This window comes from Cryptomeria japonica, chromosome 9 (assembly GCF_030272615.1).
Source record: "Cryptomeria japonica chromosome 9, Sugi_1.0, whole genome shotgun sequence".
Classification (NCBI taxonomy): Eukaryota; Viridiplantae; Streptophyta; class Pinopsida; order Cupressales; family Cupressaceae; genus Cryptomeria; species Cryptomeria japonica.
In genome coordinates, this window is record NC_081413.1 from 508098261 (window position 1) to 508372504 (window position 274244).

Genomic DNA, 274244 nt, shown 5'->3' on the forward strand with positions numbered 1-274244 from the left:
GCAGTAGGGGGAATTAGAAACTTCCAATAATGGTGCTTTTTGGGGTTTTTTTTCATAATCGTAGTACATATGTTGATTTGGATGACAAATAAATAGATGCATAATTATGAACCTGTGGACTTTCTCACTTAAAACAGATACAATGGGGTAATCTACCTACAAGTTTCTGTTGAAGAAACAAGGACTATTTTCTTGGATAAGAATGCCATAATTTTAATATTTCACCGACCATGAGAGAATTTTGTGAAGAATGCCATAATTTTAGTATCTCACCGAATACAAGAGAATTTTGTAACTGTCAGATACAATGAACCACAGTATACCAAAAGGGATCTTGTTGGGCTTATATGCCCTCATTGTAGGATCAAGCATGGTAGGTGTATACAGAACAAAAAATGGTTGAACCAAAAAAGATCAAATGTGAAGCATAGAAAAGAAAGCAGTCACATAAAAACATCAGGAATGGGCATAAAGACGCTTTCAAATCAGGGTACATTAGTAATGAATAAGAATAGGACTATATTACATAATTTATCATTCAAACCAACCCTGTGATAACTGATTGAAACAGAAGAGCACTTATGGGAACTGTGTGAATTTGTGTTGAACATTGACCACAACCTCAAATAGGCCGTCCATTCAAGCATAAAAGAACACTTATTTCGAGTCACCGTCTTCTCTAGTTGTTATAAATTCAACATGACATGATATACAAATTTTTAGCATAATGCTTTAGAGAAACTAAACAGTTATCTTTCAATATGATGCTTTATTTCTCCAATGCCAATTACTTTTGTTGCCTCGTTTCTCTCTTTATTAATCTTTCCCTGTGACGTCAAATTTTAAATCTTTGACCTGGCTACTTTGTCATCATCCAATGAACTATCTTCCATGCAGATCATTACCTTACCCATAGCTTTTCTTAAAAAAACTGCAGCAAATGCAAGGTTTGCCTGCCATTTACACACAACATGGATTCTTCATCAAAAAGCTCACTGGGAGAAAAAAATCACTAAGAGCGAGCGTTCTAAATGTAACTGAACATATCAGTTCTATAAAACTACAATTTTGACAGGTATCATTGCAATACCATAAATTTGGCTTTTCTATTCTATTTGAAAATTCCTTTAATTTTATTAATTAATAAATTCAAGGACTACCTACCTTTTGAGTTAAACAAATTAAAAAAATTATTTAGAACAAAAAATCAGCAATTCAAGAATACAAGTGAGATAAAATAGACAGAAACTGAAAAGGATGTCACTTGAAGATCAACCCAAAACTATGCAGTTGAATAGCATTTAAAGCTAAGTCATCAAATATGATAGAACTTGTTGCAAGCTATAGCTCCCTTCATGTTCCCATTACTATTTTGTTTAACAACTGAAAAAATGAAGCAGATTGGCAACCTTCAAGGATGTACGCAGATTGGTCACTGAGGCAATGGCATATTGGCAAGACCTGGTTTGCTCCTAAGGCTCGTTAGAAACTAAAAAACTGAGAGAGTACAAAATTAGAATAACATTTAGATAAAGTTAAAAAATCCCCTTTTACATGTAAAGTAAGGGAAGGTTACCAAACACCATCCAAATCTGCAATACTAATAGTCTGGGAGAAAAAAATAACTCCTTTACCCCTTATTGTCCCACTGTTTGTTACTCTACACACACACACCTCCCAATTACAGGACAGCTCTTAGGAGTTAAATCAAATGCAATCGGCCATTGACAATACCAATACAAACAACATAACAAATAATTAGAGGATCATAGCTAATTGTTTGGAAACTTTGGGGGAAAACATAAAAGGAAACCACTGTTTTGATCAGAAATTGAAAAGGTACGGCCTTTAGTTCTCAATTCACAGGCTTTGCCAACATGGAATTCTCTACATCGATGCATGTGCTAGCAAGATTGACAATGTGGGGAGTGAAACCATGACAAAATGAAAAAAAATCACATAGTACACAATGTGAATCTTAGAGCACAAGAAAATCACACCGAAACTGTAAAAGAGGGCCCTGCAACAACCTACTCATAAACACTTACATTTTTGTCTCTAAACTCCACTTGCATATAAAACTGTCATTTATATTGTTTGACCCAAAAAAAAAATCGGAATGAATATTAAAGCACACCATAGTTGCAGAAATTGGGAAACAATTCGAAATGCACTGCCACTGCCCCCTGCAGGGGAGACTCCACGACATCCCTGAGACAACCAACAGATGCCTAGGCATCCCCAACTGTCCCTGAACAAATTTTTTCTATATCATGATAACAACTTTGGTTTGTGTCACAGCTTTGAACAGACAGACATGATGATGACATATACAAATGGAGGACCATGGGAGCAAGGAGGAATATTTACACAGTATTGGAGGTAAAACAGACTATTAAAACAGCTGTTACTATTTTTGTTTACTTGAATGCATGCTCTCTTATCTTACCTTTAGGAAGTTGGTGATCAAATATTTCTTATTTTGTACATCACCAACACCAGAGTGAAGGAAGTCATGAGTGTTGGGTAGTGGTGGATGTTATCAAGTTTTCATAAATGTATGAGTTTCTGCTCTGCTCACTCCAGTAAGCAGTTTCTAAACATAGAAAAGAAAATAAATAAAAGGATTCAAGAATGACAATATTCATGTCTTCAGTTGTGCACCCCTCTTCATTTAAATCAGTTAGTTCCCCTAGATTCAGCGTTAGTTCTAAGAAAAACGAAGATTTGGTTAGCAATAATAAGGATTTGGTGTCACATAGTGATAAAATTATGAATGGCATGTGCCATGAAGGTCCACATGGTCTCGAAGACCTTAATTTGGGCTTGGTGGCGGGGGTTCTGCTCCTCAATCCTACCTCTGCTCTAGTTTTAAAAAGCAAAAACTCAAATTTGTTTTGGGCACAAGTTGTTTGTCTGTGTGTGATGAGGATTTGGTGTCACATAGTGATACGATTATTTAAAATGGCATGTGCCATGAAGGTCCGTGTGGTTTTGAAAGGCCTTTATTTGCACTTTGGTGGGAGCTCTGCCCCTCAACACCGCCTCTGCTCTATTTTTGAAAAGCAAAAAATAAAATTTGTTTTGGGTGCATGTACTTTTTTGCGTGCGTGTGTGTGTTTCCACTGCCCAACACTATCTCCCTGCCATCCCCAAAACATGTCCCCCTATTCTAAAACTGTAGAACACTGTTAAGAACAAGTACCAGCGGTGTGTAATGTCCCCATTTGGGAGTTGCCTTCATGTAGTCCCAAGACAACAATTTTTATTTAAAGTGAGAGTTGTAATATATTAATAAACATAATTTCATCAGAATTGAATACATTTCATTATAATATTGACTTAAAATTTTAAGAATAGTTTAGAGGATAGAACTTATCTTGATAACTTTCTCTGATTTGTATACTTGAAATATATAACTCAATATTATAAATTGTTGCTCTCAACTGAACCTTCAGATTAGAGTAATAAATTCCTCACAACTTATGCCATAGTTCTTCCTTTCAACTTGATCTTCAAATCTGCTTATGAAATGATCTCTAACTCATATACATTTTCTATAAAACTCTTTTATCCTTCTCATCAAACCTGCAATCTTATCTTCTCATATTCTTTTTATCAAATCTGCATTGAGGAACACACTCTTCCTCTTGGATTTATCTTCCTCATATGATCTCCAAATATATCGCATTAATTGAATCATTATTTTTCACTTATCACATCTTATTCATAAAATTTGTTTAAACTTCACTTCATTGATTTCTATTTGATTATTGATTCTACGTCATGTATCTCTTCACTTCTTTTATCGATGTGTCTCTATATATCAATTGTACTCTTTATATTTATTTCATTCAATTCATTACTGCATTGTTATTCTCCTTGGATGATCTTTTCCTCAATGATCTTTGGTGAATTGGTTTCTTTTTGTCTTTTTAATAGTCACACCACATAATCTATTAATTGAGGTATCTTTTCTGCGTTGATGCTTTGATTCCTATTCTTTATATTTCTCAATGTAAGGGAGAGGTCACACCTCTTCATCATGTATGCCCTTTGGCAAGAGACACACCCTTTCACCATTAGAACTCTTTGAAAGGGTGCAACTCTTTATTATTTCTGCCCTTTGAAAGGGACAACCTTTCACAATCAGATCTGCACTTCTTATTTAAATCAGATCTGCTCTTCTCCTTCCTAAAATATCCCCCTGAAATGAGATTCTCTTCTCCCTTTTATATCTCATGTTTGAGGGAGTCACTACTTTTCATTTTATGTCTTTTGACCATTCATTAACTTAATTAAAGTTTAGCTATATTTAATTATATTCTTTTATAGTTTTTATTTTTTTTTATTTTTTTATTCATTTGTATTTTAAATTTATTATTATTATTTATTATCAAATCTCTTTCAAAGTGGGGACATTACATGGTTCCCTTTAAGAAATTCCACACTGCTCTAAAGATTTGTTTCATAATTGCTAATGAAATTTTTTATGAAGGTATTAATAATAATTTCTGCAGAACAAATGACAAGTTTTATTCAAACTTGATTGCAAAGTAGATCTTGAAATGCTCTTCAAACAGTTTGAAGACTGCAGCAGTTGGCTTTCTATTGGTATGGTTCCATTTTAATTCAATTTGATTTTGGAATGAGAACCTATGGGAATTATTTCCAAAGGCACTGGAGAAATCCCATGCATTATAAGGCTCATTTTGTGAATTCTCCAAATTCATATTATGTATTTAAATTGATAAAACTAAAACTACTGCATTTTAAAATCTTAAACCAGTTTCTCAGATACTTCCATAGACGAACAAAAGGCATGGAATATATTCCGATCTATTTGAATTTATAAAAATTAAATGAAAGAATCGTCTATGAAATCAGCAGATACTTTAATGGAATTTGATTAGCAGTGAGAAATTCCAGAGGATAATAAAGCCAACCTTCCTATGAATATATTTGTACTTTCAAATATTTAAGTCTATTCGAAGAGAGAAAGTTGACATTAAAAGCATAAGGTTGGTTCAATACCTCTGACAACCTGTATGTATGAGATATATTTATGCGTATTAATCCCTTTGCTAGCCATGTGAGCGACTCTTGAATAGAATTTCCATATACTTCTGGTTGATGAATTCTATAGCTTCCCCAGTTAAGTCCATGCACTGTCCAGTTCTGAAACGAGATTAAAACTCAGCATGACATCCACTAAAGCAATAGCAATACCTGATATAAATATAATTATTTAATTGGATATATTCAAATAATCTTACAGATTGAAATGCAAGATACACAAGCATGTGCTGGAAAATTTCTTGATATTATGATAGAGCATGGGTTAACAATAAATGAATCTAATATATGAGAAATCACTTGAAAAAAAATGTTTTGATTCGTATTAGAAATAAAAACAGGAATAAAATGAAAACAATCTGTCTATTCTAAATAACAAACATTCAAATAAATTGTACAGTACATACTTGAAATTCTCCAAAAGCATGGGATGTCAATTCTACCTTTATAAGGGCAATATTTGCAGGAATAACAGGAATTTCTCCACTCGCAAATCCCATGACCAAAATCTTGGCTCCCCAATTCAAAAGCTTCAAGCTATCTTTTAAAAGCTTACCTCCAACAGGATCATAAAGAACATCAACTCCTTTAAGATTTCTTGATTTGAGGAACTCCCGTACATAGGGAATTATATTACTAACAGTAGAGTCAACCACGTGGTCAGCTCCTAATGACTTGAGAAGACGTTCCTTTTCGGGTCCCCTGAATTTTACACATTTAAAAACTGGTCATCACATACCTCATACACATTCATGAACTTTCAGTTGGCTTATTTCTCTGGAAATGGTTTATCAGGTGTTGCAATCTTTATTGACTTAATGACCCTTGAAACAAAGAAACATTCAGAATAAAAGCCTACAATGCCCTGTCTAATTAAGGGAGACTCAACAGAAAACAACACCCACAAAATAGAAAGATGCAAAGGCGAGTCGTGGATTATAGATCAATAACATACCTTGCAACAGCAATTACAACTGCCCCACAAACCTTTCCAATCTGCACAGCTGACAATCCAACTCCACCTGCTGCTCCAAGAACAAGCAGAACCTGAATATCAATAACCATTAGTAGTACTCCTACTGTCGTATGACATAAAGATAAATTGGAAAGACAGAAATTCACCAACTACAATTGATTATGCCTCAACTTTCACATAAGTCTGAGTAGAAATCAATTAATAACAAGCTTGGTAGAGCTGTTTGCAGAATAGTTACCATATCCAAAAAGTTCAGTAGGTACTAGGTTACACAAGGAAGCTTGAATAAAGTTTAGCATTTTGAGCAAAGTTTGGAAAGATAAAGAAAAATATTTGATGTTATATGCAATTGTACATCAGAGAATGACTGCAAATCAAAGTGTACTAAACCAGATAAAATTTTGAAAAGAGATATGTTCAGTGCACATAACATTTCAGAGTTTGATTAAAACTGACCTAAAATCCTCCACTTGAAATCTGTTGATGAATACAAAGTGAATCATAAAAGTGAACAGAATGGCCTCTTTACACTAGACTTACTTTCTAGAAACAACCCTAGATGTGAATGGATACTTTGGTTGCTTGCGAATGTTAATTTAATTTAATTTCACCCTTTCTGTTATTGCTGTAAAAAGTTCCTTTCAGCTCATCATAGTTGTTCCAAAGAATAATCAGGATGTAAAGCCTCTCCTCTTATATAGTGGCAGCTCCCTCTATTTGCAAATCATTATGGAATTTGCATAAAAGATTGGAATATAACTGTGTACAGCATATACAATAATTTAGAGATATAGAGATAAACCATTTCATATTTTATTTATATGAAAATAACAACTAAAGGCACAGTTTCATTTTCAATTTTCATTGATTCAATCCACTCAGAGAAATGGTGCAAGGTGAAAGTTCAGGAGCAAAGATTCCTAATGCTTGTTTTTTCTAATTTTGCTTGGTGGATTAATGGAGCACTTTGTTAGGCAAATGGCTCTCCTTCCCTCAAGTAGAGGTGTCTGCATCCCTGTCCTAGAGATCCCAATGTCTACCTACACCATTGCAATTCGGCTAAGCAATGAAAGGCATACGAAACAAAACAAAAGTTCTTCTCCCCCTTTTTTGTGACTATTTTCAGTTTTTGACAACATTCCAAAGTCAGAATTGTCAAATCAGAGATTAAATAGGAATATAGGACTTTCTGAGATGGCAGTGATCAGTTCCAAATGTTTGTCACCAACCAAAGGATTAAAAACTGGCACCAAAACTGATTGATTCAAATTGGTGTATGTTGAAGCCGAAGGAATCCAATGTTCATCACCAACCACCATATATCACAAGGCATATTTAGAACATTCTCGAAATTGGAGTTGCTGAAGGTAAGTTAAATAATAAATATGTTTCCATTTAGTAAACTTTTCATTTTTAGTTTTGTAAATTTATTTTTTTTATTTTGATTTTCAAACAGGTTGTTAGACCTATTTTTCCTTCAACACAATTGTGATAAGATGACTTGTGAAGCTTCACGAGGCACTTTCTAACATGGTAATCAGCCCAAATTGGTCCATATGGAGGCAATCTAGTAGTACAAGGGCAGCAAAGGCCAAACAAATGATTCTAGATGACTTTTGGTGGGATCGTGTTGAGTATCTCCTCAGTTTCACTAAACGCATAGTGAACATGATCCGTTATACCGACATAGGGTAGGCCTTGTTTGGGTGAGGTATATGATGGCATCAACTCAATGATTGAGAAGATGATAGTCATCATAAATGCAAAAGAGCAAGATTCTAAAGAAAATTTCCTCAACGAACTACACCAAATCATTGTAGAGAGACAAAACAAAATGACCACATAATTGCATCTTCTTCCCCTTGCATTGAGTCCCAAATATTGCCGTTCTCATCTCCTTTCTATTGGCACAAGAGTTCCCCCATATGGAGATCCTAAAGTTGCTCAAGGGTACAAGGAAGCACTTCATAGACTCTTCAATGATCGTGACATGTGGGATGCAATGAGAGTTGAGTTCATAAGTTTTGCACTAAGTTATCATTTCGGGTACGGATTCGAGTATGGAATCGTGGGTATGGCAAAAAAAATTCCTTGGGTACAAGTACAAGTACGTATGTACACACACACACATATATATATTTAAACATCAAAATTATAAAATATAAACTGTCACTACTATTATTACAATGATACAATCCATACAATGTAACTTTCTCATACATAAATGATAAATCTATAATTGCCAATAAATATTCATAATATTGTAAATGTAATATCATACTTATAATTTGCAAGATGATAATATTCAACTTTCAACTCTCAAAATGTCATGACACAATGAAAATTCAAATTACAAGCCATATTGGATTTAATCTCCATATTCATCTGTTGGCATATGCACACTCCAATGAGACATTGTATGTGATTGAAGGTTTTGTCATTGATGGCAACCTTGCAATCCTATGGCTCCGGCAAAGGCGTTATACCGGCATCAGCAGATCACACTCTACACCGGCACCGACACAGAAGAAAGGAAGTATACCGGCATTGAGGCTGACAGGATTTTGTTATATTATATTTTGTCTATTATTGTAAAAATGTGTAAGCCGACTTCGCAAATTGTAAAATGACTCTTATATATAAAAGAGATCATTGTAGACATTTTAGATGAGAAGAAGTAGAAGCATATAAGAAAATATTAGGCAGACCTATTGTGCGAAATATAGGTCAAGGGGTATATGTAAAGAACAGAGCAGGAACCGGTACTGAATCTGGCATAGAAGATGCTATTGTAAAGCAGTACAAGATATTGGATTTGTATAATCCTTATTGTAAGTCAGTGAGACTTCCCATTAAGCAGTGAGCTCTAGGCAGTTGGCCTTTCTGCATGTGCAGGCCCCTATTGTAAGTAATATTCTCTTATTGGCCAGTGAGTGAATATTGTGGGTCACAAATCCCACAGAGGTTTTTCCCACACCGGGTTTCCTCGTTAACATCTTGTGTTATGGTGTGTTTTTCATGTGGATGTTCTTGATTTTGTTTATTGCATTATTTCTTGCATACCGGTACACTGTTATATTATGTTCAGCATGTTTTAAATTAAGAAATTCTAATTACCGGTCAGATACTGATTCACCCCCCCCTCTCAGTATCTGTGGGATCCCTAACAATTGGTATCAGAGCTTGGTCCTCTATTTTCAAAAGCCTAACAGCTTGAGGAAGATCTTGACACCGGTAAAGATGGAAAATCTAATGAAGCAACTGGAAGGAGCTCTTACAGACTATGATGCAAAAAAGTTGAAAAATATCAAATTAGAAGATGATTTAAGAGCAGCTCAAGACATCATTCAGGCACTTCAAGAAAATTTTACTGTTGCAAGAAATAAGAGAAGAAAACTTTGTGAAAAATTACAAAATGAGAATGATGAAAAGGAATCGCTTAATGATATGATAAACAAGTTGAAACAAGAGATCATGACAACAAAAAATGAAATGCAGGATATGACTATGAGATTTTGCAAAGAGATTGAGGATAGGAAAAAGAATGAAGAAGAATTGACCAGAAGACTAAGTGATGCAGCAAATGAGAACACAAGACTTAGCTATGAAAATGACATGTTGAAGACAGATCTGATGCATACTCAGAATGACTCAAATGAACTAATGAGATAAAAAGAAGTCTTAGAAAGAGAACTAGAAACTGCAAATCAACACAAAGAAAAATTTAAGAAAAGCTCAGAGGAACTTGGCACCTTGCTGAAGAATAAAAAACCTAAAGGTGACACTTTTGGAATTGGCCTTGAAGTTGGTGAAAGCTCCGGTACTGCAAATACTCAGGATCACAGCAAATCGGTAAGACAACCTAATGCTTATAAATTCAATGGCAAATGCTTTAACTGTAATAAGTATGGTCATGGAGCAAATGAATGTAGATCTAGAAATTATCAGAATATCAAAACACCCACCGGTCAATGTTCTAAATGCAACAAAGTTGGTCACCATTCTGAAAACTGCAGAATGAATGTGAGATGTTATGTTTGTGGAAGATTTGGACATTTATCTAATCAATGCAGAACACAAACAGGCATAGGTTATGGGAAAGCTATTCAGAAAAATAATGTAACTTGTTATGCATGTAACAAGATTGGGCATATTGTTAAATTCTATAGAAGTAAAGGAACACCGGTAGACAATAAAAGTTCTAGCTTGAAAGGTAAAGAAAAAGTTGAAGAGGTTAAGCAAGAATTCTCAAAACAATGGATTAGAAAAGCTGATCTAAATATTGGGAATACTCCTTCACCGGTAGACCAAACCAATGCTTCACTGGCAGAACAGAGTGATGCTTCACCGGAAGGGCAGAGCAGTGCTCCACCGGCAGGAAGTTCTTCATTTAATTGAAGAAAATTTCCTTGAGGGTTTGGCAATCTATTGATACATATGCTATTATTCCCTCGATTAGAGATAAGAAGTTGGAAATTACTTATTACCGACAAAACAATGTTAAGTGAATACTTAACCGGCATGCAATTAATATGGTAGATGGCGAAAAGACACTATAAAATTAAGGTTTTGGCTCCATTTCATTTCACCGAGATTTCAAATTTTCGAAGAGCGCGAAGACTCCGAGCTAAGGCATTTCGAGCAAGAAGCAAGAACACTCCAAGCAATCATCCATCCAAGGCAGTAAAAGGTATTTAATCATGGCAACCACCTCTGCAATTGAATATATAGCAAACCCTACTGTTGTTGAAGTAATAAAAAGACCTAGGCCCGTATTTCAGTTAGTTCCCGAGATAGCAAAGAAGGATGATACCTTAGGTGCTTTTTCTCAAATTCCTAAGGGATTTGTATATGCTGAAGACCCCAGAATGTACATCCACTGGAACATTGAGAAATTAGGAGATGAGGAAATTAAAACCATGTATAAAACTGTGATATGTGATAATACCGGCAATGTAAAGGATGAACACAAGATCATTGAGACCCTAGGATTTACAGAGATCCTTAGCATTCCTGAATTTCCAAAGGATGTGATTAGGATAGTTTTGAGCAGGGTACATGGTGAATTTTTCTGGCTAGATGCAATTCACAAAATCACCAAGGAAGCTGTGAAAGCTGTCACAGGGTTATCGACCATCGGTAAAAGAACAGATAAAACCAAGAAAGTTTCAAATGACCTAGTTATAAACCTAACTGGTGCAACATTCGACAAGAGGTCTCTAGGAGTTAATAATGTAACAGATATCAATGTGAGATTCATTAGTATGATATTAGGGTATAAAGCTACTCATGCTAATAGACTCAATTCAGTTTCAAGTTTATGCATTAAGAGTGCTTATGATATGGTCATAGATAATGCAAAAATTGACAAATGTGAATGGTTAAAAGATGAATTAATTGACAACCTTGGAAAGATCAAGAAGGACAAGAAAAGAACTTTCAGATTTGGAAATCTGTTAGTATGCCTAATGCTACATATAACAAAACAAGTTCCCAGTATAGGTTACAAAGAACTTGGATATGACATACCGGTAGGCAAACAATTAACAGAACTATTCAATAACATGGTTGAGAACAAGGAAAGCAATATTAATGACTTCTTTCAAGCATTAAAGACCAAAATGAAGAAAAGAGTAAGGTTATCACAGAAGATTGTAGACAAATACAAAGATGAAATATGCTTTGTCATCAAGAAAGATGAAATCTAGATGGAAGCGGTCATCCCAAGGACAGTTTGGGTAACCGAGATGGGCTATGAAACAGATGATCACATAGTTGAAACATATGCTAAAGCACTTTTGGAAGCCCCCAGAGAACCTAAGGAAGAAGTATTTGGCAGTGTAGAAAATATGGAAAGACAAATTCAATCAAAGAAAAGGGTGAAAAAGGTTGAGGCAGTTGTAAGGAAAGGGTCCAGACAAGCAAAAGCCATTAAAGAAGATGTATTGAAGAAAACCGGCATAACAGAGGATGAGTTAGCAGCTCCACAGCCTGAAACTCACCTATCACCGGTAGGTACTTCTTCAGGAAGTGACATGCCTACAACTTTCAAAAGAGTTGTAAGAAAAAGAGATCCCTCACCGGCAACCACACCCTCACCCAGGAGGACAAGGCAAAAGCAACAAGCAGTAAGATCTCTGGTAAGAAAGGCCACACCAAAGAAGAAACTAACACCCAAGAAGAAGAAAAGGACAAACAAAGACTTGGCCCCTCTTGATATACTGATGAATGAAATCACAGAGGAAGGTAAACTGAAAAATATAGAGAAAATTTATGACACTCTAACAGCGAATGAAAAAGAGCAAGTTGAAAACAATGTTATATTGCATATGGATATGTACAAGAAATTTTTGATGGAAGTAGTCAATGAAATACCAAATGAATTATTCAAAAGACTAGAGGCAAGAAGACAAGCAGTGATAGAATTGGATAAGAAAATAAAATTTGAGAAGCTACTTGTTGTATATCCGATAAACTCTCCACAAGAAATTGATGATCTGATTGCAAAGGCCAACCGGTCAGTATTCTCTACTGCACACTGGCATATTGCACTAATGGCAGGAAGAGTAAATGAGGTAACAAAAGAAACAGAAAATGGATGGGCTATATTCTTGGTTGAGAAAGAAAAACAAGAAGAATATAGGAACCCCAAGCCTATCAAAGTCTATCAGAAAGATAGAGACAAGGCGAAAGGAAAAGTTGGTGGACCACCTAGTATCAAAGTTAGAGACAACTTACCCCCACCTTCTTTAATTACTTCACCGGTAAAATCAACAACCACTGAAGATCAACCGGCAACCGAGAGTATGGATGTAGAGGATAATAATCCTAATCCGGAAGTCCTATATACTGTGAATGTTGATACTCAGAAGATCAACATAGTAGTAGACAAAGATACAACAGAAAAGACAGATATGGCTAGTGAGCCTTCGGTAGCAAGGGAAACTGATAAACTGGCAGAAGATAAAGAGCTAAAGGTAGAGACTGAGAAACATACTGAGGAAATGGAACATACAGAGAAACAAACAGACCTAAAGGCTCCAAAACAACAACAACCGGAACAGGTACATAAGGAAACAGTGCCACCGACAACTAGTGAAGTAGGAAAACCATTGCTTAAAGAAATGCAGACACAAACTGACCTACCAGAGGTCAATACAAGCTTGGTTAATTCCATCGGTACTCAGATTGTTGACTCATCATCAAGCTTCAAATCAACCAATGTGACTAAGGTACTACTTGATTCTATCAAGAAAATAACAGACTGCAGCTCACAGGCTTACAAAGCAATTGATGATACCATACCAATTTTGAAGGTAATTGCTCCTAACTGCAATATAGATAACAAAGATTCTTTAGGACAGTTGGATACACTATGTAAATATATCTAAGAAAACATTGAGAAAATAAAAGAAGAGTCAGTAAAGGATAAAGTAGAAGATGAAAAACAGAAATTCTTTGATGAGCAAATAAAGAAGTGTAATAGAGATTTTGACACACTTCTACCGGAATTATGTAATTTGTTGAAAGAGTACAAAAATCTGTATAAAGATACTTGTAAAACAAACTTTTTGACTGTAGATATTGACAAGAAAATGAGCAAGGTATAGGATGAGATCAATAAACTTGCAGATAATTTTGTCAACTCACCTGATACACTATTAGTTTTTGAGGAAAAAATAACAAATTTTGAGGAAGAACTACTCAAATTAGAAAGAGAGAAAGAAAGAATAATAAGTAAGGCAAAACATTTGAGATCTAAACTAAGTCCAAGATTGGACTATCTAGCATCTCTGCGGAAGGAAATTTCTGAGGCACTAATACAGGGCAGCAAAACACCGGCAGAGCATTTGCAACATCTCACTGGTACAGTGAAGAGAACAAAAACAACAAAAAAGGATAGCAAGAAATTTATGGATAGTATAAACTTGATTTTGGGAGATATTTTTCAAATTATAACTACTCAGCTACAAGGTTGAAACCACAAACTCTACTGACATTTTGACAACCTTTGTCATTGATGCCAAAGGGGGAGTAGTGGGATGAGAAAATTCAAATCACAGGAATCATATGCTCAGGGGGAGCTCTCACATTTTTGGCAACATTTTTGGACTACACATTTTTGGATACTTTTTGAAATTTCTCATGAGTGTTGCCATTAATGCCAAAGGGAGAGATTGTTGGCATATGCACACTCCAATGAGACATTGTATGTGATTGAAGGTTTTGTCATTGATGGCAACCTTGCAATCCTATGGCTCCGGCAAAGGCATTATACCGACATCAACAGATCACACTCTACACTGGCACTTAGGACACCGACACCGGCACAGAAGAAAGGAAGTATACTGGCATAGAGGCTAACAGGATTTTGTTATATTATATTTTGTTTATTATTGTAAAAATGTGTACGCTGACTTCGCAAATTGTAAAATGACTCTTATATATAAAAAAGATCATTGTAGACATTTTAGATGAGAAGAAGTAGAAGCATATAAGAAAATATTAGGCAGACCTATTGTGCGAAATATAGGTCAAGGGGTATATGTAAAGAACAGAGCAGGAACCGGTACTGAATCTGGCATAGAAGATGCTATTGTAAAGCAGTACAAGATATTGGATTTGTATAATCCTTATTGTAAGTCAGTGAGACTTCCCATTGAGCAGCGAGCTCTAGGCAGTTGGCCTTCCTGCATGTGCAGGCCCCTATTGTAAGTAATATTCTCTTATTGGCCAGTGAGTGAATATTGTGGGTCACAAATCTCACCGAGGTTTTTCCCACACCGGGTTTCCTCATTAACATCTTGTGTTATGGTGTGTTTTTCATGTGGATGTTCTTGATTCTGTTTATTGCATTATTTCTTGCATACCGGTACATTGTTATATTATGTTCAACATGTTTTAAATTAAGAAATTCTAATTAGTGGTCAGATATTGATTCATCCCCCCCTCTCAGTATCTGTAGGATCCCTAACATCATCTTCATCTTCATTTGAAGCAAGCCCAAGCCCAAGGTCATCATTTGGTTCAAATTCAACATCATTTGAACCACAATCCATTGGAATGCCACTCCCACTAGCTACGTCTCTCTCAAGTTCCACAGTTGCCTCATTTATAGAGACTTGGGCAAGTTGTGCAATTGTAGCATCTAAATCAGCACACTCGAGCTAGATCCCAATTCCTTGTCACACCCACAATATATTCAATTTTCTTATGTGACAATAGACAACGGTTGGAGTGTATGTAGACCAAATCCTCCACTTTCTTTGCACCCAAACGATTACGCTTGATTAAGTGGATGAACGAGTATGTACTCCAATTCCTCTCAACTGAAGAAGAACTTGTAACCTATTAAAACATAATTACAAATTTATTAAAAAAAAAAAAAAAATTTTAATATTATAGTATCGAATGGCATTGGAAAACTATAAAAAATTAAAAATTAAAAAGATACATACTTGAGAGACAAGTTTGATTGCAAGAGGCTGCAAGAAAATGGAGCCTTGACCATGTACATAACACCACTCATCAACATCCATCCCATATCTAGCTTGAAGAGCTACAACATCATGATATTTTGTAGATATGAATTGACCAAACTACTTCACAACAATATTTCTAATCTCCTCATCTGAATATATCTTTTTAAAAGCAGCCCTTTAGCCAGTAGCAACCTCTTCATCTCTATATGGTGCACCCTCCTTGGCGTTGCAAGCATATCTGTGCTATTAAACTTTGGCATCAAAGCAAATGCTAAGAGATGTAAGGCAGTGGTCGTCTTGTTCCAACAGTCAACAAAAATTTGTTGCACAACTTTGAAAAATGTTTCTGTTGGGTCATTTTCCTTTTTTTGTATTATTTCTCTCATTTTCTCCACCATGTAATCCATGCCATCATAAATTTCACCCAAACATGGGCGATCAGTATCAACATACCTAATCATGCTCATGATGGGCTCAGTGAAACTCAAAACATATTCCACACAATCCCACCATTCATCATCAAGGATCAATGCTCTTATTTTTTGAGCTCATTATGTGTTGGATTGCTTCCATACACTCCACAAAGGTCTTGATGACCATAGCACTCAAGGCCTCTTGCACCTTCACAAGTCATCTTAAGATGAGCATATGAGATGCAAATTATGATTCGGCAACCTAACATGGCATAAAAAAAATACACATCATATATCAAGTTATCAACTATTAAAAAAAAACTAAAAAATTAAGATTTGTGAGATTTCCATAGTCCATGTTGTTGATCAATTATTTTCTGGATGCAAAAATTACTTACAAAATTACATACAGAAAATAATTGATCAACTAAAAAACAGTGTTCCACGAGGACACGTCCCCCTCCTTTTTGGGCGTGTCCCCCCATTAGAAACGTCTCTGGGACGGGGGGACAGGGACATGACATCCCCCGCCGTCCCGCCACCGCCACCCAAGCGCCACCGGGACACGGAGACATCTCCGCGTCTCCCCGTCTCTCAAGAGACGCCCAGACGTCTCTCAAGGGACGAGAAGACGCCCAGGCGTCTCCCGCATTCCCACGTCAAAGCTAACCAAAAAAGGCAGTTTTTAAAAAACATGTGACTTTTGGGGGGGTTAAGGGGTAACCCTAATTGGATGTGGGCCAATAGAAAAGTAACACCTGTCGCCTTTAGAAAATAATAAAAGTATTTTTGGCCTCGTGGGGCACTGCCCCTCGACCCCGCCCTGTATCGAGGGGCATTGCCCCTTGCGGGACCCCAACTTGGGGGCGCTGCCCCCAAACCCCTATTGAAAAATATAGGGGGAAACCGCGCCGATAGAAGTAGGGAAAATTTAACCTCCGAGTTTGATTGGCTCCATATAACAACACAATTAGCATTGAAGAAATCTTGGTATTTAGATTTAGCATTTCAAATTTCCTATAGTCTCATTTGAAATGTAATTCTTATACTGTAATACTGTCATACATCTTTTCAAAACTAGTTTTTCAAGTACTATATGTATATGTACAACTATATCAGCACCACCACCCGCCACCCCCCCGCCGCTGTCCTCCTGTCATCCCCAAAGTTAGGCCATTGGTCCCCCCGTCCCGGAAACGCATCCTCGCATCCCCCTGTCCCCCCGTCCCCAACGCCCGTGGAACACTGCTAAAAAATTAAACATAAAATTTAAATTGCCCTCAACGACTCCAACTTGGAGAAGGTCCTAAATATGGCTTGTGACATATGATGATTAGTCACAAACATTTGAATATCCTCACCCTCCATGTACATTTGTTTCACCCAATCAATTTATGTGCCAATCTTTTGCATGATTAAATTGAGTGAGCTAGACATGGTGTCCAAAAAATATGACCATATGTAGCCTTCACTATAGTCCCAGCTGCCCTACAATTTTTAGCATTGTCCGTCATGACTTGGACAACATTTTCAAGCCCCACCATGCCAATGGATTTTATGAGGATATTGGCAATGAAACTTGCATCTTTCACTTGGCCCTCACAACCCACTGCTTTTAAAAACATCACCCCTTTAGGGCACACTACTAAAACATTGATTAATGGCCTTTTTTTACAATATTTCCATCCATCAAAAATGATAGACACCCCTGTATCCGGCCATGTATCTTTGATGACTTTCAATTGTGTCTCTACAAAATCTTTCTCCTTTACCAATATGGTGGTTCACACCCTTTCATACCTGAGACAAACATAATCAGAAGGAGTGTTGCAAAGGGTATGCACCATGTTCCGAAAATAAGGTGATATAACAATGTTGAAAGGAAGCCCATTCCCATAAATGCAACAAGCAACGCTCTAATCGGCAACTTCTTTGATTTCATTTTTGAAGGAGGTATCTAATGGGCCTCTTTTATGTGTAACCACAACATTCTCTAGTTTAGAAGGTGGTGGCATTGGCATGAAAGGATGTGGGTCAGCCGGTCTTGTGGAGCCACTACTACTAGAAGGCCTCTTTGAGTTTGCCTTGGCAAGAGGATGATCAATCTTTGGTTCGTTGCTTCTCCTATCGGCTTCCTCTTGTTCTCTAATATATTCTGTAGCTAGAGCTTTTGGTAGCCCTTTGCCATTTGACCCCTCTCAAAATTTTATTCCACATCCACGGATGAAGCAAAGGTGACCTTTCACTCGATAGTATGAGTTGGTATGCTCTTTGCCACAATGGTTACACCATAGTTGAAAATCTCAGACTCGCCTCTGACCTGGCAAACCAAAAATTTGGACTCGGACTCGGACTCGGACTTGTGAAAGACTCGCTAAAGACTCGGCAAAACAAAAACCGTAGTTTTACAAAAAAAACATAAAGAAATTAATGCATTTAGAGAACATAAGTGCCATAATTGAAACATTACACATGTCATATAATCTACAAACACGCAATATTTGAAATTTCATCATTCATGGCAGCATATTCAAGTTTCAAGTTTCAACTCTAAAATGTATAATGGCAGCATAAGTATATAAATGTTCACAAAATTACATATAATGATATGTCCAACTCCAACTCCAAATGTGAAAAACAACAATGTGAATGAACAAACCAAAGAGAAGACAACATCTTCCTCTTTGTATTTTTCCTAATATAGCTCAATTTTTCAGGCCTTGAGCTAGAAGTAATAGCAATGGGTGTTGTGGTATCTAAATGGTGAGATGATTCTTCTTCAAAGTCAAAGTCCTCATCATCGTCCTCATCTTCGTCCTCATCTTCATCCTCATCTTCATCCTCCATTTCATCCAATCTTGCTCCTTCTGCATCTTGTGCTGCTCCTTTCTCTATTTCTGCAATTTCTTCTTCGGTGAGGAGGACATCGTCACCATCATTTTGTTCATTCATGGTCCAATCACCATATGGATCAATTTCATCAAAGTCAATGGCCTCATGTGAAACACCCTCCACCTGTCTAACTCGAAGGTTGTACCGAACAAATACTAGATCATTGAGCCGCTTTTGTGACAATCTATTTCTCTTCTTTGTGTGAATGCTCTCAAATACACTCCAATTTCGTTCACACCTAGAAGCACTGCATGGCTGAGACAAAACATGGATAGCTATCTTTTGAAGATTAGGCGTGCCAACACCATAATTCTCCCACCATAAATCTACAAAAAACATTTAGAAATATTAGAATTGAGAAAAAAATGTAACAATCAAGTTTGTAGGTTTTTTCTTGCACTATTGAACTAAGTTACTAAATTTTTTACTTGGTTGTTGTTTTCCTCTCCTATCAATTGCTAGTTGTGATGAGAAGAGTCTCCCCTCTGCACTTTTGTAGATCTTGAACAATGAACATTTCCAAATTCAGAAATAGATAGTCAAAGTGTCAAACTCAAATTCAATAATGAACATTTCCGAATTCATAAATAAAGATAGAGCAATTGCAAATGTCAAATCTCACCTCCAACTCATCAAGAACCTTGTCTCTCAACTCAGGATCAAGTGTCATCTTATCAATGCATGTAATAGCACCTGCCATGACCTCCTCATCAGCCCTAAATGAATCAGAGAAGTAGAATTTTGGGTTCAAAAAGTAGGCGAAGGCATGTATCGGTTGGTGGAGTTGGTTTGTCCACCTACGATCAATGATGTGCCAAAGGATTTCACATTTTCTTGTATTTCCACGATAGTAAAGTGAAATGGCCTCTTTGGCCCTATTCATAACCTCATAAATGAAACCCATTGGCATGCCCTCTCCATCCACCATACGAAGAACCCTTACCAAAGGTTCTGTCACCTAAAAAAATGAAAACAAATTTTCAATTAGTACAAAATCAACCTCTAAAAAATAAAATCAGCACATAGACAAGATTGTATAAACTTTACTTTTGTGTTTGTTACTTACCGCAGTCAACTCCTCTCCACTTTTATTGAACCCTTCATCAAAAACAATGCTCACAATCTTCTCTGCTTCAGGTCTTTTGGAGTATGCATACCCCAACCAAGCATTTGACACAAACATCTGCTTAAGATGAGGAATGGCACTAAGAATGCTCTGCAAAGTGATGAAGTGGCTAGCAAATCGTGTCACTCCAAGTCGCACAAGGTCCTTGCCATTTGTGTGTTTTCTCATCAAAGCAAGCACCCAAGTATGGTTGTAGATGAATTTGGTGACACTTCTTGCATCTTCAACCACCTTCTTCACCCATCCAATCTTCCCAATGTCCTCTAGCATCAAGTCCAAGCAATGTGCAGCACAAGGACTCCATGTAATCGAAGGATGCCTCTCCATAAGCATTCTACCTGCAGATACATATGCAGCTGCGTTGTCCGTGATAATTTGGACAACATTCTCAACTCCAACTTCCTGAACCACAAAGTCTCTGCATTTTTTATTTCATTTGAGGCATCAACTGACTTTATGAATACCATTGCACCATTTGAAGCCACCAAGAAGTTGAGAAGAGTCTTATTCCGTCCATCTGTCCATCCATCAGATAAAATGCTGCATCCTTTTCTCTTCCAATACCTTTTCTGATCATCAACCACACCTTGTGTATTTTGAACAGCTTTCTCTAGCAATGGCCCACTGAAGTCATGACCTGTTGGGGCCTTAGACCCCTTACCCGCAACTGTTACTGCATTAACAAAACCTTCCCAATACACATTGTTTGCTGCATTGAAAGATAGATTATTGTAAAACCAAAAGTTTGAAGCTGCTATCCATGCTTGTTCATGCTTCTCTTTATTCCATCCTGTACCTTCAAGTGAAGGTTGTGCACCTGGAACATTGCGTGGTACAAAAAAATTAGGGTTTGATCTAACAGGAGTGCCACTAGCCTCACCCTCATTGTCACCAAAAGATGAAAGTGACTGACGACCCTGAGTGTGACCAATGGGACCCCAAGTGGCCAATGTGGGATTCATTGCAACTGCCATGGCTTCTCCTGTTTTTTGCCTTTCTTCCTTATGCATATCATTCTCAGCAAGAATGGCCTTCATCTCTAATAATTTCAGGAGTTGATTTGGGGCATGCCTCCACACCATATCCAGGTATTTGTGCAAGGTCGTATTTTAATCTATTGATTCCACCAGTCATCCATTTTGTACATTCGGTGCAAGTGACCTCCCCCTTTTTGCTTCCTGCAATCCCATATTTCCATGCTTTATCTCTTTGTCTTCCTGACCTTGGGGTTGCCCTTGGAGTCGAACTTGCCATTGCTGATTTAACATGAAAAAAAAAAATAAGCAGGGTTTTATGGAAAATCAACAAAAAAAATGACAATGAATCATTTGGGAAAAATAACATTCAAAAACAAGAAAAAAAAATGAGGAAATAACTTAGGAAAGAAAATAGAAAAAAATTTGGCAGCATATCCCCTTGTTTTTCAAGATTTTTTTTAGTTTCAAAACATTGAAATGATTCAAATGAAAAAAAAAGTAAGAGAAAAAATCCTTACCTAGATCTCTCTTGCTGATTTTTTCTTCTTCCCTCTTCTCCTTCAAACCCTACAAACCTACTATAACCAAAGAAAAACAAAAATGAAGTGAAAAATTAAAAAAAAAACTTTGTTTTAACCCTTTACGGGCGTATTTTCTGGGCCCACGAGTCCGTGCGAAAGACTCGCGAGTTCGAGCAAAAGACTCGCCGAGTCTTTCGTAGGGACTCGCCTAGACTTGCCTTGCGAGTCCTTGGCGAGTCGACTCGCGGCTCCCAAGGACTCGCGGCTCCGCGGCGAGTCCGCAAGTTTTAAAACTATGGGTTACACCACCAAAGATAACTCCCGCCACCAGACATTTTCTTGATAATTGTTGTATAATGCCAAAGTGGTGAATTGGCATCAATTTTAAAAGGGTTTGTTGAGTTCGGGCTTGGGCAACTGAACTAGAGCTTGCACTTGCACTTCCAGACTGAACCATTATGTATGAACAATGAACCTAAAAATAAAAAATGGAAAACTCAACATTATAAAAAAAAAAATTAAAAATTCAGCATTATAACCCCCTATTGTGCATACAAAGGGTAAAAAAATAACTTCTTAAAAAAAAATTGAAAAAAAATGAAAATTTAAAAAAAAACTTGAAAAATCTTGAAAACAATCTTGAAAACTTGAAAAAAAATCAGGATTCACTCACCTTTGATGGCTAAATTTGCTGTCTCCAATGATTCCTAAGCCTTTGGTATGTGTCTCACACCTCCGTAGCCTTCACCTTTGAAGAAAAATGGAATGACCTTCAAAACAAGCTTGGAAGAAAAAAAATGGTGAAAAATGTCTCATATGGGTGAAATTAGGGTTTCAATTGTTTTGAAAAGAAAAAAAAATGTTTTTTATTGGTGGGGCTGTTTTTAGCTGCCCGTGCTTCTGGGTACACCCGGTTATGCTCAGGTACACCCGGTTATGCCTAGTTATGCTCAAGTTCCACTTGGGTTCGACCCAAGCAATGGGAACACACCCAAGTCAAACCAAGGTGCGAACCCAACTCGCACTGGGACCTAGCTCGTATCGGTATTGGAATCTGGGGCTAAATGCAAGAACCCAGTAACTTAGGTTATACATGCTCAACAATTGTGGTCTTGATGCTCTTTGAGACAAGTATATGGTCGATGCCCATCGTTATTGGTACTTCCATGGAAAAACATACACGCACCTACAACCTCTTCGATCAAAATTTTATTGCAAGTTTTATAAGAAAAAAAATCTTTTACCTTTCAAGTTTTATTTATATTTAAATTTTATAATTTAAATCTTTAAATTTTATAGCTCTTAACTCTCTAATTTTGTCTTAATAGGTTGCTAGTTCATCTACATCAGAGAGGAATTGGCGCACATACCCTTTCATCCACTCAATAAAGTACAATAGACTACACAAATAAGGTAGATGACTTGGTATATGTGCATTTAAACTTGTGGCTCCTTACACACAAACAAATTGTCAACAAAGAAGTAGGATATCCAGCAAAATAGTGTAGACTTGGATGCTTCCACTACCCACTTTGTTGTACTTGATGTTGATGATTACTATGAGCCACCTAGTGAGCTTGAGAATGCTATGGCCAATGCTAGTGGTAGTGCTAGCACTAGTGTCAATGGCACTATTGTGACATTTTCACACATCGTCCCATTGCAAATGGGGAGCCCAACTTTTTCTGCTTTCTAGGATAGTTGTAGAGTCTTTTAGCTATTAGCCTTTCACTTGTAAGAAGTGTAGCATCTTAAGTGGCCAGGACGTAATCAAGTCAAGTCTCCCTCTCTAGATGAAGTGAGGTCAGTCAATGAATGATTCACATCTTTGCTCACTCTAATGGAAATGGAATGTTGAAATTTGGCTAAGGCAAGTCGCTTTTGGAGGATCGACATTCTAGGTTTGCACTTTGGAGCTTGGTCATTGACCCCCCAAATATGAACCTTAAGCATCCACACTCGGTCATTGACCCCCAAATGTGTGATAACTCAATGATGAACCACTAGTACCAAACCGGTACTGAGAGGGGGGGGGGGGGGGTGAATCAGTACCAACACAACATCAGTCCAAAACCAGTTTGACAGCAAATACTCCAAATGACTGACAGACAGGGATACCGGTAACATTCAATACAGCTCAATCAGTCATGAACCGGTCACTCAATAAGCTTTCCTCTTAGCTCAATACTATAGTATCATTATATTCTCATGCATAAACAAGTAAACTTAACCATCAGATCTTCACAACAGTGAGTTCAATATGTTTTATAGACAGGCATAAAACATAGAACCTTCATGTGCTTAACAGGTAAAACAAAGCATCACAAGACAAAAGCATTTCACATGACACATATTTTTTCACGTGGAAACCCAACTGGGAAAAACCACGGTGGGGATGAATACCCACAAGCTGCTTTTTGAACTCTTTAGAAGTCCGCTCTGTTAGGAGCTTTGTCCGATTAAGGACATTACAATAGGTTTTGGTAGGAACCGATCCTGTTAGGGATCACCCGGTTAAGGCATACCAGGTTAAGGGTTAAACCCGATAGGGTCACCTTGTTAGAGGATTTCAAGAACTCAATAGCTGAAAGGATCTCCTAAGCTCTCTAGCTTCTCAGAACTCATTAGCCTCAAGTTACCCGGTTAAGGGATTTGAATCAAGCCGGTTAAGACTACCCGATTTAAGGGATTTTGAATCAAGCCAGTTAAGGCTACCCTGTTAGGGGATTTTACAACTGTTGAAGTGGTTAGAGATCAACAGGTATTACAATGATCTGTTAACAACACTCAATGCTAATGCAAATCCATTTAGGCTCCTCTTTTCTTTCTGCACATTCACTTTGTAGGTATCTCTTCTCTCCTTTGGTCTAGCAAGAATTACATATCACTTCCCTTGGATACACACACACAACTTTTGCCAACAACCTTAGAAAGAAACACAACATCGACCTTATAGGAAACATATAGGTCGGTAGCAAAAACCCTAAACCCTAAACCTGTTAGGTTAAGCAATTCAAGCGGTTCAACCTTGACCGTTGAATCATATTGCATTAAATGCAACAATCTTGAATCGATCTCAAGACATTCTCCATCGTCCATTATCCACCGATTTCTTGGCGGCTGATAACTCATCACGCATTATCAGTGTTTGACAGACTTCGCACATTCCCGAGGTAGACAGGAATAGTCTTCTTCATGCAAGATCCTTCACGCGCACAGAGCTTACGTGGCAACACGATTTGTCCTCCATCATACTGCTAACTCATCACACAGAGATCACCGATTGAGTCACACAGACTTGAGGTACTCCAACCGGAAATCCTAAAGTGGAAGCTGCCTACCAACTGGTAGTCATACAATGCTTCCGTGTGCCGGTTCCCATAACTACATGCCGGTTCACCTTGAACAAATATGCCGCTTCACTTTCCTTGAACAAATATGCCGCTTCACTTTGGCATATAAACCGGTGCATACATATGCCAGTTCCTCTCTCTCTTCACCTATCACATGTGCCGGTTCACACCATGTCTCATATTGGCATCAATGACAACATACAATATCATTATGTCCTCATGCCGGTTCACATAATGCCATGCCGGTTCACATAATGCCAACAATGTGCACCTTAAGCATTCATGCTTGGTCATTGACCCCCCAAATGTGCATGTTAAGCATCCAAACTCGGTCATTGCCACCTTGAAAGTGCGCTTTAAGCACTTTAGACACTTCCTTGCCCTTGTCTTGCACAGCAATACTTTTGAACGAAAAATCATCATTGTTTGACAAGGATGTTGCTAGGATCAAGTGATATCAAGTGAACGAGGAGATTGGCTACTTCAAGTATATAATCAAATCCACGAACTTAAGGTCTTTTAGCCATTTCCTTTGCCCTATGAGATCCACACACTTTCTTTGCCACCTAAAACCCAATGCAAATCAGATATGAATCAGACCCGAAACCCATCAAATCAAGCATATAAAGTGAGAAATCAGACATAAATCAGGCCTGAGACACAAAATCAGACTCAAGATGATGAAGAATTAAGTCAAAAGGAGAGAAATATGACTTAAAATCAGATGTTTCCATGATCAGAAAAATCATTTCCAGATTTAGAGAATGAAGCTTGATTAAGTACTTTTTACAATATCTTGATTCAAATTATGTTTCTTTTCAGGTTTGATGCAAGGGAGATGAACATGCAAAGGAAGATGAAGAAGGTCAAGACTTCAAGGCGTGAAAGGAACATCACCTCACATACTACATCAAGATTTCACCACATAAGCAAGGACAAGGGTCCAAGGAAGACATTGCATCACGTAAAGTTTCAAGCTCATACAAGGAAGCTGATGAGATCATCCTAATGTAAGGGGAAAAGATCATCGACATCAAGACAATCAAGACGAAGGATTCCAAGGATGGAAAGTGAAACATATCTAAGGCGAAGGAGTTTCCACACAAGATAAGGAGAATGCAAGTGATCAAGACAAGTCAATTTCAGAAGAATTAATCAAATTTAGAAGATCAATTTGAGCAAAGTCATCATCATATCAAGCACTTGGAAATGTTGAGTGTCAAGAGATATGCCTCATTCATTTACAACTACAACTTGTGATGAGTTACAATGATCAAGCTAATTGAGGTGGTGTCCAGTCATCACTTATTCAATCATATCATTCTAAGATAAGGCGTCCAAATTCAATGTACTTGACTCATCTAACAAGAAGATAACTACCACATGTGGGCACAAATGTCGATGCATCCACCGTCACCATCTATTGGTCAAATTTTCAAAGGATATGTGTCCGATTAATGTAATTTTGTCATTGGTCAAGCATTAAATGCTTTGTAATGGGTATAACAAACCCTAAATAGGGTTTCTATTTTTCAATCTTGGCCATTGATTGTGAATCAATCTGTGCCACTCAATTGTAATGAGAGCACTAAATAAGGCTCCACCTATTCATTTGTAAAGGTTAATATAGTGAATAGTGAGTAGTCAATAGTTCACAAATAGAAATTAGAGTAGAATAGGAAGAGAAGGCAAAGATTGTTGCCAAGACGTTGTAAGAAACATGTAAACTTCATTGAAGATATGAAGAACTGTATGTGTTGATTCAACAATTTGCATGGTCTCTACTTCTTATTTGATTTTCATGTTGTTCAAATCAATGGAAGAACTTTGTGCATGATCAATGCTGAAATTCGTACATCCATACTACTAACACCTTGCTGATGGTAAAGTGCCTTGCGTAGTCAACTGGATCCATCTTAGCCAAGATTAACTTCAATTATCACTTTTTCATTGATATGCATCAACTTGATGGTATCTATGCTTGTAGTGGTGATTTGAAAATCATAAAACTATCCTTAGAAGATTGCACTAGCCTTGTGAAGATGTTCATGGCATGTCAAAGCAAAGCTTAGTTGAGTTCCACCAAAGATTGTCCATTGCTCTTACATTCTTAGGAGTAGATTATCTTCCTCAAACCCTATCCTTTTTTCCCTTTTTTTTCAAATCAAGTGAAATCCCACGTTCCAAAGACATTCAAAAGCATTCAGGCATTCAACGTAAGTCCACCTTGTGATTCCAACAATATCATATAAAACAACTGAGTTTATCCAAGAGCATGTCAAAACCTGACATTCGAGAACCTTGGAGTCGTCTCACTTGATCACGCAGCTTAGCATTTGAGTGTCTTTGTTCAAGAGATAATAGAATACTTAGTATTTTATTCTGTGTTGCATAGTACGTAAAAACACCATCAATAGACACTATTTGTGGTTCTTCTAATTTACCACAGCATAGATCATCTAATATGGATGATGATGATGATATTTTTGATGATCCATATGATATTTGATCGATGATGGCTGATTGTGGACATTTGACATTATTATTTTTTAACTTTAAAGTTTAATTCATATCATGACATTCATGTTTGTCTAATATTTAACTAATAATATGGTTGTGTATTTTGCTATGTTATTTGACTATTAATATGGTGGTGTATTTTGAACTTAATTACTGCTGCAAATGTGTATATATTTCTGATTTTTATATGTTTTTGTATGGGCAAACCCAACATAAACCCAACCCCCATAAAATTTTTGAGTAAACCAGCGAACCAAACCTTCGAACCTGAACCAGTTGCTTAGAAAATAAGCCTAAGAATGAGAGAAGGCTCAATTAGAACTCGACTCAAAAGGATCTCCAGCACTGGTTAGAAAGACTCATAACTCCTTCATTTGACATGTTGAACAAATACTCAGCCCATGCTTGAATCCAAAATTTAAACACCAACTTCTCCTTGAGTCTAATGTAGATTCAGCCCATGCTTGAATCTACCCTTCACTTGGAAGGACTTGCTCATGAATGCTGATACCATTGCCTATCACTCAAAGCCATTGTCTTATCACTACGTATGAAGTGTTCAGACAAATATAGATTGGTAGGTTCAAGAGGCAAGGTCTGAAGATCCATTTTACAGAGCTCTCATTGTTGAGGTACAGTGGTATAATAGACAAATATGTGGCAGATTTCTACAGGATTATCATAATGGTACCTAAAGTTTAAAAGAAAAAAAAGAATCACTTTACTCTTTACTAGGTTTATTGTAATGTCCCCAAATTACAGTTTTGTTTTCATTTCCTTTTTTGTATTTTCTGAATTTTCTGAGCAAATGAACAATTGAAATCAGTGGACTAGAAACAAAATAAAATGCTGGTAGCTACTCTAGATGACTGAAATTGATTATTTCAAACTCATACTTCCAAAGAACAAAAAAATATGAAACCTTTATGATTGAATTTTATCAAATCTAAATTCGTACTTGATAATAGATGTATGAAAAACAGTATTTGACATCACTCAAACTCCTAGAACTGATATTTGTTCAAATGCACAAGTACAAACTGATCTAATAATACTGGAAACAATATTTATGAATTGCAAATTGTCCAATCTTCTTACAAAAAGGGCAGAATATCCTTAAAACTGAATTTGTACAGCCAAAGAACCTGTACAGCCTGCTACACAGATGTTCAAAGGCTGCTGTGTCATGTCCCCACCTAAACAATAAAAACCCTAATAAAGAAAATTGTCTTTTCAAAAAGACTTCACATTTTCTGAATCGATCTCAGGCAAACAATCTGAACAAAATGCAACGATTAGCAAAATCAAAGGATGCTGACCGATTTATCTAAAGAAAATATTTAAGGGACGAAATGACATTGTTAAGAGCAGTGATTAATTAATGAACAGAAAACTAAGAGTTTTTGAACTAAAGTTCGAAAGGAAACAATTCATAAGCAATCGGTAGTCAAGGAATTAGTTGAAGTGGTGCGACTCACTAAGACTATGCAATGGCTTAAATAAGAACAAACAAATGCTAATATGCAGAGATCCAGGACAAGGATAATAGAGGTGTGTCTTATTAAAAAAATAACACATCGTTTGACTAATACAAGAAAGGGTGCGATGCTATAAGCTTTCAAAAGAGCGATTCAAATAAGAGACATATTTAGTTCATTAAAAGGTTTAATTTTGTGTAAAGGAAAGGTGTGATTCATCAAATAAGAAGTTCATTATGAAACATTGTTTCTTTCAAGTAAAGTTCCTTCTCCATGAAGGGGCATCAAGGTACACATATATATATTTGAACTATTATTTGTGAAAAGTAAGAGGGGGAGAGATATATGGAAGTGTATTTGACATACCCTAATATAAATATCTGATATAATCAGTAAAACAGATTTATATAAGCATTGAAAAGCATCAAGAGAGATCAATCAAGTAGGAATCTAAATATGTGAATCATATTCAGCATACAGTCCCTGTGCATTTATATGAGTGTTTGGGGCTGATGCATAATGCATGGACCATGACATTACTGATTTGCTATTTTGTAATCCATACAGAAATGGATATTATTAACATATTATTATTAGTATATATATTTATATATTGCTATCATTACTATTATATATATATATATGCAAAATTAATAATGATGAAGATTCCTTTAAAGTCTCATCCAATTGGCCATCCCATTTTGGAGGGGAGATAGTGCAGGAATGCAAGTAGCTAGGAAGCCATTCCGATAGAGACACCCCAAGTGGGTCTGGGAGGTCGAATGGTGGTTTTCATTCCATGCTCCTGGGCTGGATGGAACGGATCGAGGCGCCTTGTATGATCTCCCAAGTAGTTCTTCATAATGTAGATGGGTTGTTGGGAAAAACCTTAAGGGAATCCCACATGTATATTTTGTAATTTATAATCATAATTAAGATAATGTCCCTAACCCTAGTAGGAATGATCGATTTTATATCTGACATGAATGAGGGGTCTCAATCAGGATCTAACTGGTAAATGATATCTCTATTTCATTCCTTACTTTACTTGGGATTGTGATTTTAGGGCAAACTAGGGCATTGGACAAGGGAACATTACATGCTGCGAGGTTGATGTGAAGTTTAGTGGTGAGAAAATGTTGCCAAAGTGCCATGCCGTCGTACAAATGCTTCTTCAACACAAATCACCCCAATTAGTTGGTCCAATGCTGATCACCCTCAATAGGTATGCTGGAAAAATTTATAAAAAATGCCAATTGTCATCCAAGGTGTCAACATGTATGTAGATCACCCTTCTATAAATGTCCAAAACTCACCAAGATATAAATCTCCATCCTATAATGACCATGAACGAGGTAACTTGCTGGTTGCCCTCAATAAAATGTCAAAATGATTATCATAGGCTGATTATCTCTTATTAGATATGATTCGGCCTTCAAGGGTTTGGTGCAACTGCCTCCAAATTACAAAATAGTGAGCCCAAACAACAGCAAATTATGTATAAACCTGAAATGTCCCCTCACAATTTTTTCAATTTTTAAACACAATAATTTCACCCATTAGTGTCAGCAAGGTTAAATATTGAGAGCAATACATATTGGTAGTTGGACCAACCACTTCCACTTTTCAGCGGGATAAAGAAATGCTGGAAATTAACAACTACTTGGCAGTATAACCAGCCAATTACAAATCCAAGAAGACTGAAATTAAACAAGACAATCACTCAACCACTTATTCAACGAGAGGACTGGAAATAACAAACTATCACTCAACCACTTATTCAATGGGAGGACAGGAGTACAAAATAGAATAGAGATAGGTGGCAAGCGAGCCTCTTCCACTTGTGCAGTGGGCGATATAAGAAGTATAGTGCAGAAATAAAATGGATTGTTTCAATACTACTGAATATAGCCTTACAATGGCAACTGTACAAAATATTTGTCAGTACATCAAGCTCTAATCTCTAAGAAATACAAGAAGATACTCGAAGAAGCTACGAACATGAAAACTAGAAAATACAAGCCAAAAAGAACACTACCAAATCTGAAATAACACACTAGCAACATCAAAAACCAGACCAACAGCATTGTGAAGTCCGTATCTCCTTCAAGACACCTTTGAATAGCTCCAAACCAATGGCAAATGAGAGCTAGGAAAGGGATGCCCAAGTCTCAACCAACAAACTAATCCAAACAGCCTTCAAACTTTAATGCATGCATCCCAAGGTCACTTCTACCATGGTACGATCTGCTTGGAGAGGGGTGCTCTGTCTTAAAAATACAGCTCTTTGCTATAATTCATGAAATATTTTGCCCTTGAGGGGTGTGTGTGCATTCAGTGCATAACAGAACAGGAATATAGAAATGGTAGCAGTACACAAGGATGCAAGTGAGAAGAACTCATATGTCTGTATTCATTGATTCCACAATACCAGTACATTCAAAACATAGTTTCCCTTCCGCTTATCACATATATGGAAATAGAATCCCAAGTACATATATATGGGTGTCGGTACAAGTTGTCCGGTGCCAACTGCCGACAACCGTCACATAACCACCGACCCTTAACACACGTAACATTCTAATTACAATATGACATAATTACCTGACAACATCATCCCCCCCCCCCAAAAAAAAAAGAAGTGACGACATACAAACAAAATGGTAAATGACACTAAGACAAAACATGAAAAATCAAAGCTAAGGGGGTACAGAGGGCGTCCCTGATGAAGAAGGGGTCGGTGGTGCTGCCACTGCCAACTGCTCCCTCCACTGGTGAACTTGTTGTGTCCGATGCTGGAGATCTCGCTCAACTACCAGCTGCCTCTCCCTGGATCTCTTCACCATAAAAATTGCTTCCATAAACTCCTTTTGCTTCCCATCCAACTGCTCTAAGGTAGATGTGAGACAGGTCTCAAGGGCTGCTCGTTCTGCCACCTCGTGTGCACGCCCCATCGTCTCCTGGGCAAATTATGTCTTGGCACGAGCCAAGTCCTCCTCTAGGCTGGTCGCCCGGGCCCTCTACTGTGCCAACTCCATCTCCATCGTATGCAGGCGAGTGGCTAGCTCCTCCCGAGCTGTGATGGCCGCCACCCGCTCTGTCTCTGCTATCAAGGCACGATGTTGGGTACGTCTAAGCTGGTAGTACCCGTCCCGGAAGGCTTGTTCTACCCGTTGTAACAACAAGTATACCCCACTAACCCTAGCTATTTCCTCATTCCTCCAATCCGCCAACATCTCGGGAGTCTCCACAGCAAGCCAACCCTTGGCCTCAAAACATCTCCCAAACTCCTCAGCACACCCTCCAGTGGCAAAGGCGAGGAGACCCTCAACGACAGGTTGCCCAAGATCCTAAATAGAGGCTGCCAATCTCCGTGCACTGGCCTCAACCTCCGTTGTCATCCTCTGCGTACTGGCTCCCATCTCTGCCAAAAATATCTCTATGCCCTCTGGCTAGCTCTCGATAGTGGCCCGCATCTATTGTTGCATCTCTGCCATCTCCTCCTCAAACCCAACAGTGTCCTGTAGGAAGTCCATCGCCAACTCCTGTTGTCCCACCTTTTGATGAGAACTACCCTCATCTAGGTCCACAATTTCAGGAAAAGGACGTGGTTGGGTTAAGGCAAGCAGGGGTCCCAGTGGTGGGATAGGAGGCATCTCATAGTGACCCAGCCACGCATCCATGGTGGAATCATCATCTTGAGTCATCGTGCCCTCTGCTACCGTGACCTCCATATGTACAGGTTCCCTCCATACAGTAGACCCAATGCAAGGAGGTTCGATGGGAACCAATGATACTACTAGAACCCACTCTGTCGGAACTGCTGTGGCAACCCTAGAGGGTGTAGGCAATGGGGGTCGAGGTCTCAACTGCCCAAATCCTAGAATGGGTACGCTTGGTATGGCTCCCACCGTCACCCCTAAAGCCGGGAGAGGTATCAGTTCTCCATCAGGAGTCAATACTACTGGTGCATACACTAGTCGACCTACTCCCGCAGGTCGCACTCCACCCATCGGTAATCCACGGATTCCCCTCCTTACGCACCCAAAAGACACTGCACGGCCACTACTCTCCTCTATAATAGGGGTTTTCTCTACTTCTTTCTGGCTATAAAGGCAGAATGTGTCGTGACTCTGGCTGCTCCTAGAAGTGTCCTTGGAATCTTCCCCTTCCTCTGCACTACTATCATCCTCTTCTTCAGCATCCTCATCAACTGTCTCTGTCTCCTGCTCATGTTCTGACACTACTATATGTGGTGGTCTCCTTCATTTCCTGTTGGAATGGGCTTCCCCGCTACCTGCAATGGTATCCAGGTGGGTCCAATAGAATATGGTTGGCTGTGAAGAGTCCAACGTCTCTCGAGGTTTCCAAACATGCTTCTTTGGCGATACCTGTGTGCGTACAACATCGAGGAACAACCCTATGGCGTGAAACGGCATGTAAAAAGACTTGTATCGCAGGATCAAAAATTCATGAATTCAATCAGAAGAGACTGCAACCCAGTTGTACACCATCCCATTCCTCAATCCATTCATAAGTGCAATCATGGGTACCGCTGTGTCCGATGCCCTGCTGGCTCCAGTAAGTCTGCTTTTCATAACATCTAGCAGACACTGCCATTCACCTGGCACAATATATGATTTTTTTAATCCTCTCCCCTTTGGTGCCTTAATCGCTGCCCATTCCTGGTCTGAAAGATCACTTCGACACATCAGTTGTAGCAATTGTTCCTTCCATTCTAGCGACATCTTAGTGGCATTCTTGTCCACTTTCTTTCCCTCATCTGATATGCCAAAGACCCTGGCAAAATCGTCGGGTGCAAATGAGACGGTCACAGTGCTCTGCCGGTAATAGAAAGTCGATGCCCTCGTCGCGCTGTCATATGTGGCCACCATCATTCGCAAACATGATTCGTAATCCTTGATCACAAAGATGGGCATTTGAATTGCTTGCCCAGTGCACCCGTGCTTTCCTGAGAGACTTCTTAATCACATGATTATCTGGGGTCTCTAGCCACCAGGTCCTGCATACATTTCCACTCAATCCTTCAAATGTAACGGTGTCAAGTGTGATTTTCTCGGGCATTGTCTTCTTTTTGACCTTTCCTGTATCTGTTGGCCTTGCAACTTTTACTCTAGACTGCAACAATCACTTACCATTGTCCTTGCCTGCCATGCTTCCTTCTGCCATTTTCCTTGACTTAGACGGTTGGTCTAACTGCTGCAACCGTTTTTGCCAGTCCAACTTCCCTAATCTTGGTTTTCCTAACTCCATCAACTAGTTGCAATTGCCCGTATCCACACTTAAATGTTTTCAATTACCGTTATTTTTCTGTTTGTAGGCTCAAATGATATTGGTACGGCTTTATGTGGAACGCTTTAATCACTGTACCATACAGTCGGCTGTGTTTAGCGTGTACGACAGCCGTACGAAATAGCTCTTATCAAACCGTACGAATTTTTGTTGTACGTGGCTATACGGTCTTTTGCGTCCTTCGGCTAATGTCCTCCTCCAACGGTTGTACGGCCTGCAATTTGCTCCACCGTACGATCTCTTCACGCGGCCGTATGGTCTTCTACCTATTTCGTGGCCATACAAACTTCGTTCTTCATGGCTATATGGACTTCTATATGTCGTATGGATTTGCTTTGGTCTGTTTTTATGCTGCCTTTGTACGGATTTATTATGACGTGACAGTACGGAATTGTCCTCCCTTTTCGTACGAATTTAAGGAATATATCGTATGATCAACCTTTATTCTGTTTATTTCCCCGCCGAATGGAAACGTATGGCCTCGCGTTTTTTTTTCAACTTTCCGCTGTACAGTGTATGGCCCTTTCACCGTACGGTATGTGCTGTATGGTGAACACTTTTTTTTTTTACCTTTCTAACTTGGCCGATAAACTCGGTCATTTTGCTGTTGCCTTCAATGGTAAATTTTCAATTTCGACCTGTTTACCGTCTCCTTTATCGGTTGGTCATCCAATGTGGACAACTTGATCGCTCCATTCTCAACTACCTCGCGAATTTTATATGGCCCCAACCATCTGACCTTGAACTTTCTAGGTTTGATCTCATTCCGCCCATTATACTTCAGCACTCACTGACCTGGACAAACTCCGTGCACCAGATGTGCTATCATGCCAAAATTTTCGTCACTGTTGAGCGGCTTCGGTGGCCCATTGGGCCATCATTCTTCGTTCATCCAACTTGCCCAATGTGTAAAATCGCTCCCGCAGGCTCGCCATATCTCCTAGCCGGTTCTCAATTGCTATCCTTAGACTCGAGACCATGAACTCTGTCGACACAATGGCCTCTTGGTCGTACATTAACTGAAAGGGTGTCTGACCCATCGTGACTTTGTAGGTGGTCTGGTATGCCCACAGTACGGATGGCAACTTCTCTTCCCAATCTTCATGCTCAACTCCATAGGACTTATAGATCACAGATACCAATATTTTATTAGTGGCCTCAGCCTGCCTGTTGGCCCTCGAGTAGTACGGGCTTGACAAGGCATGAAAATTTTTAATTCCATCATAAGCAACTTGACTACATGGTTCACAAAGTGCCCACCTTGATCACTCGTCAGTTGGATTGGGATGTTGTACCTTGTAATGATCTGTTCATAAATGAACTTGGCTGTACTCAAAGCTAAGTTATCTGGAAGTGCTCGCGCCTCAGCCCACTTGGTAAGGTACTATGTCACCACCACAATGTAACGACATCTCCGTGTTCTGCTGGCCTTCAAGGGTCCAATGAAATCCAGACCCCAACGTTCAAACAACTCCTGGGCATGGGATGGATTGAGGAGCATAAAGTCTCGCTTCAATCGTTTTCCTGCCCTCTGGCAAGTATCACAGCCCACCACCCATTCCCGTGCATCATTATACAAGGTGGGCCACCATAGTCCAACCAACAATACTCTAATGTGCCCACTTATTTTTTCGGTTTTCAAGCACAACAATATTACAATGCACCCGTTAAAGTTAGGAAATATAATTGCAATGCCACTGAAAAGTAACCCTTCCACTTTCTGATCACAAAGAGCCCAATGTGGGAAGGTGAGAGCATACGGTGATAAGGGGTTCGTTATCTCTCTAATCCGCTGGAAATTACAATGCAATTACAAAACTTGGTGACAAGCCAACTCCTTCCACTTTTCAGCGGGATGAAGAACACAAACTTGGCGGTAAACCAGCCAAGGCAACAAAGCATAATAGAACCAAATCACTCTACTGCTTATGCAGCGGGGGGACTTTTAAATAAAACTATCACTCAACCGCATATCTCAGTGGGAGGACAATATTACTCAACTACTTGCTCAGTGGAAGCACAAAACTGAATTACAAACATACAGGGGGCTAAGCCATCCTCTTCCACTTGTTCAACGGGAAATGCAGCGTAGAATGAATTGGTTACTACTACTGAAACAATTCTTACAATGATAGAAATGTGAAAGGAGATAGAGTGAAGTACATATCTTAAGAATTCACTAACACATTCTAACCAATAATCCTACTTGCTGTTCTGAAATCAAATACAAGGAAAATGCAGAACCAGCCATCCCGAAACCCACTAAATTGCTTGTAACTCTCTCAAAACCCAATGGAATCAAGCCACACAAGAAGCTAATGAAGTGTATGACATAAGCAAACAAATAAGTACCTTGAAACTGCAACTAGAGAGCATCAACAGCAATGCACGCAACCCGAGGCAAATCTGGTCATGGCGTTTTTGCTGAATATTTCAATCTACAACCAAAAAATGGAGAGATCTTCAAATGCCACGCCAATATAGGGGAACTATCGTCTCTTCGGTACGCTTCCAACAAGCCCTCACCCAGAATGATGCACTCAACACACCGACAGCTACGAACAAAAATGCATTTCCAGCCAACACACCAGCAACACCCCAAAAAACCAGCAATGCACAACTTCTTCACTCACACACCTGAAAATCACGAAGAAGCTCATAACTACACACCACAGCTAGGAGTGATGTCTCACACTTGAAACCAGAAGGAAGGATCTAGGAGGTATTCACCCTCGAAGAATGTCAGGATTCATTCTGAGAGCATAATGATATTATTTCTCTAGATGATGAAATGAGGAACCCAACACCTGTTTATATAGCTTTTCCAATCTGAAATTCAAATGAAACTGCCTCCTAAATTCGCCTCATTCCAATTGCATTTCATTTCATGGTGGACCCAAAGTGGCGCCCACTTTCCTAAGTCAAAATCACGCCAAGGAGAGGGGCCACAATTTTGGCATTATAGAACTCTTTTAAAATATAAAGAATAAAGTCTCCTTATTAATCTCCAAATAAATCGCCCAGGCATGACTTAGGAAAAAATATCATATTTTGCACAATTTCCCATAGCATCAATCAGTAATAAAAATAATTAAATAATAACCTTAGGATAAGGAATAATATTTAATTAAATAGCTTATAGCTCCAATACTGATTATCAACAAAATCCGGATGAGGCTGAGCAATGAGGATCACTAAACTATGCCAAGTCAGGACCAAGTCCAGGACTGCCAAAAATAGAATGCCCCAAACTGCCACTTAATAAAAACAGTAAGTCTTGAAATAATGCTCTGAAAATCGTGATCATCACAACCAGAGAAAGAGCTTGGCGAGCTTAGCAACTTTGCACGATCCTGATGGCGAAACCCTAACTTACTAAAAATAGTAAGTTCACATTCCAACCCTAACAAGCTTAGTCGGAACTCCAAAGAACATGGAAACCCTTAATTCACCTTTCCACATAGCCTACAGGTCTCCGGAATAGGCCAATGGACCACTAAATGCAACATCACAAGGAAGGGGATATTACAATCCGCCCTTCCCAAAATTGCTTGTCCTCAATCAATCGCAAGCCAAGATGCTGTAAAATCTCCTCATTCTCCCATTTAGCATCCTCCATCGGTAAGTCCTTCCACTTAACCAAATACTCTCGGATGGTCCTCCTCCTCAACAATCGTTCCCTAACATCAAGGATGGCCTCAGGGACTAGCACCAATTCTCCCTCTTCATCCAAAGGAGGCAAATCAGAAGAGACTATCACATTGTGCCCAAGTGCCTTTTTGAGGTGTGACACGTGGAAAACGTGGCTTGAGTTTTTCCGCTCCACTCTTCTTGAGAGTAGACTATCTGAAGGGCTAAAGTCTTAGGTAGACCATATCATCAACCTCAAATGAGAACTCAACACGCTACTGATCAGCATACAACTTCTGTCGATTCTGTGCAATCTGGAGGGTGTCCTTCAATGCCTTCAAAATATCCTGACACTGCTGAACCATATCCCTAGCCTAAGGTGCTCTACTATCTCCAAACACCAAATCAGCAAAGTTAGGGGCCTCATAACCGTAAAGTGCCATGAAAGGTGACATCCTAATGGACATGTGATAAGTGAAATCGTAGCAATATTCACCAAGATGTAGCCATCTTACCTAGGCCTTCTGCTGTTCTGAAACGTAGTTCCTCAAGTAACCCTCCAACCACTTATATACTATCTCTGTTTGTCCATCTGTCTGGGGATGGTAACTTGTGCTTGGGGTTAGCACAGTACCACATAATCTGAAAATCTCTTGCCAGAAGGAGCTTAGGAACTTGTTGTCCCTATCACTCACAATATTTTTAGGCAGCCCATGTAGCTTAAACACCTCACGGAAGAACAAATCAGCAAACCTGAGCTTCTGTAAATGAGCTAGTGATGGCAAAAAATGAGCAAATTTTGTCAATCTATCCACCACCACATAGATACAATCCTTCCCACTAGCCTTTGGCAACCCAATGATGAAATCCATAGAGACACTTTCCCATTTTTGACTGGGAATTGGCAGTGGTTGCAATAAACCAACGGGTGTTGTGTGTTCATCCTTGTTCTTCTGACAAGTATCGCATTCCCTAACATACTTCAAGACATCTCTCTTCAACCCTTTCCAAGAGAATCTCTCTCGGATCTACTTGTAAGTCTTGAAAAAACCTTGGTGGCCAGCAAGGGGAATGTCGTGAAAAGTTTGCAATACCTTCTCCTTCAATTTTGATTCAGGTAGAAGAAGGATCCTTCCCTTATACAAAATCAATCCATCAACCAAACTGTACTTTTCATTATGAAAAGTGCCTTCAACAATGCTGGTTGCAAACTCATTTTTGGCATAATCAGCAAGCATTTTTGGCATAATCAGCAAGCAATAGGTCCCTCCAATCAGTAGTAAGCTCACATATAGAGCTTAGATGGGATATCCGTGAAAGGGCATCTGCCACTATGTTGTTTTTCCCTTTCACATACTCGATATTGAAGTCATAAGCTTGAAGCTTACTAACCCACTTCTGTTGCCTTTCATTTAAATCTTTCTGGTGCATGAAATGCTTAAGACTATTATGATAAGTCTTAACAACGAACCTACTTCCCACCAGGTACTACCTGAATTTCGCAAGGGCATGCATTATGGCAAGCATCTCCTTGTCATAGATTGAATATAGCCTTTCAGGCCCTCTCAACTTTCGACTCTCAAAGACAATAGGGTACTTGTCTTGCATAAGAACTGCACCAACACCTTCCCCTGATGCATCACATTGTAGTTCAAAAGGCTTGGTGAAATATGGTAAGGCCAAAATCAGGCATGAGCTCATGATTCCCTTAAACTGATCAAACACTGTTTGTGCCTTTGCAGACCACTCAAAGGCTCATTTCTTAGTGAGATCTGTGAGGGGGGCAGCCAACTAAGAATAACCGTTCACAAACCTTCTGTAAAAACCGCATAGACCCAAGAATCCTTTCAAATGAGTTATGTTCTCAGGTGGTGGCCAATCAAGGATAGCTCTAATCTTTTCGGGATCCACCTTCACACCCTTTGCACTGATGATGTGCCCCAAGTAGAGCAACTCCCTCATTCCAAACTCACACTTAGATTCTTTGGCAAACAATGATTCAAACTCCAGAATGCTAAGAATTTCATCTAAGTGTTGTAAGTGCTCCTTCCAAGACTTGCTGAAGATGAGAATGTCATCAAAGAATATGAGCACAAACTTCCTCAATTGTTTCTGAAAGATTCTGTTCATGCAGGACTAAAATGTGGCTGGAGCATTAGTCAAACCAAAAGGCATGACTAGAAATTCGAAATGCCCAAAGTGGCATCTGAAAGCAGTCTTCTCTACATCAGAAGCCCTCATTCTGATTTGGTGGTAGCCCGATCTGAGATCTATCTTGGAGAAGTACACTGCACCATGCAGCTCATTAATGAGCTCATCAATCCTCGAAATGGGTGAAAGATCCCAAATGGATCCTTTTGCTGTTGCTGCTGTAAATTCTTATTTAAACATACTATATTTTTGTAATTTTCCGGTGATCTTATAGAATAGACAGAAGTTGCAGAAAGGGATTGTTTCTTTTTGGGTTTTGATGTTATAAGTAATTGATAAATAGCACCAACTGTGAAATAAACAGTAAACAATGTTCATATGTAAGAACACTTAAGCAATCTGAAAATACCGCAAATCATACCAGGCAAATAACCTAGTTTTGTATTCAGCAAGAATCCATACATTTATTTGGAGTTGTTCTCAATCTGGATTGATGTCAGATGGAGGAATATTACTGGCAACGAACAAGGAAGACCAAATAAGCTAAATACAACCCTTCAAGCCAACATACAAACAAGGTGTGGTTGCAAAGGAGGCGTGGAAGCTGCTGCAAATCACGTGCCAGCTGAAATAGACTAGCCGCCCTTTGAAACCCCCAATATGCACGCTAAATCTTCAGGACAAGAAGATGTGTCTTCTACCTCTGACAATCTCTATGCAATCCTGGATAAATCCACTGTCAACTCCTGCTGAGGGCTACGTCCCAGCAAGCTCAGACCTGGGGTTTGCGTACTAGACCAAAATCACTCTTCCAAAGCAATTCCCAAATTCGCAAGTTTCAAAATGATCAAAGATGCTATCAATTAGGTTTTCATCTCCTTATAACTCCTTTCCCTTTGCAAGTCGAACCCTAAAGAATAATAAAGCTTGCGCTTTATAATTAAAGTGACACTTTCCCAATTATGGAGTCAAACTATAGAAAAATATCACTTAATTGCGAATAAGTAGCTTCAAGCATCCAAAAAAACTCCGGGAGGTGAGAATCATGTAGCAAAGTTCAAGACCTTTCCAATGAGCTATAACACATAGGCATATCAAACCAGATGAAGCCAAAAACCCCTTATTACTCCGAAATGGCTATATAAATAGCCTTATTTTAATTTATTTAATCGCTAACTTAGGAAATATTTAAATATATTAAAATATTTCCATAGATCCAATAATAGCCCAAAATAACCAACCAAACATGAATCTGACTTTGTCACCTGTCTGTGACTGATGCCGGACAAGATGGGCCAACTGGCAGTCCCATCCCTAAAATCTAGGGATGCTCCTAGAAACTAGGAAACACACCCAATCTTCCTGAAACTGAAACCATGGTATGGTCCCGTGGAACCTCAAATATGGAAGCTGACACAACCTCCTAAAAAGTAGGGAATCTACCTAAAATCAAGGAACTGCTCCCAACGTCTCACATGTCTCTACTAGACAAACTAAAGAGGGGACATGACAGTCCTCCCCTCTCGGAGATGCTTGCCCACAAGCAACTGTAATGCTGGATGCTGCAAAATAGCCTCTCCCTCCCAAGTGGCGTCCTCTATAGGGAGACCCCTCTAGCGGACCAAGTACTCCCGAATTACCCTGCTTCTTAGCTCGCGTTCCCTCACCTCCATGATCTCCTCAGGAACCAAAGTCAACTTACCTTCCTCATCCAAGGGAGGTAGATTAGGGGATGCTACAATATGTTGCCCCAGTGCCTTTTTCAGACAGGACACGTGGAACACATTATGAATCCGACTGTCAGGTGGTAACTCAATCTCATAGGCAACCTCTCCAACATGCCTGAGTACCCTGTATGGCCCATAAAACCGAGGCTTGAACTTCTCAACCCCACCCCTTTTAAGGGTGCTTTGCCGATAAGACTGCAAACGTAGGAAAACCATGTCATCCACCTCAATTGCCCTCTCAGTCCTATGTCGATCAACGTAGATTTTTTGTTGATTCTATGCATGGTGCAAATTCTCCTTGAGAGATCTCATAATATCCTGATTCTCCTGTAACCAATCCTGCACCAAAGGAGCCCTGCTGTCACCTACAACCAAATCCACAAAAGACAGTGTATCGTAGCCATAGAGGGCTCTGAAAGGAGTCATACCAATAGACATATGGTGTGTAGTATTATAACAATACTCGCCTAAGTACAACCAACACACCCATGCCTTCTGTTGTCCTGACACATAGTTGCCCAAATACCCCTCAACCCACTTATTAACTATCTCGGTCTGCCCATCTGTCTGGGGGTGGTAGCTAGTGCTGGGTGTCAACTCCGTGCCTAGGAGCTTGAAAAGTTCTTGCCAGAAAGAACTCATGAACCTGCTATCCCTATCACTCACTATGGTCTTGGGGAGACCATGGAGCCTAAACATCTCTCTGAAAAATAGTTCGGCTACCTGAGATGTAGTGAAATCAACTGCAATTGGAAAGAAGTGGGCATACTTAGTTAACTTGTCCACCACGACATAGATACAATCTTTCCCCTGAACCCGAGGAAGACCTGTAATGAAATCCATAGAGATCCCTATCCACTTGTGTTCCGGTATAGGTAAGGGCTGCAACAACCTAACAGGGAAAGTATGCTCCGACTTATTATGCTGACAAGTCATACATTCACGGACATGACGTAGGACATCATCTTTGAGGCCCTTCCAGAAGAATCTCTCCCGAACTGCCCTGTAAGTCTTACCATACCCTAGGTGTCCTACTGTAGGAGTATCATGGTAAACATGCAAAATCTGTTCCTTCAACTGAGAACCAGGAACAAGATATACCCTGCTTTTGTAGTAGATGACATCATCAACCACACTGTACTTGTCATCCAGTACCAATCCATCCATGACCTCACAAGCATGCTGATCTTTGGAATACTCAACTAAAAGTTGAGACTTCCAATCTGCTGAAATCTCACTTAATGAGCATAGGGCAGCAAGTGATGGTCTTCTAGAAAGTGCATCAGCAACAGTATTATTCTTTCCTTTAATGAATTTGATGTCAAAATCATAAGCCTGAATCTTGCTTACCAATTTTTGTTGACAATCATTGAGCTCTGTCTGATCAAGGAAATATTTTAGACTGTTGTGCTCAGTTCTTACCACGAATTTTCTGCCAAAAAGATAATGTCTGAATTTGGCTAATGCATGCATAATAGCCAACATTTCCTTATCATACGTAGAATACAACCTCTCATTATCTCGCAGCTTCCTACTATTGTAAACAATGGGATGTCTGTTTTGCATCAAAACCGCCCCTATGCCCACGCCCGAAGCATCACACTCAAGTACAAATGGCTGTGAGAAGTCAGGGAGTGCCAAGACCGGACAAGTGCTCATAACCTCATTGAGTCTGTCAAAGACCCTTGTGCTTGTTCTGTCCGTCTGAAAGCCCCCTTCTTCGTGAGATTGGTCAAAGGTGCTGCTAACTGTGAAAAACCTCTCACGAACCTCCTGTAATAAGCACATAAGCCAAGGAATCCAAGTAACTCAGTGATATTCCTGGGGGAGGGCCAATCTCGGATTGCCTGAATCTTCTCCTCATCCACTTTCACTCCGTCAACACTGATCACATGCCCCAAATATAAGATCTCTGTAAGTCCAAATTCACATTTGGACAACTTAGCAAATAGAGACTGACTCTCCATAATGCTAAGTACCTCCTCAAGGTGCCTGATATAATCCTCCCATGTATGGCTGTAAATCAGTATATCATCAAAAAATACTAGAACCGATTTCCTCAACTGCTTGTTGAAGATATGGTTCATGCATGACTGAAAAGTAGCCGGTGCATTGGTAAGGCCAAAAGGCATCACCAAGAACTCATAATGCCCATGATGACAACGGAAGGCAATCTTGTGTACGTCCTCAGCTCGTACACGAATCTGATGATAGCCTGAACGAAGATCAATCTTGGAGAAGTAGATGGCTCCATGAAGCTCATCCAACAACTCATCAATGCGTGGAATAGGATATTTGTTCTTGATTGTCTTCTTGTTCAATGCCATGTAATCTATACACATCCACAGTGTCCCATCCTTCTTCTTCACAAGCACCATAGAAGAAGCAAAGCGACTAGAGCTAGGGCGAATGAAGCCCATGTCCAACAACTCATGAATAGTCTTCTCAATCTCATCCTTATATGCTCTAGGATGACGATATGGAGTGGTAATTACTGGCTTAGCTCCGTCCTCCATCTCTATTCCATGCTCAAACCCTCTATCTAGAGGTACACAAGGAGGTATGTCACCAAAAACTCTGCCATGTCGGTCCATAATCGACTGAATATCAACATGAAATGCCCTGCCATCCTGAGGTGTAGGTGTCTTGGACTTCACAAAACAACGTGTAGCCCAAATCACATCATCATGTCTGATGACAGACTCCATCCTACGCGAAGACACCTCTTTAGGCCCACCATCTGAAGCTGCCCTCAAAATGACCACCTTCCCTCCAGACAGGAACTCTAACTACATGCGATGGTGATCAATAATATATCTCCCAATACCCTGGAACCACTGCATGCCCAAAATCACATCATAGTCCTCCAAGGGTAGCACATAGAAGTCATATGTCAAGGTATAATCCCCCATCTGAATGCTAAGTTGTGCAATCTGCTTAGTACAGCCCAAAACTGCACCATCCGCAACCTTCACTCCAAAACCATCAAACACCTCAGACTGTAACCCACGCCCCTCAACTAACTTCTGATCAATAAAGTTGTGCGTGGCCCCTGTATCTACTAAGCTCATGACTCGTTGGCCCTGCACTGTACCTTTCAACCAAAAGGCATGAAATCTAGGATAACTAGAAAGGGTGGCCATAGTCACTTTGGCTGCCGCCAATGGCTCGGGGATGTCTATCTCCAACTGCGGCTGCTCCTGCCTAGTCTCCTCCGTAATGTCCTCAGTGTCAGTGTTTGGTATCTCCTCATCCCCAAACTTGGATGTTACCTCAATCAAATGAACCTTGCCCTTCCCATAAACGGTGCCTGAGCTCCCAAGGGGTTCTTTGCAGGAGAAGCATAGTTTCCTCCTCAGATCATTCCGTGTCTCCTGGTCCATCCTGGGAGGTCTAGCTGTTTGTCCATCTCTAAACTGTGAGGCATTGGCCTTTTGTGGAGGTCATGAGTCCCTGAACGACTTCTTATCTGTCTGATAAGTAGGAGTGGTGTCCAGTCTCAATGTCACATCTATGGCGTCCTTAAGAGTGGCCGGCTTGAAAGCACGTACCCATCCGTTAAGCCTGTCCTGTAGTCCCTCAATGAATAATATCACACTACGCCTCTGAGGCATATCAGGTACCATAACTGCAATACGCTAGAACTCATTAACATACGCCTCTGCATGCCCAATCTGTCTTAGATGTGCCAACTCCCTATAATAGAGCTCTGTGTCCTTATGGTCAAACCTAGAAATGAGGCGCTCAGTGAACTCTGCATAGGAGTGGACCATGGCATGGTCCTGGGTGACCAACCCATGGTGCCACCAATCATAGGCAACCCCATCTAAATGCAAGACAACAAACTGAATAGCATCACGCTCAAGCATGGGTCTCAGTGATAGATATATATCCAGCTTGTGCACCCATGCTCATGCACTCATACCACTAGTCCCATCAAATGTAGCCAATGTGATCTTCCCAGTAGCTCTACTGAGGTCATAGTTCTGCTGCTGAGGCCTATAGCCCTGGTCTCCTCTGAACCTAGCGGTATCTCTACGCTGTGCACAATACGAGGAAAAGGAAAAACATCCCTAACTTCTGGGGGTAGGGCTCTCCAATCATCTGTAGCCGCCCTGACTGAATCCTGAAATTCCACCTCTGGTGGCTCTACCTGTACCGACTGCTCACCTGGTATAAACTGAGGAAGTAATGGTCTATCCCTAACTAGTGTATGATGTCTCTCATGCCTATGGGAATGATGAGAGCTCCCAGCTGATGTATGAGATCCATGACTATGCTGGCTTCCAGCCACAAACACGGATTTACTCCGTTTGCCTCTGTATCTATCCACTTCCAACCGCTCCAGGGTAACCTGTATTCTGTCAAAGGTCTGAACAATCCTGGGCTGGGTAGTGATGAGGGTCCTCATCAGCTCTCTCTCTCGTCTGTCTTCCTCAGCCTTATTTACTCCGGCACCCACCTATTCATCTGCCATAATAGGTTCCTGTTCTCTTCCACACTCACACTCGTACTAAGCTCTTCTGCAGGTATAATATCTGTATATGTCACTTCTTCCCGGATGCATAGAAAAAAGAAAGCTTAACCCCACAGGTTGGCAGGGAAATAGCTCTGATACCACTGAAAGATCCCAAATGGATCCTTTTGCTGTTGCTGCTGTAAATTCTTAATTAAACATACTATATTTTTGTAATTTTCCGGTGGTCTTATAGAATAGACAGAAGTTGCAGAAAGGGATTGTTTCTTTTTGGGTTTTGATGTTATAAGTAAAGTAATTGATAAATAGCAACAACTGTGAAATAAAACAATAAACAATGTTCATATGTAAGAACACTTAAGCAATCTGAAAATACCGCAAATCATACCAGGCAAATAACCTAGTTTTGTATTCAGCAAGAATCCATACATTTATTTGGAGTTGTTCTCAATCTGGATTGATGCCAGATGGAGGAATATAACTGGCAACGAACAAGGAAGACCAAATAAGTTGAATACAACCCTTCAAGCCAACATACAAACAAGGCGTGGTTGCAAAGGAGGCATGGAAGCTACTGCAAATCACGTGCCAATTAAAATAGACTAGCCGCCCTATTGAAACCCCCAATATGCACGCTAAATCTTCAGGACAAGAAGATGTGTCTTCTACCTCTAACAATCTCTGTGCAATCTTGGATAAATCTACTGTCAACTCCTACTAAGGGCTACATCCCAGCAAGCTCAGACCTGGGGTTTGCGTCCCAGACCAAAATCACTCTTCCAGAGCAATTCCCAAATTTGCAAGTTTCAAAATGATCAAAGATGCTATCAATTAGGTTTTCATCTCCTTATAACTCCTTTCCCTTTGCAAGTCGAACCCTAAAGAATAATAAAGCTTGCGCTTTATAATTAAAGTGACACTTTCCCAATTATGGCCTCAAAATATAGAAAAATATCACTTAATTGCGAATAAGTAGCTTCAAGCATCCAAAAGAACTCCAGGAGGTGAGAATCATGTAGCAAAGTTCAAGACCTTTCCAACGAGCTATGACGGATCAGCCTCTCCATCCTCTTCAAGGATAAAATTCGAGGACCCCCATTTGACATTCCTCGCAAAACCACCTTCTTCCCTTCAGTCATGAACTTTAACTCCATGGTTTGTAGGTTAAGAGTGATCTCTCCAAGAGATCGCAGCCACCGAATGCCTAGGACCACATCATCGGTTACTCCAATATTGACAACATAGAAGTCATCCTTGACTTCATAATTACCAAGCTTCATTGACATGTTCAACACCATCCATTTACAACAAATTGTTGATCCATCAGCCACAATGACCTTGAAGTCTTCAACATCATTAGTGATTAAGGCCTCTCTTGGCAACAATCCTAGCATCAATGAAGTTGTGAGTTGCTCCTGTATCAATTAGAGTAACAAGTCGGTGCTCTCCCAATGCTCCTCGAACTCTAAATGATTCATTCATCTGGAAGCTAGAGAGTTGGGCAACTATACCCTTATCATCTTGATCACTTTCAAGCCCTTTTGGAGCCTCTTCATACTCACTTTCCTCTGAATCAAGCTGCTGTTCTGAATTTTCAGAATCTGATCCATTAGCTGAATATGCTTCCATTTGCCGAGCATTACCCTTTCCATGACATCTATGACCCGGAACCCAAGGTGCCTTGAATGAGTAACACAAATTCTTCCTCCGAAGTTCTTGACGGAGCTCATCATCCATCCGAGGAGGGAACTTCTTAGGCTGATTAGAAAATTTCTTCTTGTCTTTACGAAATGGAAAAGGCTTTGACTGAAATTTAGACTTAGGGGCAGCCAACTCCATGCTTCTAGCCTTCTTGATTGCATCAACCAAGGTGGGCGGGTCAAAGGCTTTTACTCAACCTCTCAATGGTTCTTCAAGACCTTCAATGAACAGGACCACCAGTCTTTTCTCCGAGATACTACTAACCATAACTGAAAGATTCTGAAATTCAGTTATGAAGGTGTCCACAGAACCCTACTGTTTGAGTTGTGCTAGCTCTCTAAACTTCACCTCCGGATCCTTGGTATCAAATCTTTCTATCAACTTGTTGGTGAATTCAGCATATGTATGGATCAAGTTGTGACCAAGGGTGATCAACCCATGGTACCACCATTCATGAGCAGCTCCATCTAGGTGCAAGGTGGCGAACTTGATGGCCTCTTCTTCGGGCATGGGTCTCAAGGACAAGTAGTTGTCCAACTTCTGCACCCAAGCTCTAGCCGTGCTCATACTGCTTCCATTGAAGTGTGCTAGAGTGACCTTCCCAAGGGCCTGTTGAAAATCCCTGGGAGTGGTGTAACGATTATCATATCTCCCTTCCCTTCTCTTCTTTTGATTCATGTATTGGTCAAGAGAAATAACATTTCGAATCTCTTGGGGAAATGCTGCATACTCCACAAAACTGGCCCGAATCTCCTCAACTACAGGAACTTCCACTTCAGGAAGCGGTGTTTCCCTTGGAGGGAAAACAAGTTGCAATGGCCTAGTCACTAATCCAACAGGCATTCCATTACCATGGCTGCCATTGTTGCTGCAATTCCCATTACCACCGGAGTTGTTGGAAGTACTGCCATTATTACCACTCATATTCTGATTTGGATCTTGATTATGCCCTCCTCCATCACACTGCCTAAAGGTGGCTATCATCTGGGACATCATGTCCATCATAGTGTTGAATTTCTTCTCTATTTTCTCTACAGCCATAGCTGTTTCACTCTGTCCAAATAGTCTTTCCCCCATTGAAACTGCTAAGTCCACTGTATCAATTTCCTTATCTCTGTTTCTCAAGATTTCTGAAAAAGTCTCTTCAAGAGGCACTGCAGGAATCTGATACTGCTGGCATCTCTATCACTCATGGAGAACTCTGTTTACCCTGACTTCATAGGCTGGCAGGAAAAACCTGGCTCTGATACCACTGTAATGTGCCCACTTATTTTTTCGGTTTTCAAGCACAACAATATTACAATGCACCTGTTAAAGTTAGGAAATATAATTCCAATGCCAGTGAAAAGTAACCCTTCCACTTTCTGATCACCAAGAGCCCAATGTGGGAAGGTGAGAGCATACGGTGACAAGGGGTTCGTTAGCTCTCTAATCCGCTGGAAATTACAATGCAATTACAAAACTGGGCGGCAAGCCAACCCCTTCCACTTTTCAGCGGGATGAAGAACACAAACTTGGCGGTAAACCAGCCAAGGCAACAAAGCATAATAGAACCAAATCACTCTACCGCTTATGTAGCGGGAGGACTTTTAAATAAAACTATCACTCAACCGCATATCTCACCAGGAGGACAATATCACTCAACCACTTGCTCAGTGGGAGGACAAAACTGAATTACAAACATACAAGGGGCTAAGCCATCCTCTTCCACTTGTTTAGCGGGAAATGCAACATAGAATGAATTGGTCAGTACTACTGAAGCAATTCTTACAATGATAGAAATGTGAAAGGAGATAGAGTGAAGTACATATCTTAAGAATTCACTAACACATTCTAACCAATAATACTACTTGCTGCTCTGAAATCAAATACAAGGAAAACGCAGAACCAGCCATCCCGAAACCCACTAAATTGCTTGTAACTCTCTCAAAACCCAATGGAATCAAGCCAAACCAGAAGCTAATGAAGCATATGACATAAGCAAACAAATCAGTACCTTGAAACTGCAACTGGAGAGCATCAACAGCAATGCATGCAACCCGAGGCAAATCTGGTCATGGCGTTTTTGCTGAATAGTTCGATCTACAACCAAGAAATGGAGAGTTCTTCAAATGCCACGCCAATATAGGGGAACTATCATCTCTCCAATACGCTTCCAACGAGCCCTCACCCAAAATGGTGCACTCAACACACCGGCAGCTACGAACAAAAATGCACTTCCAACCAACACACCAACAACACCCAAAAAACCAGCAATGCACAACTTCTTCACTCACACACCCGAAAATCACCAAGAAGCTCACAACTACACACCACAGCTAGGAGTGATGTCTCACACTCGAAACCGGAACGAAGGATCTAGGAGGTATTCACCCTCGAAGAATGTCTGGAGTCATTCCGACAGCATAACGATATAATTTCTCTAGATGATGAAATGAGGAACCCAACACCTGTTTATATAGCTTTTCCAATCTGAAATTCAAATGAAACTGCCTCCCAAATTCACCTCATTCCAATTGCATTTCATTTCATGGTGGACCCAAAGTGGCACCCACTTTCGTAAGTCAAAATCACGCCAAGGAGAGGGGCCACGATTTTGGCATTATAATTTTTTTTTTAAATATAAAGAATAAAGTCTCCTTTTATTCTCCAAATAAATCGCCGAGGCATGACTTAGGAAAAAAATTTAACCTTTTTAAATAAATCGCCGAGGCATGACCAGATTTTTTGCGGATTTTTGGAGGACAATCAAGGCGTGAGAAGATTATTTAACCTTTGCTGAAAAATTTCTGAATATTTTCGACAAGATTTCTAGCCCTTTTTCTGCACATTCGAAGGTGAAATCAGATTCATAACGCAGATATATGAATTTTTCTGAATATTTTCAAGAACTTGAGAAATATTTTTTCAAAATTTTTTGAAAAAAAAAATTTTCTTTTTTTTGTTCAAGTATGAAAATTTTTGAAAGTTTTAAGACTTGATGGTGACTTCAACCGGCCTCAAGGCTGAGGATCTGGAGGTGAAAATTCAATTTTTGTGGCTAAGTATGAGAGTGAAAAATGGAAAATTTTCCAACACTTAGCCATTTCGCGGCCCCATTATTTTTTTTGAAATCCTGCAGAATTTTTCTAACTTAAAGTTTTCATCATTCATCTGCAGGTTTTAGACACCATGAAGTTCCAGGTAGATAAAGATGCTCCTCCAGAGTCAAAGATGACTTCAAAATGGAAGAACGTCGGTGACACCAACCGCGGACACATCAATTTGAGGGAGTTCAAGAAGCAAATGTTTGGTCTGGACAACCTTGTGCCTACCATCATTGTGCGAAAGATGATGAAGAGCAGTATTGTACATGCTGCTAGCTTCCTTCCCACCATGCAGTGTAATGAACTAGTGGTTGAGTGTGCCAAGCATTACAACCCCACCAGCAAGGACATCATCGCACCTAATGGGAGGATACTGGTGAACATCATTGACGAGGCCATCAAAGAGGCCTTTGGGATCCTGGAGTATCACAACACAGTGTATAAGGCTAAGGACGAAGCAGACAGTCTGTATGGAGTACGATGCCATCATTAATCATTCCTGGCTCGACAAGCTAAGGAAGGGAGCCTCCAAACTTCAGAGGAAGAGCCTAGTAAGGGCATACTTCAAAGAGGAAATAGAAGCGGGATCATCATAGAGATCATAGTTGGAGTTCACAGGCAAGGTTCATCCGGGCATGAAGATAGCCAAAATTTGGCTAAGTATGGGAAATGTTGAAGGCATGTCAGGGTATTGAGAAGAAGGACATGATCACAGCGAATGCCTAAACAACTTGATCCCATCATTTCATATTTGCAAGGGGTTACCCAGAGCTTTTTAACCCTCCTCCCACGCAACATAAATTGGCAGCTGAAGGCAGGATCGTCATAGAAAACATAGATGGAGTTTCGAGCCAAATTCAGAATTGAAGACGGGACCATGAGCAAGGTTCGTCCGAGTATAGAAAAACTTCACGAGGGGTTTTCTTCTCCAAATTCGAGGCACTTGAAAGAATCTCAAGGCATCAAGGAAGAAAAGTTCTCAGACTTGGTGAAAATATGGAAAAGTTAGATAAACTTCCAACTTCTTGAAGAATTTCATCTCCTGAAGGAATTAAAAAAGACAAGCTCCCAAGAAGAATCAAATGGCGACAAGAAGGAATCAAATTTCCATACTTAGACGATTTCTTGACACAAATTGGAGAATTCAAGAAAGACATCCAACACCTTGAGGTGGCGCCTCGTCATTTTCCAACCAATCAGATCGCTCCAAGTCAGCATGTCCAGGTTCGATGAACCTGACCTATCCAAAAGCTTCTAGAAGGGCACACTTCACAATGCAACAACCTTCTATTTTCATTGATGGTTCATATTTAGCAAGAAGGACAAGTGTCCCAAATGTAATTGGTCGAGGGTAGTTAGTTTTGGGAAACCCTAATTAGGGTTTATAGCCTTCAATCTGGGCCCTTGACCACTGTTTGATCTCGGCCGTTCATTTATTTTTGAGAACTATATAAGGCTACCTCCTCTCATTTGGAGAGGGGGAGGTTTTTGATGTATTGTTGCTTAAGGTCATTTCCAGATAATATATTGCATGTGCGCTGCTTTGTAATCTCTATTATTTGAATGATTTTGCATGGTTTCAATTGCCTCAACACTTAGAAATAATTTAGATTTGCTTTCATTGTTGTTAATTTGAATGAAGGATTTGATAAGTATCAATTGATGGTGTATTTCCGCTCATACTTTTGGTAAATGGATAATTTCCATTCTACCGTGCAAAGTTAGTCTGAGCCCATCCCCTGTTCATCCCAACATCTCGATCATAAGAACAACCCATTGAAGATTGCACCGGCCTTGTGTAGTTGTCCCTAGTGTGGCGAAGCAAGGTTTGGTTTCTCGAGAGCACCTAGTTGATACCATCTCCAGAATTCATAGGATTAGATTAGCCTTCCTGAACCCTATCTCCTTTTCCCTTTCTTTTGAAAGTCTAAATCCCAGAAAATTCCCAAAAAAAAAAAGAAGAGCCTAAATTGCTATATCCATCTAAGTTCAACAGTTCAAGATACTTGTCAACATAAGTCCCCCTTGAAAATTTCATCATACACTACTGTCGTGACGTTTTCACACATCGCCCCATTGCAAATGGGGACCCTTTTTTTTTGCTTTTTAGGGTTTGTTTTTTTTGGTCTTTTAGGGTTTTGTTAGTTAGCCTTTGCATTTTGAGTGTCGCCCGGGGGATCACATGGATAAGCAAGTCCGGCTTGAGTGAGGTCCTGATCCTGAAATTTGGCTAAGTCTGGAATGTCCTAATCCTGAAATTTGACTAAGTCTGGAAACTGAAAAACCTCAAAAAACTAGATTTTGCAATATAACTCCTGGAGGTCTGAAACCACTCTCACACATCCTGAAAGTATATATGGAATATAACTTAAAGTATAAGAATTGTTTCTTCTTTCTTATACTTAAATGTTATATTCCATAAAAATTATCCTGATAGAGAGTTCGAAAAGTCAAATTTCGCTCCTGTCCTTCACTGAGGATCCAGAGCGAATTTCGCTCCTGTCCCTCCCAGGAGGACCAAGGCGAAGCGCTCCTGTCCCTCACCAAGGGACCAGGGCGATAATACTTATTTGAGCCATTCCTGACCTTGTTTGGACGAATTGAGACATCAAAGGCATGGTGAAGGACAAAATGAGCATGATAGAGCATCCAGACTTGATCAAAAACAATGAAATGATGAAGTTTTTTCCTAGAAGGTCAAATTCGCTCCTGTCCCTCACTGAAGGACCAGAGCGATTTTCTTTATATGCACATTTTTAGACCTTTTCTGGACATTAACTTTTATTCATAGCCTGAAGCAGGATGATATCTTCCCTAGCAAAGACATTCCATGGTGAAAAGTGAAGCATTTGGGCCTGGAGGACAAAAATCGCTCCTGTCCCTCACTGAAGGACAGGAGCTTGAAATCTAAAATTTCCTTGTCCTTGAAAGATTTGAACGATTTCGCGAATTGAGAAGATCAAAGGAAGTACACTTCACCAGTTGAATATAAGTTGAAAACGCAAACATGAGGAAAACATGACTTTGAAGCAAAATCGCTCTTGTCCCTCAGTCAAGGACCAGGGCGAACTCAGTGGTAGCTCCCGTCCCTCTCCTAGGGACCAGAGCGAAATTCCTCATAGGGCATATTTTGGGCAAAGATCAAGTGGATTTTGAGTTTGAGGCAAACAAAGAAGGTGAAATGAACCCGTTGAAGACAAATTGAAGATTGCAAGATGCATAATGAGACTCAAATTGACCTAGGCGCTCCTGTCCCTCAGTCAGAGACCAGAGCGATTTTTGCCTTAGGTCAATTTCTTGCCAAGTTTGAATGAATTCCAGGTCATGGATGAATGAAATGGAGTACAACAAGATCGTTGAAGATAATTTTTGGAGTTAGCAAAGTGTGATAGAGCCCACAATTGCAAATTCGCTCCTGTCCCCCAGTCAGGGACCAGGGCGATATTCATTAGATGTGCCAATTCTTTCAAAAATCACGCTAAGTTAAGGACGTACAAGATTGCACAGGGTCTAAGGTGTCTTGAGAAGATGATATGAGAGAAAGTTAAACGTCAAAAGGTGATTAAATTGAGTCAAGAAGCTAATTCGCTCCTGTCCTTCAGGCAAGGACCAGGGCGATATCCACCTTAAAGGGCATTCATCCACCAAATCAAGACAATCAAGCTCGAGTTTCCCAGCGAAAATGCCAGTTTCAACATGAAGATGGAGGTTTTGAAAGTCAAAGGCAAAAGAATCAAGACTAAGATGGAAGTTCGCTCCTGTCCCTCAGTCAGGGACCAGGGCGATAATGGTTTGTGCCCTTACCTCTTCCAAATTTGGCGCTAACAAACATTTTTTTTTGAATTTTATTAAATGCTAGAAAAATCGATAAATTGGAATATTCAATTGATAGCATTTAGAAATAACACAAAGCATTTAATTAATTAATTTTTGTCTATTTAAAAAATCGAATTTATTAAAAAAGCGAAGGCATTAATTAATTAATTATTAATTTAAATAAAAATCAAATTAAGCGCTTGGATTTAAATTCTTACAAAGTCAGCCTTTGGTTTTATTTATAAATTGTTTTAAAATTGCCTTATTTTGCAAAGTCGGCCTTGAGGTAGTTGTAAGGGTAAGCGCCTATAAAGGGAGGTGTTTATTTCATTTTCAAATTATCATTTTATCATCTTTCATATGCGATTTTGAAGAAGACAAAGTAGTGCGAATTTCCATTCCAAGGAAGTGCGAAATTATCATTCAAGAGGAGGTGCGAATTGTGTTCAAGGTGCGAGTCTTATCAATAGGAAGGCACAAGCATTATCAAAGGAGTTCGAGTTTCAAGTTAGGCGAATTTGCCAAAGACCATGTCAAAGACATCCCCAAGGGTGGCGAATTGATAAAGAGGACGTTCATTATCCTTCAAGATCACGTCAAGGCCATCTAACATTAATTTTGCCTAGGCAATCCTCATTTTGTATTCTAGTGTTAGCTCTTAAGAGAGGTATGGCGATATGGATTTATTGTTTTGATTTTGAACGTTGATCGTCATAGCTTAAATTTTGAATTCCAGTAGCCCAATCGTTTTTAAGGAAATGATAATTCAAGGCCTTATCATGAGGTTTCCTAAAATTAATTTAATCTATGCTATTCATTGCAAAATCATGTTACTAATTTTGAAATGTTGTGTAGGCATCAAATGGAGATCTCATCAAGGAAAATCAAGCCGGATCAAGGACGGTCTTCGCCGGGACGATCAAGCCAGGACAGGGGCGACCTCTTTCAATCCAACGTTCCAAGGCGAGGTACATCATCATCCTGCACATCAAGGACACATGGAGTTAGAACAAGGGCTCGTTGAAGAAGCAAATAGTTCCAGATGAATTAATTAAAGCAGGCTTCTCAACAACATCAAGTTGAATATTTACCAAGTTACAAGTGTCAGACGAGGTGGCATCCTAGTCATCACGTCTCCAATCAGTGAGGTCCACCTCAGCATGTCCAGATTCAATGTACTTAACTCATGGAAGGTGGCACAAACTCCGATGTACCTACCCCGGCTATCCATTGGTCGATTTTTCTAGAGAGGACATGTGTCCAAGCAATACAATTTTATCATTGGTCAAGCATTAAATGTTATGTAATGGTTGTAACAAACCCTAATTAGGGTTTTCATTGTTGAATCTTGGCCATTGATCTTGAATTGATCTAAGCCATCAAATTGTATTGTGGGCACTATATAAGCCCTGGCATTTCATTTTGTAAAGGCAGTTAGAGAGTTAGGAAGGAGTTAGTAGATAGAGAGTAGATAGAAGTTGATAGAATAGCAATTAGAGTAGAATAGGAGGACAAGGCAAGAAATTGTTGCCATTGATTGTAAACAAACTCCATTTTCATTGAAGTAATGGTGAAGTGTGTCGTTTCTTGCAATTTGCATGGTTTCTTGTTGAGTCTTCAATCCTAGATGGTAGATGATTAGATGAATGGAGGAAATGTGATTGATTGATGGTGGAATTCGTATATCCATACTACTAGCAGTGTGTTGATTGCAGACTTGCCTTGTGTAGTCAACTGGAATCGTTCAGCTTAAGCTCAATTTCAATTTGTCGCTTCTTCATTGATATGCATCAACTTGATGGTGTCTATGCCTGCGGTGATGATTTGAACATCATAAAGCTTCCCTTAGAAGATCGCACTAGCCTTGTGGAGATGGTCCATTGATGTCAAAACAAGACCTAGTTAGAGTTTCATCAAAAATCAAATCATTGCTCCTACATTCTTAGTATCAGGATTAGATCTTCTCTTCGCCCTCATCCTTTTTCCATTTTTTTTCAAAGCTAAGCTAGTAAGAGCCTGTGTTCCAGCAAAGCAGATTGGAAGTTCAATCATCAGATGTAAGTCCCCTTGTGATTCCAGCAAATCACATCATACCACTGGAGCTTATCCACACGTAGAGACCCTACATACAGGAACCTTGAAGTCATCCCGATTGATCCTTTTCGCGACATCTTCAGCATTCGGAGGCTTTATTCAAGAGAGGATAAGGTACCCTTAGGTATTTTATTCTGTGTTAGGCAGTGTACAAAATACACGTCAACAACTACCCAAGAAGCTATTCCACTAAAGTCGCTTGTTCGCACATATAGACCTTGGAATCAGTAGTGATTTTTCAGGAGAGGATAGAATACCTTCGGATATCCTATCCTAATGTTCGGTAGATGATAAAACAAACACCAACACACGTTCCCTCCAAATGGACACCAAACCCAAATGCAAACTAATTTCACCTTAATTTGAATTTTGCATTTCATTTCCCCTTCTTTTCCAGGTCAATCTTCACATAGAAGCAAATATATTTTATAAAAATGACAATAAAATCATAATGTGGCGTCCAAGGTAGATAAGTGAAATATATTATAAAATTAACTTATTTCTCCATAAGGCAACCATCTTGCCTTATTAATATTTCACTTTATGAAGCATTTTTCCTCAACAATAAATCACCCAAACCTTATGACATAAAATAGTACTTTATTACCTCAAAGTTGTCCCCTTAAGTCATAATCAGAAATACATAGGTCATACGCCTATGCCGAGGGGAGCATTAAAAAATATTACAAATACATTTCGCATGTGTTGAACAACTGCCATAGTGAACTGAAGGCCAAAAGTACTGAAAAACTACACAGCCAAAAATAGCCTCTGAACTGGACCACTGAAACCTGCCAAAAACAACACTTACTAAAAATAGCATACTGCTAAAAATAGTAAGTGTGTCCAAATGCAATTTAACCACATTCTAAGTAGTTGACGCAACTTACTAAAAATAGTAAGTCCAGAAAAGTCTTCAAATTCATTTGCATGTCACACCATCATGAAGCTCTCAGAAAACCTAGAAAAATGAGTTGTCCTTGCCCCCACTTACTAAAAATAGTATGTTTACCAAACTCCATTGATTGCTATGCATGTACCATCATTGCAAAACTTTCTGAAAACCCAGAAGGAATCTAGAATCAAAACTACAAAACTCAAACATGCAAGCTGCCAAAATTGCCAAAACATCCTCCTAGAAAATAGGAAACCCTAATTCTGCCTCTAACTGACCAACAGGTCTTGAGATTGGCTAAAAGTCTCCAAAACAAACTAGAGTGGAAAAGGGGACATTACAAAACCCCCTCAATTCTGCAACAAACAACTATGATGTCTTTCCCTAATGTAGCACTCAAGTTGGTTGCTGGCTATGATGATGGTCAACACCTTCAAAATTAGAAGTACAACAATCCAAATGATTTGCTTGGAAATGTTACTCACCAAAACCTCCAAAAATAGAAATCCAAGAGTGTTTTAGTCCTCAAAGATGTTAGAGAACAAACAAGGATTTTCGTCCTTGGATGAGTTGAACGAACACAATGCTCAATCCAAAAAGTTAACAAAATGCCAAAATGAATACTAGCTGCAAATGACACAACGCACCCTCTTTTTAAACCTTCCCAAAGAGGGGCAATGATTAATAATTTCCTTCCAAAGTATTTAAAGATACTTTTTCTATAATAAAAAATGTTTTTAATTAAATAAAATTATATTATAATATGTTGCCCCTTAAATATAAAATTGCAAAGCCCAAGTTAAAACAATACCAGCATAATTATCTTTAGAAAAGTATATTCGAAGACACCAGGACATATCATTCACACACACCTATTTCATTTAAGTTACAACTCTAATAAATAATAGGTGCTTTAAGAATGATATCTCTTGGTGCCTTTTACATAGACTTTTCTAAAGATAGATATGCCAGTATAGATATATTACATACATCTATCTAAAAGTCATCGAGAGACATCAACGTTATTGTAGAGTTTTCTAATAGAAATCTTATTACTCAAATGGAATAGTGTTGTAATGTCCCCATTTTGAAAAAGAATTAATTAATTAAGTTGTCCAAATTATTGACATTTTTATGGATAGCTTGATTAATTATATTAATTTAAAATATTAAGTTAATTATTTATAAAGTTGTCAAATAAATTAAAAATTAAAACATGACTTTATATTTAATTAATTTAAGAAAGTGACTTAATTTAAAATAATATCATAAAGTCACTTAAGTGAAATAATATTATTTCTAGAAACTTCTGGATAATGGGTTAGAAAAGTATAAAAGGAGGTTTAGCTCAGCTTCTTGGCATCTAGGATTTGGTATTTGCTTTTGTGAAGTTTGTGGAGCCTAGGGTTTATGCAAATTGTTGGTCAATGGGAACGATACCTCCCTTTGATTCGCATAACTAAGGGGTTGAGAGATCCTCCAAGGGGTTGTTTTGGGAGTGAAGGACATCTCAGTCTTTCACATTGGAGCTCATCAAGTTGCAGCATTATCCATAGTGAATAATCTGAAGACACATTCAGATTCATAGAGTTTTGAAGACTATTTGATTTCAGCATTGTGGAGGAAGACAAACGATTTTTGGAGCATTTGGAGAGATTTGTGGTGTTTGCAGGTGTATCTCAGATCTGAGACAATTCATGTTCCTACCTCCAATTCCACGATTTTGTTCATTCCTCTTCATTAAGGCATTGAATCACACATTAGAGGTCAGTGCCAGCTTTGAAGGAGAAGGGCGATGATTTTTGGAGGTGCTTAAGGGAGAATTTGAGGACACTTCAAAGATAAGACTAATCTGAAATAAAATTGTTCAGACTGCCCTTGCCCCACGAAAGTGCTCATGGTTTATCATTTTGGCATCAATTTACACCAAAGAAGACAGCGTTTCAGTTAGGGAGATAAGACAATTGGGGAAGGAAATTGGAGCTAGCTGCTGTCATTATTTATTATCAGATCATGTATGTTGCAGCAAGGGTGATTTTTGGATAAGGAAGATTTGGCAGTTAGAAGGTTTCGATCTATATGATATTGCTTGCTTCATCAACCCTCCAAAAAGGCGATTTACATCGGGTTCATTTTGACATCATTGCTTTGGTAAATTTCAGTCGTATGCAGACTACAATGGCTGCCAATAATCTTCAGAATTTCTGAGTATTAAGATGTTAGTGTTTGATCATGGTATTGTCATTGTAAAGGCTTTTTGGATCATCTCTTTGAAATAAAAAGGGGGAAATAAGGTTGGATTCATATTCCATATTTGTCTGAAGTATTTATGCCAACTATTTGACGTAATGACAGCAAACAGCAACTGTAGATGTATGTTTGTGTGTCTAGATTGGCATAGAACTCCATAATTTAGTGGCATATGCATTTTTTATAATTGTCTTATCAGTTAGAAGTTATTTATAGTTGATCTTTCATGAGAAATATGTGTTTGATGACCTCCATACCAATTTGAAACTTCTGAGACAACCACATCAGCATAACATGCAAGTTATCCTGCAGTCCAGAAACCGCATAACATGCAAGTTATACAGACTGAGTCTTAGATCAGCAGGTTGTCAGCTATTTGTTTGACGATATTCCTTGCCTATACAATCATTTATGAGCAGGGAATATTTCAGTGGTATCGGAGCGGTTTCTTGCCATCCTGTGTGGAAAAAATGGCTTCTAAATTTGTTGAAGAAGCAATGATTGCTCATGAGGAATATAAAGCACTTCCAGATAAGACCAAAAGTTTTCTAGATTTCGACTTCTATTTGGAGTACTGGATGGAATATGGCAAGCACAAAAGGAGAACAAAGAATAGAAATGCCTCACCCCTGATAGTCAGGAATTTATATGATGACTTTGTTAGATATGCTGAATCAACTCAAGAGGTCATGAAGACAGCCATGGGGAATGAGTTGTCTACATCATATGTGCAAGAAATTTCACTTGATATTTCTACATTGGAGGCTAGCAGAGAGCATGTTAATGACATGGGTGATAATGACTTTGGATGATCATATTTCTTCTTCACCTTCACATGATGAAAAATCAGACTATGGCAGCCAAGGACAGTTGGAAAATCAATCCCTTGTAGCAGCTACTTCTAGAGAAGAAGATGAGACAAATCAAAACTTGATAGTAATTGATGACTACAATAAAGAGAAGGTTCTAGAAATCAGAATTGGGACAATGATATTCCTCCTCATTCTTATGAGACTGCTGCTCTTATACATGAGAGAACTTGTGAAGACAAGTCTCCAAGTGTTGGAACACCAAATTCAAGTGTTGAGGGTGAAAATGCCAATAGAAATGCATTTGTGAAGATGGAAGAATATGACAGGTATACTGATGACAACAGACACACTTCTTCACTTCATCATGAGAATGATCATACCTTGGAATCATCTCTAGATGGCAATCAAGCATTGGGTGCTAAAGATGGGTTTGGTGGGACGAATTCAAATCATAAGCATTATGATTGTTCACATCAGACTTTGGTGGATGTGAAAGATGAAGTAGTCACTAATGTTACTCATGATGAAGGTAACATTTTGCAATGGCATGATATCATCACTGATTTGTTCTTGGACAGCAGCTGTTTACCTCCTCATTCTCATGACTTGGCAGCTTTAACTCATGAAATCACAAAAAAAGATAAGTATACAAATGCTGGCATTCATAGTGCAAGTGTTGAGAATGAAATTTCCAATAAGGAGGTGCATGTAAGAGTTGAAGGCGTGACACAAATGCATGACCGTGGTGCTGATTGTTATAACAGCAGTGATACATCTCTTCATCCTCAGGGTGATGCAGCTTTTAATCATGGAGAAGACAATGTTATGGAGTCACCTAATGTTGGCATTCAGGTTTGGGGAGATGAACACGAGTTATTGGTTGATGATGCATTTAGTAAAAGGTCTGATTTTGTGCATCATCACATAGATGTAGAGAGGACTCAAAGCATGTGTGATGAGTGGTTAAGGAAAGCTAGGCAAGCTAAGTTGCTAGCTGCCCAAACAAGGCAACACTTACAAAGGGTCAAGGAGCGCTGCAATCATATAGATCAAACAATACAGCAAAGAGAAGCATATCTTCGATCATTCTTTCTTCCAAGGAAAGAAGACATAGAGATGGAGCATGAGCAAGGTGAGTATGATTACACATCAACTCTAGAAGAGTCACATATTGCTTCATTGGGTTTTCATGATGATCAAGAAGTTGAAGAATATGCAATCACGGATGAGCATTGTAATCTTATGAGATCAGCCACACAAGAATTACCTTGGGGTGTTAAGGAAGACACCTACATTACAAATTTGATGTGGGGCACCTATTTCTTATGATATGGCAGCTGTCCACTTGTTGATTGGTGACACAATTTTCCTTGATTCTGCATGGGTTAGTGGTTGTCATATTTTGATTTCCAATGCACTTTCAGATTTAGCATGGTTTACATCAGCCATTCTGTGGCATAGAGTGTGTGGGGACATACCTACTTGATGGGTAGTGAGTATGTGATGGATGGTTTATTTGATGGATCACTTTGTGCAAAGGTTGGGAGAAAGTATGGTCAGTTACTTGACTTGCTTCCTCATGAGGCTTATACTCTTGTGGCATGTGATGAGATGATTGAATTGATTCAGCAGATTCAGTTGGTGTTACAAGAGTTCTTCGGTGATAGCAGGGACATTACACATATTTTTCCATGGGATCCAGGTAGAGTAGAGTTTTCTTTGCAGTTGAGATTGCTTGGGGATAAGCAATTTCAAGAGGGGCGGATTGTAATGTCCCCATTTTGAAGAAGAATTAATTAATTAAATTAATTAATTAAGTCGTCCAAATTATTGATATTTATTATGGATAGCTTGATTAATTATTTTAATTAATAATATTAAGTTAATTATTTAAAAAGTTGTCAAATATATTAAAAATTAAAAGATGACTTTATATTTAATTAATTTTAAAAAGTGACTTAATTTAAAATAATATCATAAAATCACTTAAGTGAACTAATATTAAATAATATTATTTCTAGAAGCTTCTGGATGATGGGTTAGAAAAGTATAAAAGGAGGTTTAGCTCAGCTTCTTGGCATCCAGGATTTGATATTTGCTTTTGTAAAGTTTGTGGAGCCTAGGGTTTCTGCAGATTGTTGGTCATTGGGAACGATACGTCCCTTTGATTCGCATAACTGAGGGGGTGAGAGATCCTCCGAGGGGTTGCTTTGAGAGTGAAGGACATCTTAGTCTTTCACATTGGAGCTCATCAAGTTGCAGCATTATCCATGGTGAATAATCTGAAGACACACTCAGATTCATAGAGTTTTGAAGACTATTTGATTTCAGCATTGTGAAGGAAGACAAACGATTTTTGTAGGAGCATTTGGAGAGATTTGTGGTGTTTGCGGGTGTATTTCAGATCTGAGACAAATCGTGTTCCTACCTCCAATTCCATGATTTTGTTCATTCCTCTTCATTAAGGCATTGAATCACACATTAGAGGTCAGTGCCAACTTTGAAGGAGAAGGGCGATGATTTTTGGAGGTACGTGAAGGAGAATTTGAGGACACTTCAAAGATAAGACTAATCTGAAATAAAATTGTTCAGACTGCCCTTACCCCACGCAATTGCTCATAGTTTACCATTTTGGCATCAATTTACACCAAAGAAGACAGTGTTTCAGTTAGGGAGATAAGGAAATTATTTTTGGGCAAGGAAATTGGAGCTAGCTGCTATCATTATTTATTATCAAATCATGTATGTTGCAGCAGGGGGGATTTTTGGATAAGGAAGATTTGGCAGTTAGAAGACTTCGATCTATATGATATTGCTTGCTTCATCAACCCTCCAACAAGGCGATTTACATCAGGTTCATTTTGACATCATTGCTTTGGTAAATTTCAGTCGTATGCAGACTACAATGGCTGCCAATAATCTTCAGAATTTCTGAGTATTAAGATGTTAGTGTTTGATCATGGCATTGTCATTGTAAAGGCTTTTTGGATCATCTCTTTGAAATAAAAAGGGGGAAATAAGGTTGGATTCATATTCCATATTTGTCTGAAGTATTTATGCCAACTGTTTGACGTAATGACAGCAAACAGCAACTGTAGATGTATGTTTGTGTGTCTAGATTGGCATAGAACTCCATAATTTAGAGGCATATGCATTTTTTATAATTGTCTTATCAGTTAGAAGTTATTTATAGTTGATCTTTCATGAGAAATATGTGTTTGATGACCTCCATACCAATTTGAAACCTCTGAGACAACCACATCAGCATAACATGCAAGTTATCCTGCAGTCCAGAAACCGCATAACATGCAGGTTATACAGACTGAGTCTTAGATCAGTAGGTTGTCAGCTATTTGTTTGACGATATTCCTTGCCTATACAATCATTTATGAGCAGGGAATATTTCAGTGGTATCGGAGCGGTTTCTTGCCATCCTGTGTGGAAAAAATGGCTTCTAAATTTGTTGAAGAAGAAATGATTGCTCATGAGGAATATAAAGCACTTCCAGATAAGACCAAAAGTTTTCTAGATTTCGACTTCTATTTGGAGTACTGGATGGAATATGGCAAGCACAAAAGGAGAACAAAGAATAGAGATGCCTCACCCCTGATAGTCAGGAATTTATATGATGACTTTGTTAGATATGCTGATTCAACTCAAGAGGTCATGAAGACAGCCATGGGGAATGAGTTCTCTACATCATATGTGCAAGAAATTTCACTTGATATTTCTACATTGGAGTCTAGCAGAGAGCAGTTAGAAGGTTTCGATCTGTATGATATTGCTTGCTTCATCAACCCTCCAACAAGGCGATTTACATCAGGTTCATTTTGACATCATTGCTTTGGTAAATTTCAGTTGTATGCAGACTACAATGTCTGCCAATAATCTTCAGAATTTCTGAGTACTAAGATGTTAGTGTTTGATCATGGTATTGTCATTGTAAAGGCTTTTTGGATCATCTCTTTGAAATAAAAAGGGGGAAATAAGGTTGGATTCATATTCCATATTTGTCTGCATTATTTATGCCAACTATTTCATGTAATGATAGAAACTGTAGATGTATGTTTGTGTGTCTAGATTGGCATAGAACTCCATAATTTAGTGGCATATGCATTTTGTATAATTGTCTTATCAGTTAGAAGTTATTTATAGTTGATCTTTCATGAGAAATATGTGTTTGATGACCTCCATACCAATCTGAAACTTCTAAGACAACCACATCAGCATAACATGCAAGTTATCCTGCAGTCCAAAAACTGCATAACACACAGGTTATACAGACTGAGTCTTAGATCAGCAGGTTCTCAGCTATTTGTTCGAAGATATTCCTTGCCTATACAGTCATTTATGAGCAGGGGATATTTCAAGTGCAAAGGACCAATAAAGTGATGACTATTACAACAATGAATATGACAACAAATTTAAACATTCATAAAATAATTGAATTTTTATTTTGTTGAAGAGATATTACAAACGTAAGCCAATATTTGAGCTTTTAGACTTTTAAAAGCATTGTGACATATCAAACTATAGGCTACTCCCAGATACTCACTAGGCACTTCATCATTTGTTTGACTTTCTATATAGATTTATACATTTCAAATATTACAAGCAAATTTTTAATCTTATGCAATTCACCATCTGTTTTTAACACACCTATTAGTGTTGCTTTATTTGTTTATGAGTTAGATTATTTTACTTTACAATTACTTAAGAATTATTTTATTTTATTTACATTATTTATTTTGTTGTGTAGCCAATAAATATTTGGAAGATAATATATTTAGGCATTATTAAGAGTTCTTTTATTACATAGTGGAAAAAACATAGGCATTACTTAAGAGTTATTAATTACATTGTTGAAAAAAAGTTTAAAACACTTAAATTAACTAACTTTAATAATTTATTTGACTACTATTTTTACTATTCTATATTTTCCAAGGAAATCAAGGGACACATCCTCATCTTTTTAAAGCGCATCCCCATTTCCAAGACATTTTGAGGACGGGAGAACATCTAGGGGATGTTCCCAAGCCATCCGCAAAATTTGGGAAATGACAAGAAACGTCCCCAAAATGGGAGATAGGAAAGCACAAATTGATGAAATATAGTATTAGTCTCATCAAGCTCATTGTTGGCCGAGAATAGACCTCGAAACCAATTATCCTCAATGTCTTGGATTTGCGAGTATATATGTTTTTGATGTAGAAGGTAGATTGGAAACAAGGCTTACGATGGGTTCGAGTTGGCCGATTCTCTGGCCAGCGTAGTGCCTAGATACTCCACAAGTTTGATATATGTGGCAGTATAATGATAATTTAGAGTCCCTAGGCCAAAGGACTATATTATTTATGAACAATGGCCAATGTCAAGTGACAAGGGAGTCGAAATATTCATTACAAGAGAGGGAATTTTTGACATATACGCTTGTGATGAGAATGGCAAAACAATTTATATGCATTCCTTGGTTAATCAGCGGCATATTGGTGACTTACAATTCTTGAAGTTTGATAGTGTGCAGAGATTGACAACAATGGATACAATGAGTAAGAAGAATCCTTCCTAGGGGAAGTATCTAACAAGAGATTAAAGTGCATTTTCAAAAGAAACCATGGCCTAATCATACATGCAATTCGGCTGGTGCTTGGGGACGAGTTTTTGAGGTCAAGCCACTGTCATAGGGGGAATACAAACGTTTCAGCCATGTTTCTAGCGACATTGCTAGATGTTGGCGAATCAAAGGCGACAACGAAGATAATGTGCAAAAAGCTGATTTGGAATAGTTTCCTTGGCGAGTTGGATGATGTGTTGGAGAATTTTGACCCAGAGCAAAGGGTTCATCTGTCAAAGGATTACTATGTTCTTAGATGGCAGGGGAGGGAGGTAGCAAAAATTTTGTTCATTTACTATTCGAACCCATCCCTTCTCCCTAGGAGGAAGCTTGTCGTCGACAAGAGTGTGTTATTCCTGAATAATGATGTTGGGTCTAGTTCCAAATAGGGGTGTTGGTTGACTGCAAAAGTATCTCAAAGAAGATGCTTTGATGTGTTTTGGACATGAGGAAGCTAAATTTGGCAAACTTGGATTTTGTGAGATTAGCCTATTATCCTGACCCTCGTAGGCTAATGTGTTGGATAGAGGGTCTTTTGAGGATTGGTATCATCTCCAGTGTTCAGAGTGCTTAAGTTTGGTCTTCATTTGGCATCATTCGGACATCATTTGCTCTACTTCCTATTTTTAGTAAGTCTTGGGATGTTAGAGATGGACCCCTGCTATTTATAGTAAAGGGGGTATGGTCATATGCAATCTCCTCATGTTAGCTCCCAGTTCAGACGACGTTTGAAAATACAAAGTATTCATGGAGATATTAATGTTTAATTGGCTCAATTAAACATTAATTATTTGGAGATTATATTATTAAGTTATAAAATGACTTTATATTATAAAGCACTTAAACGAGGGTCTATTTATCATGATAAGGGGGCCAAGTTTCTTAATAATTTATGAGCACATAACCCAAGGTTTAATTACATTATTGATGCCAGTGAAATATTATAACATTTTAATGTTAATTAAGAGCTTTTTGAAGAAGTTCGAACTTCTTGAGGAAATATAAGTGTGCAAAAGGAATCGAACTTCATTATGTGATTGGAGTTTTTGATTGAAGTTTCTCTGGAGCATTGAAGTGTAGAATACCAAGGGTTTCTGCAGGATTCAAGGCTTGTCGGCATTGGAGAGCGTGGCTTCTTCATTGTAATAGCATATAGAGGGTGTGCAATATCATCTGATTATGCTTGTGAGAGTTGGCTTCATTCAGAAGTCAATATTGAGCTGATTGAAGGGTTTATTTCAGAGTTTGTTTGCAAATTGAAAGAGACTACAGTGCGCTACAGTGCTGTGAACAGTGCGCATGAACAGTGCGCTACTGTAGTTTGAATTCTATAGATGGGGATTTAGAAAGGTGAACAGCTATATATATTTGACAAGGGCTTTGCGTATGAGGAGAATCAAACCAATATATCAAGGGAGCCATTGAAATTCCAGGTTTTCTATCTATGGTCATTGTATTAGAAAATCATTACTTCATTGCATCATTTTCTATTATGATTATATCATGAAATACTTGGAGGTTGCATATGTTTAATGGAGATATAAGTTGCATATTCCACATTCATGTTAACATTCAACATTGATCAGCCACTTAGCTTTCATGCCAATTGTTTGCTTAAATGCCTAATGGCTGTAGGTATACATTGGGATGCATGACAAGTGTTTGTCTTAATGTCAACTAGCTGTACTAGTTAATTTCAGTCATTACATGTGTGCGTAAATGTCTAAAACAGCTAGTATATCATTTCTATAACAACTTTGCATTGTTAGAAGCTTTCCATAACTTCATTTGCAGCCTAGAAACCCAAAGAAGACAAATAAAGAATTCACTACAACGGCTTCAAACATTGTATGCCAAGTGTTTGACAATATTCCTCGGGGTTCAAATAAGCGAAACAGGGTCAGATTAGCCAAGGGATATTACACTTACTCTCTTCCAATGCTCCTTTACTCACATAGACCTCGAAACCAATTATCCTCAATGTCTTGGATTTGCGAGTATATATGTTTTTGATGTAGAAGGTAGATTGGAAACAAGGCTTACGATGGGTTCGAGTTGGCCGATTCTCTGGCCAGCTTAGTGCCTGGATACTCCACAAGTTTGATATACGTGGCAGTATAATGATAATTTAGAGTCCCAAGGCCAAAGGACTATATTATTTATGAACAATGGCCAATGTCAAGTGACAAGGGAGTCGAAATATTCATTACAAGAGAGGGAATTTTTGACATATACGCTTGTGATGAGAATGGCAGAACAATTTATATGCATTCCTTGGTTAATCAGCGGCATATTGGTGACTTACAATTCTTGAAGTTTGATAGTGTGCAGAGATTGACAACAATGGATACAATGAGTAAGAAGAATCCTTCCTAGGGGAAGTATCTAACAAGAGATTAAAGTGCATTTCAAAAGAAACCATGGCCTAATCATACATGCAATTCGGCTGGTGCTTGGGGACAAGTTTTTGAGGTCAAGCCACTGTCATAGGGTGAATACAAACGTTTCAGCCATGTTTCTAGTGACATTGCTAGATGTTGGCAAATCAAAGGCAACAACGAAGATAATGTGCAAAAAGCTGATTTGGAATAGTTTCCTTGGCGAGTTGGATGATGTGTTGGAGAATTTTGACCCAGAGCAAAGGGTTCATCTGTCAAAGGATTACTATGTTCTCAGATGGCAGGGGAGGGAGGTAGCAAAAATTTTGTTCATTTACTCTTCTAACCCATCCCTTCTCCCTAGGAGGAAGCTTGTTGTCGACAAGAGTGTGTTATTCCTGAATAGTGATGTTGGGTCTAGTTCCAAATAGGGGTGTTGGTTGACTGCAAAAGTATCTCAAAGAAGATGCTTTGATGTGTTTTGGACATGAGGAAGCTAAATTTGGCGTGGACATAGTCAAATAAGTTGGCAAGTTTAGTGATGTGGAGAATGACATGGTTGTTGCAGCTGCTTTGGAGGGACATGCCAATTGTGGCCCAGAGTGTGCAATGAAGGCTTGGCTAGCTGTTGTGAACAAGTGGCGTGCTTGTAAGTGATGCCCAGTGTGTCGATCTGATATAGTTATGATATATAACATAATAGTCTATTTTACAATATGGTAGGTGGTTGTCTATTTGTCTTCTCCATCTTGTCTCTAGAGATATGGAGGGTTTAGAGTGTCATCTGTTAATAGGTGGTTTTTTGGACAAGGATATTGTAATGTTCCCTATCAGGATCATTTCCTAATTTACCCTAGAATCACAAATTCAGTAGATATGGAATGAAATATATTTAGGAATGCACAATTGCCCACTTTAAATCTTGATTTAAATCCAAGCACTTTATAATTATCAAAGTCTGCTGACTTCTCTTACTAATTCCGCAATTGGATCTCTCTTCCTTATTTGACTGACTTCTTTTTGTCTGCTGCAATGATGTATTTATATCTGCTGCAATAATATATTTATGTCTGCTCTGATTTTCTGGTTTTAGGCCAAGGGTTCCTTTTCATTGGTTGATCCATTATGGATGTCTTTCCTGAATTTAAAATCAGATTTCTTATTTTATTCTATGATCTTCTTCCCTGGACTGTTGCCCCTCTTCACCACGCTTCACTAACTTTTCTTACACCTTCACCAAGGTAGGCAACCCTTTGGAAGGATATGATGCTTCCCAATTGAAACGACTCTTCCTTATTTCAGACTTGGGCCCTGCATAAGGGGTCGGCCCCATTAAACCCACAAAGATTTATTATTTATTTTGAGAATTAAATCCTCAAGGTGGGGCACTAATCACCAAGGGTCGGCCAGCACCATAAACCCAGAGTCAGCCCTTTAAAAATATATAATTATTTCTTGATAAGCCACTGATCTCCTTTCGATCAGGTTGGCCCTCCTCAAAGAAATCACTGTTCTTAATTGGGTCAGCCTTAAATAATTATGGCCCAATTACTTTTTTAGGGTCGTCCTTGCATATATTAGTGACCTAGGGTTTTATTATCTAAGCTGGGACCTGCGTGTTTTACTTATTGTGTTTTCTTCTCTTATGACAAGCCCTAACCTTGGGCGAGGATATGACAGACATCTAGTGAAAGATGAAAATCTATAGTGAACAGATGTAAAAGACTTTTATCATCAATATAAAGGGTGAAGCCTCTACGCTGCTATTAGCTTATTATAAATAAGATAAAATGATTTATTTCTTTACTTTAAAATGCAAAATAGAATATAAAATTTCTGAACTTTACTTTTAAATATAAAATTAAAAAACAATGAAATTCAAATTTAAAAACATAAAATAAAAATATATTAATTTTCTATTTTTAACTTTAAAATGCAAAATAAATATATTAAATTTTATTTAAAAATATATTACTTTTTTATTTTTAACTTTAAAGACAAAAGAAAAAAATATTTAGGTTTAATTTAAACTGTACATTTTTTATGTTTAATAAAATAGAATTTAATATTCTTTTATTTTCTTTTTAGAATTATATATATATATATATTCTTTTTGTTTTTTGAAATAAAATTTGGTTGATGTTTAAAATATTAAATATTATTTTTCTTTTAAAACATACAATTTGTTATTTAATGGCTCCAAAAATATCAACTATTGAGGCATTGAAACATTTGACCCACAACGGTGCTAACATCAAATGTACCTTTATTAGAAACCTTCTACTAGAAGTTTAACAAGGGAAATGGGCTACTTACTTGGTGTTGCAAGGGGTCCACAGGGAGATATTATTGCATGTCTAGGTGTGACTCCAGATATTAGAGCTGCTTTAGAGAAAGAGCAATCCTCTTTGATTGTACGAAAGATAAAAAGCACACAAAAAAAAACATAGAATTGAAGAATGTGGCTAGATTCACAGCATCTATTATGTTTTCCATCTTCCAATATACCCAAAACCATAGGTGCATCAAAAGATAGTGAAACATTGTACAGATTTTTGAAATTAGAAGAAAAACAACAGGTAGATGATGCATAAGCTGATTTATTTTATTCAAGTGCCATTCCATTCAATGTAACTAGGAATCCACATTGTCGAAATGCAATTCAGATAATTGTAGAACTTTGCAAAGGATGCACACTCCATCTTCAAAGGCATTAAGAACAACTATTTTGGAAAGTTCAAAAGACAGAGTGATTGAGCAATTAACTGAATTAATGATATTGGATTTCCACAATCCATAGCTTATAATCTCACACTTTCTGGAATAGATTGTATAGCAGATTTTTGCATCAACGTTTCGGATCACACTCCGTGATCAATCATCAGGATACTAAAGAGCAAAGAATATGAAATGATAAGCTGCAAATCAAACCATTGATGGATGGTTAGATATGTGTCAAAGACCATTGATTATGTTGTGGTGACTCTTCCTAAAGGTGTTTAGTTCTTGAAGGTGATTCACACCATGAACCAAAAAAAAACTTCAAATTATATTTTTCAAATATTAGATGAAGCCATTCTTCAAGGGCTGGAAAATATGGGTCAAGTGGTAACTGATAGTACAACGCATTGTGTGGGAGTTGAGAAGCTAATCGTAGAGAAATATCCACAAATATATTGAAGCCCATGTGCAGCCTATTGTCTGGATTTGTTGCTTCATGACTTGGCTAAATTCTCATTGATTATGAAGCAATTAATAGAAGGAGAGTAGTTGTAAATTAAATAATAAATCATCATCTCACATTATACCTTTGCAGGCATCATGGATCTAGGGAGTAGTTGAGGCCTTGTGACACGGGATCCACTTCATTTGATATCACTTTGAAAAGAGTGATTGAAGAGAAAGCAGCTTTGAGGTTTGTTATTTGTTCCAATGAATGGGACAATTCAGTGCTTTCTATAGGTCCTAAGGGGAAGAACATAGAGCAAATCGCTTTAAACAACAATTTTTGGGAAAGTGGAGCAAAGGTTTTGAATGTATGTGAACCAAATATTGATGTGCGTCACATGGTTGTGTTGGAATATTGTCATTGATGTCAAAGGCAAGTGATGGCAGATTCATGGATGAAGAAGTTAACATGTGCCAAATATGTGGCACCTCTTATAGAGTTAAGAGTTTGCGAGAAAAACTGATTTCTTTGTCTACATGGACCGACCCATGTTAAGCATCCTAGACCAAAAAAATTAAATGAAGTATGCAAGAATTATATTTGAATTGGGACCACCCCCTCATCGGAGCCGACCCTCACTATAGGGAAACCAAATGTATTTAAATAAATCTTTTTTGTTGGGTCCCAAAGAGGGACGACCCCCTTGAAGGAAAATAAATAAATATTAGATGCCTGCTGTTTGAGCCAACCAGATTGGAAGAAAATAAATAAATAAATAAATATTAGATGCCTACTACTTGGGCCAACCAGATTGGAAGGACACGTCTCTTGGCAAAAAATTTAATCAATATAAAATAGTTCAATAGTTGCTGGCCAACTTCATTAAGGCATAACCATTGGGTGAAGAGGTATGCTGAGGGGTATTTATAGGAGTAAAGTGTTAATTCAAAGATAGCTCATTCAAGCAGATCATTTATGTATGAAAGGCAGAGAACTACTACAGCAGATCTACATTATGTATTTGAGCAGATTTATGAGACACGTGATCTCATTAAGGGAAGACTAGAGGCAAATCTATGCAATGTTGTGAGCAAACTTGTTGAGCAGATTGAATGCGCAGTTACATCCACGGACTTTGTCTAAATTTGCATCAAGGAATAGTTGTAGAATTCATAACATTGGCGGACACAATGAGATGCATTGTTTAACATTTCTATCAAGGATGGAATTAGCCTTGCAAGGAAAAGTCTCCTTTTCAAAAGTACATGAGCCTGTTGTACCGATGAAATTGGAACCTGAAGCTTCAATTGGTGAAAATGAATTTTTCATGAGGTTCAAGGAGATGGTTAAGAAAGGCTTAAGTATTGAGAAAGACTTGTGCGTCTTGCTCCCATGTTGGTGTACGATCCACAATACCACTCATTCTGAAGTCACATGTCCATCATGCAGGGAGGCTATTCACTGGGCCATGGTGTAGGCAAAGTTGGAAGAATCGTCAAAGATGTACACTATAGAAAACTGGCGGAATGCTCACCTTCAACCAATTGACTTAGCATCTAATGAAGAAGGTATTATTGCCGCATCTTGTACTGAAGAAAGCACAATTGAGCGGGACAATCAACACAATTCAGTCAAGAGAAAATTTGCGTACCTTATGGCAAGGAAAGGAACACCTGTTGAAGTGGAGGTTGACAAAGAAATGGAAGATGTTCAAACAAATGCAAGCAATGATTCCACAATCAAGCAAGAAGAGATGCTCCTTGATGAAGAAGTCCATTCATGCATGCTCCAAATGGAAGAAATGATAAGCAGCTTGATGCGGGGAGTAATATGTGACAATCAGTGGGCCGCTGAGATGGAAGTAGAGTATGAAATGCAGGTCGGGTCGGTGCTTGAACCTCTACTAAAGATCCAAGAAGAATTGTTAAAATAAATTGAGATACATGAGATGTCGTTCGAGGAACAAGTTGTCGTGATAGAAGTAAAGAATGAAGAACGATTCGGGTTGGGGGGCTCAACTCGTTATCAAAAATTCAAAAGGAGTTAGCTGGAGAAATGTCCTCTATTTCCAGGTTCCCATTCCAATCCATCTCACACCATAGTTTGCTCGCCATTGAATGTGATTCCAATCTGCATATTTCGGATGTGAGTGGGATGATACACCACCAGCTTCAACCTCCTGATGAAGCAGTGGATGACACACAAGAATTCTCCCCCACGCATGAAAACCACCAGGTTGTCTCTATCCTTGCTCCTGAATTTGAAAGTTATGAATTTGATTATGGAAATTTGGGAAGAAGAACTTGTGTATGGATTCATCATGGTCCCGATGAGTTGCCACAGTTACTAATCTTTCGTGAAATCTTACTTGAGTTTGAGATTAGTATTGTGAAAGATCACTTTTCTGAGTTTAAAGATGAATTTGCAAGGCTTCGAACCATGACTAATGCCATGTTGCTCGTGCACATCTTGAAAAATCATGTTAGGAGTTGTATATATTTAGCTCTTGTGAGTATTGTCTGTCCGAAATTTTTGTTTTTATTAGATTAGTGTTCCTTTCTGTTTGTTTTTTTGCTTTCCTTTTGAGTTTTGGTTTGTCTCGGTTTGTTTCGGGATTTTGGTTTGGGTTTTGGTTTTCAACCTTTGGTGTTGATTTCCCTTGAGCTTGTCCGCCCAAGTGGTTTTGCTTAGGTTTAGGGTTTTGGAGTGGCCTAAATTGTTTGGAGTTCCTATTTGTGGGTGGGATGATGATGTTGTATTCCACTTATGTTATCAATTTCTCTAAGTCATTTAGATCTCTTGGGAGAAGTTATGGCTAGTGAAAATCCTAAATCTTGCTTCAGCGCCACTGAAATTTCCAAACCCTTAGTAAGCTTCATTGCTTACGAGCCAAAGGAATTGACAGAACAAAAATGAAATATCAAAAAAAAAAAGAAAAAGAAAGATGAAAAATGAAAAGAAATATCAAATTATTGGCTTTGGGAGCATGCGGATAACTCCACCGGGGCTATGGACGCCTGGCTGGCAGTGGAGCAATATTCGCGGGAATTTCAAAGACAACCTTGTCAAAGCTATGGATGCTTGACTGGCAGCGAAACAATGTCCCATATGCTTTTGAAGTATAGATACCTTTAGCTTGCCACAACTAATTCTAGGAGTCTGGATGGTCTTGTGAGATGGAATTAATGCATATGCACACACATAATTAGATGAACATGCTTTAATTTGGGTTCTCGCCCTGAAGTGTTTTTCAACACTTCCCTCGCAGATTTTGTTTTATCTGTAAATGTTCAAGAACATTTATTCGGGTGGGGGCTAGATGTTGTGACGTTTTCACACATCACCCCATTCCAGATGGGGACCCCCTACTTTTTACGCCCTCTCGGTCTTTTGTTTTGGTTTTTGGGGTCTTTTGGTGGCAGTCTCTTCGGTTTCTCTCCTTTGCAAGTGTTTGGGGGTCAACTTGATCAAGTCTTCTTTTCATTTGAGCGAGTTTGGTTCAGTCTAGGGCTCGTTTTGTCAATCTTAGGGTTTCTACCTTTAGTCCTAGATTTTAGGGATTTCTATTAGGGTTTTGGAAAAACTGAACATATAACTGGAATCATGACCCTTCAAGGAACCTCCCAGTAAAATTTGAGCCAAAACGGAGCAACTTTCTATTTTTAGAAAGTTCCTATTTTTTAGGGATTTTACAATGTCCCGGAATGTTGTCATTTTGCCAAAAATCAAACTTACTATTTTTAGTAATTGCTATTTTTAGTAAGTTTCTATTTATAGTAAGTCATTCCTATGTCCTGTTTTGGGGTATAACGCTAACATTCTGGAAGTTTCTATTTTTGGAAAGTTTATTTCTGACAGGACCCTTCAAGCAAGCATTGAAGATCAAGCATTCACAACTACTTCTAAATCCGGAAGGTTTGAAAAGCAGATAAAATCAGTAAAAATGGCTAAGTGTTGGAAGCCCATTCCTGAAGTGGAAAGCTCAAGAAATTTATCTAAGTCCGAGAAATCACCTCAAATCCATGTATGGTAGCCCGATCCAGAAGAAGCTCAAAAATTCACCGAAGTCTACAAGAAGCAAGATTGAAATTCCCTCGCCCGGAAGAATTCACACCCAACTGCCAAACAGGGCGCTAAACTGGAGGTGTCATGGAGGATTCAAAAATCACAAAATTCCAAGATGTGCAAAAATCCGCCCAAAAGGTTGAAAGGGCACCAAAGCATATTATGCATGGAGGGATGGAAGAAATAGTGAAATCCATGCCAGGGGTGAAATGTCGCCCTAGGATGATGAAGGGCGCTAAAACCAAAGAGTCTTGGAATTCATAGTAAATCAATGAATTCTTTCCCTTAGTCAAAATTGCGCCCAAGCACTATGGAGGGTGCCAAATTGGGGGGTGTAAGGAATCCATGGAAATGTTGAAATTCCCCACCAAGTATAAAATGTCGCCCTAGGATGATGAAAGGCACCAAATCCAAGGTATGATGGAAAATCCAAATGAAGTATGAATTCCTCCACACATGGAAAATCCTGCCCTACTCCTCAGGAGGGCACCAAAATGGAATGCTCAGGGAAAATGGACAAGGAATGAAATTCCTTCCACAGGGAGAAATAGAGCCCAAAGGAAGGAGGCGCCAAAGGGAGGTAATGAAGGAAAATGTTAAAAATCATGAATTCCTCCCTCAATGAAGAATAGCGCCTAGCAGTGAAGGAGGGCGCAAAAACACACAGAGCATCAAAAATGGAGAAAGTTTGAAATTCCATGGCAGGGAAGAATCAACGCCCTGGTCAAGGAAAGGTATTGAAATGGCTAAGGCAAGGATGAAATGATGAATTCCACCATGAAGAGTGAATTCCATGCTCAGGTTGGAAGACTGAAGGAATTGTCTAAGGCATGAAAATCCAAGGGTCAAGGATGAATTGAACAAGAAATTTCTGCCCGGGGAAAATTTTGAAAAATCCATTTTCAGGCATCAAAAATTATCCAAATTTCAAAAAGATGATAGATTTGGAGTCTTGAGGGAATTTTCTCTCTCCTGGACCGTGGAACCCTAATTTGGAAATTTTCCTAAAAAATAGGAAATGTGCAAAATTGATGAAAAATCTTTCTCCAAGGCAAGGAAAATTCAAAATCTCAAGAAAAATTTTCCCAAATAAAGTTTTCTCTCTCCAAGGGTTTCTTGCCAAGTGGCAACCGAGTCAATGCATGAAGAATTAATGGAGCATCTTTTGCATGTAGCCGTCACATTTAAAGCATTATGGCAGATTCTTTTTTGCATGCAGCCGTCACGTTCAGGAGATGATGGTGCATTTATGGCATCATGGGGTGATTTTGCATGGAGGCATATTTATTGCATTTATGATTTATTGGGCGAGCTTGATGGATGATGGTGCATTCAATGCAAAATGGACGCCATTTTTGGCAGGAATGTAATTAATTGTAATGGGATGGAATTAATTGTATATGGGCATAATGGGCATTTATTGTTGATTCCCACCTTGTTGCATCATGTGTGGGGAATCTTTTAGGGAGAAACCCTAATCAGGGTTTTGCATGTAGCCAAGGCTTGAAGCCTATATAAAGGGGTGACCCCCCTCATTTGTAAAAGGAGGGAGCTTTGTATGAAATTGTTGCAATAAGTTTTGAGATAATAACAGTGAAACATTGTTCTTTGATGGTGTCCACTTAAGTTATTTTTTCAAAGCTTGCATGGTTTCACCTTCCTCACTTAGATTAGTAGTATAGTGCTTTGATTTCAATGGAAAATGTGATGGTGTTTGATGAATTTCCATGCTTCATACTTTTGGCATCTTGTTGATTATAAGATGTTGTGTAAAGTTAGCCTGAACCCCTAAATTTGTGCTAAGTTCAATTGTGGATAGTCGTTTGGATTGCGTCGTTTTTGGGTATTCAAATGCACTTTCTCAATCTGAAAACTCTAACGTCCCCAGAAGATTGCACCAATTCTTGTAGAGTTGTAGTTTATCTTGGCAAAGCAGAACTTGGTTTATTTGGAATTTGTCCACCGAAGCATTAACTGTTGATATCACTGCCCTTAGGAGTAGATTTAGATCATTCTAAACCCTTTCCCCTTTATCTTCAGTTCATTTTAGTCTGTTCAAAGCCCCATTCCACGGGGACGCGTCCCCCCCCTTTTTGGGCGCGTCCCCCCGTCAGGGACGTCTCGGGGACGAGGGGACGGGGACGCGACATCCCCCGCCGTCCCACCACCGCCACCCAATCGCCGTCGGGATGTCTCCACGTCTCCCTGTCTCCGCGTCTCCCAGGGAGACGTGGAGACGTCTCCCGCGTCCCCACGCCTAAACAAACAAAAAAGGCAAGATTTTAAAAAACATGTGCCTTTTGGGGGGATTAAGGGGTAACCCTAACTGGACGTGGGCACCACCCAACCCCCCAAAACAACACAAAAGCATGGTTTTTTTAGATTTAACTCTCATTTTGGTAAACTGATTTTTTTTTCCAGCAAGCTAAAGAGGAGGAAAAACTTGAAGAAGACTAATTGAAGGGGTGAGAAAAGCTGATTGCAAGTGTGATAGGAGCTAGAAGAAGCAAGAAGAAGAGGAAGAAGAAGATTCTTCTACATTTTGGAGAGATTTTTCAAGCACAAGGTAGGGTTTTTCAACTTTTTCTTGTTTTTTTTTGAATATTTTCTGATTTTCATTGTTCTATGTCATTTTTGGATTTTTTTTCCCTATTCATCTCAAGACTCAAAATGAGATTTGATGTTGAATCTTGAGGGCAAAATGATTCATCATTTTGCCCTCAAGATTCAACATCAAATCTCATTTTGAGATGAATAGGAAAAAAATTTAAAAATATATTGTTAAACTAGGCTGATTTTATTTTCATTTTGTGAAATGCAGTGTCAATTTCACAATGAGCTCCCAAGGCATGAGTGAAGATGACATGGAAATCCATTCTCATAGTGAGAATGATTCAAAATATGAACCTGAAAATGAGGGGGGTGACCATGGGGCTGATCCTGGAGCCCAATCTAGTTCTATGGCAAGTGCACCAGCTAGTACAGGTTGCCCTTCGGTGTTGTTGGCACCATATGCTAGGGGTCATTTTGATCCTAAGTCTCCTCTAAAACAGTTTGCTTCACGAATATCAGTACAAGGCACTGCATCACATTCAAGTGGGGGAACAAGGAAGTGGAAGTGCAATATTTGTGACACAGAATGGTTCGGTAGCATTAGTAGGGTGAATGCACACTTTCTGTTTTGGAGAGGAAAAGGCGTGAAACATTGTAAGTTTTTGGAGGAAGCCAAAAATATACAGTACAGAATTGAGTTTAACAGGATTTGGGGGGTTCCAGATGACACAAATATTTCAATGCCTACTACTTTGTCTGCTAGGGAAGCACTTCATACTTCTCATGCTTCGCAGATGGGAGGAATGATGTTTGGATCTCCATCCACTTCCACTTCTACTGCCGCCAGGGCTGGGAAACGTAAGTTGCAGACAGCACAGAGCAACCCCATTACTGATATGTTTAATGTGCAGCTCAGAGATGAGATAGATGAATCCATTGGCAATTTCTTCTTTGCCAATGGCATTCCATTTCATGTTACACGGTCTCCTTATTATAGGAAGATGATGGATATGGTGGCCAAGGGAGGACCATCTTATGTGCCACCAGGGGAGACGAAAATGAGGACCTCGATCTTGGATAAAAGCTATTCCAAGATCAATATTTTGATGGAGAAGATGAAGGCATGTTGGGTGGCATCAGGGTGCAGCATAGTTATGGATGGGTGGACGAACATTAGCCATCGTCCACTCATCAACGTCATGGTCACATGTGCAGAGGGCCCATACTTTCTTAGAGCAGTTGATTGTACAGGGCATCGTAAAGATGCTGATTTCCAGTTTCAGGTCCTCAGGGAGGCTATTGAGGAGGTTGGGCCACAAAATGTGGTCCGAGTAGTGACAAATGCAGCCCATGTGTGTAGAGCAGCAGGGAGACTCGTTGAGGCAGCCTATAGACACATTTGGTGGACCCCATGTTGTGTGCATGCCATGAACAATGCACTCAAGGACATGGGGAAGATAGACTGGATTAGAGGAGTGGTCACCGATGTGAGAGATGTGCAGATGTTTATCTGCAACCACCACACTTCACATGCACTCTCCAGGACCTTCGCGAAGAAGGAGTTCTTGAAACCACTTGAGACTAGATATGCATCCTATTTCATTATCTTGGAGAGAATGATTGAGTTGCAAGAGGCATTGCAACTCATGGTTATGACTAATGAGTGGAATAGGTGGGCTGAGGCCAAGAAAGAGCAAGGGAGAAGGGTGAAGGAGATAGTGAAGAGTGATGTGTTTTGGATTGATGCGAAATACATTGTCTCTATCATTACTCCAGCATTCCAGGTGATCAGATATGGGGATGGGGATGCACCTAACCTTGGAGAGGTGTATGAGTGCATTGACTCTATGCTTGACCAGATGAGGGCTGCTGTGCGAGTGAAGGACCCCTCTTTAGCATTCTACAATGAGCAAATCCAGTCTATCATTCAGCATAGATGGGACAAGTTGAACACTCCTTTGCATATGGCTGCCTTTGCCTTGAATCCTAAGTGGTACAAGGCTAGACCGGGTAGACTGACACCGATTCAGGATGATGAGGTGAAGGCGGGTTTCTTTAAGTGCATAGAGAAGATGTTTGATTCCAAAGATACCGGTACAATGCGCACTGAGTGGGGAAGATATGCCACTCTTAGAGGTTATTCAGATGCGGCAAAGATGGATATAGACAACATGGCACAGGAGGACCCACTTTTATGGTGGAATTGTCATGGCTCGAAATCTTTGACCACCACTCTAGCCATCCGTCTGCTATCCCAGATTTCCAGTTCTTCAACTACTGAGAGGAACTGGTCTACATATAGCTTCATCCACTCTCTTAAGAGGAACAGACTTACCTCTAAGAGAGCAGAGAAGCTTGTGGCTGTACATAGTGCTTTGCGTCTCATTGACTGCAAGACACTTATGTACAAGGAGAGTCCAACGACACAATGGGATGTAGAGCCAGAGGAGCCTTCACAGATTGATGAGGATGATCCTACCACTTCAGATGCAGGGCTAGTTGGTGTGAGCTTGAGGGACCTTGATCCTCAAGAGTCCAGCAGTTCTAGTGAGGAGGAGTTCCCACATGATTAGAGGCCTCCATTAGCTACAGTTTGAGTTTTCACTTTTCAGTTTTGTCATTTTGAATTTGACTCTAGTCTCTTTTGTAATGCTATTGCTACACGTATTTGTATTTGGCTACTCATTGTAATGATGAATCATGTAATCATCTTTATTATTATAGACTTTGCAATGGCATCAGATATTCGTATTTTTGTTTTCCTTTTTTGATATTCATATGATAGAAATGAGAAATCTCCAATTTGACAATTTCATTTGTCAAATTTTATTTACTTTTAGCAATTAGTTACGTATCACTAATCTAAGTAATCTTGGTATTTCCTATAGTTTCATTTGAAATCTAATTCTTATACTGTTATACTGTTATACATCTTTTCAAAACTAGTTTTTCAAGTACTATATGTATATGTATAAGTATATGAGCACCACCACCCCCGCCACCCCCCCCACCGCCGTCCCGCCACCGTCCCCCCCACCGTCCCCAAATTTAGACCCTTGGTCCCCCCGTCCTGGAGACGCGTCCCCCCATCCCCGACGCCCGTGGAACACTGGTTCAAAGCAGCAGCATCACAAAATCGCGACATCTGATGATGGAGTTCAAGCCGCAGCAAAGAAGTGAAAGAACGATCCAAACGTAAGGCCCCTTAGATTACATCTGCCAACTGAGTCACGTCCAAAGCATAAAGGAACCTTGGAGTTAGCCATTTGAACTTTCCGCAATCTTAGCATACGGTTAAAATTTGATCAAGAGAGAGTGAAGTGACCATTGGTAACTTTATTTTGTGTTAGATGTCATAAAAAACACGTCAATAGATTCCCATGTAAAATCGTGTATGCATCTTCTGTTCTCTGTTGTTAGATCTTACTTGTGTGGATTCTTTTGATTACTACTCTATGATAGCTAAAGTTTTAAATAAGTGAAAATTGTCGTATACTGAGTCACTGCCCCTCTTAGTATACATGTGTGTTTTCTTCAAATTGATGGTGACACTGCTTGCCTTGACGTACTTTATGAAAACATGGACCGTTGAAAGGAAGCTATTCAAAAAGAACAGAATAATGTAGAAGCGAAATATATGGAGATATGGGAGACAAGTGATTGTAGGTCGAAAATTATACGCACACCTTTACATGCAATAGCTTGCTATTCGGGGCCTAAGCTATTTCATATCGATAGACAAGATGATTCTGAAATTATGGCAAGGCTTTTAGAAGCCATTGACAAGTTTAACCAAATCCAACAATTGCAATGCTAATCAAAGATCGATGTTGGAAATACAAGAGAGTAGAAGGGATGTTTGGAATGTTGGCAGCCAAATATGACATGGCACGAATTGATCTACCTAGGTATAGATGGTGGATGACCTACGGAGAACAAACTCCAAAGCTACAACATTTTCTATTCAAATATTGAGTCAAGGAGCAAGTCCATCAGCTTGTGAGAGGAACTAGAGTTGTTTTGACCACATCCATTCCAAAAAAAGGAATAAGATCTCCCAAAAGTTGGGAGATCTTGTCTACATTCGCAACAATTTAAAAAATTTCATGAACAAATCAGCGAATGACTATTCTTCACAACAACAAAATCCTAAAGACATAGCAATGCTAATTGCATATGAGCCTGACATTTTAGATGAAGATTGAGTAGTGATACAAATGATGATGCTATAACATCTCAACCAAGTGCCCTTGATGACTTGGATCTTTTTTGAAGTTCTTAAGTATTGACTCTTATTGTACTTTTTTGACAAAAAAACATCTTAGAAATCATGATTTCACATGTTTTGTATGGTTTATATTTTATAAATGTCATATTTTTATAGTGATTTCAAATCTATTTAGCAATTTTAAACTGTTTTAACAATTTAGTGGATATATAACTTATATTTTTTAAAAATTAAATTTATGTAAGGCAAAATTAATGCCAATTTTTTTTTTAAATTTTTACTCGTGGAACTTCACCCAAATTTTAATGCTGCTGAAATTGAACACAAATTCGAACCTTGTGACTTAGATTTAATCCTTTGTATTTGAAGTAATGATTGTATCATTGTAATTACAATCTTAATGATTTCCTAAAATGAATCGCCACTATAAGCGTTTGTGTAGATGATGCTTACACAAACACACATTCTAAATCTGCATTTGAATGAACAGGGTGATTAATTGTCAAATCTCACTTAAAAATGTCAGCCTTGTATGTTGAGTTTCAATAGCAATCCATGGAATCAACAACATGGGCTTAACTGGTTTGTTTGTAGTAGCAAAGACTTCACAAACCTTACAAACCACGACTCTTTTAAAAAGATATGGCTAGAAACTACTAGCAACCCAGCACAATACCATTGAGTAAAATTAAAGACAAAAACAAAAAGTGCATGTTGACCTAGAAACTTAGAAGTTGCTATAGCTAGGAAATTCCCACCTGGCCAGGGCATAGTCCAGCTCGGTGTACAAGCCCAACATGTGAAGTACCAAATGCTATTGGAAGCCCACCAGCGGCAACCAAATCACATCCTAGGGGGACTATGAATCTGCACATTCACAAACCAATATTCAAAATCTCTCTTAACAAATTCAATTTTTATTACTGCATAATCTGCACCCAAAACACACACTAAAAGCCTTTGAAGACTTTATATACACTGCAATAACTCATTACTTATTTCTAGGACGGTAATTTTATTATTCCATCTAAATTTTTAAAAAAAGAAACAAAAAAGATTTCCCTATTCAATACCCTTTTTTCAATAGCAAGAATCATACCGTCCAAATTACGTATTGGAATTCTCTCTATTACCATATCCTAAATATCCTTCTCTACACATTATCTGCCCCAGACATATTGAGTATGTATACATGAATGTTTGTCAAATGCCAACTTACTTCTCCGGTAGTAAGTTCTTTTCTATATATAAAAAAGTTAACTTTGCCAAACAACAAAATTCTCAAAACAAGAAAAGACCTACCTATTCTGTTAATTTTCAAACCATGGTCAGCAAATTCTGCACTCGCAAAAATAATCCTAACTGCATAATCTATACAAATGCAATTTTCATTACTGCATAATCTGTCCAAATTCAATTTTCATTACTGCATAATCTGCACCCAAAACATACAACAAAAGCCTTTGAGGAATTTATATACACTGCAATAACTTAATATCTATTTCTAAGGACAGTGATTTTATATTACTCATCAACTCAAAAAAGAAAACAAAAAAAAATTCCCTATTCAATACCCTTTTCTCCATAGCAAGAATCATACCATTCAAATTACATATCGAAAGCCTCTTTATTACCATATCCTAATATCCTTCTCTACAAATTCTCTGCCCAAAACGTATTTGAATATGTATATATGAATGTTTGTCAAGTGCCAACTTACTTCTCCAATAGTAAATTTGTTTCTATATATAAAAAACTTAACTTTGCCAGACAACAAAATTCTCAAAACAAAAAAAGACCTCCCTATTTCTGTTAATTTTCAAAACATGGTCAGCAAATTCTGCACTCACAAAAATAATCCTAACTGCAAACTAAAACTTCAAGTAGAACAAACCCAAGTACAACCAAAAAACAAACAAACACTTAAAAAACTGTCATTTATTGAACGGAAAATAAATTACAATTAAAACATTGTTCTTCAACTTTATTGTATTTTTTTTTCTGCTAATTTATGCACCCAATATCTTTTTAGAGACAAAGGAATATCTTTTAAGAGACAAAGACAATCATTTGGGCTTTACACACATCCAACTCAATTTGATCACCAAGTTTAGTAGGATAGGTTATTACCAAAAAAACTAAAAACAGAAAACTAAATAAAATAGAAGACAAAGAACTTTATAGTAGAAACAAAAACAACTTATCTTTAAGAATTTAGATTCCCTCTAACTATAAAAATAGATAGAAAAGCTAGAAGAATCCAACTCTGAGCTAACAATTGAGAAAAATATACAAAATGTAAAGCTGCTTTCAGTGCCCAGCTATAGGACAAAAACACTAAAAATAAAAACTGATTTATTGTGCCCAGCTATAGGACAAAAGCACTAAAAATAAAAAGTGATTTATTGTGCACAGCTGTATGAATACAACAGCCAAGCAACACATTTGAAAATTTAACAATCCCTCTTTGCAAGGAAGGTGTTCTCCATCAAACCAGGTCTTTCTCTCAGTATTTCAAATTTCCCATTTGCTAAAGGCCTTTGTCAAAATATCCGCTGCCTACTCATCTTAGGGTACATAATAAAGAACTACAGCTCCCTTATTTACAAGATCTCTAAGGAAATGATATTGAATGTGTGAATTCTTGGAGCGATCAAGAAACACTAGATTCTTAGAGAGCTTGATACAACTTTAAATCTGATTAATTATTTCTACCATCAATTTGCAAAGCCAAAAAGACTCACAACTCACAAAAGAAGTTACTCTGCATTCTGCCTTGACTGAACTTAATGCTACCACTGCTTGCTTCCTGCTGAATTGATATATCACAAATAACCCCAAGTTGAAAAAAACCTGAAGATCTCTTCCTAGCACGGGCATCACCTACCCAATCAAATCCACAAAGCCATTCAACATGAACTCTCCATCTCCAACATACCTTAACCTGTAATGAATTGTGCCCTCCAAGTATTGGAGCACATGCTTGCAATGGTCTAATGAATCTGTCTTGGGTCAAAACTGATCTAGCTGACTGGAATTCACCATAGAGCAAATATCAAGTTGAGTATTCAACAAATACATGAGGGAAATCAACAATTGCCCATTCAAAATAGGATCCAGCAATTCAAATTTTGAATCTACAGTCAACTTCAGATTTGGAATGAAATATACTAACTTGTGAAATTTTACAACCCTTAGAAAATGTACTTACAGCAACACTTTCTGAATATTAAAATTACTAATTCACAAAAACTTGCAAATACAAAATAATAAACAGAAAGTTGGAAAGAACGCAATAGGCGTGTTTTACAGGATAAGAAGGAAAGTATTGGTAGATTCCTAATTCGAGTAGAAAGAGCCATATCGGCAAGTTTGCAGGGAAACGTACCCTGGACCCCTGGAGACCCGAACTGGATACTGGTTCGCGTATCCCATGTGGGAGTCGCCAGTGGATGCATTTCCACTTTCAGGAGACGTGGGCGGGAGCCAGCAGGGCGTCTCCCGACGTATCCGGGCTGGGAAAAAAAATAAAAAATAAAAAAATGTGTGAAAAAAGGTAAAAAACCCCTAAAAATCGCAACGTCACAACCACATACGACGGCCAAAAAGTCAACGAAACCCTAACACAAATCCATTTGCGTTGCGCAAACACTAGTTGCCTAGAGCGAACACTGCTTGCAGCCGCACGAAGTCCAAAATAGCACCCAAACACTGGTTTTACAATTCGGAATTTCAGGAGATTTAAACATGATTTGCAGCCAACAATAGATTTTTTTATTTCGCATTCCAATTCGGCTTTTAAATTTTAGTTTTGTCTACGTTTTTGCTGGGTCCGTCTATGCTTTTGCTGGGTTACAATACGCGATTCATCGATTTTTCAATTTTCACAGTATATGAACTGTGAATGTTTGATGGTTAACCATCGAACATTCACAGTTCATATACTGTGAAATCTAAATTTGTTTATAGTTTTTACTAAAAACAAAAATATTATAATATTTTTAATTATATACAGTTTAAACTTTATATACATTTCATAATATTAATTTATTTCACAGTGTTGTCCTCATTTTTGTTTCCAAAAATGAAGGACCACTACATGAAATTTTTGTGAAAAAATGAAAAAAATTACTCTATGGCACGCTTCCCGAGGCAAAATTTTGACTAATCCTTGGACTGGCTTAATCCTCAGTCTATCCTCGAACTACATTTCGAATTTCGTCAAATTCTGGGTTCATTTGCTATGTCTTTCTTTCAATTTCAGGTTTTAATACCCCGACTGCAGGTGGAGAGTTTTCTTCAAACTACAAGTTTTAATGATATTCATTGTTTTGGTTGTTGTAGGGGAATTTTTAGCTTATTACATGTGCATCTTTATTAAAAGATGTTACTTGCAATTTGTTTTAAATTTCCCTTTCTTGTTTTTGTCTTTTTTATTGTTTTTTGGTCTTGTTTATAGTTAAAATAGGGATTTTTTCGTCCAATTACAAAGTAAACTTGCAGTTTGGTCAAAAAAACCCCTACTTTAATGGTTTTTGCATGTAATAGGGATTTTAAATCCCCATTACATATGTGCAAGTATTTCTAACTTCTTGTAGGGATTTTATTTCCCTTATACAAGTAATTAAAACTTGTATTCCTCTCCAAAAAACCCGATTTTGCCTTGCAAGTGCTTTTTTGACTATTTTAAACTTGTCATTTGCTCCAAAAAACCCGATTTTGGCTAGTAAGTGAAAAAGTGGAAAATAAAACTTGTAGTTTGCTCCAAAAAACCTGATTTTGGCTAGTAAGTGAAAAAGTGGAAAATAAAACTTGTCATTCTCTCCCAAAAACCCGATTTGCATTCCCTTATGCAAAATCGAACTTGTCTTTCATTCCAAGAAACATGAAATGCAAAAAAAAAAATGGTTTTTGAAGAATTCAAAGCAATTTTTTGTGGAGATTTTCTAGGGAGGAAAGGCGTTTTTGCTTCTACCCTATTTTCATGCATTCATGGACATCTTTCACGCTAAATGGAGGTTGCATTGACTGGTTTTTCGCCCTAAATCAGCAACCACGTTTTTCATAAATGCCACTTTTGGAGGGATTAAATCTTCAACAAACTCCACTCTCCTAAATCATTTTTCCCTTTCTCATCTAGGCGTGGAGTTTAGGAGGATTGTTGAGCTATTAAATGATGCCGTTTGGTGTGCAAATGATGGCCACGTTTTTTCCACGTGACTCCTTTGGCTACGCTTTGCAAACACTTGTCATCATTTCTTCTACTTCCTCCTTACGCGTTTTGTTCTAATCCTCTTGGGTGTGCTCTCTCATTGGCACTTTGATCTTCCAAATTTGGGATTGCTGCTACATTTATCAGTTTGGGGATTTTTTGCAAAAACATGTTAAGGGTTTTGGCATTGCCGATTGCTTCTATTTTTGGTCTTCCCTCTTTTTTCCAAAAATTGGATGCATTTTTGGAGAAGCATTTGCATTTTCAAGAAAGGTATGGCTTCTTTCTTTTCTCTCCTTTATTTTATTATTTTCTTGCTTTCTTAATTTTCGTTCTTAGTTGCATTTTTTGGCATGTGTTGTTCTTCCCCCAAAATCGGTTTTTGTGAAAGGATTTTTCCCCTTGGTATGCAATTTTCGAATTGCATTGTTCTTCCCAAAATTCCCTCTTTACTTGTATTCGGGATTTTTAATCTCAATTACAAGTTCGCTGGAATTCTTGTTCTTCCCCTACGGTTAAGGAATTTAACCATTTTTGGTTAAAAATTCCAAATTAAGAAGTGTGAAATACCCTTCCCTTGTGAATTCGGGTTTTAAAACCGGATTACATGTTGAAGAGTTCTTCCCATTTTCATGAAAATGACTTTCCCGAATTTTCCCATTTCTATCCATTCATGTTCCCCATATCCGTACTTTCCGTTTCCATCATTTCCCGCAAGTCAAAATCTCATTTTTCATCCATTTCTCCATTTTCGAATTTACAAGTGTACTTGTATTCGGATTTTAAAACCTCGATTGCATGTATGTCCTTTCCAACTTGTATACTTGCGAAAATTCTCCCAAGATCCGAAATTGGTCAAAGTCAAGATTTTCCCATTTCTACATATTTCCCCTCTTCCTCTCACAAAATCGTGAAATTCAAGAATCAAAGTTTTACCCATTTGGAGAAGGAAGAATGATATTTGCAGCTGACTATGATGTTGCCTTAACTCTCTTAAGTCTTCATCACAGCATTCCAGGTTCACAATCAATGTTAGATTTGCCGGCATCTCTAACTCCAAAGAAAATGAAATACAAATATGACAAATATCAAAATGAGGTTGCACCTTCACAGGTTTCTTCTCCTTTGGATCGCATCAAAGACACGGAGATAGGGCACATTGATATGGCAGAATTCGTCAATAGAGTAGAAGATCCACAGGACAATAACTTGCAGCGGCTATTGGACAGCCATATCCATCATGCATCTTCCTTCCCGGTGGCTGCCCTAGAACCTGACTTCGTTCTTGCCTGCGCCCATCATTTTGACAAGGAATCAAGAGTCATCAAAAATGATGATGGTGAAGCTATAATTCGTCTCAATGCGGATACAATTGAGAAGGTCTTCAGAATACCTCCTGCACCTATTTATATGGAAATCACCAAAGAAAGTGCAGCGGAATATTACGTGAAGAGGGAAAAAGATTACAAGCGGCACAACAATAGGTGGATCCAAGAGCCACGACCTTCCTTCTCAAGGTCAGCAAAGTTGTACCGTTGTGATTTCAAATGGGAGATAGGAGACACCATCACTCTTCTCAGCAGGATGATGGGCCTTGAACATTCCAATGTCGTTGAGCCATGGATGTATCAGTTCATTAAGTTCATACGGCAGTCACATCACATTTCATGGGGGGAAGTCATCAATGATGCTTTGTGCGAACAACTTGCAGCAGTTCCTACCACCATGACCTTCTTCATGAATTCCTATTTGGTATATTTAGCAGCATCACTTAGACGCTTTCTAGGTCTTTCTACCAAGGGTGATCGCTCACTTATACCAGTTTGAGAATATTATGACCAGTTGTCGTTGAAACCCAGCAGACTTCATTTCAGAAGGGTCCAAGACGCATTCTTCGGATATTTCATGTGTCAGTTTGACAGAAATCTTAGGAACAAGAGAGTATCAGATGAGGCATGGGTCAAGGTGTCTGAGTATGGGTGTTTGTTTCTGCAATTTCCCACCTTCACCTATATGAGGATAGGATGCTATGATGGTCAGCCATACATGCTTCCGAGATACCCTACCAATAAGATAATTCTTATGGAGAAGGGAAGACAGATTATGGCTGTTCACACTATTCAGTCTGCTAGACACAAGGTTGGAATGGGGATCTCTACCAAAAACCCATTGAAAATTGGCCGATACTCCCTTGTCACATCTGTGAAGGCTAAGGCCATGGAGGCTGAATTGCAGGAAATCAAGCTCAAAAGGTTTAAACCTAGAGCTGATTTTGATTACAGAGATATGAAGGAGAAAATCAAGAAATCCTTTGTGCATGTTCATCGCATTGAAGACATCTAGGTAGATCTCCGTACAGAAGCCGAAGTCCTCAAGATGGATTACTGCAGGCTCACTGTTGAGCAAATTGTTGATTTGAACTTGGCGGATATCCCACAAGGGATGATTGATGACAGGCATATACTTGATCCTGAATACACTTTGTGGAGGGTTGAGGAAGCTCCACTTCCTTTGACCCAATGGTCGCACAAGGAGTGCATATCCATCCTTGACAGATTTCAACCTATCTTGGCCAACACTAACTCATGGCTGAAAAGTAATGCTGTTAGACTTATCAAAATCAAGGTTGGTAAAGAAGATGATTCTATAGGGCCTCTTGGACGGAAATCTGAGATTCAGATTGACAACAAGGAGGGTGCTTCATCTTCGAGCACAAGGATCAAGTTACGAGTCAGTCATGCAGTAGTGCTTCCTCCTAAGGAGACGACTGTTCGTGGGAAGGAAAAATCACGATTCCATGTTCAGGTGATAGATCTGGATAATCCAGAAGAGTGGCAGCAATCTGATGATGCCCCTAAGTCTCCAGTTTCAAACTCGCCTCATGAGGTCATTCCTCCAATTTCCATTGAGATGCCTCTTTCTCCTCCTGATTTGCTCATAGATGAGTCTCCTTAGAATGTAACTCCCATTTCAGCATACGAGCCATCTCCTGATCAACAACAAGAAAGTGTGTTGGAAGTTCCTGAGGATATTCCTACATGCATCCAGTTATCAGAAATTAATACTTCCACTTCTAGTTTTGAACAATTCATGAGGCAAACTTCATGCCCATTAGTAACTGAGCAAACCGTGGTCGCTGTCCAAACAGATATTCCTCCTAGGATGACCACGGTAATTCAAACAAAAACTGCTTCTCTTTTGCCTACGGCTGCTACTGGAAGAGAGTTGATAACTTTGCCTCCATGGCTTAATTCTTTTACCCCGAAAAGGAAGAAGCAAGAAATGTCACCTGATGCCTTTGATTACCAACAACTCAAACAGTCCAGATCCAAAGTTGCTAAGAAGGCCAAGACTATCTCTAGGGTAACTGTTGATAGCAACAAAATGAAAGTAGCTGAAATTGTGGAACCTATTGTAGATAAGCCACTTGATGAAATGTCAGCTGCTGATTATAAGGTTACAAGGATAGAGTTGGGCAAGCAAATGCATGAGGTCATTAAACATGATGCTCAGTTTTCTGTTGCTTCACTGGTGCAAAGGTGTGATGAACTTCTAGCGAAGAAAGACAAGCTAGAAGAGAAAAACCGACAGCTTATGGCAGCCATTCATAAAATCAATAAACCTGCTGCTGAAGGGACTAACTCCATAGGTTCTTCTGGTTCTCAAGAATCGATTCGTGGAGTGGAAAGGGCTGCTCAAAAGGTACAAGCACTGGATTCCTGGGTTGATCAACTTCATGATCAATGAGTACAAGTAATAAAAGACATTTTTCAAATAACGTCTAAACTAGAGACCATTGAGGAGAAACTGGATCAGACTTCTAACACTTTCAAAAAGAATCTGGAAAGTGTTGAGAAAAGTCTGACAATCTGGCGTACCATGCCCCAACAACAGCTGAGTATTTTGCAGGAGCATGACATCATCTCTTCCAGGGTCATGTACTTGGAATTTGAAGAACTCCTGGAAAACAAGACCCTTGTTCTTAATCCCTCATTGAGGAGATCGATGATGCAAGGAGATTCCGAGTGAAGTTTACCGAGATATTGTCTCACATTGTGAAAGGGCCTCTTGCAACATAGTAAGTCGGGATGGAGGGTTGATTCCAGAAGAAGAGGTTCTTGCTGATTTACAGATGAGGATTCATAACGAATGGAGGAGCGAACAATTCTCGGCAGCTTCGATTCAAACATTGATGAAACACCAAGCCTTTCTACATGAAATCCAATCTATCTTGGATAAAAACAATTATGCGCTCCTCCGCTATCACGACACTATTGTGAAAACTATGGTTGTTGCCAAGAACACCCATGAACCGAATCCTGATGAACTTAAAGCGAGCATTCAGAAATTTCAAGGATTTATGTCTTCACAAAATGCAACTTAAATGTTTTTCAACACTTAGTTGAATTTTCCCTCTTTTGTAATCTTTAGTTGTAATTTAGTTTTGACAAGTTACATGTAAAAGTATTTTTTGTAAAATGCAAGTTACACATTACTTGCACTTTTATAATTACATGTAAGGCAACTACAAGTTGTGTTCGATTAGGACTGTAGTTGGAATATGGTGCAGGGGCACAAGACTAAAATTAATCATTTCTTCTTCAATGAATTTCATGTTTTGTTTCAAGGTGTTGTAAGGGACCTTAGAATCCCATTTTCATGTTTATTTTGGATAATAAAGTCCTCATAGTCCATTTTTGTAAGGCCTAGTGGCCTAGGGTGCTTTATAAACTCTATGGTCAACTATGGTCAAAAGGACTTAGGATGTGTGGATTTAGTGATTCAAGTGTATTTTGGTCTAATTAGGTCCAAAATAATATGTTTAGGCTCCTCGGTCTATGTTTCAAGATAGTTTGTTGGTAAAATACAAAATTGTCAAAAAATTGACAAATGTTGTCAATATTGGTGAACAACTTTTTGAAAAGTTGTTAAAATCAGTTCCTAACATTCACAACCACCTGATTTCGGTTGGAACATGTTGGGATGGCTATATTATGCCTCAACAAACCAATTTGGAGGTTGGTTGAAGAATAATGTGAAAGTTGATAATTTGAAGCAATAAAAATCTGTATTTTCCTGCAAATTTGCTGCTATTTTGGTTTGTACGGGCTTGTACGATCTGAAAACTGAAAAATTCTTCCATGATGAGTTAGAGGGGTGAAATACCTTTCATTTGAGTCCAACTAGAGCCTTTGAAGTGGAGAAATAAGCGAGATATTGAAGTTTTAGTGAAGACAGCCCGTGAAAGGGCATAAACCTAGGGTTTCACATTTCTTTTCCCTGTTCTTCCATTTTAACCATGAAAAAAATCTAAAACTCGGTTGGATGGAAGATTTGGGACTGTATTTTAAGATTTTCTTTGTTTCAAACCTGGAGGAAGTGTTTGGAAAGAGCAGAAATTAAAAGAAGCCAGACATCTCTATGTGGCTGGCAATGCAAAAGTAGTAAAAAGACACAAAAAAACCCCATAACTATTGGTGAATTGTAAACCAGTGTATAAAACCTTGGAATTGGTATTATTTTGGATTCCCATAAATGCTCAAAGTCATACTTTTCTGATATGGTGTGTAAAAATGGTACTTCCTTCATTAAGTGCTTGAATTAGTCCTTGTTGTCATCATTGAGGGTTTGGTAGAAATGTGGTTTGTTGAAGCCTTCAAGCCCTTTCCTTTTGGAAAAAGTGCTGCCCAGGGGAGTGTATTTGATGTGTGCAATAAAATCTAGGTGTCCTTTGGAGATTTTGTGTTGTAAGCCAAAAAGTTGTTTTTGGAGACTAGTGGGCCTAGAGAGCCAAATTGGGCTTGGATACCTTGGGGACTTGGAGGAGAAAACCAGAGGGTGGATTTGGATATTTTATGATCCATTAAACCTATCAAATCTGTACAAGACTTTGGGAAACATATAAACCTTACTTGGAGGGGAGTGAGCCATTTGAGCACTTTTTGAGCATTTTGCCTGTGGGGTTGTTAATCCATTAATGGTGACTTTTGTGAAATGTCTCAATGGGGGGTTATGGGGAAGGAAAAATATGTGTTGAGATGTTATATTTGTTCTTGTAAGGTGTCAGGTCTGGTTGGGAGAACCTCTTTTCCCAAAGGGGTAGTGTTGCCTATTGAGCAAGTGAGCAATTTGGGTTTTTCCAAGTTGTGTAGACCATACCTCTACATCAATTGGTATCAGAGCAAGTGTGATCCTTAGGAGAAGGATTGTTTCAGTTTAGCCATGTCAGGGGAAGAAGAAGAGGGTGAGTTGTCCTCAAGGATGACTAATGCACAAATAGTGAAGTTTTTGAAGGATCAAAACTTGGTTCACAAGATTGATTCCTTGCAGAAGGAGGTTGATAGACTTAATGGGGAACTTCGTAAGAAAAGTGGTGGAAACTCTGATTTTGTTGAAGAGGGGAGTGATGAGGAACCCCTTGAGCGGGATAAAGAAGAAGAAGTGCCTGCTGATCAGAGACTACTTGTGAAGACCTTGAAGGCCATGGAGAGAAGGACCATGGATGTTAGGTTGGACCTACCTTCCTATGATGGAAACTTGAATCCAGATGTTGCTGTGGATTGGATTGATGCCCTCACAAGCTTTTTTGAATGTGAAGACATACCTAAAAATCAGAGAGTTAAGATTGCTAAGTCTAAGTTGAAGGGACCAGCCCTTACATGGTGGAATTTCACTCAAGATGATAGGGTGAAGGAGAAGAAGAATCCAGTGACCACTTGGAAGAAGATGGTTGCATTGATCAGGGATGCATATGTTCCTGATGATTATGAAGTCCAACTTCATAAGAGGAGAATGAGTTTGAGACAAAAGGAGATGAGTGTCTCAGATTATACTCAAGAGTTCCATAAATTGGTGATGAAGTCCAAGGTAGTGGAGCCTGAATGTGTGAAACTTGCAAGATATTTGCAAGGGTTGAGAATTACCATTCAAGATGAACTTAGTCTAAGCAGCCCTCCCACAGTCCAAAAATGCTTTCAACTTGCTTTGAAGGTTGAGGAGAAACTCAAGAGGAAGAGTGATCAAAGTGGAAGACGGAGAGAGCAAAAAGACTTTGGAAATAGGGGCAGAAATATGTCTCAAGGAAGAGGACAAGGTTCCAAAGACCTTGGTGAATCAAGTCAAAGAAATGAACAAGGGGAAGGCAGCTCTAGAGGATCTTTCAGAGGAAAGAAAGGAAGCTTTAGAGGAAGAGGTAGTGGAAGAGGCCTAGAAGGCATAAAATGCTATAGGTGTCATCAAATGGGGCATGTTGCATCCAAATGTCCAGAGAAGGCAAACAAACAAGGTGAAAGGAGAGCAAATTTGGTGAGAGATGAAGACACACATAGTGTTCACTCTCATGGATCCTTTGTGCAGCCTGAACAAGGAGAGATCATGATGATGAGGAGGACATTGATCAAAGCACCTAGTCCACTAGAGCCACCCCAGAGGAAGGCACTTTTTAGAACTACTTGTAGAAGTGGTGACAAAGTATGTAGTGTGATGATTGATTCAGGTTCTACTGATAATTTGTTGTCCATTGAGGCAGTAGAGAAACTAAAATTGAAGAGGATTAAGCATCCAAGACCCTACAAGGTCTCATGGCTTACAAAGGGGCAGCAAACCATCATTGAAGAACAAGCATGGGTGGAGTTTTCTATTGGCAAGTACAAGGACAAGGTACTTTGTGACATTGTACCCATGGATGCATGCCATTTGCTGCTTGGAAGGCCATGGCAATATGACATGAAGTCAAGGCATGATGGTGAGAAGAACACATACACCATCTAGTATAAAGGTGAGAAGGTAACTTTACTACCCCTACCTGATAATGGTGAAGAAGCAAAGGACTCTAAAATCATGTTTGTAGGTGAGAAAGAGTTTTTAGAATGCTTGAAAGAGGAGGATACTCCTTGTTATGCTTTGGTGGTGTTGCCAAAACAGGAAGAAAAGAAGGTGCACAAAAAGAAGGAAGAATCTAGGAGGATAGGACCAAAGGAGGTGGCTGATTTGCTTGAGACCTACAAAGACATTGTAACCAAGGAGTTACCTGATTCCTTACCTCCTATTAGAGAGATTAGCCATAACATTGATCTGATTCCAGGGGCTACACTTCCCAATAAGGCTGCCTATAAGTTAACACCCCAACAAAATGAGGAAATGGCAAGACAAATCCAGGAACTCTTAGATAAGAGTTTGATTTCTAAAAGTATGAGTCCATGTGCTGTTCCAGCTGTGCTAGCACCTAAGAAAGAAGGTACATGGAGGTTATGTATAGACTCAAGGGCCATTAACAGGATCACTATCAGGTATAGGTTCCCTATGCCTAGGATTGAGGACTTGTTGGATCATCTAGGGGGTGCAAGGTGGTATTCAAAGGTGGATTTGAAGAGTGGATACCATCAGATCAGAATAAGGGCTGGAGATGAATGGAAGACAGCATTCAAGACTAATGAAGGCCTCTATGAATGGAGGGTTATGCCCTTTGGTTTGTCCAATGCACCTAGTACATTCATGAGACTCATGAATGAGGTCTTGAAACCTTTTCTTGGTAAATTTGTCATTGTTTACTTGGATGATATTCTCATATTCAGTAAGAATAGAGATGAACATGTGCAGCATTTGAATTTGGTCCTTAAAAGATTGCAAGAGGCTAAGCTCCTAATCAATATAGACAAGTGTCTTTTCATGCAGGAAGAGTTGGTGTATCTTGGTTTCATTGTTTCAGGTGGAAGTGTCAAGATGGATCCTGAGAAGGTGGAGAGCATCTTGAATTGGCCTTCTCCAAGGTCAATGACTGAAGTTAGAAGCTTCCATGGCTTGGCTTCCTTTTACAGGAAGTTTATAAGAGGCTTTAGCCAAGTTTGTGCACCTATCCTAGATACAATCAAGGGAGGACAAAAGTGCAAGTTTGTATGGACCAAGGAGGCTGAGGAGGCTTTTCAAAGTCTCAAACAAAAGGTAGCAAAGCAGCCTATACTTGCTTTTCTAGATTTTCAAAAGGTTTTTACTATTGAATGTGATGCATCTAATGTTGCAATAGGGGCTGTTTTGAGTCAAGAGGGTAGGCCCATTGCATTCTTTAGTGAGAAACTTAATGAGGCAAAGAGAAAGTATTCCTCATATGATTTGGAAATGTATGCACTTGTACAAGCTTTGAAAAAGTGGAGGCATTACCTCCTTCCAAAAGAATTTGTTGTTTTTACAGACAATCAGGCACTTAGCTTCTTGAATAGCCAAGAGAAGTTGAGTCACAAGCATATGAAATGGGTAGAATCAATCCAAGCATATACCTTTACAATCAAACACAAAAAGGGAGTTGCAAACAAGGTGGCAGATGCCTTGAGTAGAAGATCCTTGACAGTGCAAGAGGTGAAGTTGCAAAGTGTGGGGATTGACTCCTTGAAAGGTATGTATGAAGGTGATGAAGACTTTCATGAAATTTATAAAGTTTGTTCTGATTTTTCTGAAGCATACCATGTTGAATATGCTGATTACTTGATCCAAGATGGTTTATTGTTCAAAGGACATCAACTATGCATTCCTAGGTGTTCAATGAGAGAGAACATTGTGAAAGAAAAACATTGTGGAAGCATGAGTGGACATTTTGGTTTGGATAAAACTCTTGAGCAGGTACGAAGACATTATTATTGGCCTAAAATGCAGGTTGATGTGAGAAGATTTGTAGAGACTTGCAGCATTTGTCAAAAGGCTAAGGGTACTTCCACCAATGTTGGTTTGTATCAACCATTACCCATACCTACAAGGCCTTGGGAAAGTTGTAGTATGGATTTTGTAATGGGGCTGCCTAGGACTCAAAAGGGATTTGATAGCATCTTTGTTGTTGTTGATAGGTTCAGTAAGATGGCACATTTCTTGCCATGTAAGAGCACAAGTGATGCAACCTATGTAGCAAATTTGTTTTTCAAAGAGATTGTGAGGATTCACGGACTTCCTCTAACAATTGTGTCTGACAGAGATGTGAAATTCATTGGCCACTTTTGGAGAACCTTATGGAAGAGGTTGGGAACAAACTTGAACTTTAGTTCAGCCTACCATCCACAAACAGATGGGCAAACTGAAGTTGTGAATAGGTCCTTGGGAAACCTATTAAGATGTTTGACAAAGCAATATGGAGAGAAGTGGGATGTTGTACTTCCTCAAGCTGAATTTGCATTCAATAACTCTGTGAATAGGAGTACAGGAAGGAGTCCATTTCAGATTGTGTATGGGCAAAATCCAAGAGGCATCTTGGAGTTGAGAGACCTTCCACATGATGGGCAAATAAGTGCTCATGGAGAGCAATTTGCTGATAGCATGAAGGAGATCCATGATCAAGTACGGTTGGCACTTGAAAAGAGCTCTCAAAAGTACAAGGAGATTGCTGATAAGAAGAGGAGAGATGTAAAATTTCAGATTGGTCATATGGTGTGGGTGTATTTGAGGAAGGAAAGATTACCAAAGGGGAAGCATACTAAGTTACTCATGAAGAAAGTGGGTCCTTGCAAAGTGTTGAAGAAGCATGGGTTGAATGCCTATGAGATTGCTCTTCCTCCTAATCTTGGTATTTCTCCTATTTTCAATGTATGTGATCTAACACCATATAAAGGTAATGTTGTTGCAGGTATGGACTTTCAGATTGAAGAAGTTCAAGAGGATATGGCTGCCATACCTCATCATGCACCAAAGAAACTTGAGAAAATCATTGATGAGAAAGTCATCAAGAAGACCAGAAACAAAGAGTACCAACAATACCTTGTGAAATGGGTAGGAAAACCTGTTGAAGAGGCTGTATGCATGGATGAGGCAGAGATTCTGAAGCATGGTACTTCATTGGACCAACTTATCTCATGTGGAAATGAGATCAGCCCACCCCGGGAGTATGGTGCAGGGGCACAAGACTAAAATTAATCATTTCTTCTTCAATGAATTTCATGTTTTGTTTCAAGGTGTTGTAAGGGACCTTAGAATCCCATTTTCATGTTTATTTTGGATAATAAAGTCCTCATAGTCCATTTTTGTAAGGCCTAGTGGCCCAGGGTGCTTTATAAACTCTATGGTCAACTATGGTCAAAAGGACTTAGGATGTGTGGATTTAGTGATTCAAGTGTATTTTGGTCTAATTAGGTCCAAAATAATATGTTTAGGCTCCTAGGTCTATGTTTCAAGATAGTTTGTTGGTAAAATACAAAATTGTCAAAAAATTGACAAATGTTGTCAATATTGGTGAACAACTTTTTGAAAAGTTGTTAAAATCAGTTCCTAACATTCACAACCACCTGATTTCGGTTGGAACATGTTGGGATGGCTATATTATGCCTCAACAAACCAATTTGGAGGTTGGTTGAAGAATAATGTGAAAGTTGATAATTTGAAGCAATAAAAATTCTGTATTTTCCTGCAAATTTGCTGCTATTTTGGTTTGTACGGGCTTGTACGATCTGAAAACTGAAAAATTCTTCCATGATGAGTTAGAGGGGTGAAATACCTTTCATTTGAGTCCAACTAGAGCCTTTGAAGTGGAGAAATAAGCAAGATATTGAAGTTTTAGTGAAGACAGCCCGTGAAAGGGCATAAACCTAGGGTTTCACATTTCTTTTCCCTTTTCTTCCATTTTAACCACGAAAAAAATCTAAAACTCGGTTGGATGGAAGATTTGGGACTGTATTTTAAGATTTTCTTTGTTTCAAACCTGGAGGAAGTGTTTGGAAAGAGCGGAAATTAAAAGAAGCCAGACATCTCTATGTGGCTGGCAATGCAAAAGTAGTAAAAAGACACAAAAAAACCCCATAACTATTGGTGAATTGTAAACCAGTGTATAAAACCTTGGAATTGGTATTATTTTGGATTCCCATCAATGCTCAAAGTCATACTTTTCTGATATGGTGTGTAAAACTGGTACTTCCTTCATTAAGTGCTTGAATTAGTCCTTGTTGTCATCATTGAGGGTTTGGTAGAAATGTGGTTTGTTGAAGCCTTCAAGCCCTTTCCTTTTGGAAAAAGTGCTGCTCAGGGGAGTGTATTTGATGTGTGCAATAAAATCTAGGTGTCCTTTGAAGATTTTGTGTTGTAAGCCAAAAAGTTGTTTTTGGAGACTAGTGGGCCTAGAGAGCCAAATTGGGCTTGGATACCTTGGGGACTTGGAGGAGAAAACCAGAGGGTGGATTTGGATATTTTATGATCCATTAGACCTATCAAACCTGTACAAGGCTTTGGGAAACATATAAACCTTACTTGGAGGGGAGTGAGCCATTTGAGCACTTTTTGAGCATTTTGCCTGTGGGGTTGTTAATCCATTAATGGTGACTTTTGTGAAATGTCTCAATGGGGGGTTATGGGGAAGGAAAAATATGTGTTGAGATGTTATATTTGTTCATGTAAGGTGTGAGGTCTGGTTGGGAGAACCTCTTTTCCCAAAGGGGTAGTGTTGCCTATTGAGCAAGTGAGCAATTTAGGTTTTTCCAAGTTGTGTAGACCATACCTCTACATCAGAATAAGTCTTAGTTAGTTGGAGTAACTCTTAGTTAGTTAATGAAGTCCCACTTAGTTATTGAATGAGTCTTGGTGGTTGAGAGAATCTCTCTAGTTAGTTAGGATCCTCCCACCTTTTTCTCAAGGCTCCTCTTCTATAAATACTTGAGGGGTCTATTTTAATCTTTATTTTTTGGAAAAGCAAGCAAAAACTCTGTCAAATTTACAGCAAGAAGTCTTTGAGCTTACGTATGTGAATTGAAGGTTTCGAAGAATAATAAAGAAGGATTACTCAAATTTTGAGTCTTTGAGCTACATGTTTGAGTTTGAATCTTTTTATTTCTTCTATGCAAAGTGTTTCTAAAGGAGCTTAGTCCAGTCTAATTTGAAGTCTTTGAGCTGCAAGTAGAGAAGATTAATTAAAATAGGAAAATCTCTAGAAGGAGCAGCAAGTCTTTGAGCTTGCATCTATTCTTGAGGAAAAATTACTGTTTGATAAGAAATAGCAGCAAGTCTTTGAACTTGCATTAGTTCTTGTCTTTGTGTTGAAAGAATAGATTATTCCAGTCTTTGAGTTGTTATCTTTTATTCGTTGTAAAATTTAGTATAGCAAAGGGTAGATAGGACTTCCAATAGTCAAGTCTTTGAGCTTGATATTGTTGTCCCGTCTCGAAGGAAGTGACGAAAGTCTTTGCGCTTTCAGGAAACTTCATTTCCTTTCTCTCATTTCACTTGAAAGTAGTTACTGCTATTCATATTCAATCGCTATCCTTTTCTGTGAAAAGAAAAGGATATTGTCTTTCTTGAAGAAAGAAGGAAGACTGTTGTACCATCCTGTTTTTATTTCAGTTTTAGTTAGATAGGGGGAGCCTTCCCTTAATTAGGAGAGTTTTTACTTGTGTGTTGTGGTTGAAACCACAATCTTGTATATTTCTCCAAGTGTACAAAATTTTCAACCAACACACAGTATATAAACTGTGAAATGTGAATGTTTCACAGATAATATACTGTGAATGCAATTTTAATTTTTTTAATGTAATAATAATATTTTTTTATTTTCAAGTATAAGAACTTCATATACTTGAAAATAAAAAAATATTATTATTACATTAAAAAAATTAAAATTGCATTTTAATAATTTATTTAATATTTTAATTTATTAATAATTTCAATTTGTAATATTAGCCATTTTACCAGAATATTAGCCATGTGTAATATTACCAGATTGAGCAGTAAGAAAAAAAATTAAAATCCTAATATTCTTTTGTTTTAAACTTTAATTTTTTATTCAGATTGAGCCTTCAAAATGTCAGGTGGAGGAAGACAAGGGTTGTACCCACTATGGAAGTATGTTGACCGTGTTTAGAGGCCGAAAGGATCGGGTGGAACAACCACTATCAAATGTTAACTTTGTCTATTGGCATGGAAAGGTACATACACGAGGGTGAAGGCTCATTTCCTCCACCTGCCATGTAATGGTGTTCAAGGTTGTACAAATGAGTCTGAAAGATATGATGTTGTGAGAGAACAAGAAAGGGCTGATGGGAAAGTTACTATGCGAAGCTCTCATGCTTCAATAACAGGGGCAACTACTACAGCTTACAGTCATAATATAGAGTCAGAGGTGGATGTGACTTCTAGAGATGTAGCAATTGAACAGGGTCACAAAAGACCACACATTGGCAACTCAAACCCCATTGGAAGATTGTTTGATGTGCAAGGTCGAGAAGCAGTTGATGCAGCCATTGGACAATTCTTTTATGCAAATGGTATACCATTTAATGTTGCTCACTCTCCAAGGTCGAGAAACAGTTGATGCAGCCATTGGACAATTCTTTTATGCAAATGGTATACCATTTAATGTTGCTCACTCTCCATTCTATGAAGACATGGTCCATGCTATCATTAATGCACCAATAGGCTATAAACCACCTGGGTATGAGAAGCTTCGCACTACTCTAGTTGATAAAGAAAAAAGTCAATTAGAGGAACAAACTGCACCATTGAAAAGAGTGTGGGCTCAAGAAGGATGTAGTATTGTGATGGATGGGTGGACAAATGCTAGGAATCGTCCACTACTTAATATCATGGTAACATGCAGCAAAGGGCCTTATTTTTTGAAACCAATAGATTGTTCAGGGCAAGAAAAAAATGCAGAATTTCTTCATAGCCAGCTATGTGACAGCATTGAGGAGGTGGGGGCATCACATGTAGTCCAAGTTGTTACTGATGCTACCCCTGTTTGTAAAACAGCAAGCATGTTGGTGCAAAAGAGGTACAGGCAGATATTTTGGACACCATGTTGTGTGCATTCATTAAATAATGCTCTCAAGGATATTGGCAAGTTCCAATGGATTTCAGATCTCATAGAGAAGGGCAAAAAGATACAAATGTTCATATGTAACCATCACCACACACAAGCCATTTATCGTAAATTTGCCAAGGTGGAATTTCTCAAACCTACTGACACACGTTTTGCTTCTTACTTCATTCCTCTTGACCGCCTTTGTGAATTCAAAGGAGCTTTGTGTTCCACAGTTGTTAGTGATGCATGGGCAGCTTGGAAACAATCTACATCAGATATTGCAGTTGAGGTGAGAGCTATGGTCCTTGATGAGCATTTTTGGGTTGATGTTAAGTTTGTTGTGGACTTTATTAAGCCCATATGTGAGGTGATCAAATTTGCAGATTCAGCTAAGGCATGTTTGGGAGAGGCTTATGAAGCAATAGATTCCATGTGTGAAAGAGTAAAGAAGATAACCGATACAAAAGATATTTCTCTATATCCTTTGATAGAAGAAAAGTTACATGGAAGGTGGAACAAACTTAACACACCTCTTCATTGTGCTGCCTATGCCCTTAATCCTAAATGGTATGATATAGAAGTGACCAAAAAGAGAGCTCCACATTAGGATAAAGAGGTAATGAAGGGCTTTTGGGCTGTGGTTAAAAAGATCTATGGCCGAGGTGAGGAAGCTTCAGTTATGAGGACTCAATGGAATAAGTTTTCACGTGGGCAAGGTGATTTTGCTTCTATGGAAGCTATATATGATATGAAAGTAAAGAAAAACCCTATAGAGTGGTGGTGGAATCATGGAAGTGAAGCCCCCGAATTGCAATCATTTGCAATACGATTGCTCTCACAAGTGGCTAGCTCTTCATCTTGTAAGAGAAATTGGAGCACTTATGGGTTCATTCATTCACTAAAGAGGAACCGATTAGGGTCAAAGAAAGCAGAGAACCTGATGTACATTCATAGCTCACTTTTTCTTCTCTCTCGTGTAGATCTTGGATACAATGAGGTTCCTTCAGCAAAATGGGATCAAATTTCACCTGATGGAGAAGTTGTAGCCATTGTAGATGAAGTGGTTGAAGCAGATGGACTAGCTGATTTACCCCCTGTTATTCTACCATTAGAGGAACCTGAATTCTAGAGTGATGACTATTTGGAGAGCCTCATAGTTGAGAACCTTGATATGGATGATCATGGCGAAGAAGAGTAGATTATAAATATAAAATTTCTGATTTTTGCTTTCAGTTTTTGGTTTGCGTATCAGCTTGCTGTTTATCAAGCTATTTTCAATATGTAATCAGTAGCACTAATCAGTTTGAAACTATGACACAATGATTGTATGGCATTTTGATCCTAAACTTCATAGTTAATACTTAATGTTATTTCTTGTTTTGAAAGTTCAATGTCATCAGATTTTCAGATTTTCTATAAATTGTTAAATTATATAAAAAAAAAAATTGGCGTCTCCAAGTACCCACGTCTCCTATTTTGAAAAAATAGTTGTACCAGTACTCGACATCTCCAAGAACCCCCGTACCCATGCAACCTTGCATATCGGAGATAGTGAGGAATGCTGCTTCGCATCAGATCTCAGGCAAAATCCCTTTCAATCGTAATGAAAGTCTGATACAGAAAAATTGGTCATTGATCAAGTATAGGCCCGTTCAAGAGCTTTCCAGGGCTAATCTTGAATCAGATTTTGTAATGAAGACAAAGTGGGATTGCCCTAAATAGGGGTGGATAAAGGTGAATTTCAATGGGGCATCAAAAGGAAATCCTGGTTTGTCTGGTGTTGGGTTTGTAGCGCGGCATTCCAATGGGAACATCTTAGCAATTGGAGCTAAACGCCTTAAAGATGGTAATAATAATAATGCAAAAGTTTAGGCAGCATGGGAAGCAATCCAAACGGTGATAAAACTACGAGTCAACCGCATTCATCTAGAGGGTGACTCACTTCTGCTTACAAAAGTTATAGTGAAAGGAGAAACAAATACCTCGGTATTAAACAAATTTGTTAAATTGATTTTATGAGCCTTGTCTTCCTTTGAAGACTATAAGGTTACACATGTCCTTCATGGGGGTAACTGTAGCATCATAAATTGTCACCAGGCCAATTTACACCTCATGCTTGTGTCCCTACTTTAGCGCGTCTCCCCCTCATCTCCTATCTGGGTCCGTTCAGTGCCTTAACTCCAACTTTTATGCCTCAAGCACCTATCAAATGACCCTCTAGAGCTGGGTCCTCCTCCCTAGGCCTTGATTTTGGCCCCTGATTGAGGACTAGGGCACCACCAATGCCCAGTGCTCTTGTCCCCCTCTTTGTGGCCTATTTTTTAAGGAGGGGGTGAGACCCATCTCTCCGGCAGGAAATGAAGTCGGTGGCTCTATATGACCGTTGGAGGTCAGCGTAATCAGTAAATTGACCTAGATCCTCATATATAAAGACGTAAATCAATTCATTTCAATCCTAAGACTCCAAGCATTCAAGCATTGAATTGTTCATCATCAAGCATTTCCAAAAGTCTTCAAAGTTGCATATTCTTCATTCAATCATTGTGGAGCAAATTACAACAGTCATATGCAAGCATGTGTGTGTGATTAGGGTTTTGTCATGTTCATGCCATTTCGTACAACATATGTGATTACATTCAAGAAGCAAAGCATCATTATCAGTCATTGTGGATCTCAGGTATATCCTTTCATTATTTATTTCAGTATTTGCAACATTCCATTCCAGCTTACTTCCTAAACCGGGGTTTGACTTAGACAAACCCCTATTTCCAACCTATTTCCCCTTCTTTCTGTGTGTAGGAAACAAGTACGGAGCTGCGATCTTCAGGATAAGATTTATTTATAGTGACGAATCATTCCCCCATTAGAGTGTGAAAAGTTAGGAGGACCAGAACGACAGTCACTCCAATCCGAAGAAATCAAGAGCTCCTTCTAGGAATACGTTTGAATCCTCTTACAATCCTCAGATCCAGATTCGTGGCTCAATCCGACAATTGTAACTTACTATTTATGCGTTTTTACGTCAATTTCCAACACATTTACCTTAATTTCAGCAAATTCAACAAATCAATTCAACTCAAGGGAAAAAAAGGGGGTACATTCCAACAACCCCCTGGAATTAGATCAGCATTCAGACCTCTTAGGTTCAGATTATCTAATTCCTATCTTTCCCCAGTGTACTGGTCCCCAAGTCATAAATTAGCGGTTTCTTCCTTCTATGGTGGAAACCCTTTTTTTTACCATTACAGTAATTAAGTGGCAGACACACTGTCAAAGACAGTCGTGTTTTCATTAAACAAGGAAGGTCTGGATCTTTTCAAAGACTTTAGGGGAATTCATCCTCACGATTTGGCATGTGTGGATGGGACAGCTCACTTTTGGCCAGGGATGATGATTAGACATGGTCATTCAAAGAATCAAAGATTAATTAAGCACCCATGCTAGTTCATTTGTGAAGGAAGGCAATTGGTGAGATAAGTCTAGAGTCCCTGAGAATCGAGGCGAATTTCACTTTATTTTTGGAGAGGCAACAACAATGTTTTCGTGGAAGGATTTCAAACAAACATTTGGGCAATGTGTTCAAGTTGGGTGACCCTTTTTTTTTGCACATGGTGAAACGATTTTTTGGGGTGGAATTCCTTAATTTGAAGCATAGATATCACTCCAATATTGACCTTGCTTTGGCGTTCATGGCATGGGGTCTCGATTTGGGTACTAGAGAGCAAGTTTTAAGGGCAATGATGGAGTGGGTTAAAACCAGAGTGGTGTGGTGGTTTGAAAGGGATTCTAGAAATTGTCGAACCGAGGGTTGGATCGTGGGTGAATCATGGAGATTGACGGCAATGCAGGTATGTCAAGACCCCCGTTCAACCCTTTCTAGTCTAGAGTGTGTTTGGTGACAAAGACGGGCATAGGGAGGGGGCACAGAGTGCTTGGTTGGAGCTAATGAATCTCTTGGATAGCAAATGCGAGGATCTCAAGCACCCGCGTGTGGAAAGGACCAATGTGAAAGGCAAATATAGAGGTGGAGTGATGCTGCCACAAAGGGATGGAGACTCAATGGATGTTGTTATAAAGGAGCCGGCATACTCATTGTCAATGACTCAGTAGGGTAGAATGTGAGTTTTTTGGGGGTTTTTTTGTTAAATTTCAGGGCTGTGTGTGCATTGGAGCCTGGCTCCTTCTCACTGTTATTTGTAGTGTGGTGTAGACTTGGATGAAAATCTGTCTAGGGAATTTTGTTGTTTATCACCATGGTTTCTAGTCGTCGTAGGTGGTAGAAACTTTCAGGTGTTATTAAGATACTGGTTTGAAATTATGTAGACTCTTCTACTATGTTTTTAGATCCTTAATATTAATACAAAGAAACTATTACCGATCAAAAAAATAATAATAAAAAGAAAGTACCATCCTTCATTTATAAATCAGTTCATACATATGTCCATAATCAGAGCCTTCTTCCTTTGAATAGCACTAAGATATCCCAAAAATTTACAAACCCATAAATCATTCAATATACATACATAATAGCAGCTATAGATTCTCCCCACAAATGATGTCATAGGCTAGCTTACAAGGCAAAATAGTAGCAGTCCAATGCTTGTGTTTTAAGGCATAAGCATAGCAAGTTGATATGAACAATGGTTGTGATAGTGACTTCCCCGCCTGAAGCGAACACCACACAGATTCTATTGCATGAGACCACGTGATTTCACCTTCATCTATCACTGTTAGTTCTGCAGTTCTCGCCACAAACCCTTGGCTTCCTCTCTAGCTCTTGCTTTGTTTATGCCTGGAGAATGAACATAGCGGGTTTGAAAGTGAATGTAGAAAATAGGAAGTGAGAAGGGATATCATCCTACTCTGAATCGCCTTCTAAAGGTTTTGTCTTAGAAGGGCAAGATTCAAGAAAATGCATTTTGGTTCCAAAAGCAGTGATGCCATTCCACCAACAATAGCTCCTATAAATACTTGTTCAATCATATGTCAGCCTCAAAGAATAACTGCCGCACTCAAGGAAGTTGGCCTATGGAACCAATTCAATAAAATTATTTAATAATTACATTTATTAATAATTGTATTTATTTATTTAATACTTGCCGTGCATTTTGTGACCACACCAACATAGAATAAAGTTTCCCAATGGTCACCTTATCCTCTCTTGATCAAAATCAGATGTATGTTAAGATTGTAAGAAGATCATACATTGACTCCAAGGTTCCAACTGCATACTAGTGACTTTACTGGGGATATAGACTTGTTTGGCTTTGATGTTTGTTGGTAATCCAAGGGGACTTACGTTTGAATCATTCTTTCACTTCTTTGTTGTGGCTAGAACTTCATCATCAAATATAGCAATTATGTGATGCTTCTACTTCGAATGAACTAAACTGGAATGAACTGAAATCAAAGGGGAAAGGATTTAGGAAGACTAAGCTAAGACTAAGAACTCAATAGATGACAATGCTTCGGATGAGATCTACCACGCTTTACTTCGCCACTAGTAGACAACTACATAAAACGAGTGCAATCTTCAAAGGTTGTGTTCAAAAGATTCTATACCGTTGATAAACACCACCAGACAACAATGTTTATCCAACAATTCAAGTTAAGCATACACATAAAAATAGGTCAGTCCAACTGTTGATAAAAATCATCTATCAACAAAAGGTATGAGCATTCAATCTTCACCCTAAAACATTGCAATCGATCTTGTTAATCTAAATGCTTGAAATAAATCTACTCTAAGTGAGGAAGGTGAAACCATGCAAGTTTTGAAAAATAAAATAAGTGAACACCATCAGAGAACAATGCATCATTGTTATTATCTCAATAACTTATCACAACAATTTCATACAAATCTCCCTCCTTTTACAAATGAGGGGGTCACCCCTTTATATAGGCCTCCAACCTTGATTACATGCAAACCCTAATTAGGATTTGACCCAAAAGATTCCACACACATGATGCAACAACGTGGGAATAAACATTAAATGCCCATCATGCCTACTTACAATTAATTACATTCCTACAAAAAATGGCGTCTATTGTGCATTAAATGCACCACTACATTAAAAAAGTGCCCACTATGCAATAAATGCACCCTCATGCAAAAGATTGCCCATTGTGCAATAAATGCACCATCACCTCCAAATTTGCCCAATGTGCATTGAATGCACCATCACTTCCAGGAATATGGTAGCTGCCATGCATAAAGTATGCCACTACTCGGTCCAAATGTCCACTAGCAATAAATGCGCCACCATGCTACCATGCACCCAACAGATTCTTGCCATGCAAGTGGACCCCGCCATCATAGGAACTTTCATAATTTTCCGATTTGTGCTTCATTAATACGTAATATTCCCTTTGCATGTCGCCAACTCATCCTTCACAAGAATCTTTCCATTTTGGGCTCACAAAAGACATTTTGGAAGATTTTTCTACCTTGGAAGAATTTTTACAATCTTTTCCACTTCTGAAGGATTCCTGTATGCCTGGATTTTGGAGAGAGAAAAAAATTATTTGAGAAGAATTTTTCCATGTTTTTGTGTTCATCATGCCTTGAGGGAGATTTTTGATCAATTTGCCTCTTTTCTTAATTTTTTAGGGAATTTTTTCATTTTAGGCTCCAGAATTTAGGAGAGAGGAAATTCTCTCTCTTGGCCAAATTTTCCTTCATCTTAAAATTTCTTCATTAATTTTGCTCCTTGGGAAATTTTCCACCTTGTTTGGAATTTTGTCTTTAGTTTATCCTAGAGGAAACTTCATCTTGGAGGAGGAATTGATGAGTTCCTTTGAGAATTCCTCCAATACCCTTCTCTAGCACTCCTCTCCTGGACTAGGCGTTGGAAACATGTGAAGGAGGAATTTTGGTTTGGGAGGAAAATTCCTCCACAACTCAATTTTGGCACTCCTTCCTTGACCTTGATTCTACTTTACCCCTGAGGAAGGAATTTCTTCAATCCATAGCCAAATTTAACATTTTCCTAGAATTTTGTCCTAAAGGAAGGAATTTCAAACACTTAGTCAATTTTTCACTTTCCTAGAATTTTGTCCCAAAGGAAGGAATTTCCAACACTTACTCAATTTTTCACTTTTTCCAAGAAATTCTTCATCTTGGATGTAATTTTCTCCTTGGGAAGAAAATTTTGATCAATTCATCATCTTTCCTATTTTTTGGGAATTTTTCCCATTTTGAGCTGCGGAATTCAAGAGAGAAAATTCTCTTGATCAATTTTTTTTCTTTCATCTTGAAATTTCTTCATCCTTCGGTGCATTTCCACGCTTGAGAGAGGAATTTTTATTTTCTTCCTTGATTGGGATTTCCATGCCTCTCTTCCAATGTCGATTTAATCACGTGGAGGAATTCCTCATCCGGAAGGAAATTCCTTCCTTACCCTTGTTCAACGCTCCTTATCCATACTTGGGCATGGAATTGACCATGTCATGGAGGAATTTTACATATGGAGGAAGAAAACTCCTTCACCCTTTATTGGCGCTATCCATTTGACCTTGGTTGTTGAATCCACCCACTGTAGGAATTTGCTTTTGGAAGGAAAAAATAAAAATCCTTCATCACCTAGTTTGACACCATGTCTCTGTCTTGGGCGTTGAATTCAAATGATGCAGGAATTTTGTCATGGAGGAAAAATTCCTCCATGACCTCACTTTGGCGCTCCTCACCTGGTCATGGGCGTTGTGAAATTCCCTAAAAAATAGGAACTTTCTAAAAATAGAAAGTCGATCAGAATTCGCTCAAATTTCACTAGTAGCTTCATTGAAGGGTCTTGATTCCAATGCAAAGTTAAGTTGTTCCAAAACCCTAAGGGAAAGGCCTCAAATCCAAGTCTGAAGGGCAAAACCCTAAAATAAACCAAACGAGCTACAAACTTAGCCAAATTTACTCAAATGACTTGCAGACTTGATAAAATTTCATCAAAACACTTGTGAACCAGGGAGACTGAAGAGATTGATGTGGAAAGACCCAAAGAACCAAAACCAAAGGACCAAGAGGACCTAAAAAGTAGGGGGTCCCCATTTGCAATGGGAGCGATGTGTGAAAACGTCACAACAATACTTTATTTAATTATTATAAAAAACAAACACTTGCAAACAAAAGAGCCGACCCCTCTTAATCAGGGACATCACAGTCCACCCGTCCCGGATGTTGCTTGTCCTCAAGCAACTTTGTGCTTGAATCCACACCTCTCCATGTCTCCTCATCTATGTCTTCATCGGAAATGACCTCGATATAATGAATTTGTCCTTTGCCCAAACACCTATGACCTAGTTGCCATGACTCTTTGCATGTGAAACATAACCTTTTTCTTTGCAGCTCATTTTTAGACATCTCCACCATATTTATCTTAGGTGGTATAGTGTTCATCTAAGGAGGCTTCTTTGATAGCATAGGAATTGTTTTCTTCAGACTCTTTAGTCACCGAATCTTCAAAATTTGAAGCACTATTGATGGCTTCTTGTAGGGTGCTTGGGTTAAATGCTCTTACTAACCCTTTGAGGGGTTCAACCAAGTCTTCTGTAAAGAAGACTATAAACCTTTTTTCTAACACATCAAAAAGCATTACTGCTAGCCTCTAAAATTCTGCTATGTAATCTTCCATCTTACCCTTTCGCTTCAGCTGTGCTAACTCTTTCAAATGAGTTTATGGATCCTTCCTGTCAAACCTCTCCATCAATCTTTGGTTGAATTCTTCCATGGTAATGATTGAATCGCGTTCTTGGTTTACCAGACCATGGTACCACCATTTGTGAGCGACACCTTCAAGATGTAAGGTGGCAAATCTGAGAGTCTCTTCCTCAAACATTGGATTCAATGAGAAATATGTATCTAGTTTTTGCAACTAGGCTCTTGTTGATGAGCTTCTAGATCCATAAAAAATTGGGATTGTAATCATCCCCAATCAATGTTGGATGTCCTTTCTTTCTATATACCCTTTCCTCCCATGCCCGGTTGTTTTCTTCATCTCATAATAGTCCTTTAAAGTCAGATTTGCACGGATAACAGGGATTAGGGCATGGTATGCATCATGAAGTCTTGTCGTGTCTTCCTCTAGATCAAGTTGTCCTTCCCCAATACCTTCAGGTGTTTCCTTGTCAAGAAATTTAGCCCTAAAGGTCATGGTATTTATTGGAGCTCTCCCACTATTAGCTGAAAGTATTTCACCACCAGCTAAAGCTTTTCCTCTACCCAAACTGATGTCTTTAGCATCATTCTGAATGGTCCTATTAGCACTTAATTGCTGACTCATTCCTCTTAACAGTTGAACCATCTCCCTCATGGCATCCCTCACGCCTGTATTGATTTCTCTAATCTCCTTAATGAAGTCTTGGGTATTTGCCTCTTCCCTATCACCCATTGCCTTCTTCTTTTCCCTTTGCTTGTATTTTTTATCCCTATTACTCATCAATCCACAGGCTGGTAGAAAGGTGGCTCTGATACACTAAAATATACTAACTTGTGAAATTTTACAACCCTTAGAAAATGAACTTACAGCAGCACTTTCTGAATATTAAAATTACTAATTCAAGATAACAAAAAGTAACAGCCTTCCTTCATTTATAAATCAGTTCATACATGTGTCCATAATCAGACCCTTCTTGCTTTGAACAGCACTAAGATATCCCAGAAATTTACAGACCCATAAATCATTCGATATACATACATGAATAGGAGCTATAGATTCTCCCCACACATGATGTTATAGGCCAGTTTATAGGGCAAAACAATAGCAATCCATTGCTTGCATTTTAAGGCACAAGCATAGCAAGTCAATATGAATGATGGTTCTAATTGTGACTTTCCCCACCTAAAGCGAACACCACACAGAGTCTATTGCATGAGACCACATAATTTCGCCTTCAGCTATCACTGTTGGTTCTGCAATTCCCACCACAGACCCTCGGCTTCCTCTTTATCTCTTGCTTAAATTCTGCCTAGAGAATGAGCAGACTGGGTTTGAAAGTGCATGCAGAAAATAGGAAGTGAGCAGGGCCGTCATCCTTCTCAGAGTCACCTTAGGGTTTCATCTTAGAAGGGCACGAAGTGTCATCCTGCTCAGAATCACCTTCTAAGGGTTTCATCTTCGAAGGGCAGGAAAATGCATTTCGGTTCCAAAATCAACGATGCCATTCAACCAATAATAGCTCCTATAAATACTTGTTCAATCCTATGTCGGCCTCAAAGACTAACTGCCAAAGTCAAGGAAGTCATCCTATGGAACTGATTCAATAAAATTATTTAAAAATTACATTTATTAATAATTTTATTTATTTACATATTTAATACTTTATTTAATTATTATTAAAAACAAACACTTGTAAACGAAAGGGCCGACCCCTCTTAATCGGGGAAATCGCATGGAATCATTAGAGTAGCAAGAAAATTGCAATCAATCATTTGCATTGTCTTTAAAATCTCCACTATGTACTTCCCTTGACTTGGGAAGACTTCACTTGCACCGTACCACACCTTGAGACCTCAAAAATAGTGCATAAGGTCAATATTTTTCATATTGAACTCAAAGATCAACTCCCCCTTGCACCATGCTACAAGTTTCTCACTCTCACCTATAAGAATTAGGTCATCTGCATACAACTACCAGAATGAAATACCAACCACAATAAGATGTAAGAGACATAATTACCTTGATATAAGTGCATTTTGCAACTAGAGGTAAGACATCATCATAAGCACCTCCCTCTCTCTCTCTGAAGCCCTGTGCAATGAGTCTAGCCTTGTACTTCTCTATGCTCTCAGCCAATGCATGCTTCACCTTATAAAGCCACTTAAAATCAATCACTAGTTCCCCATCTGGTCTTCATACAATTTCCCAAACATCACTTTGTCTAATGGAGTCATACTTCTCTATCATGGTCATACTCCTCTATCAAGGCATCTCACACTTCCATTGAAGCCACTTCAAAACTAGAAGCTTTTTGCATTAATGATGGATGACATAAAAGTAAAATAACATGAATACTTCTTAGGGAGACAACTCACTAAGAAAGAAGGTTCAATGCCCCTACTTGTTCTCGAGCCACCAACAATGTCTAAGTAAGCCATCTAGGCTTTCTAGGTATTAAGATGGTAATGAGGCATCTATTGCTGCACTATAACTTGGCTGAAATACAATTGGTACTGTTGTATTTTGTTGATTAGAATTTGGCATCTATTGCTTCTTAGGTGAAACTAATTAAATATCCTAATTATCCTAAGAAAATTTATTAAATAGGATCAATATCACATTTAGGATAGAAACATAGCCAAGGTGAAGTACATATTACAAGAAGACCCCCCCATAAGTGTAACTTAAGAAAAATGAGAAATGACTAAAACCAATCTAGAGGAGCAAGTACCATGCAAAATTCAAGAATACTAACCATAATGAATGGCTTTCAATTTGAGATGTAATCTGATGTGAATCAAATGCAAGATGCAGAATCATATACCATATGGCTCTCAATTTGTTACATTCCACTTGTGCCCTAGTTGTTAATATGCAGTGTTTACGACATGATATATGTTTTCCCTAGTGTATTTATGCTATACTTGCAAGATGTTTAACGTGCCCTAATTTTCATGTTTAAATTGAATGAATGTGCCCTAGTTTTTCATATTTTAATTGAATTAATATGCTCAGATGTTCATGCATATTTGGTATGATGTCAACCTAAGTCACAAGGTTTGAATTCGAATTCAAAATTGACGGCCATGAAATTCGGATGAAATTCGACAAGGGAAAAATTTGAAAAAAAAAATCGGATAAAAATCGCCTTATATAATTTTGTTTATTTTTTAAATATATGTATACTTCTAATAAATTATCAAAATAGCTTAACATTGCTAAATAGATTTGAAGTCATTATAAAAAAATGGCACATTTATAAAATATAAACCATAAGAAACATGTGAAATCACGATTGCGAAGATGTTTTCTTTTCAAAAAGCTACAATACATAGTTAAGACTTTAGAACTTCAAAAAAGCTCTAAGTCATCAAGAGCACTTGGCTCAGATGGTGTAGCATCATCATCTGTATCCTTATCCAATTCCTCATCAAGAAAGTCAGGCTCATCTGCAACTAGCACTTCTATGTCTTGTGGAATGCGTTGTTGTGAAGATGTGGAGTCGTTTGCTGATTTGTTCATGAACAATTTCAAATTGCTGCGAACGTCAACAAGATCTCCCAACTTTCCAGACAACAATTTGTTCCTCTTCTTGGAATGGATGTGGTCAAAGCAACTCCAATTCCTCTCACAAGATGATGAACTTGCTCTCTGACTCAGTATTCTAATGGCAAAGCGCTGAAGTTCAGGAGTTTGTGCTCCATAGCTCATCCACCATCTATAACTAGGTATTGCATCTCGTTTCATATCATATTTGGCTCCTGCTACTCCAAACAACCCTTCTGCTCTCTTGTATAGCCAACTTTGGTCTCTGATTAGACATGCAATTGTTGGATCTAGTTCAAATTTGCTAATGGCTTCATGAAACCCTGCCATAATTTCAAAATCAGCTTGTCGATCAATATGAAATAGCTTAGGCTCCAAATAGCAAGCTGTTGCATGTAAAGGTGTATGCATCATTTTCCATCTGGAATCAACTCTGCCCATATCTCCATGTACTCTGCATCTACATTATTTAGTGCTCTCTGAATAGCTTCCTTACAACGATCCATGCTTTCATAAAGCATGCCAAGGCAAGGTTTGTCACCATCAACCATATGAAGCATATCAACAATTGGCTCACATATACTCAAAACCTTTGTTCCACTTTCCCAAAAGCTGCTATTTAAAACAATTTGCTCTATGTTCTTGCCCTTGGCACTTTTAGAAAGTGCTGAATTTTCCCAATCATTGGAACAAACAACTGATCTCAAACCTGCTTTCTCTTCAACAACTCTTTTCAAAGTGATATAAAATGAAGCAAATCTTGTGTCACAAGGCCTCAACAACTCCCTAGATGCATGCTGCCTGTAAAGACTCAATGTGAGACGATGATTTCTTATGAAGTTTGCAATTGCTCTCCCTCTATGAATTGCTTCATGTATCCATGGAAACTTAGCCAAATCATGAAGCAACAAATCCAAACAATGTGCTGCACATGGACTCCAATATATTTGTGGGTATTTCTCAACAATCAGTTTTCCAGCTCACACACAATTTGCTGCACTATCAGTTACCACTTGAACCACATTTTCCACCCCTACTTCAAAAATGGCTTCCTCTAATATTTGAAATATGTATTCAAAAGTTTTCTTGTGGTTCATGGTGTCAACCACTTTCAAGAATGCAACACCTTCAGGACAAGCCACCAAAACATTGATCAATGGCCTTTGACATATATCTGACCATCCATCACTCAATATGGTGCAACCTGTTGCCTTCCAAGAGGCTTTGACCTCAGCTAGTTTCTCAATCACTCTTTCCTTTGACCTCTCCAAAAGACTTGTCCTGAAAGCCTCAAAAGTGGGAGGTGTGTACCCTTTGCCAAACTCTGCAACTTTTTGAATTGCATTGCGAAAATGCGGATTTCTAGCTACATTGAATGCAATAGCACTTGTGTAAAACAAATCTGCTAGTGCATCATCCACCTGTTGTTTCTCTACTGGTTTCCAAAGACTCTTCAAAGTTCCACTCTCTTTGGATGTCCCTGTGGCCTTGGGTAGACTCGAAGAGGAAGACACAATAGATGTGGATCTAGACACATCCTCTTCAATTCTCTGTTTCTTTTGTGCCACCTGCATCTTTCCTGCAATCGAAGAGGCTTGCTCTTTCTCTAAAATATCTCTAATTTCTTTGGACACATTTGGACATGCAGTAACACCTCCACCTTTACCCCCTGAAATACCAAGCAAGTGGTCCTTTATCTTTGTTAAAGTTCCGGTATAAACTTTTGGGCACAAGTTACAATGAAGATAAGTACCATTGCGGGTCACATGTTTCCATCCCTCTGAAGTTGATTTGTTGGGAGCCATTACAATCTGTATAGAAGAAAAATGATTTTTAATATTTAAAACATGGATTAAATTTTAGCTTAAAATGAAAAAATAAAATAAAATAATATTAAAACTAATTATAATAAATGCTTCATTTTCTAATAACTAAATAAAATAAAAAACTGCATATAATAATTTTATAAACATTTATTTTTAAAATAAAAATACATCAAATAAGTTAATAACAAAAAAAATATTTAAGACTTATCAAATAACAAATATAAAATTATATTTCTAAATTCAAAACACAGTATATATTGAAAAAAAAACTTATTACAGTAAAAAATAAAACTAAAATGCATTCTGGGAAAAAATAAAATTATTACAATAAAAATGCATTGTGGAAAAAATAAAATTATTACAGTAAAAATAAAACTAAAATGCATTCTAGAAAAAATTAAATTATTACAGTAAAAATAAAACTAAAATGCATTCTGGAAAAATAAAAATTATTACAGTAAAAATAAAACTAAAATGCATTCTGGAAAAAAAAAAATTAAAATAAAAAATACAACTATAAATATATGGTAAAAATAAAACTATATAGCTATCAAACTATATAACCAAACAACTACACTCGAGAAAAAAAAAAATGAAATGGCTATGTCGAATGCAAAGGGTGAAAAAAATGGAACTCGACACAAAGGCACCTACCTGAACAGCAGCGATGGCAATTGGAAACTACGGCAAGGGCAACTGCAAACCGCGACTTCTATGACGAGGGCAATTGCAAACCGCAACTTCTACAGTGAGGGCAACTGCAACCCGCGACCTCTGCAACCCACCATTTCTGCCACCCACAACCTCTGCAACCCACGACCTCTGCAACCCGCAACCTCTGCAACTCGTGATTTCTGCAAAGACAACGCAGTCCACCTGCAACGGAAACGGAGTCAACGCGTTTTCAGAAGAAACGGAAAATATAACCAATAAATTTGGAGACGAATTTTACAGAGGTGGAGAACGGCGCTTTATAGATAAAATCCGCCAAAAATCTAAAGCAAACCCTAAACAAAATCGCTTTTTAAGTTCTTAACCAATAAAAAAAACCGACATTAAAGCCGTACGATTTTGAAATCGATTTTAAACGATTTTTAAATAAAAATTTCAGATTTGATAAAAATCGAACTTCATCCATGAAATTCGCCGTCTCCTGTGACTTAGATGTCAACTATTCTTAGAATAATGATTTGATGAATCATAATTGGTAAATTGGTGACTTGATAGTTAACATTATGACATGATGTTTTACATTTAACAATGATCTAGGAAATGTCGAAATAGGACAAATTTTGATCTAACTCGTTGAATTGGCCAAGTGTGTGCAGGAGATCGTCGTCCTCCACGAAGGGAGGGAAAGTATCATCAAGTCGGGAGGTAAAAGGGAAGAAAGAACTAATGCCATCTGAAACCCAAACCCTAAGCCAGGTAGACTTATGTTTGACCTTGTCAAATTTTGTTGGTCGTCGCGGCAGGTAACCCTAGATGGTCCATGCAGAGATTTTAGGGTTCACAACCCTAGGTTTTTTATTGCATTTCGAGGTAACTCGTTATTATTATTTTAAGGAATTTTTAATTAATTATTATTTAAATTCTACAAAAGCCCATGTTTTATCATGTAAATATATTTATATATGTATATATATCAATGTATACGTCTTATGCATAGCATGAATATGAGAGTACGTATACCCGGTAGTATACGTGCCCCCAGAGGCATGCATACATAAGGCATTTATATTCATATATGTAAATATATGAATATATTTTACAAAACTCTTGAAAAGGTTAAGTAACCTTAAAAATAAAAGAAATGGTAAAAACCCTATTTATTTGTAAAATAAAACCCATCCTCTAGTCGCTAGAGGTATAAGTGGTGTGAAGAAATAAAAATATTAATCAAAACATTTTTTTCACCCGCCCCCCCCCAACCCCCTTTCATAGCGCCATGCTCATATACATATTATTAATTGATGAGCAAGTTATATTTTTTATCAGGCATTTTGAAAGGAGTTTGATATTGAAAAGTAAATATTGTAGAAGCTTCGAATAATGGAAGGCTTTTTGGCATGAACCATGAGTCTTCACGGAGAAGCAAGAACAAGCAGGAGAATGGCGTGGGGCTAGGAAGAGGAATTCTTGTGACTCCTCCTAGCGGATTAGAGAAAAGATGCCTGGTATTAGGGCAATGGTTGAAAGCAAAACGTGTTGGATAATACATAAGGGGTTTTGGAAAAAGAACGATTCATTCTTACTTCTGGTAGCCATGGAAATAAAGTTTTATGCTCTGCAAATTTCGTTTTCTGCTTTGCATCTCTAGAACAGAGAAATTGTTGTGAGGAACAGCCCTGGGAGGCATCCTACATATTTTTCTTCCTTTATAAAATACACCAGGTCATGTACCTTGGCTAAAACCCTGCAATTTTGTCCTACATTTTATCCATTGCTTCTTAGGTTTCGAATTATAGTGTTTAAAAAAAAATATCGAGATATATCAGTTGTGTGCAATTTGTTAAAGGATTTCTAAAAACCCCATGATATATCTGGTTATCTTTGGAGTATGCCCAATCTGAAGCAAGTATAGAGAATTACTTTGGAAATTGTTTTAAGGCTAAACCCTTCTGCAGTTTTAAAATGAAATGCGTACATCTGCAATATTCTGCTATTAAACCAGATTGACTTACTGTTCTTGGAATTTAGGAGGGTTGAGAGCTAATGAACCAATTCTCATACCTGTACGCTAATGTAATATATATGTATATGTATATGAATGCATTTATTATGATATGCCAAGATATCTTTATTGTTGAAATGTTGTTGTTTATGATATTAAAAGCAGCCAAAACTAGGGGCTGAACCAAGTACAGTCAAGATAACAGCAGATAAGCAACTGTTAGCAGAGAAACAGCAAAATCACAGCCTCCTAAACTTTCCTCTATCAAAAACTTTAAACATACTACGCATATTAATAGAGTATATTAAAGTCTTAGTTAAAATATGCCATGCAGGGCAAAAGATAGTTAAGTCCAGGATTAACCAGTAACCATAACTACAAGCCGAAAGACCATTAGGGCCATTCAAAAAATCAAAAAACCAAACCATAGCAAACAAAGCTACTTCTTTTTGCCCTGGCTCCTCTTGGGGAGGAGCTTCCTTGCCCATTCTTTGGTGACGAATTTGAAGAGGTCTTTATAGTCCTCATCCTCCTTTCCTTTACCTTTGAAGGTGCTTTCCTACAAGAGACAAAGAGTGGTCGCAAAGTTGTGCATGACATTCAATGCAAACCTGGAGACATCATGCAGCTTGTTCTCAATGGCATCCATTCTGCTGGCAATTTCTTGCAAGTTCTCGATCATGTCGTCCACTTTCTTCTCCAAATCCGTCAGTTTGCCTTTCGCTTCCTCCTTGATACTGCTCACTTCCTCCACCACCACCATCTTTTCAAACTTGAGAGTAGGGGACAGAGGGTTTACTCGGGATTTGGGACCAACATCCGGACTCATGGAATTTTTAGGGCTCTCAAACACATGGGTGGAGCTTGCAGAATGAGGGGTCGAGGTGGAATGAAACGGGGCCGAATTACCAGAGGGGCTGGAATTTCCAATATCATGGGATGAGGAGTCCTTAGGAGTCCTTTAAGGGTTTCTCTGGGGGTTTGGACGCCAATCTTACAGAGCGACGGGGAGTGTTAGCTCCATCCATAATCTCCACATCGGAGTCGATTTTCTAGATTCTCACTTTCTTGGGGGGTATTAAATCCTCCGAGTGGTAGGCACGCTTTTTATTTTTCTTACTGGAGGAGCCAGGTTCGGGCAACCGAGGAGGGCTTATGTCAGGGTTGGCAGCGGCTACGGCCGGAGAGTGGCTTTCAAGCACATTTTGGACCGAAATCATGCGAGGACAGAGGGCCAAGTGGAAATTGTAAAGGCGGAGGATAAGGCCTTGGTGGAGAATAGTAAAGTCCTTGCCTTTCTTCTTGGCTTCAGCAATATCTCTCACGTTAGAATCCATAGAATGTAGCAAAAAAAAAGGGATGGAAATAAGATCCTTATTCCTAAGATGGTTAAGGAAAGCGAGGTGATAGTAGTAGAAAACCCCATACCATCCTTCCAGAGTGAAATACTTCATGATGATGTAGCAGACCTCATCCCAAGGCAGTGGAAGATTCTATAATTTCTTTCTTTCCAAACACTCCAGCAGATATGAGGAGGGATAAGCCTCCATAGCTGAATAACCAGGGGGTGGTGGGTAGGAGGTGACCATCCATTAACAAATTGATGAATGTTATCATGAAAAACCCATTGTATACCACATTTTTAAAGGGTAATGGCCCACAAGTGCCAAGCGAAAGGGGAGTGGATAAAAAGATGACTGATAGATTCCTCCTCAGATCTACATAAGACACATTTGTTGGGTCAAAGTTGGAATCCCCTCCTCAAATTGTCCTAAGTCAAAAAAAATTCATGCATAAGGAACCACCAAAAGAAATTAATTTTTGGAATAAGTTGTGGATTCCATATCTTTTTCCAGCATTCAACATCATCAATGGATCTCAAGAGCTGTCTGTAAGCAGACTTGACTGAGAACTCCCCCGACTGGGTCCCTTTCTAGATGAATTTGTCCTCATGGGGAGATAGAGGTATGCTGCATGTAAGCATGAGATCCTGGAGATCAAGGGCAGTAGGCAATAGGTTAGGTCGATCAGTAAAGACCAGGGAGATGTTCTTCCACCTTCCTCTTCCCAGCACAATGTAGTCAGCAATATAATCACCAAAGTGAACCTTTAGGGAGTTCATTAGTTGGCAGAATCAAGATTCAGCTAGAGGTTTATCATCCAGCCAAGAGTCCTCCCAGAACCTAATCTTTCTACCATTTCCAATCTACCACTTCAGTCCCTCTCTGATAACAGGTCTAAGCTTCAGGATGTTGTTCCATAATTTTGACCCAGGAGGTAAGCCACGGGAACTCAAATTAAAGCAGAACTGTTCCCTTTCCAAATACCTAGCCCTGATAATGTTACACCAGTCTGCCTCACCTTTAGCTAGGATCCATCCCACTTTAGTAATTAAGGCCTTGTTCAAGGCATTTATCTTTCTGATACCAAGACTCCCCATGGTCTTGGTTAAGCAAACAATATCCTACTTAACCAGAGAGAGGCATTTCTTTTCTTCCATTCCCGTCCAGAGGAAAGTTGTTTGGATCTTCTCAAGCTTGTCCCCCATAGCACCTGAGATTTTGAATAGGGAAAGGAAGTACACAGGGATTCCCTGGAGGGAAGCAGCAAGGAGTTGGAGCTTCCCCACACTACTAAGGAATTTGCCCTTCCATCCAGCAAGTTTCTTATGTATTCTTTCAAGGATAGTATTCCAGAACGCAGGGGTGACCTCTTTGACAGTGAGGGGGAGACCCAGGTAAGTCCCAGGAAGAATAGCAGACTTACACCCAAGAATATTAAGGATTTTAGTCTGAAGGTCCAAAGGGGTGTTGAAGAAGAAGAGATTACTTTTATCATAGTTGATACATTGCCCTGAAGAAGAGGCATAGTTAGCAAGCAAATTCTTCCAGTGTTTAGCCTCAATCACGGAGGATTTACCAAAAAGAAAGGTATCATCCACAAATTGTTGAATCACAGAGGGGGGAATAATAGAAGCCGCTTTGAACCCCTGCAGTCTTCCATTTGTTGGTGTTGGAAATAAGCCACACCTGGACCAACGATGGACTGGTCCAAGAGAGGCTAGTAGCTCAGTGGTAGAGTACTACAGCAGCGTATGGAAGGTCCTAGGTTCAAGTCCTAGCTGGTCCATGTCTCAACATGGTATCAGAGCCAGGTCCAGGCTAGGAGCCCCAATCACACAAGAGGTGTGGCTTAAGGGGGGGGTGTTGGTGTTGGAAATAAGCCACACCTGGACTAACGATGGACTGGTCCAAGAGGGGCCAGTAGCTCAGTGGTAGAGCACTCCAGTAGCATATGGAAGGTCCTAGGTTTGAGTCCGAGCTGGTCCATGCCTCAACACCATTGACCATCAAATCCACCACATTCCTGCCCAAAACTTCAGCAATCATAATAAAAAGATAAGGGGATAGGGGATCTCCCTGTCGAATACCTTTTCCAGCTTTAAAGTGCCCCCTAGGAATCCCATTGATCAAGATGGAAAACTGAACCGTAGAAACACATTCCCATATCATATCAACAACTTTTTGATTAGAGCCCAGTTTTGAGAGAGTTTTGAATAGGAAGCACCAGTTGACTTTATCATAAGCTTTTGAGATGTCGAGTTTAAAGGCCATACCTGGAATTCTGCTTTTGTCCATCGAATGAATAATTTCATGAGCAGCAATGGCCGCATCCAAGATTTGACGACCTGGGACAAAGCCTTTTTGGGAGGGGCTAATAAACTTAGATAGCAGCGGCTTAATTGTATTCACCAAGACCTTGGAGATGATCTTGTAAATAGAATTGTAGAGGCTTATAGGCCGAAAATCCGTCATGCAATTGGGGTCCGGAGACTTGGGGACGAGAACAATGTAGGTGCTATTCATCTTTTTCAGTAATTTACCAGTCCTAAAGAAATCCTTCACCGCTTTAGTGACATCATAACTAACAATATCCCAAAATTCCTAGAAGAAAGCCGAGGGGAAGCCATCCGGACCCGGGGTCTTGAAAGCACCCATCGCAAAGACAGCCAAATGGACCTCCTCCAAGGAAATGGGAGAAAGGAGCTAACAGTTATCCTCCTCCCCAATGGCATTAGGGAGTTTGCTCAGGAGTCTGTCCTATAGGGCCTCATTACCTCTTCCGGACTCAATATACATACAGATGAAGAAGTTAGTAGCAGTTTGACCAATTTGGGCTTCACCAGTGATCTCCTGACCAGTGTCATCTTTTAGGCATTTGATCAAGTTTCTCTTTTTGTGAATGCTGGTTGAGCAGTGAAAGAAAGCCGAGTTTCTGTCACCCTCCTTCAGACACTGAATTCTGGATCTTTGCTTCCAATAGCTTTCCTCCTTAGAAAGGATTTCCTTCCAATTCTTTCTACATTCTTCCTCCTCAATAAGGAGAGAATGAGGGGGGTCACCTGAGGCCATGATGCTTTGGAACTATTCAAGTCTGGAGTACAGATCCTTCTTCTTTTTGAAGATGTCACCAAAGGTCGCTTTATTCCATCCTTTCACTTCCCTTCGGATGAGATTCAATTTCTCAGCAATTCTAAACATCGCAGTCCCTTGGACCAGGGTGGCCCACCAACCCTTGACCAGATCTCTGAAATCCGGGTGGGAGGCCCACATGATCTCATAATGAAATGGGGGAGGACCCAAGGGGGGTCTATTACTCCAGTGGAGGAGGAGAGGGCTATGATTAGAAGCGGTCCTTGGGAGGGTCCTTAGATAGGAGTTCTGACCAATATCCCATTTGGCAGAGACTAGAAATCTATCCAGTCTAACTTGAATTAGGTGGTTCCCTTTCCTATTATTTGACCAAGTGAAGGGGACACCCTGAAGATCAATATCAAAGAGGCTAGTAGCATTTATAAGATTAGCAAGATCTCCCATGCTATCAGAGAAATCCACAAGTCCCCCACATTTCTTAAAGGGGTAGAGAGGGGTGTTGAAATCACCAGCCAACATGTAATGAGAATTCTGATCCTCAAGGATGTACTCAGAAATTTCCTCCCATCCCACTTTGGAATTGGGGGCATATATATTTAACAAGTGCCAGCAGAGATCACCATATTGAAAAGTAACCGCCAGGAAGTTCGATGAGCTTACATAAACCTTTCCTTGGACCTTGCAGGGGTCCCAAAGGGTAGCAATTCCACCAGACGCCCCCAACGCCTCAACATACAAAAAAGTAGCCCCCGGCCAAAGTTTGCCAGTAGTGGTTGCAAAAGTTTGGTAGGACATTTTGACTTCCTGAAGAAGATAAATATCTAATTTCATCTCTAAAATATATTTTTTTATAGCAAATTGCTTTTGGGGGTTGTTGAGTTCCCTTATGTTCCAAGAGAGGAACTTCATTTCTTAGTTCTGTTGATTCCATCAAGGGTCAACTGTCTGCACCTTGCAATATCCCTTGCCATAACTTTATGTCTCGGCACTCTCTCGGTTGGTCTTCCAACTTTGTTGTCAATGCCCACATCCGCCTTCTTCGTCCTAGTTTTTTTCTTCTGTGTCAACCAGTCCTCTTTATCCACAGAGGGAGAACAGGGTGGGGATAACTTCACATTAGGTGTCAGCAGGGGAGATTTAGCCACTTCCTCCAAAATCCTCGAACTGCTTAGTTCCAGGATTAGTTCCACCCGGGGAAGACTTAACACCACAAAGACTAAAGGGGGCTTGGGGAGGCATGGGGTTAGCTTCAACTAAAGACCTAGAGGAGAGGTAGCCATCAACCATAGCCAAGGAGGGGGAGGAAGAAGGACCAGGGGATAGTCGTAGGCTAATCACCGAGGGAATTTCTCCATCTTCCAGAGGCACCACTGGACTAGATTTCTTCACTGGATCGACAAGGGTTTTTATAATATCTAGGATCTTATCAGTGTGGGGGTAATCTTCAGAGATCTCACACACATTAGGCAATCCCAAAGGGGCTAAAGAAGAGGGTGCACTTGGGCTGATGGGAACATCCACAATAGCAATCTCTTTAAGCTTGGGTTCAGCTATCGTCGGGGCCTTACAATCAGCAAATGTATGCCCTTGCTTAGCACATTTCTGACAAAAAAGAGTAGCATTTTCATAGACAATGGCCTGGCATTTTCATAGACAATGGCCTGGGACCATTTTCCCCACTTTGAGTTGAGGGAAACAAAGTTGGGAAGCGCTTTGTTAATAGCAACATTAACACAGAAACGGGCATAAACCAACCTGGATTTAGCAAGGGTGACCGAATCTGCTGTAACATAGTTGCCGAACGAATTCCCAATCCAACGGAAGATCTATTCATCCCAAAATTCCAACGGGAGGTCAAGGAAATTAACCCAAACAAGAGCCATATGGTTGAGTTCAGCTGAGGGGTCGAACCCAGGCTTCCATTTAGCAAAAGTTAGAATATGCTTTCCATAGGCCCAAGAGCCTGAAAGGATGATGATCAGGTCTTCCTCCGCAGTAAACTTGAAAAGGAAGAGGCCTCCTAGCATAGCCGAGAAATCAACACTTCCCTTTAACTTCCATCTTGCCTTAGCCCATCGCCTAACCATGTCAATAGATGGTATGAAGGAGAAGAAACTTCCAACATTCGCCAGGTGAAGGGATGAAGCGTTTTATCCATGAAACTATCAGGGAGCTTGATCTTCGTTCCCTCGTCGATTTGGGTAAAGTTAGCCAAAGCCATTTCCATAGTCGTACAAGTGGAACCAAGTAGAGCACCTTTCCAGTTGGATTTGGAATCTTTTTTGATTTGGAATCTTTTTTGCCATCCTCCACAATCTTCTGACTGGAAACATTTTCCGGTCCGGAAGAGGGAGGATTCTTCTCGTTAGCTTCGAGGTTATCCAAACATTTGTCCTCATCCCTCTGACCAAATTCCGTTAGTATCGAAGATGAAGAGCCAGAAGGAACATCGTTCTTGACAGTCTTTTCCGAAAGACCCGCAGACAGTGGGGTCCCAAAAGCGGAACCAGGAGCATGTGGACCAACCGTGGTATCGGGAGGGGGGTCCCGTTGCAAGGAGGAGGGAGGAGGGGACCCCCCCAGAGGAGGCGGTCATACGGGCGATTCGAAATTCGAACGATGGCAGAGGTGGGAAGGTTGTAGAGCACAATAGCAAGGATTTTATTGTTAGTTTCAACCATGTTATTTGAAATACTATTGTTAAACCAGACCAATTAGGATGTTTTAATTCTTCAGCTATTATGATTCTTCAATTTAAAAAGAAGCATACTCTCTGTTCAAGTAGATTGTTGTTACACACCTTTCTCACTAAGCAAAATCTCTATATAAAACCAGTGGTAGACTGTAATAGTTGTCATTTTGATATTTTAAAAAAAAATTAAAATCTAAACCTCTGAAAAAGAGCAATATGTCATAATTGGTTATCATAAAAGATGGCTGCTAGCTTGAACATTTTAAAGAACCAAAACGAATATGGGTAGATGAATATATATACGTATATATATATATATACAAACATACATACATATATATTTATATATGTGTGTGTGTGTGTATGTATGTATAATATTGTGATGTCCTCGATATAATTAAATAATAAAATTGAAATACTTTATTGTAAGGCCCCAAATTTAATAACAAATCTTTCGGGCCCTTTATTTAATTAGATTAGTCAAGTCTTAGTTTGGTCGTTTCAGCTCGTTTGCAACCCTTCGGTAAATTTCCCGGAGCCCATATTTATGGCCAAGTCTGTCATTTGTGTTAGTATGCGAATTTGGTATTTTTCTCTGTTGTGCGAATTCCTCTTGGAGTTCTGTTATCCGCCATTTCGGAGGTGAAAGACCCTCCCTATTTGGTACTTGCAATTTCGGTGGGAGTAACTCCTCACGCTACTCTGCCCTACTCTTAGTCCAAGATTGTTGTAATTTGAAGTGCATTAATCTGACTATTCTCTGGCTTGTGCGAATTCTTGAAATATAAATCTTCTTGTTCATCGTTTATCTGGCATCAGACCTTATTGCAAGCTTCATCATTTCCCTATACAACACTTGATCGAATACACCACACCTTGAACGGCCTGGCTCGGGCAACTAGTCTCCACTACTGTACGGTTCTCTCACTGTACGGTCTGCACTCTCTCCATACGATTCCCACACCGTACAACCCTCACCCTCACCATACGATCACACACCGTACATCCACACCCTCATCGTACATCCTCACCCTCACCGTACATTCACACAACCTCACCGTACAACCACACCCTCACCCTCACTGTACAGTCACACATCCTCACCGTACATCCACACCCTCACCGTACAACCACACCCTCACCGTCACCGTACGATCACACACCGTACATTCACACCCTCACCATACATTGACAAGGAAACATTACAAATACTCTATGCCTGTATGTGTAATGTATATGGATTATTTAACCCATAATCAGTGTAATAAGCTGGAAAAGATATACAAGCAGTATTCCTTAGATTAGAGCGGATGCCTATCCAAGTCTTGTGTTAAGAAGACTTTTGCATTCTTAATTGAGCTTTTTCAGAGATAGCTCGAGTCTGGAAATCATAACAGCAGAATCAAACGACCTAACTGATAGAGATTATCATCTTTAAATTATGAAATAAACTAATACCCTAGCCTAGGAAGGTAGAGGGTAGAAGGGCACCATTGTACCTCGATGCAGATAGCATCACCATTGAGTGATTACCCTCAAGATGCCAAGACAGCAGAGACATGTCAGGCATGGTTTACATTCCATACTTATGAGTTGGATGTATAGTTGGCGGCTCTTATGCCCCCTATTTTTCCATCCCAAGGATTTAGAAGAAGAAGAAGAAAGAATTTTAACGTCCACAAGGCTAAGAATAGCCTATGGGACAATCTGATCAAGCTGAATTAGTTTTTTAAGGTCTGATCTCTGCTTGTTCAGGCTGATGATGAGAGCACCCATCTTCACGATATGCTCCTCGCTGAACAAGTTATACCATGTGCTGGCAGTTAGGAAATTGGCAAACTTCTCCCGGCTGACTTTAAGTGCTTCACACTCCAAGATAAAATGTTTTTCAGTTTCCACACTCCCACTGATGCAAAACGGGCAAACTCTTTCTTCCCAAATCTCTTTTGGCCTTTTCCACCACCCGGTCTCACACCGAAGTTGGTGAGAGTTGGTTCTAAGCTGTGAGATTAGAATTTTAGCCTTCCATGATATATTAGCCTCTATATAGGCTTTTTGAAGATGATCATAATTGGGGTTGAACTCATTAATATAGTATTGTTTCTTCCTTCCTAACCCAATACTCCATTTTTTCTTGTAAAACTTTTCCATAACGAAGACCTTTATCTCCTTGTTGTTTGTGGGGCATGAGTTCAAATAAATATCCCATTTTTTCAACCATTTGATGTTTTGTTTCATCCACATCTTCTTCCTTTTGCACAAAGTGTCGTTGACAACAACCTTAGGCCATCTATCTTCTCCCATTTGCTCGGATCTTTTTAAATAGCTAATGAGACGCACCATAGCAGCTGCCTCAATAGGGGCAGCACCCGTTTCACTTAACATGATATCATATGGGACCGTGCTTTTAATTTTGAACTTGCTTGTGATCAAACGTTTTTGAATTCTCTCAATTTGCTTCCATTGAGAATCTAAGGTACTGCTGTCCCAAACTTCACAACCATATAGAATAACCGGCAACACCAAAAGCCTAAAAAGTGTTTGGATGGTTTTCCAATCCCAAAGCTTAGCCTCTCTGCATCTATTTTGAAGTGCATAGAGTCCCTTCCAGCCGCCTAGAGTTCTCTTCTTCCTGCAACCTTCCCAACTAAGACTCTTGTTGAAATCAATTCCAAGGTATTTGTAATCTGTAACTTCTTCAAGAATGCTACCTTCAAAGTAAAACTTATGTTGCTCTTGTTTCCTTCTACTTGAGAAAACCATGATTTTCGTCTTGTTGATATTAACTTGCATTCCCACAATATTGCAAAAGCGCTCAAGGGCAAATAAGTGCTCATGCAAACCAAGGGCGGAATTAGCAAGCAAATTGAGGTCATCAACATAAAGGCGCAGCCTTATCACAAATTCACCCAATTGAATACCATCACCATTCTGCATGTTTAACCATTCTTCAAATTTGTCAATGTATAAGCCAAACAAGGTAGGGGAAAGAGGACACCCTTGTTTGACACCAATATCACTCCTAAAACTAGTTGAAATGCCATCAGGAGTTCTGATTTTCACTTTAACCTCCTCATAAAGCCTATGAACAGCAGCCCTAAGATGAGCCGGGATACCAAGCTCTTCCATTCTGTGCCACAATTTGTCATGTGGGACTGTGTCAAAAGCTTTTTTGAAATCAACAAAGCAACAGAAGACATCTTCCTTTTTCTCCCAGGTTTTTTCGATGATGTGTCTCAAAGTAATACCATGATCAACTGTGGAATGTTTAGGTCTGAAACCAGCTTGGCCTTTTGCACGTTTATGATTTTCTTCTGCCCATTTGCTGAATCTATTTTCTATCATGCTGCCAAATAACTTAGCAAACAAAGGATTGATCATTATAGTCCTATAGTTGGAGGGGTTATTGACATCTCCACTTTTGAAAAGAGGTATAGCAAGACTTGTAGTCCAATCTTTAGGAAACCCATGAGGAATGATGTTATTGAATATTTTTGCAATATGAGGGGCAAGGACTTTCATGCCCCACTTGAGAAACTCTGCTTGAAGTTCTCCTAAGTCTTTAGCTTTACCAACACCCAATTTCTTAATACCCAATTCAATTTCTTGCACAGTGAAAAGATTAGTAGAAATGTTGACCAAGGGTGGGGGAGCCACCTCCAAATCATGTTCATAAAGTTGCCTAGCATAATCAAACCATTGAGTGGCTGTGATACTATTGTCAATCTGTTTCTTTTTTTATTGCAGCTCTTTCCAAAAAAGTTTGGGATTATATTTGCTAAGAAAAATTAACTCTTCCCTCCTAGTACACATAAAATCAGCTTTCTTTTTCTTTAAAATCTGTTTGTAAGCTTTGATGTGAGTGTCTTTATTATTTGACTTTCTTAAACCTCTTCTAGCCATTTTGCATTCCTCATCAAACCAAGCATTCACCGGGAAACAATTTGTCTCAGATTTTTTGTTTTTTGTTCTTTTGCATTTTGAGAGGGCCACATGGATCAGATTTGTTAACTTATGACTGTTGAGATCATGAAATGTCTTTTTCTCCCATTTAAGAAGTCTCTCCAAAGCAACCTGGAAGATACAAGCATTTTCTTGCATCAAAAGAATTTTGCCCTTTGAATGTTGTTGTAGGGAAGGTTGATTTTTTTCCACATACTACCTCTTTTCTGCCCAAACAATACTTAAATAGATCGGTTTGTGATCTAATTTAGTTGAATCATTACAAATCTTTGCAATCATAAATGAGAAGAAATAAACAGTAACTTTTAAGAGTACTAGAGCTGTTAACAAATGAATGTTAAATATACGTATGGTCATAGTTCCTATATGAGTTCAATTGAACCCATTTTGACCCTAGACCTATGCCGAGAAGGGTGGTGATCATTGACAACAAATTTAATCGTGCTTGCAGTGTTCAAACCTTGGCCAAGGTGGTGTTGCGTAATGCAAGCGACCGTCAAATCACTAGTACCAGATACACCTCTAGTCAGAAGCATCATACTAGTTGGGGGTTACCCATAGTGTATGGCCAACTAGCATGTGTAGGTCCTAAACACCAAGTCTCAGATGGCATTGAGTTCCACTTCCCGTTACCTCCCTACGAAGGGTTGGGCCAATCCAGTTGGATATGGCACAGGGGACTAGTAAGTCCGTGGTTGGGCAGAAAAGCACCCTAATGATACTTTCCCTCCTCACTAGTATCTTGAAAAAGTTATGAAGTTCAGAATGTTAGCATCATATGAAATGTACTCTCTAAACTCTCTCTCTTTCATTTAATGCAATGTTTAGTTATTTCCTTCTCTTACGTTTATGTTTGGTTTAGAGCAATGTAATTACTTTCAGATATTGTTTATCTCAAAAAAAAAACTCTTCCTTTATATGTTAAGTTGCAATGTTCATGTTAAGGGTTATATTCGTTTCAGCATGTTACATTTATGTTTAAAAGCTTTATTTCATTTTAGCATGTTATTTCGTTTTAGCATGTTACACAATCTATAATGTGAACCTATGCAGATCCAAATGTCTCATGTCATAAGCAAGATGCAGCAAAGAGAGAACTAGAAGATCTAAAAGCCGATGCAACTTGATGTGAGCTTTCACCAAGATGGATGTGGAATCATGATGAATGGCATTCAACTACTCTCATCCCTTATTATATCCTATTGTGTAGAAACACTAGAAGCCTATGTATGAGACCCCCCAGAATGGAACTGTATTGTAGTTCATAATTTAGAAAATGCCCAAGTGTAAGCCCCTCAAAAAGATAAGTATATAATCAGAAGGTACTTTATAAGTTAGTGTACTTGCATAAATACCCCACCTAACCTCCCAAAACCCACCCCAAATAGCTCAATGTAGGCACCATTATTCAATAATGTTTGTGGCATTTTATACATTAGTGCGATTACAAGAGTTTTTTGTGCTTTCCAATTGATTTACAATTTCAAGAATGAAAGAAAACTGAAATATAATCTCAAAGAAAAACTAGATCAAACTAATCATTCCATGATGTGGTGCTCTAAAATCCCCCCACCTTTCAAAAAAACAGCTTATTGATTGGAGTCCGTATGTATAAGATATGGGCATTTGAAGTTGCAAAAGTGAAATGAAATCATTTAAATCTTGAGAAATTGAGTTTTAAAAAATAACACCATATAGCTGAGATATGGCCTCCCAAAGTTTGCCTCCAACTCTTCAAATGAGAGGGATTTGCTACTGATGGCTACTAGGTGGCTAGCGGAGTTGGTGACCTAATGGAGATGAAGTATTATAGTTGAAAAGAAAATGGAATTTTTTAATAGAAAAATATTAAATTGAACAAAGTCCAAGGCCCAAGGCACCCAGCTCCCACCCCCACCAACAAAAAATATATGCGCTTTATGAAGCATTTTCATTTATTTTCCTTTTTGACGTTTTTTTACCAAAAGCAAAAAGAAATTACACAATACCGAAAAAAAATTTAAAAAGTGTTGTACAATGTTGTTCAAGGAGATCATATGACATCCCTGGGGGAAAAAATTGCATTTTGCTGACCTGCTCTTATTTTGACAACTTTTATGTTCATTTGTAGATTCTTGACCCTTTTGAACGTTATCATGTAATCCATTTCAAGCCAAAATGCTCTGAAAAACAAGTTGTTCACAAAATCTACCAAAATATATGCTGTATAAAATGAAATAAAATAACTCCCAGGTACCCAAATCAGATGAAATGAAAGGCAAACCTTTGCTTCTTGACTACTCTAAAAATGATTGTGGGCTCTACTCTGATCCAGGAATCACCAATGCGAAGCTCTATATGAAGCCCTCTTTCCTAAATGGACAAGAACAAACTCCAAATACCAACAGAGCTTTAATGCCATCTAAGATTCAATGGGGATCAAATTATAAAAGCCTGAATCTAGGCGCACGAAGAGAGTTAAAATAACTGCAAGCGCAAAACAAATGATGCAACACAAGCATTCCAAAATAGAGGAAATCAATAATCAAGTCAAATCAACCATCAAATAATGAATGAAATACGTATAAATAGTCCATCTATATGTACAACTCAAGGAGTTAATATGCCCAATAGACATGAGTTTAAACTTTAACTGCCAGTCAATAAATCAGTTAACTCTATGAAGTCAATTTTTGAACTGCCAATCAGAGGATTAGTTCACTCAACCTAACTAAGATAGAGGTGGCCTTGACTAAACAGAGGTGGCACCTAACTACCACCAATTAAGGATTGATGAGGCAGTGGTGGCATTTGTGTACCTTAAGACAAGGTATACACATGTCTTTACTAGTTTTTTAGATAAGAATAACTAAATATCCTAATTATTGTAAATAAATGTATTAAATTGGTACAATATCCAAATTAGGATAGAAGCATATCCAAAGTGAAGTAAACAATACACCAACAGCTACAATAGCCAAGATATATATTTGAAAAGCTCACATATTCTATATATAGTATTTACTATTTAACAGAATGGATTGCATATATACACCTGTAGACTCCTACCCAATATTAAAACTCTCTCATTTCATATTCTATGTTTCCTACCATGTACACTTAGTGCCCCAAATATATCTAAGTAGATATACATCAAATGCCTTTGTGAGTTACATACTAGGCTTAATTGATTTGAACTCATTTCTATGGACAAAAACATTGCATTACAAATTTAATAAATTTCTCAATACAGAAAAAAAGTGGGTAAATATCTATTGCCTTTGTGGAGTGTAGATGCCCCGATGCGTTATTTTATTTTATTTCTATGGACAGCAACTTTAGCTAAATTCTCAGAACAAAACAAAAAATCACTTCTATATCCCATTTATAACAAGTTGATATTCTCCCACACAGACATAAAGTTTAAAATTTGAATACATCAATTTCATTTGTAGGACTGGGAATGTACATAAACTCCTCAGTGATGGACATTTATTTCCAAGGGAAAATTTTTGCTTAATCATAAACTAAATTCTCTCTTTGCCATGTTCTTACTTCTTTCTCTACACAACCCAAACATATCAAGTGGGAGTTGGTATGTAGCAAATCATCGTAGTCATGTTCATAAAAAGCAAAAAAGAGAGGTTAAAAAAGTATTAACGCATTTGAACAAAAACGAAATTGACAAAAAAAGAAAGTAATAAAAAAAATATTTTTGAGGAAAATACAACATAGGGATTTTATTATAGGTAATTGGAACTTCTACAGGCAATTTTTATTAATATTCCACATGAATATTATTTGTATAACGAAACCTTATATGTATACAAGAGCTAAAAGAATATTGAGAAAGAGAGTAGAGGGTGAAAAGCTCAGTGAAAGAGGCTAGAAGGTGAAATGCTAAGAATTTTTTAATAATCACTGATCAATCCTATACTAATTAAGAAATTGACATATAGAATTCTTCTCAAACAGGAAGCTTCAAGCATGAAGGAACTTCATTCATTTAGAATTTTTGAAATAAAAAGTTGTTTTATTAAAAGAAAGCCAAGATGTTTTCTTCACTTTAGGGATTCTATCCTCCAATGCATCAAATTATGGATATACGTCAAATGTGTTCGTGGAAATAGGATTTCACATTACCAATCAGCTAAACTCTCAAAAAACAAAGGAGGTTAGATCTCTCTTAACATTTTTTTTCATTAAGTAGCAGGAACTTGCATACTTACAGCTTCTTCTCCTCCACCACAACTTTTTCGGCGTAAGTGCCATCTTCAAAGCCAATTACCCGGTCCCCAACTTTGATTCTTGTGACCCCCGTCCCTATTTCTTCCACAGTTCCAGAGAAATCGCTACCTGGGACAAATGGAAGTGGAGGTTTTTCCGGGTGTTTCCCCATGCACGCCAAAACTGTGGCATAATTCACACTCGCAGCCTTGACTCTGATCAGAACAGATGTGGGTGAAATCAACTGAGGAACAGGATAATCGTTTCTAATGTATACTGGTGAGGTTTCTGAGATAGGTACAGTCGGATCACCCAGTTTTCTGCATACCAAGGCCTGCATCTTGTCAGGCTTAGGAGAGTACAGAAAATTTTGTCCGTGTTCAGAGATGGATTGGGAGTCAAGCCTATTATGAGTCGGTAGATTTTATATTCCAATTTAAAAAAATTTAAGATCTATAAATAGGGAGCACTAGGAAGACATACGTACACGTAAGATTACGTGCTCACCCATCAAATGTCTGAGAGGTGTGGAAGATCAGGGAATTTTTGTCAATTATTTTTGCATAAATTTGTGTTATACATGAAATCAATTGGTAGGTTATTTAGAAAATGATATTTATTTGTACAACGAAGGTCTTAATAATGAAGAAGTGATAGCTTCAAATCCACTTTGCATCTGCTTACAAGGATCCTATCATAAGTGAAACAAAACCTTTGAATTAGGAAGATAATTCAGTTTCATTATCAACAGGTCTTGTTATTTTTGCAATCGAGAGAGGTAGAAATAGGGATAGAAAGAGGGAGAGATAGGGGGGAAGAGTAAGAGAGTGTAGAGTGTAGAGTAAAGAGATAAAGATATATATATATATAGAGAGAGAGAGAGAGAGATAGGGGGGAAGAGTAAGAGAGTGTAAAGTGTAGAGTAAAGAGATAAAGATATATATATATATATAGAGAGAGAGAGAGAGAGAGAGAGAGAGAGAGAGAGAGAGAGAGAGAGAGAGAGAGATGTTGAAACAGGAGAGAGAAAAATATAAAAAGAAGAGAAAGGGAGAAAGATGTAGTGCTTAAGAGATAGATAGGACAATAGAGAGGGAATAAGGGAGGGAGAGAGGGAGAAATAGAGAGAATGGGGGGAATATAGATAGATGGAGAGGAAAGAAATAAGGAGATAGAGGTAGAGAAATATATGGAAAGAAAGAGATAGAGAGAGGAGAGAGGGATCAATAGATAGAGAGAGGAGGAGAGAGTGATATAGATAAAGGAAAATATAGATAGACAAAGAGGGAGAGAGGGAAAGAGAGAGAGGGGGGGCAAGAATGAGAGAAAGAAGGTGGCATAGACAAGTAACAGAGAAAGGTTTATAGAGAGGGAGAGAGATAGAGAGGAATACATAGAGAGATAGAGATAGAGATGGAGATAGAGATGGGGAGGGAGAAACAAGGAGTGTGTGTGTGTGTGTGTGAGTTAGAGAGAGAGAGAGAGATACAGAAAAGTAGAGAGAAGTAGAGAGATATAAAAAGAGGGATTTATGGGGAGAGAGTGAGAGATAGGGATGAAAAGAGGTAGATATGAATAGAAAGGAAAGACAAAGTAGATATTGTTGAGAAACATGTGTCTCAACCTTGCAGTCTTTTTCTAGAAAATTTCAGAATTTGTTTGAGGTAGTTTTCCACATGTTTATGCATTGGAAAATGGTTAGTGAGTTGTTAAAAATGAGTCTTGTCCATAGTAGAATATAGGTAGGCCATTTTTAGAGCCTTAATGACTCATTTTGTGACTTTTAAGAGGGTCTAAGCTAGGGGACAAAATTATGGACGGGATTACTATTTTAACCTAGTTGTTTTTCCATTTTGGAAATGTAAATGTCAAAAATGGGCACCATGTGGCATGGTGGTTAAGCCCATGGTTTTGTAAAACCACAAGTGGTTTCCAGGTTGTAAAATCACTATAAAAGGAGAGCTTAGGGAGGAGTTTGATCATTGAGTTTTTTGCAAGACTGGATGCTAGAAGGAGTCTCTCTGAGTTTGAGTTGTGGTGATGCGGTCCTGTAAGAACTTGCATTGCAAGTGTATTGTAATCAGCTTGATTTGATAATACATTGTGTGAGTTTTGGAGGGTGGGGTTTTTCTCCCAGAAGGGTTTCCCCACGGTAATCATTGTGTTATGTGTTCATTGCTATTTTGTTTATGCTTTATTGTGCATTTCTTGATATCTTAGTAATATTTAAGTTGAAAGTTGCATAATCGTCCTCTCAAGATTAGCGTAGGAAGCGTTTCCGCACACCTTTGCTTCCTTACAGATATAACTTGTGAAATATAGATGGGGTGAGAGAGGGAGAGATGGAAGAAGAGAGAAAGAGGGAGATGGAGAAATAGAGATAGAAAGAGGGAGACAATGAGAGGGGGGAAGATGGAGAGATAAATATAAAGATATAGGACTTACGATATATGGAGAGAGTATGAGAGATGAAGGGAGAGGTGTGTGTGTGTGTGTGTGTGTGTGTGTGTGTGAGAGAGAGAGAGAGAGAGAGAGAAATAGGAAGTCTATGTATGTGTGAGCGCGAGAGATATAGAGATAGAGATGGGGGGAGAAAGAGAGAATGTGTGTGTGAGAGAGAGATATGGAGATAGATATAGAGAAGGAGAAATATATATATAAATAGATAGAGAGGAAGAGAGAGGTAGATAAATAAAGAGAGGCTATAGGATAAGTAGAGAGATATAAAAAGAGGGAGCCATGGGATAGAGGGACATAGAGAGGGGGATAGAAAGAGGGAGATGTAGAGATAGATATCGTGGGAAGGCTAGAGGGAGAAGAAAGAGATACAAGGAGAGGTAAGGAGATATAAATAGGGAGAGAGATACATATGGAGATAACATTCAAATGGCATGCTACCCTAACCATTACTCTGCAAGGACACGTGATATCCTTAAATTATTAGCATGAAATGAGTAATCAAAAGTTAGTTTATGTCTCTTGATCTCTTGTTCTAAACTTTTAATTTAGGTTTTAAGTTGAAATTTATTTTATCATATAAATAATAATAATTATTCTACAATATATTAAAATTTAATATGACAAAAAATTATAAATTAAATTAATTGCATTATCTTTTAATTATTATTTGTAATTTCATAAGAAGACAAACAATTAAAATAAAATTTTAACTTAATGAAAATTAAACTTTAAAAGAAGAAGAAGATGGTGATTAGAATAAATTAATTAAAAATAAGATAGAATATCCTAATAAAAGAAGATAAAATTAAAATATATTCTTATCAAAGGAAAATAGTAATAAAAGATAGCTTTTTAATTCACAATTTAATTATTCTACAACAATTAAAATTTTAAGAAGACAAATAATTATAAATTAAATTAACTCTATAATTTCATTGAAAACATAAATAATTAAAATAAATTTTAAACAATGAAAAAATAAATCTTATAAAAGAAGAGAAGGCAACTAATCCTTTCTTTTTCATTTTTGAAACTTTAAAAAAAAAGTAGGATCTCCTAATAAAAGATAATAATATTAAAAGATATTCTTATCAAAAGAAGAAACTAGTAAAAGATAAAAAAATTCTTTATGCACATTCTTTTTTTTATTAATAATATTAAAATATTTTTTTAATTTTTAATTATTAAAAAAAATTAAAAATTAATATAATGTAAAGATTTTTTTAAAATTCATATAAATGTAAACATACTATTGAGATCAATTCATTTATCTTGCATCTTTCTCCTCAATTTTGAACCATTGATTTTTAAAAGTAGGTTGCACATATCATATAAAGAATGCCTTCGACGTAATTATAATGGTCAAAATTTGCCTTAAAAAGTATAGTATTTAGCTTATATAATTCAATCTAAACCAACAATTGCACCTTGGTGTGCAATGGGTACACCAAATAGGTGTGGAATGTCAATTACAAAAAAAGGGTCCATTTTTTTTAATAAATTTGTGCAATGGATGAAGAAAATTGGTAGGCCATTTAACAAAAGTCTGAATAGAGAAGTGATAGTTTCAAATCAACTATGCATTTACTTACATGGATCCAAACATGACTAAAACAACACCTTTGAACCGAGAACATAATCAAGCTCCATTACCAATAGGCTCATCTTAGGTTTGGAATAGGGAGAAAGGGAGACAATGGGAGATATAGAGGGGTAACCAGATAGAGATAGAGACAAACATAGAGATGGAGATTGAGATTGAGATGAAGAGGAATATGGAGAAAGAAAGAGAGAGGAGAGAAGGATAGATGTAGATAGAGATAAATATATAGAGGGAGAGAGTGAGAGAATGAGTGAGGGAGAGATAGAAAGATAAATAGAGATAGAGGAATCGATATATAGAGAGAGAGGGAGAGAGGAAGAGATCACGGAAAGATATAGGGGCAGAGAGATGGAGAGATAATGAGATAGACATAAGGAGAGATGGAATAAAGAAATGGAGAGATAGAGCCAGAGAGGCAAATAGATATAGAGGGATAGGAGGAGAGAGATGGTGGCATAGAGTGATAGAGAGTTAGAGGTACAGATAGAGAGATACATATGGGATAGGGAGGAAGACGTTGAGAGATAGAGTGATATAAGGAGGGAGATAGGGAGATAGAGGCATGACATTCAAATCTTGCAAGTATACGAGTATATACATATTGAGATGCACGAACCAATTTATAACTAACACATCAACAAAGATTTTGGCATATGTTGACACCTAGTATGGTTGGTGTGCCTTTGATAAATCTTTGGATCAATGATAATAATTTTAACAGAAGATTAAACTATTTCTAATTGACATGTATAACCTCATTAAATGACAAATCATAAAACATGATCTATATTATTATTTTAAAACTTATAAAAAATGATTATAAATTCATTAATAAAATAATATACATATCCTCAATTTATTTATTTTCTTTTAAAATAATTAGTTCAACAAAAAATCTACAATTAAATTAATAAAATATAAGTGTACCATGTCTCTAAAGAAACTATAGGTTCGAGTGAAAACTACTTTTTGCATGTTTTTGGAGATTAAAACATCCACTTGTCAAGAAAGAATTTAAAGAAAAGACAAAAATAATCAAAAATAGCAACCAAATTTTTTAAAAGACACGACATCACATTTTTTAACTTAATTTAGTCAATGAAAAACAGAAAGACTGCTAAAAATATGCATAAAGGAAGAAAATTTGCTACACTTGACAAGTAATTATAATTGAAGTCAAACATACAAAGAAAGTACATTATACTTGAAATAAATATGTACATGGAACAAAACGTAGATTTTCAAATGCTCAAGGTGTAACACAAATATGTGGACTATAAAATGGTAGGTAGATTTAAAAATGAAAAAAATGATTTGCTCCATATATATATATACATATATATATATATATATATATATACATATATATATATATATATATATACATATATATATATATATATATATACAGATATATATATATATATATCTGTATATATATATATATATATATATATATATATATATGTATATATATATATATATATATATATGTATATATATATATATATATATATATATATAAATAAGAAATCTATATAAAGAACATCAATAAATATCTTTAAAAAATATATATTTTATTTTTACATTTTTTTAAAAGAGTTTAAATTTGCTATTTTTTGTTTGATATTTCTTATTATTTATTATTTAATAATTTTAATTTTTTCTAAATTTTTATACAATTATTAATTTTATATTTTCTTCATATAATATAATAATAATAATTAAATTAATATAATAAAAATACATTAAATAATACCACAATCATATTCTTAGTAATTTTATATTGTATTATATTAGTATTAATATAATAATATTATTACTAGGTTATTATTATTAGGTCTAAGATACAGTGTTATTATTATAGTAATATATAATACTAATTGTATAAAAAAAATTAAAAATATTAAAAATATTAAAGAAAAAATAATAACAAGTATCAAATGACAAATAACAAATTAAAATTTCAAAAAAAATATTAAAATAAAATATAGATAAAGATATATAGTTATTTTATTGTCTTTATTTGCAATCATATATATATATCATCCTAATTTATCTAGGAATCCAAAGTTAAAATCCTTGATGAGAAGGAAAGAGTTCTTGATAAATAAAAATAAAAAACCTTGAAATGTTAATCAACAACCTTGCCTTACTTATAGGTGAAGTATTTTTGTTTAGATCGTGATTTAAGCAACGAAATTTATGTACACGGATTGTCTGACCCCTATATGCTATTGTAGAATGTTTATCGATGTTAACTATGATGTGTAGCTTGTCATATTTGGATAGTCCCACTAGAGAGTTAACAGGTGTCAAACAAAGAAGTAAAATCTCATATTTATAGTTCATCTTTCCTTTGTGCATTATTTTAAAAATGAGTTTACATTTTATATGGTAATAATATAAGTATTATAAAATATTATTTCAAATATTTATGATCCATTCACAAAGATTTCACATTTAATATTTTTTTAATGTTCTATAAATTGTGTCATGTTGTCCACAATGGTGAGGAGAAAAAAATAGCCAAAGTTTGTTGGAAAACTATTTTCAAACCATGTCGAAGCATATTTTTACATATCCTCACTGATTGTAAATCAAGGGATGTATTTCGCTTAATACATGATAGAATATGTCAAAGGAATTCATAAGTGGGGTCATTCAATGTCAAACGTGCGACATGGAGGAGACATTGATATTGGTGCCATAGTGTGGGTGAAAGAGAGTACATGGACAGAGAATGCCAAAAAATAGTGTGTGACAAGAAGTAGGTGTGACAAAATAGTGTCGTGTTGTTGATGATGTTGAGAAGAAAGTAAAGGCAAAATATGACAAGAAAATATGCAAATAACGGTGATGACGAAGAATGACGGAAAAAACATTGGATGAGACGGTTTCAATTGTCTTGCATAGGTTTTGGTGAACTCTGAATCATTGATTTTAAAAACTAGCTCGTCCATCTCAAATAAGAGACACCTTCGATGTACTGAGAGATTAATTCATATAATTAAAAAATAAATATAAATTAGTGTAATAATTATTTTGTTTATTATAAATTATTTAATAAATATTTTAATTTTATATTTTAGTTTTTTATAATATTTCAATGATTTAAAATAAAATAATAAGATTCATGAAATGGCGGCACTGGATGGCAGCAGGATCGGCACTGGTGATAGGAGTAGGGTTACTGATGTGCGCTATTCCGGCGCACAGTCTCGAAGGTTGGATCTTGGAGCGATGAAGTGGACATTGCTTTCCCATTGAGACAAGTAGATTGCAAGTTGTTCAGAAACCGATTAATGTTGGGAAAGCGGATATGGTCCAGGGCAATAGATATTCCAGACCGTGGTTAAACTTTGGAAACCCTTATTCAAAAGGCAACCAATGCCCTATTGACCCGCATAAGTGGAAGGAGAATGGTTTCATTTGGAATAACAAAGGTTAGTTTCGTAAGGCTAAGCATCCCGCATTTGAGGCTCCCCGAAACTAGTATCCACCACCTGAACCTAGCATTTCTGGTGTGACACTCGAGAGAGGAAATCCTCACTCTGACTCTTTTTTGGTTCCCCCGATTGATCACGGTAATCCCCAAAAGCGGAATGGGCACTTCAGGAAATACAACTCAAGGGAGGACCAAGCCAGGTTCTGGAGATCCAATTTTCGCCCTAACAATCGGAACCCTTGGTCGAGCCACGAAAGATGCCCTAACTTTTGAAGAGCAGCCTCCCTCCCTCAGCGACCCCACTTTCACAAACCGGTAAGAAAAACCTCAAGACCCACCTTCTTTTTGGATGAGAATAAAATTAATTCTGCTAGTTCAAATTTGCTTGAGTCTTGCCTTTACATCAAGTGGGGTGGTGGAAAGCGAGTTAAGGATAACTTTGAATCCTGGTGTAGAGCGCAATGGGGTAAGGATATTAACATTAATATCCTCCCAAATTATTTCTATATGATTGAATTTATGAGCAATAAGGATAAATGGAAAGCACAAAACAAAGGTCCATACATCTTAGATGGCATTGAAGTTCACACCATTGATTGGCAGCCCAATTTCAACCCCCGGACGTATGTACCGCTGGACAACAAGGTATGGATAAGACTGTATAATTGTCCCTCGGATTATTGGCACATTGATGTCATCAAGGATATATGCAAATACCTTGGCACCTTTGTATCAATAGATGATATCTTGGAGGATAAATTATGGGGAAGCTTCCTCAGAATTTGTATTAGCACGGATCAAATCACCAAGATCCCCGACGAAGTCAGAATTATTAGGGCAGAGAAGATTTGGATCCAAAAGATTGATAGAGAAGATCAACTGCATATTTGTCTTAAATTCTTTTCCTTAGATCATACCAATATTAGTTGTGATGTTTCGGCTACGATTCGGCGAAGTTATTCATGTATGCAATCTCCTATTGAGGTAAATCTGCAACCGGGACCTTCTATTGCCTTTGACACTGGGGAAGCTATTTGCAACAACACTCTTGACAATGAGAATGTCCCACTAACGGAAGCAACACCTTTGATCATAATTCCTCCCTCCTCTAGTCAATGCGAGAGTCAACAAGATCTTCTCACACTTTTGGAGAAGACCAAAACCCTACAGGAAGATATTGAATCCAAGTTAGCGGATTCACTTCCACCCTCCCCCTGTGTGCCTAGGAATCAACTGGTAATTGAAGATGACAATATTCACTCTACGGTTATGGAGACTGGCACATTGAGGGAAATGGGAGGGCAGATCTTCTTCTCGACAGGCATTGAGCTGGAAGATGGTGAAATTGAAACCTTCGCCTCAGAGGGGGAGGAAGACTTTGAACTGGACTCAAATCTTATACTGGAGGGTACTCCAAAAGGTTTTGGTAAATCGGATTCAACTATTGACAAACCTAAGCCAAAAGGTGTGCGGGGGCGCAAGTCCAAAAAAGTTATGCTTACAGTGGCTGGTGCTGCCTGTGGTCAAACCAAACTTAATTTAGGGAAGGGAAATACCCTTCCCCAAGAGCAATGAAACTTCTATCTTGGAATGTCAAGGGCATCAATGCCCCTGACAAATGGTGCTTGATTAAGCACCAGATTGATGACACTAAAGGAGATATTTGGCTACTTCAGGAAACTAAATGGAGCATGGCTGAGACTGCTGCTAAAATGAAAGTTTGGAAATAGTGGAATGGGCTTCTTAGGCAATCGGATGGAGCCTTTGGTGGCTTGGGTATTATTTGGAACCCCATAAATGTTAATATCTCACTTGTAGGGGATGATAAGTATTGGCAACACTTCGCAGGTACCATTCTTGGACGGAATGAGAATTTCAATCTTTTCAATGTGTACAGACCATCTACTGTCAGTGATAAATGGGCTCTCTAGGCTCTCTTATCCAACAAACTAAATAGTATTACCGACAATAGTTGCATGGTAGCCGAGGACTTCAATGTGATCCTCTTTGGCACTAAGAAAAGTGGGGGTATTCAGAGAACTGGTACATCCCAAAAGGACTTTTTGGATTTTGTTGAGCAGAATCACCTTTTAGACATGGTTCTGAAAAATGGTATTTTCACATGGACGAACTGGAGAACAGGTTTTACTAATATTGCTGAATGGCTTGACCAGTTTCTTGTCTCCAGTGAGTGGTTAGGACAAAATTTAGCCTTAGAATCATCGATTCTCCCGCTTATCAGATCAGATCACTACCCGATCTATCTAGAGGTCACCTTGGGTCAAGCGGAGGGGGGCACCCTATTCCGGTTTGAGAAAATGTGGTTCAGAATGCCTGAACTATATGACCTTATAGCCGCTTGGTGGAATGAACCGGTTTTTGGGAATTATTCAAGACTTCTCATTCTCAATAAAAAGCTCAAGTATATTAAGGTCAAGATCAAAGAATGGAATAAGAGCCATTTCAAGAATATTCATATGGAGAAATTAAGAATTAAGGCTGAACTGACAGACTTAACCAGCTCTGTAATCACTTCTGGAATGACTGGGGATCTATTTATCAAAGAAAATTCTCTCAAGTATGACCTAAATGAAATCCTTCTGTGTGAGGAAATTCACTAGCGTCAAAAATCAAGGGAGTTGTGGCTTAAGGAAGGTGACAAAAACACCATATTCTTCCACTGGTCGGCCATTGCCTATCGAAATAGATACAGAATATCAGAGATTATGAGACCAAACGAAGTTACTGTCAGGAATTATGAGGACATTGTGCAGGAAGTTGTAAGATTCTTTGACTCTTTGTTGAACGGGTTCCATCAGATCGATCATGAAGCAAGAACCAGAATTTTGAACTCAATCCCATCTGTTATATCCGGTGATCAAAATACAGCTCTTTGTACTCCTATTCCAATTGATAAGGTAAGGACTACCACCTTCGACTTGAAACCGGATAAGACTCTTGACCCGGATGGCTTCCCTATTGCTTTCTTCCATCATTTATGGGATATCATTGCTCGATATCTACACCTTGCAGTAGAAGAATCAAGAAAGAAGATGACTATGTTAGGGGCTTTCAATCACACCTTTTTTACTCTAATTCCGAAGAAGCAAAATCCACAACAGATGAGTGACTTTAGGCCCATTGCTCTATGCAACACTGTATATAAGATTGTAACAAAGATTATTGCTAACAGATTGAAGCCCCTCCTTAATCACATTATATCAAATGAACAAAGTGGTTTTGCCTCTGGAAGATCCATTGTGGAAGGCATTATCGTTGCTCATGAAACGCTTCACACAACCCGAAAGACCAAGGACTCTTGTATGGTTTTAAAAGCAGACATCCTGAAACCTTATGACATGGTGGACATGGGTTTCTTATTTGATGTTCTTAATAAATTTGGCTTCTGCAAGGAATGGCTCACTTGGGTCATGAGTTGTCTTTCTTCCCCCAAATTCTTTGTTTTGGTTAACGGCTCATCCCATGGTTCTTTCTCTTCGACAAGAGGAATCAAACAAGGTGATCCATTATCACCATTTTTGTTTATCATAATGGCTGAAGCTCTAGGTCGATCTATTAGAGATCTTCAGCAAGATGACCGTTAGGTTGGAGTTAATGTGGCAACAGGGGTTGAAAAAATGACTCATCTCCAGTTTGCTGATGACACCATTTTGTTTGGTTCGGCTTGTAGGCGGGAAGCTAGAAATATTAAATCATGCATTGATGATTACTGTTTGGATTTTGGGCAAAAAATCAACTGGCATAAATCTGAAGTGTTTTTTGTCAACATCCTGCTTAACCTACAAGTTGTATTATCAAGGATTCTTAATCTCAGAGTCACTAACTTCCCTGGGAAGTTTCTTGGTACTCCCCTCTTCATTGGTAGCAATAGATCTCACTACTGGAAGCATCTTATTGATAAGTGCAAATCCAAACTTGCATCTTGGAAAGGCAAGTGGTTATTGATAGTTCTGATACTTAATATAAGTACAGATCCAATAGCCAACAAGATGGGGGGGGGGTGAATCATACAAACTTAATCTTTCATAAAAACATCAGATTCAACCTCGGTAACATATATTTCAGTAATATAACCAAAACTGTTAAACATGCAAACTCAAAAGCATATAAACATCATAAACCTTATAACACCAGATTTAACGTGGAAACCTAAATAGGGAAAAACCACTGTGGGATTTCGGACCCACTAAGAAATATACTCTTCTAGAGTATGCTCGGTTAAAAGCAAATCCTGTTAAAGATTACAAACAAATTGCTAGATGTGACCCGGTTAAGGGATTTCCCTCATATCTGTTAGGATCTTCACCTTGTTAGAAGTGACCTTGTTAAAGGATTTCAAACACTCAATCAAAATGTCACCTTGCTAGAGGGTTTTACAAATAAGACTGTTAAGTCCACTTGGTTAAGAGATTTTCTATCACTTTCACAAAATAACAGTAATAAAATCTATCTGCAACTTCACATCTAAAATGCTAAAGAAAATTCATATTTGTTCAATACAATCTAGACATAGAACTAATCTTGTCTATCTGCTGGGCTTCTATACTCTGTTATTCAAACAGGACTTCAAGCTTCTATGCTCGGTAATCACTATGTAGCATCCCTGTGCATACACTTGCCCGCATACATTGTTTATCAACAATTTCCTATTTATAAACAATTAGGTAACCGCTTAATCTCCTTGATCACATTTCCCATGATCAATAATAGTCATCAGATCTTCGATCTTGTCCAGGTTCAATGCATCTTTTGATCTGAAAATGTTTTACCCCGCCTAGGAACTTGCATATATTTCTTGGAACTTGTGCCAGGGTATTGCGGTTCAATCTGCGTTGTAGATCTTCATGCCGACTTTCTATTGCCTTAGATTCATTAACAAACTATATTAACGGCATACCAATCATTCAATCAGTTCTAGCTCATCAGCTTCCTTCATTAAATAACTCATGCAAACATTTAATGCATTCTGTTATAGCTGGGTTTCAACTCGGTAACAACTTGGTGAATACTAAACTTTACTCGGTAGACATTCCGCCTTCATTAACCGATAGCGATAACCTTAGGGTTTACCGACTAGGTTCCTTAGGGTTTACCAACTAGGTTCTTTGCTTGATAACATAGTATAGTATTAACCTTTACATTTTACAACATATGTATGATGTTAAAACAATCTAAAACATCATGATCTCATCATTGTCTGACTCGGTAATAGTTGCCCATTGAATACCTTATTCATCATACTCTTTCCTGTGTCTTTTACCGACATCTATATACTCTTCAAATCATACTTCTCAAGATATGGCAACATCATACTGAATTAGAAAATCAATTTCTTGACATCAATGACAAAATAATAATATCAAGACAGTAAACATCTTTAATCAGTTATATCTATAATCATCAACAACCTTCTCAATATCCTTATGAAATGCCAACAATCTTTCATTGTCTGTTATAATGCTATATTGCCAACAGTTATCCTCTGCTAGGAAGCTTACTATGATAAAAATCGGTTCTTTCAGCGCTATCGGTTTTTTCCATGGCTTGCCTGAGATTACCGGTGGCAATTGAAGATGAATTGATTTCTCTAATGAGAAATTTCCTTTGGAATGGTTCGGATGACAAAGGTAAATTCCCTTTGATAGCTTGGAAAAAGATCTGCCAACCAAAAAAGGCAGGAGGTGTTGGCATTCACCAAATCTCGGTCATGAATTTAGCAATGGGTGCTAAGTTGGTTTGGGAGATCTGTAGCGACGGGAAGCAAAAATGGGTAAGGCTCTTAAAACACAAATATCTGGACTCCCTATAGCCTAAAAGGATACTGAATATCAACAATCCTCCCAGAGGCTCGGCTATCTGGAATTTCATTATGGACAGCGGGGAAATCATCAGTGATCAGGTTAACTGGGATGTCAGGAATGACAAACATGCCTCCTTTTGGTTTGATTCTTGGTTTGGTGAAGCTGCCCTATGCCACAACCCCTCTCTGCAACCTATTATGGCAGAAACCTATCGCCTTTGGGAGCACAATATCTGTGATTATGGTTATTCGATCCAAGAAAATGGTATTGCCAAATGGAAATGGAACTCTTTGGATAAGCTGGACTTGGATCAGCATCTAAAGGACCTATTTACTAACATTCTCAACAAAAGGTTTATTTTCCCTTCCCCTGGTAGGGACATTATTAGGTGGTGCAGCTCCTCCGATGGCAAATACAAAGTATGTTTTGGTTACAAACTGAAAGAAGCGGCTTTCGACAAACAAGACTGGCCTTTTAATCTTTTTTGGCATCAATATCTCCTTCCCAAAGGGAGCTCCTTTGCCTGGTTGGCTTGTAAGAGAAAAGTCTTGACTCAAGAAAGGCTCCAATCAATGGGTATCAATGGACCCAGCATATGTCCTTTATGTTTGGAAAAGGAAGAGACTGTGGATCATCTTCTTTTCCACTGCAAATTCTCCAGTCACTGCTGGTGGCATTTCATGGGTAAATTGTGAATCTTTCGCCCCTTCCCAGCAGGACTGGTCAACTAGTTTTTGCAATGGCCTAAACCGACAGGTAAGGCTATTTTTGTTGATTTGCTTTTTATCCTCCCATCTCTTTTGATCTGGGAAATTTGGAAAGAAAGGAACTGCAGAATCTTCCAAGGTAAAGAAATGAGCCTATTGTCTCTTTGTGGTAAAATAGAGAACCACCTGACTGAACTCCTGAATGAGGCTGCCCAATCCAAATCTTTAAAGAAAAACTTGTTCATGGACTGGGATTGTAAGATTAAGTTGGTTCTTCCAAACCCTCCTCATCCCTCTGATCTTCGGACTAGGTACCTTGGTGGATTAGATCAATCCAAGAGTGGGGGTGAAATGGGATGTGCCAGAGGTTGGGTGGTGCAAGGTAAACCTTGATGGTGCGTCTACAGGAAATCCGGGTCAAAGTGGAATTGGTTGTATTCTGAGGGATTCTAATGGTCTCTGTTTAAAAGAAATCTCTGAAAATATTGGTGTGGCCACTAATAATGAAGCGGAATTCAAAGCGGCTTTCAGAGGTCTTCAGTTAGGGAAGGAGCCAGGGGTGTAGAGAATTCATTTGGAGGGAGACTCATTAAATGTTATAAATGTGATCTGTTGTAATAGCATCCCTAGTTGGTGTCTTAATCAGTGGCTTCAACTGATCTTGGTGCTACTAGCTACCTTTGAGGAATATCGGGTTAGCCACATTTATAGGGAAGGTAATGGTGAAGGTAATAGACTTTCTAAATTGGCTATAGCCATTGGTGACACCACCTGATTTTTCACCGATGATGTTTTTGGGGCCGGTTGGTGATGTGGCATTGGTTCCATCGGTTGACATGTTATTCTCGCTCTTCGTTTAGGGGGTCGCTCTCTGGTTGGGTCTATTGATGGTTGTGCGCTCTCTGGTTCATTCCACAACTATCAGCTGTGGAGCAATTTGCTGCTTTGCTCCCCAATAGTCGCTTTACCCCCCATCATGGTTTCCGATGGAGAGATCGACCGTTTGCCCTATTTACCTGTTATGGTCTCTTCTCACCAACGTGAAGTGACGCTTGTCGGCATCATTGATTAGGGCCGGTTTTGGCCTTAGGGCAATTGAATATAAGTGTACTTTAAAATCTAGTCACGACTAGATTCTCTCATGATTTGTTTTCAATCACTTGGTGCTTAAAGTTAGTCGACACCAAGTTGAGGAGCTTTGGCGCAGATGGTTTGTGGATACTGGCAAGTCACGCGTGTGGATATTTATTGGGTATGAATTGCTTGCAAGGTATTGTATTCTCTGGTTTGATGTTGCGCTATTTAACAATGGTATACCCTTCTTTCCATCAAACAATTGCTTTTCTTTTTGGCGATTCGCTATGGAGACCCCAATCCTCCTTGAAGCTACTTGTCGCCAGATGGCTTTCCTGGGTGAAATCACAGAAAGGCGTCTGCAAGAGGTCCTCTTCTCTTGGCATCCTCTCATTCTCCACAGCATTAAGAGGATTATAGGAAAGGAATTCCTCATGACGTATCACAGGCAACAGAGCAAAGGTTAAGAAGCTTGTGATTGTTAATTCTTTGGATTTCGAGTCTCTCCAAGCAACCTGGCCTGGCATCTCCAGGAACATTGATTTCCTGTTTAAAGCGGCTGGCATACATAGCGGTTTCACTTCGGATTGGTGGGCAAAATTTCTTTATGATGAATATATTGCGGGTATCGATGACTTTGGGATTTTGGAGAACGAAGATCTGGTGGATGGAAATGACTGGGGTTTTGGGTTGGGCGAAGAGTGGATCCCAAATGACTACCGACTCCCAAGGAGAAGGCAGAACTGACTGCTCATGCGAATTGTGGCACGAAATGTCCCATCGTTCTGGATGTGGCTAATGCGCTAGTGGATGATGCTTCTGAAGACTCTCTTTGACTCTGGTTGTCACTAGGCACTCCGGTCTCTCTGCTTTTTTGAGCTTGTATGTTTTTGTCTAAAAACCTATGTTTCTATAAGAGGTTGGTTTATGTTTGTACTCTTCCAGCCCTCAGGGCTGGTCTTTCTTGTCTTAGACTTGAGCTATGGTAGGGGGTTTTCTTCCTGATTCTTCCCCCTACCACTCTTTTTGAATCAGGCCTTGTATCCTCCTTTTTGTTTAATACAAGGGTGCTACCCCTATGCAGATATTTACTTATTAAAATAAAATAAAATAATAAGATTCATAAATAAAGTAATTTTACTTATTCAAATAAAGAGTAGTGGTGAAAATGGCTCGTTGATGAGTTTCAAAGGGTTGATCCTTCTCTCAAGGCTAATGAAATAGTGAGGTGGCAAAACTCGGAGCGCAAGGGTGGATTAAAATCAATTTTGATGGAGCATCAAAGAGCAACTCCAAACCATTGGGTGCAGGTTGTGTTGCAAGGAATGAGTATGGTGTAATATTAGCAATTGGTGCCAAAAAATTCAAGGATGGCACAAATAATGAATCAAAAGCACAAGTTGCACTCCTTGCAATCATGCTTGCTAGTTGATTATCAATATCCAGACTACACTTAGAAGGTGATTCACAAATAATAATTAATGTCATATATGTGGGAGAGGTTCAAAATTGGAAACTAAACTAATTATCGAGAAGCTTCATAGTTTCCAAGTCTTCAAAGTATCACACATCGAGAGAGAAGGCAATATATTAGTTGACAGGGCTTCAAATTGGGTTGTGGTTTGAATGGATACGAGAGAATAGATTGGTGGGATGTCCCATGCAAGGTGTCGTTTGAAATTGGTGAAGAGAACAATAGGCACACAGAGCAAGAAGTGACGGGTTGAGTGTGGCACACAAGAGATTTGATCCTCCTGAACTGTGCCAGCAAAGGACACCATTGAGCTTTCTAATTGACATGTTTTAGTGTGACATCAATGGTGTAGATGGGAAGTTTTCAAGATTGGTGGTTTCCCTCTAGTAACATACCCCTTCCAAACAACAAAGAAGGCAATGGGTGTAGGTTGTTTTGGTATAGCTTTGAAGCATGAGCATAGGATAGAGTGTAGAGAAAAGGCCAAGATGGAGGCAAACTTCTCCCTTGGCACATCGAAGCAACAAGAGGCCTTTAAGGAAGTAGTTATACAGGAATGAATGCACAACGTATTCAAGATTGAAGACCCACAATTAATATGTATGGTAGATTTGTTTTTCGTTGAAGCTTTCATGAAATCTACTTTTAGATTTCACACAAATACGGATGTACCTTCCATCTTTTTGGCTTGGTGTTTGGAATTGGGATCGAAGGAAGATACAAAGTGGGTTATTAGGGAGTATGTAAGGGAGGAATGGAAAGAGGGGATGAACTCTTTCCTTACAATGGCTTATCCTGGTGAAGGATTCATCACCAAGGGTGGTGAATGGGTACATGTTACAGAGTTTGAACCCCCTTTGAGACCATTTTTAGTATGGGATACAAATGATGATCATGAAACATGAAGAGATGGAGCTCAAGAGGGGTGGGACCATATTAAAGATTATTTAAAAAACAAGGAAGTTTCTATTCAAGATCAAGAGACTGGGAAAAGAAGAAGAACAAAAAGAAATGGATAGATTCAAGAATGACGACTACCGGTTGAGCAGAGGAAGGCTAAAGGGAGAATCTTCGAACCAGTAAATGATTATATCATTGTTTTGATTTAGTTATCGTGTATGGTTTTTGCCTATGTATGGATTAGTCTTCATAGTTGAAATATGACTATTATGATATGGTAGGAATGAGGGTTTCAGAGATATAGTTAGTTCGCTTTCAAATACATATGGTTACTCTAGTTTGTATGGATCGGGAAGGTTGGATAGTTGGATGAGGTAGGGATATGCCAAGTTTTGTATAGTGAATAAGTAATCTTTATTATTATTAATATTAATATAAAAACTTTTACCACTACTCGAGATTAGCTTTTATTATTAATATTATTTTAATCTCCTTACAAAATTATCATATGAACTAATCTCTTTAATATAAAAACTTAACGTTGATGGTTCATCTCGAGCACGGGGGCTTCACTTAGTGAACTTGGGTTATAGCACGTTCATGGCATACTAAAGAATCCCCCTATTTTCAAAAAATATTGCCCTAAACTCCTTTTTTGTCATCCCCTCCCAATACACAGCCCGAATTCAAAGCCCCTCTATTTTCACCAAATATTATATTTTTTCATAGCCGGAATTAAAAACCCCCCTATTTTCACCAATAGGCAATACATTGTACCCTAATTTTGGGGATATTAAACCCCCCCAATATGAATGCATGTGATATAATATTGCCTAGCTAGTGAAGCCCCCGTGATCTCGAGGCAATCTTGGCCATGCTGGTTTTGGTGGGGTTGGTTGTGATAGCTCTAGAGATATTTGGTGTATTTTCTCAATTTATAAGGGTTTTCATACCAATAATTTAATGGAGACTCTTGCCATTTTGTATGTGGTAGAGTGTAGTTGTGTTCTCTAACTGAAACAAATTATTTGTGAATCTGATTCTCAGAATATGGTGACTTTGTTGAATGAGTGACAGTTAGACGAGGTTAGCTGGCACTTGGCTGTGGTGACTAGGCAAATTCTTCGGTTGTGTAGCTCCTTAGAATCTATTACTTTTAGTCACATTCGTAGGGAGTGGAATGGAGTTGTAGATTGTTTGGCCAAATGGGCTTCTAATAATAAGCAGGGTTGGAATATAGTGGATATTAGGCAATTATCTCCGGAAATGTCTCATTTGTTGGACCACTTAGTGGAAATTGATAGAGTGGTGTAATTTTTTCTCTCTTGGGCATGTGGCCCTTCTTGTTTTGTATCTCTTTCTATGATTAATAAATTTTTACCCCTTTTAGTTTATATTTGAAATAGTACAATATTTAATTATGTGAGGCATACTATACTCACATATGGATGTAAAATTGTTTGTCAATAAAAAATAAAAGCATTAAATTTGGTGTACTTGTGAGTGTCAATGAAATTAAATCAAATAACTAAATTGTATTTAAATTAAATAACTCCAATTAAGTTTAGCTAGTCATTTAAACTCGGTTTCCATAATAAACTCTTCCTTCAGAGAGACCCTTTTGAAAAATGCAAACCATAACATAATAAAGTCTAAGCTAATTACATTTTAAGAATTACAAAATTAAATATAAGTTAAATTAAAATAAATAAAACTAAATAACTGAAATTAAATTAAATAACTTTAAATGAATTAAATCAAATAACTAACATGCAATTAAATTAAATAACTAAAATATTTTAAAGACATGCATTTTCACATGGCGGATTTGGTGGAGGTTATGAAAGTGTAAGCGTTGCTCCCAAAATGTGAAATCTTTGAGTTTTAAATGCTCTACATTTGGACTAAAATGCTCTACATTTAGGTCTAAAAGGTGTTTCCTTCGACTTGACAACAACTTGGCAATATGGTTCTAATTGAGCTGGCAGAATTGCATGTGAGCAACTCCTGATTTAGTGGATTAAACAAAGGTTGTGGTGTTATTCTTTGCTTATATTGAAGGTAGATGTGGAAGTGGTGATTTGGTTAAGTTTAGCAATGTGAGTGAACATTGAGAGTGGGAGATTTCACTTTAATTTGTAGTTCCTTATCAATGTTACTCTTAACTAGAAGAGGAAATATTTGTTGCACAATTTGAAGTTTTCCTTATTTATAATACTCGTAATTAGAAAAGGAAGTATGTTTTATTGATGGCTTCCACAAATAGTCATTGATTTGGGATAGGCATTGTACATATTCCTTTGTTTTGATCAACCAACTTATAGTTGTATCATTTAAGAGGAACGATGATATGGAAGAAGGATAAGCCAATGTGGAGACTTTTTAGAAGAAGTTAAGGAAAGAAAAGGACAATTCTCACCTGTAAATTTGAAGGTATACACCTTGATGCATCTTTCATTTTTTATGAATGTTTGTTATAAAAACTTCTTCCACTATAATGCCCACAAAGTGAGATGTCTAGGAAAAGAAATGATACCAAAGGTGATGTATTTTGCTTTGCATACATTGTCTAAGCTTCCAAATTTAACATATGAGCCCACCCTTAGTTTAGATCACTATATTTGTTTTAATTTTTACACATATTTTCCTAGGTGATTAAAGCTATAGTTTCATCTTCTTTTACATTTGATGGATAATCATATCATATTCAATATTTTATGTTGGTTATCTAGTTATGAATCTCTATTTTCGATGCATGTATATTAAACTATTATGCACTATGTTATTTCCTTGACATAAATGTTCTATCTTTATTATCATTCAAATAGCTAAAACATTTTTGACCTTCTGCTAACAGGTGAACATAATTTGTGCAGAATCTTGAGGTAAATAACTTCTCATGGTATTGCAATTTGCTTATAAACATATTGATTTTCATTAGATTGTAATGTATTTCCTTTCTCTCAATCTTTCACCATACTTTACCTATGTTTATAAAACCTCCTCAAATGAAAAGACGATATTAGGTTATTTTTGTTTACTACATATGTTGAAACTTTTTGTGAAGTAATGTTCTAAAGTTGAATACAAGACATTCAAAATGTGTTCAAATGAAGATTATTTATGTAATCTTTCAGAATTGTAGCCACATTGTTTGCTCATATACAACTTAGATAAGAATGTGCACATTAATAGAATTGTTTTTTAATCAATTCAAATAGTTTTCAAGAATACATGCAAAGAACTTCATTTATGCTTGTAATGCCTTAATGCCCCCTGGATGACTGAGGGTATCTCATACCTTGATCAACTTTTGCATATAATTGTTTAAGCTTATTTAATGACTTCTCAAATGTCTTATGTTGTTGCTTCTCCTACTCTTCAACCTTTGCCTGAAAACAAGTTCATATGATTTTGTAAGGAGATTAATATATTATTAAAATTATTGAAAATGTGAAATCCCTAATTTATGGATTTTGTTCCTCTATGTTGTGCATTACATTCTAGAATTTCTTTCGAATACTCTAAAAGATCTATTCAACCATTTCACTTCAAACTCCTTACTAACAAAGTCTTTATTATTATTTACGAACATTTAATATTTTCAACCATTGGTTCTAATGAAGAATGTTTGGCACCTATGATGAAATCAATGACAAATTGATCAGAAAGAAAGTGGATGAAAATTTTATGGAGATGAAAGGTGACTTGGAGGAGAGACTCGATGTGTCATCTACTACTGTTGTTGCAACACAATCATAATCTAGACAGAGAAAATCCAGTAGAGCTATTGCATTGCCTACACCTTATGTAGCTACTCCTCAAAGTAGAAAAAGGGCTAGTACTAATATTTTGGAGCAATATGAGACTTCTACAGAAAGGAAGAAACAAAGAAGAAAACAAAAGGCAAGCAAAGAAAAGATAAAATTAAAAATGTTGATGAAGATGATAAAGATGAGGAAGAACAAATGAAGGCCTTTTAATTGAGAAAAAGAGAGAAGAGAACCATGGAGAATAAAGAAGAAGGGAGTTTTAAGAAGATAGAAAAAGGAAAGGAAAATTTGAAAAGAGAACCCAAGAGATCAAAGAAGCTTCCTTTGGAGTCAGATGAGGAGGATCTCTTTGATCTAAATACCATCTTTAATGCCATAGAGTGCCATGGAGCACTAGAAAGAATAACAGGTCCATATCCAAATGAACCTTTTTAGAACCACGACATTATAGAACAAGCTATTATAATGTATATGATGAAATATAACTATAAATTGAAAGCATCATAGATCAACTTCTGAAGTGCCTTGCAAATGTTTTGATTGAAAAGAGAATTGAAGTTGTGGAGTTAGAATAAAAAATGAAGAAACAAGTTATCCAACAGAGTGGAGTCACTTTGACTAAGGAAGAGATAGCCAAAATAAACAAGAAACAATCACAAGAAATAAGGACAAAACATAGGGTTAATGACCTTATGGGTATGACTAAATAAGAAAAAGATGAAGTGTTGAAAGAGACTAAGGAATTCACTGCTAAAGTCTTAAGAGAAATGAAAGGAGGCGCGATGACAAAAGAACAAGTCCCTTCAGAGGATGCTACCATAGAAGAAAATATTCGCGAGGATCTTAATGTATTTGAATCTCCTTTGATAGAGAGATGTCTGGAAATGATAACTTGGAGTCTAAGAAAGGGAATAAGGAGAGCGTCCCTCCGTCAAAGAATACAAATTAGAATGTTGAGTAGATTCTAGAGAATACAATTCAAAATGATGAGCAAATTTTGGAGAATACTTGATGATTGGTGCAGAAGAGAATGTTGAAGAAGGAGAAAGGAGAAGAATGCAGAAGAAATAAGGGAGAAGATTAATACAACAAAGGTCAGTGATGAAGCGAAAAATAAATACAATTCTCCTAAGAAAGCTTTGGTTACTACCAAAGAGTCAAATAAGAAATACGAGACTTCTTCCAATGCTCCAAGTGTTGATACAAGTGTTACCGTTTAAATGGTTGGATTCTATAAAGAGTATCAAAGTACAAATGGCCTCAATTAAGTCTCAGATTTTTCAGATGAACAGTGTATATGACTTGGAGAATGATAAAGATGGATCCCTCTATGTGCAGATAGGTCAATTTCATATGCAGCTAGATTTGAGGAACAGAGGAATCAAATCAAGAAACAATTATGTTTGTTAAGGGAGATTGTTGACCTGAGGTTCGTACCCTTGTCTACAATTTTGAGAGAGGTGATGCAGACTGAGCAGAAGATGAAGGTATTAAATGACATTGGCATAGCAAAAGATTTATTCTTGCAATTTGAATGTCAAAACAAAATTCTTTCTTCGGCTATAGCTACATGTGAAACTAATCTTGCAAAGCAGAAGATACAATATAAAGTTATTTTACCTTCCAAAGGTGTTGCTAAGGTATAGACAAGATACATTTTTGGTTACCATTTTTGTTGAAGATTTTTGTATCAGTTTTTTAGGGCTCTCCATCTAAGGGGGAGAATTTTGAATTGTGTGCACATATTTAAGGGATGTATGTACAGATTTATTTTTTAATTTATGTAAATACTATGCCCTTTGTTCTTGAAGTCAAAGGGTTAGATAACACCTAAGGGGGAGTTTGTATAGAGTTTTATAGATATGTACATTGTGTTGCCATCAATAACAAAGGGGAAGATTGTTGGAAACTTATTGAGAGAATGATTTGATATGTATGTTGCCCTTGATGTCAACACTAATGTCTAACAATATGTGTTGTCACTTATTTTGGACAGATGGAGAATGTGTTATGGATATTGGTATATAAGATGGTAGTATGTTGGAGGTGTTATTAGTCATTGATGCATAAGTCAATCTAGAGCTTTATCAGTTGACAACATATCAGTCTAGAGTTCATGGTATGTATGGTTTCTCATGGTACGACTTGTGTTTATGGTCAAGATAGTTTGGTAAGAGTTTGCATGTTGGAGATGTCTTGATATTAGTCTTGGTTCAATCTCATGACTGAAAGTTTGAAGAAATTATCTAAGTGTTGAGACAGAGAGTTTCTTTATGATTGTGGGTCAGTGTTTTGCTCTGCATCCTGCCGCATTGCATCTTTTGGTTATGTGGATCTGGAGTTAAGCTTTGTGATGGTGTTTTGTGCATACTATCAAGTTTTCAATTGATTTCATTATATACAACAAAAGTTATATGTGTTTGATCCTTCGGTCCCAGTTTGCCAGAGGAACGATCTTAGGAAAATCAGAAGAATGCTTTGCATTCTCCCACATTGACCAATTTGATAGTGCAGATTTGGGGTCATGGTAAGGATAGAGTATTAGACCTATGACAATAATTTCAAGTTGGTTGGTGAATTAGTTAATGATCTCTTGCTTACTATTGTTACACAGTCTATCGTACCTACACAGTGTTTTACAAATTAGTGACTTACTACTTATGGATCAACTTCCAGTGATTAGTTACTTCAGGAGGTGAATGGAGAATAGGTGTTTGTGGGTCACATGCTTTGTTTGGTGGTTCGCATTATGTTTTTTTATGTTATATCATGTTGGGATATGTCTTTGATATGCAGTGTTGATGTATGAAGTTGACTTAATATGTTTTGTTAACTACGGTTGATCCTAACCTATTTTATTTGGGTTGAAGAATGTCTCGGAAGTGTGTTATCATCTTGTTGGGTCTGCATACAAATTGGGTTGAACCGCAGCCTATCTTGTATGATGAACTATGCTTAAAACCAACTTATGCTTTGTCAAACATTTCTCTTATTGGGTCCTCTTAGTCTGACCTAATAGATCCTTTTTGGATGCTTCAAAGGATATATATATATATATGAAACAAATCATTTGTAATTTAAGTAGTTCTCATTAAAAAAAGACGTGTGCATATATCTGCTTTTGGAGATATAAGAGTTGATGTAAAGTTTATGAAGCGTGCAAATTCTATGTGACATATTCAAATTTGAACTTCAAAGAGGACTACACTATTAGCATTTGAGATTCACACATTTATCTTATTGGGTCCTCTTAGGCTGACCTAATAGATGTTTTTTGGATGCTTATGTATGTATGTATGTATGTATGTATGTAAATGTATATATATACTATACATGTATACACACACATATCTATATATGTGTGTGTGTGTGTATACATATGTATATATACATACATATACATGTATACATATGTATGTATATGTATATACATATATTTATGTATGTGTATATATATACATATGTATGTGTGTGTGTATATATATATATATATAAAAGTATGTATATACATATATATACATATATAAGTATACACACACACACACACAGATATATATATATATATGTGTGTGTGTGTGTGTGTGTGTGTGTGCGTGTGTGTGCGCGCGCGCTAAGTCACAGGGTTCGTCGATTTTTTTGTTTGAGGTTCGAAATTCGGCGAACTCATAAAAACGGTATAAAATTCATCAAAGTTCGTCACTAATTCGTATGACAAAATTTTGACTTTTTCATTTTTTAAAATATATTTTCATCGGGTTTATTTTAGGGTTTTCGGTATTTTTTTAAAATAAATACCGAATAAGTAGCCGACTTTGTTGCTCTTCGACTTTGCGGCCTAAAGTGTTGTGCTTGCAATGTTTTTACCCGTCGGCATCGTCGTGTTGTTTGTGCTCGCCGTGCTTGCAAGGCTTTTGCCCACTGTGTTGTTTGCTCGCAGCTTCGTCGTGTGTTGCCACGATTGGACTGTGCTCGCTGAGTGTCACCATTGGACTGTTCTGCGGCCATTGAAGCTCACAGGTAAGTCGTGAAGCTTTTGTTTTTTTTATTTGCTTATGTATTTATTTTTTATTTGTTTTTCTATTTTATGATTTCTTTTTTCAAATTTATTTTAATATCATTTGTAATGTGGATGTTTTTCATTTTTACTATTTTTTATTTCGTTTTGTAAAATAAAAATAAAAATTAATGATTTTTTTTTTATGATTTGAAATATATTTATATATTCAGTTTTTTTATCTGTCAAATAAAATAGAGTGTTTTATTTTTATATTATTATTATTTTTTAAATATCTTTTTAATTGTCAAATACTTTACTGTTTTATATTTTGTAAAATAAAAATAAAAATTAATATATTTTTGTTTTATGTTTTAAAAGATATATTATTCTTTTAAAACATAAAACATAAATATATTAATTTTTATTATATATACATTCAACTTTTTTATCTGTCAAATAAACTAAACTAAAGTTTTTTATTTTTTATTTTTTAAATTGTGTTTTGTAAATATTAATATAATTTCATTCTATGTTTTACAAGATATATATATATTTAGTGTTATGTTTATGTTTATTGAAAGAATATTCATTTTCTTTTTAAGAGTCAAAAGTAAAAAATTCATATATTTTGTTTTGATGTTTTTTAAATAGAATGTAGTTAACAATTTAAATACTAAATATTGTTTTTCTTTTGAAATATCTAGATTGTACCAAAATGTCTCCTAAAAAATCAGATTCTATAGTATGGAAATATGTGACATGTGATGGTAATGAACTCTTTTGTAAGGAATGTGAGAAACCTTTCAAAGGAAGTTTAACAAGGGCAAGAGACCACTTACTTGGAATCAGTGGGGGTGCAGGAGGAGGTGTTACTGCATGTCCAAAAGTGACTGCAGAAATGAGAGTTGCTTTAGAAAGAGAACAATCCTCTTCGATTGCAGGAATGATCAAGAATACACAAAAAAAAAAAAAAAAAAATTCAAGAGGATGTGTCCAGGTTCACATCTATCTCTTCCTCTTCCAGTTTACCCAAGGCCACAGGTCCATCAATAGGAAGTGGAACACTGAAAATCTTTTGGAAACCGGTAGAGAAACAACAAGTGGATGATTCATTGGCTGATTTGTTTTATACAAGTGCTATTCTATTCAATGAAGCAAGAAATCCTCATTTCCATAATGCAATTCAGAAAGTTGCAGAGTTTGGCAAAGGGTACACACCTCCAACTTCAGAGGCTTTCAGAACAACTCTTTTAGAGAGGTCAAAAGATAGAGTGACAAAAAAATTAGCTGAGGTCAAAGCTTCTTGGAAAGTAACAGGTTGCACCATATTGAGTGATGGGTGGTCAGATATATGTCAAAGGCCATTGATTAATGTTTTAGTAGCTTGCCTTGAAGGTGTTGTCTTCTTGAAAGTGATTGACACCATGAACTAGAAGAAAACTTTAGAATATATTTTTCAGATACTAGATGAAACCATTCTTGAAGTAGGGGTGGAAAATGTGGTTCAAGTGGTTACTAATAGTGCAACGAATTGTGTGGGTGCTGGGAAGCTGATTGTAGAGAAGTACCCACAAATATATTGGAGCCTATGTGTAGCCCATTGTCTAGATTTGCTGCTTCATGACTTGGCATTCCCATGGATACATGAAACAATCCAAAGAGGGAGAGCAGTGGCAAATTTCATTAGAAATCATCGTCTCACATTGAATCTATACAAGCAACATGCATCTAGGGAGTTGTTGAGGCCTTGTGAGACAAGGTTTGCTTCATTTTATATCACTTTGAAAAGAGTGATTGAAGAGAAAGCAGCTTTGAGATTGGTTGTTTGTTCCAATGAATGGGAAAGTCCAGCACTTTCTAAAAGTGCTAAGGGGAAGAACATAGAGCAAATCATTTTGAGCGGCAACTCTTGGGAAAGTGGAGCAAAAGTTTTGAATATATGTGGACCAATTATTGATGTTCTTCGTATGGTGGATGGTGACACTCCTTGCCTTGGCATGCTTTATGAAAGCATGGACCGTTGTAAGGAATCTATTCAGCAAGCACTAAATAATGTAGAAGCAGAGTACATGGAGATTTGGGAGATAGTTGATTCCAGATGGAAGATGATGCACACACCTTTGCATGCAGCAGCATGCTATTTGGAGCCTAAATTATTTCATATTGATAGAAAAGGTGATCCTGAAATCATGTCATGGTTTTATGAAGCCATTAGCAAGTTTGAACAAGAAAGAACAATCGCGGGTCTAATCAAAGACCAAAGTTGGAAATACAAGAGAGCAAAAGGGTTGTTTGGAATAGAAGCAACCCAAGATGATATGACATGAAATGAGGTACCTAGCTATAGATGGTGGATGAGCCATGGAGCACAAAATCCTGAACTACACTGCTTTGCCATTCGAATATTGAGTCAAGGAGCGAGTTCATCAGCTTGCGAGAGGAACTAGAGTTGCTTTGACCACATCCGTTCCAAAAAGAGGAACAAGTTGTTGTTTGGAAAGTTGGGAGATCTTTTCTACGTTCGGAGCAATTTAAAATTGTTCACAAATAGATCGGCAAATGACTCCATATCTTCTTCACAACAACGAATTTCAAAAGACATGGTAACTGGAGTTGTAGATGAGCCTTACTTTGTGGATGATGAATTGGACAGTGATACTGATGATGATGATGCTACAACAACAGCACAACCATGTGCTCTTGATGACCAAGAGCTTTTTTGAAGCTCTATCGTCTTGAATTTTGATTGTACCTTTTTGACTAAAAACGTCTTCGCAGTCTTGATGACTTGTATCTTTTTTGAAGTTCTAAAGTCTCGGCTTTTGATTGTATCGTTTTGATAAAAAAAAACTTGACAATCATGATAACTGATATCACATGTTTCCTATGGTTTATACTTTACAATACATATTTTAAGAATGTTGCATCTTTCTATAATGATTCTGAATCTATTCTGCAATCTTAATTGTATTGATAATTTGTTGGATATATTACTAATATTTAATTTATTTTTTTATATAAGGCGAATTTGATGCCGAACTTTTTTTCCGAACTTTTTGCCCTTGCCGAACTTCATCCGAACTCCATAGCTGCCAAACTCGAACTCGAATCTTGTGACTTAGTATATATGTATATGTATAAAACAAATCATTTGTGAATTAAGTAGTTCTCATTAAAAAAAGAAGTGTGCATATATCTTCTTTTGGAGATATAAGAGTTGATGTGAAGTTTATGAAGTGTGCAAATTATGTGTGACAGATTCAAATTTGAGCTTCAAAGAGGACTACACTATTAGCATTTGAGATGCTTCTTGTACAATAGCTCACCTAATGCAATTAATTATAATGTTGTGATATTGTATCTTGCCTTGGAGAAGTCATCTTCAGTTTGCAAGTTATTGTATCTTGCCCTAGGGCAATGTGCCTCAGTCTACAAATCCAAGTGGCAATGAGCTTCCTTGGCTGTGTGCCTAAAACAAACATTGTAACTCTTGTTTTATATATTGTGAGTTGATCCTCACCGTGGTTTTTCCCTCATTTGTCTTTACATGTAAAAATCTTGATGTCTTTGAGTGGTGAATGCTCTATTTTGTTCTTTATTTTTTGTAGATCTAAATTTAATCTTTTAAGAATTTTTTATTAAGGATCAAACAGGTTTTAAAGGGACCCAAAACTCTAATTACAAAATGTTACCATCAGCATAAAAAACAGTAAAAAGGTAGTCATCCAATAGCAAAAAACACAGAAGGGAAAAAGCAACAAAAGAGAACTAGTTAAGATTTTTTAAGGCCTCGGCAGCCTTAGCTTCCAGTTGTGTCATATTCATTGCAATTTTCTTTAAGTCCTAAATCTCTTGTGCAGGTTGCTTTGCTACCTTCTTTAGGTTGCCATGGGCTCTTTTGCATGGTCTCGAATCATCTTCCATTTGTTGCTTACCTCTATCCTTGGCATCCACATCCACCACCTTATTCTTGATCTGATATATTTTTCTCAAGTTTGTCAACCATTGTGTTAATGCTTTTTGCACTACTCTTGACCACCTCGTGGCTAAAAGAGATCAGAGTGGTAAGGTTATCATTAATGTGCTTCATTTTGTTCTCCAGACTCTAGATTTTGCCTTCATAATCCAATTTCATTATCTCAACATCCTTAACTACTTTCTGAAGGGATGCTACCTAATTTCAACCCTCATTTTCATCCTAGGGAGGTTCCCTATTCTCCTATCTGCTAGAAATGGAATGTAGTTTAAGGTTGATATTCTTAATCTCGTGGAGCACCCACTTATTCATACAAAAGGAGTCCACAGCTACATTCTCTACAATACCTAGTAGATCATTAGGGGCTTTCCTACTCCAAATTCAAAAGGGGGGGTCAACATTCAAATCCCAGTGGAAAGAGGATCTACCCTCATGGTTTGTATCAAGCATAAAATTCCCCGAATCAAAATGGATAAAAGGGTCTGAAACCTCCTACCTCGCTGAGACAAGGGAAATCCTCTTCTCTTTCACATTTTTCTTCCTGACCTTAGGGCCATTTCCTTCCCTAACTAGAGAAGCGTTATTTGAATCAACATTCGTGCTCCAATCATCCCCTTTCAAATATGACCTATCAAACCACTCACCCTCAGAGTCCGTAGAATCCTCAGGTGAAGAATCCTTAGGGGGAATATTACCAAAAAGTGACGACAGAGACTTAAAGTGATCAAAGATAAGAAGCATAAGCCCCTCATGAAGAATAGGGCTTTAGGGTTCTTCCTATGGTCCTTAATACCAACATCGAATGAAGACCAAAGATTAAAAGCGAAAGAAATTATGCACTTATGCCTAAAATGATTGAAAAGAACAAAGTGATGACCATATGTTTTGGTAAAACTACCACCCAAAGAGAAGTATTGCATGAGTACCTTAAGCCCAGATCATTTTGATAGAGCTAGTATCAAACCCACCTTTTGAACTATTACCAATTTGTTCTTCTTTCCCTTTTGGGAAATTCTTCATAGTAGCTTCAGAAGGTTCTTGTCTCTAAAAAATTAACTCTATCCATTGGTAGACCTATCACATCAACTATGACCTCCGTTATATCAAACTTTGGCCCACCAAAGTAATGCTACCATTCTTCCAACCCTTGGCATACAGGGTACTGACCATAGGATCGAAACCGTGGAGACGCTCCAAAAAGGGTGTGACACCCCCTTTGTCAAGGATTCTCCAAATGGTCTCATTTTTCTTCAATTCATCACAGTTAATGGGTTCCAAGTGCTTCCTATCACCTCCCATAGCTCTAACTTTGTTCAGAACCTTTACACACTAGAGACCACAACTGACGACCACAAAGGCCAAGAAAAAAATCACCCAGAAAGTGTGTAAAATACTCCTTAAATTATTACAAGTTTCTATCAATACCTTATGCCTAATCATCAATAAATACACCTTCAATTCGGATATAAAAGGCATTCTCAAGAACATTGAGTAAGCTTAGCAAGGCGTGCATGTAGCCTATCATAAGCTACCAATTAGCTAGCATCCTCTGAAACTTGATCTCCCTCATTCCAAAAAATGATTTTATCACTTTGACACCATAATTAGCAAATAAGTCAACAACCCCATCCCTTTCTCTATAGATATGTGGTATATAACATTTTTCAAATGACCTTATAATATCTATGGAGTCCTTAATCCAATAAGAAAGTGTAAGAAATGGACCATGAAGGTGTTTGCTCTCCCTATAAATATTTAATAATACTATTAAAGTCACCCTCATCCACACATGGGTGCCATTCAACTATCTAGCAAGACGTAAACCATGGTAAGCAGCAATAGCTTCGGCAAGGTCATTAATCTGACTTCCCATTTAATGTTTTAAGAGTTAATGAATGGAAGAATTTTAGTCACCCCCATCTCCTCTCAACATCCAATGTGTGTTCAACAGAACAAGCACCCATTGCATTTGAAAGCCGCAAACTTGAGGAAGTGAAAATGATCTCTAATGTCTCTTTACAATATTTAACATCATTTTTGTCTAAACAAAGCAATTGTTAGAGAACACTCCAAGAACCATAAATGCATATATACTAAACTTACACAACAATTTATAAAATCAAATATATATATATATATATAGAATCAACACCATCAAAAGACACATGCAAGTTCTATGAAATCAAAAAAATAAATATATTATAGAATCAACACCATCAAAACACACATGCAAGTTCTATGTATAATATATCATTAATTACTAAAAATTAAACATATTGGATTTAATAGACATATAAGTAAACATCCATAGGGTGTATCAACAATTTAATAGCATAGACAAAAGTATTATAATTGTCCGTGTGTGTGTGTGTGCGCGCGCGCGTGTGTGCAAGTTTGTGCATGTGTGTGATGTAAACAAATCATGCATACCAAATTTTTAAACCAAAGGATCTTTGATCTCTTTTTACAAGATTTAACATCATTTTTTGTCTAAACAAAGCAATTGTAAGAGAGCACTACAAGAACTATAAAATCATATATACTAAACTTACATAGCAATGTGTGTGTGTGTGTGCATGTGTGTGATGTATACAAATCATGCATACCAAATTTGTGTGTGTGCGTGCACGTGCGTGTGTATACAAATCATGCCAACCAAATATGCGAGTATGCGCGTGCGCGCGTGCGTGTGCGTGTGCGTGTGCATGCAAGTTTGTGCATGTGTGATGTGTACAAATCATCCATACCAAATTTGTCTGTGTTTGTGTGTCTATGTGTGTGTGTGAGTGTGTGTGTAACCAAAGACCTCTAATCTCTCTTTACAACATTTAACATCAATTTTTGTCCATACAAAGCAATTGTAAGAGAACACTACAAGAACCATAAATGCATATGTACGAAACTTACATAGCAATTCATCAAGTCATAGTAATAAATATATTATAGAATCAACACCATCACAACACACATGCAAGTTCTATATATGCATAGTCTACCATTAGTAATGAAGATTAAACATACTAGAAGTAATAGACATATAAGTGTCCATAACATGCAAACAATTCAATAACATAGTCAAAAGTGATCTAACTTTGATAATGTATAATCTAAGTAATATATTATAGAATCAACACCATCGCAACACACATGCAAGTTTTATGCATGATCTAACATTAATTAATGGAGGTTACACATACTAGAATTAATAGAGATATAAGTAAACACCCATAGGGTGCATTAACAATTCATAACATAGTCAAAAGTAATCTCTTTGATAGTGTATAATCTAAGTAATATATTGTAGAATTAACCCCATCACAACACACATGCAAGTCTATGTATAATCTATCATTAATTGATGAAGATTAAACATACTAGAAATAATAGGCATATAAGTAAATGTCCGCAGGGTATATCAACAATTCAATAACATAGTCAAAAGTAATCTAACTTTGAGAGTGTGAGTTTGTGTGTGTGTGCGTGTGCACGTGTGTGCGCAAATATGGTGTACATGTGTGTGCGTGCGTGTGTGTGTGCACATGCGTGTGTGTCTATATATCTATGTGTGTGCTTGTCTCTATGTGTATGTGTAACAATGGATTTTTTAAAGAATGATAAATACAAAATGCTTAAAAAATAAAAATAAAACTAAAATTTTAAAATGTTGAAATAGATTAATTATATTGATATTTGATAGTCATCATCATCATAGAAAAATATATTTAAAACCAGAATCACCTACAGATGACAAAGAAACTAGCAAGGGAATCCCATTATTTTTAAATACACAACATGAGAGACCTTGAACGTGACTATATTTTCAATCAATTGATAAAACTTCAATTCATGTACACATTAAGCCTTATTATTGTTTCACTTTGTATTCTTACCTCTTTCGAATTTAATAAAGGAATTTTTTAGCACCAAAAAAAACCTGTAAATTTATAGAAAAAAATAAAAAATTACAAGTCTATTACTGTATTAGTTTAGTTCTTTTATTTTTTATCAACCACATATCAGTACTCTAAAATGTCCAATGTAATTTATGTGATATATTTGAGAAACCCTTATTGGAAGTCTCCTCATTTTGAAGGGACATTTGTAGGAAACGTATAGGAAATGCAAGGACATTTCATCTAACGCATCCTAATTTATGGAAATATCTCCACATAAATCTCCAAGATGGTGACGTGTTTCCAGTATGAGAGACAAGTACAAAGGGTCAGGGTACAAGTTTCCTAGTAACTGACATTCACCTTCATTTGGTTGTAAGAAACCAAAACCATGCCAATCCCCTAATAAAATCTAGTGTTAAAAAAACCACAATCTAGCAAAGTGAATTAAACGTCATCATATGATTAGGGGATTTTAAAATCTTAGAACCAATTTCAAGACACATTTTTGTGCAATATCAGGCTTGGTGGGAACAAGGTTTTTTTTTGTTTTACATATGTTGATTTGGATGACAAATAAATATATGCATAACTAAGAACCTCTGGACTTTCTCACTTGAAACAGATACGATACGGAAATCCATCGACAAGTTTCTGTTGAAGAAACAAGGATTCTTTTCTTTGAGAAGAATGTCATAATTTTAATATTTCACCGACCATGGGAGAATTTTGTGAAGAATGCCATAATTTTAATATTTCACCGACTACGAGAGAATTTTATAACTGCCAGTATTCCAAAAGGGATTTTGTTGGGCTTATATACCCTCATCGTAGAATTAAGCATGGTCGGTATATACAGAACAAAAAATGGTTGAACCAAAAAAAGATCAAATATAAGCATAGAAAAGAAAGCAGTCACATAAAAACATCAGGAATGGGCATAGAGACGCTTTCAAATCAGGGTACATTAGTAATGAATAAGAATTGGACCATATTACATACATATAATCGCCATGACATGTGGGTATCCTGTCCTTGTCCCTATAATGAATTTAGATGACTATGGTCTGTAGCTAACAGGCATAAGAAGACATCAAGGAAAGTAAATAAAGAATTGAGTGCAATGATCATTCAAACCAACCTAGTGATAACTGATTGAAAAAGAAGAGTAATTATGGGAACTGTGTGAATTTGTGTTGAACATTGACAACAACCTCAAATAGGACGTCCATTGAAACATGTGAGTTAAAAGAACGCTTATTTCGAGCCACCATCTTCTGTAGCTATTACGAATTCAACATGACATGCTATACAAATTTTTAGCATAGTGCCTTAGAGAAACTAAACAGTTATCTTTCTATACGATGCATGAAAAGTTTATTTCTCCAATGCGAATGACTTTTGCTGTCTAGTTATCTCTTTATTAATCTTTCCTTGTGACATCAAATCTTAAATCTTTGACCTGGCTACTTTGTCATCACCCAGTGAACTATCTTCAATGGAGATCATTACCTTACCCATAGCTTTTCTGTGGAAAACTGCGGCAAATGCAAGGTTTGCCTGCCATTTACACACAACATGGATTCTTCATCAAAAAGCTTACTGGGAGAAAATAATCAAGTAAAAGCGTTCTAAATGTACCTGAACAAATCAGTTCTATAAAACTAAATTTTGACAGGTATCATTGCAATACCATAAATTTGGCTTTTCCATTTTATTTGAAAATTCCTTTAATTATATTAATTAATAAATTCAAGGACTATCTAACTTTTAAGTTAAACAAATTAAAAGTTTCATTTAGAACAAAAAAATCAGCAATTCAAGAAATACAAGTGAGATAAAATAGAAAATAATTGAAAAGGATGTCACTTGAAGATCAACCCAAAACTATGCAGTTTAATTGCATTTAAAGCTAAGTCATCAAATATGATAGAACTTGTTCCAAGCTATAGCTCCTTTCATGTTCCATTACTATTTTGTTTAACAACTCAAAAAATGAAGCAGATTGGCAACCTTCAAGGCTGTACGCAGATTGGTCACTGAGGCATTGGCATATTGGCAAGACATGGTTTGCTCCTAAGGCTCGTTAGAAGCTCAAAAACTGAGGCAGTAGAAAATTAGAATAACATTTAGATAAAGTTAAGAAATCCCCTTTTACATGTGAAGTAAGGGAAGGTTACCAAACACCATCCGCATCTGGAATACTAATAGTCTGGGAGAAAAAATAACTCCTTTACCCCTTCTATTGTCCCACTGTTTGTTACTCTACACACATATCTCCAAATTACAGGACAATTCTTGGGAGTTAAATCAAATGCAATCGGCCATTGACAATACCAATGCAAACAACACAATAAAAAATTATAGGATCATAGCTAATTGTTTGGAAAGGGGGCCTTCCTTAGAGGAAAACATAAAAGGAAACCACTGTTTTGATCAGAAATTGAAAAGGTAAGGGCTTTAGATCTCAATTCACAGGTGTTGCCAACATGGAATTCTCTAGATCAATGCATGTGCTAGCAAGATTGACAATGTGGGGAATGAAACCATGACAAAATGACAAAAATCACATAGTACACAATGTGAGTCTTAGAGCACAAGAAAATCACACCAAAACTGCAATCAGGGGCCTTACAACAACCTACTTATAAACACTTGCATTTTTGTCTCTAAACTCCAATTGCTTATAAAACCGTCATATACATTGTTTGACCCAAAAAAAATCGGAATGAATATTAAAGCACACCATAGTTGCAGAAATCGGGAAACAATTTGGAATGCACTGCCACTGCCCCCTGCAGGGAAGACTCCCTGACATCACTGAGACAACCAGCAGATGCCTAGGTATCCCTAACTGTCCCTGAACAAATTTTCTCCATATCATGATAACCACTTTGATTTGTGTCACAGCTTTGAGCAGACAGACATGATGATGACATGTACAAATGGTTGACCTTGGAAGAAAGAAGGAATATTTACACAGTATTAGAGGCAAAACAGACTATTAAAAGTTTAAAACAGCTGTTACTGTTTTTGTTTACTTGAATGCATGCTCTCTTATCTTAACTTTAGGAAGTTGGTGATCAAATATTTCTTAATTTGTACATCACCAACACCAGAGTGAAAGAAGTAGTGAGTGTAGGGTAGTGGTGGATGTTATCAAGTATTCCTAAATGTATGTGAGTTTCTGCTTTGCTCACTGCTGTAAGGAGTTTCTAAAAATAGAAAAGAAAATGAATAAAATGATTCAAGAATGACAATATTCATGTCTTCAGTTGTGCACCCCTCTTAATTTAAATCAGTTAGTTCTCCTAGATTCAGCGTTACTTCTAAGAAGAACGAAGATTTGGTTAACAATAATAAGGATTTGGTGTCACATAGTGATAAAATTATGAACAATGGCATGTACCATGAAGGTCCGCATCGTCTCGAAGGCCTTAATTTGGGCTTGGTGGTGGGGGTTCTGCCCCTCAACCCTGCCTCTGCTCTAGTTTTCAAAATCAAAAACTCAAATTTGTTTTGGGCATAAGTTGTGTGGCTGTGTATGATGAGGATTTGGTGTTACATAGTGATAAAATTATGAAAAATGGCATGTGCCATGAAGGACCGTGTGGTTTTGAAAGGCCTTAATTTGCAGTTAGTAGTGAGAGCTCTACCCCTCAACACCACCTCTGCTCTATTTTTAAAAAGCAAAAAAATAAATTTATTTTGTGCGCATCGGCATGTGATTTATGTGTGTGTGTGTGTGTTTCCATTGCCCGACACTATCTCCCTGCCATCACCAAAACACATCCCCCTATTCCAAAACTGTAGAACACTGTTAATAACAGTACTGATGGTGCCCTTTAATAAATTCTGCATTCCTCTAAAGAATGGTTTCATAATTGCTAATGAAATTTTTTATGAGGGTATTAATAATAATTTATGCAGAACAAGAGACGAGTTTTTTTCAAACTTAATTGCAAAGTAGATCTTGAAATGGTCTTCAAACAAATTGAAGCCTGCAGCAGTTGGCTTTCTATTGGTATGGTGCCATTTTAATTCAATTGGGAATGAGAACCTATGGAAATTCTTTCCAAAGGCACTGGAGAAATCCCATGCATTATGAGGCTCATTTTGTGAATTCTCTAGATTCACATCATATGTATTTAAATTGATAAAAATAAAACTACTGAATTTCAAAATCTTAAACTAGTCCCTCAGTTACTTTCATAGAAGAACAAAGGCATGAAATATATTCCGATCTATTTTGAATTTGTAAAAATTGCATTAAAGAATCGTCTACGAAATGAGGAAATACATAAATGAAATTTGATTAGCACTGAGAAATTTCCAGAGGATGATAAAGCTAACCTTCCTATGAAGATCTTTCTACTTTCAAAAAAAAAAAAATATTATTCGAAGAGAGAAAGTTGACATTAAAGGCATAAAGATGGTTCAATACCTCTGACAACCTGTATGTATGAGATATATTTATGCGTATTAATCCCTTTGCTAGCCATGTGAGCAACTCTTGCATAGAATTTACATATACTTCTGGTTGATGAATTCTATAACTTCCCCAGTAAAGTCCATGCACTGTCCAGTTCTGAAACAAGATTAAAACTCAGCATGGCATCCACTAAATCTCAAGCAATAGCAATACCTGATATAAATATAATTATTTATTTGGATATATTCAAATAATCTTACATACTGAAATGCAAGAAATACACAAGCATGTCCTGGAAAATTTCTTGATATTATGACAGAGCATGGGTTAACAATAAATGAATCTAGTATATGAGAAATCACTTGAAAAAAATGTTTTGATTCAGTATATAAAAAAAAACAGGAATGGAATGAAAACAATCTGTCAATTCTAAAATAACAAACATTCAAATAAATTGTACAGTACATACTTGAAATTCTGCAAAGACATGGGATGTAATTCTACCTTTACAAGGGCAATATTTGCAGGAATAACAGGGATTTCTCCACTCGCAAATCCTATGACCAAAATCTTGGCTCCCCAATTCAAAAGCTTCAAGCTGTCTTTTAAAAGCTTACCTCCAACAGGATCATAGAGAACATCAACTCCCTTAAGATTTCTTGATTTAAGGAACTCCCGTACATTGGGAATTATACTACCAACAGTAGAGTCAACCACATGGTCAGCTCCTAATGACTTGAGAAGATGTTCCTTTTCGGGTCCCCTGAATTTTACACATTTTAAAACTGACCATCACATACCTCATACACATTAATGAACTTTCAGATGGCTTATTTCTCTGCAAATGGTTTATCAGGTGTTGCAAAATTTATAGACTTAACTTGAAACAAAGAAACATTCAGAATAAAAGCCTATAATGCCCTGTCTAATTAAGGGAGACCAATTTTACAGAGCAACAGAAAACAGCATCCACAAAATAGAAAGATGCAAAGTTGAGTCATGGATAATAGATCAATAACTTACCTTGCAACAGCAATTACAACTGCCCCACAAACCTTTCCAATCTGCACAGCTGACAATCCAACTCCACCTGCTGCTCCAAGGACAAGCAGAACCTGAATATCAACAACCATTAGCAGTAATACTGTCATATGACAAATATAAATAGGAAGGATTCAGAAATTCACCAAATAAAATTGATTATGCTTCAAGTTTCACGTATGTCTGAGTAGAAATCAATTAATAACATGCTTGGTAGAGCTGTTTGCGGCACAGTTACCATACCCAAAAAGTTCAGTAGGTACTATGTTATAAGGGGAAGCTTCACTAAAGTTCAGCATTTTGAGCAAAGTTTGGAAAGATAAAGGAAAATATTTTATTTTATATGTGATTGTACATCAGAGAATGATTGCAAATCAAAGCGTACTAAACCAGATAAAAAATTTGAAAAGAGATATCTTCAGTGCACATAACATTTCAGAGTTTGATTAAAAACTAACCTAAAATCCTTCACTTGACTTCTGTCGATGAATACAAAGTGAATCATAAAAAATAACCAGAATGGCCTCTTTACACTATACTTAGTTTCTAGAAACAACCCCTAGTTGTGAATGGATACTTTGGTTGCTTGCGGATGTTAATTTAATTTAATTTCAGCCTTTCTGTTATTGCTGTACATAAAAAGTTCCTTTCAGCTCATCATCTTAGTTGTTCCAAGAATAATCAGGATGCAAAGCCTCTCCCCTTATATATGGTAGCTCCCTCTATTTGCAAATTATTATTATGGAATTTGCATAAAAGATTGGGATATAACTGTGTACAGCATATGCAAGGATTTAGAGATATAGAGATAAAACCATTTCATATTTTATTTATTTGAAAATAACTAATTACTAACTAAAGGCATATTTTCATTTTAAATTTCCATTGATTCAATCCACTCGAAGAGATGGTGCAGGGTGAAAGTTTGGGAGCAAAGATTCCCAACACTTGTTTTTTTGAATTTTGCTAGGCGGATTAATGGAGCACTTTGTTAGGCAAATGGCTCTCCTTCCCTCAAGAAGAGGTGTCTGCAGCCCTGGCCTAGAGATCCCAATGTCTACCTACACCATTGTAATTCGGCTAAGCAATGGAAGGTATTAGAAAACAAAACAAAGGCTCTCCCCCTTTTTTGTGTGTATTTTCAGTTTTTGACAACATTCTAAAGTCAGAATTGTCAAATCAGCAATTGAATAGGAATCTAGGACTTTCTGAGATGGCAGTGATTAGTTCCAAATGTTCGTCACCAACCAAAGGAATAAATAATTGGCACCAAAATTGATTAGATCAAATAGGTGTATGATGAGGCCAAAGAAACCCAAATGTTCATCACCAACCACCATATATCACAAGGCATATTTTAAACATTGTCAAAACTAGAGCTGCTGAAGGTAAGTTAAATAATAAATATGTTTCAATTTAGTTAACTTTTTAATTTTGTTTTTGTTTTAAATTTTGTAAATTAAATTTTTTTTTTTTTAATTTTCAAACAGGTTGCTGAGACCCATTTTACCTTCAACACAATTGTGATGAGACGACTTGTGAAGGTTTGTGAGGCACTTTTTGACATGGTAATCAGCCCAAATTGGTCCATATGGAGGCAATCTAGCAATTACAAGGGCAGAAAAGGTTAAGCAAATGATTCTAGATGACATTGGTGGGATCATGTTGAGTATCTCTTCATTTTCACTGAGCCCATAGTGAGCATGATTTGTTATACCAACATGGATAGGCCTTGTTTGAATGAGGTATATGATGGCATCAACTCAATGAGTGAGAAGATGAAAGTCATCATAAATGCAAAAGAGCAGGATCCTAAAGAAAAATTCTTCAAAGAACTACACCAAATTATTGTATAGAGACGAAACAAAATGACCACTTCATTGCGTCTTCTTGCCTCTGCATTGGGTCCCAAATATTATAGTGCTCATCTCCTTTCTATTGCCACAAGAGTTCCCCATATAGAGATCCTGAAGTTGCTCAAGGGCACAAGGCAACAATTCACAAACTCTTCAACGATTGTGACATGTGGGATGCCATGAGGGCTGAGTTCATGAGTTTTGCATGCTGCAACGATTGTGGTCTTGATGCTCTTTGAGACAAGTATATGGTCAATGCACATAGTTGGTGGTACTTCCCATAGTTGAAAATTTGAAATACTCAGACTCCGCAAAAACTCAGCAAGGCCTGAAAATACAACTCAGTGAAAAATCGGAAAAAACTCTGCAACTTAAAAATCTACTTAAACTTCATTAGAAATGCATTTTTTTGTATAAATTCAATAAGGAGATGCATCCAATGAGTCAAATAAATGAGTACATAAAAGAAACAAGCAAAGTCTAGTTATATTTGATTGATTTAAATGCAAATTGGGTACAAAATCACATCCTCGTGTAGAATGTCGATGTCTAATAGTCTGAACAAAATGAAAATAGCAAATTGTCTTTATCAAACTAAAAGTAAACACTACATCAAAACAATTTACATCTTCCTCTTCCCAACTCTAGTAAAAACTAGGGGAGAGGTATCTCTAGTCTTAGGAGTCCGTTGTGGCTCTACCACCTCACTCGGCATGACAGGTTGTGACTCGACCTCCATCCTAGATATAGATGTTGTTGGCATTGGTAATGACTCCTCATCATCGTCAACCTCCTCATGCTCCTCAATGTCATCCAAGGTGAATCCAAATCCACCCCCCTCCTCCATTGCCTGCCTCTCCAAATCATAGATGTCATCATCGGTAAACAATGGAGGCTACTCTTGTGTTGCCCAATCAATGTAAGGATCTATATCATCCAAATCAATTGGACCTGTTGAGGCTGATGTTTCCTCTACCTTCCTTATGCGCAACCAAAGATTATATTGCACAAAGACAAGGTCACTGAGGCATTTCTAGGCTAATTTATTCCTCTTCTTCATGTGGATGGCCTCAAACAAGCTCCAATTCCGCTCACAACTGGATGCACTACAAGGTTGGCATAAGACACGAAGGGCAAATTTTTGCAGATTTGGGGCATTTCCACCCCATTTTCTCCACCAAGCTCTACAAAATAAAATATTGAAGAGTTAGAAAGAAAAGTCAAACATTTTATCAAATTATCAATAGTTTTTAGTTGTAAATAATTGTAACTTGTAAGATCAAGATCCATGTGAAAGACTCCAAATAGTAAAAATTATAGGGTGTTTGAGTGGTTCTTCCTCTCTTAGCCAAATCTGAAGAGAAGAGCTTACCCTTTTTTTATATAATCATCCAATTCAGCCACAATGCGGTCTCTCACCTCAACATCGGGTGTCATCCTCTGAATGCATGTAGTGAGGCCCTCCATAACCTCTCCACTAGGTTCTGAGAAGGAATCAGAGTGGAAAAAGCGAGGGTTGAGGAAGTATCTTGCTACATGGATAGGTTGGATAATTTCCCATATGGGATCAAATTTGAAGCATTTCCCTTTGTAATAATTTTTTATAGCCTCTTTAGCCCTATCCATGGCCTCATACAGATAGCCCATTGGTGTTTCTTCCCCATCTACCAAGCGGAGAACTCTAACCAAGGGCTCCAACACCCACAACTTAAAAATACAAAAAGATTAAAGTTACAAATAGACTTGAATTAAAAAGTTAATATTCAATTTGAATTTAAATTCAAACTTTTGAAGTTACCTTCACAATCTCTGACACTATTTGTGCAAATAGGTTGTCGAAGACTATGCAAGCAACAATTTCTCCTTCATGCTTCTTTGAATAGGTTGAGTCTAGCCATGCTTGACTCACAAACATTTGTTTCAAAGCCGTCAATGAACCAAGAATGCTTTCCAACATTAAGAAAATCGTTGCAAACCTTGTAAAACCTTATCTTACCAAATCTTTCCCTTTTGTTTGCTCTCTCATCAAGTTAAGAACCCAAGGGTGATTGTAGATATATTTTGTGATCTTCCTTGCATCCTCTACAACTAGTGTCACCCAATCAAGTTTGCTTATGTCCTCCAAAAGAAAGTCAAAGACATGTGCTGCACAAGGTATTTAAAAAAGTGTGGGGTGTCTATCTTGGAAGATTCTACTAGCCACCACATATGTTGTTGCATTATCAATTATGATTTGCACCACATTTTCAATTCCAACCTCTGTGACTACTCGCTCCAACATTCGAGAATTTTTTTTTGCATTTTCACTACATTGGAGGCATCCAATGATTTCAAGAAAACCAGATTATTTTTGCAAGAAACCAAAAAAAATTATGGTGCACTTTTTCCCATCCATCTACCCATCAGAAAGAATAGTGCAGCCATATTTTTTCCAATCATTTTTTTGCTCTCCCAACACTTTTTTTGCCCTCTCAATTGCATTCATGAGCAATCTACAAGTACAAAGTGAAATTGAGTACACAATTTTAATTTTTAAAGAAAAAATAGCTTGAATTCAAAAAAATTTAAAAACTCAACATAATTTATCAAAAAATTTAAATCAACTAAACTAAGTTACCAACCTCCCACTCAAGTCTGCAAGAGAGGGCGCCTTGTAACCTTGTACTATACCTATCAATGCGATAACCAAATTAAACCAATATTTGCATGCTCATGTGCCTCCCTATTCCACCCAATTGCCTCCAATTATGGTTGTGCTCCAAGTGTGTTCCTGTGCACAAAATAATTATCTATAGGAGTCGACGATGATGGTGCTATTATTGTTGATGCTCTACTAGAAGCAACTGAAGCGGTGCTCGTGGTGGTGGTGGATTTGCAGATACATGGCCACGAAGAGAACCCACTATGCTCTGAAGTTCTTGTTCTTTTGCTTCAAGGTTGATTGAAGCACCTTGAGAAGCAGCTATAGTTGCTTGCATGGCTAGCTTTGACCTCTCCCTTTGCAATTTTCTCTCTTCTGCAACTACGAGCATGGAATCCATCTCTCTTTTTATTTCTTCAATGGTGTTAGGACAGCCCCTACCATCATGCTTACTAATGCTTGCAAGGTGGTATTTGAGGTGGTTTGTGCCTCCATGAAATATTCTTTCACATTTTATGCAAAAAAACCCAACCAGGTTCCGATCCTTGATAAGCAGACTTCCAAGAAGGGTCTCTAGCTCCTTTAGGACAAGTGCCTACAAATGATGGTGGAGGCACCGACCTTGAACCTAATGCTTTGGTTTCTCTATTTGCCATTATATATCAACCTACACATACAAATACCAAGCACAAGTTGTTAATATTTTAATAAAAAAATTAACAAACAAACTAAATTATTTTAAATGATTATAGATTAGATGAAATCAGTAAAAATTTAATCTAATGATTCTAATCTAAGATTCTAAACATTTTCTTAAAAAAAAAGAGTCAAACTATAAAACATAGGTAGGGTTTGAAAATTTGAAAAATTGTGAAAACAATGAAAAAATTAGCAAAAAATTGTAAAAAATGGTGGAAAATCTTGTTGTTTGCAATCTAAATCTGATTTAGAGTGTAATATTCCTGAGATATCTTCACAAGACTTAATTCAATTCTATACTTGACTTTACTGTTGTGCATATATTAGATCCTAGATTTGACATAGAAGTATTTGATAAAAATATGGATAGAGAAACGTACTAGAAACTAGATTCTTCTAGAACAATATGGGCTTGCCTCAACAACAATACATCAACAATTTTCTTCAATGTTTACTCTCGAACAGTTTACAATGCAATCATTTGATTATTTAAAAAACAACAGAAAAATAAAACCCTTTCAAGTGACTTAGAAACAGGAAGGAAATAGATGAATGCCTGTAGCTGAAAATTGCCTACTACGGCCCAGCAAGGAAACGATATAGTGCCTTGACAATCGATGTCTACGAAACGATTCCCAGCGTTGTAAATCGCTAGAATCGAAAGATAGTCATTCCTCAAATGATTAGTCATTAGACGTCCTCCTGTTCTTAGCGTCCCTTCTGAAGCTCCTCCCGATAGTTCCAGATATGAATCGATTTGTCAATCCTTCAATAATATATGACAGTTCTTCAAAGCTTCAACAAACACCTGGCATTACTTGGCAATGTAAATCTTCTCCTACAATCACAAGCTCAGGTGGAAATATCGTCTCTGGCAGAGATGGATATCGCATATGTTCACAGCACCAATGACAACAATCCAAATAAGAAAACTCTCGACAAATATTTTCCCTTCCTCAACATCAATCATTAGAAATATTTCCGGAAGTCCCATAACCTCAAGCGCCAAGTCTCATCTCTACCACAATAACTAAGAACACACAAAAATGCTCGACCTCCAAATTATTATTTCCACAGTGAATATGAAGGGCTCTCAACAATTACAGAGGTTTCATAGCAAGTATTAATATTGGCGATTAATACCTTAGGCAGCCATCACTCATTGTGGCAGATTATTATCTCACAAAAAATATAAATCTTCATAGTAGACACAACAACCATATTTAATTTCCAACAGCTTCCTTAAAACAATATAATATTCAGAATATAGAAACCTTATTTTTCTGATGGGAAATAGAAACATATATTTTTATTTTTGAAACAGCCTTTCAGATCTTACAAATTTGTCTTCGGAAGAAGACTTCACAAATTGGCACGTGTAGACTTCGTCCCAAATCCACTCCTAGGAAGAGTCAAGTTTCCATCCAATCCTTCTAATCAACTGAAGGCTTTTGTCTCCAAAAATCATCCAACGTTTATCAAACCAAAAGCATCATATCAAGCATGCCTTCCTTCTTCAATTCAGCCTCCTTATAAAAAACTCCAAGAAGCATCTGGAACATTGGGCCGACTTGGCCAACTAAAATATTAATTACATTTTTGGAGAACTTTATTTAATAAAATGACATATAATAATATTTAATTATTTAATTAAATTAATTAATATTAAGTCATCATTTGAATATTTTATTTATTTTTTTGACAACTTAATAAAAATCGATTTAATTAACTCACTTTAAAAAATTGGGGACATTACATAGAGTGTTAATGGCATTGATGTTTTTTGTTAAACCTAGAAGTAGCAAAACAAACCAGAATGTTAAAATGAAAAAGCATAAGAAAATCAAAAACCCTACTTGGAAATTCAATTTTCTCTTCAAATTCACACCAAATCCTCTTAAAATCTCCAATATTTAGCTCCAATTAGCTACAATCACCATGCAAACACTTCCCAAACACATCCCAAGCACTAGAGGAGCAAATAGAAGCCAAAAAAAACGAAATAAAGTTGAGTTTTGACGTCTCAGGGCTTTTATGCAACTGCGGCTGAGTTTTTCTTTTTGGTAGACTCGGCGAGTTTTGGGAAAAAAGCCACCAAAAACCCTGTGAGTTCTTGTACAAGTTAAACTCGCCATTACTCGTAGGCAAAAAAAAACTCGCAAGTTTTTTGAAAACTAGTCAAGTTTTTGGCGAGTCTTGCATCTTTGGTACTTCCATGGTGAAACATACACGCACCTACAACCTCTTGCAATCAAAATTTTATTGCAAGTTTTATGAAAAAAAAACATTAATCTTTTTAAGTTTTATTTATATTTTTTAATTTTGTAGCTTTTAACTCTCTAATTTTGTCTTAATAGGTTGCTAGTTCATCTAGATCTAAGAGGAATTGGAGCACATACTCCTTGATCCACTCAATAAAGTGCAATAGACTACACTCAAAAAAGGTAGAGGACTTGGTGTATGTGCATTCAAACTTGCAGCTCTTTACAAAAAACTGTCTACAAACAAGGGAAGACAAAGAAGTGAGATATTCAGCCAAAGAGTATAGACTTGGATGCTTCCACTACCCACTTTGCTGCACTTGATGTTGATGATGACCATAAGTCAACTAGTGAGCTTGAGAATGCTAGTGGTAGTGGTCGTGCTAGTGCCAGTGGCACTATTTGCAGTTCTTCTAATTTACCATAGCATAGATCATCTAACATGGATTATGATGATGATATGTTTAATGACCCATATGATATATGATCAATGATGACTTATTGTAGACACTTGACATTATTAATTTTTAACTTTAAAGTTTAATAAATATCATGACATTCAAGTTTGACTAATATTTGACTATAAATATGGTGGTGTATTTTGAACTTAACTACTGCTGCAAATATGTATATATTTCTGACTTTTATATGTTTTTGTATGGATGAACCCAACCCAAACCCAACCCCCAAAACAATTTTGAGCAAACACACAAACCAAACCTTTGAACCTGAACCCGAACCAGTAACTTAGAAAATATGCGTAAGAAAGAGAGAAGGCTCAATTAGAACTAGACTCCAAAGAATCTCCAGCATTGGTTAGAAAGACTCATAACTCGTTCATTTGGCAGGTCCAACAAATACTCAGCCCATGCTTGAATCCAAAATTTAAACACCAACTTCTCCTCGAGTAGGACATTGAGGAGGCAAGCAAATTTGCTACCCTTCACTTCGGAGGACTTGCTCATGAATGCTGGTACCATGTCCTAATCACTCAAAGCCATAGTCTTATCACTACATATGAAATGTTCAAAAGGCAAGGTCTGAAGATCCATTTTAGAGAGCTCTCGTTGTTGGTATAATAGATAAATATGTGGCAGATTTCTACAAGATTATCATAATGCTACCTAAAGTTCAAAAGAAAAAAAAGAATCACTTTACTCTTTACTAAAGGTTTATTGTAATGTCCCCAAATTACAGTTTTTTTTACTATTTTTTTTGTATTTTCTGAATTTTCTGAGTAATGAACAATTGAAATAGTGGACTAGAAACAAAATAAAGCGCTGGTAGCTACTGTAGATGACTAAAATTGATTATTAATTTATTTCAAACTTACACTTTCAAAGAACAAAAAATACAAAACCTTTATGAAGGAATTTTGTCAAATTTGAAAATTGTACTTGATAATAAATGTATGACAAACAGTATTTGACATCACTCAAACTCCCAGAACTGATATTTGTTCAAATGCACAAGTAAAAAATGATCTAATAATGCTGGAAACAATATTTATGAATTGCAAATTATCCAATCTTTTTACAAAAAGGGCAGAATATCCTTAAAACTGAATTTGTACAGCCAAAGAACCTGTACAGCCTGCTGCGCAGATGTTCAAAAGCTGTGGCAGGGCTGATGTGAAAGTTTGGTGGTTGGAAAATGTTGCCAAAGGGCCATGCCATCCTACAAATGCTTCTCCAATACAGATCACCCCAGTTAGTTGGTCCAATGCTGATCGCCCTCAATGGGTATGCCGGAAAAATTTATTAAATATGCCAATTGTCATCCAAGGTGTCAACATGTTTGTAGATCACCCTTCTACGAATGTCCAGAATTCACCAAGATGTAGATTGCCTTCCTAGAATGGTCATGAATAAGGTAACTTGCTGGTTGCCCTCAATAAAATGTCAAAATGATGATCATAAGGCTGGTTGCCTCTCCTTAGATATGATTCAGCCTTCGAGGGTTTGGTGCAACTGCCTCCAAATTACAAAACAGTGATGCCAAACAGCAGCAAATTACGTATAAACCCCCTAAGTTCTGCAACAAACAACTATGATGTCTTCCCCAAGTGTAGCACTCAAGTTTGTTGCTAGCTATGATGATGATCAGCACCTTCAAAAGATTTGAAGTTCAACAATCCAAATGATTTGCTTGGAAAAGTCACTCACCAAAACCTCCAAAAATAGAAATCCAAGAATGTTTTAGTTCTCAAATATTTTTGAGAACCAAGGATTTTAGTCCTCGGATGAGTTGAATGAACACACTGGTCAATCCAGAAAGTGAACAAAATGCCAAAATGAATACTAGGGGCAATGATTAATAATTTTCAAAATATTTAATAGATACTTTTACTATAATAACTGTTTAAAAACACTTTTAATTAAATAAAATTATATTATAATATGTTAACCCTAAAATATAAAATTGTGAAGCCCAAGTTAAAATAATACTAGCATACTTATCTTCAAAAAAGCATATCTAGAAGACACCAAGAGGATATCATTCACACGCACCTATTTAATAAAGTTACAACTCTAATAAAAAACAGGTGCCTTAAGAATGATATCTCCCAGTATCTTTTTGTCACAACCCATTCTAGGCTAATAAGTTTTAGATTTACTTATTTTGCTAGACATTGATATTATTGATGACATCATTTATATTTGACATTATGATGCTTGACGACATTATTTGAATGTGATGCTATTTGGTATTATTGATGGCATTTTAATTTAATGTTAATTATGTGATGATGCTAATGAATTTTATTATTGATCTGACGTTTTCGTCGAGTGTGAGGTGGATGTAGGTTCGATCGTCGAAGACGGACATATGACCAAGGAAGGGTCTCCTAGCTTGTCGAAAGCAACCCAGGGAATGTAAACCTATGCATACACACATAAATAATAATAATTAAATAAATTAATTTAAATATTGAAACCAAATTAAAACTTTGTAAATAAATGAAGAGATTATAAAATTAAATTTGAATTTAATTAATTTTGAAAATTAAAAATATTAAATTAAGCATGTTTGAAATTAAACATAAGTCCCTGTATTTGCATAAGTTTTGCTTTCTTAACTGGCTAACCCAATTCAGTTTTCCTCACTTCAACTCCCCATTCACCCCAGTCTTCCAGCAATTGAGATCCATGAATCTTGGATCAAATTCTCAACCAAGCCAAGTTTAAAATCAATCCAAGTTAATGCAATTAAACAGACAGGAGAAAAAACTATTGGAAATTTGGGTGAATTTTGGACGCCTGCAGGGAGATTGGAAATCGAACTGCCAGAAGAATCCGCCCATCCTCCTCTCCTCTCCACATTTTTGGCAGGGTTGGCATTTGATTTTCCTTGAAAAATCGATTTAGCAAGTTGGCAGAGTAAAATCGATTCCTATGAGGGCAAGTTAGTAAAAAGTGTTATTTTATGGCATAGAGCATATCGCCTCATTTCATCACTGCATATTTACAAGGTAATGTTTATTGTTTTTTTTTCTAGCTGACTGTACCCATCATACCATTCTCTCCTGCTATATTTATTTGAATTTGGATTTTATATAAATCGTTTGGGGTACGATTTGATCAGGAGGCTAACCATCTTATTCTATGCAAGCCGATCTCCCTCTTCTCACTATGTTTTACTGAATATGACTGTTTTTCCATTGCATTTTTTTTGTAATCGTTGACTATCTGTGCTAGCATCGAATTTGATCATTTGCTTTGCTGGAAATGTTTTCTTTACTCCCAAAGGGAGCCCAGTCGATACTTTCATGAGCATAGTCAATTTTATAGGGTAAAATGACACTTGATTTCCTTAATCTTTCCTAAACTTTGACTGCCGATTTGCTATTGAGAATTGGCTAGGGGAGGATTTGAATTGTCCTTGCATTTTATAGTTCCCTGTCAGCTGGAGGAAGTGGCTCTTTATTGTTGAATTACTCCTCTTTTCCTGCATTTTATTTCTGAAATTTTCTTTTATTAATTGCTGAGCATTCACCATGATGAACACGATCTGATTTTTGTCAAAATTCCGGCTGAGATCTTTGAATGTTTATTTTTATTTTGAGCCAGTCGACTCTAACCTGCAGATTGAGATGGTTCAGATTTATCAGTAAATGTGATACTATGAAACTTAGTTTTTAATCAGTATTAATCCTTCCATATAACTCAATTCTTTGGAGTATTTAGGAAATTAAATTCCACAAATGAGTATGAGTAAGGAAGAAATATTGAAAGCGAAATAATATCTTATTACAAATAAAACTAACTGGGAAGGGTAGTTATATCTCTTTTTACTGTCTATGATGGATGTCATTGGAAAGATGTCCTTGTTTATGGGATAAAACAGGGAAGGGTGTTTTCACCTACCCCAATAGGGTTAATTGGCCAATAATTAATTTTCTCCCTGCCATAACACATGTAGCTAAGTTCAACAGTTTTGTTGTTAGATACTACATGCATGCCCAGGTTCCATTCCCGATAGTTGATTCCGGTTTGCTAGGATACTCCGTCGTGAGGGACAGGAGCTTATCATGAGCACCGGGAAGCGTAAGCTTCATTTGGTTGGGCGGATAAAATGTCTGGGTTATATGTCCGTCTTCCAGTTTGTAGATGGAGGTGAGTCCGATGGCAATGGAGATGCTACATCCGGAGACAGAGATTCATATTATGACATTGTAAAATCCTATGCATTGATGTATATTGTATTATTGTTTCACTGTAATAGACCAATGAGGTCTCATGATTATAGGCTCAGTAAGCCATGAAAGAAAATGACCTATGAGGTCCAATGATGTACAATGCAACAGGAGGTCGCCATGTGAGATGTAACTAACCGAAAAGTAAGGAAAACTACTAACCCACTAACCTACTAACATGTGTCCTACGTGTGCATGACTCGTGGTTTATGTGTTTCCATGCTTAGTTTTCTATCCTTCATTTCATGAATGCTTGGTTATGTTGATGTTTACTTAAGTTTTCTAAGTTTACTTTAATCATATGCATGAATCATTGCCTATGTGTTTCTTTGATTAGTTTTTCTATCATTTCATTTACGAATTTAAGTTTGATAGTTATCCTTATTCATATGCACATTAATTTTAATTCGTAATAGTTGTTAGATTGACATAGAATTTCGTAGTTTTCATGCACATTAACGTTTGGTTATCATTAAATTACCTAATTAATTGGTTGAAATATTTATCCATTTTGTCATGATATTTCCTATTCCTTCATACTTGTTAACTTATAGTTCTTACTTTATGTTGAATGTTAAATTTTTTAAATGGCAATTTATTATTCATTTGTGATAAATGTATGTAGACTCTAATAAATGCATGTTAGATTTTAATTATGTTAGTTATTCTAAGGTTAGGCCTAGCGGGTCCTTACACTTTTACATAGATTTTTCTAAAGATAGATATGTTAGTATAGATATATTAAATACATCTATTTAAAAATCATTGAGAGACATCAAAGTTATTGCATGGAGTTTTCTAATTGAAATCTTATCACTCAAATGAATTGCTGCAAAGGACCAACAAAGTGATGACTATCATAACAATGAGGATGACAACAAATTTAAACATTCATAAAAAAAATGAATTTTTATTTTGTTGAAGACATTACAAATGTAAGCCAATATTTGAACTTTTAGACTTTCAAGAGTATTGTGATATATCAAAACTATTGACTCCTCCCAAATACTCACTAGTCACTTCATCATTTTTTTGAATTTCTATATAGATTTATACATTTCAAATATTACAGGTAAATTTTTAATCTTATGCAATTCACCATATGTTTCTAACACACCTATTAGTGTTGCTTTATTTGTTTAAAAGTTAGATTATTTTACTTTAGAATTACTTAAAAATTATTTTATTTTATTTGCATATATTTGGAAGACAATATTTAGGCATTATTTAAAAGTCAATAATTACATAGTGAAAAAAAAAATTAAAACACTTAAATTAAATAACTTTAATAATTTATTTGATTACTATTTTTACTATTCTATATTTTCCAGGGAAACTTGGGGACTCATCCTTGGCAGTTTTAAGCACGTCCCCATTTCCAATACGTTTTGAGGATAGGGGGACACCTAGGGGATTGTTTGCTGCTATATCTAATAAATTAAATACAAGACAATAATATACATGACAATGCATACCACACACAGCAGTAAAATATATCTTTATTCGCACATGCAATTCTTACAGAGAAGAAGACCAGAGATGATCAGCCAAGGATTACAATTCGCCCAACTATACCATACTATCTTCCTTGGCGGTACACAACATAATTTAAAGGACCTGACAGTTGCCGAGAGGAACACAACCATCAACCAATTAATACATTGGTAGACAACAAATATTATTAAATATAATAATAGGCATTTAATGTCGACTACATCATCCCCCCCAAAAGAAAAAGTTGTCTTCCAGATGACAAGTAAACATCAAGTAATATTTGGAAAGACTAATGATAGACAATGACTTGGACCAGGCGACCCCAACTTGTAGCGTACCTACCAAATCAAATGAGGGTTTGGGGCAATGCCCACAACAAGGATCTGGAGGCAATACCCACAATAGGGGTCTAGAGGCAGCGACCCCAACGGGGTCAAGGGGCAGCGCCCCTTGTGGGGTCGAGGGGCAGCGCATGATTATTGAGGATTTTTAAGATGCCAAAAACATTGTTGATGAAGCCAGAAAATGGAGATTTCACAGTGTTTAACCAGCATTGTTGACTATACGACTCTCTCTGCCTATACGACTTGCCAAGCTATCTCCTATACTGAGCCCGTACGACCTAATGCAAACTACCTTCACATACAGCTTTTGCTTGCCCATACAACCTTCTTATTCCCTTGTGTATGGTTCCACTTGATCCTTTGTACAGCTTGGTGTCTTCCATTTTTGCACCCACGTACGGCTTAATGTTCCCAACGGCCTATTTCCAGGCTTACTTCATATGGCATATTGATTTCATTTGTACAGTATGCTCCTTTCTTGTCCTCTATAAAACCTATTTGGTATCCCATACGATGTCCTCACAACCTCGTACGGCTGCTATGTTCTTCCTTGTTCTCCACGTCCTTTTCATACGACCTTTTGCGAACTAACCCCACATACGCTTTTTGCTTCCTTCCATACAGACTTCTTCAATCAATCTTCCTCCTACAGATTTTCTCCCTTCTAAAACCGTACGTGCTTCTCCAATCACCGTACAAACTCCTCATATGGATTTTGATTCCTCTAGACACCGTAAATGCATCTTCAATTGTTGTATGGACCCCTTGTACGGATTTATTTCTTCCTACCATCGTACAAACTTCTTTGGATGCCATAAAAACTCCTTGTACGATTCCACTCGTACGAACTTCTCTTCTTGTACAATGTATTGATGAAGCAGTTGTTGTGCCCATACATGTTGACGTACGTCGTTGTTGTGCTTGTATGGTGAATTTGGCACAACCCCTTTCCTGCATTCCGTACAGAGTACAATAATAGCCTCATGGCCAATCTTCGTGCTCTCTATACGATGTATCGACTTCCTACGCAATGTTCTTGTCTTTGCCTGTATGGTTCCTTCTGTTTATTTTTCTCTCTGTTCCATATTTTTTGGCAATAGACTTTGGTACAATCTGACTCTGTACGGGTATGATTTCCTTTCATACAGGCTCCCTTGTTCGTACCACCTCTATTCTTCTTTTGTGGGCTTTTCACTTCTACTTTCCATCTCCGTACTACCAAATGTATCATCCATAATTTTAAATGCTTTCATCCGTTGCTCTTCACCAAGAGTTGTAGCTTCCAAAAAATTACATGTTGGCGAAAATACCTTGTAGTCCTCCATCTTTAGAGAAATCTTCCAATTCGAGCACCCCTTCATCATTAGGTTCCATCGTTTTCTGTCCTCCATCCCCAAATCTCCACCCTCGGACTCTGAGTCGAAGGATGTCAATTCTTCACTCACTACCTAGTTCCTCAAGTCAATGACGTGCTTCCTCCCATCACTCTCGATCAAGAGTGCATTCCACTTCCAATTATGATTTACCTTAGCAATAATCAACCATCCTCTTCCAAGGAGTGTGTCGTACGCCTTCTTCTACAATGGGATGACAACAAAGTCCAAGAAAAATTGTTGTGTCCCAATCATTACTTTTTGTGCCATCCAACGGCTCAATGTCGTGCTAGTCGACACCTACCAAGTGGAAGGTTGGCGACCAAAGTGTAGGCTTCCCTAGACATTTCCAAGTGTCCTCCGACAACACATTAACTCTCGAGCCCCATCGACGATGGTGTTTGCCAACTTTTGTACCATTATTTCCATCTCAACAACAACCGGCTTCCTCCCCATGCTCACCGTCAGCAACATTGGGTCACTGGCCTCACTCCCTTTGAGTGGTGGTTTTCCCATCAATTCCTCCTCTTGTGGCTTACATTGTTTCTGGATGATTGTATCATCACTAACTGTGTTGGCAATTGCCATTCTCAATTGCAGCATAGTTTGAAGAAGGTCTACCACCTTGAAGGGTATGGTTGTCTGTAGCACCTGTCAAACTATGTTCTTCTCTGACTCCCACAATGACGTACCTACAGTTCCATTGGAGGTTACTCATTCCTTCACCAACACTTGTTCTCCTTTGGCTCTAGCTTCTCAAAGTCGTTCCTTCTCCGTACAAGCATCCAAGTACATCGCCTTCTTCATCTATGCTCTCGTGATTGCCAGAATTGCTTCGTCTTGTTTCTTTACATCCAGCATATTAATGCCTTTTGCTTTGGGTAGTCGGTGTCTACATGATTCACGGGTCCACATCATTTGCACAATAGTTGTATGTTGTTTTTCTTATTCTGGCAGTCTCTCACAAAGTATCCCCATTCACTACATTGTCGGCACTATATGATAGGACGTCCTTTGGAGTCATAGTGTATTTGATTTCACCCTCGATAACTACCTGGCAATGCATTATGTGGTTCTGATGGAGTGGACTCTCCTTGTGTGAAGAGTACTTGTGTACTTCTAGTCTTCAAATTGATGGGCACTACATGATTGAATGCCCCAGAACTTGGCAAATCTCAAAAAACATATTTCTAGGACAATAACCTTTCGTGTGCCCCTTGCTTTTGCATTCAGTACACCATAATTCATTACTTTCCTTTATTAATTATTTTCTCGGCCTTCAATTCTTTCATCATTCTCAACATATCTTGTCGAAGGGCTCGTATGGTTTTGGATTCTTCGTCACTGCTACCTTCAGTGCTCTCGTCATCGTCAACCTTCCTCTTCCCTCGAGAGGAGGTTTTGTTTTCATTCTCAATGTCCATTGTCCGATTGTAAGCATCAATGTACGAGGACTGAGGCACTACTTTCATCTTCTTGCACAACGAGGGTATCAATCCATCAATGAACCACCTCTTCTTGAACCCGTCAGTTGGCTGGTTCTCCATCTTGTTCAATAATTCTTTGAGCCTACGGTTGTAAGCGCATACACTCTCATTTTTCCCTTGTTGGTATTATCGATTTCGATCACAATCTCGTTGTCATCCCTTATGAGTTTGAACTCCTCTTCGAATGCCTTCTTTAGTTCACTCAACTTGGCCTTGTCCTTAGCATCTAGGTCTGTGTATCAGTCAATATCAATTCCCCGAAGGGTGGAGGGAAATGCCTTCAACCAATAATCGTGGTCATCTTGGTCATTCGCCTCCCATATTTTTATACATGTCTTACAATGTCATACGAGATCCTATGATCTCTGATCCATCTCCTGTGAACTTCAGGAGTTTTTGCCTCTCCTGGGTATTCTGGTTGTGCAACATTGTCCTCGCTTGGAAGGTATTGCGTGTGTTCGACCAAATTGGACCGTCTTTCTCTCCATTAACTGATGCCTCTCTTGCACTCTGGGCCACACACGGGCTCTCTACGCGTCCACCTTTTGCGTCTTCCACACCTTGGTCACCTTTGTTTCTATTCTCTCTCCTCCCTAGAGTCTTCGGCTCAAGCCCCCCTATTCTCGGTTCCTCGACGAGGGGCAAGTTCATGCGAATTGGTTTCTTGCCTTTACTCCCTTGTGTTCGGACCTGGGTGGACTGATCTGACCACTATGTTCTGGTGCTTTCCCTGCACTCTCATCCACATGCACGTCCTCTACACATCTACCTCTAGCGACCCCAACACTCTGGGTACTTCCAGGTGTGCCGAACCTGGGTGGACTGTTCTAACCGCTACGTTCTGGTGCTTTCCTTGCACTCTCGGCCACGCGAGCGTCCTCTACACGTCCACCTCTAGCATCCCAACACTCCAGGTACTTCCAAGCTCTGACTTGTCCCTGTGCTCCCTTTGGCCGAGGGTCGGCAGATCACCTAATCGCTTGGTCTTGACCACCCTATGGCCTCTTCTCACCTTTATTGGGGTCTACGGGCATGAATCACTCAAGGCTGACCCGATTTCTTGTAAGGCAACAACACCAATATGTTTGTTGCTATATCTAATAAATTAAATACAAGACATAATAATATACATGACAATGCATACCAGACACAGCAATAAAACATATCTTTATTCACACATGCAATTATTACAGAGAAGAAGACCAGAGATGGTCGGCCAAGGATTACAATTCACCCGACTATACCATACTACCTTCCTTGGCGATACACGACATAATTTAAAGGACCCAACAATTGCTGAGAGGAACATAACCGTCAACCAACTGACACATTAACTACCCAAGAGTGACAACCCACTTAATACAACAATTAATACATTGGTAGATAACAAATATTATCAAATATAACGATAGGCACTTTATGCCGACTACAGGGATGTTCCCAAGTCATCCCCAAAAATGAGGAAATCACAAGAAATGTCTCCAAAATGGGGGAACAAGAAAGCACAACTCGATGAAACATGATATCAGTCTCGTAAAGCTCACTGTTGACTGAGAATAGTGGCTAGGGCACATAGGGCAACGATTTTATCTACAAACGTGCTACCACGAACAAAGGGTGGTTTTATTTGTGCAAGGTACGACACCACCAATAGAAGGAGAACAAAGGGTTTTATCTTTGTGAAAACCAAGGCAAACAGAAGGTTTTTATCTATGCATTTTGACTTTCACCAATGACATCGCAGCTCCAACACAGCCGCAACTCCAACATGACTCCAAGTAGGTCATGGCACCATTTCTTTAAGATTTTTTTAGGTTTTGTTTTTGTTTTTTGTATCCTATGAAAATTTTAAAATGTTTCTTTCAAGTTTTTTTGTTCTTTTATTCTATAAAAATATATTTTTTAAATGTATTTTGAATTTGAATATTGACTTAGATGTCAATAAAAAGTTTAAATATTTTTTTTATGGCAAGTTGTGAGATATGGACTCACTCCCATAAAACATATAAACCAAAATAGAACGATTCTTTAAACCCAAAAACAAAGAGCGAAAAAGACAGACAGAAGTACAAAGTCAAAAAGTAAAATAGAAATACACCAACTGAAGATCAGCATGACCCCTAAAGAAAACAACTTCAAGCAACTATGCAAGAGCTCAAAAGATCAACCTTTCTTTCGTTTCAGCTTGCTCCTGGTGAGGAGTGCATCCATTGTCCATTGAGTGCCATCCTCAATGGAATCCAAAGCTTCCATCCTCAACTTTTCAGATTCTGATTTCCTTCACCTTCGCTTGCTATTCTTGCCAAAGTTTGACTTGAAATCTTGCTTGCTGTTTGGGAAATGGGGCAGATTTCTGAACAAGCCAAAACATCAGCCTGGTCCAAAAGATGCTTGTGATCATCAGCAAGAGCCACCAACGCTCCTCCTTGTAGAAGCCAAAAAATAACTTGTTGATCAAAGCCAAAATGCTCTTGCTGCATAGGAACAACCGCGGCCACAGCAATGGGAGGGACAAGACTCTTAGGGCTATCTCCAATGACTGCTTGTAGAAGCCAAAAAATTATCTTGTCGATCAAAGCCAAAATGCTCTTGCTGCATAGGAACAACCGCGGCCACAGCAATGGGAGGGATCTCCAATGACTCCTCTCCGTAGGACCTAAGAAGCACTACTCCAGGAACACTCCATGATTCCTCCAAATTAAATCAGTATGAAGACTCTTTGTGGACCCATCTCTTAAGATTTAGGGCCCGAAGCCCATTAACAATTTTTGCATGACAACTAGCTATCTTGTGCCCTAGTTGATTGCACCCGAAGCAATGTTCTGGATGCCCCCCATAATTTATATATTGCAGCCAAGAGCCCAAAGAAGAGTTGATTCGAACCATGTGACGCAGCAGGTTGGAGATATCAACCAGGACACAAACTTGTCCAAAACAAATCTGCAATCCTCTGAACTGAGAAAGGAAACCAGGAAGAAACCATGATCTAGCAGCTCCACCTTAGGAGAAGACAGGCTGCCCCAATTACTCTTGCTCCAAGCTAAGAAATCGTCCACATAAATTCTCTTCCCAATAACTCTAAAAACCAAAGGCCATGATATATCTGAAGAAACCTTCGCAATACAATCATCTGAAATATTGAAGTCCACAGGTTCAAATGACATATTCACCTTTGTGTCGCCCAAAAACAAGGAAGAGCCAAAATCTAAAGACAGTGGAGGTGAGGAGAATCAAGAACAGAGGAAATGTTTTCCCCCGATAGCACAGAGGGAGACATGCCCTATGCAACAATCCCTAAATTTGCCACTGCATTGGTCTTCAGAATCTGCATTTTGCAAAACTCAATGCATGCATGAAACAACAAGTTAAAAGAATTCTTGCATAGCCAGAAATTTTGTTTGGCAATTTCCTTTGTCCCCAACGGAGGCAAAGGAGAATCACTAAGTCCTTGACCAGGGAGGCCTTCACTCCCGTGAAAGACCCACATTGGAGAATCAAAGCCAGGACTCCTAGACAAAACCCAAACATTGACCTCTGGCAAAGACTTGCGTATTGTCTTTCCCTGAAACGAATCCTTCTGTGCAAATCTTGGATCAGCATTCGCATCCTTTTTTGCCTTCAGCACGCTTGCCTCCAACCCATCACCTGTCATGCCTATCTACTCCTAGTGTACATCTGCTTTTTGCGCTCACATCCTCCTTCACTAATAAACATTATTTTACTTGTATTAAATTTTTGTTAAAAATTAATATCTAATTATAAAAATTTTAATTGAGGATCTTTCTCCTTTGGAAAATAATAGTTAATTAATATGTTTTTCAAATAGTTTTCAATTAAATCCAAGTATAAACAAAAAAAGAAATATATTAATTTTTTTAATTTTAACTTTAAAGTGCAAATAAAAAGATAAAATAGAAATATATTAATTTTTTATTTTTTAATTTATAATGCAAAATGGACAATAAAATTTTTCAACTTTATTATTAAAATATAAAATTAAAGATAAAATAAAAAAATATTAACTTTTTATTTTTAACTTTAAAATGCAAAAATTTATTTTTTTTAAAATCATTCTTTTATTTTCAACTTTAAAGACAATTTAAAAAATTTTGTTTTATTTTAACCATATTTGTTTATTTTTAATAAAATAGAATTTTGTATTTTTTATTTAGTTTTTAAAATTAAAAATAAAATAAAAATTATATATTGTCTTTTTTGTTTTTTTATTTAAATTTGGTTATTCTTTTAAATATTAAATACTATTTTTCCTTTGAAACATGCAAATTGTAATTTAATGGCTCTAAAAATATCAACTTTTGAGGCATGGAAACATTTGACCCACGACGTTGCTAATCTCAAATGCAACTTGTGTTAGAAACCTTTTGCTAGAAGTTTGACAAGGGCAATGGACTACATACTTGGTGTTGCAAGTGGTCCAGAGCGGTATTACTACATGTCTAGGTATGACTCCATATATTAGAGCTGCTTTAGAGAAACAGCAGTCCTCTTCGATTGTACAAAAGATGAAAAGCACACAAAAAATCATAGAATTGAAGAGAATGTGGGTAGATTCACAACATCTATTATGTCTTCATCTTCCAATATACCCAAGGCCATAGGTGCACCAAAAGATAGTGGAACATTGAACAGCTTTTTGAAACTAGAAGAAAAACAACATGAGATGATGCATTAGCTGATTTATTTTATTCAAGTGCCATTCCATTCAATGTAACTAAGAATCCACATTGTCGAAATGCAATTTAAAAGTTGCAGAATTTTGCAAAGGATGCACACCTCCATCTTTAAAGGCATTAAGAACAACTATTTTGGAAAGTTCAAAAGACAGAGTGACTGGGAAATTAGCCGAGATCAAAGCCTCTTGGAATGCAATAAGTTGCACTATATTGAGTGATGGATGGTCAGATCTGTGTCAAAGACCATTGAATAATGTTGTGATGGCTCTTCCTAATGGTGTTGTGTTCTTCAAGGTGATTAATACCATGAGCCAAAATAAAACTTCAGAGTATATTTTTCAAATATTGGATGAAGCCATTCTTGAAGGACTGAAAAATGTAGCTCAAGTGGTAACTGATAGTGCAACAAAATTGTGTGGAAGTTGAGAAGCTGATTGTATAGAAATACCCACAAATATATTGGAGCCCATGAGTTGCTGAGAAGCTGATTGTATAGAAATACCCACAAATATATTGGAGCCCATGAGCAACTCATTGTCTAGATTTGTTGCTTCATTACTTGGCTGAATTCTCATGAATCCATGAAGCAATTAATAGAGGGAGAGTAGTTCTAAATTTCATAAGAAATCGTCGTCTCACATTAAACCTTTACAAGCAGCTTGCATCTAGGGAGTAATTGAGGCCTTGTGACACAAGATTCACTTCATTTTATATAACTTTGAAAAGAGTGGTTGAAGAGAAAGCAGCTTTGAGGTCTGTTATTTGTTCCAATGAATGGGAAAATTCAGCGCTTTCTATAGGACCTAAGGGGAAGAACATAGAGCAAATCACTTTAAACAATAATTTTTGGGAAAGTGGAGCAAAGGTTTTGAATGTATGTGGACCACCTATTGATGTGCTTCACATGATTGTGTTGGAATATTGACATTGATGTCAAGGGCAAGTGATGGCAGAGTCATGGATGAAGAAGTTAACATGTGCCAAATTTGTGGCACCTCTTATAGAGTTATTGTTTGCTAGAAAAACTGATTTCTTTGTCTACATGGACCAACCCATGTTAAGCACCCTAGAGCAGAAAAATTAAACGAAGTATGCAAAACTTATATTTTAATTGGGACCACCCCCTCATAAGAGCCAACCCTTATTATAGGGAAATCAAATGTATTTAAATTAATCTTTTTGTTGGGTTCTAAAGAGGGACGACCCCCTTGAAGGAAAAAATAAATAAATATTAGATGCCTGCTGTTTGGGCCAACCACATTGGAAGAAAATAAATAAATAAATATTAGATGCCTGCTACTTGGGCCAACCAGATTGGAAAGGTACATCTCTTGGCAAAGAAATAAATCAATAAAAAACATTTTAACAGCTGCTGGCTGACCACATTGAGAAGGCATAACCGTTGGGTGAAAAGGTATGTTGAGGGGTATTTACAAGAGCCATTTGGTAATTCAAAGATAACTCATTCAAGCAGATCATTTATGTATGAAAGGCAGAGTAAAAAAACTACTACAGAAGATCTAACTTATGTGTTTTCAGTAGATTTTATGAGACACGTGATCTCATTAAGAGAAGACTAGAGGCGAATCTATGCAATGTTATGAGCAGACTTGTTGAGCAGGTTTGTGTGAAGATATTTTTCAGATTCATGAGCATTTATAGATCTTTTTGCAGATCTGAGTGGGAATATTTTTCAGATTTGAGAGCAGGGTTTAAGGCAGATTTTGATAGAGTTGTGAGCAGATTTTTGAAAGTGATTTAGGGCAGATTGAAGAGGAGTTCACAAACAAATTATTTTATTATACCTTGGAGGTAGTGCCTTCTATTTTACGAGATCAGAAGGTCGGTGCCTCTCAGTCAAAGAGATACGAGTCTCTTCCTGGATTGGTGTCCGGTGATAAGGGGATTGATGTATCATGTGGGTTGGTGCCTACAAAGCTTGTAACAAGTTTCCTATAAAAGCAATATTTTGTCGTGGTTCTCTCCCACAAGGATTTCCAAGTAAAATCATGTGTGCATCTTGTGTTCTCTATTGTTAGATCTTACTTGTGTGGATGCTTTTGATTATTGCTCTATGATAGCTAAAGTTTTAAATAAGTGAAAATTGTTGTCTACTGATTCACAACCCCAAGTATAAGTGTGTGTTTTATTCAAGTTGATGGTGACACTCCTTGCCTCGACATGCTTTATGAAAACATAGACCATGGTGAGGAAGTTATTCAAAAAACAATAAATAATATAGAAGCAAAGTATATGGAGATATAGGAGACCGATGATTGCATATGGAAAATGATGTTACACACCTTCACATGCAACAACTTGCTATTTGGAGCCTAAGTTATTTCATATCGATAGACAAGGTGGTTGTGAAATTATGGCAGGACTTTTCAAGGCCATTGACAAGTTTAACTAAATCCGACAATTGCAGCATTAATCAAAGATCAATGTTGGGAATAGAAGAGAGTAGAAGAGATGTTTGGAATGTGGGTAACCAAATATGACATGGTACGAATTGATATACCTAGGTATAGATAGTGGATGACCTATGGAGCACAAAATTTTGAGCTACAACACTTTGCTATTCAAATATTGAGTCAAGGAGCAAGTTCATCAGCTTGTGAGAGGAACTGAAGTTGATTTGACCACATCCATTCCAAAAAAGGAATAAGTTGTCCTGAAAGTTGGGAGATCTTGTCTACATTTGCAGCAATTTAAAATTGTTCACGAACAAATCAGCAAATTTAATGCCGAATTTTTTTTTCGAAATTTTTACCCTTGTGGAACTTCATCCAAAATTTATTGCTGCCAAACTCAAACTCAAATTCGAACCTTGTGACTTAGCTTTAATCCTTTGTATTTGAAGTAATGATTGTAATTACAATCTTAATGATTTCAAGTTTCCTAAAATGAATCACCACTATAAGCATTTGTGTAGATGATGCTTACACAATCACACATTCTAAATCTGCATTTGGATGTGTGGAGCAGTTAATTGTCATATCTCACTTATAAATGTCAGCCTTGTATGTTGAATTTCAATAGCAATCCATTGAATCAAAATGTGGCTTAACTCGTAATTTTGTAGTAGCAAAGACTTCACAAACCTTAAAAACCATGATTCTATAAAAAAAAATTGGCTAGAAGCTACTAGCAACACAACACAATACCATAGAGTAAAATTAAAGACAAAAACAAAAAGTGTTTGTTGACCTAGAAACTTAGGAATTTCTACAGCTAAGAAATTCCAACCTGGCCAGGGCATAGTCCAGCTCGGTGTACAAGCCCAACATGTGAAGTACCAAATGCTACTGGAAGCCCACCAGCAGCAACCAAATCACATCCTGGGGGGACTATGAATCTGCACAATCCACAACCCAATATTCAAAATCTCTTTTAACAAATTCAATTTTCATTTCTGCATAATCTGCAACAAAACATACACCAAAAGCCTTTGAAGAGTTTATATACACTGCAATAACTTTATCCTTATTTCTAAAATTGGTAATTTTATATTACTCGTCAAATAAATTTTCAAAAAAACAAAAAAGATTTCCCTATTCAATACCCTTTTTTCCCATAGCAAGAATTATACCATCCAAATTACATATCGAAAGCCTCTCTATTACTATATCCTTATATCCTTCTCTACACATTCTCTGCCCCAAATGAATCGAGTATGTATACATGAATGTTTGTAAAGTGACAACTTACTTCTCCAATAGTAAATTTCTTTTTCTATATATAAAACTTAACTCAGACAACAAAATTCTCAAAGCGAAAAAATACCTCCCTACTCTGTTAATTTTCAAACCATGGTCAGCAAATTCTGCACTCAGAAAAATAATCCTAACTGCAAACTAAAACTTCAATCAGAAAAGACCCAAGTACAACTAAAAAACAAACAAACGCTTTAAAAACTGTTATTTACTATACAGAAAATAAATTACACGTAAAACATTGTTCTTCTTCTGTATTCTATATTTTTTTAGCTGCTAAGTTATGCACCCAATATCTTTTTAGGGACAAAGGCAATCTTTTGGGCTTTACACACATGGGCTTTACACACATCCAACTCAATTTGAGCACCAAATTTAGTAGACTAGGTTTTTATCAAAAATACTAAAAACAGAAGACTAAATAAAATAGAAGACAAAGAACTTTATTCTGGAAACAAAAACAACTTATCTTCATGAATATAGATTCCCTCTAACTATTAAAATAGCTAAAAAATCTAGAAGAATCCAACGTTCACCTAACAATTAGAAAAATAAAGAAAACATAAAGCTGCTTTCAGTTCCAACTCAATTTGAGCACCAAGTTTAGTAGAATAGGTTGTTACGAAAAAGACTAAAAACAGAAAACTCAATAAAATAGAAGACAAAGAACTTTATTCTGGAAACAAACACAACTTATCTTCATGAATTTCGATTCCCTCTAACAATTAAAATAGCTAGAAAATCCAACGTTCACCTAACAATTAGAAAAATAAACAAAACGTAAAGCTGCTTTCAGTGCCCAGCTATAGGACAAAAACACTAAAATAAAAAGTGATTTATTGTGCCCAGCTGTACAAATACAACAGCCAAGCAACACATTTGAAAATTTAACACTCCCTCTTTGTAAGGAAGGTGTTCTCCATCAAACCAGGTCTCTCTCTCAGTATTTCAAATTTCCCATTTGCTAAGGGCCTTTGTCAAAATATCTGCTACATACCCATCTAAGGGTACATAGTGAAGAACTAGAACTCTCTTATTTACTTTATCTCTAAGCAAATGATATTTAATGTTTGTATACTTGGAGTCTAAGTCACCAGGTTCCACCGAATTTGAACCTTGAAGTTCGAAATTCGGCAAACTTGAAAAACTATGCAAAAAATCGATTAAATTCGATTAAATTCGAAAAAAAATTTAGGGTTTGTTAAAGTGTTTTTTATTTTTTTGGGTTTGCATTTTAGGGTTTTCTCGCGGATTTTATAAAAGGGCGACCGCAGGAGTTGCAATCACACCCACGCGAGTTGCTAACGGAGCCCACTCCGCCCGACCGCCACGCGAGTTGCCAAAGGAGCCTTGTCTGCCCGGCCGCAGGAGTTGCTCGGCCACCACCAGTCTGCAACGCCAGCAGCTCGCGTCGCCACCAGTCCGCGACACCACCAGCTCGCATCGCCACCAATCCGCGACGCCACCGGCAAGCATCGACACGTCCGCGACCAGTCCACGACCTGCACAGGTAGGCCGCCATTTTTTTTAAGTTTATTATTTTATTTTTTTTGTTTATAATGTTAATGTTTAAAAATTTATGATTTTATATTAATAGTTTGTAATATTATATTATATATTTTTATATTTTTTTTAGGTTTAATATTTTTATAAACAATTTAATAATGTTTATTATAAATTTTATTATTATTTATTTAATAATGTTGTTTATTTAATATTTTTTTAGGTTTATTATTTATTTGTAATGTTTATAATATTATTTATTAAATGTTTATAAATTTATAATGTTGTTTATTTAATATTTTTTTAGGTTTATTATTATTTAATAATGTTGTTTATTTAATATTTTTTTAGGTTAATTAATAGTTTATGCTTTATAATGTTTATTTATAAATTTATAATGTTTATTTTTTATAATGTTGTTTAATATTATTATTATATAATTTATAATTTTATATTAATGGTTTTTTATTATATTGTTTAATATTATATATTTTTATTATATATTTTTAAAAGGTTAAAATAAAAGTAGTGTGTTTTTTAATTTTTCTTTCCAAACACGCAGATTTTCATTTAATGGCTCCTCCCAAATCAACTTTTGAGGCATGGAAGCATGTGACCCGAAATGGAACTCACATCAAATGTAACATATGTCAGGCAAATATTATTGGAACTTTAACAAGGCTTAGGGACCACTTCCTTGCTAATACAAGGGGTCCAGGTGGAGGTGTTCAAGCATGCATAGGTGCGACTCCAGAACTTAAAGCTATTCTAGAGAAAGAGTTGGCTGCTTCAACGGTAGGCAAAATGAATAAGGCACAAAAGAAACAGAGAATTGAAGGAGATATATCTAGATTCACATCTGCCATGTCTTCCTCTTCTATGCAATCCGAAGCAGTGAGTGTACCAAAACAGAGTGGAACACTATACAACTTTTGGAAACCAGTAGAGAAACAACAAGTGGATGATGCAGTTGCTGATTTGTTCTACACAAGTACTATTCCATTCAATGTTGCGAGAAATCCTCATTTCCATAATGCAGTTCAGAAAATTGCAAAGTTTGGCAAAGGGTACACCCCCCCAGGTTCAGAGGCTATCAGGACAACTCTTTTGCAAAGGTCAAAAGATAGAGTGACTGAAAAATTAGCTGATGTCAAAGCCACTTGGAAGGAAACAGGTTGCACTATATTGAGTGATGGATGGTCAGATATGTGTCAAAGGGCATGGATTAATGTTTTGGTGTCTTGTCCTGAAGGTGTTGTGTTTTTGAAAGTCATTGACACCATGAACCACAAAAAAACTTTAGAGTATATTTTTCAAATATTAGAGGAAGCCATTCTTGAAGTAGGGATGGAAAATGTGGTTCAAGTGGTAACTAATAGTGCAGCAAATTGTGTGGGAGCTGGGAGGCTGATTGTAGAGAAGTACCCACAGATATATTGGAGCCCATGTGCAGCCCATTGTCTCGATTTGTTGCTTCATGACTTGGCTAAATTCCCATGGGCAAATGAAGCTATTCATAGAGGGAGAGCAATTGCAAATTTCATACGGAATCATCGTCTCACATTGAGTATTTATAGGCAGCATGCATCAAAGGAGTTGTTGAGGCCTTGTGAAACAAGATTTGCTTCATATTATATCACTTTGAAAAGAGTGGTTGAAGAAAAAGCAGCTTTGAGGTCTGTTATATGTTCCAATCAGTGGGAAAGTTCGGTGCTTTCTAAAGGCCCCAAGGGGAAGAACATAGAGCAAATCATCCTAAACAGCAATTTCTGGGAAAGTGCAGCAAAAGTCTTGCTTGTATGTGAACCAATTGTTGACGTGCTTCGTATGGTTGATGGTGACACTCCTTGCCTTGGCATGATTTATGAAAGCATGGACCGGTGTAAGGAATCTATTCAAAAAGCACTAAATAATGAAGAAGCAGAATATATGCAGATATGGGAGACAGTTGATTGCAGATGGAAAATGATGCACACACCTTTACATGCAACAGCTTGCTTTTTGGAGCCTAAGTTGTTTTCTATTGATATAAGGGGTGATAATGAAATCATGGCAGGGCTTTACCAAGCCATTAGCAGGTATGTACCAAATCCAGAAATTGCAGCACTAATCAGAGATCAAAGTTGGCAATACAAGAGAGGAGAAGGGATGTTTGGAGGGGCAGAAGCCAAATATGACTCGCCACGTATGTCTAGATATAGATGGTGGATCTCTTATGGATCATCAGCTCCTGAACTGCAAGAGTTTGCTATTCGAATTTTGAGTTTGCAAGTTCATCAGCTTGTGAGAGGAACTGGAGTTGCTTTGACCACATCCGTTCCAAAAAGAGAAACAAATTGCTGACTGGAAAGTTGGGAGATCTTGTCTATGTTCGCAGCAATTTGAAATTGCTGATGAACAAATCAGCAAAGAACACTTCTTTACAACAAACTCTTGAAGGCATAGCAATGCCAGATGCAGATGAACCTGACTTTGCAGATGATGAACTGAGTAGTGATACAGATGATGATGATTTGGCATCCCAGCCAAGTGCTCTTGATGACTTAGAGTTATTTTAAAGTTCTAAAGTTTTTGACTGTTATTGTACCTTTTTGACAAAAGAACATCTTTGCAATAGTGAAAGCATATGTTTCCTATGGTTTATATTTTATAAATGTGTCATCTTTTTGTAATGATTTCAAATCTATTTATCAATGTTAAACTATTTACACAAATTTATAGATATATTACATATATTTATTAAAAAAAAAATTTAAAATTACATATGGCGAATTTAATTCGAATTTTATACATTTCGAATTTTTTCGCATTGAACTTCATTCGAATTTCAAAGCTGTCGAACTTTGAATTCGAATTCGTACCTGGTGACTTAGCTTGGAGTGATCAAGAAACACTAGATTCTTGGAGAGCTTGATGCAGCTTTAATTGTCACAATTCACTATTGTCAGCTCCAACATCTGATAAATTATTTCTACCATCAATTTGCAGAGCCAAAAAGACTCACAACTCACAAAAGAAGTTGCTATCTATTCTGCCTTGACTGAACTCAATGCTACCACTGCTTGCTTCCTGCTGAATTGAGATATGACAACTAACCCCATGTTGAAAACAGCCTGATGTGCTCTTCCTAGCACAAGCATTACCTACCCAATCAAAATCCACAAAGCCATGCAACATGAACTCTCCATCTCCAACATACTTTAACCTGTAATGAATTGTGCCCTCCAAGTATCGGAGCACATGCTTTGCAATAGTCTAATGAAACTGTATTGGCTCAAAAATGATCTAGCTGACTGAATTTGCTTAGAGAAAATATCAAGTTGAGAATTCAACAAATACATTAGGGAAATCATCAACTACCGGTACAAAATAGGATCCATCGATTCAAATTTTACATTACCAGCCAACTTCAGATTTGGAATCATCAAAGTAGCAAGAAAATTACAATCTGAAACGCTGTGAAAATGGAGGTTAGTAAAAACCAATAGGAATTTATCTTAGTAAGAGTTTTCAACCATAAGCAACACATGAAGACAAATCAATTCAAAGCATTATCAAAGAAGATTAGTAATACAAAAAGCTAGTTAGGAAATAAATAAAACGAAATGAACTTCCCCATGATGCTCCCTATGCCATGACTCTTCCTTGTCCTCCTCCTCTCCAAGATCCTGCTGCTATGAGAAGCATGCCCTCAACTTGAGCACTAGCACAAAAGGATGTCAAATGGAGGATGAGAGATGGTTGATTATGTCAAGTGTGGATGAGGATGCAAATAAAGTGTTAATGTAAACTAGCAACTCCAACTAGTGGAAGAGCTAAAATATCGTACAAATCATTCAAAATCTAAGCAAAATAACAATGCATGGATAACTCTTCTCTCTCTTATCAATGAAGGAATGAGCTCTATTTATAGGGAAAATGGGCAAATGACGAGTTGAGATTGAATTGTTTGAGGAAGGGTTAGGATTGTTTGAGGAAGTGTTGATCCTCAATCCATGTGCTCTCTTTTAAGCCAATCACATGTTGACAAGTGTCAACAAGGGAAGGCTTGAGAGGAGAGGGGGACAAAGCATTAAATGTTTGAAGACTTGAAGGAAGCCATTAAAGGCTTAAGAGGACTCTAGAAGGAAGCTATTAAAAGCTTGAAGACTTTGAAGGAAGCCATTAAAGGCTTAAGAAGACTTTAGAAGGAAACCATTAAAGGCTTAAAGACTTTAAAGGAAGCCATTAAAGGCTTGAAGACTCTAGAAGGAAACCATTAAAGGCTTGAAAACTTTGAAGAAAGCCATTAAAGGCTTCAGTTGAAGGATTTTGGGTTAACCTTTGGTTTAGGAATGTGCAAACCATTAAAGGGTGATTAGGCTAATAATAGAGGTTTAGACATGATTAGAAGGATGGTTAACTTGCAACTTGCATTTTCTAGAAAGTGCAAGTGGGTGAAAGATTTAGGAATTTAAATTATTTATTTAAATATGAGAGATGGGATTTAAATAAATGTTAATTTATTTAAATGTGAGAGGGGGGTTAATTAAACAAATATGCTTTATTTATTTAATTAATAGAAGAACATAGTTAGAATGAATTAATTAAATATTAATTTAATTAATAGTTGAACAATGGTTAAATAATCAAATAAATATCAAAAATATCTATTTAATTAAATGGACAAAAATGGGTGTCTACACAAACCATCATTTGCATTGTCTTTAGAATCTCTACTATGTACTTCCCTTGACTTGGGAAGACTTCACTTGTACCCTACCACACCTCAAGACGCCAAAAATAGTGCATAGGGTCAATATCCTTCATATCAAACTCAAAGATCAACTCCCCTTTGCACCAAGCTACAAGTTTCTCATTGCCACCTATAAGAATTACGTCATCCACATACACCACTAAATTAAAAGATCAGACTTATCAAACAAATGGTAAAGTTAGGATCAACAGCAATTTTGGAAAGGCCTAACTTCAAGAAGCAGTCATTGATCTATGATTAATAAATCCCATAAGGCCTTCTTAAATTTGCATGCACGAGTATCTTGCTTCTTCAAAAAAATTACTTTGATATAAGTGTATTTAGCAATTAGAGCAAAGATATCATCATAATCAGCTCTCTCTCTCTCTCTCACCTGTGCAAAGAATCTAGCCTTGTGCTTCTCTATGCTCTCATCTGATGCATGCTTTGTTGGCATTATGATTTGTCATTAATTTCCTTGTTTGTTAAATCATTTTGTTATTGATACCACCACAGAATAAGCACAATGAAAAATCTGAGTAAGACAGCAAATGCATGGGAATGTATCAGATGTATGTGCGAAGCCTATTGACATATGTAACCTATGGCAACACAACTCCATCAAGCATACAATGACTTGGTCATGATTACGAGTGGCTTTGTTTCGTTTTGAAGTTTGTAAATAACATTCTTGGTGCTGTAGATGTTCATTATTTTTCTGTCATCTGTATTAAGAAAGTAAACACAGATCAGAATTCAAATAAAACATTAACAGAATAATTCAGCGAAAGATAATGATTTCATTTGTTGACGTGTAGCTAGGTTGGATCTTTCTAGGGCCAACCTAGCATGTTTGATGGCTAAGTGGCCTGTCGGCCTTAGCCACAAGGTTGGCAAAATTTAATGTATTAATCATTCAATCTGGCCCTAAGTGGGCGGCTTCATTTGGGCCCTAATGTAACTTGTAAATTCAATTGTACCTTGTTCATGTATTAGGTCTGGCCCTATACATGTAACTTTTAAATTAAATAGGGCTGATCCTATTTTTGGCACCAAGTTGGAAGGGCCGACACAAGGCTTATTAGCAAAGCTTGCCACATATATAAACCAAATCATTTGTAATCATTCAACATACAATTAGCAAATCATCTACTTATGATCAGCAAAGTCATCTCTGCAAATCTGCATTTCAAACAGCAGCAAATTTGTTCAGGGCTTCATTTAGGGCAGCGACTTCAAGACTAAGATCAGAGAACTTCTCTAGTGTCATGTCCCCACTCTAGCTCAGTCTAGCAGAGACATGTGAGTCAGCTTATTATGGGGTCTTGTAGGCTGACAGGGTTGGACAGAGACCCGGTATGGTTATTCAGTGTTGGAGACTTGGTGTTCTAGCAGTTATTGATCAGTTGGGAGACATTCCTTGTTTTTAGGAGGCAGTTCCTACTTTTTAGGAGGTTTGATCATGCCCAAGGTTGGGTCTCCATGAGATGCCTCTTTGGGTTCAGTTTCAGAGAGATTGGGCTTGTTTCCTAAATTTTGGGAGCATCCCTAGATTTTAGGGATGAGACTACCAGTGAATCCTTGATTTCCAACTTCAGTCACAGACAGGTGACAGGATGATTTTAGGGTTTGTAATGTCAGTTGGGCATTTTGTGGCTATTTGGGTTATATTTTTAATATTTCCTAAGTTAGCGTTTAATAATTAAATAAGGCTAAGTTGTTAGCCATTTTGGAGTAATAAGGGGATTTTTGGCCTCATCTGGATGTGCATCCTATTGTGTGATAGCTCGTTGGAAAGATCTTGGAATTCTTTAAATCTTTCTCTTTGGTCTCAGGGCAATTCAGTGAGCGGATTTCTGTCTATGGGGAAAAAGGTCATTTTCTAGTAACATGACCACTTTAAAATAAGAAATTATAACATTTCCACTAGACCACGCCACTTGGAGACAATTAGGGTTCGATTTGCAATTGAGAGGGGTTATAAGGGGATAGGAGCTTCATTCTATCATCATCTTTTGCATATTTGACAACTTGTATGAATTTGCTCTGGAGAGCGATTTCTAGACTGGGACGCAAACCCCAGGATTAGGATTGGCTGGGACGTAGCCCTCAGCAATCTTTGGCACCGGACTTATAAGGCATTGTGCGTGGTGATTAAGGACAGAGGCATCAATTCTCAGTAGGGTTTCAGCGTAGCCTACCATCTTTCCAGTGGAGACGTGGTTCATTGCAGCTGGAGGAATGCCATTTGAAGCAAATACACCACGTGGTGTATAGGGTATTGCTTGTATTCACTTCCAGTGTATGTGGGGTTGGAGAACATTCTTCATCTTCCAGTTTGACTTCGAATTTGTATGAGAGCTTGGGAAATACATTGGATTCATTGTTTGGCTTTGTAATTCAGACAAATCTGCCTGGTACGATTTGCAATAATTCTGACTTTTGTTGTATACCTCATTTAGTTCAGTATTGCTTCATATTTGCTGTTATCTATTCCTTCCTATGCTATAAAACAATCAAAAACACAAAAACAAACAACCCTTTCTGCACTTCTGTCTAGTTCTGTAAGAAAAACTTAAATAAACAAGAAAACAAAATTAAAAATAAAAAAATTACAGCAGGTTAACAGCAAAGATCTATCAGGGATCTTTCATCTAGGGCTGGCGAATTCATCCTCAAGGCCAGCGAACTGCTCCTAGGGCAGAAAACTTGCTCTATATGTTGTGTATCACTTTCAGACCAAGCATTTTGTCTACATCAGATTGCGAATCAATCAGATAAGTCTATTCTATGTGCTGTTCACTCTGCTATGTGCTGTTCACTCTGCTGTGTGCCCTAATTTGGGTTTTATGTTGCTCATATCACTTCATGTGTGAAGTGAAGTTGTAATACTCATACTGATTTCTGAGTTAATATAAGTTTAGACTTTGTTGCTGGGTTTTTCACCTCCAAGAGGGAGGTTTTCCTAGGGTACTGTTGTGTTATGCGTGTTTATTGTTTTATTTCTGCATGTTGTTATCAGTCTGATCTATAAAACTAACATGGTATCAAAGCAGGTTTGAAGCGATTGTGATCAGACTGTCTGATAGCAGCGAAGCACTCTTCACCTTCATCAAGCAATTTCTAGCATTGAAGATGGTGACCGGTTTAAAGGTTGAAGATAGACTTGACGGAGCTTTGAACTTCACCTTGTGGAAGGTTAGAGTTCTTATTGCACTTGAAGAGAATGATCTACTTCAGTTTGTAGAAGGAAAAGATCAGCCTGAGCCTGAAGATCAAGAAGAGAAACTCCAATTCAAAAAGAATGTTGTCAAAGCAAACAAGATCCTGACTGACTCCGTGAAGGATCACCTTGTGCCTATCATTTCCAAGATGTCTTCAGCCAGAGATATGTTCAAGATATTGGAAGGGATGTATGAGATCAACAACACAAGTACAGCACTTGCATTGAGGCAGCAACTTCATCAAGCCAAGATGGCAAAGGGAGATTCAATCATATCCTTCTTCATGAAGATTGCAGAATTGAGAGATCAGCTTAGCACCATTGGAGATGAAGTTGTGGACAAGGATCCTGTCATGCTAGCGTTGAATGGCCTTCCTCACTCTTGGGAGCCATTTATCCAAGGCATAAGTGGGAGATCCGAATTTCCCAAATTTGATCGCCTTCGTGCTGATTGTGAAATATCCCAAATGGATCCTTTTGTTGTTGCTGCTGTAAATTCTTAATTAAACATACTATATTTTTGTGATTTTCCTGTGATCTTATAGAATAGACAGAAGTTGCAGAAAGGGATTGTTTCTTTTTGGGTTTTGATGTTATAAGTAAAGTAATTGATAAATAGCAACAATTGTGAAATAAAACAGTAAACAATGTTCATATGTAAGAACACTTAAGCAGTCTGAAAATACTGCAAATCATTCCAGGCAAATAACCTAGTTTTGTATTCAGCAAGAATCCATACATTTATTAGGAGTTGTTCTCAATCTGGATTGATGCCAGATGGAGGAATATTACTGGCAACGAACAAGGAAGACCAAATAAGCTGAATACAACCCTTCAAGCCAACATACAAACAAGGCATGGTTGCAAAGGAGGCGTGGAAGCTGCTGCAAATCACGTGCCAGCTGAAATAGACTAGCCGCCCTATTGAAACCCCCAATATGCACGCTGAATCTTCAGGACAAGAAGATGTGTCTTCTACCTCTGACAATCTCTGTGCAATCCTGGATAAATCCGCTATCAACTCCTGTTGAGGGCTACGTCCCAACAAGCTCAGGCCTGGGGTTTGCGTCCCAGACCAAAATCACTCTTCCAGAGCAATTCCCAAATTCGCAAGTTTCAAAATGATCAAAGATGCTATCAATTAGGTTTTCATCTCCTTATAACACCTTTCCCTTTGCAAATCGAACCCTAAAGAATAATAAAGCTTGCACTTTATAATTAAAGTGACACTTTCCCAATTATGGCGTCAAACTATAGAAAAATATCACTTTTATTGCGAATAAATAGCTTCAAGCATCCAAAAAGACTCCGAGAGGTGAGAATCATTTAGCAAAGTTCAAGACCTTTCCAACGAGCTATAACACATAGGCATATCAAACCAGATGAAGCCAAAAACCCCTTATTACTCCAAAATGGCTATATACATAGCCTTATTTTAATTTATTTAATCGCTAACTTAGGAAATATTTAAATATATCAAAATATATCCATAGATCCAATAATAGCCCAAAATAACCAACCAAACATGAATCTGACTTTGTCACCTGTCTGTGACTGATGCCGGACAAGATGGGCCAACTGGTAGTCCCATCCCTAAAATCTAGGGATGCTCCTAGAAACTAGGAAACACGCCCAATCTTCCTGAAACTGAAACCATGGTATGGTCCCGTGGAACCTCAAATATGGAAACTGCCACAACCTCCTAAAAAGTAGGGAATCTCTCTAAAATCAAGGAACTGCTCCCAACGGCCCATAAACTGCCTGAAACACCAACTCCGGATATTGAATACCCTGTGTGAGTCTCTATCCACCACTGCCAGCCTATGAGATCCAAATAATAGACCATCCCACTACTCTTCTCCTGTCACCTAGAAAGGGGACATTACAGATTGTATTCAAGAAGAGTCAAGGTTGATATCAAGAGGAATTGAGCATAATCATTATGATGTGGAAAATCAAGTCCTTGCTACACACACTTCTATGGAAAGAGGCAAAAGAAGAAAGAGGGATAGAGACAGAGATCCAGATCCTATTCTGAAAAAGAAGGACTTATCTCACATTCAATGTTTTAGGTGTGACAAGTATGGCCACATTGCTCGAGAGTGCAAATTTAGGTCTACTCCTCTAGCTTCTTCTACGGAAGTTGACATAGGGACACCTTAGGAGGAGCCAAGGTCAAATGTCAACTCAGAAGGGTTCTTGTTCTAAAAGGAGGAAATGTCATTTCAGCTTCAAAGGGAGCCTGACATTCCAGCTTCAATGGGAGTCACATTGTCTTGAAGATTTTGTTAATGCATTCTTCTCTGCGAGAGAAGTTTGAGGTGCAAGCCCTTGTTAGTGCATTCTTCTCTGCAAGAGAAGTTTGAGGTGCAAGCCCTTGTTAGTGCATTCTTCTCTGCGAGAGAAGTTTGAGGTGCAAGCCCTTGTTCCACCCTCTGCGAGTAAGTATGGTGGATCCACCCTCTACGAGTAGGTATGGTGGATGTCATGTGAGAAACTCCATGACTTGGCACTTGTGTTTATTCACCCTCTGGGAGTAGCCATGGTGAACGTCATGATGAGATGACGACATCACGTTGAGGATTCCGTGATGAGCACTTGTGTTCATTTGTTTTTTTTGTTTTCCATCCATGGGAGCAACCATGATGGACCCACCCTCTGGGAGTAGCCATGGTGGTTGTCACAATGTGACTCAAATATTGAGAAGGACTCCTCCCTAGCTAAGAGGGAGTGTTGATGTGTAGCTAGGTCGGATCCTTCTAAGGCCAACCTAGCATGTTTGATGGCTAAGTGGCCTGTTGGCCTTAGCCACAAGGTTGGCAAAATTTAATGTATTAATCATTCAATCTAGCCCTAAGTGGGCGGCTTCATTTGGGCCCTAATGTAACTTGTAAATTCAATTGTAACTTGTTCATGCATTAGGTCTGGCCCTATACATGTAACTTGTAAATTAAATAGGGCTGATCCTATTTTTGCCGCCAAGTTGGAAGGGCCGACCCAAGGCTTATTAGTTATTAGCAAAGCTTGCCACATATATAAACCAAGTCATTTGTAATCATTCAACATACAATTAGCGAATCATCTGCTTATGATCAGCAAAGTCATCTCTGCAAATCTGCATTCCAAACAGCAGCGAATTTGTTCAGGGCTTCATTTAAGGCAGAGACTTCAAGACTAAGATCAGAGAACTTCTCTAGGGCTGGCGAATTCATCCTCAAGGCCAGCGAACTGCTCCTAGGGCAGCAAACTTGCTCTATATGCTGTGTATCACCTTCAGACCAAGCATTTTGTCTACATCAGATTGAGAATCAATCAGATAAATCTGTTCTATGTGCTGTTCACTCTGCTGTGTGCCCTAATTTGGGTTTTCTACTGATCATATCACTTCACGTGTGAAGCGAAGTTGTAATACTCGTACTGATTTCTGAGTTAATATAAGTTTAGACTTTGTTGCTGGGTTTTTTACCTCCAAGAGGGAGGTTTTCCCAGGGTACTGCTGTGTTATGCGTGTTTATCGTTTCATTTCTGCATGTTGCTATCAGTCTGATCTATAAAACTAACATCATTCACATGATTTTGGATCATCAGTTTCTCTGGAACTATGAACTCAGATCAGATGTATTATAAGAAATGTTTATGTTGTATTCAGAAAGTCTTGCCTGTACATGATTCAAAGGGTTGATCATGTCCCTTCTAGAGAAGAATTCCAATATGGATCAGAATGTCATTTTGGGCTATCATATCATTTACAAACAAATCAAAATATTATGATTGCAGCAGATTGATAAATATTGCTTTGATAAAATGGTTGTAAGACATTTAAAGGTTTTAATTAGTGATTATCTTCAACTAATCAAACAGTTAGTTGCCAGCTGTTTTCTAATCTCTTTATGATCGCTGAAATCATTATAAGAGTTTATTTGTAAGGAAAGGTTGCCATAACTGTTTGGACAGTTTCAAGTTGGATCTAACTAATTTATAACCATCAACCGATTTTGACATTGTTCAAAAACACATTTGTGCAAAGAGTTTGGGATGGATTTTTTTTGGTGATCTGCCTATGATTCGCTGAAGAGAAAATTATGAATTCAGAAGATTGAAATAAGATGACTGCTGCTAGATTTTGAAGAAGTTATACACTTTCAGTGATGAGATTGTATCAAGTTTTCAATTTCGAATTGTTTAATTCTTTTCTGATTCAAGGTTACCATGAGTTGTTAATCATGGCTGTGACAGATTGATATATTGCAGTTAATGTCCATTCTGAGTATGTGAGGATAGGGCCACTAGAGTTTATCAACAACTTTCAGATATTTAATTTATTCTGAGTTTATATTGCAGTGATACAGAGTTTTCTTTTGTGATAACTAACTTCAGACAGTAACCTTGCAAAAATTCAGAGACTTTCAATATCTTTCGCTGAACATTGTTTTGCAGACACTCAGAAGATATTTGAAATACAAGTCAGTTTCAATGTGCTTATATCTTCAGATTACTCAAAGAACACATTGAAATTTTAGACTGTTAAAATGTATTTATATATTTGTTTCTAAAATGACAAGTGGCAGTGAGATCTTTTTGTTCTAGAGTTGGTGCTCGATAGAGAAGGGATTTGGTGATTCCTTGGGTTGGTGCCCTAAAAAGTTGTAAATCATTTCAATTGTGAGGCCGGATTAGGACAGTAGCTCCTAACAGCATTTCTCACCATGGTTTTCCCACATTGGGTTTCCACGTAAAATCCTTTGTGTTCTTATTGTTGCATCCTTTTCAGTTTCAGTTGCTGCATCTTTTAAATTCTAGTTTGAAGTTGATAAAAGTTTTTGAATTAAAGATTAGCAAGATATCTAGTCTACAACTGATTCAACATGCTTCACCTTATACAACCACTTGGAATCTCTCTCTCTCTCTCTCTCTCTCTCTCTCCAAAGAATCTAGCCTTGTGCTTCTCTATGCTCTCATCTGATGCATGATTCACCTTATACAACCACTTGGAATCAATCACTAGTTTCCCATTTGGTCTTCATACAATCTCCCAAACATCACTCTATATAATGGAGTCATAATCCTCTATCATGGCATCTCACACTTGTATTGGAGCCTATTTAAAACTAGAAGCTTTTTGCATCAATGATGGATGAAATCAAAGTAAAATAACATGAATACGTCTTAGGGGGACAACTCACTAAGAAAGAACGTTCAATGCCCCTACTTGTTCTTGTGCCACCAACAATGTCTCAGTAAGCCATATAGGCTTTCTAGGTACAATGGATAGTAATGAGGCATCTATTGCTACATTATAACTTGGCTGAACTACAATTGGTACTGTTGCATTTTGTTGCTCAAAACTTGGCATCTATTGCTTCTTAGGTGAAAATAATTAAATATCCTAAGTAAACTTATTAGATAGGATCAATATCACATTTAGGATAGAAACATATACAAAGTGAAGTAAATATTCCAAGAAGACCCTGCCATAAGTGTAACTTAAGAGAAATGAGAAATGAGAAATGGTTCCTAAGTTCCTAGCAACTAGGCCTGATCAATTAACCATGAACAACGATAGAATAACCTCCACCCCCAAAAAAGAAGTGAGAATAGAACCCATCAAAAGAAGAGAAAGAGAAAACCCGTAGGAAAAAACTGTATCTCAAGGAGAGGATGATGAATGAATTTGGAAGCTGCTTGTGTAAATCAATGCCAATGCTGAACTATGACTAAAAACAATCCAGAGGAGCAAGTACCATACAAAATTCAAGAACACTGACCATAATGAATGGCTTTCAATTTGAGATGTAACCCGATGTGAACCAAATGCAAGATGCAGGGCCATTTAACATATGGCTCTTAATCTAAGATGTAACCTACGTAAATCCAAATGTTTCAAATCATAAGCAAGATGCAGAAAAGAGAGAACTAGAAGATCTAGAAGCTGATGCAACTTCATTGAGATTTCACCAAGATGGAGGTGGAATCATGATGAATGCCATTCGACTACACTCTCATCCATTATTACGTCCTATTGTGTACAAACACTAGAAGCCTATGTATGGAGCCCCCCAGAATGGGACTTTATTGTAGTTCATAATTTGGAAGATGCCCTAGTGTAAAACCCCCAAAAAGATAAGTATATGATAAGATGGTACTTTATAAGATGATAAGATGGTACTTTATTAATATTCCACGTGAATATTATTTGTATAATGAAAACTTATAGATACTACATGAGCTAAAATAATATTGAGAAAGAGACTAGAAGGTGAAAAGCTCAAAGAAAGAGGCTAGAAGGTGAAATGTTAAGAATTTTTTAATAATCACTGTTCAATCCTACACTAATTAAGAAATTGACAAATAGAATTCTTCTCAGACAGGAAGCTTCAAGCATGAAGGAACTTCATTCATTTATAATTTTCGAAATGAAAAGAAGTTTTACTAGAAGAAAGCGAAGTAATAGTTTTTTTCACTTTAGGAATTATGTCCTGCAATGCATCAAATTAATAAATGAAGTGGATAAACATCAAATTGTTCGTGGAAATAGAAATTCACATTACCATTCAGCTAAATTCTCAAAACAAAGAAGATAGATCTCTCTTATCCTATAACATTTTTTTATCAAGTAGCAGGAACTTGCATACTTACAGCTTCTTCTCCTCCACCACAATCTTTTCGGCGTAAGTGCCATCTTCAACGCCGAATACCCGGTCCCCAACTTTGACTCTGGTGACCCCCTTCCCTATTTCTTCCACAATTCCAGAGAAATCGGAACCTGGGACAAATGGAAGCGGAGGTTTTTCCTGGTATTTCCCCATGCACGCCAAAACTGTGGCATAATTCACACTCGCAGCCTTGACTCTGATCAGAACAGATGTGGGTGACGTCAACTGAGGAACAGGATAATCGGTTCTAATGTACACTGGGGAGGTTTCTGAGATGGGTACGGTCGGATCACCTAGTTTTCTGCATACCAAGGCCTGCATCTTGTTAGGCTTAGGAGAATACGGTAAAAAAATTCTGCGTAGAGATAGTCAAGCCTAGTCCGGGTCAATAGATTTATCATTCCAATTTACAATATAAGACCTATAAATACGAAGAATATGTAGAGGAAGAGCATCAATAGATAACATAGTTCCAATAACCGTCACCTTATTGTCATGTTGACCTCTCAATAGTCGTTATAGTGAAAACATCATTAATAAATTAGTTTTGTACCAATAGTCGATCATTTTTTGTAATTAATTGACCCATTTGTGCACAACTATTGGAACATTTGTTTCATTTGTGTACCACTATTGGAACATTTGTTTCATTTGTGTACCACTATTGGAACATTTGTGCACATTTGTCAACAAGTACTAGCGATTTTGAGTTGACGGTTATTGGAACATCTTTAGTTAGGTATCAGGGGACACTTTGAAATGTGAATTTTTTTACCTTTGTGCGCATATCTGATTCTACAGCGTGCATCATTGCTACCTAGAAGCCAGATCAATAGCTATAAGCAGTTAAGTCGCATACGAAGACAACTAAAAAAAAAAAATTAAAATCCAATGTACCGTATAGGATCTGTGAGTGCGCGAAGTTAGCTATGACGGCTACTGGTGCTCTTCCCCTACGTAAGATACCCATCAAATGATGTAATTATAATGGTGAAAATTGCATCTGAAAAAATATAATATTTAATTTATATAATTTAATCTAAATAAAATATTTATTTATAAAAAGTCCAGGGTGTAGATCAGTTAGTCGAGCTATTGAAAGATACCAATGATCAATGTCAAGTTGTTGAAAGGTACAGACAACGCAGGTTGAAATCTCATTTCGACGAAAAAGTCATTTTAACCATGCCTAGGTGGGCCCCCTACTGGACGAAAATTAATTAGGGGTCCATTCCACAATGGTTAAATCGTGGCATTATTGTTAGCACCAAGGTTCAAACCTCCATTAGATTATTGTGAACCTAGGTTTTGTGCAATCCAATGTGCAATGTTGTTTGCTAGTATACTCACAATGTGTTATTCACATTGACGTTATGTGTTCATCTATCAAAATTAGTTAGTAAGATTATTAACTAGTATACATATATTTTTAGAAATCTAAGTAAAGTATGTTGAGATATATCGAGTTTCAAAATATGAAATATTTATATATTCGATGATAAAATATGAGGTGCAATTAAATTCAATGATAGATGATGTTTTTAATTTAATTTTGCTTAAATTTGAATTGATAATAATTAAAATGAGATAAAAGTAATATCATACTTTTTAGAGGTATAATAACAACATTTGTAAAATATTATGCAAATTAAAAATTTGGAATCATTTATTAAAATGATAGTTAAAAAAGGGAAAAAAATTTACTTGACTAATCATTCACTAAGTAGTAATTGTTAAACAACATCCATACTATATTATAATCATTGAATTTAGTCATAGATGAAATGTGTAAATAGGTTTTATAAATTTGTATCAAGTTTTACATTAAAGCATAATTATTGAATTTTCTTTGATTATTTTGTGGTCCATTTTTTGTCAATTCTATTGATCATTTTTTCTCTCAACCGGACACTTAATTCCTCTATACAAAGGATGGCATTGAGTGGAAGACGATAGTGGTACTTTTTCACTAATTGGACGCCCATGCACGTGCATTACGTGACATTTTGCTCACTTGCAAGGAAATTATTTTTAGCTTTTAAATCAATATTGAATAGTAGAAGATAAATATTTTAAACTTAAAGGCAATATATGTTAAGGTGACGTAATTAGATAAATTTATAAAAAAATCTTCATTTGAAGTAAATGTATTATGTTAAATAGGAAATAAAGTAGAGCAACATATATCTAGCATTTCTCTTTTCATAACAAAAAAAAATGATGCAAAGTTACACGATGTATATTTAGAGAATGCTACATATTTTAAAATTTTCTTCATTTGAAGTAAATGTATGTAGTTAAATAGGAAATAGAATAGAACAACATATATATGTAGCATAACTAAACAAATGATACTTTAATATTAAATTATTGTTAAGAAATTAATTAAATTGTATATATTATTCAATATCAAATTATTATTGAGATATTACTATACTTTTGTATTTTTATATTTTTATATTTCTATTAAACTCTTCACCTTAGAAAAAAATCTATTAAGACTAAATATTGTTATATTATTATATATTTATATTGTATTATATTACTCATAGTGAGAATGTGTAAATAGTTTTGTAAAAAATACAAATGAAGAAGCGATACAAGGATGTTAACAATTATTATCATGGTTGAAAATCACACATTTATTAATGATAATTTATTTTATATTATTTGAAGAAATACATATTACATCAATTATCTTCTAAATATTTTAATCTATTTTCTTCGATCTTTCATTTTGCAAGTTGTCTACATTTTTTCATAACGATCAAATGAGAATGCTAGCATTATTCTAAGACCTTCCAAAGACTTTACACGAGACACTGCCACAAATGTTAATCATGTTCTTTCTCATGTTCCTATATTAATTGTGACTTTTGATAGAGTCAACCCTTGAGATTTATGTATTGTTAATGCTCATGCCAATCTTAATGGTAATTGAAGTATTTTGCCCATTTGTATTGTTGTTATTATAATTGTATTTGGATGATGATTCTCAAATGGTATTCTTGAATAATTGTCAAATTCAAGAATGACATATGTTGGTGGTTCAGGTGAAGAACTTCTTGCTTTATAGATAATCTTTCAAATATATCCTTGAGCTTCATTTACAAGTCCTTCTTGTATCCAAAGATTTGAAGTCAACATCACTCTTGAATTCTCACTATTTAAAATCTCTAGAACAAGTTCATCATTAGAAAAATCTTCTGGTTGATGTACACTTCCTACTTTTGTTGCAGGGCTTCGTGCAACGAGATGTTTCAATGAATATAACATTTTTTTTGTTATGATTATGAACATTTTCATTTGTGGAGAACAAATGGACAGTATTGTCAAACTCAACATTACTTACAACATCTATGCTACCTAGGGTTCTTGTCATAAACAACCTCCGGTCATCTATTTTTGGGTTTGCATCTCTTAGATTTGTCAAAAGTTGACGAAATCTTTGTTGTTGATTGTTTTCTCCATCTTGTCTGAATATTTTATCTAATGTAACCACCATTTTGAATTCATCCCATAATAACTTTGCTCATCAATTGTTGTCATATGTCAGTCTACCATTAACTGGAGGTAATTGGCCCAAACCTTCAGCCAAAATCATAGATATACCTGAAAGATGATTGACAAAATGTATTTTAAAATTATGGATTAATATTATATAAATGTTGCAAATATGAATTATATTAAATATAATATGAAATAATTATCTTCATTAATCATAATAAAAAATCTACTTGCAAAAATTATGTGTGCATTTTGTGGGAATACTTGTCAAAGACAACAATCTATGTTTTCTAACATGTTTTGACCAATGAAGTTCATTTTTATCAATCAAAATGTATTTGATGTATTATATCTTCTTGAAAACTTGTAAGTCTTGTTCCTTCTAGCTAAGCAAAATCTCGTACTGGGATTCTCAATTTTGAATGGACTGTAGAGGCAACTCGTGTTGGTGCAGGTAATAAAAGGGGAGAACGACGTGGCATTGCTACATTTTCGAGAGCTTGACTAATGACACCAATTAGATATGACTTTCTTGTTCCTGTTGTTCCTTGTATTATCATGAATAAAGGCTCTCCATCTTGATGTGAATGGTAGTGTGCCATGATAATGTCAATTGTCTTTCTTTGTTTAGCACTGAGGGTTGCGTAGTTGATATGTTGTAGTATATCATCATGTATGAGACATCCATGATCTCTCATATTGCTTATGAAATTGATTGTTTGAACTGTGTACTCTTCACCTTGATATCCATGAGACCAATCTGCATGTCTATCAATGTCTCTTTTGCCCAGCATATCTACCTTAGAAACATGTATATTTGACCTTGATACAATCTAGATAAAATTTCTCATTCATGCTATGTGGTATTTCTTTGAATAGGTTCATTGTCTTCAATTTTAGAATCATTGGTATTTTCAACATTTACTATTGTTGTTGTTCATTCTACATGCCAAAGATTATAGTCGAGTGACTCCCACATTGCTATTATGGAGGCATTATCATGACCAATATCTCTTTCATTGTCACAAAATAGTTTGTACAATAATAACTCTATGAAATAGAAGTCAATCCATTTATATGAGTCACGTGGAGGAATAGATACAAACCTAGGGATAATTCTGACGATAGATGCCACTTTGCCTTGGGTCTGATTTGTTGTCTCTTCTTCGTTTAGGATTATATATACATGATTTGACCGCATCAAGAAAAGAGACACCTTCCATAGAAGGAGGCCTTGTTTTATATCCATCAATGAGAGATATTGTTTGATCTTCATTGTTCTATTCAGTATGTACAACTACAGGTTTGAAAATCTTACGTGAAACATTTAGATTAACAATTTTTCTACAACTCTCTACTAATGAAAGTTTTAATAGCATGTACCGTGTTTCTTGAGCTCTAATATATCTTTCTATAATAGTCTCAATTAAAATCCTTCTATATGCTTGTGCAGCTAAATCATCGAGCCTCAATTTTGGGGAAGCAAAGGATTGCTTGGATCTTTTGACAATTATCTCATGTAATTATATAAATAAAGTGAATTGGGGAAGAAGTTTCAAAGTTTTGCTTACATTTAGTACCTATGAGGATTATTCGACATTCAAATCCTTCTATTTCTCTTATAGAAAATAATTTCGTAAGAAGTTATCTCTATTGATAGGTAAATTTACCCTCGTGAGAAAAGAAGGGTTCTGAGATGATGATTTCAGTAGCACATTGGCTTTGTATAGATAAATAATTATGTACATATGTCAAGCGGAAAGGCTTAAGGTTTTTGAAGGAATTGAAAATGGTTGAAGGAATACAAAAGCACGAGGGTGAAAGAATTAAACTCGTGTTGCCTTAAAAATCCGAGAAATAATGTTAAGAGAGATTCTGGATAAACTATTTGTGATGTTAAAAAACTTATTGAGAAGCTTTCTTAACTAATCTTTGAGTTGCTAATGGACCCATAAAAAACACTTATTGGGGCATATTGGATCACTTTAATATGAGCTTTAGCTAGCATCCGGAGACTCAACTGATCCCTGTAGTTTTAAAGTTTGAACTATGGTGGATCTAATATTGATCCAAAGCATTGGAAACAGTCCATATGTTAGACGTGGTTTTCTTTGAGTCTATGTTAGTATCTTTATGCTCAACTAATTACCTACATCATTGAAGTTTGAACTCTAGATTGCCTCATGATTCTGATTGATCCTGTTCAATATTATATCCGAAAGGCATATCTTAGATTGATACCTACTTATCATGTACCCACGGAATGGTGTAACCTTGTATAGCATTCATAGTTGCAGGACACATTTATTTATACTGATCAACTCAATTACAAAACAAGATTAGATATATGTTTTGAGTGTTGGATTCGCTGATTGGGAATAGACTATAGTTGGCATACTTGCACAAGAAGTTGTGCAGTCAAGAAGTTTGATTAGTTATAAATTTTTGCAATGAGAAAGATGCACAAATTTCTTTTAGTTATTATAATTTTTAAGTAAATTCAATACTTGGCCCACTCCCGAATGGCTATTGAGAATGTGTCATGTAGCTTAGTATTGGTTAAGGGTTTCAATTCTACCACATTTTTCCTTGCAAATCCACCCGGTCTTATGCTTGCCCCATAGTAAGTTGGCTACATTAACATGGGGAGCATACCTATGGGACTTGAGCTCACACCATCATCATAGCATTACCTAAAATACCCTTAGTTACACAACATGAGGTGAGGTCAGGAGCTCAAAATTGGAGGATTCAGTTGTGTGTGCCTTTGCTATTTCTAATCCTTAGATTCTATGGCATGTCTATGATACCTAAAAAAAATTTATGATGTAACTAAAGCGCTAGAAAATGAGAATCAATTTTATTGAAATTTCACTATTAATTAGCTAAAAATTATGTCAATTTGCACAACATCCATGACAACTGTAAAAAATAGTATGTAATGAAGCTTCGAGAAAATGAATAAACATGATAAAAATAATGAAAAATATTGATGGAATACATTGATAAAATAATTACCTAGAGAGATGAGAAGGAATATTTCAAAGTTCAATACCTTAGAGACAAAAGTTCCTTTGGGAGTCAGAAACTCTACAACAATCTTTAATGTACACACAACAAATGAATTCAAGAGAGATAAACTTAATACACAATTGAATATTGGAATACATTGATAAGATAATGAGAAAGGATATATGAAGAAAGTACATGAATGATAAACCAGTATTAGAATATGTGAATTATTGTGTACCTTCAAATTTACACACTAACATTTTCCTTTTCTTTCCTCAGCTTCCTCAAAATCCACAGTGACTTTTTATTCTTTTGTAATTGAAGGTAAATAAACAAACTTTGTTGCTTTAAATAAAGTATAAACAAAATGTTCTAAATACAGAATGAATTTATCTATTTGAATGCATGGAGATGTCTTTTTATCACTGGTAATTATGTATTACATAATTGATATCTAACTTGTTACAATACTACACATGTCATTTATTTTAATACGAATTATTTAATTTATTTTAATTTAAGTTATTTTATTTTATTTTATTTAAATTATTCTTTTATGCATTAATAACTGGATATAGTCGAATAAAATTAAATATTAAACTGATTCTAACTTGTTACAATACTACATATGCAGTTTATTTTAAGTCAAGTTATGATGTCTTTTTACAACTGATAGTTATGCATAAGATACTAGATAGTCTAATTTGTTACAATGCTACACATGCAATTTATTTTAATATATATTATTTAATTTATTTTAATTTAAGTTATTTGATTTAATTTATATTATTTTAATTTAAATTATTTCATTTAGTTTTATTTAATTATTTAATTTTATGCATTAATAACTTATATAGTCGAATAAAATTGAATACTAAACTAATTCTAATTTGTTACAATACTACATGATATGTAATGTATTTCAAGTTAAGTTATTTAATTTATTTTCATTTAAGTTATTTAATTTCATTTTATTTATTTATTTTAATGTAAGGTATTTAATTTATTTAATTTGATTTAAACTATTTAATTTCGTTAAAGTTATTTAATTTAAATTATTTAATTTATTTTCATTTAAGTTATTTAATTTTATTTAGGTTAATTTAATTTAATTTTAATTATTTTAAATTGTTTAATTTAATTTTTATTTTTTTATTTACATTAATTTAAACAAAATCCAGTATATATTTTATTGATTTCTATTTATATAGAGAGAGTAATATAATGAAAAATTTAAATATTTAATTTGAGAACTCTTAATATAACTGGTTGACCAGATTAAGGTTATTTAAAGTTTTTTTTTAAAAGGGGGTAAAAACTCTATTAGAACTTAGAACAGAATATTACAAAGCAAACCTAGAGCCAAAGTCCCCAAAAGGAGCATACATCATCACCCCAACACAGATAGAATCAACAAAATCCACCAACCTCGCCATCCATATCAACCACAAATATCTCCTCCAAATTCCGACAGTACTTAGGGGAAAGGTGATCCCATCCCTCCACCTTCCAATCACCAGCATGTTCTGAAGTCCATTTAGCCAACCAATCAACTGCCCTATTCCACTCTCGCGGAATGTGGACAAAAGACATTGATTCCATCTTTGATCCAATCTATAAAATCTGGTAAACAATCAAAGCCAGCTGCTAATTAACATCTGTTACCTTCTTCTCTATCAACAAATTAATGATAATTTGTGACTCCGACTCACAAATAACCTTATGCCAGCCCAAATCATAAGCCCTCTCTAAGCATACAACATTGCAAGAACTTCCATAAAGTTATTATCTTGATGCCCTTTATAAATAGAAAAGAGGAAGACAACCTTCCCCAAGTAGTCTCTACCAACCCCACCGATCCCAGCATGTCCAGGATTACCATGAGAGGAACCATCAGTATTAATCTTTAAAAAATCTTCTGAAGGAGGTAACCATCTACCCACTCTTTGAACCCTCTTTTTCCCACATCTACCTCTTCTGATATAGACAGAGGCTGGAGACAATCCTTGAATACCAAATCTACTCACAATATCGTCATCCATTTTATCTAGAGGAAGCATCACTTCGCATTTAGTTTCCACCGTCTCCTGGATCATCCCCACTATTCTATGCCATCATAGCTTAACCGGAACTAAAGGGAAATCATGAATCCCTATCTAGTTAAAGAATTCTAAATAAACTTATGAAATAATGCAAACAAAGCAATAGGGTTTATAATATTCAATGAAAAACTTCCTATTCCATGATCGCATGTAACTTCCATTGTTCTTCTACTTCTTGTGGTATGATGGCTCTCAGATTTATAAAACTAGCTAGGGAAGATACCCATGCTCATCTCCATTCTTGAGCTCCTCTATGTGTGAAAATTCTACGGTTTCACTCTAACCATATCTGCCATAATATAAAAGCGGGCCAAAACACCACACAATCTAAATAAAAGAAGACAAAGTAAGAGGCTCACCCAAACTATTCCAGAACTCCACTAGGGATGAAGCATGAACACAAGGGTGTTTCCAAACTCCCCACCAAAAATTTCAGAGCTGCAAAGAGAAAGAACACCAAAAAAACAATTGTGAGGAGTCCTCCTTACCAACACCACACAAGACATAGATAGAAGGGCCATGAAAGCCACGCTTACGAATATTATCCCAAGTTAAATACCTATTCAAAGCCAAAGTTCACACAAAGCAATTACACTTTGACCAAGATAATTTGTTCCAAGCATACTTCCACCAAGGAACCTCCTCCCCACCCAACCTTCGGGATAACAACTCCTAATGTCCACTAGCAATAATAAAAGAGCCCCTTGGATTTGGAAACCAAGCAAGACTATCCTTATCCCTAATGGAGATGCAATGTCTATTAGATATAATGCCATGAAGTTCAACACATTCATCTTCCCTACCAGCAACAAGCCAGTCAATAGGAGTCTTCCATCTTGCCACCTCTAACTGCCCACACAAAGAAAAAGATTTAAAGTCACTCACCCTAGACCACACAACCTCAAGAAACTATTGGCTGAGAATCCTCAAGTTCGGATATTGATAAGTAATGGGGGGGAAACCATCCCAAGAGTGCCTCTTCCCCTCTCTTGCATATCCAAAATAAACCATCCTTAATTAAAGTTGCCCCTTTCTTGAGTGTGTTCCAAATCACTGAGCCTTTCCCAACCAGGGGATACCTTGAAATCTCTTCATTTGGAACCCCCTAAAGATAATTATGCGATAAAATCTTAGTGCAAGTTTGATCCTACTCCACACACCACCTCTAATACAACTTTGCAACCAACACCATCCCAAACAAAATCAAATGCCTTAAACCAAGTCTTCCTAACTGCTTTGGGTTGCATACAATATCCCATTTGACCCTTAAACCAAGTCTTCCTAACCGCTTTGGGTTGCATACAATATCCCATTTGACAAGGCTCCATTTAGAAAATGACAAGTTGCCTGCACATAAGAACTACCTAGCTAAAGAATCCATCTCCTGGACAAAACCCATCGAGGCCACCTGTAACATACACCTATAAATAGGTAGAGCCTGCACCACCGACTTGAGAAGTTGAACTCACCCAGTAAAGGAAAGCCACATGTGAGTCAAATGATTGACTTTCATACGAAACTTGTCAATAATATACTGCCAAGACTCCTTAGGGAGGTTGCCAATAGATATAGGAATACCAAGATAAGTCAAAGGAAGGGAACTAATCTGAAACCTCAAGATATGAGAAATTCATAACTGTATAGGCTCTGTCATATTGAAAAAGAAGATGGAGGATTTATCCTCATTAACCAACTAACCAGAAGCAACCAGAAAAATATCCAAAGCCTTGCGCAGATTAATAGCTTCTCTAACCTTTGCAATTCCCATCAAGGTTGTATCATCCGCAAACTGCAAATTAGACAGAGGAGGAAAATCATTTCCGCATCTCCACCCTTGAATCAGTCCCAACTCAACATTACTCTTCAAAAGTCTCCCTATTCCTTCAGCAAAAAGAATAAATAAATAAGGGGAGAGGGTCCCCCTGTCGAAGGCCTCTAGAAGCACCAAAGAGCTCAATGTGTTCTCCATTGATCAATATACAATAAGAAATAGAAGTAACACATGACATAACCCATTGGATCCAATTTGCAACAAACCCAAAGGCCTTAAGAACTTTCCAAAGGAAGGACCATCGAACCCTATCATAAGCCTTCACCATATCCAGCTTGATGAACATAGCTTTTTTTCTTTTGAGGTAGCAATGGAATGGATGGATTCAGAAGCAACAACCACCCCATCCAAGATTTGTCGATCTGCCACAAAACCACTCTGCTCCTCGGAGATAAGTCTTTTAAGCCACTTCTTTAACTTATCAGCTATCAACTTGGAAATAATCTTATAAACCACATTGCATAGAGATATTGGGTAGAATTGACTTAACCAATTACCCCCCTTGCACTTGGGGACAAGGGCAAGAAAATTAGAGTTCAAAGCACACAACATCTGTTTATTCCTTTGGGATTCTTGGACCACCTCTAATAAATTTAAATTAATAATATCCCAGAATTCTTGAAAGAATTCAATCAAGAATCCATCAGGGCCAGGTGCCTTCCCCTTCTTCATTTAGAACACAACACTTTCCATCTCCACAAGAGAAATATGGCTCATAATATGCTCATTCATCTCCCTAGTAACCAATGAAGGGATACAACAGAGAGCACGATTTTCCTCTTTTGAACCCCCTTGGACTCCTCTCCGAACAAAGAACCAAAGTACTGTTAGATACTTGATCAGTCCCAACGACATTGAGAGGGGGGTGAATCAGTGTCTAACTGGTAACCAAAATATTTAAACTTGTTTGCAACTTTATAACCCAAATTAATATACTGGTAAACAAGTATTAATGCAATAAAGAGAAATAAAGGTATAACCATCAATGCACACCATAACACAAATATTTTTGGCGAGGAAACCCGGTAGAGGAAAAACCTCGGTGGGTATTGTGACCCACAATATTTACTCACTGGCCAATATAAATAAATATTACTTATACAATAGGGGTCTGCACACGCAGGAAGGCCAACAGCCTAGAGCTCACTGCTCAATCACAAAAAGGAGTCCCATTGACTACAAAATTGGATGATTAAATCCAATGACAATGTACTGCTCAAAATAGCATTTGTAATGCTGGATTCAGTACTGGTTTAAGCTCTGTCAGATACCTTTGCCATAAACCTTGCTTCGCTCTAATCTGCTCTTATTCGTTCATAAAATAATTACATCATAATGCATATACAGTTATTCGCTCTCATATACTGCTTACATTCATTACCTAATTACATTTTCTTGCTTACAAAATGACCTACAAGATCTCATACATATATGAGTCTTTACAATATATCATGTCGGCTATACAATACAATTACAATATAAAACAATATTATTTCCATGTCGGCTTAGAGTGTCGGTGTGATCTACTATTGGTATAGACTGGATGCCGGTGTGAATAACCTTGTAGTGCCTGTCGGTGCCAGTAAATGATGTTTGTTGCCGGTGTAACCATGTTACCAGTTGGTTGCCATCAATGACAACATCAACTATTCTCATCTGAGTGTGAAATGCCAACAATCTCCCCCTTTAGCATTGATGGCAACACTCATGAGAAAAATCCAAAAACTGATATCCAAAATTGAAGTCCAAAAACTGAGTGTGCTCCCCCTGAGCAAATGATCTCCTTCTGTACATTTTTCTCATACACCACTACTCTCCCTTTGACATCAATGACAAAGGATGTTAAAAGAATCAAAGAATTCAAAAATTTACCTAGAAACTTGTAACCGGTTATGTACAATCTGAAAAATATCTGCTAAAACCAAGTTAAGTCCTTGCAAAAATTCAGTACTGTCAGAAATTATGGTCTCTGTCTGTCAGATCATCTCGGTCAGATAATGCATATGTTGCTCCGATGATCTGTTGCTTTGAATAGATGCTTTGGATAGCTCATTCTGGTGTGTTAGTAAGTTGTCCAATCTAAGACCAAGTTTGTTCTTCAACTCCCGGGTTTTCATTCTTAACCTTGCTTTCTCCCTTTCCAATTTCTCAATCTTCTCTTCATAGGTTGCCATTTCCTGATCCAAAACTGAAGTAAGTTCCGAAGAACCTATCATATTATCAGCTATATCATCAATTTCCTTTTGTGTCTTCCTTATTTCCTTATCAATATCTTCAGTTAGATGGCGAGGCTTACATGCTTCCCTGTACAACTCTTTGTATTCCAAAATGGTGGAATTTAGTGTCGGTAACAAAGAATCAACTGTCCAGTACATTCCTTAATTGTCCTGTCAAAGAATTCATCTTTCTCCTTATTCACCCTTTCCTTAACTATATCTTCATTTATTTTATCCACAGTTTGAATATTTGAAGAAATGAATTTGGACAATGTGTCCAATTTACTCACAGACCCAACAATGTGATCAACTTTACATGTCGGTGCAATCATCTGCAAGATTGGTAAAGTATCATCAATAGCCTTAAATGCTAAGGCATTGCATTCGGTGATCTTCTTTATTGAATTTAGAAGTACATCTGTAACATTTGTTGGTCTATAATCTATGGTGGAAGTGCTAGGCGGAGTGCTAGGTTCTGCAGTTGGTTTCTTATCTTCTCTGGATGTCTGCACATTAACCTTACCCACTTCTTCTATCTTTCTTCCATCATTAACCTCTTCTTTATTTATTGTTTCTTCTTTCTTATCTACATTCTTATTTTCAACCTTGTTTTCATCCTTGCCATCATCCTTATTGTCTGCCTTGTTGACTGTCAGTTCAGATATACTCTGTTCATGTGCCTTTTCTGCTACTGCTTCTGTCGGTATTTCAATGTTAAGTTGAGTATCATCAGGGATGGATTCTGATTTCTTAACTTCAGCTGGTATCTCAATATTCTACTAAGAGTCAACAGTGTTGACCGGTGACTCAGAGATCTTAGTATTTGTAGTTTCAGCTTTCTTTACCTCTGTAGTTTCCTTATCCAACACAATATTAAAGTCCTTCCATATTCATAGTAAAAAGAATGTCAGACTCCGGATTAGTGTCATCTTTTGTCATTTCCTCTACCTTCTCTTCTTCGGGCTGACTATCCGTTTGTGTCGGTGCCTCTATAGTTATTGGTGGGGTGTCCTGTGCCGGTGGAGGAAGGTTGTCCTTGACCGTGATATCAGGTACACTTCTAATTTTCCCTTTACCTTTATCTTTTTGATATACCTTAGCAAAAGACATCCATTTTCTGTCTATCCTTCTCTTCTTTCTTCTCTCTCTCAACAAAAAATATATCCCACTTATCTGTTGTTTCATCTGCTATTTCGTTAACTCTGTCGGCCATAAGACAAAATTGTCGGTGACCACTCACAAAAACTATCCTATTGGCTTCAGATATTAGATCATCAATTTCTTGCTTGGAATTAACAAGATGCACAACCAATAGAGCTTCTACCTTTAATTTCTTGTTAAGCTCCATGACAGACATTCTCTTATCCTCTAATTTTAAGTGTAAATCATTAGGTAAATCATCTACAACCTCAATAAGAACTTTCTTATATATATCAAGATATAAAATAATACTTTCTTCTATAGTATCCTTATTTGAATCCTTGAATGAATGATAGAACTTATTTACATTACCAAGGTTACCATCTTGGGTGATTTCATTGATCAACTCTTCCGCTGTAAGAGTATCGGTGCCTTAGGTTAAGGTTTCTTCTTTGGAGTCACTTTCTTCTTTGTACCAATGGGCTCTCTTACAGCCTGTTGTTTCTTTCTCTATGTCCTTGACTTCTTGGGAGGTGGAGCAAGTGTCGGTGAGGGTTTTCTTTTCTTCATGTGCACTCTCTTGAATTCAGTTGCCTAATCAGTGTCAGAATCAGAGGAAGTAGCCACATGGGAAATGTGAGCTACATGTTTCTGCACTGATTGACTTTCTTTCACACTAGTAGCAATACCACTAAGATTCATCAACCCTTTGGTAACATCCTTTACCATTTTAGAAGCATCTTTCATAAATTTATCTCTTTTCTTGCTCTGCTTCATCATAGCAACACCACTTTCAATGGTTTCAGCATTACCAAATATTTCCTTTGTTGGTTCTGGTGGAGCATCTAGGAGTATTTTAGCATATGAATCCAAGATGTGTGAATCCACCTCATATCCCATTTTAGTAATCGAGACAGTTCTGGGTCTAACTGCCTCCATCCAAATTTCATCTCTTTTCACTGCAAAGCATATTTGTTTATCATATTTATCCACAATTCTTTGGGGAATCCTTTCCCTTTATCTCATTTTAGCTTGGAAATTCTTAAAGTGGTCTTTCACCAACTTATCACCATCAAATCCCATACCGGTAATTGCCTTCTTTATCTATTTTCCAACATAAGTATCATAGGCAAAATCCTTATGTCCTATACCGGGAATCTCCTTTGAAAAGTAAAGCATTAAACACACAATCAGACTTCCAAATTTGAAGGTTCCTTTCTTATCACCTTTGATGTTGTGCAAATTCTCTAACAGTTCATCCTTTAACCATTCATAGATGTCAATTCTAGCATTGTTTAATATCATCTCATGAGCACCATGAATGCAGGAATTGGATACAGAATTCAACCTATTAGTATGAGCAACTTTATAACCAATGACCAGACTTGCAAATTTAACATTGTCCTTTATATCATTGACCCTAAGTGACCTGTTGTCAAATGTAGCTCCGGTTAAGCTCATAACTTCCTTGTTAGGGATTTTCTTCTTCTTGTCAGGTCGAGTGTCGGTGGATGGTAAACAAATAACAGTTGTTATAGCTTCTTTAGTGATCTTAAAAGTTGAGTCTAACCACATAAATTCACCGTGAACCCTGCTAAGAACATAGCGGACAGTTTCATCTGAGAATTTTGACATATGGAGGATGTCAATAAAACCTAAATCCTCAACTACCTTGTGTTCCAGTTTCACTACCCCATTCTTGTCAGTGATAACATTCATGTATATGTTCTACAAATCTTCAGACCCTAAACTTTCTATGTAGCAATATATGTATTCCCTAGGGTCTTCAACAAACGCAACTCCCTTCGGGATTCTAGAAAATGCACCAATGGAGTCATCCAATTTTGCTATCTTAGGAATTATTTTGAAAACGGGTCTAGGTCATTTTATGTTCTCCACAATGGTAGGGTTTGCTACGAATTCAGGAACGAAGGATGAGGAAGCCATTGCGAAAGATAAATACCTTTTAGCTGAGAAATCCTTGAATGCTCTGAAAAGACCTTTGTTGCTTCACCTTTAGAATGCCTTTGCTCAATTTCGCTCTCTTCGAATGCTTGGATGCTTGGTGAGATGAAATGAGAAGTTACTGTGCTTTATAACCAAAAAGTTACTTGCAACCGCAATAAATGCTTTGCCAGTGAAGTGAAAACTCCACATATTTTTCGGTAAAGAAGAATTATAACTTCTTACCACCAACCGAGGGTAAATGCATGATCTTCAATTAGTTGCCTTACCCCTAAGGATTATTCCTTAGTTAGATGAAGAATCTCCTGCCGATGCAGGATTACTCTGTTTTGCCGATGCAAAGACATATTCATCATTCCTCTGATCTCTCTTCCTAATCCATTGTTTAGAAAATTCTTGCTTGATTTCAGTCACCTTTTCTTTGCGTTTGTCATTAGATCCTTTATTGTTCGTCGGTATGGTCTTACTTCTACAAAATTTTGCAATATGCCCAATTTTGTTACATGCATAAAAAGTTACATTATTTCTCTGAATAGCTTTTCCATAACCTTGACCGGTTTGAGTTCTTCATTGATTAGATAAATGCCCAAATCTACCACAAACATAACATTTCACATTCATTTTGCAATTATTTGAGTTATGACCATTTTTATTGCATTTGGAACATTGACCGACAGGTAAGTTTGTATTTTGATTATTCCTAAATCTGCACTGATTTTCTCTATGACCAAATTTATTGCAATTAAAACATTTCTCATTGAATTTATAAGCATTAGGTTGCCTTACCGGTTTGTTGTGATCATGATTGTTTGCAGTCCTGAAACTTTCTCCATGTTCAAATCCAAGTCCAATTGTTTCTCCATCAGGTTTCTGACTTTTCAACATAACATCAAGATTATTTGAACTTTTCTTGAATTTGTCTTTGTATTCATTTGCAGTGACCAACTCTCTTTCCAAAGTACTAACTTGTCTCATAAGTTCTTCTTTGTCATGTTGCATGTGAATCAAATATGTTTTGAGCATATCATTTTCATAACTAAGCCTTAGAGATTCATCTGATCTTTCATTAAGTCTTCTGGCCAAATCTTCTTCATTCCTTTTTCTATCTTCAACATCCTTGCATAATCTCATGGTTAAATCTTGCATCTCATTCTTCATGTTACTATTCTCTTGTCTCAATTTCTCTGCAATATCTCTAGGAGTTTCCTTTTCTTCATCATCTTGATTTTGTAATTGCACATGTAATTCTTTTCTCTTATTCTTTGCTATAACCAAGTTATCTTGAAGTTCTTTGATGAATCCCCAAGCAGTTCTAAGTTCATCTTCCAGTTTGATATTCTTCAATTTTTCTGCATCAAAATCTTCAAGAGCTCCTTCCAACTATTGTCTCAAACTTTCCATATGTATCGATTTCAGAATCTTCAAGAGCTCCTTCCAACTGTTGTCTCAAACTTTCCATATGTACCAGTTTCAGAATCTTCTTCAAGTTGTTAGGCTTCTGCAAATAGAGGACTAGGCTTTGATACCAATTGTTAGATACTTGATCAGTCCCAAAGACACTGAGAGGGGGGGGGTGAATCAGTATCTAACCGGTAACCAAAATATTTAAACTTATTTGCAACTTTATAACCCAAATTAATATACTAGTAAACAAGTAATAATGCAATAAAGAGAAACAAAAGTATGACCATCAATGCACACCATAACACATATATTTTTGGCGAGGAAACCCGGTAGGGGAAAAACCTCAGTGGGATTTGTGACCCACAATATTTATTCACTGGCCAATATGAATAAATATTACTTGTACAATAGGGGCCTGCACATGCAGGAAGGCCAACAGCCTAGAGCTCACTGCTCAATCACAAAAAGGAGTCCCATTGACTACAAAATTGGATGATTAAATCCAATGATAATGTACCGCTTAAAATAGCATCTGCAATGTTGGATTCAGTACCGGTTTAAGCTTTGTTCTGCTCTTATTCACTCATAAAATAATTACATCATAATGCATATACAGATATTCGCTCTCATATACTACTTACATTCATTACCTAATTACATTTTCTTGCTTTCAAAATGACCTACAAGATCTCATACATATATGAGTCTTTACAATACATCATGTCGGCTATACAATATAATTACAATACAAAACAATATTATTTCCATGTCGGCTTAGAGTGCCGGTGTGATCTACTGTCGGTGTAGACTGGATGCAGGTGTGAATAACCTTGTAGTGTCTGCCGATGTCGGTAATGATGTCTATTGCCGGTGTAACCATGTTACCAGTTGGTTGCCATCAATGACAACATCAACTATTCTCATATGAGTGTGTAATGCCAACAAGTACCGCACAAGTTCCTTCAGGATGTCATGCATGGCCGAAAGTTGTTCACCCCTATCATTTATAAGAGTAGGAATAGAATTGTTGTGTCTTCTACCTTTCACCAAATTTAAGAAAAAAGTGGTATTTTTATCTCCTTCTTAAAGCCACTCAACTCGAGCCCTTTGTTTCCAATAGATTTCCTCCCGCAGTTCATATTCTTTAGCTCTAGTTTCCTCACTGAGCAAGGTCTCAGACAAGCCAACCTCCCTTATCTCTCTAGTGATGTCATCCAACTCAACCTGAGCAACAACTTTAGCATGGAAAATATTGCCAAAGCATTTGCGATTCCACCTTTTAAGATGATATTTAACAAATTGGAGCAATTTGGTAAACGTATACATAGCAGTGCCATGAGTGGGTCTACCAATCCTCCACTAGTCAGCTACATAATCTTACAAAGAGGAGTCACGTAACCACATAAGATGGAACTTGAAGGAAGGAGACCTAGCAATCCTAGTAGAGGAAGAATTTAGCTTAATAGGTCAGTGGTCCAACCCCCGCCAATCCAAGATCTCCGAGCTGGTAGACCACCCACCACCAATCCAGAAATAAGAAACCAAGAACCGATCAAGTCTCTCAACTTAATGCAGTTCTTCCCAATCCTTTGATTGTTTCAAGTAAATTGGCCATTATTAGACTTGATGTCAATCAAATTCAGAGCCAAGATATTATCACACAATAAGAAAGATGAAGGTTTCAACTGCATAATACCGCTACACTTCTCAGACAACTCATAGATGGCATTGAAATCGCCAGCCATAATCCACGGAAGAAGAGGCGCCATGCTGCAAACAAAAGTAATATGGAACCACATGAGTTGCTTACCCTGAAAATCAATAGTAGCATATATATTAGAGAGAAGGATAGCTTCTCCCATCTCAAGACTTGAAGCAATCATAGATATGGATGATCTAGAGGCCATCCACCAAAGAGGGTGAATCTTCACAAGATTCCAAAGGAATGCCACATCTCCAGAAGAGCCATGAGCCCCAATACACTGGCATTCACCTCTCCCCCACAAATTAGGCAATAAGTCAATCATGCTCTCTACAGAAAGTTTATTTTCCTACAAAAAAATAATATTAGGAGAATGACTTCTCACCAAATCTCGAACAACTTCTTTTCTAGAGCCACTATTCAAGCCCCTAACATTGCAAGATAGCACAATCATTAAAGTGAGAATCCAGAGTCTTCACTGACCCTAACTCCACCAAATTCTCCCCCATCAATTTAATCTTGTCTAGGTCTTTCTTCCTACCAACCTTCGATGACTTCTCCATTGAACCCTTTTTTATATCCTTCTGAAGAAGGCCCAAATGAGGAGAAGTCGTACTACTCTCTGCCATCTCAGGACCCATTTTCTTTACCGCCTGACAGCCTATTCCCTCATTCATCTTCACTTCTACTGCAGTACCTAATTTCCCCTGACCCTCCACATGAAGATTTGTGTGCATTTTCAAATCACCACCATCCTAAGGATCCTAAATAGCATCTAAAATACCTTACTCCTGCCTCAAAATCATAACATTTTGATCCAAAATCATCATGCCCGGATTGACCTCTTGCTGGCTGAGGTCATCCAGAGCTTCAAATCTATTGAAGGTATCATCTTCCTATCTCTCCTTAAAAGTCCTCTTTTGACCCCGATTCCTATTACGAGCTCTAACAGGAGTGAAACCATCTGCACCAATCCCCTCGCTAAGAATGGGAGCCTTTCCTTTATCCACCCTAGGGGGATTACGGGAAGGCTGAGAAGGCTAGGACTCAACAAACTTAGACCTTGGGCATCTTCATTGTAAATGCCCATATTCATTACATAACCAACACCTGAATGGTAAAGTCCCATAATCTAACTGTTGCACCCAAGAATATGTTGGTATTTGATTGAAGATTGCATTGATGAACTATTATGTTGTCATTGATGTCAATTGCAACTAGTAATGATGTTGTTTTTCAACCAGTAGTTGAGCAAGTAAAGGAAAATGGTATTACTTAAGAAGCAGCGAGATCAACTGATAATCCTACCTGTTGATGTGCCAAACCCTAATTGATGGAACTTGGTGAATCAGCTATATTTATTTATAATCAAATGGTGATCGGTAATGTGATTATGCCACGTATGCATGTTGTATGTGATAAGTCTCAAGTGGTTTTTGGTGCTTAGAGATAACGGTTTTATCTTGGGAATGAGAAAACACATTACATGAAGAGGAAGTCGCATGATGAGTTACAGGAATCGATGAAGCGGTGATCAAGGAGCGGTCGAGGTTGCCTTGAACAATGTGCTAATGATTGCTATGTGATCTAATGATCATACTTGAACCAATTTTTTTGTAATCCCTATGAGATCTTAGGTTTGTGATTGTTACCGACCTATTGTTTTGCTTATAAGGTCGATGAGTTGTTTTGTTGTAGTGTTGGCAATTTTTGGTTAAGTGTCAGTGTGATTGATTGTCGAACCAGAAGGAGTATCTATAGTATGTGTGAAGGAATATAGGAGCATGAAAAGGATCTAATCAAGCAGAGTAGTGCTATTTACCAAATCAACAAACCCTTGTTGTTCTCTAACAATTACAACAGTTAAATCCCTTAACCAGGTAAGCTTTAACAGGCTTAGTGCTTTCTAGATCCTCTAACCAGGTGATCCATTAGCTTGGATTTCAAATCCTCCATCAAGGTTACTCCTAACAGGGTATTGCTTCTAACAGGGCATTATAGTCAATCCCTTAACCGGGTGGTCCCTAACAGGATCTGTTCCTAACAAGACATTTTGTAAAGCTTTAACAAGCTTGGCTCCTAACAGGGCGAACTTCATAAGAGTTCAGAATACTTGTGGGTATTCATCCCCATCATGGTTTTTCCCATTTGGGTTTCCATGTCAAAAATCATTGTGTCAAGTGGTGAATGGTTTTTGTGGTTATGTTTGATATGGTTAATTTTCTTAACTGTTAAATCCACTTAGATATGTTAAGATGGCCGACAGTTATCTAAAATATACTTTTACTACTGTTAGTAAAGTATTTTGATGTTTTGGTTAAATGGTTTGGGAGTTTTAGAGTTGTTATACTGTTATTTTGATATGCTAGTCAAACCGGTAAACTGTCAGTGCTATTGCAGTTTGTAGTTCAGTGTTTGAACCAGTTTATTCAATGATTGACTTGAGAGATTGTTTTTGAGGTTAGTGAAAGTTTACTCAGTCTTTTATCTACTGATTCACCCCCCTCCCTCTTAGTAGTTGTCTAGATCCTTATTTACTCATCATATCATCAAAGTAAGCCCCCGCACACATATCTAGAGAATATGGCAACGTCTTACTTAAATCAATTTCAACACAAATGCGAGCAAAAGTCATTACCTTTTTAACTCGAGCTTGTTGAGAGGATCCAACCGGTTTCCCCAACATCGATGCCACCATATGTAAAATATCATCTTGCCAACACTCCACTGGAAATCAAGGTAGTTGAACCCACACCAGAACCCGGTTCGGTAACTCCTCAAAAGGGTTGAAACCCACATGCCAGGGTTTAATAAATAATCCAATCTGGTTATGAAAATAGGGGCCTCCTTCAAAAGCTTTTTTGCGATCTGCCATGCAGTTAAAGGTAACCATGAAATAGTTATTCGCCAATAGCATAATTTCCATCTCCCCCTCCGGCAACCATGCCCTTTGAGCCTACGATTCCAGAAATTGCAAAGAGACCTACATCCCCATGAACTTACATAGTAAGGAATGCTTCAAATAATACTCAATATCTTCAGCAATCCACTCTGGTTGAATAACCAACTTTGGCCTCTCCTTGCACCATTCAAGGCACCCATTTATCTTCATGATATGAGAACCGCTAGTCATTCCCATCTCATCAAATCCCGAATCAAGAGAAAATACGTTGTTCTCAAAAACCCTCGTATTCCAGGACTGCAGCTTAGCTCCAATCGTAGCTCAAAAGTCCATTGGCTCGGAAGCCCCATTGTCTCCCCTCGATCCACTACCTCAAATTGATACAAAACAAACATGCACACTATTTGGAGATAAACCCCAACCCGTGCACACACTACGCGTGACCACCTTCCAAAATACCTGCTCCCAGAAGTCCACCAACCCACACGACGCTGTCTCCAAAGAATAGCACAAGTTGCACCACCCGCAACCCAAAAAAGGGTCACCAAACCCTAGCACGAAACACCAACCCCACCACTACACCTACCACGACATGGGCAGCAGTAAGAAACACCCAAAAAGGAATCAAATTAGAAATAAGACCCCCCCCCCCCCCCCCCCCCGCACTGCTCAAACACCCTTTCAATGCACGATCACACAGAAAGCTGGCAATTGAGATAGGGCATGACTCCCCTAGCTCGCCTCCTCATCTGCAAACGTGCCATCTTCATCCTTATTTAAAGTATTTTTATTACAATACTACAAATACAATTTATTTTAATATCTATTGAAATCATCAGATTTCCACAATCCATAATAGTATCTATAGTTGCTTCTGGATTTGATTGTGTGACTTTCAATGTTATTTAATTTATTTTAATTTAAGTTATTTAATTTAGTTTTATTTAAATTATTTAATTTCATGCATTACTAATTGAATATAGTCAAATAAAATTAAATATTAAACTGATTCTAACTTGTTACAATACTAAATATGCAATTTATTTTAATTTAAGTTATCTAATTTATTTTCATTTAAGTTATTTAATTTATTTTCATTTTTAAGTTATTTAATTTCATTAAAACTATTTAATTTATTTTCATTTAAGTTATTTAATTTAATTTAATTTTAATTATTTTAAATTATTTAATTTAATTTATTATTTTATTTTATTTACATTAATTTGAAATAAAATCTAGTAAATATTTTATTGATTTCTATTTATACTCTATAATAAAAATTTAAAATATTTAATTTGAGAACTCTTATTATAACTGGTTGACCAGATTCAAAATATTTAAATTAATATTTTTTAATTATTTTAATTTAAATTATTATTTTATTTTTATTATTACTATTAAATATTAAACTGATTCTAACTTGTTACGATACTACATGTGCAATTTATTTTAATTTAGGTTATTTAAAGTTATTTAAATTATTTTTATTTAAGTTATAGTAAAAGTAGTTGTAATTATGACGGGTGTCATACAATATGATGAGTGTCAATTTTAATCATATGACGTTTTTAATCGCGGATATCTATCAACACATTATGTGAGTATTAATACGCCTCTCGACGTAAATATAAAAATAAATAAAATACAAACTAATATAAAAGTTATTTTAGTTTTAAATTATTTAATTTTTATCTATTTTTATTTCTTAATAACTTAAAATAATATTTATTTATCCTAAAATTAATTAAAATATAAAAAAATTATGTGTTAGTCTCTTTGATTGAGGGGAGTGCAAGTTCTTCACTTAGCCCAATGTTATAATGTTGTTTCAAAGCTCTTATTTTATATATGATAAATGTGAATTGATTTGATTGAAGACACGTATCCATTAAACTTTCGCACTTCAAATCAATTTCTTATTAAATCAATCCATAATTTTTTATAAAAACAAATTGCTAGCCCTTGAGAATAGTAGGGGATGCGGCTATTATATAAATATAATTATGTTTATACTAGTATAGGCTTTTTAAATACATCTATTTAAAAAATATGAGAGATGTCAATTTTAATTGCTTTCACTTGAAAATTAAAAATTATTTTAAAGTTACTAGATAAGGGGTTGGATCAATGGTGCTAGGTGTTTTATGTAATAATGATGAAGCATGGGATGTTATTATGCATTGGAGTGGATTCGTTACCACACTTATTTAGGTTGGTTTAGATTAGCTCTGGCTTTTGTATTATGTTTCTTCAAATTTGAGAGTAAGATTCATACTTATAGAATTTTCAACTAGAGTGAGGTGTTGGGTGGAAGAATGAGGGGTAGCAAAAAGGGAAAGGCAAGTGTGGAGGAGAAGGCTCTCAAATTGTGAAAATGATGTGTCTCTAATGAAGAAGCAATGGTTGATTTCATGGCCTTCAAAGACAAGGAGATAAAGGACACTACCCTTCAACTTTTGATGGTGAGGTAATGGGACCTAGCTAAAACCATGGATAACTCACTTGATGTTTATATTTGTTCAACTATGGCGTAGTTGATTTTAAACCATAGTTATACTCAAGGAAGGTGGAATGTGCTTGACACAACTCAATCACTCTCTTGTTCTTCTATGTTATCAACAATTGTTAGCTCCTTACTACTACATGATGATATTAATGATGTAGTGCACCTAGCGGAGGCACATTTTGATTGTTTCTTAGAATACCTTCATGCAATTAAACATCATTAACTATGTGTGACACCATGTTGCAGAAGAAATTGCAAGTTGAATTAAGGTGTCACTTCCATTAGATACCATTCTAATGTTCTCATATTGTTGTGATGGTGGTAAAGAAAGTGAAGTTGATGTGATGGTGAAGTTGAGTGGTCTAAGTGCCCGATTTGAAAAATGTAACTCTAAGCATTCGAGTACCATGAGACTTACATAATTTGCCTCAACCCCTTTCTCCCATTCTCATATTAGTTCTTTAGCAACATAATATGGTTTTAGTTTATAGGTGTGATTGGGGTTTGGTTCAAGGCATTCAACCATTTTTGTTATAAGATACTATTGGGTTAAGGATTGACAATTTATGTATATATGCTACTAGTAATGTTAATAGAAGACTCATTAGCTTATGGTCAAACCTCTCTTTAGACTTTGGTGCTTTTGGCATGGCTTATACCTTATTCCTCTAGGGTTTTCCCATTTTTCTTGGTTCTTGGATGCTAAACCAAGTTTTTATTATCATTAAAAGTTTATTTTAAAACTAGTATTGGGTATTTTAAATACTCTATCAAAAAGATATATATTATTCTTCATTGTTTAAAATAAAATGACTACTAATTGAATAAAATATTTAAGAATTAACTGAGGTTAGGAGTGAATAAAATGACTATTAAGTGAATAAAATATTCTCTAATGACAAAAAGGATGGAATGTAGAAGTGTTAAGTGTTAAAAAAACTCTTTCCTTTTACCCTAAATTTGATAACCATCTACACATCAAAATAGTAATAGTTAATGATAAACGTAGTACTTCTAAAATAAGCAACACGTTCATAATGTGATGGTTAATTTGTGGTGTTTTGGTTCTTGCCACCAAGGTTCAAACCCTTATTAGGGTGGCATTGTTCAGTTTTTATGTTGAGGATTAAATAAATATACACATATTAAATAATTTACCAAACTAAGAATATAGAAGAACAAATACGAATAAAATAAATAAATTTTTAGACATACCTTTGATTGGGCATTCTCCTCTTTGCTACCAAACCAATCCTCGTCATCTAGAAAAGCCCCATTGATAGGTAAGGCATAAGTCTAAGGAAAAACTTGAGGAATTAAATTCCCCACTTCATTTTATGCTTACAAAGATTGTCATTGTGATTTGATAATAGTGATAATAAATAGGATCCATTATGGTACTAAATAATACACTTGATCACATCTTTTGATTCATCAACTTCTAATAAAACTACTGCAAACATGGAGGGAATATTCATATATTAACATGGTACATATGAAAAATCAAGAGAAATAAATCCACCCACATCACCCTAACCACATGAACCATTATCATCACACTCACTTTGAACATTTTTTTCAAATATAAATTAGTTATTTCTCATGGAAAATATTTTTTCCTCTTCTTAGTTTTCAAATTGACAATAGTATCCATAATCTCCAGAGAGAAAAGTTTGTGAGAATGGGGAAGGCATGTTGTATTTAATCATGTAGGCTCCATATCTACCCATGATCCTATGTCTATCAGTTTCTTGGTTGCAAAGAGATATTCTTCCTTAATTACATATGCGTGTATAAATCTCCTCATCATCATCATTATGTAAATCATTCTCTCTTGATGGTACAAGTCATCATTGAAGAGATTAGGCATTAAATACATCCAATTGTCTAAATCCTCTTCTACAATGGTGCCTAACATTGGAGTGCTAAAATTTACGTGGCCTCCCTCGGTGCCCATTATTTATAAACTCGGTCTTAGAAAACTTTTAATGGGTCTCCATTGGTCAAATTTACATTTGACTCCTCATTGTCCTCCATATCCCTATTTGTTGTTAAAAGCTACATAGATCCAAAAGGTTTTCAAGTACAGAGTTTTGTCAACCTTTTCATAAGTTTGTTAAATTCTTCAAGTTTCAATAAGCAAAGTATTAGAGGTTTTCAAGGTTCACTAACTTCTTGAAATACCAACAAGTAATCATTCTCTCATTTTTTGCACTTTTTCAAAAGTTTTGTGTAATGACCTTCTCATTTGTAGTCTTGAGATGTGAATCTCAAAATCATTCATCAACTATGTATCGAGGGATGCATAGCTTGTGTTCATGCTTATGCAACCCAAATGGAATTGTTCCACACATATGTCTCATTCTCATTTAAAAATTCTTTACTCGTGTTGACACCCACATTAGTTGGCGTATCAACCTCATAGTTTATTTTTTGATACATGTCTTATTCAAAACTCACTAAATTGCTATTCAATTTTTCCCAATAGCATTAAATAATGTTGTTTAATTTCTAGTTTGAGTATTTTGTTCCACTTGGAAGATTTTTTTGTTTCACCCACCATAATGCTATCATGATTCTTGATTAAGTAGCTACCACCCATCATCTAGTAGCCCACATCTTATTTATTTCCTTTATTTCTTGATCAAATGAAACTATGACTCCTCATGAATGGGAGGCACAATCAAACCTTCCATATTTTTTGAGACACACTATCTCAATTTGTGAAGGATTTTTTTAAAGATTAGTTTTTGGCACATGGTTTACAACCTCAACAATTCCATTCTATGTTTTCTTGAACAATTTATCCACTTCAATATCCTTATTTTGAAAGATCCTTTTATTTCTTTCATTCCATAATTCCCACATTAGGGCTGAGGGTATGATAGTACATAGACTTGAAAAAGAATCCTTCATGTGCAAGATTGGCTAGGCATTAAAGAGGGATAAAATATCTCAAGGAAGTGAATTGAACCATTTCAATTTTCTCATTATCTTTTACTAATAATATTTTACAAACTTGCAACCAAGAAAGAGTTGATTCATAGTTTCTTTTGCTTCCACACATAGTATACACTAGTGAGGCCTAATGAATTCTAGCCTTCTCAATCTATCACCACTAAAAAATTTATTATAAAAAGTTGTCCAGGTAAATTCATCAATTTTGGGGAAGCAAATTTTTTTATGCCAACATAAGTGGATGGGCTAAATTTTTTCTTTTCGTCTTCCATGAGAGTGTAGCCTATATTTACACCATGAATCTTAAACTTGGAGGCACACCACTTGATTAAATCCTGCTTCTAGGAGATGTAATTTTTCCTTGTTACTAACATCTCTTCCATCTTCAAATGTTTCTCTTTGGGGATGCACATTCCTTGAAGACATTTCTCCTTTCAAGTCATGACTCTATCCATAGTATTTATATGGACATGATCTATCACAAAAGGATTTTGAGATTTCTTTTATCTCTAAAATTCCTTGATCTTCTTTTAATGTAGAGAATCCACTCCATGAATCTTCCTAAAACAAGGCACTTTTCCACTTCTTATTTTCCAAGTGATGCATTTCCCTATTAGATCCCTACAATCCAAAATAAAGTTTCAAATTGCCAAGATACTAGGTGGATTAATGGTAGCAACAATCCTTTTAAGATCAATGCTATCTAGATATGTTTCCTAACTAGTTTACCCCTTTATAATGTGAACAAGGCGCATTATCTATTTAGTTCCTAGTTAGTAATTTTCACAAATGTTCACATAAATAATTGGTTAGAGAGTTAGGAATATTTCTAGAAGTTCTTAGGTGTCATGTGATCTTATCCTATCTTATCACTAGTTGTCACATGACATGTGATTATGACAGTTGTTATCATCCTAATTACTCCTATCTCTCAACCTTGCCTATATAAGCAAGGTTTCATACACACATTTTATTGTATTACATAGATTGCATATAGACATCATTGATCATATTGAAATAATACATTTTGCATCCATTGTTGCAAATTTATGGTCTTGGTTTTCTCTCTCGTAGAAGGTTATTTCGGTAATTGTACGTTATCTTAAGGCTTTGAGTCATTGAATGGCATTAAAAAATTGTAACTAATCAGTGAAGATTATAATAGTTAGTGTTGACATTTGATGTATACTAGGCACAATTGAAGTTGGGATTTGTTGTTAAAATAAATCATTCATTAATTAGCTTATTTGAAATTTGACAATGAAACATATAAAAGTGCAATCAAATTTGAGTTTGTCAAATTGAGAATCATGATGATTTTGTTTATTTGATTGATTAATTGATTTTATCTATTTTGTATAATATAATGAGAATTAATTCATTTTCTCTTCACACACTATAATGAAAATATAAAATAAATTCTTAAATTAAAATTTACAGTTAAATGATTCTTATATTGGGATAAAAAAAAATTAAAAAAAAAGAGAAGAAGAAAGGTTGATATACTTATATTGAACTTAAGCATCTAATGAATGAATGGAATTGATATGTTTCTCCCACATTAAGAGATTTTGGGACTCTCAAAAGTATACAAGGCAAAAGAAGAGGAAGAACATATACACAAAATTGTCTAGGGATGAGGAAATTAACATTTTAAATTACAAAATATTAACAAAAAGGGGACATGACATCATTACTAGCTTTATTGCAAGCATGTGAAATTGTAAATCTCCAATCCAATATTCAAACCTTGTTTTTCCTCAACTTCTTTATCTATTATATTTGAGCGTACTAGCCTTACATAATTATTTTTAATTCAATACAAATCATATTGTTTGGGTTTGTTTTTTTAATTAATTCAGGTCTATTACCTATAATCATGTTTTTAATTTAATTAATTTTTTTAGCCCTATGGGTATTTTCACTCAATTGTAAGTAAAGCTACTCATTTATCATCAACCAACTTTGATCATGTGAAGATCAATATAGTTAATTTCTTTGGGGAATTTAAGTATGAATGAGAAGAACAAAGAAAAATTATTTGATAAGAGAAGAATTAAAAAACACATAATTGTAATTGTCTTAGTACTATCTTAATTAGAAATGGTATAAGCACTAAAGACCAACAAGCTTGGTACTAATGACAAATTATATAGTTCAAAAATTTATGGACATACATTTATTTCCATTAAATATACTAAACCACTATTTGATCTAAAGAAAAACTCAAAGATTTATTTACAAATTACAACCACCTAAACAACTCAAGCTAGTAAAATAGGGATTTAGGAAGTTCATTCGAAACCAATTCACAAGTACAAAATTAAATCTTGTGACCTCTTTACTTGTTGCGAAAGGGAAATTCAGGAACAAGGTAAGTCCATCAATTAATGGGCACCATATCAATTAGTTCCACACATCTTGTATTTTTCTTCTATATTTTGCAAGACATAGCGGTTGCACCTATGACACAAAAATTATTTTGGTATCCATGGTTACAAGATAGAAAGAAGAAGGATTTATTGGTAAGGATAAAATATGTAAAAAAACCCAAAAATCACATTTATGAAATGTTCCACCCTTAAACTACTTTAATAATATTCAACTATACATGATTGGATTACTTTCTTTACATAGTGAAATATCTACACTGCAATAATTTAAAAGGAGAGCTATATATAGAGTATACTTTTCTTTAAAGTTGTTGGTGTAATTAAGGTATTTTACCTTGGTTATTTCTCACCTAGGTCATAATTACACTTTACTTAAGCTTGCTTGGGGGATTGCATAAGTGTAGTTGGAGCATCTCCACTTTTAGTGAACTTGTCATGTTAATACTCTATCATATCCATCGTTTGTGGTTGCATTTTTCCACCTTTAGTGGTATTATCACAATATCATTTTTTCACTTTAGGTGGGATGAAAGCTTTTCACTTCAGGTGTGATGAAAGCTTTTCACTTTAGGTGGGATGATAGCTTTTCACTTTGATTATCGTGTCATGATATTGCGACACTTGTCGTTATCTAATTCACTACTATGTTCTCACCTTGGCTATATAACCAAGGGGTCTATTATGTACCTTTGACTATTACATTGAATCATTGATGAGAATATAGTTTGTTCTTGTCCCGATTATTCTCTCTTGTTATTGTGCTATTCATCAGGCCTTTAGATCTTGGGTGGCTACCTCCATAACCAATTTAAATTACATGGTATTAGAGCATATAAGGTGCCTTTGATAGTCATTTTTGGAGAGATCTTGGTGCATTTAAAGGTTGAAATTATTGAATATTTATGGTGCAACAAGATTTTGGAGCTTCCAAGGCCAAATACAAACTCACCATTGTGTCCAAAAGGTAGTTTCCAATTAGAATCACGTTTTGTTGCACTCAAATCGGACTCTGGAGGCCCAGGATGTAGCCTTTTGAAGGTTGAAGGGTACATATTTATTAAAAAAAACATTTTTTTATTATTTTGCACATTTATTTCAAAATTTTAATATTTGCAGAATATTTAAAAATAAATAAATAGAAGGGTGGTCAATAGTTTTATTCACAATTTTTTTTAAGTTCAAAAAAATTATAACATTTTTCTATGAATATATTTTTTTAAATAAAGATCTTTGTCAAACAAACAATATATTTTATGTGGATTTTACTTTTGTTTGGGTTAGGGTACCTTTGTACCCACCTTTGTCACAATATGCAACCCAAAGTATCCTCCTCCCAGTCCCCTCTGATCTTCGATAGATTTGGATCCTGACACCTCCTCAATTTTAAAAACATTGCACTCGCCCCTCAACTTGATGCACATAATCCTCGACACCATGTGCATGACACATTTCAATGCACACTGTGCATGTTTAAATCTATGGCTCTATGTAACCTATTGTAGCCACATCTCCAACTTTTATTGGTAGGTTTTAGCGATGATTTCAATTGTCATTTCTCCAGTCACAGACACATTTTGCCAACAGTTCTTCCAACTCCTTCGACATCGCATTGGTTTTGACCATCGTTATGATCCTGCAACTTTCCCAACAACTCTTCCTATTTTTTCTCTATGAATACATCAGTTTCTAGGTGACTCAACTTTCTCCCTCGTGCTCTGTTCTCCAACCTCTACAACCATTGTGCAAATCTTGCCGACAACCTACTTGCTGATGTCCATTTTATTTCTTGGGCTTCAAATTCACCTACATATTCAACTCTTGGCTCCTGGCTTCTATGTTTGTCAACTTACCATATTTTTTGGCTCCCTCTGCTTTGCATTTTCCCACCCGTCCGTGGCCTTTTCTGATAGTTTCTTGGGTTCTCAAACCTTGACGTTCATCAACCACACAATATGACTTTGAAGGCTCATAACATGATCATTTTGAGGTCGTTTTCAATGCAATTTTTTTTATTTGGGATATTTTTTGTGTACTCCATAGTGCTATGGTTATTTTTCAATTTTGGTAGACAAAGTTTCAAGGAATTTTAATTTTTCATTTCTATAGCTTCTAGGGCTTCATTCAGGATCATACGACCTCCTTTTCAAGTATCATTTTTTTGAAAGTGCATGATATTTCATCTACTTTATGGTGGTACTATTAGTTTTTCATCATTGTGAGTAGAAATATCACTTTCAAAACTTGGTCTTTTTTGGCCTATTTTGGTATATGTAATGCTTAGATCTCATTCAGGTCTTTTGCATTAGTGATTTGAGTCTGCTATAGCCTACTTAAGGCAACTGTAATCAGAAGTCCACTTTTCCTTGGTTTGCGAGTGGCCCCTTGTACACGCACTAAATATAAAGTGCCAAATCACATTTTTTTGTGAGGGGCGTGGGGGTTCTTTGATTGAGTGATTCTGGGAAAGTGTCTTGTGTGACTGTGCCTCCTTTTCTCTCCTTGGTGCTCTTTATTTTTTGGTTTTCCTAAGTTTCCTCTTTTAACTCCACATAATTATGCAACTTGGAAAGTACATGCATGGAGTAAACTTATGGAAAAAATATTAACTCATTATATTGATGGAGCTATTAAAGAACCACCAAATCCTAAAGTTGATCCTAATGTGCACATGGAATGGCTAACTAAAACTACTAGGGCTCTTGGAATATTAAGGAAGTATGTACTAGCTGATCTTATCTTTCACATTGATAAGTGTAAGACAGTTAAAGATGCTTGGGAAAGTCTTGGTCAATTGTATGGCTAAGTTGATGAGATTAAGGGCTACAAGCTTGACAATGATCTCGCAAATATGGATCCTTAGAATTTTGATACAAATGAGTTAAGAGAAAACTCAAGGATTGTGGAATTCATAAGAAGGATGCACAATTGGTTTTTAGTTTGTTGGACAAGCTTCCTTCCAAGTATGTAGACTTTGTTTCTAGCTTCCGAACCCATCAGTTGACTATGGATAGTGCCTACACCACTCCTTCATTTGATTCATTCATAGAAATGTTGATGCTTGAGCAAAAAAGGTTAATCACCATGGGGATTCTCAAGTCTTCCAAGTCAAAAGATTTGGTGGCTAATCAAGAGAACCAAAGGAATCAAGGAAAAGACAAGAACCAAAGGCAATCTAAGCCAAAGCCACAAAAGGATAGAGCACAATCACCTTCTCTACGACAAGGGAATTCTTTATCTTCTTCCAAGAAGGGAAATTCAAACAAGGAAAAGCCATCTTGGTCATATTGCAAGAAATTTGGTCATTATGTTCGCATCATTGCCACACTAAGCAAATTGATGAGTTGACAAACATCATCGAGAATAACAACATCAATTTTCCATCCACTTATAAGAATAAGGTTTTATCTCCTTCCACTTCCTCGCAGTCAAAAGGAAAAGGGCAAGAATTAGTACCAACTAGGGGTTCTTCACAACAATGGATACTTGATTAGGGTGCCTCTCATCATATGGTTCTACAAGGGATCAATTTTCTTCATTGGAACCATCCAAGTCATCTCACATTTTCATAGGTGATGATACACAAGTGGAAGTTGAATGAAAAGGTTCAATTGACATGGATAATGGAACATTTGAGAATATTCTTTATGTTCTTGACTTGAGTACCAACCTTCTTTTAGTCTAACAAATCACTCATCTTGGAGTTGGTAAGATGAGTTTTTACCTAATACAGTTGTGATTGAAGAACTTAATGACAATGTATTGGTTACATTGGGACAAGCCAATCACATCACGTGACTTTATTCATTCTCCCAATTTGTGCCTTGATTTCCTTTTATAACCTTTCTCACTCATTCAAATTCAGAAAGTAAACTATTGCATGAGCAGTTTGGACATGTCAATTACCACTACCTTCAACAACTTAGCTCCAAGGATACAGTCACAAGTCTCCCTCCAATTAGCTCTTTAGATGGTGTATGTCCAAGTTGTTCCATGGGTAAGCATCCATAAGAGAAGTTTGACAAAGGGAAGTCTTGGAGAGCTTTAGAAGCTCTTCAATTGGTTTACAGTGATGTAGTAGGCCCATTTCCAATATTGTCATTTAGCAAGGCTCGCTATGTCTTCACCTTCATTGATGACTACTCCTACTTCACTTGAGTGTACTTTATTTATCATAAGGATTAAGTTTTTGGAAAGTTTCTAGCCTTCAAGGCTCATGTTGAGAAGCAATCAAGGAAGAAAGTCAAGATTCTCTACACAAATAATAGAAGGGAATATGTGAAAAATCAACTTGTAAAATTTTGTACTCTTGAGGGAATTGATCTTTATCATTTAGTTGCCTATAACCCACAACAAAATGATGTTGTAGAGAGGAAGAATAGAACCATTAAGGATCCATGCTTGTTCTCTTGGTCCTGCATTTTGGGTAGAAGCCATTAAATGTGCCACACACATCCAAAATCAAGTTACTCACAAGGCATTGAAAGGTGTGACTCCTTTTGAGGCTTTTTGTGGTAGAAAATTGATTGTGTGACAATTTAGAGTTTTTGGCTTGTTGGCTCGGGCACACATACCTCCAGAGAAGCGCAAGGCATTTGAACCTTAGAGTGGGACTTGCACTTTGTTGGATATTCTGATGGTGTCAAGGCGTACAAACTTTTGGATCTTGAGACATATGAGCCATCCATTGCAAGGACTATTAACTTTGAGAAAATCTCTCCTAGCTTGGACTCTAATCCTCCTCACCCTTCCTCCATAGTGGAAACTGATGATAGTAACTCAGATGATTCTACCTCAACTTCGACTCGCAAGTTCACTTGAAGTTACATGGATAGTCATCCTTCATCTTCTACAAGACCTCGTTGGGCTTGATAGACTCTTGAGTCAGTGGGTGTTCTTATTGGGGATCCTTATGATACTTGAAGGACTCAGTCACAACATCATATTCTTCAACATGTTTACATTGGTAGTGCTTCCAACCCACAATCCTTTACGGAAGCATCAAGAGTTCCCGAGTGTGCTTCATTAATGGAGGAAGAGTATAGTCCCTTAATGAGGAAACACACATGGTACTTAGTTCCTCGCCCTAAGGAGAGAAAGATGGTTTGATGTAAGTGGATCTATCAGACCATGTATGCAATCAATGAAATGTGGTAAAAGGTTCTTGATGGGTTCTTTATTTTGATTATACAGAGACCTTTGCCCCTGTTGCTAGGATGAACTCCATTTGCTTGACACTTGCTATTGTTGCAGCTCATGGTTGGGTTGTACATCAGATGAATGTGAAGAGTGAATTTCTATATGTGGGGAAATTTAGGAGGAGATTTATATGGAGCAGCCATAGGGATTCATTGAGGATTCTTCTTTGGTTTGTAGATTGAGGAAGTCTATCTATGGCATCAAGGAGGCCCCCAGGGCTTGGTATGCCAAGATAGATTCCTTTCTTCTCTTAGTAGGATTCAACATGTGTCATTTAGATTCAAATATCTACAATTTTCAATAGGATCTCTTATTTTCTACTTTTTCTCTATGTTGATAACTTGATCATTACAGGGCGATCCCATAATACAGGGTTACACTTTTTGGTACATCCTGATTTTTGTTGAAATCATACATTTTTAGAAAATATAATGATTTAAGCTTTAAGAGGTCCCATTTGAAGTAATTAATTGAGGAGAGTTAGATCAAAGGCTCTTAGATCAAAATTTATTGGATAGAACCTCTCTACTTCTAAATCATACATGTAATTGAGTCTCCTTTGCACCTATCAAAATGGTGATAAAAAAGCACTTTTACATTAGCTTTTGGGGAATCAAATGAAATCATTTAGAAGTTTTATTTTTTCAAGTATTTGGTCCTTATTATAAGCTTTCCAAATAGTATAATTTTTAATATATTTATATTTTATTTCTTATGAATTTAGGTTTTTAATCAAAATTTCCCTAGGTATTGATGTCCTCATTTCAAGCCAAAAAGAAGAATTTAATTAAAATGCATACAAAAAAAATTATGCATTACAGAATACACCTCTGTCCAAATTACAATTACTCTTGTCTTAAAAAATTAACTTAAAAAAATATATGTAACAAAAAATTATGAAAAAGTATCCATTCACTAGATATTGGTGTGACAATTCTATATTCCAAAAATTAGAATTTCCTTCTTGCTATAAAAAATGTTATGCATTACCAAATAAATGTCACTTCTGAAAAATGTTGATTATTGTAAATATTGAGTTATTAAAAGTTACAAAACAATATGAACAATTAATTTTTAAATTTTTAAAAAAATGTATTTAGAATCTATATGAAAAAAATCACAAATTAGTAGTTTACTTCATCTTCAAATTCTTAATGGTTTAGCTACTATAGATTTTTGAAAGTAAATATCTATTGCAAAATGTTGAATTCAGTGTGAAGTTTGGCCAAAAAGTGTAATATCCAGTATTATGGGATCACCCTATAGGGAGTATCTCACCCGTCATTGGTAGTGTCAAATCTGCCTTGCATGACAGATTTGCTGTGACCGACTTGGGCCTTTTGTACCACTTTCTTATGATTGAGATCACACAAACTTTCTTTTGGGATCACTCTTGCTCAATCCAAGTATTCCCTTGACCTTCTTGCTTAGTTCCACATGACTAGTTGCAAGCTTGTGTCAACTCCCTTTCTTTCAAGAGTCAAGCTTGAGGCTAAGTGTTCCACTCCACTATTGATACCACTTCGTATCCTCGACTTGTTGGGAGTCTCATTTACTTGACTCACACACACCCAAATATTTTCTTTGTAGTTGGCTTGGTTTCACGCTTTATCCAAGAACCACATGAGCTTCATTGGAAAGGCATCTTTCACTATATGTAGCGTACACATTACTTTAGGATTCACTATGCACCAGGTACAAGACTTGACTTGGTTGGGTATATAGACTCGGATTGGGCTAGTGATCTTGATGATTGTAAGTCTTCTTTTGGCTACAACTTTCATCTTGGTTCTAGCCCCATTTGTTGGCATAGTAAGAAACAACATGCTATTGCTCTCTCTTCAACTGAGGTTGAGTATCGAGGGGCTATTAATGCCGCCACCGAGGCCATTTGGCTTTAGAATATTCTTCTCAAGTTTGGCTTCACCACTTTGTACAACCTATAGTCCTTCATTGTGACAATCAAAGTGCCATTTAGATATCAAAAAACCCGGTTCACCATCAGCAGATCAAACATGTTGAGATCCATATGCACTACATTAGGGAGTTGATACATGAGCATGCCATTGATTTGTAGTATCGTCTTACAACAAAGCAAGTGACATATATCTTCACCAAACCCTTCACTGAGAGTAAATATCATCAATTGCGATCTCTCTTGGGGGTGAAGGATATTTCATCAGGGAGGGTTAGTTGACTTCTCCATTCTCTCTTATGGAGGGGACTTTTTCCTCACTTGAGGTTTTGTTCTTCTCATTCTTCTTTGAGAGTTATTTTGTGTTTCATCTCCCTTTTGGGGTAGAGTTTTTTCCCATTGCGTTTTCTCCCTTTCTCCATTTGTGAGAGATTGCATTGCATTTGTTCGTGGGTGCCTAATATGGCCTAGTAGCCGGGACCCATCTTGCATTGTTAGATTTTGTGTCCATTCTCCCTAAGTTACACTTAAGGGGTGGTGTTGGTGTAATTAAGGTATTTTACCTTGGCTATTTCTCACTTAGGTCGCAAGTACACTTTACTTAAGTGTAATGTCCCCTTCTCAGTAAGGAGTAATCAATGGTCCATTGGCCTATTCCAAAAACTAGTAGGCTAATTAGAATAAGGAATTAGGGTTTCCTATTTTTGTGGACCTTTGCATGATCCAATTGATGCTTATTTGGTAGGGCTTCTGCAATTTTGATTGAGGATTCCTTCTGGGTTTTTTGAGAGCTTCACAGTGGTATAACATGCATTCTATTCCGGAGTGATTTATGAACTTACTATTTTTAGTAAGTTGGTGGTAGCTGATTGGATTTTGAGGTTTTTCTGGGTTTTCTGAGCTCTCTCACAGGGTTCAACAAGCATGCCTTTCGAAGATGTTTCCATGACTCACTATTTTTAGTAAGTATCAGTTCAGGCAGAGCTATTTGTGGCAGTCTTGAGCGGAGTTCCAATCCAGTCCAAAATTAGTATTTTTTGCGCTCCAATTCATATGGTTGACGTGGCAGTGATCAATGGGCGATTTATAATTGATTTATTAAATATTATCACTTTATTCTAAAGTTTAATATTTAATTATTTCACTGATTATTTTTTGGAGGAACGACTTAGGAAGGAAATATAATATTATTTATCCTAAGTTATGTTTTATTTCCCAAGTCAGAAAAGGGCATCTAAATTGTATATTTCGTGTATCTAATATTCTATTGTTGCAAGTGTGGACCTTGGGAAATGCGCAACTAGGCTTAGCTGGGAAAGTGGACGCCATGTTTGAAAGGGACATGAAAATGAAATGAAGTGAATTTCAAATGATTTTGGGTGCCATTTGCATTTGAATTTCAAATGGAGAAATCTACAAATACAAGGGATGGGCTCCTCATTTGATCATCTTGGAGAAATTATATCGTTATGCTACCGAAATGGTGATTGAACTTGAGCTTTGAAGTTGTGGCTTCCTAGCTTGCTCAGTTTCATACTTGAAATACAGTACCTGGCTGATTTTAGTGTGTTGTTGGAGTTATTCGTGAGTGTGCTCTCGGTTTTCATTGGGTGTTTCAAAATTTTTAGAGTGTGGAGTGTTTTCATGTGTTGATGGTTTTGGTGTGGCTGAAGCGAATAATTACTCATATCTCGTTACTTGTGCGACCCATCATTATGGGCATTGGCTCATTGGAAGCGTATTTGGAGGGCAGACATTCTTCTATTTTGGTGTTTCTTTTGGTGTGCATTCTGATTTTTAGTGGCAAATCAAACTTCAGGTGTTGGTCATACTTTTCCTGGAGCTGTCTTGGGTTGCATGCTGATTGTTGGTGGTGATTTTGGTATCGGTTTGTGATTCTATCTTGGACGTATTGGTCATACCTTTCTTTTTCCTATGTTCATGTGCGATTTGGAGTTGTTTTAGAGAAGTTGTGAGTCTTTCAGTGTTGCTGGTCCATTGCTAGAGTCTGTTGGTATTTTACAACAGATTTGGTTAATTGTATTTTGCTTGTATTTCTCTGAATTTCATTGTTGTAGTCTTTAGTACTTAATTGTATTGTTCATTGTAATGATTGATTAGTAGTACTAACCTCTATTGTACCTGAAGTACTTATTATGATTCCCACTGCACCAGTGGAAGAGGCTGACTTGTGTTACAAGTGCGGTTGCCATTGCACCAAAAGATCAACCTATTAATGCTTGATACAACCACTAGACTTATAGAATCCACAAGAGGCGGTTAAGCCATGTCACAAACCCGAGCATCACATTGCACAACACAAGGAGACCAAGGGCGCACACCTTACAACAATCCCCCCCCAGTGCAAGCGAGGGGTTTGAACCTGTGACCAAGCTCTGATACCACTTGTTACAAGTGTGATTGTCGTTGCACCAAAAGATCGACCTGTTAATGCCCGATACAACCACTAGACTTATAGAATCCATAGGAGGCGGTTAAGCCATGTCACAAATCTGAGCGACACGTTGCACAACACAAGGAGACCAAGGGCGCACACCTTGCAACAACTTGGGCGTCTTCAATGTTTGAAATCCAGTTTGTAGTTCAGTCCTCCTATTGCATAAGCGATTGAGTGATCCTTGTTTGTATTTGTCCTCCCACTGCATAAGCGGTTAAGTTGAGTTTGTTTAGTAATAAGTCCTCTCGTTGAAATATCATGGTAGAGTGATTTGTGCTTGAGTGTGTTCTTATTTACTTGACTGGTTTACCGCCAAGTTTCCTTGTTTTACTCGCTGGAAAGTGGAAGGGGCTGGCCTACCGCCCATTATTGTAATAAGCATTTTCAGAAGTTGCATCTAACGATCCTCTGCCACCATATGCTCTCACCCTCCCAACTTGGGATCTTGGTGATCAAAAGGTGTAGGGTTCCTTTCAGCTGGTTTAGATTTCATTATTCTAACCCTAACAGGTGTTGGTGTGCTTGTAAAACCGTTAAAAAAAAATTAAAAAATGTTGGGGATATTACATTAAGCTTACTTAGGGAATTACATAGGAGTAGTTCGAGCATCTTTTCTTTAGGTGAACTTATCATGTTATTACTTTATCATATCCACCTTTCACATGGTTGCACTTTTCCACCTTTGGTGGGTGATCCACCTTTAGTGGTGTTATCACAATATCACTTTTTCAATTTAGGTGGGATGATATCTTTTCCCTTGATTATCGTGTCATGAGATTATGACACTTGTCATTATCTCATTCAGTCCTATGTTCTCACATTGGCTATATACCCAAGGGATCTCCCATGCACATTTGACTAGTTCATTGCATCATTGATGAGAATACAATTTGTTCTTGTCTCTATTGTTCTCTTTTTTTATTGTGCTATTCATTAGGCCTCTAGATCTTGCGTGGCTTCCTCCATAGCCAATTCTTACAAAAGCCACCTTTCAAAAAATCTCTTGAAAGTTTAGATGCAAGAATAAAATACGATGCCCAATAGGGAAAGAAAGTTCCAACCACAAAATAAAAGATAATTAGGGAAACCTAAAATCCCTCCATTGCCCAAAAAAGGAGACGTTCTTAACAAAACAATATAACAAATAACATATTTGTAGCAGGTTGTTTCTCCCATCTTCTTTGATACAACTCTCAAATCATTGAATAAATCTTGATCATCCTCTAACTTTGGGCTTTGCATTCAATAAAATTATGTGTGCTACACTCTTTGCAAGGAAAGCACCACAAACTCTTTCAAATACTTACCTTCAATTGTTTAACTCTTGAAAGTTGTATAAAATCCAAAATGTGTTGTTTGAAATGGTTGTAAAACATTTTAAAAAATTCTCACATGTTTCTTATTTTCATAATCGAACAAGCTAAATCACCAAAACAAAACTATCATAGATATTTAAGAAAACTAAAAATTAAAACCTATGAAATTAGTATATAAGCATCGTTGAAATTTCTTAAATGCCACCAAACCTTTTTTTGAGACCTTAGAAAATTTGAGGAAAAATTGTCCATTGATGGTATTATTTTCTAAACACCATTTTGGGCTATACCATATGTCTAAGAATACTCTAGGAATCATGAAATGATCATAAGCAAAAAATAGAGTTTATGCGCTATGATTACAATCAATTTCTTCTTGCATTGTATCTCTTTCCTCTTGATAGGGTAAATGGGGAACTTAACAAGAAATAAATAATTGTCCTTTTTTATGAAAGTAAAAGAAGAAGAACAAAATGTTTAATGCAAGTTTATTACTCATACACCAAATGCCCATTATACCTTGTTTGTTGGAGTTTTTATCTCCATGAAGGAATACTTTTATGTCATAGGCAAACTAACTAAAACATGTCAAAAAAAACTTACCTCCACAATTACAAAAAAATCCACTCTTATAACACACAAAATATATTTGAACTAATCACATTGAAGAAAAACAATTTCTATAATTTATAAAAGTAAAAATATCACATCTTTTCAAAAATTAGTTAAATAAATTGTTGGTTGAAAATTTTGTACACTTGGAGAAATATACAAGATTGTGGTTTCAACCATAGCACACGAGTAAAAACTCTCCTAATTAAGGGAAGGCTCCCCCTATCTAACTAAAACTGAAATAAAAACAGGATGCTACAACAGTCTTCCTTCTTTCTTCAAGAAAGACAATATCCTTTTCTCTTCACAGAAAAGGATAGTGATTGAATATGAATAGCAGTAACTACTTTCAAGTGAAGTGAGAGAAAGGAAATGAAGTTTCCTAAAAGCGCAAAGCTTCCGTCACTTCCTTCGCGACGAGACAACAATATCAAGCTCAAAGACTTGACTATTGGAAGTCCTATCTACCCTTTTCCAGACTAATTTTTACAACGAATAAAAGATAACAGCTCAAAGACTGGAATAATCTATTATTTCAACACAAAGACAAGAACTAATGCAAGTTCAAAGACTTGCTGCTATTTCTTATCAAACAGTATTTTTTCCTCGAGAATAGACGCAAGCTCAAAGACTTGTTGCTCCTTCTAGAGATTTTCCTATTTTAATTAATCTTCTCTACTTGCAGCTCAAAGACTTCGAATCAGATTGGACTAAGCTCCTTTAGAAACACTTTGCATAGAAGAAATAAAAAGATTCAAACTAAAACATGTAGCTCAAAGACTCAAAATTTGAGTAATAATTCTTTATTATTCTTCAAAACCTTCAATTCACATACATAAGCTCAAAGACTTCTTGCTGTAAATTTGGCATAGTTTTTGCTTGCTTTTCCAAAAGATAAAGATTACAATAGACCCCTCAAGTATTCATTAAAGAGGAGCCTTGAGAAAAAGGTGGGAGGATCCTGACTAACTTGAGAGATTCTCTCAACCACAAAGACTCATTCAATAACTAACTGGGACTCCATTAACTAAGAGTTACTCCAACTAACTAAGACTTATTCCAACTACAGTCCTAATTGGACACAACTTGTAGTTGCCTTACATGTAATTATAAAAGTGCAAGTACTGTGTAACTTGCATTTTACAAAAAATACTTTTACATGTAACTTGTCAAAACTAAATTACAACTAAAGATTACAAAAGAGGGAAAATTCAACTAAGTGTTGAAAAACACTTAAGTTGCATTTTGTGAAGACACAAATCCTTGAAATTTATGGATGCTCACTTGTAGTTCATCGAGATTCGGTTCATGGGTGTTCTTGGCAACAACCATAGTCTTCACAATAGTGTCGTGATAGTGGAGGAGCGCAAAATTGTTTTTATCCAGGATAGACTGGATTTCATGCAGAAAGGCTTGGTGTTTCATCAATGCTTGAATCGAAGCTGCTGAGAATTGTTCGCTCCTCCATTCATTATGAATCCTCATCTATAAATCAACAAGAACTTCTTCTTCTGGAATCAACCCTCTATCCTGACTTACTATGTTGCAAGAGGCCCTTTCAGAATGTGAGACAATATCTCGGTAAACTTCACCCCAGAATCTCCTTGCATCACCGATCTCCTCAATGAGGGATTTAAGAACAAGGGTCTTGTTTTCCAGGAGTTCTTCAAATTCCAAGTACATGACCCTGGAAGAGATGATGGCATGCTCCTGCAAAATACTCAGCTATTGTCGAAGCATGGTACGCCAGATTGTCAGACTTTTCTCAACACTCTCCAGATTCATTTTGAAAGTGTTAGAAGTCTGATCCAGTTTCTCCTCAATGGTCTCTAGTTTAGACATTATTTGAAAAATGTCTTTTATTACTTGTACACATTGATCATGAAGTTGATCAACCCAGGAATCCAGTTCTTGTACCTTTTGAGCAGCCCTTTCCACTCCATGAATTGATTCTTGGAAACCAGAAGAACCTATGGAGTTACTCCCTTCAGCAATAGGTTTTATGATTTTATGAATGGCTGCCATAAGTTGTCGATATTCCTCTTCTAGCTTGTCTTTCTTCGCTAGAAGCTCATCACACCTTTGCACCAGTGAAGCAACAAAAAACTGAGAATCATGTTTAATGACCTCATGCGTTTTCTTGCCCAACTCTACCCTTGTAACCTTATAATCAGCAGCTGACATTTCATCAAGTGGCTTATCTATAATAGGTTCCACAATTTCAGCTACTTTCATCTTGTTGCTATCAACAGTTACCATAGAGATAGTCTTAGCCTTCTTAGCAACTTTGGATTTGGACTGTTTGAGTTGCTAGTAATCAAAGGCATCAGGTGAGAATTCTTGCTTCTTCTTTTTTGGGGTAAAAGAGCTAAGCCATGGAGGCAAAGTCATCAACTCTATTCCAGTAGCAGTCGTAGGCAAAGGAGAAGCAGTTTTTGTTTGAATTACCATGGTCATCCTGGGAGAAATATTTGTTTGGACAGCGACCACGGTTTGCTCAGTTACCAATGGGCATGAAGTTTGCCTCATGAATTCTTCAAAACTAGAAGTGGAAGTATCAATTTCTGATAACTGGATGCAAGTAGGAATATCCTCAGGAACTTCCAACACACTTTCTTATTGTTGATCAGGAGATGGCTCGTATGCTGAAATGGGAATTGCATTCTGACGAGACACATCTATGAGCAAATCAAGAGGAGAAAGAGGCATCTCAATGGAAACTGGAGGAATGACCTCATGAGGCGAGTCTGAAACTGGAGACTTAGGAGCATCATCAGATTGCTGCCCCTCTTCTGGATTATCCAGATCGATCACCTGAACATGGAATCATGATTTTTCCTTCCCACGAACAATCGTCTCCTCAGGAGGAAGCACTACTGCACGACTGACTCGTAACTTGATCCTTGTGCCCGAAGATGAAGCACCCTCCTTGTTGTCAATATGAATCTCATATTTCCGTCTAAGAGGCCCTATAGAATCATCTTCTTTTACCAACCTTGATTTTTATAAGTCTAACAACATTACTTTTCAGCCATAAGTTGGTGTTGGCCAAAATAGGTTGAAAACTGTCAAGGATGGATATGCACTCCTCGTGCGACCATTGGATCAAAGGAAGTGGAGCTTCCTCAACCCTCCGTGAAGTATATTCAGGATCAAGTATATGCTCGTTATCAATCATCCCTTGTGGGATATCTGCCAACTTGAAATCAACAATTTGCTCAACAGTGAGCCTACAGTAATCCATCTTGAGGACTTCGGCTTCTATACGATGATCTACCCAGATGTCTTCAATGCGATGAACATGCACAAAGGATTTCTTGATTTTCTCCTTCATACCTCTGTAATCAAAATCAGCTCTTTAAACCTTTTGAGCTTGATTTCCTGCAATTCAGCCTCCATGGCCTTAGCCTTCACAGATGTGACAAGGGAGTATCGGCCAATTTTCAATGGGTTTATGGTAGAGATGCCCATTCCAACCTTGTGTCTAGTAGACTGAAAAGTGAGAACAACCATAATTTGTCTTCCCAACTCCATAAGAATTAGCTTAGCGGTCGGGTATCTCAGAAGCATGTATGGCTAACCATCATAGCATCCTATCCTCATATAGGTGAAGGTGGGAAATTGCAGAAACAAACACCCATACTCAGACACCTTGACCCATGCCTCATCTGATACTCTCTTGTTCCTGAGATTTCTATGAAACTGACATATGAAATATCCGAAGAATGCATCTTGGACCCTTCTGAAATGCAGTCTGTTGGGTTTGAATGACAATTGGTCATAATATTCCCAAACTGGTATAAGTGAGCGATCACCCTTGGTAGAAAGACCTGGAAAATATCTAAGTGATGTTGCTAAATATACCAAATAGGAATTCATGAAGAAGGTCATGGTGGTAGGAACTGCTGCAAGTTGTTCACACAAAGCATCGTTGATGACTTCCCCCCATAAAATGTGATGTGATTGTCGTATGAACATAATGAACTGATACATCCATGGCTCAAAGACATTGGAATCTTCAGGGCCCATCATCCCGCTGAGAAGAGTGATGGTGTCTCCTATCTCCCATTTGAAATCACAACGGTACAACTTTGCCCACCTTGAGAAGGAAGGTCGTGGCTCTTGGATCCACCTATTCATGTGTTGCTTGCAATCTTTTTCCCTCTTCATGTAATATTCCGCTGCACTTTCTTTGGTGATTTCCATATAAATAGGTGCAGGAGGTATTCTGAAGAGCTTCTCGATTGCATCCGCATCGAGACGAATTATAGCTTCACCATCATCATTTTTTATGACTCTTGATTCCTTGTCAAAATGATGGGCGCAGGCAAGAACGAACTCAGGTTCTAGGGCAGCCACCGAGAAGGAAGATGCATGATGGATATGGCTATCCAACAGCCGCTGCAAGTTATTATCTTGTGGATCTTCTACTCTATTGACAAATTTTGCCACATCAACATGCCCTATCTCCATGTCTCTGATGCAATCCAAAGGAGAAGAAATCTGGGAAGGTGCAACCTCATTCTGATATTTGTCATATTTGTATTTCATTTTCTTTGGGGTTGGAGATGTTGACAAATCTGACATTGATTGTGATTTTGGAATGTTGTGATGAAGACTTAAGAGAGTTAAGGCAACATCATAGTCAGCTGCAAATATCATTCTTCCTTCTCCAAATGGGTAAAACTTTGATTCTTGAATTTCACGATTTTGTGAGAGGAAAAGGGGAAATATGTAGAAATGGGAAAATCTTGACTTTGACCAATTTCGGATCTTGGGAGAATTTTCGCAAGTATACAAGTTGGAAAGGACATACATGCAATCAGGGTTTTAAATCCCGAATACAAGTACACTTGTAAATTCGAAAATGGAGAAATGGATGAAAAATGAGATTTTGACTTGCGGGAAATGATGGAAACGGAAAGTACGGATATGGGGAACATGAATGGATGGAAGTGGGAAAATTTGGGAAAGTCATTTTCATGAAAATGGGAAGAACTCTTCAACATGTAATCCGGTTTTTAAAACCCAAATTTACAAGGGAGGGGTATTTCACACTTTTCAACTTGGAATTTTTAACTAAAAATGGTTAAATTTCTTAACTGTAGGGGAAGAACAAGAATTTCCAGCGAACTTGTAATCGAGATTAAAAATCCCGAATACAAGTAAAGGGGGAATTTTGGGAAGAACAATGCAATTCAAAAATTGCATACCAAGGGGAAAAATCTTCTCACAAAAACCGATTTTGGGGGAAGAAGAACACATGCCAAAAAATGCAACTAGGAACAAAAATTAAGAAAGCAAGAAAATGATAAAATAAAGGAGAGAAAGGAAAGAAGTCGTACCTTTCTTGAAAATGCAAAAGCTTCTCCAATAATGCAACCAATTTTTGGAAAAAAGAGGGAAGACCAAAAATAGAAGCAATCCGCAATGCCAAAACCCTTAACACGTTTTTGCAAAAAATCCCCAAACTAATAAATGTAGCAGCAATCCCAAATTTGGAAGATCAAAGTGGCAATGAGAGAGCACACCCAAGAGGATTAGAACAAAACGCCTAAGGAGGAAGCAGAAGAAATGATGACAAGTGTTTGCAAAGCATAGCCAAAGGAGTCACATGGAAAAAACATGGCCATCATTTGCACACCAAATGGCATGATTTAATAGCTCAACAATCCTCCTAAACTCCACGCCTAGATGAGAAAGGGCAAAACGATTTAGGAGAGTGGAGTTTGTTGAAGATTTAATCCCTCAAAACGTGGCATTTATGAAAAACGTGGTTGCTGATTTAGGGCAAAAAACCAGTCATTGCAACCTCCATTTGGCGTGAAAGATGTCCATGAATGCATGAAAATAGGGTAGAAGCAAAAACGCCTTTCCTCCCTAGAAAATCTCCACAAAAAATTGCTTTGAATTCTTCAAAAACCTTTTTTTTTTTGCATTTCGGGTTTTTGCATAAGGGAATGCAAATCAGGTTTTTGGGAGAGAATGACGAGTTTTATTTTCCTTTTTTTCACTTACTAGCCAAAATCGGGTTTTTTGGAGCAAATTGCAAGTTTTATTTTCCACTTTTTCACTTACTAGCCAAAATCGGGTTTTTTGGAGCAAATGACAAGTTCAAAATTGTCAAAAAAGCACTTGCAAGGCAAAATCAGGTTTTTTGGAGAGGAATACAAGTTTTATTTACTTGTATAAGGGAAATAAAATCCCTACAACAATTTAGAAATACTTTCACATATGTAATGGGGATTTAAAATCCCTATTACATGCAAAAACCATTAAAGTAGGGGTTTTTTGACCAAACTGCAAGTTTACTTGTAATTGGGCGAAAAAATCCCTATTTTAACTAAACAAGACCAAAAAACAATAAAAAAGACAAAAACAAGAAAGGGAAATTTAAAACAAATTGCAAGTAACATCTTTTAATAAAGATGCACATGTAATAAGCTAAAAAAATCCCCTACAACAACCAAAACAATGAATATCATTAAAACTTGCAGTTTGAAGAAAATTCTCCACATGCAGTCGGGGTTTTAAAACCCAAAATTGAAAGGAAGACATAGCAAGCGAACCCAGAATCTGACGAAATTCAAAACATAGTTAGAGGATAGACCGAGGATTAAGCCAGTCGAAGGATTAGTCAAAATTCTACCTCGAGAAGCATGCCACAGAGTAATTTTTTTCATTTTTTCACTAAAATTTCGTGTAGTGGTCCTTCATTTTTGGAAACAAAAATAAGGACAACAACTAGCTCTGACTGGGGAATTCTTTCATTGATCCTTCAAGATTGTGAAAGAAAAGAATCCAGAACTCTAAGTGCCTTCCTCTTATCCATTGGGTCATAGAGTCAAACAAAGCAAAAACAAACAAACAAAAGACACAAAAACAAACAAGAGAAAGACATTATTTACAAGAAGTTACCTCGAATCTTCATTCAAAGTAATGCTTCAAATGCTAACCGTTATAAGGCAGCGCAAATGGTGTACCATCACGCTAAGCCAAGATAAAACTATCTTCTCCAGCAACACAGTGAATAGTGAAGGGTCCTCGCCAAAGAGAATCAATTTTGCCATGTAAACCTTTCGGTTCCCTTCGCTTATCCCAAAGCAAAACACGATCACCAACTTGGAATCCTTTTTGCTTTGCTTTCTTATCAAAAAGAACTTTAACTTGTTGTTGATGCTGAGCAATCCGATCTACCACTTGTGTTCTTTGTTCTTCCAGCTGAGAAAGATACATGATCCTTTTGTCTAAAGCATTCTCATAAGTTTGATCTTCAATTGCTTTAGCCAACTTAAGAGCAGGAAGTTCCAAAGTGATGGGTATTTCTCCATTGATCCCATAAAGAAGCTGAAATGGTGACATACTAATAGCCCTCTTGGGTGTAATTTTGTCCACCCATAAAGCATCAAAAAGAGCCTTATGCCAGGACCTTTGATTTTCCTCCATAAGCTTGTGAATAATAGTAATCAAATTCTTGTTACAATAGGAAGAAAAGGTGGCTGCATTATCAGTCACAATTTTGAATGGAACACCAAACTTGGAAATAATATTCTCCTTGAGGAATCTGCATACTACCCCAGAAGTGGCGTTCTTCACCGGTATTGCTTCCACCCACTTGGTGAAATAATCAGTATCTGTAAGGACATACAGATGACCTGCACTCGAAGAGGGATTGATCACACCAATGAAATCAATGCCCCATTGTCGGAAAGGCTCTTCAACAATGACCGGCTTCAATGGCAATGCTGCAAGCTTTGGTTTGCTTACAAACTGCTGACAATGTACACACTTACGCACCCACCGAAAAGCGTCTTGAAAGAGCATAGGCCAATAATACTTTGCTCTCAAAATTTTGTGAGCAGTCACTGGTGCAGAAAAATGTCCACCACAAGCATTGTCATGGAAAAATTCCAGCAATTTGGTTTGTTGTGCTTTGTCAACACAACGAAGGAAAGTACCATCAATTGCTCTTTTGTACAAACCAGTATCCCATAATACAAAGTTCACAACTTTCAACTTGATACTTCTTTTTTCCTTGAATGACAAATGTTGTGGACATTCGCCATAAGTCAAGAAAAATGATATATTAGAGTACCATTCATCAGTAGTACTAACAAACAATATCGTGGGAAGATCTTCAGAATCATCCAATTCTTGCTCCTCTGGAATACCTTCCACCATCACCTGACAAAGTCCTCTTCCTCGAACAAGCTTTGTAGGCTTAATCTCCAAATCATACTCCTGGATTTTAGCAATCCAATTTCCTCTCTTTGTGCCAAAATCCTGTTGTGTTAAGATAGATTTGACTGATGTATCAGGAACTAACACAACGGTATGGGAATTCAAGATGTAAAAACAAAAGTTCTTAATTGCTTTAACAACTGCATAGGCATTCTTCTCAATAGAGGAATACTTGAGTTCATGGGACTTCAAAGGACAACTCATGAAAGCGATAAGAGATTCAATCCCTTCTGAATTTTTCTGCATCAGAATAGCCGACAGAGTATGCTCGAAAGAATAACTATACATGATGAACTCCTTGGTGTAATTGGGACAAACCAACACGGGTGCATGAGCAATTGCATCTTTGATTTCATTGAATGCTGCTCTTCCTTCAGAATTCCAATGGAAAGCAGACTTTCCTTTCATCATGTCCACAATATGACGAGTCTTCTCCACAAAGTCAGGAATGAATCTTCACAGAAAATTTACCTTACCAAAAAAGGAATGAACAACAATCTTGTTGGATGGCAAAGGGAGATTTTGAATAGATTTAACCCTATCAAGATCAACTTGTATACCCTCCTTGGAAACAATATGACCAAGAAGTTTTCCCTCTGTCACCCCAAAAACTGACTTCTTGGGATTAAGAGAGATGTCGTGCTTGCGACATCTTTCAAGTACATCTTGTAAATGAAAAAGATGATTTTCATGATCTTTAGAGAAAATAGTAAGATCATCAAGATACACTACAATATACCTTCCTACAATACCACGGAAAGCCAAGTCCATAGCTCGTTGGAAAGTATTAGCAAATTACAACTTGAAAGAGTAAGGAAAGATCTCTCCCTTAGGAGATATAAGAACTACACCAGCTCCGGATCCATTTGTAGCGCAACTGCCATGAAATTCAAGAGTCCACACATCATTTGAACTGTTGTTTTCATTGGAATGATTAGAGTTGCCTTCATCCGAGATGGGTGCATTATGGAAAGAAAAGTTGTCATCTTCATCCATAGGAGAAGATGAACCTTCCTCTTGAGTAGATGAAGAGTGAAACTCATCTTGTCGAGAAGATAATGGAATACTGGTATCAACAACAAGAGATGAGACTTCTTCAACCATAATATATGAACTGGATGACCCATCTTCTGATGCTTGATCCTGATCAGTATCAACAAACTTTTCATTTGTTGAAAGTAGTGAAATGTCGGAGCTACTTGAAGGATAATCTTCAGCAAATTCCAAAATTTCATCTATGTGGAGATAATAATTCCCGAAACCTGAAGATTCGAAAAGAATCTGAGCATGGGGATCATTAGACTTGACAACCGTGTACTTGGTTTCTCTTTCAAGAATTAACTTCTGCACAACACCTTTGACAGGTATTCTTGCTTCCGTCATATCCATATTAAGTTCACCTCCAACATCTTTACAAAAATTAAAGCCAAGTAACATTCCATATGATGCAGGAACGTTAGCCACCAAGACAGTCATCTTTATTTTATTATCCGGAAAAGCAACAAATGCAAACTGAGCATACTTGATTTGCCCAATAAGAGGCAGTTGTTTGTTCTCCATGGAATAACAATGACCAAAAGTTTTGGTCAAGGTCAGCCCCAAAGCTTGAGCAACTTTTGCGGGCATGACGTTATCAGAAGCACCAGAATCCAAGACACAATTGCTCAACTGAAAACCATTGATCAATAGGGAAATGTAAAAAGGTTCTATTTTACCCTGGGTGGTAGATGGAATGGTCACCAAATGATTGGGCAAATTCTTGGGTTCTTGTGGGATAGTGTTTTCAAGTATAGGACGAGTCTCCTTACTTTTAACAAAATCAACTAATCTATCAAATTGATCGGGATTAGCTTGTAAATACTCAACTTCGGACATTTGAATCTTAGTCTTTCTAGCATGGTCAATAATATCAAAGGCTTGAAATGAACCAGCTAGAAAGGGATTAACATTGTCCGATAGTGGTTTGGGGTTGGGCATACTGGGCTTGGGATCAACAGATGAGGCAAGAGGAGGACTTTTGTTACTTAGTTGGATTTTCGCTGCATCCTTTGGAATATAGGGCAGCGGTGTTCCTCTTTTAGCAATAATAACAAGGGGTTGTAAATCACTTGCGATCTTTGCAACTTCTTCTTGTTGGGCCAACCGGGTCTGGGATCTTGTTGTTATAGAAAATGCTTGGCTATGAGTCCTTTTGGCAGCAACAGAGTCATCATAATGCATGTAACGTATAGTAGAGTCGCTAGTCACTTCTTCTTCTTCTTCTTGAGGAAGAGCGACTTTGTCAGACTGATAATCAAAATAAGAAGACTCATTTTGATCAGTCTCATAATAGCCAACCATTGCCTTCGAAGGAGGTGGCTCAAGCGCAAGTCTCTCCGGAGGGGGAGGCAACTTGGGTTGATTCTTGGCAGCATAACTGGCAGCAGTATTATGATATGTCCTTCTTGGGATATCCTTGTATGGTGCGGGGTAGGAATTCCGAGATACTTGCTTCTTTAGAGCAAGTAGTTCATTTGCTAATTTTTGTACCATAGGATCCGTAGACCTAGAAAATGAACCATCCATATGTGAACCTCCTTTGGATCGATTAGAATCCTTTTTGATCTTACCAGCTAGGATCAAATCGTCCTCAATTTCATTGGCCATTGATCGAGCAACTTCTAAATTAGCAGGAGATGCTCACCTTAAGAAGAAACTAACCTCGGGCAACTGAGTGTTAATGAAAAAACACTTGAGGTTCTCAAGAGTAGGCTTAGAATTAACAGGAATTCTATTTGCTAATTTGTTAAATTTAGCAATGAATTCATGCATGCCTTCATGCGTATCTTTCTTCATTTGTGTCAACTTGGGCAACAAGGCATGCTCATCTTCCATGGGCTTAAAACATTTCTCGAACTTGTCTCTCAACGAGTTCCATGAAATAATCGAACCAATAGTAAGATTGAAAAACCAATTTGCTGCAATACCTTGAAGAGTCTCTATGAACAAACGAACAACAACATCTTGATGTTCAACTCCAAGAACACCACATGCCATATAGAAAGACTTGAAATGTTCATTGGGGTGTTGCTTTCCATCGCCATAGAATTTGGGAAGATTTTTACAAGAACCTTGTGGAAGTGGATGAAGAGGTGGGGTTAAAGCCAAAGGACCAAAAGCTACTCCCCATGGACCAGCAGGAGGAAGTGGAGGTGGATTAGCCATATTAGATAATGAAGGTATCAGTGGTTTGAAAAAGAAAGAAGAATTTTCACTTGGGATAGATTTCTTCTTTCTTGAGGGAGGATAACTTGTGGTTCCTGGTAGGGAAGATGTACTAGTGAGTAAAAAGAATGTAGCTCTTTCAGCAGGAGATATTTCTTCTGAATATTCACCTTTCTTCCGACAAATGTAAACACGCAAACTTTCCAGCTTAAAGAAATGAAAGAATTTCATAGCTCTTCTTTCAAAAACATCAAGGCACTAGTCTTCAAACGAAAGCGTGAGGCTTCCGAATGTGTCAGTGTCCCCAGTAGAGTCGCCAAAAAACTGTTGGTTGAAAATTTTGTACACTTGGAGAAATATGCAAGATTGTGGTTTCAACCACAACACATGAGTAAAAACTCTCCTAATTAAGGGAAGGCTCCCCCTATCTAACTAAAACTGAAATAAAAACAGGATGGTACAACAGTCTTCCTTCTTTCTTCAAGAAAGACAATATCCTTTTCTCTTCACAGAAAAGGATAGTGATTGAATATGAATAATAGTAACTATTTTCAAGTGAAATGAGAGAAAGGAAATGAAGTTTCCTAAAAGCACAAAGACTTCTGTCACTTCCTTTGGGACGAGATAGTAATATCATGCTCAAAGACTTGACTATTGGAAGTCCTATCTACCCTTTGCTATACTAAATTTTACAACGAATAAAAGATAACAACTCAAAGACTAGAATAATCTATTCTTTCAACACAAAGACAAGAACTAATGCAAGTTCAAAGACTTGCTGCTATTTCTTATCAAACAATAATTTTTCCTTGAGAATAGATGCAAGCTCAAAGACTTGCTGCTCCTTCTAGATATTTTCTTATTTTAATTAATTTTCTCTACTTGCAACTCAAAGACTTCGAATCAGATTGGACTAAGCTCCTTTAGAAACACTTTGCATAGAAGAAATAAAAGGATGCAAACTCAAACATGTAGCTCAAAGACTCAAAATTTGAGTAATCCTTCTTTATTATTCTTCAAAACCTTCAATTCACATACATAAGCTCAAAGACTTCTTGCTGTAAATTTGGCAGAGTTTTTGTTTGCTTTTCCAAAAGATAAAGATTACAATAGACCCCTCAAGTATTTATAGAAGAGGAGCCTTGAGAAAAAGGTGGGAGGATCCTAACTAACTTGAGAGATTCTCTCAACCACCAAGACTCATTCAATAACTAACTGGGACTTCATTAACTAACTGAGAGTTACTCCAACTAACTAAGATTTATTCCAACTACAGTCCTAATCGGACACAACTTGTAGTTGCCTTACATGTAATTATAAAAGTGCAACTAATGTGTGACTTGCATTTTACAAAAAATACTTTTACATGTAACTTGTCAAAACTAAACTACAACTAAAGATTACAAAAGAGGGAAAATTCAAATAAGTGTTGAAAAACACTTAAGTTGCATTCTGTGAAGACACAAATCCTTGAAATTTATGGATGCTCGCTTGTAGTTCATCGGGATTTGGTTCATGGGTTTTCTTGGCAATAACCATAGTCTTTACAATAGTGTCCTGACAATGGAGGAGCGCATAATTGTTTTTATCCAGGATAGACTAGATTTCATGCAGAAAGGATTGGTGTTTCATCAATGCTTGAATCGAAGCTACCGAGAATTGTTCGCTCCTCCATTCATTATGAATCCTCATCTGTAAATCAACAAGAACTTCTTCTTCTAGAATCAACCCTCCATCCTGACTTACTATGTTGCAAGAGGCCCTTTCACAATGTGAAACAATATCTTGGTAAACTTCACCCCAGAATCTCCTTGCATCATCGATCTCCTGAATGAGGGATTTAAGAACAAGGGTCTTGTTTTCCAGGGGTTCTTCAAATTCCAAGTACATGACCTTGGAAGAGATGATGGCATGCTCCTACAAAATACTCAGCTCTTGTTGGGGCATGGTACGCCAGATTGTCAGACTTTTCTCAACACTTTCCAGATTCATTTTGAAAGTGTTAGAAGTCTGATCCAGTTTCTCCTCAATGGTCTCTAGTTTAGACATTATTTGAAAAATGTCTTTTATTACTTGTACACATTGATCATGAAGTTGATCAACCCAGGAATCCAGTGCTTGTACCTTTTGAGCAGCCCTTTCCACTCCATGAATCGATTCTTGGGAACCAGAAGAACCTATGGAGTTACTCCCTTCAGAAGCAAGTTTTGTGATTTTATGAATGGCTGCCATAAGCTGTCGGTTTTCCTCTTCTAGCTTGTCTTTCTTCTCTAGAAGCTCATCACACTTTGCACCAGTGAAGCAACAAAAAAACTGAGCATCATGTTTAATGACCTCATGCGTTTGCTTGCCCAACTCTATCCTTGTAACCTTATAATCAACAACTGACATTTCATCAAGTGGCTTATCTATAATAGGTTCCACAATTTCTGCTACTTTCGTCTTGTTGCTATCAACAGTTACCCTAGAGATAGTCTTAGCCTTCTTAGCAACTTTGGATTTGGACTGTTTGAGTTGCTGGTAATCAAAGGCATCAGGTGAGATTTCTTGCTTCTTCTTTTTCGGGGTAAAAGAACTAAGCCATGGAGGCAAAGTCATCAACTCTCTTCCAGTAACAGCTATAGGCAAAGGAGAAGCAGTTTCTGTTTAAATTACCATGGTCATCCTGGGAGGAATATCTGTTTGGACAGCGACCACGGTTTGCTCAGTTACCAATGGGCATGAAGTTTGCCTCATGAATTCTTCAAAACCAGAAGTGTCCAAGTATCAATTTCTGATAATTGGATGCAAGTAGGAATATCCTTTGGAACTTCCAACACACTTTCTTGTTGTTGATCAGGAGATGGCTCGTATGCTGAAATGGGAATTACATTTTGAGGAGACTCATCTATGAGCAAATCAGGAGGAGAAAGAGGTGTCTCAATGGAAACTGGAGGAATGACCTCATGAGGCGAGTTTGAAACTGGAGACTTAGGAGCATCATCAGATTGCTGCCCCTCTTCTGGATTATCTAGATCAATCACCTGAACATGGAATCGTGATTTTTCCTTCCCACGAACAGTCGTCTCCTCAGGAGGAAGCACTACTGCACGAATGACTCGTAACTTGATCCTTGTGCTTGAAGATGAAGCACCCTCCTTGTTGTCAATCTGAATCTCAAATTTCCATCCAAGAGGCCCTGTAGAATCATCTTCTTTACCAACCTTGATTTTGATAAGTCTAACAACATTACTTTTCAGCCATGAGTTGGTGTTGGCCAAGATAGGTTGAAATATGTCAAGGATGGATATGCACTCCTTGTGCGACCATTGGATCAAAGGAAGTGGAGCTTCCTCAACCCTCCGTGAAGTGTATTCGAGATCAAGTATATGCTCGTCATCAATCATCCCTTGTGGGATATCCGCCAAGTTCAAATCAACAATTTGCTCAACAGTGAGGCTGCAGTAATCCATCTTGAGGACTTCGGCTTCTGTACGGAGATCTACCCAGATGTCTTCAATGCGATGAACATGCACAAAGGATTTCTTGATTTTCTCCTTCATACCTCTGTAATCAAAATTTGCTCTAGGTTTAAACCTTTTGAGCTTGATTTCCTGCAATTCAGCCTCCATGGCCTTAGCTTTCACAGATGTGACAAGGGAGTATTGACCAATTTTCAATGGGTTTGTGGTAGAGATCCCCATTCCAACCTTGTGTCTAACAGACTGAAAAGTGTGAACAACCATAATCTGTCTTCCCAACTCCATAAGAATTATCTTATCAGTTGGGTATCTCGGAAGCATGTATGGCTGACCATCATAACATCCTATCCTCATATAGGTGAAGGTGGAAAATTGCAGAAACAAACACCCATACTCAGACACCTTGACCCATCCCTCATCTGATACTCTTTTGTTCCTGAGATTTCTATCAAACTGACACATGAAATATCCGAAGAACGCATCTTGGACCCTTCTGAAATGCAGTTTGCTGGGTTTCAACGACAACTGGTCATAATATTCCCAAACTGGTATAAGTGAGCGATCACCCTTGGTAGAAAGACCTGGAAAGTGTCTAAGTGATGTTGCTAAATATACCAAATAGGAATTCATGAAGAAGGTCATAGTGGTAGGAACTGCTACAAGTTGTTCGCACAAAGCATCACTGATGACTTCCCCCCATGAAATGTGATGTGACTGCCGTATGAACATAATGAACTGATACATCCATGGCTCAAAGACATTGGAATGTTAATGGCCCATCATCCTGCTAAGAAGAGTGATGGTGTCTCCTATCTCCCATTTGAAATCACAACGGTACAACTTTGCCCACCTTGAGAAGGAAGGTTGTGGCTCTTGGATCCAGCTATTGATGTGCTGCTTGCAATCTTTTTCCCTCTTCACGTAATATTCCGCTGCACTTTTCTTTGGTGATTTCCATATAAACAGGTGCAGGAGGTATTCTGAAGACCTTCTCGATTGTATCCGCATCGAGATGAATTATAGCTTCACCATCATCATTTTTTATGAGTCTTGATTCCTTGTCAAAATGATGGGCGCAGGCAAGAATGAACTCAGGTTCTAGGGTAGCCACCGGGAAGGAAGATGCATGATGGATATGGTTGTCCAACAGTCGCTGCAAGTTATTATCCTGTGGATCTTCTACTCTATTGACAAATTCTGCCATATCAACGTGCCCTATCTCTGTGTCTCTGATGCGATCCAAAGGAGAAGAAACCTAGGAAGGTGCAACCTCATTTTGATATTTGTCATATTTGTATTTCATTTTCTTTGGAGTTGGAGATGTTGACAAATCTGACATTGATTGTGAACCTGGAATGCTGTGATGAAGACTTAAGAGAGTTAAGGAAACATCATAGTCAGCTACAAATATCATTCTTCCTTCTCCAAATGGGTAAAATTTTGATTCTTGAATTTCACAATTTTGTGAGAGGAAGAGGGGAAATATGTAGAAATGGGAAAATCTTGACTTTGACCAATTTCGGATCTTGGGAGAATTTTCACAAGTATACAAGTTGGAAAGGACATACATGCAATCGGGGTTTTAAAACCCGAATACAAGTACACTTGTAAATTTGAAAATGGAGAAATTGATGAAAAATGAGATTTTGACTTGCGGGAAATGATGGAAACGGAAAGTACGGATATGGGGAACATGAATGGATGGAAATGGGAATATCCAAGAAAGTCATTTTCATGAAAATGGGAAGAACTCTTCAACATGTAATCCGGTTTTTAAAACCTGAATTTACAAGGGAGGGGTATTTCACACTTTTTAACTTGGAATTTTTAACAAAAAATGGTTAAATTCCTTAAATGTAGGGGAAGAACAAGAATTTCCACTGAACTTGTAATCGAGATTAAAAATCCCGAATACAAATAAAGAGGGAATTTTGGGAAGAACAATGCAATTCAAAAATTGCATACCAAGGGGAAAAATCCTCTCACAAAAACCGATTTTGGGGGAAGAACAACACATGCCAAAAAATGCAACTAAGAACAAAAATTAAGAAAGCAAGAAAATAATAAAATAAAGGAGAGAAAGGAAAGAAGCCATACCTTTCTTGAAAATGCAAATGCTTCTCCAAAAATGCAACCAATTTTTGGTTAAAAGAGGGAAGACCAAAAATAGAAGCAATCTGCAATGCCAAAACCCTTAACACGTTTTTGCAAAAAATCCCCAAACTGATAAATGTAGCAGTAATCCCAAATTTGGAAGATCAAAGTGCCAATGAGAGAGCACACCCCAGAGGATTATAACAAAATGCTTAAGGAGGAAGTAGAAGAAATGATGACAAGTGTTTGCAAAGTGTAGCCAAAGGAGTCACGTGGAAAAAACGTGGCCATCATTTGCACACCAAATGGCATGATTTAATAGCTCAACAATCCTCCTAAACTCCACGCCTAGATGAGAAAGGGCAAAACGATTTAGGAGAGTGGAGTTTGTTGAAGATTTAATCCCTCAAAAAGTGGCGTTTATGAAAAACGTGGTTGCTGATTTAGGGCGAAAAACTAGTCAATGCAACTTCCATTTGGCGCGAAAGATGTCCATGAATGCATGAAAATAGGGTAGAAGCAAAAACGCCTTTCCTCCCTAGAAAATCTCCACAAAAAATTGCTTTGAATTCTTCAAAAACCATTTTTTTTTTTGCATTTCGGGTTTCTTGGAATGAAAGACAAGTTCAATTTTGCATAAGGGAATGCAAATCGGGTTTTTGGGAGAGAATGACAAGTTTTATTTTCCACTTTTTCACTTACTAGCCAAAATCGGGTTTTTTGGAGCAAATGACAAGTTTAAAATTGTCAAAAAAAACACTTGCAAGGCAAAATCGGGTTTTTTGGAGAAGAATACAAGTTTTAATTACTTGTATAAGGGAAATAAAATCCCTACAAGAAGTTAGAAATACTTGCACATATGTAATGGGGATTTAAAATCCCTATTACATGCAAAAACCATTAAAGTAGGGGTTTTTTGACCAAACTGCAAGTTTACTTGTAATTGGGCGAAAAAATCTCTACTTTAACTAAACAAGACGAAAAAACAATAAAAAAGACAAAAACAAGAAAGGGAAATTTAAAACAAATTGCAAGTAATATCTTTTAATAAAGATGCACATGTAATATGCTAAAAATTCCCCTACAACAACCAAAACAATGAATATCATTAAAACTTGTAGTTTGAAGAAAATTCTCCGCCTGCAGTCGGGGTTTTAAAACCCGAAATTGAAAGAAAGACATAGCAAACGAACCCAGAATTTGACGAAATTCGAAACGTAGTTCGAGGATAGACTGAGGATTAAGCCAGTCCAAGGATTAGTCAAAATTCTACCTCGGGAAACGTACTATAGAGTAAATTTTTTATTTTTTCACAAAAAATTCATGTAGTGGTCCTTTGTTTTTAGAAACAAAAATGAGGACAACATAAATAAAAAAATTTATAATTGATAAAAAATAATTCAATA

General features: G+C 37.2%; 2 protein-coding genes across 2 annotated transcripts; both read right to left on the reverse strand.

Annotated features, from left to right (window-relative positions):
• Positions 1–463: 463 nt before the first annotated feature.
• Positions 464–135236, reverse strand: LOC131046942 (uncharacterized). Its single transcript, XM_057980772.2, has 6 exons — positions 134731–135236; positions 83532–83640; positions 6032–6123; positions 5520–5778; positions 5035–5178; positions 464–953 (listed from the first exon to the last, which is right to left on the reverse strand). The coding sequence occupies exons 1-6, from the start codon at positions 135066–135068 to the stop codon at positions 843–845; spliced, it is 1053 nt and encodes a 350-aa protein (XP_057836755.2). The 5' UTR covers positions 135069–135236; the 3' UTR covers positions 464–842.
• A 33746-nt stretch (positions 135237–168982) lies between these two features.
• On the reverse strand, positions 168983–215115 carry LOC131046911 (uncharacterized). The gene is made up of 6 exons (XM_057980744.2): positions 214687–215115; positions 198123–198231; positions 173311–173402; positions 172792–173050; positions 172300–172443; positions 168983–169415 (listed from the first exon to the last, which is right to left on the reverse strand). Exons 1-6 carry the CDS (start codon positions 215022–215024, stop codon positions 169305–169307), a joined length of 1053 nt encoding a protein of 350 aa, XP_057836727.2. The 5' UTR covers positions 215025–215115; the 3' UTR covers positions 168983–169304.
• Positions 215116–274244: the final 59129 nt, after the last annotated feature.

Coding starts and splice junctions, on each gene's coding strand:
- LOC131046911 (XM_057980744.2), bottom strand. CDS start 215,024: ATGCAGGCCTTGGTATGCAGAAAACTAGGTGATCCGACCGTACCCATC. Junction 198,232..214,686: donor GTGGTGGAGGAGAAGAAGCT/GTAAGTATGCAA, acceptor TGGATTGTGCAG/ATTCATAGTCCCCCCAGGAT. Junction 172,444..172,791: donor CAAATATTGCCCTTGTAAAG/GTAGAATTACAT, acceptor ATCTTGTTTCAG/AACTGGACAGTGCATGGACT.
- LOC131046942 (XM_057980772.2), bottom strand. CDS start 135,068: ATGCAGGCCTTGGTATGCAGAAAACTGGGTGATCCGACTGTACCTATC. Junction 6,124..83,531: donor CTGGACTATGCCCTGGCCAG/GTGGGAATTTCC, acceptor ATTGATATTCAG/GTTCTGCTTGTTCTTGGAGC. Junction 5,179..5,519: donor CAAATATTGCCCTTATAAAG/GTAGAATTGACA, acceptor ATCTCGTTTCAG/AACTGGACAGTGCATGGACT.